General features: G+C 42.6%; 1 protein-coding gene and 1 pseudogene across 1 annotated transcript; both read left to right on the top strand.

Moving 5' to 3' along the window:
* Nucleotides 1–47603: 47603 nt before the first annotated feature.
* On the top strand, nt 47604–287060 carry LOC144596024 (uncharacterized). Its single transcript, XM_078404094.1, has 54 exons — nt 47604–47804; nt 151798–151992; nt 157770–157786; nt 159410–159442; nt 159712–159744; nt 162545–162598; nt 167146–167247; nt 168864–168941; nt 173807–173851; nt 175159–175212; nt 175374–175427; nt 176626–176679; nt 178268–178321; nt 178549–178602; nt 179830–179874; nt 180854–180907; nt 184264–184308; nt 185623–185676; nt 204991–205089; nt 205185–205229; nt 210411–210509; nt 213328–213381; nt 215527–215634; nt 216181–216234; nt 216416–216514; nt 221082–221135; nt 229817–229915; nt 231260–231313; nt 231426–231479; nt 232165–232218; nt 235367–235420; nt 240000–240044; nt 240133–240231; nt 241172–241279; nt 241378–241431; nt 242948–243001; nt 243180–243233; nt 253799–253852; nt 255050–255157; nt 255250–255303; nt 257315–257368; nt 259688–259849; nt 263652–263759; nt 268692–268799; nt 269730–269783; nt 269917–270024; nt 270554–270607; nt 272391–272498; nt 273171–273224; nt 274774–274881; nt 278024–278306; nt 280878–281068; nt 284150–284392; nt 285950–287060. Exons 1-54 carry the CDS (start codon nt 47708–47710, stop codon nt 286094–286096), a joined length of 4461 nt encoding a protein of 1486 aa, XP_078260220.1. The 5' UTR covers nt 47604–47707; the 3' UTR covers nt 286097–287060.
* Nucleotides 249450–249704, top strand: LOC144596120 (U6 snRNA-associated Sm-like protein LSm6 pseudogene; annotated as a pseudogene).
* Nucleotides 287061–288358: the final 1298 nt, after the last annotated feature.

Here is a 288358-nt window from a genome sequence, read left to right as displayed (position 1 = left end):
TTATCTCAATGGTGTTAGGTTAGGCAAGGGGGAGGTGCAGCGAGACCTGGGTGTCCTTGTACACCAGTCACTGAAAGTTGGCATGCAGGTACAGCAGGCAGTGAATAAAGCTAATGGAATGTTGGCCTTCATAACAAGAGGATTTCAGTATAGGAGTAAAGAGGTTTTTCTGCAGTTGTATAGGGCCCTGGTAAGACCACATCTGGAGTATTGTGTGCAGTTTTGGTCTCCTAATTTGAGGAAGGACATCCTTGTAATTGAGGCAGTGCAGCGTAAGTTCACGAGATTGATCCCTGGGATGGCGGGACTGACATATGAGGAAAGATTGAAAAGATTAGGCTTGTATTCACTGGAGTTTAGAAGGATGAGAGGGGATCTTATAGAAACATATAAAATTATAAAAGGACTGGACAAGCTAGATGCAGGAAAAATGTTCCCAATGTTGGGCGAGTCCAGAACCAGGGGCCACAGTCTTAGAATAAAGGGGAGGCCATTTAAAACTGAGGTGAGAAAAAACCTTTTCACCCAGAGAGTTGTGAATTTGTGGAATTCTCTGCCACAGAGGGCAATGGAAGCCAAATCACTGGATGGATTTAAGAGAGAGTTAGATAGAGCTCTAGGGGCTAGTGGAATCAAGGGATATGGGGAGAAGGCAGGCACGGGTTATTGATTGGGGACGATCAGCCATGATCACAATGAATGGCGGTGCTGGCTCGAAGGGCCGAATGGCCTCCTCCTGCACCTATTTTCTATGTTTCTATGTTTGGAAGGTTTAAGTGCCATTTGGTGCTGTTGCCTTCAGCATTTTATCCCTGACCCTTTAAATTCACTACCCCAAACTCCTACTTCCTTCGTACTCCAACATCAATATCAGCTTTGAGACAAGGTTAAGGAAGGTATAATTAATATTTCTGAACATTGTTCGTGACACGTTTGATGCAGCAAACATAACCAGGTTTGCATGTATTAAACAAGAGCATCTGTAAATTCTACCTCCACAGCCTAGCAAATGGATCTTTACCTGGCGTCAGTCTTTTTTCTTTTTTTGATCACGGAACTTAATGGCATTGGGTGTTACAAAAACTCATCTTGTTTTGTCATGAAAATAACTTCTGACAAGGTTTTGAATAAATTTTCTCCAGTGCACTACAATCTGAAGATCATTAAAATTTGATCAACATGAAACTATTTTAGCCACAGGGGGATGAATCCATTGCTTTGCTTGAATAAGGAACATAATCTGTCCTGCCAACGACAGAAGGCAGTGGAGGCCAATTCACTGGATGTATTCAAGAGAGAGTTAGATGTAGCTCTTAGGGCTAACGGAATCAAGGGATATGTGGAGACAGCAGGAACAGGGTACTGATTTTGGATGATCAGCCGTGGTGCTGGCTCGAAAGGCCCACTCCTGCACCTATTTTCTATGTTTCTATAATGGAAAGAGGCCCAACTGTTTAGAGTACATGGTCAACAATATGTCAACGTTCTCTGCTGGGTTTTTAATGCGTTGTTCTTTAGCCACTGCAGTACATTTTATATTGGGGTTTGTTGGGTGTCGAATCTGTAGTCATTTAAGAAGGTTATGGTTGATGTACCAGATTCCTATTCAGGCCCCTTGCCTCTTCATGTATTTAGTGTAAGTGCACATCTCAGTCTCAGCTTACAAATACTTCACAGTCCACTGGGAGAGAAATCCAAAGACCTTCAACCCACTGAGTGAAGAAATGTCTCCTCCTTGTCCTAAATGGATGGCTTTTTATCCTGTTATGCTGCCCTTTCTTCAACCTGAAGAAAAAGCCTTTCAGCGCCTGCCCTGTCACCTTCCCTCAAAAGCCTGTATGTTTCAATGAGATCAAATTCTTCTTCTTTGCAGTCAACACACAATGTCCCTCAGAAGACTAAGGAAGTTTGGCATGTCTCCAATAATTCTTAACAACTTCTACAAATTCATTGTGGAAAGCATACTATTGGGATGCATGACAACTTGGTTTGGGAACACTTCTGCCCAAGACCGCAAGAACTTGCAGGGAATTGTGGATGTAGCCCAGTCCATCACACAGGCCAACATCCTCACCGTCAACTCCATCTACACTTCACACTGCTCAGGGGGAAAGCAGCCAACATAATTAAGAATCTTCCTCACCCCAGTTATTCATCTTTCTCCCCTCTTCCATCAGGTAGAAGATATAACATCTTGAAAGCATGTTCCACCAGATTCAGGAGCAGCTTTTTACCCCAATATCATCCGACTACTAAATGCTACTCTCATAAGATAGGGTATAGTCCAGCCTTGCCAATCTTGGACCTTTTCTCTGTAACTCTAATGCTACAATTACAGTAATATGGTGTAGAGCAATATGTTGGAATATGTAATATGCCTCCTTTTGCTCTGGTATTTTATTTCATTCTTCACATGTGTAAATTATAATGTTTTATTCCTAATTGTTTTGCCGTATGTCATGTTGTTACTTGCGAGCAAAGCACCAAGGCAAATTCCTTGTTTGTCTACATACTTGGTTAATAAAATTTATTCAATTCAATTCTATTCTATTCAATATTGCTTTAACACCATATTCTACACACTGGTATCTTTCTCTTTGCACCACCTGTTGTACCTGTGACATGATTGTACTTGTGTATAGCATGATTTGATCTGACTGGATAGCATGCAAACAAAAGCTTTTCACAGTATTTAGGTGCAAGTAGGAATAATAAATCATAAACCAAAAAACCCCCCGATGTCAGCACAAGCCTCATTCCCACTCCTGCTGGACTTCCATGGCAAGGGAAAATAAATTATTATTAAAGACCTAAAGCTGCTATGTGACCCTAATATTAATGAATCTAAATGCAGTAAATGGAACTAAAAACTGTAGATGTTGCAGATCTGGAATATTAAAAAACAAAAATGGCAGGAACATAAAGATGGTGAGGCAGCGTCTGAGGAAAGGGTTTCATGAGCCCTTCATCAGAATGTTCCAAATCAAAAGCATGACCTGTGTTTCGCTTTCCACAGATCCCGTCTGACCTGGTCAGTGTTTCCAACGTTTTCTGTTTTTCATCCAAAAAACAGTTCTTTTCCTGTTGTGACATCAAGTTTCTTAACTGTAAATTTTCATGTCATGTTTTAGAGAAAGGAACTTTCCAATCATGGTGCCTCAGATCACTTGAAGAGCAGCCAAAAACCTTTGTTGAATGAGTTCAACAACTCTGTGTACATGCATAGTTGTATGCACACAAACTCAGCCGAGCTCATATGCTAACCCATGCACACAAGTACACGTTCGTACCTGTGCATGAAGCATCTAACCGCATATAGAATGGCTGATAGATGATTCGTATACCTGTAAAATAAAATATCCATCTAATTAAATACCTGGGTCTTCACGATATCAGTGGGGAGATGCTGCTTGACTTGAGTATTTCCGCCATTTTTTGCCATAATTTCAGATTTTGAGCATCTGCTGATTTTGCTTTGAGTTTTATGACATTTGCTGAGTCAAATGTATTGAGCACCTAAAAACTAAATGGCAAGCGGAAACAGCTGTATTACATGCTCTTTCTGAAAGACAGGTGATTTACTTTGCAGCCGTTTCCCAAGCCGTTCCTTAATTCAGTAGATGGAAAAGTATTTATGGTCTTGAAATGGTGCCACTAAAAGTAAACGTTGGAGCTCCCAGCCAACACAAACATGTCTGTAGTTAACATCATGACTGGCTCTTTAACGTCAGCTGGTGGGATGGGAATAATAGTCCTCTCCTTCTCTGGATACACTTAACCTGGCAAGGATTCTGTCTTAAGAGACTGCGACCATCTGTGCACTCAGCAGAGCCAATAGAGATAATAAAACAATGAATCATGTTTGACTCAGACTTCCCACTGAACATTTTTTTTTAATACTTTAGAGCCAATGTTCTTGTGTTTAAGAATTTAGTTATACATGTAAAGACACTCACTCAGAAAAGACCTGAGGCGGTGCGCAGTAATGAGAAGCAGTCCTAACCATGACGGCTGAACCATTACACTTCATATCATCTCAATAGTGTCCTCATTCTTGGGAAACATTGGTGAAGAAGTAATGGGACTGAATATGCTCTGAGAAACCCTATTCACAGGCTAGTACAGTCTCAGGCAATTTCAATCGGCTTTTTGTAAAGTTTCCGTAAACGAATTACTAAAAAAATGAAGGATTAAAAACATCCATGTCCTCCTGAGATGCTGCCCGACCCACTGAGTTACACCAGCACTCCGTGTCTTCACCTCCTAAAACGTGAAGCCCCTTCCATAGGGATTAGGTTCATGTGTGAACAGGACAAGCAATTCAATCTCTCTTTAAACAGGTGGACCAAAGGATCGCAGATGTGTCGACAGCAAGAAGTGTGAGAGAGCACGGCATTTGGGTAGATCAAGAGAAATAAAGGGCGATGGAGGCAGAATTAAAGGAAATGAATAAAAAACAAAATATGAGTAAAAGAAACGCATTAATCAGCATAAATTGAAAGCTGATGGAAGGATGCTCATCAGTTTATATATGATACCTAAGATAATTTGGTCCACATTCATAAGTTTATGTTCATAAGTTCTAGGAGCAGAATTAGGCCATTCGGCCCATCAAGTCCACTCCGCCATTCAATCATGGCTGATCTCTCTTTCCCTCTCAACCCCATTCTCCTGCCTTCTCCCCATAACCCTTGACACCCGTACTAATCAAGAGAGCTCTGCTTACAAAACCAATTTTTCAGTGTCAGAGTTGGATGGGAATAATTAAGAAATTAAAAGAATCTGAAACCAATGTAGGCTATTTCTAACTTTTGAGTTAAATCCATTCTTAAATACAACAACTTAACACCACTTAATGTTCTGGCGTCATAGAGAGAGGATAGAAACAGGGCCGTTGGGCCACCTAGTCTTTGCCAACCATGAAGCATTCATTCTTATGGCAATCCGACCTCAAATTATTTTATTTTCCCTGCATTCACGTCATCTTTGCTTGCTGCAACACTCTCCATCCTCAACCTATCATCCACAAGCCAGATTCTGCAACCGGTAATCTAGAGGCCAATTAACCTGTCAACCTACACAATTTGGGATGTGGGTGGGGGGGGAACAGGAACACCTGGAGGAAACTCAGAAAATAAGAATAAAGTTGAAATTCCACAATTAAACAGAGGTCAGGATTGAACTTGAGTCACTGTAGTGATGAGGGAGTAGCTCTCCTAGCTAGATTCGAATGAAGACATGCATTTCTGTGCAGAAAAAGACAGAAAATGCTGGAGTAACTTGACAGGTTAGGCTGTATCCCTAGAGAACATGGATAGATGAAGTTTCGGGTCGGGACACTCCTTCAGAGTCATTGGTGCAACATATAGAGGAGCGGGCATGTTAAATAGCAAGCTGTAATTAATATAGTCATACAATGCGGATTCACGTCCTTAGGCCCAACTCATCAATAAATCCATCTAAATTAGTCCCATTTGCCCGCTTTTGGCCTGTATCACTGTAAACCTTAGGTTGACACAATATGCTGGAGTAACTCAGCGGGACAGGCAGTACCTCTGGAGAAAAGGAATGGGTGATGTTTTGGGTCATGACCCTTCTTCAGATATATATATATATATGTACATATCAGTCTGAGGAAGGGTCTCGACCCGAAATGTCACCCATTCCCTCTCTCCTAGATGCTGCCTGACCTGCTGAGTTACTCCAGCATTTTGTGATACCTTCGATTTGTACCAGCATCTGCAGTTATTTTCCTACACTATATATGTACATATGTACACACACAAAACAAACAATAATAGTGCAATAATAATAATAATCTATGTAGTTCAGAGCTTATTTGAGGTTGTAATGTTTAATAACCGAATGGGTGTGTGGAAGAAGCTGCTCCTGAACCTGGACATTACAGCTTTCAGGCTCCTTTACATTTTTCCTGATGGCAGGGGTGAAATGAGTGCTTATCTGAGATAGGTGATGCCTGATCCTATCTCCCACTCCCCACTTAAAGCCATAGCTATCCCAAATTGGGCACAATGTGTGAAGCAGCTGCATCAGCTGCACTGGAATTTAGAAGGATGAGAGGGGATCTTATAGAAACATATAAGATTATTAAGGGATTGGACACGTGAGAGGCAGGAAACATGTTCCCAATGTTGGGGGAGTCCAGAACCAGGGGCCACAGTTTAAGAATAAGGGGTAGGCCATTTAGAACGGAAATGAGGAAAAACTTTTTCACTTAGAGAGTTGTGAAGCTGTGGAATTCTCTGCATCAGAAGGCAGTGGGGGCCAATTCTCTGGATGCTTTCAAGGGAGAGTTAGATAGAGCTCTTATTGTTAGCAGAGTCAGGCGGTATGGGGAGAGGGCAGGAACGGGGTACTGATTGTGAATGATCAGCCATGATCACATTGAATGGCGGTGCTGGCTCGAACGGCCGAATGGCCTACTCCTGCTCCTATTGTCTATCAACTGATCATGTCTAATAATGTTTAATAGTCCTTGAAAGGTTGGGGGAATCGCGCTTTATAGTTCAGACTTCGCATGCACCTTCGTCAGGAGAGTCTGGTTTAAGTATCTCGGAAACAAATCCTGTGTAATTCCTGATGCACTGGGGCACAATGTGTCTGTTGTTTGTTCAATGAAATTCCTTCCTCGGTCCTGTACAACCCAGAGGAGCCGTTGACACAGTGCCAACTTTGCCTATTCTTTAGTGGAAGAGATTCTTGGCCAATTTGTGTGGCAATATTGGGTGGGAGTTCTTATCCATTTAAAAACACATGGCAAAACCATCACTGCCTGGGTGGGTTGTAGTGCTCAATCACATACAAAGGTGCAATACTTGTATCCAGGACACATATTAGTCCTATTCAGAACCGATCCTTGAGGCACACCACTAGTTACAGGACTCCAGTCTGAAAAACACCCAATTTACACCCAAAAACACCCAATTTACAATTTTTTATCGAAGCCGATTAACTTATGAACCTGCAGGTCTTTGGAAATTGGGAGAAAATCGGAGCACGTTCATGCGGGAATGATTTCATACACAAAAATTCACGCAGTCATGGGGAGAAGGTACAAACTCCGTACAGACAGCACCCGTAGTCAGGATGGAAGCCGGGTCTCTGGCGCTGTAAGGCAGCAACTCTACCGCTACACTGCCGTGCCGCCAGTGTTATCCCACTTTCTCATCATACACACCAGAGAGCAATTGTCAGATATCAATCAACCTACAAACCCGCACGTCTTTGGGATGTGGGAGGAAACTGGAGCACCCGGAGGAAACCCATATGGCCACATGGAGAACATACTAACTCCACACAGACAGCACCCGAGGTCAGGATCGAACTTGGATCTCCGGCGCTGTGAGGCAGCAGCTCTATCGCTGCGCTACCATGCCGCACAGATCAGCCATGGTGGCAAAATAACTGAATAATGGTTCTCAATGGCAATTGCACTTCAAATAGCTTGGTCAATTAAGTCAGCTTTGCTGGTGGTGGACAGCAGGCAGCATGAGACTACCACAGACATTAGGGCATCGTGACATGGAGGGTGTTTAAAAAAAGAAAGCTCATGTGGAATTGCTCTATGTTCTCTATGGAATGAATTCTCTATGGAATTGTTCCATGTTCTAACATTCTCCAGACTGCTAAATACTTTCACAGGAAAAGAATGTTAGGTTTCCTGTGTCTACACAAGATTGTATGACTCAGTTCGAGGCTGTCTAGTTATAGCTGCATTTCACACAACTTGGTCTTTAACAACAGGAGTGGGACAGGAATGGGTTGATTAATTGTGAAGGTGCGATTTTCATCCATTTATAGATTTTTGGTTGAGAGATATAGTATGGAAACAGGTCCTATGGCCCATTGAGTCCATGCCACCCATCGATCACCCGTTCATAGATACAAAACGCTGGAGTAACTCAGCAGGTCAGGCAGCATAATGGCCCATTATGGACTCTAACCTACCCGAGGTCATTTGTTGCCAGTCCGGTTTTGTTCTGGCCTTCTCTCTGGTTCCCACTCCCCTGACTCTCAGCCTGAAAAAGGGTTACAACCCAAAACGTCACCTATTCCTTTTCTCCAGAGATGCTGGCTGACCTGCTGAATTACAGGTCTGTTGCTGAATTACACCAACATTTTGTGTCTACCTTCGGTATAAACCTGCATCTGCAGTTCCTTCCTATATGATCACCTGTTCACACCAGTTCTATGTTATCCCACTTTTGCATCCACACCCTACAGAGTAGGGGCAATTATTAGAGGGCAAATAACCTACAAACCCGCCCATCTTTGGGACATGAGAAGAAACCGAAGCACCTGGAGGACACCCACAGGGTCACAGGGAGAACATGCAAACTCCACATGGACAGCACCCAAAATCGGAATTGAGCCCAGATTTCTGATACTGTGATGCAGCAGCCCTACCAGTTGGGCCACCATGTTATATGCTTTATTTGTAGGGCCACCATGTCATATGCACGGTGGCACAGCGGTAGAGTTGCTGCCTTACAGCTAATGCAACGCCGGAGACTCGGGTTCGATCCTGACTACGGGCGCCGTCTGTACGGAGTTTGTACGTTCTCCCCGTAACCTGTGTGGGTTTTCTCCGAGATCTTCGGTTTCGTCCCACACTCCAAAGACGTACAGGTATGTAAGTTAATTGGCTGGGCACATGTTAAAAAAAAATTGTCCCTAGGGGGTATAGGATAGGTTAATGGTGGGCCGAAGGGCCTGTTTCTGCGCTGTATCTCTAAATCTTTTAAAAAATTGCTTTATTTGTAGGGCCACCATGTTATATGCTTTATTTGTTTTGCATAGTGCTTGTGCATCTGGAGGTTTACTATCTCAGTGCATCGGCCTGTAAAATTATGGCAGATTCCCATTAATTTCAGATCCTGGAAAGGATCTTTTGGTGCTTCGGTTTCCTCCCACATCCCAAAGATGTGCGGGTTTGTAGATTGATTGGCCTTTATAAATTGCCCCCTACACTGGAGGGTGTGGATGCGAAAGAGGCATAACATGGAACTAGTGTGAACAGATGATCATGTAGGAAGGAACTGCAGATGCAGGTTTACACCAAAGATAGACACAAAAATGTTGGTGTGATTCAGCGGGCTAGACAGCATCACTGGAGAAAAGGAATAGGTGACGTTTTGGGCTGATGCCCTTCTTCAGGCTGAGAGTCAGGGGAGAGGGAACACAAGGGAACGGGAAAGATATTTTATCTTAAGTAGAGAGATATGGAGGTATGTATAAGTAAAGAGATTTGCCAATGTTTTTTTAAGAACCAGATGTAGGCTTAATTACCTTTATGCTGGTTTTGTTGTGTCCTTTGTATAAGTTGGGAGAGAGGCAGAGAGTCTAGAATAGAACTTCTCCAACTTTAGATAGTTCCTCTGTCCCTCTCTTCCCCTCCCCTTCCCAGATCTCCCTCTATCTTCCTGTCTCCACCTATATCCTTCCTTTATCCCGCCCCCCTGACATCAGTCTGAAGAAGGGTCTCGACCCGAAACTTTGCCCATTCCTTCTCTCCTGAGATGCTGCCTGACCTGCTGAGTTACTCCAGCATTTTGTGAATAAATACCTTCGATTTGCACCAGCATCTGCAGTTATTTTCTTATAGAATAGAACAATGGTCGCTGGTCCCAAAAGGCTCATCCACAACACTTCATCCACTTGGCCTCCCCAATTTCCCATGACAAGCATTTGCCTCTCCCATGTGGGGCTCTCTGCATATTGTTGGAGGAAACTTTCCTGGCCACAATTGACAAATTCCACCCTGTCTAAACCTTTCGCATTTTGACGTTTCCAGTTTAATGTTGGGAAAGTTAAAATCCCCTTCTCCGACAGCCTTATTAGACCTGCAGCTGCCTGCAATCACCTGGTACATAAGCTCTTCAAATTCCCGTTGACTATTTGGGGGTCTGTCGTACACCCCCAACAGGGTGATCATCCCTTTCTTGTTCCTGGGCTCCACCCATACGGCCTCACTGGATGGACCATCCGCAATGTCACCACTGACCACTGCCGTGACATCCTCCTTCACCAATAAAGCAACACCCCCTCCTCTTTTACCCTCACCATTCAGTTTGAGAAGAGCGGGAGAGTTTAAACAGAGTAATTGGACAATTCAGCAGAAGGCAGTGAGGGTGCGGGACAGCAATCAAGAAGGTAAGCACTTAAAAGGTCAGCGATGCCAGTCCTTGGGAATGGGAGTGTTTAAACAGAGCAATTGGACAAGTCAGCTGAAGGCAATGAAGGTGAGAGGTATGACAGTTTAAAGGTAATTTAAGGTAATGAAGGCAATTTAAAGGTAACCATTGGATTGGTTGCAGCATCAAACTGGTAAATTGAGCAGCAAATTGAGCAGCAAATAAGGATCAGACAAGGTGATGCAGGGAGTGACAGTGTTGAGGGTAAGTGCTGTGGAGAGGTAAACATCAGATAGGTGCTGGCGGTTTTCAAGAGTCAAGCACTCTGCAGACCAGTGCAATGTCATGTTCCCTCATGTTGTTGAAATTCCAACCTGAACTCAATGCCTGAAAGCTGTGGAGTCTGCTGGCCTCTGAGGTGAGCGATTTCCCCAGGATATTTAGATATACTGTCTCTCATGAGTGGCTGCCTCACCTGAGATGTTCCAGGCAAGGTAAATGGCTTGTGGGGGTGGGAGGGAATAACTGGGTTTCTTCATGCTTGCTGCATATTGTCCAAGAACCAGATGTTGGATGAATAATTAGGAAACTTTTTGTGGTATTGGTTGAGGAAAGAATGTTGGTTGGAACACAAAGGCAACGCCCTTCAAATGTCTTGGGAACTTTACTGTTCCCTTGAGTTATTTCCGACTTGGTTAAATATCACATTGAAATGAAGCATGCACAGGATTACTGGATTATTTTATTACTACACAGAAGTGTAACCGAGATTCAAGTTTATTTTTTGGGATGGGATTTTTACTTCGTGTCTACTGACTATCATAATGGAATCAAGTGTGATCGTGTTGAATGTTGGTACTCCTGCTCTTGTTTGTTTTTGTGTGTACTACCTAAGGAATGCTGATACTTCATAATTTGTATTAGGTGATTGCATGTAAGGTCGTGATGTCAAAGTGCGAGTCTCATGGAGTCGCTCAAGCCATCTGGAGGACATGGCAGGTTCCAGCATACACTACCAACACATCCAACACAGACATTCTTACCTTTAAAAAACTGCCAAAAGGCCAATGTTTGTGCTGTAAAAAATGAGGAAGAAGCTGGAGGATCCGGCGGAGGAAGAGGAACCAGGAGAAGGGCTAGAAGCAGCTGGGAAGATGTCAGGCCAGCCGGCGGGAGAAGGGGAAATGCGGCCGGGAAGGGAGGCAGGAGAGCAAGGCTGAGAAGCAGAGGGGGGCCGGTGGGGGGTGAAGAGGAGGAGGAGAAGGAGGAAAGGAGGGGGTTGGGTGAGCTGGGAGAGGAGCAGCGGGAAGAACCTGAGTCGAGGGGCCTAGAGGTCTGTAGGGGCAGAAGCAGCGAACGCTGGGCGTCGGCGACCCGCCGGGGCTTGAGGGCGAAGGGCCCAGGGAGCTGTGCTGGATGGCCTTGGAGGAGGCGACGAGGAGGAGCGGAGTGTCGAGCCCGCAGAGGAGCCGGGGAGAGGCCGATCGGCGGCGGTGGCCGAGCAGCAGCGAGAGCTGGGCCGGACGCTGGGAGCCGAAGCGGAGGACCAGGCCACGACTCTGCTCGGCGGCCCCAGCCTCGAGTATTGAGCGCCGGCCAAGTGGAAGCGGAGCCAGGCTGACGGAGATGGCAAGCGGGGATAAGGGTTGGAGGGCCAGCAAGAGCGGTGAGGGGCTGAAGAGCCGCAGGAAGTGAGGCGTGGAGCAGGGACAAGGTGTCTGGACGCTCGGAGCCCGGGAGGGAATCGGAGACGCGCTGATGGGAGAAGACCAGCCGGGCCCGCTGTACTGAAAGCCCTAGTGTTATTTGAACTTAGAATGATAATGTTAAAAACAGTATTTTAAAATTTCCCCTTTGTCGGTTGCTTTATTATGGTGGAAGTGTAAATGCAAATTACTGAACAAAACGGGGTGGGGGGTAAATTTACTTTTGAATAGTTGCCAGGGGTAAACGGGACGCAGGTTGTGAACCCCTGCCCTAGTGAGTGCTTGTCTGCAGTGCACGGCGTGCCCTCCAGATGGCGTTGCCTGGTCAGAGGGCGTGAACTCACCTGCCATGCAACCACTCAATTGAAGGCTGGGGATGGACATGCACCACCCATACAGTGACCTCCATAATGTTTGGGACCAAGACCCATTGTTTATTTATTTGGCACTCTACTCCACAATTTGAGATTTGTAATAGAAAAAAGTGCACATTGTCAGATTTTAATAAAGGCCATTTTTACACATTTTGGTTTCACCATGTAGAAATTACAGCAGTGTTTATACATAGTCCCTCCCCATTTCAGGGCACCATAATGTTTGGGACACAACAATGTCATGTAAATGAGAGTAGTCATGTTTAGTATTTTGTTGCATATCGTTTGCATGCAATGACTGCTTGAAGTCTGTAATTCATGGACATCACCGGTTGCAGGGTGTTTTCTCTGGTGATGCTCTGCCACGCCTGTATTGCAGCCACCATTAGCTTACGCTTGTTTTGGGGGCTGGTCCCCTTCAGTTTTCTCTTCAGCATATAAGAGGCATGCTCAATTGGGTTTAGATCGAGTGATTGACTTGGCCACTCAAGAATTGACTATTTTGTAGCTTTGAAAAACTCATTTGTTGCTTTAGCAGTATGTTTGGGATCATTGTCTTGCTTTAGAGTGAACTGCTGGCAAATACATTTTGAGGCATTTGTTTGAACTTGAGCAGATAGGATGTGTCTATACACTTCAGAATTCATAATACTGCTACCATCAGCAGTTGTATCATCAATGATGATAAGTGAGGCAGTACCTTCAGCAGCCAGACATGCCCAGGCCATAACACCCCTACCACTGTTTCACAGATGAGGTGGTATGCTTTGGATCATGAGCAGTTCCTTCTCTCCTCCATACTTTGCTCTTGCCATCACTCTGAAACAGTGCCCTCCTTAATTTTGGGACAAAGACTCGTATTTATTTGCCCCTGTATGCCACAATTTGAGATTTGTAATAGAAAAAATGACATGTGGCTAAAGTGCACAGATTTTAATAAAGGGTATTTTTATACATTAGGGTTCCACCATGTAGAAATCATAACAGTGTTTATACATAGTCCCCCATTTCAGGGCACCATAATGTTTGGGGCACAGCAATGCCATGCAAATGAAAGTAGCTATGTTTTGTATTTTGTTGCATATCCTTTGCATGCAATGACTGCTTGAAGTCTGTGATTCATGGACATCACCAGTTGCTGGGTGTCTTCTCTGGTGATGCTCTGCCAGGCCTGTATTGCAGCCATCTTTAGCTTATGCTTGTTTTGGGGGCTAGTGTGAATGTGTGGGGATCGCTGGTCAGTGCGGACTCTGTGAGCCGAAGGGTCTCTAAACTAAACTAGTTACACTCGCACTGTCAATTTACTGGGACCTTGGCCTCGTGCTTAAAGCTGAATTATCATATCATATCATCATATCATATATATACAGCCGGAAACAGGCCTTTTCGGCCCTCCAAGTCCGTGCCGCCCAGTGATCCCCGTACATTAACACTATCCTACACCCACTAGGGACAATTTTTTTACATTTACCCAGCCAATTAACCTACATACCTGTACGTCTTTGGAGTGTGGGAGGAAACCGAAGATCTCGGAGAAAACCCACGCAGGTCAAGGGGAGAACGTACAAACTCCTTACAGTGCAGCACCCGTAGTCAGGATCGAACCTGAGTCTCCGGCGCTGCATTCGCTGCAAAGCAGCAACTCTACTGCTGCCCGTACCGTGCCGCTCATGGGTGAATGTTTCATGTAAGTTGCCAGAGTGATGTTTTAATATACAGGCACCTTGCGTTTTGCGATGAGGTTATGTGCTTGGAAAACATCACGTAATTTGGGAACAGATAAATTAAAAATTGGGCCGACTACGATGTCAGCAGTAAATTTGAGTGTGGTATTCTGAAAATACCAGTGTGTAAATCAAGCTCTTGTACTAAAGGAACGAGGGCATTATTTAAAAAAACCTCAAATCAACCATGCATAAAATGTGCGGCCCCCGTAAAGGATTGAACTGATGAGATAGTTGTGGTGAGTGGTGGGAGGATTGGTGTCATGGGGGATGGGCCAGCAAGATGTGGGCAGCACGCACAATGTTGTCGGGCAGCTGCATCAGAAGACCCACTGCAAATCAAGCATCGCCTTGATTAAGAGCAACTTATTTCTCAGTATCTATGTACATAATTTATAGCTTCAAGCACAAAGGATGGAAGCTCTTCTTGTTGGGAGCATTTTTAGGCCAATTATATACGTAATTGTATATAAATCGTGAACTATGGGAGTACATTAATTTCTTGGTAAAATACTTCCTTTCTTAAAAACATATCAAACAAGTTTAGTCTATCTTTATTTCCAGAAGATGTTTTTGGCACAAACTGGAAACTTTCACTTGGAGTTTATACTCTAGTTCTTTTCTGAGCCTGCAAACTTAACCTTAAGAGCCCTGTATTTATAACAGTTTCCTTTATCACTGCTCAATATATTTGACAGTAATTTTTTTGTACTTTACTTTCTTAAACTTTGTGCTTAATTGAATTACTATTTCTTCTCTCATTTTCTTCTTTCAATATTAATCTTTAACTGAATTTGACTTGTAACATAGATGATTTAGCTCTCAGATATTATCATTTAAAAAAAAAAAAAGAGGTATTATCTTGAATGAGTTCTCTTATTTGATATTTAAAAGAAATGTTTAAGGTGGTGCAGCAATAGAGTTGCTGCCTTGCACCACTTGCAGTGCCGAAGACCCGGGTTTAATCAAGACTACGGGTGCAGTCTGTACAGCGTTTGTACGTTCTCCCTGTGACTGCGTGGGTTTTCTCTGGGATCTTCGGTTCCCTCGCTCCAAAGATGAACAGGTTTGCAGGTTAATTGGCTTGGTGTATGTGGATATTATCCCTAGTATGTGTAGGGTAGTGTTAATGTGTGGGGATCACTGGTCGGCACGGACCAGGTGGGCCAAAGGGCCTGTTTCCGTGCTGTATCTCTAAAAATAAATAAAAATCAGATTGGGTGAATTGTTTTCATCAGACGGGAGGGATGTATAAGGCACCCCCAGGGTTTTGGACTTTAACCACTATCATTTTGAAATGTCTCAGTGACTTAGACGAGAGGAGGTGACGGGAGGGTGGTGATTTCCTGATGATGTAAAACTTGAAAGAGTAACAAACAGGGAGGACATGCAGATTTCATTTGTGAGGTAAACTAAAATTTGGTGTGAAAAGTTTGCTGCAGTACATTTTGTTTTTTTAAATGAGGAGATGTGATGTATTCCAAATACAGGTTGAACACTTTTTTCTCTCCTTCTGGCAACTGATGGTCTACCCACCCCAATAATCCTGACAAAATTACGAGAGCAAGCCTTTAGTCAGGAGGGTAGTTAATCTGTGCAACTCATTGCCACAGAGGGCTCTGGAGGCCAAGTCAGTGGATATTTTTAAGGCCGAGTTCTTGATTAGAATGGGTGTCGAGGGTTATGGGGAGAAGGTAGGAAAATGGGATTAGGTGGCATAGATCAGCCATGATTGAATGGCAGGTTGGACTCTATGGGCCGAATGGCCTAATTCTACTCCGATAACCTGTGAGAGCTCAGTTGAAATTCCCTGAGTGGCCACAGGTGGCATTGTGAGCGGGCTTTCCAGTCATGTCCCTCCATCGTGAAAGAATCAACATTGCTCTCAATGTTCCCTCCCAAATGTTTTGCTTAGACAATACAGTATACTATGGCGAGTCCGAAACTTGCTAGTTGTAGACGAAGTTTATTGCAGCCGCAATACACGAATACAGAATCAAAACAACAAGTTACAGGACAACCAATATAAACTTACTGTCTTCCTTGAAGACTTCGCCGAACTGGCTAAAACGGGCGCCAAACGCGCACCTGACATCGCTGGCCAATCAGCGATGTCGTTTGCTGGACCAATCCTCATGGTTGCGTTCCCACGTGACCTCGCTGGCCAATCCGAGGGTTCGACGACCTGGACCATTCTCTATGGTCGCTACATGACCCCCCCCAGAACCCGAGGTGCGGAACCTAGCAGGGAGCCGGATTTCGCGACCATAACGAGTACGGAGAGGGACAGCCTGAACCACAGGAGCCGGAGGTTCCGGACTTGGTGGAACAGCCGGAACGGGAGGTTCTGGAGGAACTACCGGAACGGGGGGTCCTGGAGGAACTGCCGAAACGGGGGGTCCTAGGGGAACTGCCGAAACTGGAGGTCCCGGAGGAACTGTCGGAATGGGGGTTTGTGGACTGGGCGGAACTAATGGAGGTCGGCCTCTTCTAGGGGTTTGACCGACCAGGACTGGTTGATCTGGGTCCAAATGGGCAGGTTTGAGCCGGGACACCGAGACGAGTTCACTCTTGCCGCCCATGTCTAAGGTGAAAGTAGCCGTTCCCTTACGTAAAACCCGAAACGGCCCTTGATAGACCCTCTGCAACGGGGCGCGATGGGCATCTTTACGCAAAAAAACAAACTCACAGTCCTTCAGGGAAGACGGTTCATGTACCATGGGACACCCATGACGTGAAGTCGGCACTGGAGCCAGGGAGCCCACCCGTTCCCGGAGAGCTGCTAACGCTGATGGGACTGTAGGGAGCAGGGCTGAAGTGTCCGGAAACAGATCTCCAGGTACTCGAAGGGTCGAGCCATATACCAGCTCTGCGGACGACGCACCGAGATCTGGCTTAGGAGCCGTCCGGATGCCCAACAGAACCCAAGGGAGTTGGTCTACCCAGTCTGGGCCTTCAAGCCTTGCACAGAGGGACGCCTTAAGTTGGCGGTGGAACCTTTCTACGAGTCCATTTGCCTGGGGGTGATATGCAGTTGTGGGTTGCAATTTGGACCTGTACAGTTCCGCCAGCGCGGCCCAGAGGGACGAAGTGAACTGTGGTCCTCTGTCAGTTGTAATAACTGCCGGGACCCCGAAAGGAGCTACCCAGTGAAGGGCCAAAGTCCTAGCACAAGACGCTGACGAGATATCACACAATGGGAAAGCCTCTGGCCACCGGGTGAACCGATCCACCACCGTGAGGAGGTGGGTGTAGCCCCGGGAGGAAGGCAAAGGCCCGACCAAATCCACGTGGATGTGGAAAAAACGAAAAGCCGGGACTTCGAAATCCTGTACGGGGGGCTGGACGTGGCGCTGGACCTTAGCGGTCTGACAGGGCACGCAGGAACGTGCCCATCCCGCTACTTGTTTCCGCAGGCCATGCCAGACAAACCTCGCTGCCACCAAGGCAGAGGTGGAGCGGATGGACGGGTGTGCCAGCCCATGAATAGCATCGAAAACCCGGCGCTGAAGGGAGGGCGGTACTACCGGCCTGGGGCGAGGAAGAGAAACATCGCACCAGACTTTCGTGCCCTCCGACCCACAAGCTACCTGGGCCAACTTCAATCCCGAAGTGGTGGACTGGTACGTCGAAACGGTATCCGCCAGGAGCTGTGCCTCCGCGAGCTCCTGGGGATCCACTTCGCAGTCCACCGCCGAAATAGGGGGAAAAGCAGGTCTAGACAGGGCGTCAGCAACGGCATTCAGCTTACCCGCGATATGACGGACATCTGTGGTAAATTCTGAGATAGCAGTCAGGTGCCGCTGCTGGCGGGCCGACCATGGGTCAGACAATTTCAAAAAAGCAAATGTTAATGGCTTGTGGTCCGTAAATGCCACAAATGGGCGGCCCTCGAGGAAATACCTGAAATGACGGACAGCTAAATGGAGAGCTAGAAGCTCTCGGTCAAATGCGCTATATTTCAGCTCGGCCGAATTTAGTTGCCGGCTGAAAAACGCTAAAGGCTGCCAACGGCCACCAACCTGCTGCTCCAGAACCCCGCCCACCGCCACGTCAGAGGCGTCAACCGTCAGGGCCGTGGGGGCGGAGGGGCTCGGATGGACCAGCATGGTGGCGTCTGCCAAGGCTGCCTTAGCTGCCGTAAAAGCCGACTCTGCGGTCGGGGACCACAACAACTCTACCGGATTACCTGCAAGGCATTGGAAAAGTGGGCGCAGGACTCGCGCCGCTGCCGGAACGAATCTATGGTAGAAATTAACCATGCCTACGAACTCCTGCAGCCCTTTTACTGTGGTAGGCCTGGGGAAAGCCCGGATAGTCTCCACCTTCTCTGGCAAAGGGACAGCGCCGGCAGGGGTAATTCTGTGTCCTTGAAAATCGAGAGCAGGCAGGCCGAATTGACATTTGGAGGGTTGAATAATGAGCCCGTGGTCTTGGAGCCGCTGGAACACGGTCCGCAAATGGGCCTGGTGTTCTTGCACTGAGGGGCTGGCTACCAGGATGTCGTCTAAATAAATAAACACAAAGGGTAAACCCCTGCCCATGCGGTCCATCAGTCGCTGGAAAGCCTGTGCCGCGTTCTTTAAACCGAAAGGCATACGCAACCATTCAAACAACCCGAACGGAGTAATAGTTGCAGTTTTTTGTATGTCCTCCGGTCGCACCGGAATCTGATGGTATCCTCGCACCAAATCGATTTTGGAAAACACCACCGCTCCTTCCAGTCCAGATGAAAAGTCCTGTAGGTGCGGTATGGGGTAGCGATCAGCCGTGGTGACAGCATTGAGACGCCGATAATCGCCACATGGCCTCCACCCCCCAGATGCCTTGGAGACCATGTGTAACGGCGAGGCCCACGGGCTGTCAGACTGACGAACAATTCCCATTTCCTCCATCTTCCTGAACTCCGCCCGTGCCACCACCAGTTTGTCTGGCGGTAGTCTCCTGGCCCGAGCGAAAACGGGAGGGCCTTCAGTGCGGATGTGATGGACCACACCGTGCTTAGCTGAAGGTGCGTCAAAACGTTGGACGAGCAGCTCTGGGAACTCTGCCAGAATCGCAGCATACGAGTCGGGGGCCGCGACGACGGCCTGGACAGTAGGGCTGGGCGAGGAGGCGATTGCCGGAGCGACGTGCTCGTCTTCAGCAGCGGGTCGGAGGTCGTTACCGCGGACATCAGGAACCAGTGAAAAAGCCCAGAGAAAATCTGCGCCCAGGATCGCTTGTTTGACGTCGGCTATGATGAATGGCCATTCGTACGTGCGGAGGCCTAAAGCAAGGGACATCTTCCGTGTGCCGAACGTGCGAATTGGGCTGCCGTTAACCACGATGAGGGTGGGACCTGTCTTACCCGATCTGGTTTCGAGGTCGGTCGGCGGCACTATGCTGACGATGGCTCCGGTGTCTACCAAAAATTCTGTGTCCGTGAATCGATCATGGACATAGAGGCGCCGGTTCTGGCCAATCGTAACTGCCCCTATGTACGATCGGCCGAGGCATTTCCCGCGAAGGTACAAGGCAAACGACAGTTGCGGGATTCGTTACCCCATCGTAGGTGATAATAGCACCAGCCGCGCTTGTGCGGATCTTTTTGGCGGGCTTTCGGGGAATTGGCGGGAGACGTGGCGCCATCTTTCCGTCGCTGTGGCGTGGTCACCGATGTCGAGACTTTGTTGATGGAATCACTGGCCTTGTTTTTTCCCGCTATGAGCGCGTCCGCTTTCGCTGCATATGCTTCGGGGTCCTTAAAAGAACAATCCGTAAGCAGCAGTCGGACATCCTCGGGAAGTTTCTCGCGGAATGCCTGTTCAAACATCGGGCAATCCGTATGCTCACCGGCTAGCACCATCATTTCAGCCATGCGGACGGAAGGCAGTTGGTCTCCAAGCTCCGGTAGGTGCAGAAGTTTTGCCGCACCACCATGCTTATTTAACCCGAAGGTTCGCAGTAATGCCTTCTTCATGGTTTCGTATTTGTCTTCCGCAGGTGAAGTTATGATAAACCGCATCATGCGCTTGGTTGTGTCCGGCGATAGAGCGCTGACGAGGTAGAAGTACTTCGTGGAATCGTCCGACACCTTCTTTATGTGGAATTGAGCCTCGGCGTGGATAAACCAAGCTTGCGGTGCGTACGTCCAAAATAACGGAAGATGAACGCCTGCCGCGCCTGACTCCGGTGTGCCCTGCTCGGTCATCGTCAACGAGGCGTCGGGTTCCTGCTCAGTTGGTGATCGTCCAGATCACGTTCGGGGTCACCAATATGGCGAGTCCGAAACTTGCTAGTTGTAGACGAAGTTTATTGCAGCCGCAATACACGAATACAGAATCAAAACAACAAGTTACAGGACAACCAATATAAACTTACTGTCTTCCTTGAAGACTTCGCCGAACTGGCTAAAACGGGTGCCAAACGCGCACCTGACATCGCTGGCCAATCAGCGATGTCGTTTGCTGGACCAATCCTCATGGTCGCGTTCCCATGTGACCTCGCTGGCCAATCCGAGGGTTCGACGACCTGGACCATTCTCTATGGTCGCTACAATACCCTCATTTTAACTACCCCTTATAACAGATGTTGGATACAGCAGACAGACCTGCTGAGCCATCCCCGGTTTGCACCATCTCCACGGCCATTTAGAACTACTGTTCCTGCCTCACGGCGCCAGTGACATGGTTCGATCCTCGACCCGAAACGTCACCCATTCCTTCTCTCCTGAGATGCTGCCTGACCTGCTGAGTTACTCCAGCATTTTGTGAATAAATACCTTCGTTTTGTACCAGCATCTGCAGTTATTTTCTTATACTACCTGTTGCTCCACTGCGATATCTCCTCAAGGTATGTCCACTTTGAAGAAGTTTTCCTCCTCTCTTCGACGAGAGTTTAGCAACATGCTCTCTCACTGCTCCCCCTCTGTGATTTATCTTCCTGTCTCCACCTATATCCTTCCTTTGTCCCGCCCCCCTGACATCAGTCTGAAGAAGGGTCTCCACCCGAAACGTCGCCCATTCCTTCTCTCCTGAGATGCCGCCTGACCTGCTGAGTTGCTCCAGCATTTTGTGAATAAATACCTGACTATGGTTGCTATCTGTACAGAGTATGCACATTCTCCCTGATGTGATTGTGTGGGTTTTCTCTGGGTGCTTGGCTTTCCTCTCGCACTCCAAAGACATACAGGTTTGTGGATTATTTGGCTTCTGTAAATTGTCCTGAGGGTTTTGGATAGAACTAGTGTACGGGTGATCATCAGTTGGTGTGGACCCGATGGGCCAAAGAACATGTTTCCACACAGTATCTCGAAACTAAACTTTTAATTTCTATTACATTGCTAATACTAGGCCTGATCTGGCAAACTGGGCTCCCAAAGTACAATCTCCAGCTACCTGTTAGAACAACAGACTGTAGGTACAATGCTAAAGGAAGACCATCAGAAGAAAGTACTTGGGTTAGACGGTAAGAGATTACTTGGGTTAGAGGGGAAGGTTAATAATGGCTGTAATAATGGTGATGAGGCCAATGACCTCATTGAAACTTGCAGAATAATGAAAGGCATAGATAAAGTGGATGTGGCAAGGTTGTTTCCATTGATGGGAGAGTCTAGAACCAGAGGTCATAGCCTCAGAATTAAAGGGCGGTCTTTTAGAAAGGAGGTGAGCAAGAACTACTTTAGTCAGAGGGTAGTTAATCTGTGGAATTTATTGCCACAGAGGGCTGTGGAGGCAAAGTCAGTGGATGTTTTTAAGGCAGAGATAGACAAATTCATGATTAGAACCGGGTGTCAAGGGTTATGGGGAGAAGGCATGAAAATGGGATTAGGAGGCAGGGATCAGCCATGATTAAATGGTGGTGTAGACTTGATGGGCGAATGGCCTAATTCTACTCCTTTAACTTGTGAACTTGCAACGTGGGATAGTGGTGGTAGAGATCAAATAATGTCTATTGAGAGAGAGAAATGGGTTGCAGTGTGTGAAAGAGGCACAGTGTATAGTCAGGGACTGACCTCAGAATAAGGGCATTAATGACCTCACTAATGAGTAGACAGTGTAGACCATATAAACGTAACTGAAAATTCCGGGAATTCACCATCAGACATAAAGAGCACCCCAGAACAGTGAATCATTCCTCAGATTGCATGCAACTCATATTTTCAATTAGTTTATTATAGGTACAACTGGGCAACAGACCCTTTGGCCTCCTGAGTCTGTGCTGGCCAACTAGTGTTGGTTCCATGTTATCCCAATTTTGCGTCCTCCATATAAGGGACAATTTACGGAAGGCAATTAATCTACACAAACCCACACGTCTTTGGAACATGGGAGGAAACCGGAGCACCTGGAGAAAGCCTATGTGGTCAGGGAGAACGTACAAACTTTGCACAGACAGCACCCGTAGTCAGGATCGAATCTGGCTCTCTTGTGCGGTGAGGCAGCAACTCTACCGCTGCACCACTGTGCCGCCCAAACTAAGTTTGATGTTTCAGTGAAAGTGGATCCTCCAAACTCTGTGTAGATGGGGAAATCCAATTTCTAGACATTAAAGGTTAAATAATCAGCTGTTTCAACCTCAAGCACATTAAAATGATTTAAAGACTTCAAAGAACCCAAATTCACTGCTCATTACAGATGTTTGAAGAGCAAACTATAAATAAGGTTAACTAGTGTTTTTGTACTAAAAATGTCACTGAAATGGTCTGTTGAGAAACCAAGAGGAAAGGCTCTCAGAGCTTTGTTAGTTGCTCTAAAAATACAGTTTTCAGCAAAGCGTTAGTCTAAATGTGCTTCTCTCGCTGCATTGGAGCAAGTTCCTGCTCCCACTTTGGTGGCATGAGGAGCTCAGCTGCATGGAAGGCAACCTGTGGTCCACATGGAACTGCTGGCAACAGCTCCCCTATTTCTGCCTTCACATATGCACTTACATATGCACTATGCATGGTAGTTTCTCTGTTATGCTGAATTGCATCAGCAAAGACGAGCTGGAAGGCAAATTCAATGTTCGCATTTATATCAAGAGGACTGGAATACAAAAACACTGATTGCAAGCCGAGGCTCTAAGGCGCTGGTGAGGCTGCATTTGGAATATTGTGAGCAAATTTGGGCCCCATATCTGACAAAGAATTTGCTGGCTCTGGAGAGGGTCCAGAGAAGTTATAAAAGAATGATTCCAGGAATGAGTGGGTTTGACAGCACTGTCTCTACTCGCTGGCGTTTAGATGGTTGAGGGGGGAACCTCTAAACTTGCAGAATAATGAAAGGCAAAGTTAGAGTGGATGTGGAAAGGTTGTTTCCACTGATGGGAGAGTCTAGCGCCAGAGGTCATAGCCTCAGAATTAAAAGGTGCTTTTTTTGGAAAGGAGATGAGGAGGAACTTCAGTCAGAGGGAAGTTGATCTGTGGAACTCATTGCCACGAGTCAGTGGATATTTTTAAGGCAGAGATAGACAAATTCTTGATTAGAACAGGTGTCAAGGGTTGTGGGGAAAAGGCAGGAAAATGGGGCTGGGAGGCAGAGATCAGCCTTGATTGAATGGTGGGATGGACTTGACGTGCCGAATGGAGTTCATCCTTAAACTTGTGAATTCCCAGAAAAATCTGTGCCTTCGTAACTACATCACAACCCCAGTATGTGGCGTTGCACTGATAGCTACTGCACACCTTGTTACAGGAAAATAGTGGCTCAACCAGCTACTTACTCTGTCTACCCAAGAACTTCAAACATACGCTGAACCTTGAATTAAACACAAAGTGCTGGAGCAACTCAACAGGTCAGGCAGTGTCTGTGGAGGGCAGGAATAAGCAACATTTCAGGTTGGGAATTCTTCTTCAGAATTCCTTGTTTCTCCATGCCCTGAGTCTTCATTGTTTTTATTCAGCGGGCATGTTTCCAACAATAACTTTTTGATGCCGTTCTTTCTGAAGTTAAGCACTTATTGTCTCTTGCTGCAGCTTTCCCAGGAGGTCTTGTGAATGTTTCCATGTGCCCTGTGCTCTATTATCCTATGGGCAACTAGGGCATGGTTTATATACAGCATGGAAACCGATCCTCCTTTGCTCTGAGCCCATGCTGACCATCCATCACCCATTCTCACAAGTTTTATGTTGTCCCACTTTCTCAACTGCTCCTTACACTCCAGGGGCAATTTACAGAGAGCCAATTAACCTGCAGACCACACGCTTTTGGGATGTAGGAGGAAATGGGAATCTCTGGAGGAACCCCATCTGGTCACGGGGGGAACATGCAAACTCCACACAGACACCACCCGAAGTCAGGATTGAACCAGGTTCTCTAATGCAATGAGGCAGCAGATCTACCAGCTGGTGCCCAGAAGATCTGCACAAAATGATGCCCTTCCCAACAAGCAGTGGTGGAGTTTGGGCACAAAACAACATGGCGGCACTGGACAGTTCAGCCATAATCGTATTCAATGGCGGGACAGGATTTGGGTGCCAAATGGCCTCTTTCCAACTTGTATTATTTGGTGACTGTTAAGATGGGAACAACCCAGGTAAAAGTCATAAAGATATTACTTTAAATTCGAAGGGTTCAGGAGAAAGGAAACACTCGGGGCTATTATTCACATCTTGGCGCTAACAGAAGAGAGAATCTAAAAGAGATTTGAAAGTGAAGCTTAGTACTGGGCACGCTTTGGATATTTTTCCATTTTGTACAAAAGGTTCTCCCTCTCCCACTCTGGATCTCTGCTTGCTCCAAGTGTTTGCATAACTTCTTGGCATTCACACTCTGCCACAATTTGTAACGGTTCTGGATCCCCTATGCTTTATTAAATTTTCTGTTTATCTATTCTGTCAGCCTCAGATTTGTGCACAGGCGCCCACATGCCTCATTTTCTTCACAAGCCCATTTTACTACAGTTAAACTGATTCCCCGGCATCCTCAGTTCCAGAGTCTTTCTGGTTTATGTTTTTCTGCACCAACAGAGGTCACGTGACAAAGAAATGGCAATACACCTCTCCCATGTCTCCAAAGCCCCATGGAGTGGCAGAAACCTAACTAAAACAAATATAAAATGTAAACTGAATGCAAATGGAATGACCTGCCGACCCATCCCTGGCTCCCGCCGTTTAGAGCCCCAGCTTCCGATCCCAGTCCCGACTCTCGAGTGAACCAGCAAGCCCATCTTGACCCATCGCACGTTCCAGTGACTTGGCTGTTTAGTTTAGAAATGCAGCCTGAAAACAGGCCCTTTGGCCCACTGAGTCCACGCTGACCAGCAATTCCTGTATACGATCCTACACACTAGGGACAATTTACATTTATACCGAGCCAATTAACCTACAAACCTGTACTTCTTTGGAGTGTGGGGGAAACCGAAGATCTCTGAGAAAACCTGCGCAGGTCATGGGGAGAACGTACAAACTCCGTACAGACAGCGCTCGTTGTCAGGATCGAACCCGGGTCTCTGGTGCTGTAAGGCAGTAGACCTACTGCTAAGCCCTTTGCGGCCTGTTCAGGCTCGCGTTGTAGCCCCTGGGGACAGCACTTTATTTTGGTCGCCACACCTCTCCCCCCCCCCCCCCCCCCACCCTCATCCCTTCCTCGCAACTCTACTGCTGTGCCCTCCAGGAAAAGTAAAGTTTCTTTTCCAAAGCACTAACTGTGTGGCTCTCTGGAGCTAACATTTCCATTTGCCTGAGAACTTGGAGCAGTGTCTGATTTTGGCTGCAGTTAACGGGCTGGTGACGAAACCAAGAGAACGAGGGGTTATAAAAAAGTGAAGCCACCAAGAATGCAGTTTTGCTAGCTGTAGCGGAAACTCTGGAGAAGGATCGTCTGACTGTTCTCTGTGTGCTAAAGTGCAATGTGACCAATATAAATTCAAAGGGCCCAAGTGGGCCTTTAAATGTTGAAGGAAATGTTTCAGCCCAAGTCAGGCAAAAACTGGCTTGGCTTTGAAAGGATTTCGTTTGAAGGATGGCCAGTGGATTATTAGTGAGAGTGAGCTCTCTCTCTTTCTCTCTCTCTATCTCTCTCTCTCTCTCTCTCAGCGATTCGGGTCCATAGAGAAAGTAATGGCAGCATTGTCTTCATTGTGGCTGAGTTTCATGGGCATTGCAATCAGTTGGTCATCTTACTGTTGCACCTACCTGCTGTGTTCATTAAAACAAGCCCAGTAGTACAGTTGCCTCTGATGGGCTCATTGCACTTTGGTGCAATTTCCTGAAAAAGGTTGTAGGCAATAGAGATGATAGTTTTACTTTACCTCAGAAGAAAGAATGCAGATCCATACAACAGACCTGTTGAGCCATGGACTTGAGGTGTTACCAGAAGGTGGCTGAGATGGGAATGTTTAATAGTATCCATCAGACCACTGAGGAGAGTGTTGAAGCTACATTTAGTGCCAGTTTATCTCGTAAAGTTTAGTTTAGTTTTTTGTCACTTGTACTGAGGTACAGTGCAAAGCTTTCACTGCACGCCAACCGTTCAATCAAAAGACAATATGTGATTACAATCAAGCCATTCAATGTACAGATGCATGATACAGGGGATAATGTGAATAACGTTCAGTGCAAGATTTATACAATGGACCTGTTGAGCCATTGGGCTGCAAGTGTGTGTGTTGATGGTCAGGGCATGTATTTAAAATATCTCCCTCACCTTTTTCTTGGGTGGAACAGGACAGCATTGGGCAGTCACTAGACGGGACTTTCAGTATCATGAATGAACTGTTGGGGTGTCGGTAGAGAGGAGGGTCCTGCGTTAGTTAAGACACAATGTGGAAACGAGCCCGTCCGCTCTCTAAATGCACAACAACCATGGACCACCCTTTCACACGAGCTGTATGTTATCCTACTTTCTCATTTACTTGCATATTAGGGGCAATTTTTACAAAGGCCGATTACCCCACAGACCCGCACGTCGTTGGGTTGAGGGAAGAAACGGAACTCCCGGAGGAAACCCATGCGGTCACGGGTAGACAGTGCAATCTCCACACAGGCAGCACCCGAGGTCAGGATCGAACTCTGGTCTCTGGTGCTGTGAACAAGCAGATCTACCAGCTGTGCCAATGTGCCGCTCTTTTTAGAAATGTAGAAACTATGCCCTGTGTACCCAGATCCACGTGGCTTCTCATGGCTATGGCCCATGACCATGTGCCAGTCAACATGGGAGTAGACCGTGTTAAGACTCTTGGATCGAAGGACATTTTTTTTACAAGATTCATAGAACCCAACAAAAAGAATCAGGAGCCACCCACCCGTTGGATTGCATTAGTCCTGTCCCTGCCAAGAAGTCCATAAATAACAGACTCTGGTGAATCAGAGGTGCACACTGCAGCTCGAACAGAAAACAGAAGTTAGCGAGCTACAATGCAACTACTGTAATAGCAGTTAATGCAGGGAAAGAGGATCACCACATCGGGGAAAAAACAGCCATGGGAGCTAACAATAGCAGACTGACACGCTGATACTCCGATACTCTGTAGTGCTTGGACACTGTACTTTAGTTGAGAGTCATTGCCTTCAATAAAGAATGTTCTGCTTTAGCTCTACAGTTGTCTGATTGCTCAGACTTGCAGCAACACAAACTCCACAGACACAACTGAAAGGTCTTTGACAGATACCAGCCACTAATTGCAATGCTTAACGAGATCCTTTTTTAAAAAAACAAAACTTGCTATTTTGTGAAAATGTATTTTCCATACGTTAATATCTAAAACCAACTTAATGGTGTCCTGCGGTTGGCTACTTGTGTACTTAAAAGGACGATTTATTAATGAAATGTCCAGAAACTCCTGAGTTGACTTTAATGCTACATGAAAATCCTAATTTGAGATTTCTGTGCTATTGTCAATTTTTTTAAAACCGTGTACTGTTGCTGTGCTGCAAACAGTTTTTTAAATAGTACAAAAAAGACACACATTGCTAGGGTAACTCAACGGGACAGGCAGCATCTCTGGAGAGAAGGAATGGGTGACATTTCAGGTCGAGATCCTTCAGACTGTGGGTGACAAAAAAAGGCAGTGCTGGAATAACTCAGCGGGTCAGGCAGAATCCCTGGAGAACATACAAGTTCAGAAGGGTCCCGGCCCAAAATGTCACCGATCCACTGTTCTCCAGAGATGTTTTCTGGAACCCTTTGAGTTACTCCGGCAATTTGTGCCTTTTTTGTAAACCATCATCTGAAGTTCCTTGTTTCTACACTTTGACTGTGGTTGGTGCTTGGTTTTGCGTTGTCCATATTTTCATAACTAAATAAACAAAAAAATTAAGATTATATATATATTCAATCCTGTAGTTTAAACAAACTTGAGCTGGACAAATTATTTTCTTTGTAAGCAACGGAGAAGGGTTTCTGTGAAACATACTCGCAGTAAAATGCATGCTCCCTGGAAGAAATTTCACAATGCCCTAAGGGAGATTTGTTTACTATCAGAAGTAAACTACATCAACAGTAAAGCTATAACCACCGTCGGACAATATTTGCTCCTTGTTCATCTTTACCTGTGCTGCAAAACAACCTATATCCATAGATAGACACAAAATGCTGCAGTAACTCAGCGGGACAGGCAGCACCTCTGGAGAGAAGGAATGGGTGATGTTTTGGGTCGACCCTTCAGACTAAACAGGGGAAAGGAAAATGGGAGATATCGACAGTGTTGTAAAGAGATAGAATGAAGGGTTTTGACCCAAAATGTTATCATTCCTTCTCTCCAGGGATGCCACCTGTCCCACTGAGTTAAACCAGCATCTGCAGTTCCTTCCTACACCTCACTTTTAACCATATTGTTCCGTCTTTTAAGTAGCCCATTGGATAAATGGCACCAAAACGTAATTGTCCCTTACTGCATGGAACCAAACTCCTACTGTTTGGGGAACGTTCCTTTAGTTTAGAGATACAGCGCTGAAACAGGCCCTTTGGGCCACTGTCGGGCCTGGCCAGCGATCCCCAGTCACTAACACTATCCTATACACTAGGGACAATTTGCAATTTTTATCAAAGCCGATTAACCTACAAAGCTGTGTCTTTGGAGGGAGGAAACCAGAGCACCCAGAGAAAACCCTTGCAGTCACAGGGAGAACGCACAAACGCCATACATACAACACCCGTGTTCACGATTGAACCTGGGTCTCTGGCTCTATAAGCAGCAACTGTGCCAGCCACAGTTACTACAGGGCTCTTTGTCATGTTCTTAAATTGTAGTGACAATGAATAAGTGATTAACCCAGAAAATGAGGAATGTATAGAACCTTTATATTTAATACGGTGGCTTAACCCTCTATTGTCATTTAAAAAAATATTTTGGTTTAATGCACTGGAATTTCTAGATTCCATGGATACAAACATATCACCACTGAAGCATGTGTAGTAGGATGGAACTGCAGATGCTGGTTTAAACCCAAAGATAGACATGAAAAGCTGGAGTCACTCAGTGGGTCAGACAGCATCTCTGGAGAAAAGGAATAGGTGACGTTTCGGGTTGAGACCCTCCTTCAGTCTTCACCACTGAAGCAGTTGGAATGAATAACGAAGTTTGGTTTATTGTTTCATGCATCATTGTGGTCAACATATATTTGCCTATTCCTCCACTACAATCCCCACTTTGTCAAACAGCATATCCCTGCCAATCTAGTCATTTTTTCTGTCTTGGTCTGGGAACTCTTAAACAGTGAACCAGTAGCTGAGAGTTTTGTTTATGACTATTCTTTGAGGAATGTACGCTGGGAATTTAACTGTTTCCATAAGCCAATCACCAACCTTCTTAATTGTGGGTGGATTTTAATGCCAATGGCAAGCCAAGGACTTGCTCACTTTAGGGCGGCAGACCCACTCAGTCGGCCCGGCTCGCCCACTGCGGACACTGAACTTGTCAACTGACCCCCTCAGTTACTCCGACACTTTCCGGTTTCAAAGTGGTTGGTCCAGGACTAATTGTTGGTAATATTGACATGGAATTTTTTGACCATCTCCCCTTTGGCACTATTGATGCTGATTAGGGTATGTTCACCATGTCATTTGCTGAAGTCAATAACTAACTCCCTCATCTTGCTGACATTATGGGAGAGGTTGTTGTCCAGTGGAGGAAGTCTGCAAGTGGAGTAAGATGGTGGGGCAGTGAGTGTATGTTCATAAATCTACAGCTGAATTAAACTCGGAAGGAAAATTAGGCATCTAGATGCACTATCTTCTATGTATGTGGAAAGATAATCATCATTCACTGTGGCTGCACCTTATTGTTCTCCCTTATATTTTACCATAATCGTCATAGCACCCATGTATAATGGTGACAATGTAATTCTGCTGTAACATTTGCCATATTGAAGCAAAATCCTGAGATCGATTCCTCGATTTGAGAATTCTTCAATTACAGGTCCACCATTGAATTTCCAGCACCTTTGGTTTCGGAGCTTTGCTGGGTTATTCATTTTGCCGGATCAACAGAGGTCACATATTCATGATATCGCACCACAAAGCATTAGCTTTTCACTCTAAGTCTCATGCTGGCAGTGTAACTAGGAGATTGGGATTTTAAAGTAGAGACATTGTTGGCAGCAAGGTTTGTAGTGACGAAAGGAACAGGTTTTTTTTTTCCCCAGAAAGGCTGCCTGACCCGCTGAGGTCAGCACTTTGTGTCTCTCTTTGGTATATACCAGCATCTGCAGTTCCTTTCCACGCATCTTCTAAGCACTTGTTCCCCTATTGAAAGTGTCTGCTGGACATGTGCAATGGCAAAAAGATTACAATGATTGCTTGATAACATCAGGAACATGTGTGCATTCATCTACCTCTGTCAAATGCCACAGTCCACAAAGGAAAACACTTGCAAGGCCCCACTTCCAATGATGATGTATCTCTGGTCTCAATAACGACGCGTCCTTAGTTTCCAGTTGGGAGTTATCAACAAGCACTTATCATCCATCAGTCTTCCAGCCAGACAATATTCTGCAGCATGTCAGTGTTGGCTGACAAAAATCAGTGCTGGTTTTAATCTTCTTGACCTCTGCTGAGGTCCCCCTCAAAATTGCAGAGCTGAGCTCCCCAAGAGTATGTGCTGATTTTCAATGCATTTAAGGCTCAAACTTTTCGGTACACGAAAGGAAGTCAGCACACAGATCTAACTCCTTTATCTGTGCGTGCAGGACAAAGCCAAGATGTTTTTGTAATGTTATAGCCAGTAACTGAATGAACGTGAAAGAAGTGAATGCGATGATTAAGGTGTCAAGTCAAGTCAAGTCAAGTCAAGTCAAATTTATTTGTCACATACACATACTCGATGTGCAGTGAAATGAAAGTGGCAATGCCTGCGGGTTGTGCACAAAAATAATTACAGTTACAATAAATAAAGTTAATAAGTTACTAAACATAGCACCAAAAAGTGTCGACAAAAATTTAGTCTCTGGGGTTATCAAAGTTGACAGTCCTGATGGCCTGTGGGAAGAAGCTCCGTCTCATCCTCTCCGTTTTCACAGCGTGACAGCGGAGGCGTTTGCCTGACCGTAGCATCTGGAACAGTCCGTTACTGGGGTGGCAGGGGTCCCTCATGATCTTGCTTGCTCTGGATCTGCACCTCCTGATGTATAGGTCCTGCAGGGGGACGAGTGTAGTTCCCATGGTGCGTTCTGCCGAACGCACTACTCTCTGCAGGGCCATCCTGTCCTGGGCAGAGCTGTTCCCAAACCAGACTGTAATGTTGCCGGACAGGATGCTCTCTACAGCCCCAGAGTAGAAGCAATGAAGGATCCTCTGCGACACTCTGAATTTCCTCAGTTGTCTAAGGTGGTAAAGGCGCTGCTTAGCCTTACCCACCAGTGCGGCAATGTGCGTTGCCCACGTCAGATCCTCTGCGATGCGGACTCCCAAGTATTTGAAACTGCTCACCCTATCCACAATAGACCCATTTATCTCCAGTGGCGTGTACGTCCTTGGATGTTTAGCCCTTCTGAAGTCCACAATCAGCTCCTTTGTTTTAGTGACATTCAAGAGGAGGCTATTGTCCTGACACCAGAGTGCCAGATCAGCCACCTCCTCCCGGTAGGCCTTCTCATCGTTGTTGGAGATCCGGCCCACCACCACAGTGTCATCAGCAAACTTGATGATGGAGTTTGAGCTGAACCTGGCCCTACAGTCATGTGTGTACAGGGAGTACAATAGGGGGCTAAGGACGCAGCCCTGGGGGGATCCTATGTTCAGGGTGAGGGAGCTAGATGTGTGTTCCCCCATCCTGACCACTTGGGGCCTGGCAGTGAGAAAGTCCAGGACCCAGGCACACAGAGGGGTGCTAAGCCCCAGTTCCAGCAGCTTCTCAACCAGTCTGCTGGGGACTATTGTGTTGAATGCTGAACTAAAGTCAATGAACAGCATCCTCACATAGCCCCCCTGGCTGTCCAGATGAGAGAGAGCGGTGTGTAGAACCTGGGAGACCGCATCATCCGTGGACCTGTTCGGACGGTATGCGAACTGCAGTGGGTCCATGTTGCGAGGAAGGTGGGCGCAGATGTGCTTCTTGACTAGCCTCTCCAAGCATTTCATGACAACCGAGGTGAGGGCCACCGGTCGGTAGTCATTTAAACACGCTGGAGAGGCATTCTTTGGCACCGGTACAATGATGGATCTTTTGAAGCATGCAGGGACCACGGACTTTGCCAAGGAGAGGTTGAATATTGTGGTGAGCACTGGAGCAAGCTGAGTAGCACAAGACTTTAGTACTCGCCCAGATATACCATCTGGGCCTCCAGCTTTCCTCGTGTTCACACGCGTCAGAGCCCACCTCACCTCATGCTCGGACACCGAGAATGTGTGCACATCCCCGGCGGTGGATCCCCCTCCAGCCTCGCTAGCCAGCGCCCCTTCGGTGCTGTTTTTAGACGGCGAGCTGGTGGTGTTACCCGTCTCAAACCGTGCGTAAAAAGAGTTCAGGTCATCAGCTAAGGAGGAGCCGGCACTTCCGGTTGAGGGGGTGCTGGACCTGTAGCTAGTTATAGTCCGTAGCCCCTGCCAAAGGCGCCTGGTGTCCTGCTGCTCCATCTGTGACTCCATCTTGTCCCGGTACCTCTTTTTTGCATCTTTCACTGCCCTTCTCAGTCGGTAGGACTCTCCCTTGTAGTCGTCCATGTTGCCGGATGCCAGGCCGGAGTTGTAAGCAGCGGTGCGAGCATTCCGAGAAGATAACTGCAGATGCTGGTACAAATCGAAGGTATTTATTCACAAAATGCTGGAGTAACTCAGCAGGTCAGGCAGCATCTCGGGAGAGAAGGAATGGGTGACGTTTCGGGTCGACCCGAAACGTCACCCATTCCTTCTCTCCCGAGATGCTGCCTGACCTGCTGAGTTACTCCAGCATTTTGCGAATAAATACCTTCGCAATGATTAAGGTCATAAGTAGAGCGATTTTGTCATGTGTCTTTCCATGCCTTTTTTGTTGATTTCAGCAAGATAATGCCCTTTTCACGATCGAGTGCCCAAATCAGCCTTTTTTTGCCGTGTTAACTTAACTTACAAGAAAATTTCCACCACCGGAGCGAAACCGGGGGTGCCACTGTCGGTCGTTCATTCGTGGGTAGCGGACGAGGCCCCAGTCTTTTGCCGTCAGGCTGTGAGTGGGTGTTAAGTGGTGATTGGAGAGGGATGGGTGGGGAAGGGTCCAGTCTTTTCAAACTGAAGTCAGGCTACGAGTAGGTGTGAAGTGTTGTTTGGAGAGGGGGTACCAGGATTAAGTTTCTGTTTATAGAACCTGCAGTAGAACTCGTTCAGGTCGTTGGTCAGCTGCCGATTGTCCAAGGAGCAGGGGTTTTCCTCTTGTAGCTGGTGATTTCTTGCAAGCCCGTCCAAACTGAAGAAGGTTCATTAGCTGAGAACGCTCCTCAACTTCTGAGTACCTTTCCTTGGCAGCTCGGATTCCTCTTCTTGGCTTGTACTTGGCCTGCCTGTAGAGGTCTACACCCCCGCTCCTATAGGATCTACCCCTGCAAGTGTCAAAATGCCTGAAGTCAAGTCAACACCTTGTTAAAAAAAACCGGAACGATTTGGTGAGTGTACGGGAGTGATATATTCTCTACAGACAACTGTGCGCTGTTTTGCAAAGCATGTGAGAAAGCAGTGAATCATGAGAAGAAATATTTCATCCAGTATGTACAGACAGCTAAACACAAGTCAGCGGCAGAGAAACTGAAGGCGGGAAATATGCAAGTTTGTCTCCTCACTACATTTACTGCTGGCTCCAGTCACAAATCTGAGTTTGAGTGATCTGTGCAAGACATTCATTGATGCTGGAGTTCACTGGAAATTGGAAAACAAATCTCTCGGGTGTTTTAGAGAAATACACAGAGGAACATATACCGAGCGAGTCATGATTACAAAAAATTATGTTGACAGCAACTTCAACATTGTTGTGCAGAAAATTAGAGATGAAGTTGCATGCAACAAAATATAGATCTCGATAGACGAGACAACTGATGCAATGGGGAGATATGTTGCCAATGTGGTCATTGGTACACTGGAGGCAGGTCAACCATCAAAGGAGTATTTGTTGACATCGAAAGTATTGGAGAAATCAAACAGCTCAACTATTGCTCAGTTGTTTACATCTTCACTTCTGTACTTTGGCCAGAAGGTATAAAACACAAGAATGTTCTTCTGTTTGTGACTGATGCAGCTCTGTACATGAAAAAAGCTGCTCGTGCTCTTAAAGTCTTATTCCCCAAAATGTTGCATTTGACATGCTTAGCTCGGGGACTCGATTGAATTGCCGAGCACATACGTAGCTTGTTTCCAAATGTCGATCACCTAGTTTGCAATGTCAAGAAAATCTTCCTCAAAACTGTCACGTGTGCAGTTGTTCAAGGAAATGGCACCCGAGATTCAACCTCCTCAGCCCGTTTTAACTAGGTGGGATACATGGCTCTCGGCTGCACTCTACTATGTTGCAAATTTTGAAAAGATAAAAGAAATCGTCAACCGTTTTGAAGAAGAGGAATCTGCTGCAGTCAGGATCGTCAGTGAAATCGTGCAGAAAAAGTCCCTCCACTGCGATCTTGTGTTTATTGCTTCCAATTTTGCAAACTTCCCACAAGCTAACACTTCCTTTGCGAAACGTGGCAAAACATTATGAATTTCGTCAGTTACTTTGTTAAAAACCTGCAAGTTATTCACTAAAGTCCCTGGCGATGTAGGTAAAGACATGCAAGGAAAATGTGAGGGTGATTTTAGGTAACAAAGATCTTGAAGAAGTACAAAACATAGCTAAAGTTCTCAAAGGTAGTTATTATGCATAAGATATCGACATGAATATAGTCTGTAGCTTGTTTTGGTATGCACCAGTGACCTCAATTGGGGTAGAAAGTTTCTCCACAACTGAAACATTTTCTGTCTGACAGATGGCATAGTTTAACACCAGATAATTTGAAAAGAATGCTAGTAATTATGTGCAACCACGCAACTTTGATCATTTAATGTAGTATACCTTTATATTATTTTTAACCATATTTCGGTTTGGAAATACATGCCTTTTTATGCCTCTTTGTCAATAAATGCCCTTTTCGTGCCTTCGTAATTTTATTATGCCCATTTGCTTGCGTATTTCAGAGATTTTTAGCACCTAAACATCCTGGGTCTAAGGAATAGGAGCAGAATTAGGCCATTCGACCCATCAAGTCTACTCCGCCATTTAATCATGGCAGATCTATCTCTCTGTTCTAGCCCCATTCTCCTGCCTTCTCTCCATAACCTCTGACTCGTGTACTAATCAAGAATCTATCTCTGCCTTAAAAATATCCACTGACAACCTCCACAGTCTTCTGTGGCAAAGTCGTCCACAGATTCACCACCCCATGACTAAAATTTCTCCTCTCCTTCCTCAGAGCGTCCTGGTGATTGAATGCAATTAAGAGAGAGATTAAGATCAATTCCTCTGTTTGAGAATTGTTCAATTACAGGTCCACCATTGTTTTTCCGTCACCCTTGGTTCCAGAGTCTTGCCGGATTATCTGTTTTGCCAGATCAACAAAGGTCACATAATAATGGTATAACAATACACCTCTGATCCTCTAATGATACCCCTCCCATGTCTCTAAACCACCATGCACTGTTAGAAACTTGCACCAAACAAATATTAAAGTTACAGTGAAACTTGCAATTCTTGCAAGGGCAGCTGGGCGCCAGTAAATGAGTTGCCCTCGGAAGTCCCATGTGGATCGGATTGGTGCCAACCCCTACCATCCAATGTGAGCCCCCAAGAGGAGTCGCATGGTCAGCCTAGGCCACCAAGTGGCCGAGATACCGGACAACAAAGTCAGCCTCGGAAGTTGGCTTTGGGGACAGATTTGATGGCTCTGGCCAGACTGGAGTTCCAGAGCCCCGGATACAGGAAGCAAATTTGACCCACCAATCGGCCATGGAAGTCCCGATGAGGTCAAGATGGGCTGCCTCACCTGGCCTAGGCGTTACATTTTCAGGGGGGCTTTCGGGGACGATTTTAAGTGCGTAATTTTGTCTGGATTAAAGGAGGTGCTACAATAGGTGCTAAAGGAATTTTGGTGGACCTGTACTTCAAAGCCCAATTATACCAATATTAATTGTCTGATTCATTGAAACATAACTACAGAACCTAAACTGTTCCTACTTATTGGTATGATTTTTTAAATGTAACTGCTGTTATGATGTGAGAATGATATAGGCAGCTTTGTTTTTAGATTAGAAATGATCTGCATTTGCTTCGTTCTGAGGTGAAAATTTGTGAACTTTGATTTAATTAGATTACTTTGACTTTACTTTATTTCAAAAATGCATCAGAAAATGAGCGAATGACTGAATCCAGTCGCTTGGTATTTCCTAACACATAATCAATTAAGTATGATTTAACAGTTGGCATTTGCGTTTTGAAGAGGAAAAAGTGACTTTTGCATCCTGTCACTCTGCCAGAAGGGTTTTCAAATTGAATTTATTGTCATAGGTATGAGTGCAGTGGGGTACGGGGAAAATGAAAATCTTGTTTGCGGCAGAGGCGCATAGACTCAGATAAAACACAAATGTAATTTGTGCCTAAATTCTTCAAGACAATGAAAAGGTAAAGACTATGCAAAAAAAACGCATTAATGCCAAATGCAATTGGAAAAGAAGTTTGTGGTATTGCAAGAGCTGTCCATAATAGTCTATTGCCAGGTCTGGTCACAAATTGTGTTGGTAGAACAGCAGATGTTTCCTGAACCCAGTGGTGTGGGACCTTGGGCTTCATGTGAAGAAGGCATGCCCTGGCTGGGGAGGAACTCCCCAGTTGATTACGATCCTGATGTAATGTTAGGTAATCCACTTCTTTGTCCACAAAACCACCAATTTGGTTATCATTACCAAATGCACAAAACCATGTTAACAACATTATCATACAAATTGTTAACATAGATGACAAAAAAACAATGAACCTAGCACCAATCTGTGCGGAACATGACTGGTCACAGGCCTCCAATATAATACAGCCACCCACCATCGACCTCTGACTCCTTCCGCCATGCCAGTTTTGATTTCAGTTGGCTACCTCACACGGGATCCCATGTGACATAACCTTCCAGGGTAGCTCACCATACAGGACCTTGCCCTGCCCTCATCTATCCACTGTCCATAAAATTCAATCAAATCTGCAAATACGTGTTTTTTCACACTGACTATCCCTACACAGTCCTTGCCTTTCCAAATGCTTGTAGTTGAAGAATTCAATTTTAAATTTTCATTATGCCCTGATGGTAAATGAGGCAATGTTAGCATAGAACATGGAACAGTACACCACACCATAGGAACGGGGCCCTGCGGACCACAATATCTGTGCCGCACATGTTGCCTAGATAAGGTAATCTGATCTATCTGCACATGATCCATCTCTCTCCATTCCCTGCATAACCATGTGCCTCTTAAATACCACAAGCACTGCCTCCACTACCCATGGCAGTACATTCCAGCCACACACCACCCTCTACATAAAAACAAAACTTGCCCCACCCATCTCCTTTAAGCTTTGTTCCTCATACCTTAAAGGAATGCATTCTAGTCTTTGATATTTCCATCCTGGGGAAAGGTTCTGGCTGATCTACCCGTCTATGCCTCTTATCATTTCATACACTATGATCAGATCGCCCCTCAACCTCAAGTGTCCCAGAGAAACCAATCCAAGTTTCTCCAAACTCTCCCTGGAGCTAATACCTCATCATCCAGGCGGCATTCTGGTGAACATCCTGAATCTTCTCGGCTCCACATCCTTCCTGGTAATGGAATGACCCGAACTGCATGCAATACTCCAAATGTGAACTCGCAAGTCATGTATCACTGCAGTATGATTTCCTAACTCTTATACTCAATGTTCCTCAAGGTTGTGGTGAGCCTTGCTGTAACAATGGAGGAGGCCACAGATTGATAGATCAGAGTTGGAGTCGGATGTGTTATGGTGACTGGCAAAGGAAAGCTCAGACGTTCCCGTGGACTGATCGTGAGTGCTCCATAAATGAGAAACCAAATGCATATTGGGAGATCAAGTGTTGTGAAGGCGTCATCATGAGTGCAAAGCACTGGGTTGAAAGAAGTGCAAGTGAGTTGCTGCTTCAACTGGAAGGTTTGTTTTGACACCTCCCCGCCTCGCCAAGGCGTGAAATGGTGGAGATGGGGACAGCGGTGAAGCCTCACAACGATGGGGCCTTGGCGGCGGAGAAGGCTCTCGGTGGCGGTGCCTCGCGGGTTGAAGGTTGATGAGAGCGTGGAGGACAATAGAGGAGGGGGCCCGACAAAGAACAATGGGGACCCTGAGTGGGGCACTGTTGGGGGGGGGGGGGGTGGTGGACAAAGGGGGAGCCAGCATGCTTTGTAACTTTGCCAGTGCCGTAGGTGGCTGCTATTTGTGTACATTGAGTGTGCAAGCAAAGAATCTCACTGTGTTGACTCGCATGTGACAATAAAGTATTCCTATTCAAGAAAATGATCCCAAAACCAGATGTTGAGGTCAAAGCTCTGCTGTTCTATCAATTTAATCAAGGTTGGCAGAAGAAAAACAAATATTGGGAGGGGGAAATGCCCCAAGTTTCTCCAGCCTCAAAAAATACAGAATCTGGGTAAAAACGAAAGCATTAGCCAGGAATCCTGAACAGATCCACGTTACCTATTCGTGTCCTCCAGAGATGCTGCCTGGCCCACAGAGATAGTGAATTGATGGTCAAGTCTGAAGAAGGGTCTCGACCCAAAACAGCACTCATTCCTTCTATCCAGAGATGCTGTCTGTCCCGCTGAGTTACTCCAGCATTTTGCGTCCATACTAAACAGATAGATATACAAGGAACCGCAGGTGCTTGTTTACAAAAAAGATAGTGCTGGAGTAATTCAGTGGGTCAGGCAGCATCTCTGGAGAACATGGATTGGTTTTTAAAGATATTGAATTCTTGATCCATTCGAGCTTTGTTTGGAAGTTCCAGCAGCCACAAAAGATAATCTCTATCAATTTACATTCACAGTTTATGTATAAATAAATGGCCACGTACCAGATTCGACAGAGGATATTGGTCCCAACAATATCCCAAGTGTATTCAAACACTGTGTTCCAAATTAGTTACACTGTAAGGCAACATAGCCACAGAACTATCACCTACCAGACAATGAGTAATTGCCCATCTCTGTCTTGTCCTCATCAATTAGAAAAAGATCCAATGTGGATTATTATCAGTCTATTTTCAAAGATGGCACAGTGGCCCAGCGATAGAGTCGCTGCTTTACAGCGCTGAAGACCAGAGCTTGATCCTGACTAAGGAGGCTGTCTATGTACTTTGTACATTCTCCCTGTGATGACATGCGTTCGCCCAGGTGCCCCGGTTTCCACCCGCACTCCAAAGATGTCCAGGCTTGTAGGTTAATTGGCTTTGAGTCAAATTGTAAATTGTCCCTAGTGTGTGTAGGACAGTGTTAGCGTGTGGGGAAATCGCTGGTCAGCACAGATTTAGTGGGCTGAAGGGCCTGTTTCCGCACTGTATCTGTAAACTAAACAAAAATCACAGCGATGAAAGATGCCTTTTACATTGTTTAAGAAAATAACTTCAGATGCTGGTATAAATCGAAGGTATTTATTTCACAAAATGCTGGAGTAACTCAGCAGGTCAGGCAGCATCTCGGGAGAGAAGGAATGGGTGATGTTTCGGGTCGAGACCCTTCAGCCTCAAAAAATACAGAATCTGGAATTCAGAAGAAGGGTCTCGACCCGAAACGTCACCCATTCCTTCTCTCCTGAGATGCTGCCTGACCTGCTGAGTTACTCCAGCATTTTGTGAAATAAATACCTTTGACATTGTTACTGATTACTGATCGGCAATAGGGTCAGTCATAAATGACCAGACAGATGTCTGCGAGTGGGCTCAACAGGGGAGATTTCGAAAGAGCTGCCAACAAACGAGTGAGGTGGAGGACATTTGTTAATGGCCTATGCTCCCTAGAGGAGCGAAGGGCTTAAGAGAAGAACTGAGGCTGTTGGAGGACCTATCGGATCCACACTTCATTACACCTGGATTTTTCAACAAGACATCCAACGAGACCACCAATGCCAAATACCCACATCCTGGACGGTGTATGGGAACTGTTGACCATTTATCAGACCCAAGTCACTAAAATACTGTGTAGGAAGGAATTGCAGATGCTGGTTGAAACCAAAGATAGACAGAAAATGCTGGAGTAACTTCTTGAAGGGTCTTGACCCAAAACATCAGCCATTCCTTCTCCAGATATGCTGCCTGTCCTGCTGAGTTGCTCCAGCATTTTGTCTATCTTCTCTAAAATACTGTATCTTTTAGCTCCATAGGTCTCGCTTCCATCTGGAAAGCACATCAGGGATATGCTAAAATACATTCCAATTACCCGATGAAAACATCGCCAACAAATGTCAAGTAACTCAACGTTATCCAAATCAAACGGCCAATTTGAATGTTAGCCACGTCCACCAACGTAATCAAACAACAGCTGAAGTCTCACTTCCCTCTGGAAAGCACCAGGTTCTCCCCATCTCGTAGGCCATTTAGGACTGAGATGGGGAGAACCTGATGTTTGATGGGAAGAAGCTATTCTTAAACTTGGAGGTAACGGATCCCAGGTTGCTGTAGCTGGTTTGTAATGGTAACAGCGAGAACCGACCATGGTCAGGGCAGTGTGGATCTTTGATGTTAGTGCCTTCTTTAGACGGCATTTTTTGTAGATCCCTTCAAGGGAGAGGGATAAGTACCAATGATGGCAATGACCATCCCTTTCTGCAGCCTCTTTCATATTTGGTGTTCAAATTACCGATACCAATATGAAACTAGTCGATTATTTCATAAAATGCTGGAGTAACTCAGTAGGTCAGGCAGCATCTCAGGAGAGAAGGAATTGGTGACGTTTCGGGTCGAGATCCTTCTTCAGACTGAAACTAGTCGATATGCCTTTTGAAGAAGACCTGAAGAAGTCTGGCAGGGCATCATGCCAAAATCACCTCAAACCTTTGAGAAAGCAGAGGCACTGGTGCGTTTTCTCAGTAATTGCATCAGTGTGATCATAGGAGATGTTTACACCCAGGAACTTGAAGCTGTTGGCTCTTTCCACTGGCGTCCCACCAATGATGGCAAGGTCTCTCGGGGATCTCTTCCTGAAGTCCACAATTAGCTTCTCGGGTAGGAAGGAACTACAGATGCTGGTTTACACTGAAGATAGACACAATGCTGGAGTAACTCAGCGGGCCAGGCTGAATCTCCGGAGAGGAGTAGGTGACTTTTCGGGTTGAGACCCTTCAGACTGAGTCGGAAGAGGGTAACCAGAGGTATGAAAAGGTGCAAATAAATAATGAAGGGTACGAAAAGAACAAATCTACACCTTGGCCTCGGCTTCGGCTTCTTGTCCATAATAACGCTGAGGGCATAAATGTCAAACAGATTATCGATCTCCCTCCTGTACTCTGACTCTTCCTTATCAGTTATTTGTCCAACAATGGTGCTATCAAAGGCAAATGTAAAGATGGCATAGGAGCTGTGTCTGGTTGCACAGTTATGGGTATGTAGAGAACAGAGCAGGGGGACTTGGTTGGCAAGGACAAGTTGGGCCGAAGGGCCGCCTTCCGTGCTGTATGACTCAATGGCTGAATACACAGCCTTGAGGTGCCCCTGCACCGATCGTCAGCTGGGAAGGTGTTGTTGTTACCAGTCTGCACTGAGGTTTGCCGATGATGTTGAGAATCAATTGCACTGGGAAGAGCAGAGGCATTGTCACTGAGTGTTGTGTTTGGAAGGTATGATGGTGTTGAAGGTCGGTGGCTGAGTCCTTGAACCCGAGTCCTTGACCTTGCCACAGTGTACTGTGTCCAACCAGTCATGAGGTTGCTCCTCTGCCTGCCTTGTCCAGCTCTGGGCAGCCCAGTGATGTCGCAGTAGAGTTGCTGCCTTACGGCACCAGAGCCCCGGGTTTGATGAGTACGGGTGCTGTCTGTACGATGTTTGTACATTCTCCCCATGACCGCATGGGTTTTCCCCAGGTGCTCCGGTTTCCTCCCACACTCCAAAGACGTACAAGTTAACTTGTTTAGGTAAAGATTATAAATTGTCCCTGGTGTGTAGCATAGTGCGAGTGTGGATCGCTGGTCGGTGCAAACTCAGTGGGCCAAAGGGCCTGTTTGTGCATTGTATCACTAAACTAAACTCTGTATCAGTATCTTTGCCAGATCTGCATTCTTCAGTCGTTGCTTTTACACAGGAAGAGAGAGCACAGCCAGTTGGTCTGATATTGCAAAGTGCAGCCAAGGTAAGGAGTGATGGGCATCTCTGATGGTGTAGTGGCAGTCAAGAGTGTTTGATTCTCTGGTGTTACAGGAGATGTGCTGATGGTAGTTGTGCTGAAAAAGTGTTGAAAATGAGACACGAGTCCAAATAACACAATTCAAAAACACATCCATGGTAATGTACGAGGTGATCTTTCGTGGTCATTTGCTGAGATAGGATTAGGGTTTTGCAGGTTGTTTCAAGGACCTGATGATAGGAGTGTGGCTGCACAATCTCAATGCATCTCAAACTAATTTCTTCCAGGCTATCAAGGAAACATCACGGGTGGCAGAGCGGAGTAGCCAGTGGCTCTGGCTGAAGAGGAAAGACCCCATCTGGTCTCCCAAATAAGCCGGCTAGGCAGATGCAGAGGGGGGTGGTTCTGGGACGCCAGAATGCACTGCTGAGCCTACTGGCGACGTCGTGGGTCCAATCAGCGAAACGTCGATGAAAGTAGGTGCCCACTTGATAACCCCAATGACGTGTCTGCCTAGCCTTTCTCAACATCGGAGGAGCATAGGTGAGTGCATAAGCCTCCCATCACCACCAAGTTGACATTTGGCACTGGATTTCTAACATCTTGTCCTGTGTATTTGGAAACATTCTGAATTTTCATTACTGTTAAAATGTACAAAATGGAGCTGGCCAATCTGCACACAACATGCTTCTGTGAATAACAAATGAGACAGATAATGATCTGAGTTTATGCACTGGCCTTGTTCAGCAATAAAGACCAGCAAATGCAGTTAATGCAATGATTTTTGCAATCGACACCCAAGAAAGCAGCAGGGTCTTTGGTTTAACATGTAGACTGAGGATGACATTTCCAGCTGTGTAATGTCCTAAGAATTATACCAAAGAATCAGCCTTAGTTTTTGAGCGAGAGTTTTTGGCATGTGAGTTGAACCACGGGCCTCTGATTCAGAGTTGAGGATTATCAACTGTGTTATAACTTCAGCCGTTGTTTGATTACGTTGGTGGACGTGGCTGACATTCAAATTGGCTGTTTGATTTGGATAACGTGGAGTTACTTGACATTTGTTGGCGATGTTTTCATCAGGTAATTGGAATGTATTTCAGCACATCCCAGATGTGCTTTCCAGATGGGAGTGAGACTTATGGAGCTAAAAGACACAGTACTTTAGTGAAGATGGACATAAAATGCTGGAACAACTCGGTGGGACAGGCAGCATATCTGGAGCAAAGGAATGGGTGACGTTTTGGGTCGAGACCATTCTTCAAGTTTTGGGTCAAGACCCTTCTTGGGTTTCAACCCAAAACGTCACCCATTCTTTCTCTCCAATGATGCTGCTAGTCCCGCTGAGTTACTCCAGCATTTTGTGTTTATCTTTGGTTTCAACCAGCATCTGCAGTTCTTTCCCTCACAATATTTTAGTGATTTGTTAATGGGTCTGATAAACGGTCAACAGTTCCCATACACCATCCAGGATGTGTTTTTTTTGGCAATGGTGGTCTTGTTGAAATATCCAGATGTAATGTAGTCTGGATCTGATAGGTCCTCCAGCAGCCTCAGTGACTGACCATATTGCCGATCAGTACTCGGTAACAATGTCAAAGGTATCTTTCATCGCTGTGATTTTGTTGTTTAGTTTGGCCTCCACTGCCCTCTGTGGCAGAGAATTCCACAAATTCACAACTCTCTGGGTGAAAAAGTTCCTTCTCACCTCAGTTTTAAATGGCCTCCCCTTTATTCTAAGACTGTGTCCCCTGGTTCTGGACTCTCCCAACATTGGGAACCTTTTTCCTGCATCTAGCTTGTCCAGTCCTTTTATAATTTTATACGACCTTGCAGGAAGGTACCAAATTGAGGTAAGGCAAAGCAACTTTATTTGGTAGGAGCTTGGGACGATACACTGGGAGCACATCTGGCTAAGCACATCTGACATGTAAGAGTAGTTTAAGGTCCAGTTGGTCGAAGTTCAGAGCCAGCATGTACCAGAAAGGGGAGGGGATAAAGATGGCAAAGTAAGGGAACCTTGGATGACTAGAGAAGTTGTCAATTTGTTCAAAAAGAAAAGAGTATACAAGAATTAAACGATGAAATCGGACTGGGCCTTCGAGGAATATAAAATGAGGAATAAATAACTCAAATGAGAGATTTGAAGGGTCAAAAGAGACCATGAAATGACTGAGTTGTATTAAAGAAAATCCCAAGGCTTTTTATACCTACTTTCAAAAGGGCGGATAACCAGGGAGAAACGAGGACTGCTTAAGGATAAAGGAGGGAATTTGTGCTAGGAGTCAGGGGAAGTAGAGAAGGTTCTAAACAAGTACTTTGCATCTGTTTTAACCAAAGAGAATGACATGGGGGACAGTGAGATCAATGTGGAGAATACTAATATGCAAAGGCAGTTTGAGATTAAGACATAGAAGGTGTTGATGTTTTTAAAGAGAATGAAGGTGGATAGGTTTTTGAGAGAGACGAGGAGATTGTACAAGACTGGATGAAGATCTTTGCATCTTTTCCATCCACAGGCAAGGTCCAAGAAGACTGGAGAGTAGGAATGTTGTTCCTTTGTTTAAGAAGAGAATGGGAGAGAATCCAGGGACTTGTAGGCCACTGATCCTCACTTCGGTGGTAGTGTTCATACTGTGTAAGAAGGAACTGCAGATGCTGGTTTAAACTGAAGATAGACACACAAAGCTGGAGTAACTCGGCGGGACAAGCAGCATTTCTGGAGAGAAGGAATGGGTGATGTTTCGGGTCAAGCCCCTTTCGATGTTGTAAGTTACCTCAGCGGAATAGGAGGTGCTGTGCCTCCAGTTAGCACGTGGCCTCACTGGCAGTGGAAGAGGCAAAGGACAAAGTCAATTTGGGAATGGGAAGGAGCATTAAAAAGGGTAGCAAACAGGCGATCCAGCAGGCCTTTGCAGAATGAGCACAAGTGTCGGTCGAAACGGTGGCCAAGTCTACACGTGGTCATGACGATATACAGGAGGTCTCATCGGGAACACCAGATATGGTAGATCTGGTTAAAGGAGGTGCACTTGGAAGGACTGTTGGCGTTCTCTGGATGGATGCGAGGGAAGTAGTATAGGGATCAGTGTCGCCTCTCCTGCGGTTGCATGTGAAAGTACCGGGAAGGAGGTGGTTTGGGTGGGAAGGGAGGAGTGAACCTGGGAGTTGGGATAGGAGTCATCTCTGCAGAAGGTGGAAAGCAGTGGGGATTAGAACATGTGACCGGTGGTGGGACCACATTAAAGGTGGCAGAAGTGATGTGTTGATTGCAGAGGTTGGTGGTGTTAAAGGTAAGAACCAGGGGAACTGTTTTTGTTCCATCTGGAGATAGCAGGAACAAGAGCAGAACTACAGGACACAGGAGACATGGATGAGGGATCCATCTCTGACGGCTGGAGGGGGGGGGGGGGGGGGGAGAACCACAATTATTACAGAAAGGGGACATCTCAGATGTCCAGGAATGGAAAGCCTCATCTCGGGAGCGGTGGCAGAAGTGGAGAAGTTGATAGTGGGTGATTGTGTCTTTACCCGATGCAGGGTTGGAGGTGGGGTAGTCCAGATAACTGGGAGTTGATGCTTTTGTGGTAGAAGTCAGTTGATAGTCTGTCCCCTGTGATGGAGGCAGAGAGACCAAGAAAGGTGAGAGCTGTCAGATCGTCCATGGCAATGTGAGGGGAGTGTGGAATTTAGTGGTAACATGCCTGAAAATGGCAACACAAGTAGATAGAGTGGGAGAGAAAGCATATGGTATGCCTTCCTTCATTGGTCTGGACAATACATACAAGTCAGGAAGTCATGATGTAGATTTATAAGAATTATTATCACATTGAATGGTGGTGCTGGCTCGAAGGGCCGAATGGCCTTCTCCTGCACCTATTTTCTATTGTCTATTGGTTCCACTGCATTTGGAGTATTGCATGCAGTTCTGGTCGCTCAAATCCAGAAGAAATGTGGAGGTTTTGGTGAGGGTGCAGAGGAGGTTTTAACTGAAGGATGTCTGGATTAGAGGGTATTAGCTCCAAGAAGAAATTGGATGGACTTGGATTGAGGGGAGTCCTGATAGAAGTATATAAAATTATAAGACGCATAGATAGGGTAAACAATGAGAACCTTATTTTCAGGATGGAAATATCAAATTACTCGGGGCATAGCTTTAAGGGGAGAGGAGCGAAGTTTAAAGGATTAAACTTTGTGTGTTAAGTTTTTATTTACACAGAGTGGTGGGTGCCCGGAACACCCTTCAGGGGGCAGATATGATAGTGGCATTTAAGAAGCTTTTGGGTCGGCACATGGATATGCATGGAATGGAGGGATATGGGATATGAGCAGACAGATAAGAGTTGGTCTTGGCATCATGCTCAGCACAGACATTGTAGGCCGAAGGGCCATTTCGTGTGCTATTGTTCTATGTTGGATGTTCCTTCTTTGGAGGATCTTGCAGATGACGATCTCCAGATTCTGGACAAATAATTGAAAGTACCCCATATTGATCCCCACCCCAATTCCCCAACCACCACTCCTTTCCAAGTATACAATTATGGCACTTATTTATTTCAGACCCCCAGTTCCTTATCCAGCAAACATATCATTTAATAATTTATATCGTGTTTTTAAAAATCCTAGTCACTATTTTGTGATCTATTTATTTTTTCATGAAGTCAAAGGATTTTAAATGCTGTAATGAACAGATTTCACTGGGAAGAATATGTATGAGATTCTCAGCAATGTAGTTTCAATGTAATTAGCGTCTGGTTCCCTTTTAACAATGTGGGTGTGTCGTTTAGTAAACTGGAATCAATCAAATCCCAGCCTGAACATTCGAGGACCAATCTGAGGCTCGGATTTCAGGGACGAGGCAGGAAAAGGAGAGCTGCCAAGAGTTATCCCTTTTAAATCTTTACCACTTGAAGGAACATTGCAGAGCTTCAGCTGGGCCTGGCAGTGAAAGGGAAGAGAAGCATACCAATTTGATGTTAGAGTGCTGAAACTCCACCACAGATCCGCACAGACTCCCATGTCTGGTGTTTAGACATGGGGTACCTGGTGCATATGGGGACTTTGCTGCTCTTTGCCATAACATTCACACAATTAAGACTGGTAAAAAATCAGGACGCTGAAATAGATATCGGTAAGTTTTATTCCTGCCTCGTGTTTTGTAGACTTATTGTTCACAACCTTTTTCCCTCTTTGTCACAGCATGTTTTTCTAATGATCTGTTTTTATGAGAAAGTTTAGCAGATGTATATTGTTTTGACAAAGCGCAAGGCAGTTTTAAATGACCAGAATCAGTGGGAAGAAACTGCTGTCAGCAGTGTATTGAGATCCCTGTTCAATATAAGAAAAGCCTTTTCCTGACAAAACAAAGTTGGACTCGCAACGAAACAAGAGTTGTGGAACAGCGATGTAGTCTCTTGGTTCAAATCCAAGAATTTGCTTGAAGAAAAGTTGATCAAATCTTCACCCTGGTGAGCATCAAGAGTTCACCCCCCTCGAGGCAGAGCCCTCTGTACTTCATTGCTCATTTTCTTTCTCCCTCGGAAATGCAAAGTCGCCCCCTGAGTTGCAAAAGCGATAGATTAAGAGGCAGATGGCTTGTTTGCCACGTTATATAAATGAACATATGCATTAGCTTTTGTTCCATGTTACATTGACAGCATCTGATCCAGCCCAGACTCTTGTGTTTAAATCTTGACATTCCAGCATTATGCCACCCATTACTGATTCGTAAAGAACTAAACTGCCTCTGCATAAATGCTGTACGTTTCCCTTTTACACGGGACAGTTAGGAGAATTATTTTAATCTGCAGGAATTTCAATTTGTGAACAAATTAGGATTCTTTTGTTTTCTTCGCTATTTTGACTTTTGGGAATTTACTTTTGACAAACTTAATGGAAGTAGTTTAGGGCATGAAATAGTTTTAATGCTTTGTTTGCTGTGTTGATTTCTAAGAGTTGCAATTGTGTTATGTGACCTATTAACAGCAAAAGATAAATGGAAAATGCTGCTTGAAACCACGCAGATGTTTCTCGTTTGGCAACAATATTCACTTGTAAATTCGCTGATCTATAAACGGTAACTGTTTGTAGTTATACTATGAATTGTGAGGAACTAAAGATGTTCTGAGTCTGAAAGTGAAGTTTGACGTTTGATTACGTTCTTTCAAGAGTTTGTTTCTGGAATATATTGTTAGCTGTCCCTTCCACTTAGATCACCACAATACAATTACAGACAGTGACTAAACACTACATAGATATTTTGACTATTCTTTAAAATAGGAGTGTTTCTTAAAAGTACAAGCAAGCCTTAAATTACTTGAAGTTCATTTGGTATGAACCTGAGGGAAAAGCTTATACAATGATCCCAAATCTGTTTTCTACTCTTTTCCACCAACCAAGGGTCCCTTAAATAAATTGCCTGATTAATTTATTCCATTATGATATATAGCCGCAGGGAAATAGATTACGGATCACGTCATTGCAAAGTATGCTTGCCAAGTAAAATCCACATCAAACATCAGGCAGTTCTGAAGTTTCTGCTTGGTTCTAGCGTAGAGATTAATGAGCAAAGATTTTAAACAAGTCAAAAGTCATAGAACTGGGTGGAAATAGATGTAAGAGCCTGACTGCAGTGGGAGGTGGGTGGGGGGGGAGGGAAGTGTGGATGGACACATGCCAGTCGTTTGGTTTAAAAACCGATGCTTTACAGAGATACATTATATTTATTAAACAGTCCTACGGAGAAACACTAACAGAAACTTGGTTCACATGAGATTTCGGAAAGAATATTCTTCACTTCATATTTTTTATTCATCAGGATGGATGAAAGTTATTTTTAGAGATACAGTGCGGAAACGGGCCCATCGGCACACCGTGTCCGCATCGAACAGCGATCCTTGCACATTAGCACTATCCTACACAACTAGGGACAATTTACACTTGTACTAATCCAATTAATCTACAAACCTGCACGTCTTTGGAGTGAATTTAACTTAACTCAATTTAACGTTGTGTAAATCTATTTCCTTCATATCTTCTCTCTGTTTCTCTCCTGGTTTTGTTTCTGTGACAGAGCGAGTTCTGTAGTCCTGAATTGTCAAGTTGAAGGTCTGGTAAATCTCAGGCAAGCTCAAGGCCTCGAACCCAAGTCGATTCATTCTTGTTTCCAAAGTCAATTTCTAAACCAGTGCCCCAAAATGTGATCTGTGCATAATGCAGAATGATTACAAGATGTGAGGGAGTAAAGGTTTCTGGTTAATTATTGTTTGAAAAGTATCATACTTTTCATAGTATGCAGTTGCTTTATATGGAAAAAAAATGTTAAGCTGAAATCATAAGAACTTAATAAATGCACCATTTATATATTCGCTAGATTACTGAGTAACAGATTTTTGGAGTTGAACACATTTTTAGCTGTTGGGTGTGCCATCAAATGCTCGTCTTGGGAGTTGGGAGAACAGTTTCATGGTTTCATAATCTTCTAGAGCTGCACAGGGCCCCCTGGTGGTTGGATGTAAAATAGAAATTGAGCAAAGCTCTTAATTTATTGAGAGAATATTACGAGCCACTTCACAAACAGGTGGTATAATTTTAACGCACGATTACCTTAATTGGTACACATGACAGTAAAATACCTTTGAACCTTTGAACACATTTAAACCTCGGGCAGACTTTTACAGTGAATGGTAGGGCCCTGAGGATTGTTCTAGAACAGAGGGACCTTAGGAGTATAAGAACATATCTGTACAATGTGTGAGTAACTCGGCGGGATAGACAGCGTCTCTGGAGAGATGGGTGACGTGGGTTGATGGGTGACGTTTTGGGTCGAGACCCTTCAGCCAGAAATGTCACCCATTCCTTCTCTCCAGAGATGCTGCCTGTCCCGCTGAGTTACTCCAGCATTTTTGTGTCTCTTTGGTGTACACCAGCATCTGCAGTTTCTTCCCACACCATTGCATTGTTCCCTGAAGGTGATGTTTTAGGTGAAGAAGACTTTTGGCATGATGGCCTTCTTCAGTAAGGGCAATGAGTCAAAGAATCGGGACTTTTGTTGCAGTTATACGAGATGTTAGTGAGGCCACACTTGAAGTATTAGACAATAGACAATAGGTGCAGGAGTAGGCCATTCAGCCCTTCGAGCCAGCACCGCCATTCAATGCGATCATGGCTGATCACTCTCAATCAGTACCCCGTTCCTGCCTTCTCCCCATACCCCCTCACTCCGCTATCCTTAAGAGCTCTATCCAGCTCTCTCTTGAAAGCATCCAACGAACTGGCCTCCACTGCCTTCTGAGGCAGAGAATTGTGTGCATTCTGAGCTTCTTGCTCCAGAAAGGATGTTATTCATGCTGGAAAAGGTGCGGAAAAGATTCACAAGGATGTTTCTGGGACTGGAGGGCTTGAGTTATCGGAAGAGGTTGGGCAGGCTAGGAGCGCAGGAGGTTGAGAACTTTATTGTGGTGTATAAAATCGTGAGGGGCATAGATCAGGTGAATGCACGCAGTCTTTTTCCTAGGAAGGGGAATCAAAACCTAGAGGGTTTACATTTAAGATGAGAGTGGAAAGATTATGAAGGGGCCTGAGGGGAAACCTTTTTTTCCAAAGGATGGTGAGTGCATAACGAGCAATCGGAGAAAATGATTAAGACAGGTGCAATAATATTAACAAGACCCTTCTACTGACACAAGGACACAAGGTTTGGAGAGATATTGGCCAGACACGCAGAAATGGGACGTGTTTAAGTAGGCATCTTGGTCAACATGAATGAGTTGAGGCAAAGGGCCTGTTTCCGTGCTTTACAACTCCATGGCTCTTTCACTCATAAAGTGATTATTGTTTTTTTCCCCCCTAAAACTGAAGTATGCTAATAACTTAAAGATTGCATTGTATCACTTGGTTCCATTCGTATTTAGGGTTTTCATGTTACTTGATTATGGAAAGTGAAGATTTATAATTATTCAGTAACAAGGCTACTCTTTTTACAAGATTACATTTTTTCCAAAGCAGAATATATAACCGAGTAATAATCAAAGTGGCACCAGTGAAGAAGGAACTGAAACTCATCATACGTGCCTTTTTCAGAAACAAATTTGTATTTAATGAAAACAGGGAATGTGTCTTCAACTTGAAAGAGATAGGCTGAATGGACGCAGTTTTTTACCCAGAGTAGGGGAATCAAGAACCAGAGGACATGGGTTTAAGGTGAGAGGGGAAAGATAGGAACTTTAGGGGCAACTTTTTCACACAGCAGGTGGTGGGTGTATGGAACGAGCTGCCAGAGGAGATAGCAGGGGCTGATCATACAACAACATTTAAAAGACATTTGGATAGGTGCATGGATTGGAAAGATTAGGAGGGATATGGGCCAAATGCAGGCAGGTGGGACTAGTGTAGATGGGGCATGGGCAAGTTGGGCCAAAGAGCCTATTTTTATGCTCTATGACTCTAAGACTCTATGAGAATGTTTTTGGCAATGCGGCACCACATGGCACTGAATATATATTAAAAACACTAAATCCTCCAAAGACTGAGTGGAAATGAGAATGGTTATGCCTGGAAGTATGCCGGGAGGGTTGCATTGTGAATTTAAAGTGGGAGTATGGTGAAGGGATTTAGAGAGACTTCCCTGGATTTTTTTTCGGAACAATTAATCTCGGATCAATGTAGAATTAATTTGGGAGTGAACATTGAACATTGAACATGAATCATGGTTCTGGTAGGTGATGAGTTTTCACCAGAATGGAAAGAAATTGGGAGTAGGGCAGTCATGATCAGATTAGGTATTGAGTTTAGGAAACATGCAGGTTCAGTAGGCAGTGAAGAAAGCCAATGGAATGTTGGCCTTCATAACAAGAGGAGTTGAGTATCGGAGCAAAGAGGTCCTTCTACAGTTGTACCGGGCCCTGGTGAGACCGCACCTGGAGTACAGTGTGCAGTTTTGGTCTCCAAATTTGAGGAAGGATATTCTTGCTATTGAGGGCGTGCAGCGTAGGTTCACTAGGTTAATTCCCGGAATGGCGGGACTGTCGTATGTTGAAAGGCTGGAGCAATTAGGCTTGTATACACTGGAATTTAGAAGGATGAGGGGGGATCTTATTGAAACATAAGATAATTAGGGGATTGGACACATTAGAGGCAGGAAACATGTTCCCAATGTTGGGGGAGTCCAGAACAAGGGGCCACAGTTTAAGAATAAGGGGTAGGTCATTTAGAACGGAGATGAGGAAGAACTTTTTCAGTCAGAGTGGTGAAGGTGTGGAATTCTCTGCCTCAGAAGGCAGTGGAGGCCAGTTCGTTGGATGCTTTCAAGAGAGAGCTGGATAGAGCTCTTAAGGATAGCGGAGTGAGGGGGTATGGGGAGAAGGCAGGAACGGGGTACTGATTGAGAGTGATCAGCCATGATCGCATTGAATGGCGGTGCTGGCTCAAAGGGCTGAATGGCCTCCTCCTGCACCTATTGTCTATTGTTTATTCAGATGCCCGCTGAGCTCAGAAGCCTCACTTCTGAGGAGAAGAAAGCAAAGTCATAAGTGCACAATTAATGTCAGAATAAAACATAACAGTTTGGGAAACTGACCATGGGTGCGTGGATTGTAATCGCAGCTGGTATTTCTACCATTGAGTCTTTTTTTTTTTGCTGGTGCCTGGCCATTTTCTTGTTTGATGGCAAGAACGATGACTAAGGCCCTGTCCTGCCTCTCCCTTTTCCAGCTTTCTTTACCCACCCCCCCACTACAATTAGTCTGAAGGACGGTCTCAACCTGAAACCTTGCCTATCCATGTTCTCGAGAGCTACTGCCTGATCTGCTGAGTTACTCCAACACTTTGAATCCTGTTGCTATTGAGCGGCCTTGTTACGTTTTAGTTGAGTTTTGAGATGCAGCGTGGAAACAGTCCCTTCGGCCCACAGAGTCTGTGCTGACCAGTGATCCCTGCGCATATCCTACACGCACTGGGGATAATTTGCAATTTTACCAAGCCAATTAGCCTGCAAACCTGTATGCTTTTGGAGTGTGGGAGGAAACCGGAGATCCCGGAGAAAACTCACGGAGAGCGTACAAACTCTGTACCGAAGTCTGGATCGAACCCGGGTCTCTAGTGCTGTAAGGCAGCAACTCTACCGTTGCACCACCATGCCGCCATTGTAAGGTTACCATAAAAGACCCTTTAATGTTGCATATAAAAATATAATTATTCAATCTAACATCCTGTGGAATGCCTGTCCTGCTAAGTTACTCCAGCATTTTGAGTCGATCTGCATGGAATAATCCTGGAATTTAATCCAACTCCTATATTTGATTTGATTGCACAACATTAACGTGCAGGTTGTCAAACATTAGTATTGTCGCTCAGTTATTTTAAGGTTGTCCCACAAAATGCTTCCACTCTGTTTTTTAAAAAAAGTTGTGGATGTTGGAAATCTGTAATTAAAGCAAAATGAAAACATTAGGAACAGGTCATGCAGTATCTCTGGAAAGAGAAACAATGTTAATGGTTTCAGGAAGAAGTCCTTTTTGTACATTGGATACTGAGTCTTCAACCTGAAAAGTTAACTTGGTTTCTCTTTCCACAGATGCAGCCTGACCTGAGTGTTTCCGGTGCTTTCTGTTTTAGTTTTGCTTGCTCTCCGGTTTCCTGAGTTTCAAAGTGGCCAATGAGGATAATGTGGTTCTTCCACAGATGGGGCAGGACCATGTTAAAGCTGAAGGGGGGGGGGGGGGGGGGGGGGGTGGTAGAGGTGGGTTGTTGGTAAAGTGGTGTACTCCTGCCATTTTAGCAGATATTCGCTGGGTCATACAGCATTGAAACAGCCCCTTTAGACCGCCCTACCTGCCCATACTGACTAAAATGCCCCATCTACACTAGTCCCAAATGCCTGAGTGGTGCAGAAGTAGTTTTGCTGCCTCACAGTGCCAGAAATCCAGGTTCGATTCGATTCTGATTACAGATGCTGTCTGTATGGAGTTTGTACTTTCTCCCCATGACAGTGTGAGTTTTCCTCTGGTGCTCTGGTTTCCCCCCACACTCCAAAGACATACAGGCTAATTGGGTTCGGTAAAAATTGTGAATTATCCTTGGTGTGTACTGTGTGCTGGTGAAACCGGGATTGCTGGTGGGCACAGGCTCGGTGGTTCAAAGGGCCTGTTTCCACGCTGTATGTCTAAACCAAAGACTGAGTATAGGAGCAAAGAGGTCCTTCTACAGTTGTACCGGGCCCTGGTGAGACCGCACCTGGAGTACTGTGTGCAGTTTTGGTCTCCAAATTTGAGGAAGGATATTCTTGCTATGGAGGGCGTGCAGCGTAGGTTCACTAGATTAATTCCCGGAATGGCGGGACTGTCGTATGTTGAAAGGCTGGAGCGATTGGGCTTGTATACACTGGAATTTAGAAGGATGAGGGGGGATCTTATTGAAACATATAAGATAATTAGGGGATTGGACACATTAGAGGCAGATAACATGTTCCCAATGTTGGGGGAGTCCAGAACAAGGGGCCACAGTTTGAGAATAAGGGGTAGGCCATTTAGAACGGAGATGAGGAAGAACTTTTTCAGTCAGAGGGTGGTGAAGGTGTGGAATTCTCTGCCTCAGAAGGCAGTGGAGGCCAGTTCGTTGGATGCTTTCAAGAGAGAGCTGGATAGAGCTCTTAAGGATAGCGGAGTGAGGGGTATGGGGAGAAGGCAGGAACGGGGTACTGATTGATAGTGATCAGCCATGATCGCATTGAATGGCGGTGCTGGCTCGAAGGGCTGAATGGCCTACTCCTGCACCTATTGTCTATTGTCTATTGTCTATTGCTTTTGGCCCACCTCTTTCTAAACCTTTCCTGTCCATGAACTTGTCCAAATGTCTTTTAATGTTGTGATAGTATCTGCCTCAACTATCTCCTCTGGCTGCTTGTCTATACCCTTTGTGTGAAAAAAGTTGCCCCTCAGGTTCCTGTCAAATCTTTCCCCTCTCACAAACTTATGTCCCCTGGTTCTTGATTCCCCCACTCTGGGTAAAAAAAATCTTTGCATTTACCTGATCTATTCCTCTCATGATCTTATACACCTCTATAAGATCACCCTTCATCCTCCTGCGCTCCAAGGAATAGAGTCCTAGTCCTTGGCCAATATTTCCCTGTAACTCAGGCCCTTGAGTCCGAGCAACATCTCAGTGCTTCCAATGCAAGGCCTCATGTTGATGGTGTTTGCAAATTCCCCAGAGGGACTTGCTGAGACGCCAGGTCAACTGATGTTTCAAGGCGAAAGCCAACATTCTTCAGTTTTCCCCATTGGAAAAGGCTGTACCAGCCACCTCGTTCTTTAAATTGGCCATCTCTTGCCCGGTATGCCCATGATTTGAGAACAGCATGGTATTGCGATAGTCAATACCGTTCCTTGATATTCCTCATTCCGAGTCTGTCCCATGTTCCCAACTCCAGTTGCATTCCCAACCCAACGGGAAGGTGAAAGGCACCAGAAGAAGCAGGAAAAATGCTTGGGATTGAAGTAAGCAATGTCTTGTGGGAATTACTATACTGACTATTGTTGCCAAAAGCAGATAAATACTTAACATGCTTGTGTGGCATTCCTTGGTAGGCGGCAACGAGGGTATGCCCGGATTTTAAATGGATTTGGGCTGCAAACAACAGACAAGGGGTGTTGTATGTGTGCCTTGTATGTTGCTGCTATTATTAGCAAGAGTAAATTGCAGTTCACTGTTGGGTAAAGGCTGTGGTTTCTCATTCCGGAAGGTGCCCAGCTGGATGTCTAATGCAGACAACAGCAAATCTTCCCATGCCCTGGGATTAGGGCTTGTGAATGAGGTGCATAATGTTTTCCCTCTCCCCCCCTACTCCCACTACCTTCCCGTCTCTGTCTTCTCTTGCTTCCTCTCTCTCTTCTGCTCCCACTCTCTTTTCTCCCACTCTCCCCCTTCTCCTGTTCTCCCTCCTCCTGCTTTCTCTCCTTCACTTTCTCTCGCTTCCCTCTTGCTCTCCATCCTACCCGCTCTCTATCCCTTTCATGTTTTCTCCTCTTGTGCTCTCTCTCTCTCTCTCTCTCTCTCTCTCTCTCTCTCTCTCTCTCTCTCTCTCTCTCTCTCTCTCTCTCTCTCTCTCTCTCTCTCTCTCTCTCTCTCTCTCTCTCGCACTATCTATTTGCACTTCCCACTTTTTCTGTCAGTCGCATTTCATGTTCAACTATCAAGTTTCAAATTTAAAAGCACTACCCCTTGAACACAAGTATCTGGCTAAAGCCATCAAAGCATTGTTCAGCTGTTTGGAGTTGCAAGGCTGAGGCAAAGTGATTGAGTCCTGATGGGGCATGTTCTGCCTATGTGGAAGTTGTCTTTCAACAGTGTGGGAATTTAAACAGCAGGGAGGTGCTTTATACTGAAGATAGACACAAAATGCTGGAGTAACTCAACGGGACAGGCAGCATCTCTGGAGAGAAAGAAAGGGTAACATTTCGGGTCGAGACCCTTCTTCAGACAGCAATTTGTACTTTTGCTCAGGGCAGATGGAATTTGCATGAGATGTATCATAAAGTCTTTAGACTTTGCAGAAGCAGACCATTCGGCCCACAGAGTCCGTGCTGACCAGAGATCACCCTGTACACTAGCACTGTCCTACACACAAAGGTCAATTTACAATTTTTGCTGAAGCCAATTAACCGACAAACCAGCATGTCTTTGGAGTGTGGGAGGAAGCCCACGTAGTCACAGGGAGAATGTACAAACTCCGTACAGACGGCAGCTGTCGTCGGGATCGAACTCGTATCTCTGGTGCTGTAATGCAGCAACTCTACTGCTGTGTCGCCAGCAGGTCCTGGGCACAGATTATGCTGCAAACCCCCTTTTTAAACTGTTCGCCTGGGATCTAATGCACATGTTGAACCGATGCACATTTTTCACTGAAAGAAATGAAGTCTGCATCTCTTTACTTTTGTCATCACAGGATCGTGAAACTGAAAAACTTGGCGAGCGGACCAATTTTTAATGATTTTCCTTGCATGCTTGGCAGCGTGAGATCTTGATTTGCTGTAAACTGAGTGCAGATGAACATTCCACGGAAAACTGAGCAAGTCGCAACAGAAAGGGGAAAGGCATTGCTGGTCTCACACCAGTTATCAGGCAGCTGACATGAGGCTGGGAATAGGGGAGCTGGGAGAAACCTGCAGAATCTTTTATCTAGAGATTAAGAGGGTTTGTATTAATCCAACAAATAAAGGAGGTTGTACACAAAGCTGGAGTAACTCACTGGGTAAACAGCATCTCTCTCCCCCTTTCTCTCTCCGTCTCTCTCTCTCTCTCTCTCTCTCTCTCTCTCTCTCTCTCTCTCTCTCTCTCTCTCTCTCCCCCCCCCCTCAGTGTCTCTCTCTCTCTCTCCCTCCCCTCTCAGTCTCTCTCTCTCTCTCTCTCTCTCTCGCTTGCCCTCTTACTCTCGCTCGCCCCTTACTCTCTCTCGCTCTCTCTCTCGCTCACCCCCTTTCGCACTCTTGCTCGCCCCCTGGAATCTTCCCACATACTCAGTTCCTTCGGCTGGGATAGAGGTGAATGTGTTTGATATTGTTCCAGGATGCATTCTGTAATATGTCGACACAAGGAACTGCAGATGCTGGTTGACAAAAAAAGACACAAATTGCCGGAGTAACTCAGCAGGTCAGGCTTCATCTCTGGATGGACAATATTTTGGGTCGGGATCCTTCAGACTGATTATAGTGGGGGGGGGGGGGGGGGGGGGGGGGAAGAAAGAAAACTAGAAGAGAGGCAGGAGTGGGAGAAAGACTGGCAAGTGAGCCAGAATACCGTGTGATATTGTCATGACTCTTGGGCACATTTAGGATAGTTGTAGGCATAGGTTTTGTGATAGAGTGGATAGCAAGCTGATACTTAATTATTAATTTTCATTGATTTTAACATCAAAATGAATTGCATTCCTGATAACCCATGGTATTGGCTGCTTCTCTGTGGCTTGTATAACTGGAGGTTAAACACAATGATGGAGTAACTCAGCGGGACAAGCAGCATCACTGGATAGGAGGAATGAGTGATCGAGACCTTTCAATCTGGAGGCTAATGTGAATTCAGCTCCCATTTATAATTTTGGTCATTGAGCAAGTGCAGTGTTTGATGTAATTGATTAATAATCATTCCTAATGACGAAGCTATGATATTTTGCCACTTGCTCTGCAGTGCAGATTTGGGGAGCACTATCCTCTTGTTGAATTAAGAATCATCTGATTATGATGTGGGCATCTGGACTTTGAAGGAGCTTTTGTGGAATTAGAGATGTTATAACAGAAATTTACTGTGCAATCTCTCTGCACCTCAATTGCGGAGGACATCACTGCAATTGTTTCTCAGGATGGAGTCTGGGGCCTAACCATCTTTAGTTGTTTCATGAATGACCTTCCTCCCACCAAATGATCAGCGGTGTGGTGGTTCACTGACGACTGCGCTATGTTCCCTCCCATTCAACTCGTCAGCAAATGAAATAGTCTATCCCCGCGTGCAGCAAGAGCTAAAGAACATTCAGGCAAGGGCTGAATGCCAGAAAAGTTCCTTGCAATGGCCCTCCAATGAAAGAGGGTCTATTCATTCAAAGACATTATCGTCTTCCATCATCAACATCCCGGAGCGCACACTGACCAGATATTCAACAGACCCAACTTCCTAAATACAATGGCAATGTCAGCAGGTCACCGAGGAGGTGACCCGAGGCATAAGGCAGGAGCATGATGGAATACACTCCATTTAGTTTAGATATACAGTGCGGAAACGGGCCCTTCGGCACACCGAGTCCCCGCCAATCAGCGATCCCCGCATACCAACACTATTCTACACGCACAAGGGATACACTCCACTTAGTTTAGATATACAGTGCGGAAACAGGCCCTTCGGCACATCGAGTCCGTGCCGATCAACGATCCCCGCACACCAACACTATTCTACACACACAAGTGACAATTTGCCTTGTACCACACCAATTAACCTATAAACCTGTACATCTTTGGAGTGTGGGAGGAAACTGGCGATCCAGTAGAAAACCTACGCAGATCACGGGGAGAACGTACAGACTCTGTACAGACAGCACCCATAGTCAGGATCGAACCCGGGTCTCTGGCACTGTAAGGCAGCAACTCTACTGCTGCGCCACCCTTGCTGGATAAGTGCAGCAACTATAGCTCTCCAGAACCTTGGCGCCATCAAGCACAGACCAGCTCAACTGATTGGCAACCATCCGCCACGTTAAATATTATTTCCCTCCACCATTGCTGTGGGTGCTGTGTGTAGTATCTACGAACTCCATGTCCGTTACACTCCCAGTCAACTCCAGGGCAACTTCCAAACCTGTGGACCTGAATGACAACTTCCAAACTTGTGGGCATAAATGACACACTCCGTCACCTGCAGGTTCCACTCCATGATGCACAGTATTGTAACTTGGAAATGTGTCACTCCCCCGACGTCATTGTTGGGCTAGATTCTGGAACTCCTTTCCACAAAACACCGTGGGAGTATCTTCCTGGAATGACTGTAGCAGTTCAGGGCAACAGCTCACCGCTACCACCTTCAGAGCAATTAGTGGTGGATATACACCGATCAGCTAAAACATTATGACCGGATGAGCCAAAACATTATGACCACCTGCCTAATATGCTGTTGGTCCTCTGTGTGCAGCCCCATACGCAGCAGGGTGCGATGCACTGTGTATTGTGACACATTCCTCCCGTGACCACCATTAAAATTTTCTGTGACTTGTGCCACAGAACTGTCATTTCAGACCAGATGGGATAGCCTTTGTTGCCCTCGCGCACCGATGAGCCTTGGGCACCCAACACCCTGTCACCTGTTTGTGGTTTGTCTCTCCTCGGACCACTGTCGGTAGGTACTCACCACTGTTGACCGGGAGCACCCCACAAGCCTTGCCGTTTCAGAGATGCTCTGACCCAGTCGTCTGGCCATAACAATTTAGCCCTTGTCAAAGTTGCTCAGGTCTTTACTCCTGCCCATTTCTCCTGCATCCAACACATCAACTTCAAGAACTGAGTGTTCACTTGCTGCCTAATATATCCCACCCCTTGACAGGTGCCATTGTAACAAGATAATCAATGTTATTCACTTTGCCTGTCAGTGGTCATAATGTTTTGGCTGATCGGTGTAAATGCTGGGGTTGTCTTGATCTCTTATCCCATATGGGCTTCTTTTTCTTTATTTTGATGTTCCGCTTGCGATTTACTATTAAATTTATTATTCCAGCTGAACTTTACCTCGCAGATGATAGACCATTGAAATTTGCTGTGTGAGAGGTCACAATGTCTGTAATCTGGTGCAAATGTCATGTATGGCTAGCAATGAACACATAGAACTGGAGTCATTCAGCCGATCGGGCAGCATCTCTGGAGGACATGGATAGGTGACATTTTGGGTTGGGACCCTCCTTCAAACTCGACACGGATAAGTGACATTTTGGGTCGGGACCCTTCAGTAACGCTGCCTTTCCATGTCCCCCAGAGATGAAGCCTGCCACATTGAGTTACTCCTACACTTTGTGTTTTACATAAGATTCTTGCATCTGTCATTCCTTGACTCGCTCTTTTGCCAGCTGTTCACTCGCCTCTATGATTGAAAACCTGGCTTTTCATTCGTAAAGCCAATTTAAATCTCTTCAGGGACTGAACTTCGGGGCTGCTGAAGGTAATGACATTATAATTTACAGTGAGTCAAAGAACAGAAGTTGGACCAAATTTATGTCAAAGATTGAAAAGTGTGACTCACTCGTGATTTCTTGTCCCCGGGGAGAGAGCTTTCCTGTGCTTTCTATTCATTTAAATGAGTACCAAGCTTTTTCTGTTCCATTGCATTCTCTCTGGAGCCTGTTCAGGAAAAATGGAGCAAGCTTCATCCTGGATTACGCTGACGGGTTTCATGTTCGCTGCGGTTGGAGCTGGCCTTTCAATTCTCATTGAATCACTTCCTACTCGACAGAAAAATGTGTATGTTGGATTTAAAGTTCAGGTGACATCATTTCCACCAGACTCCAGCCAAACCCAGGATATTCTACTCTCTAATAAGGGGAAGTTATGGTGACACCTTATCTCTAATAAGGTGCCAGAGGTTGTGCGGAGAAGGCGGGAGAATGGGGTTAGGAGGAGAGATGGATCAACCATGATTGAATGGCGGAGAGTATTTGATGGGCCGAATGGCCTAATTCTGCTATCACTTATGTTGATTACCAGTCTTGGGTTTATTCAAACAGTCTTCCATACCCAAGGGAATTGACTGATCACTGCGGGCTCATTAAATTGATAGTTGAGCTGCAAGTTTATTTGATTTTGCTCTGGTTTTCTCAAGCATTTCTTCGTTTTATCTCCATCTCATCTGCATTTCTCTTTCATGTGTTGCTGAGAGCCAGGCATCCAAAAAGTATATCGTAAACCAAACCTGCCAAGGCTGTGGGTGAAGTTTGTGATCCTAAAGGCGAGCGGTGAAATGATCAAAAGCGATTGATCTTGGGGAAAATTGAGCATTTCATTTTAGTTTTACGGTATTTTAAACACACGAGCCTCAAGGGTATTTATGGGGAAGAAAAAAAAAATCCAGTCAGCCATTGGAAGGGCCTATAACTTCCAGATGGTGAAACGCTCTCATCCTCCAGCCTCAAATTATATTAAGATGCATTTTGGCAGTGGGAAAGAGAAGTAAAATGTTCATGCATTATGGCCCAAGAAACGGAAAGGAACATGGGGAGTAAAGATATATGGAAGATAAATGCCCGCCAATAAATCGGAGTCAGAAATTGCTAACAGATTGTGATTTGATTTTCATATTGGAGCATGTTTTACAGTGTTGTGTTCTGTCAAACAGAAATAAGGCAGTTTGGAACGCTGCACTATGAATCTGTGGCTCCAATGTGCTGTGGTTAAATATTATGGTAGTACCTATATTTTTGGATGGTGCCTGAGTAACGTTACATGGCCACATGAGGACATGTGAACAAGGCACAAAATGTTGGAGTAACTCAGCAGGTCGGGCAGCATCTCTGGAGAAAATGGAGAGATGTTTCGGGAAGGGACCCTTCTTCAGACTGATTGTAGAGGGGGGGGGGAAGGGAGAGTATCTGGCAAGGGCGGCATGGCAGCATAGCAGTGGAGTTGCTGCCTTACAGCGCCAGACACCCGGGTTCGATCCTGGCCACGGGTGCTGTCTGTATGGAGTTTGTACGTTCTCCCCTTGACCTACGTGGGTTTTCTATGGGATCTCAAGTTTCCTCCCACATTTGTGTGGGTTGGGGGGGGGGGGGGGGGGTTGGGGTTAATAGGGACAAATCTGGAAGCAAGTAAAAACCAGGACAAATTGGTGCTGGCAAAAGATGACCTCAGGCAGGGAGGTTCCCTGATAATTTGGCATATGAATTGTGGGATATAATTAACAACAACAAATATAGGATGCCATTATTAAACTCTTAGAAAGACGCATTGTTGTCAAATAAACCTCAAAGCCTGAAGTTTTTGGTGGGAAGTTTAAGGAATGCATTGAAAGGGTGCATGAATCCATAAAAATAGTAAGAAGACTTTATAAAGACACTAAAACTCGGATAACACCAAGGTTCTATTCTAAAACTGAGAAGCAAAGTTTAAATAAAATTGAACTTTTACAAGACCATCCTTAGAGTGGTGGAATGCACAGTTCTTGGCACCCTGTTATCAATTGGGAGAAATTGTATAAAATGGTTTACTGGCATGAGATCAGATCCTACCTCAAAGGTAGGATTATAAGATTCAAGAGATTTACGACACAGATTGAGGCCGTTTAATTTATCTCCTCTCTGCTGGTGGGGAAAGAACTGTCCAGTCTATTTGCACTTCATTCAGCTTTGCAGGTTACAGCTCTGCTCATCTAAGCACTTTTAAATTAGTTCCACCAGGAATTCTGCACTAAATAATTATTCCCCAGCTCTTCACTTTTTTTACCCATTACATTCAATCTTCCCCCCCCCCCCCCTCCATTGTTGCCTCACAGTTAAGGGGATTAACTCAATACTATTCTTTCTTTCTAGACCTCTCATAAATCTATTTCCCTTCATCTTGCACTATCCAAAGAAAACAATCTCGGCCTATCCATTTTCTTCTCCAGTCTTGTAACATCCTCGCGTCTTCCATTCCATTAGGGTGGCATGGTGGCACAGCAGTAGAGTTGTTGCCTCGTAGAGCAGAGACTCGGGTTCAATCCTGACTACGGATCCTGTCTATATGGAGTTTGTACATTCTCCTTGTGTATGTTTTCTCCGGGTGCTCTGGTTTCCTCCCACACTCGAGGCATACAGGTTTATAGGTTAATTGGCTTCGGTAAAAATTGTAAATTGTCCCTAGTGTATACGATATGGTTAGTGTACAGGGTGATCACTGGTCAGTGTGGACCTGGTGGGCCGAAGGGACTGAAGTATTGGCTTCATAGCATGGTTATGTTCTTTGTATGTTAAGGTTATCAGAACTTTATGCTGCAATCTAACTGGGTCTGCAACTTGCTTTTCAATCAAATAGATTAAATTCTCTTAACTATCTTACTCATATGCCCTGTTTACTTTAAGACTGTGCATGAACTCCTTTGATTCTCTGCACTTTTTATTCCGAGGTTTCTCGATAATTTCTGCATATCGTGTATTTTCTGGCCTTGAACTTTTCTCTCCCCAAATATATTGCCTTGTTCCCCACTTTAGTTTCACTTTGACATGTCACCTTATCAGCCCAGTGATATATTTCTATTCTCTAAACCTTCCTTTCTTTTGTTTAAATATTTGACCAATTCGGCACCATTGGCAAAAGTCTTAATTATGTCCCTTGATTTTATCTAAAAGCTTATTATTGGCAAAATGCATCTATCACCACACATTACAGAACTAGTTGCAAGCAATCTTGTAATCATCGAAAACTTGTTCAATGTCACTCATTTATTTTATTCAATATTTCACATTATTTCTCCAAAAGGCAATGCCTGCACTTTTTTTGTGCAGCCAACAAAATATTCTAATACAACTATAGTCATTACTCCAACTCCGGCAGAAAAGTTTCCCCTTTTGTGTTAAACAGGGACTTTCTATGTGTTAGTTATGCCCCTAGACTTTATTCTTTCATTTAAAAACACTTTCCTTGTTTTCCTTTTGTCATTTATTTTTCTTGCCAGGTTTTGCCTCTTCCTTTTGTCCCATTTTATTCCTGTAATCTCTACTCTGAGTTTTCTGCTGCATTAAGTTCTAAGTATTTAACATGAGCTTCCACTTTATTTTCGATTGCCTTATCCTTTCCTCAAATCCAGGTGGCCTTAGATACAGAATCCCAAGTTTTGCAGTAATGTATTTGTTTCTATCTGCACCATCTCCACTTTCAAAGACATCTGCTACTTTTGACTCTTGATTTATTTTAAAAGCAAGTGGTTTTAATCCAAGTCTACTAAATCATAGCTTAATCACAATGACTGTTGTACAACTATGAGCATTTACTTCTGTGGCTAAAAATTGGGGCAATCATTTCACTCTGTCCTTGCTTTGAGTTGCACTATGCATGTTTCGTTGCCATCATGACTGTTTCTGGAGGAGTTTCCGGCTCTCTGGAAATTGGACCTCCAACTTCCAGATGCGATTCATCTGAGTGCAACTGATGATTTTCCTGTATCATTCATGCACTTGATAATGTCATTGAAGTCTGCGATGCTAATCACTCCATACTGACGGAAAATTGAGTAAAATGGGTTGCCTCCGATTTATATAATTCCCTGTAGAATAAGAATCAAACCCCATAGACAGCCATCTAGGAGATTATGAATTGAAGGGTCTGGACTTGGACAATAACAAGTAGCTGCTTGCCTGGGGTCTTGAGTACACACATACTCTACCACTAATGGGTTTTGCTGTGCGTGTTGGAGTCTTTCACCGATATGCTATCATCTCAGCCTGATTGAATAGCACTTTCTTCCACTGGGATGGGACCATTTTGGAGCATGGGATTCGATCAGTAATGACAATAGTTGACCATGAGGGAATGGTGGGGTCACAAAAAATGAAGGCACACATTCATTGTGCTTTCTGTGACACTTTGTCCGCTGTTGTATCGTGACTGCCATGGAAAGAAATATTTATGTTTTTTTAGTGATCTCTGGTGGCAGCGGCCATTGAAAATTGAGTTTTTCCACAGCAGACAGGTTGCAAACTATCCCAAGAATTCTTTCAGTGGTGATTTTGTTTGAATGTTATGATTTGTTGAGGCATCTTTCTCTTGGGTCACAAGGAATGGGAGTAGAATGAGGCCATTTGACCCCTCCAGTTTACTCCGCCATTCAATCATGGCTGATCTATTTCTCCCTCCTAACCCCATTCTCCTACCTTCTCCCCATAACCTCTAATACCTGTACTAATCTGTTCTGTACTCTTAGGCATTGTTACAAAATGTTTACCCTTTCAAATAATGAAAAGAAAAAATCCAAATTCTGGACATGGGTCTCTCTGAACTATGTAGAATCTCATGCTATTGAGAGTACTATCATAATGCTCTCCAACAAATCCCCTTCTACATTCGACCACCTAAATTAAAATCCAGACCTGCCTCCCCTTGTCTTACTCAGCTTGCTATTTTCTGTTAATAGGTCTTTCCTGAATGCATTTTAAGATTCCATATCCTCATGCTATTGCACCATGCCTCTACGTATTAGATCCTAACTACATTTACCATCTCTCCGGTTTGCTCCTGTTACTTTGAGCGCTTTGATGCTTGGGTTATTTATTATGAAAGTTTTATTTGGTTCTACTCGATTGTTGACCTTTGGTTTCAATTATTAGTCTTGTTTAGGTGATTAAGTAAAAGTAATTTGGAAGATATTTGCTTGGTACTTTAAGCGCTGACTAATAGAAGTCTGTGCTGCTAATGAGCCCTTAGTGGGTTACGGTCTTGCATTCTACAAGTTCTGGGAAATGTGTTGGTGCAGACACCAGCTTTCTGTTCCAGTTTTATGCACAGTGCCCCTCATCAGATTCCAGGGTCGTGCTGTAACCAAGCAAGTACGATTTTTCCATCTACATCATGTTGGGCAAATTGCATCAGCAATGAAGTGCCTGCTGCAAGTATTTTTGTGCTGGTCCGATCTAAATTTATATCCAGTTGTTTAAATTTGCTCAGGACAGGAGTGGAAAAGTAAAATATTACAGAGGGAATAATAATCTAGTGGGATGAACTCTCTGATGCTCATAGCTCTGTGGCAGACTATTTGAATTTGGAGCTCTGGCAGCAAGGGCTATTTGAAGTTAGAGAAGTCAATGTTGGGGTGTAAGCTACCCAAGCGAAATAAGAGGTGCTGTTCCTCCAATTTGTGCTGGGCCTCTCTGACAATGGAGGTGGCCAAGGACAAAGGTCAGATTGGGAATGGAGGGGGAGTTGAAGTGCTGAGCAACCGGGAGATCAGGTAGGTTAAGGCGGACCGAGTGGAGGTGTTCAGCGAAACAATCGTCGAGCCTGAGCTTGGTTTTTCAGTGGAACGATCGCCGAGCCTGCGCTCAGTCCACCTTAACCTACCTGATCTCCCGGATGCTCAGCAATTGAACTCCCCCTCCCATTCCCAATCTGACCTTTCTGCCCTTGGCCTCCTTCGTTGGGAGAGTGAGGCCCAGCGCAAATTGGAGGAACAGTACCTCATATCTTGCTTGGGTAGCTTACACCCCAGCGGTATGAACATTGATTTCTCTAATTTCAAATAGCCCTTGCTTGCCCCCTCTCTCCATCTCCTCCCCTTCCCAGTTCTCCCATTATCCTTACTGCCTCCAACTACATTCTATCTCTGTCCCACCCACTTCCTTGACATTAGTCTGAAGAAGGGTCTTGACCCGAAACGTCACCCATTCCTTCTATCCAGAGATGCTGCGTTTTGTGTCTACCTTGTGTCTACCTTTGATTTAAACCAGCATCTGCAGTTCTTTCCTACACATATATGACTGTGGGATGGGGGGGGAGGGGGGGGTGGATGAGATTAATTTTCTACTGCAGTGCTGATCATCCACATCTCTTAAGAGCTCCCCTGACTTACCGGTTGGAATAAATGTGGAAAAGAAAGTACGAAAACCATGTCCTTTAACAACCTGCTTTGAATTTACACAAGTGTGCTGGTTTTGTTCGCATGGAATGAGATTAGGTTTTGATTAGAGCTCCGACGATCTGTGTCTTTCGAATTGTGTTTTATTTCCACAGCTCCAAGGCAATTTGCTTTTCTAGCTGTTTGGATTTCAATATAATCTCAATGCTTTGTATTTTCTGTTTTCTCCTAAAAATAAATAGGTCGAAATACTTAGAATCCCCATTTCGTAATGGGAGCCATTGGATTATTGTGAAGTGTTGCTGATTGGATGCACGTGGCTGTGGCACTGAACATGGCACCTTGGCGGCTTCCCAACCGTTGCTCAAAGCAATGGCGTCTCTGTTCTTCATTAAATATCTGGCTTCCCAGGTAGAAATCGCTGCTCTCTGCATTATATTCTCTGACATGAACTGGACCATTTGCGGTGCATTGTGAAGGAGGGTGGACTCGCAGTTCTCTCTCGGTCATTTGCTGAATTCCAGGGTAGCAGCAGTTGCATAGTGTCTGAAGTTTCACTCCATTTGGCACCATCAAAGCCAAAATACTACTGCTAAGTCTATGAAGCATTGCGACTTTATTTCAAGTCTGATTCCTTGCTTTTAAAAATCATCTTGCCGTTCAAAATAATCTCCTTAAATATTTTAGGGTGCAGATTCCATCTTGGATAGAATTACCTGAGTGGGCATAAATTGAGTTCAAACTTGCAAGTTTACTGATTGGTTTTTAACCTCATGTTTCTAATCAAACTCCTGTTCACATGAGCAAGCACAGTTTGCCACATATCAGCTCAATCTGGTAATGGTTTATTAAATAATGAACCAACAGTTCTTCACCACTGGGAAAGGCAGAAGGAACGTGTGGTGCTTGGCAGACCAATCAGTACTTTGTGTGAGAGCCTGCTGATGCAGACTTCTAGTATGTACTAGGGTCAGGGCTCAAACAGTCAAAATGGGATAGGAGGTGGGGGTGGATAGAATTGTAGTTTGGGGAAAGGAAGGGATGGCAAGCAGGAAATGTAGAGAGAATCAAGGCTAGAGGAAAGTTTTTAACTCGGAGCACCTATATACGCTCAGTTCCCAACTGCATTCCTTCCATTAATTTCTGGGACATTCAAATACCGGTTGTACATACGTTTGGATGAGATGAACAGATCGGGTAGACACACACAGTCTCTTGCCCAGAGTAGGGGAATAGAGAACCTGAGGACATAGGTTTAAGGTGAGGGGGGAGAAAGATTTAATAGGAACCTGAGGGGTAACTTTTTCATGCAAATGGTGGAAGATGTAGGGAAAGGAGGAGGTAGTTGAGGCAGGTACTATTACAACGTTCATGAAAAATTTAGACAGGAACATGGATTGGACAGGTTTAGAGGGATATGGGTCAAATGCAGGCAAGTTGGACTGAAGGGCCTGTTTCCATGCTGTGAAACAATGACTCTATGACAAAATGAATTGGTTGCTGGCCTCGAGAGAAAACAGATAGCAGAAGTGAACCAAGTCATTTGTAGGAGAGGAAGGCGGGCAGTACAGTTCCACAAAATCAATGCACACATTGAGTCCACGTTTCACAGAGAATTCTTGGGGTTCAGGCAGATCAGTGTTTTTCTTTGGCGTATCGGTACATCGAAAAGGTTGAACGTCATTATTTAATTCCAATCCACGAGGTAGACCAAACACAAATAATTGCGTCACAGGTTATTGAGTCAGTTTAAAAAAGCGAGCCAAGTGGTCGAGTTTATTTCCAGAAAGCAGAGTTGAACAGTAGGGAAGTTACACTAAATCTGACAAGTAGTGTAAGAAAATAACTGCAGATGCTGGTACAAATCGAAGGTATTTATTTCACAAAATGCTGGAGTAACTCAGCAGGTCAGGCAGCATCTCGGGAGAGAAGGAATGGGTGACGTTTCGGGTCGAGACCCTTCAGACTGATGTCAGGGGGGCGGGACCTTTTAAATACATTTTAAGAGCAGGATGGAAATTGGAAGTGAAGTCAGTGAATTCTGCATGGGTACAAGAGGTAGCACCAATGCAGTCGTCGATGTAGCGGAGGTAGAGTTCGGGGATGGGGCCAGTACACGTCCGGAACAGGGATTGTTCTGGGAAAACTGACAAGTATACAATACTTTTAGTCTGGTTCTCAAACCTTAGTTAGACCATACCAAGAGTGTTGCATAAGTTTTGTATTATGAAGAGGAAGTAGAAGCATTAGAGTGTGAACATACTGTAACTAGGGCCATTGCAAAAAAAAAGATTGTTTGCAAGAAATCTAATGGTGAATTCAGAGGAACCATGATCCAAAGAGGTATGAATATGGTATTTGGTTCCACAAGGTGTGGTAGGGACAACCAGCATGGATATACTTGATGGTAAATCTGACCAGCATTTGAGAAAGCAGGGAATAAAGCCATGTAGATGGATATGGACAAGGATATGTGGGAGGAGGCTTAATTCTCCACCACGTGTAATCCTATAATTACCAATATTTTTAGTAAGCTGTGATTCAGTAATTTGAAGCCTGCAGAGAATAGCCACAGGAGAAAGAACATATGTTTATTTTTATTTGATGAAGCTGTGTATTGGACATGAGTTACATTGAACGGAACATATTTCCCAATCTGAGCAGTCTCAGCAAAACATAAATATTCTTTATTGGATCCAAGGTCTGCAACACATATTTTACCTCAACCATTTTCATTGATCCTGATACCCGTACAAATCATGAATCTATCTATCTCTGCCTTAAATATATCCATTGACGGTCTCCACAGCCATCTGTGGCAATGAATTCCACAGATTTACCACACACTCACTATAGAAATTCCTTCTCATCTCCTTCCTAAAGGAACGTCCTTTAATGCTATTGCCTCTGGTCCGAGACTCTCCCACCAGTAGAAACATCTTCTCCACATCTATTCTATCCAATTAAAAGGTGAGCAGGTTTTTTCAAAGGTCTTTCCATGCAGACTAAATAGGAGTGTTCCAAAGAGGAAGTCGAGGCTGTGAGAGACATATTAAAGCACAATGAGAGAGGTCGGGGAATTGGATTGAAAAGATGAGGAAAAAAAACTACCACTGCTTACCCAATATTGACAGGTTAAATTGTCTACCGTGCCAATATTCCACATAAACTGACTATGATTGACTTGGAGACATTGAGCTTTTTCTTATTGAAGCTAATGCACAATTCCTCCAAGTCCATTCTCACCAGTCAGGAAATAGGCATGTTAATACAGTTCTCTTATTGTTAACACCAGCAAGTAAATCTGCAATTGTGATGTCAAGCGGAGCAAACCTATTGGTATGTGTAGATAGGAACTGCAGATGTTGGTTTAAACCAAAGATAGAAACAAAATGCTGGAGTAACTAAATGGGTCATACAGCATCTCTGGAGAAATGGAATAGGAAACTTTTCGGGTCGAGACCATTCTTCAGTCTGAAGAAGGGTCTCAACCTGAAACGTCACCTAAACCTATTGGTATTCCAATTTTGGTGTTAATATTTGTACCTTCAAGTGCAAAATGGAACACAGATTCCTGCTCAGATTCATCGAGTCATACAGCACAGAAGTGGGCACTTTGGCCAACCTTTTCACTAATCCTATTTGCCCAATTAAAGACGATGTCCTTCTGTGGCCTGCCTATTTAATCTGAGTGTAAGAAGGAACTGCAGATGCTGGTTTAAACTGGAGATAGACACAAAAAGCTGGAGTAACTCAGTGGGACAGGCAGCATCTCTGGAGAGAAGGAATGGGTGACGTTTTGGGTTGAGTCCGAAGGGTCTCGACCCAAAATGTCACCCATTCCTTCTCTCCAGAGATGCTGCCTGTCCCGCTGAGTTACTCCAGTTTTTTGTGTCTATCTTCTATTTGATCTGAGTGGCAGGTTTTTCACAGGAGGTCTGAGTGGCAAGGTTTTCCACACAGAATACTGGATATGGAACAAGCTGTTAGAGGAGGAGGTAGGGGCAGGTATAATCACCAAATAAAATGGGTCAGGTACATGAGCAAGGCACATCAGAAAAGAGTAGACGATGGTGCAGCAGAAGAGTTGCTGCCTTACAGCGCTCGTGGCGCCGGAGGGTACGGAGTTTGTACATTCTCCCCGTGACTGCGTACGTTTTCTCCGAGATCTTCGGTTTCCTCCCACACTCCAAAGACATACAGGTTTATAGGTTCATTGGCTTGGTATAAGTGTAAATTGTCCCTCGTGTGTGTAGGGTCGAGTTGATGTGCGGGGACTGCTGGTCGCCATGGACTCGGTGGGCCGAGGGGCCTGTTTCCGTGCTGTATCCCTAAACTAAACTGAAATAAAGTAGAGAAATATATGCCAAATGCATGAAAATGGGATTATTGTGGATTGGCATCTTGGTTAGCATGATTGACCTTTGTTTATGCGATACAATCCTATGATTCCCAGTATCTGTCTTAATGCCTTGTTAATGTGGTCATTGTGTCTGATTCCACCAGCTCCTCGGGCAACACGTACCAATTATCAACTGCTGTCTATACAAATAAAACCTCCCACTCAGATCCTCTTAAAAATCTCACTTATTTTAAAAATCTCACTTATCTTAAAACTCTCACTTATCTTAAAACTATGCCCTCTTGTTTTTGATACACCTACCATGGGGGAAAAAGCTCTTGATCGCCTCTACCTTTGCCTCTCGTACACTTTTATTTCCCTATCTGTTCACCCCTCAGCCTCCTGTACTCCAGGGAAAACAAACCCAGTGTCTATCCAATCTCTCCCTACAACTGTCTTTCAATGCAGGCAACATTTTGGTAAAACCAGTCTGCCCCCTCTCCTGCAAATCGCGGCTTTTAAAAAAAAAAAGAAAATCATTATTTAGACAATAATATTGTTGCCCACCATTGTATGACTGTCAGTACGGAAAAGTTTCAAGGATATATTTACAGATAGACAAAAAATGCTGGAGTAGCAATGTGGGTCAGGCAACGTCTTTGGAGAAAATGGATGGGTGATGTTTCAGGTCGAGACCCTTTTTCAGACTGATGTAGTACGGAGTGGGGCCTTGCATCAGGAGCATGAAGAAACACAGTCTAAAGAGCCGAAGGAGCACCCCACTTCCCTGGCTACCTGCCCACCCCCTCCAGCACTGAGTCTGCAATCGCCATTTTGTTATCGCAAGTGACCTCTAAATGCAGAGAACTGGAGTGGAAGCAAATCGCCCTCCACTCTGATGGATTACTAACAAGAGTCTGCACAGAAGTTCTGAGCCAGAGCTGTGGATTGGCCAGACACCAAAGGCCTCAGTGTCTCAGGAAATGTTGACCTAATGCTAACTGGATGACCAAAGTCTCATCCTACGTGGGTGACGGAGAGAGGTCACCCTGCACTGCGGCTGTTTGTTTCTGCAAGTGTTGCCGTGGAAACGAGACTTTGAAGTCGTAATTATGTTATTTTAGCCTGCAGAGCCTTAAATACCATTTCAGCTGAAACATCCGCAAATAATTTGGGACTTTGGGAATAGGCAGGGGCACTGTATATTTGTATTTGCTACATTAAAAATGGACAAAGTTGCAATCCAGATGTTTCTGTCAAATTGTGGTGCTGATACTGATGTACATTTTCATATCTTTAGATGTATTTGATGCTATTGATTCAAAATGAAAGGAATCATTTTGGTTCATACTGGAGTCTGATTCTCCTCTGTGTAAGAAGGAACTGCAGATGTTGGTTTAAACTGAAAATAGACACAAAATGCTGGAGTAACTCAGCAGGTCAGACGGCATGTCTGGAGAAAAGGAATGGGTGACTTCGGGTGGAGACAGGTCTGAAGAAGGGTCTCGACCCGAAACGTCACCCATTCCTTCTCTCCCGAGATGCTGCCCGACCTGCTGAGTTACTCCAGCACTTTGTGAATAAATACCTTCGATTTGTACCAGCATCTGCAGTTATTTTTCTAAAACGTAAATTTTGGTTTGATTGTATTTTATGTTTAATATTTATCTGATTTGATTGGACAGCATGCAATACAAATATTTTTTTCCCATATCTCAGTTCATGTGATAATGATAAATCTTCTAAATCTAAACCTCTCGTTGAGTATTTTTGCTCAGTATTCCATTTTCAACAATGTTTTTTGTTTTTTTTGAAGCATTGTTACAAAACTTTTCTTTGCATTGCAAAATCAATGCAAAGATAAAAGAGAGCATGAAGAGTATAGTTTTTACTTCAAGATGTATTGAGTAGAAAGTTCACCCGCATTATCTCAACACACTGAAATAATTGATAAGCATACTCTACTTAAATGCAGTGTTGATCTTGCCAAAGTCTGCGAGGAAATGTAATAGGCCTTAAGTTTGCTTGGCCCTTGCATGCTGGGAGTACACTTGATATGCGCTTATGGAAGAAACAAGGATGCTTGACTAACGAAGGGGAGAACAAGGGAGTAAAAGTGAGGCTGGTTTACTGATGGAAGAAAACCCAAGCAGTCTCAAAGTCTTGAGTTCATAGAAACATAGAAAATAGGTGCAGGAGGAGGCCATTTGGCCCTTTGAGCCAGCACCACCATTCATTGTGATCATGACTGATCATCCACAATCAGTAACCTGTGTCTGCTTTCTCCCCATATCCCTTGATTCCGCTAACCCCTAGAGCTCTATCTAACTCTCATCTGCACCTACAGTGTTATTTAATCTACTGCTGCCAGTAGATTTAAAGCTGAATATGTTTTATCTCCAAAATGTATCTGCTCCGCATTTGATTCTTGGGAAAGCTTGGATGTTCAGTATTCCGAAGGTTCAAGCCCTACTTTTTTAAACAAAGGTCTTACCAAGAATATGTGAAGACATTGCTTCATTACAATCAAAGGATTGGGACCAGGCACTTCACGGTGTATGACTGGTCTGTCTGAATCAGTCATCCGTGTATGGAATTTTAACCCAGTCACGAGTTTGTTAACATCAAATATGAATGATTAGCATCTGTTTGTATTTGCAGGCACCAGTCCAGTAGAAACTCTGACAAATTAAGGTTTATTTATTCATTTGTAGGATATGGGTATTTTAATATTGCCTTTTTACCTATTTGTAATATTGTCTTTTTACCTTACTAATGTCATTTTTGTAATCTTATTTATCCTTGGAATATTACTGCTGAGGTGACCCGTTGTCTTGTCAAATACATTTCATTGTATCGTTGACCCTGTGCCAACCTACATGACAAAAAAAAACAAAAATTATAATTATAATTATGCTGGTCTCTGGCAAGGCTGGTATTCATGCCCCATTGTCAACTGCATTTAACTTGCGGCTTGCTGAGCCAGTTCAGGGGTCATTTAAAAGCCAGTGATGTCGATTTGCTTGTAGACCAGACCTAGAAAGGTCACCAGGTTTCTTGGCTGAAGCACTGTGGTCCTTTTAATAGAAATCATGATCACTTTACCCAAAAAAAGCTTTTTATTCTAGGATTATTTAATTGCCTGAATTCCTATATACCCAGCAAGCAATACTGTGATTTGAACTCTTGCATATGAAATAGTTTACCTAGATTCTAGGTAGACACAAAATGCTGAAATACCTCAGCGGGTCAGGCGGCATCTCTGGAGAAAAGGTGATGTTTTCGGTTGGCGACACAGATTAGGATTCTAATTAGTATGAATAATTAACTACCTAGATTTAGGATTCTAGATTCTTAGGTAAGTGCCATTTTTAAAAAACGGGCCAATTGCTGCATAAACAAACTTCTAAACAATCTCTAGCATTGGGGGCTGGTGGTCCATTTGTTGATGTTGTCATTGCATTGCACTATGTTGACAAGTTATCGCAGAGCATTTTTCTTTTGGTTTCTCAACTTTGTAGACTTTTTCTGGGGTTAAAATTGATCAGCTCATCAGGTGGGAAACCCATGGAATTGGGTGGAATATCTTACGATCCAGCCAATGTTACTGAAGCAAGCTGGGCGTAATGAGCAATGGCAGGCCCAATAGTGTTGGCTTCCCCACAGTTTTCTCAGGTTAAGTTTGGTTATATCTTATTGTGTGTCGGGGGTTATGGGGAGAAAGCAGGAGAATGGAGTTAGGTGGACGGAGATAGATCAGCCATGATCGGCACGGTGGCGCAGCGGTAGATTTGCTGCCTTACAGCGAATGCAGCGCCGGAGACTCGGGTTTGATCCTGACTACGGGCGCCGTCTGTATGGAGTTTGTACGTTCTCCCCGTGACCTGCGTGGGTTTTCTCCGAGATCTTCGGTTTCCTCCCACACTCAAGACGTAGGTTAATTAACTGGGTAAAGTGTAAAAATTGTCCCTAGTGTGTGTAGGATAGTGTTAATGTGTGGGGATCGCTGGGCGGAGTGGACTCAGTGGACTGAAGGGCCTGTTTCCGTGCTGCATCTCTAAAAATCTAGATTGAATGGCGGAGTAGACTTGATGGGCCGAACAGCCTAATTGTACTATCACGTATGACTTATGACCTACACCAGCATTTAGCCTTCATATTTGTTTATATTTAGAGATACTGTGCGCAAACAGGCTCTTTGACCCACTGTGTCCACGCTAACCAGCAATAGCCCCATATATTTGCACTATCCTACACACCTGGGACAATTTACAATCTTTACCAAAGCCAATCAATCCACAAACCTGTACATATTTGGAGTATGGAAGGAAACCGGAGCACCCGGGGAAAACCCATGCGGTCATGGGGAAAATGTACAAACTCCATACAGAAAACACCCATAGTGAGGATCGGAGGCGGGTCTCTGGTGCTGTAAGGCAGCAATTCCACTGCCGCGTCACCATACCGCCCCTGCATTCATTCTTAATAAGAACTATGGCATTTATATTTTGTTTGTCTGAAGTATTTCACTAACCCACATGAGTTGATATATCCTTTTTCAAAAAGGATGTAGCTCATCCATAGAAAAGCTATTCTGACAGAGATCCATATTAGAGTTTCAAAGTGCTTAAAGTACCCATGTATCAACCTTCATTTTTGTGAGTCCCTCTATTGAAAATGCTGTACATTTTATGTAAATAATTTCATCCCTCCAGCAATGTTTGCCTGTGTTACTTGGGAGGTATAGGTAGGATTAAGCCTGTACTACTGGGAAATTGTTAGTCCGTAAGACCATTAAAGGTAGGAGCAGAATTAGGCCATTCGGCCTGTCTAGTCTACTCCATTCAATCCTGGCTGATCTACCTTTCCTTCTCAACCCCATTCTGTTGCCTTCTCCCATAATGTATCCATCTCCACTTTAAAAATACCCAATGACTTGGCCTCCACTGCCATTTGTGGCAATGAATTCCATAGATTCACCACCCTCTGGTAAAATAATTCCTCCTCATCTCCTTTCCAACACAGGAAATTAATTGCGTTCTGGATAATTACAAATCAAGTTGGTCCTTGGTTTTCATTTCCCTGTGCTCCTCACTTTTCACATTGGACACTCCTCTTAACTGAGAGAGGCAAATTTGTTGTGTGATGGGTTGCAAAGACAGAACTTGTATCTGAACCCTTCAGCCAAAACACCTGGAAACAGAATATTTCTCCCCAAAATGGCTGCCTTTAACCTTCATTGTGATAAAGCATCACAAGGGACTACCCACTCCGAATTTCAACTTGAACCAAATGAGATAACCAGGATCTGTTGAGAATGTGAAATCCTCAGTTCTGGGCTACTTTTCACTGACAGGATTTGGATTGTCACTGATGAGACCCACATTCGTTGTTTATCCCTAATTGCCTTTCTGATGCCCCTTGTTGACTATCATGGACCTCTGGACAGGTTATTCCCACATTGTGTTGTTGCGTTGGTTGTTCCAGAAAAGGACTCAACGATATGAGAAAATGAGAATATATTTACAAATCGGCATAGTTATAAACTGGAGGGAAATTGGTGCTTGTCAGTCTCGGTGTTAAAAGCAGTCTTGGCAAATAGCCCCAGTGCATTGTATGGATAGTTTATACTGTATCAATGTTTTTATCTTTGCTGAATCTTCCAAGAGCTTGGGGTATCAACTGACCAAAAACTAAACAAGATGCACGGCATGAATACAAAAGCAATTCGATACAAGCAAGTATATACTGTAGCCATGCTGCACCAGTGAAAAGGGGGGTGTGAAGAAGGGTTCACCTATCCATGTTCTCGACACTGCTGTTGAGTTACTCTAGCATCGTGTGTCTTTTTCTGCACCAGTGAATGTTTTGTAGGTGAATGGGGACCATTCCGACATAATGCTAAGCTTGAGGAATGTTGCTCGAGCTACATTCATTCAGGTGAATGTTACAATTCTATCAGGCTTGTATATTGACTTGTATATTGGTGGAAAGGCTTTAGGGAGGTGGAGGTGAGCCACTTGTTGGAGGATACTCAGACTCTGACTTGCTCGTGTAGAAGTGCTTCTGTATTTGTGCCGTGCATCTCGTTTGGATTTTGGTCAGTTGGTACCCCAAACTCTTGGGGGTTTCAGCAAAGAATAAAACATTGAAAGACAAGAACAGGTTGCAAAACTCATTGGAGATGATCATCGCCTGTTAATTATGAGAGGAAATATTGCCAAGGGATAACTGGAATAATTAAACTACAGGTATTGTTGCTACAGAATATATGCCAGACCTTTGCAAAAGCAAGAATGGAATCAAAATGGCAATGGAACTGTTGGACATTGACCAGTTTGACTAGATATTCATGAATATCTTGGTTTGTACTTAATGGTAGCCAATTGCTGAAAATGGGCCTAAACCCAGACACAAATAATCCAGACCACCCACCTACATGCTGCATTGCCAAGTAGTGGTTTGGACCTCCTGAGTTTTACAGAGAAGCAGCCTTGGTGTTTGTTCCAATGATGTGGGAGAGGCGTATGCAGCCAACATTATCCATTGGTCATACAATGCAGGGGAGGATAGGCACAGTTTGCTGAATGCACTGTTTCCACATTTCTTAAGTGTACTGATATTTACACAGCGTTTGCACTGGAAATGCAGGATAAATTCCTGTTCCTTCCCACAAAGTGTAAAATTTGAAGTGGGTCTTAAAACAGATGTTGGTTTGCTCAACACAGACCTGCCGAACATCTGGCTGGACATGTCTGAGACTTGGTGGTATCTGAAGAAGGGTCTCGTTCCAAAAAATCACCTATTCCTTTTCTCCAGAGACGCTCTCTGCACCTGCTGAGTGACTCCAGCATTTTGTGTCTATCTTCTGAAACTTGGCATGTCGGTATTTGAAAGTGCGGGGCAAGTTGCTGGTTTTCCCAACTGCAAATAGGTTCAGCAAGATTTGACTTCCATCCCAACTCTTCTGTCGAACCATAACATGACAGGGGGCCTTTATCCCGAACACACTACATAAAGGGGCTTGTTTTTGGTTCATTCTTTCTTTGGCTTCAGAGGAGATGAAAGGCTGAATGTAGCTGAATATGAAAGGTCTGCTGATTCTAATCACAGATGTTACCAGCACCTCGTATCAAGTTCACACTTGCAATATTCTGTGAAATTACATTGTCCATGACAGAAGAAAAGAAAATAAGGTGGGATACTTTCTTTGAAGTGTTGACGATAAAATACAACTGCAGTGGGTACGTGTGAGTGTATCTTTTTTTAAAATTTGCTTGCAGGGATGGCAGTGAGAAAGTTGGCATAACCAACATCTCTAACATCTGGTTTTGTAGAGGCTGACCTTCAATCATGACCACAAGAGCATGTTTCATTGCATGGGGCTTTTGTGGGCAGGAAAATATTTCAATGTTAGTTTAGGTAGTACTGGATCCCAACTAACTGAGAGGAACTGGTCAAACACTAAACCAAAGTGTATATATTCTCTTAAGTATAGAGCAGCTGGTTATTTGGAATACAAACAGATCCATTCCTTGGACAAAAGATAAATCCGAAGAACATACTGTTTGCTTTGATGTTTCTTTCCCTTCTTAGCCAATGCTTTTCCTGTAACCAAAATGGCCATGCAGGATCTGAGAAAATAATAACACTAATGCTGTTTTGCCATTCCTTCATGCCTGTAGAATGCAATTAACTACCTGGGAGCCTTTCCCATAAGAACGCACTGGTTCAAGAAGGCAGCTCACTTGTTCCTTCTCATGGGTGCTTTGGGATGGGCTATAATTGTATGGCTTGCCAACGATGCTTCTATTTCATGCAGGAACATATCCAAAAAAATCAAGTGTTTGACTGATTCATCTCATGAGGGGCAATGAATAAACAAAATATGGATTACTATCACTATTATAATGGCCATCATGGTGGCGGTAGAGTGGTGCAGTGGTAGACTTACTGCCTTACAGCGCCAAGGACCCGGGTTCGATCCTGACTACGGGTGCTGTCTGTACGGAGTTAGTATGTTCTCCCCATGACCTGTGGGGATTTTCTCCAGGAGCTCCGGTTTCCTACCACACTCCAAAGACGTACATGTTTGTAGGCTAATTGTCTTGGTAAAAATTGTAAATTGTCCTTAGTGTGTGTAGGATAATGTTTGTGTGTGGGATCACTGGTTGGCATGGACTTGGTGGGCAAAAGGGCCTGTTTCCTCACTGTATCTCTAAACTACACTAAATGTTTGATGTATTTAAAGAATATGCCAGGAGAAATGAACATCTTCCAGGAAAAACAATTGCTTGCAGATGAAAGTTTTGACTTTTATAGCAGATTATTTTGGAATTTAACTTAAAAAAAAAAAAAAGATGGCTACCAGCTTAGCACTCAGATTGGCAGCAAGATATGTTCTTGGAGGTTTATTGGAACTGTTCACACTCTTTCTTCATTAAAGTATTCTGTACCCAAAGTGTGCCTTATACCCAGTAACACGATAATCGAACTCCAGATGTAACAATAGGAAAGCCACAAGATGGTTGCTGCCTCTTGCATGTGTTCTTTTTGACCTCTTTGAAGACTGATTAGGAATCTGACACTGAAATAAAGTTGAAAGTGAATCGTTTTCATCTCGGGCACAGGAAGTAAGCTAAGCATGCCAAATGTAGGAAATCCTGACCTGCTCCAATCATTTCCAATCCCTCCTCATAAATAAGGAATGTTAATGAATAATGAGGCTGGTTCGTGGGTGAAAGGCGTTGCACCAAGCACAGGGAATGCTAAGTGAAATGTTCTCTTAGAATTGGCTATGAATCTAACTTGCTCCAGTGCCTGGGTATTTGAGACCAACTCTTGCAAAGGGTTTTATTCACAAAATGCTGGAGTAATTCAGCAGGTCAGGCAGCATCTCGGGAGAGAAGGAATGGGTGATGTTTCGGGTCGAGACCCTTCTCACTCTTGCAAAGGTTTGCAAGGAACTTTTCAAAGATCTGAAGAATCTTGTGAATGGGAAGGGTGGGAAATAATCGGGCATTTTTTACAAAATGAATGGTAGCCATTTTTACACTCCATCCAGTGCATTTTTTATGTTTATAATTAGTGCTATCATGCTGGACCTATCTCATTCACACAACTCCCACGTTCTCTCTTACATGTCACGGGTAGCCACATCTGTCTCATTAACATGTTATCCTCACTCCCAGCCACTCCATTCAGGAGGAAAATATTAAGCCCTGAACTAAAAATTAACTCTTTTAAACTTGTCCCATTTATGCTCTCTCCTTGTAACACAACAAAAATCTCTGTGTAAAACTCTATGTCTGAAGAAGGGTCTCGACCCGATACGTCATCCATTCCTTCTATCCAGAGATGCCGCCCGTTCCGCTGAGTTACTCCAGACTTTTGTGTCCACCTTCTATGTGTAAACATGTGACTTCATTCTGGGGAACCACAAAACCTGCAGCATTAACACCATGGAATACTTTGCCAATTATCCAAAATACTTTTAGTGGCAAGAGTATTCCTTTAGTCCTTCACTTTGCAAATGTTTGTGGTGACTAATGTCAATTGAATTTGTGATACATAAACCAGATTCTTGATGGGTGCTGACAAATCTTAACCTTTCAAATTTTGTTATTACTGGATGTTGGACAGCAGAAATATCCCTGGGTGAGTGATGTATGAGTGATTATATACTGCCAAAGAGAAAGCAAAATGATCCTTATTTAATGTATTCAAACTGTGTTTTAAGGTCATGGAGTCATAGTCGTAGTAATAGTGTGGAAACGGGTCCTTCGGCCCAACGCCCACACCAGCCAACGTGTCCCAATTACACTAGTCCCACCTGCCAGCATTTGGTCCATATCCCTCAACCTGTCCTATCCATGCACCTGTTTAACTGCTTAAATGTTGGGATAGTCCTTGCCTCAACAAATTTCCCTCCGGGAATGAATAAAATTTCATCGTATCGTATTGTAACTACCTCCTCTGGCAGCTTGTTCCATACATTCACCACCCTTTGTGTGAAAAGGTTACCCCTCGGATTCCTATTAAATCTTTTCCCTTCACCTTAAACCTATGTCCTCTGGTCCTCGATTCACCAACTCTGGCAAGAGGCTGTGAATCTACCCGATCTCTTTCTCTCATGATCTTGTACACCTCTATAAGATCACCCCTCATCCTACTGTGCTCCATTGAACAGAGTTACAGCCTCCTCAACCTCTGCCTATCGCCCAGACCCTCTAGTCCTGCAAATATCCTCGTAAATCATCTCTGTACCCTTTTCAGCTTGACAACATCTTTCTGAAAACACAGTGCCCAGAACTGAACATAACACTCAAAATGTGGCCTCACCAGTGTCTTATACAATTGTAACATGACCTCCCAACTTCTGTACGTGATAGTCTGGTTGATGGAGGCTAATGTGTCAAATGCTTTTTTGACCACCCGATCTACCTGGGACACCACTTTCAGGGAGCAATGCACCTGCACTCCTATATCAATAGTCAATAGTCAATAGTCGTTTATTTGTTACATACACATAAATGTGTAGTAAAATGAAACATTACCCGCAGTTGAACAATAAGACCAATAAGATTAATCAATAAAATTGCAATAACACATACAATCACAACTAACACCAAACAAAAAGAAACATCCATCACAGTGAGTCTCCTCCAGTTCCTCCTCACTGTGATGGAAGGCCAAAATGTATTTTTCTCTTCCCTGCCGTCTTGTCCCGCGGTCAGGCTGTTGGAGTTGCCACGTCGGGGCGGTCGGGGCTCCCGATATTGAAGCCCGCTGGGCGGTGAAAGGTCCGCGGCCTATTCCAGCCCCCGCCGGATGGTGAAAGGTCCGCGGCGGGCCGACCCAAGCCCCGCGATTCGGGGCGGGCGAACACGTTGCCTCTGCCGCTGCCGGAGCTCCCGATGTCGGCCCCCATCCAGGGGCCTGCGGGCTTCCGACGTCCACGCGGCCCGCGCCGGAGCCTCCGGAGACGAGTCGCAGCCGTTCCCGCAGCATTCGCAGGCAGCCAGCGCCGCAGGTGGTGAGTCCGGGCCGCTGGCTCTGCGAACCAGAGACCCAGGTGGTCCCAGGTGCATGGCCGGTGGTAGGCCGCAACGGGAACGGAGACACGGCACAGAACAAAGGTCGGGTCTCCGTTCTGGAGAGAGAATGTTACAGTTACAGTTACAGTTCCCGTTCCCTCCCACCCCCCAAAAACATAACATACAACACTACATCATATTAACACTACAATTGAGACAAAAACAACAAAAAACACAAAAGACAGACGGACTGCAGGCAACCGGCAGCTGCGACGGCAGCGCTGGCTCCTCCCTCTGCTCTACAACACTACCCGTTCCCTACCATTTGCTGTGTAGGTCCTGCCCTTGTTAGACTTCCTAAAATGCGACACCTTACATTTTTATACATTAAATTCCACCAAACATTCCTCGGCCCACTTGGCCAATTGATCAAGATCCTGCTGCAATTTTTCACAACCATCTTCACTATCTGCAAAACCACCCACCTTTGTATCATATGCAAACCTGTTAATCTTGCTGTGAATGTTCTCATCCAAATCATTGACGTAGATGACAAACAGATACTTTGAAAAAAAAGCCTTTGTGGATCTATGAATATTGTCAGCTTGTGTGGCCATTGTGCCATGCAAGCCGACAGAGAGAAGATTTTCTTTACCTTCCTACCGTTAAAATGTTTATTCATTATGTAGGAGAGATTCACATTGCATTGCTTTTATTGTTTTGTCTCTTAAGTTGTGATTCTTCATTTTCGTGAATGAAGGCTATGACAATATTAGAAATATTCTCATGCTCTGAACTGTGAGAATACAAAGCTCTCTCTGAATTATAAAACCTTTTGGCAACATAACCCCAATCTCCCCAGCGACCTTACAGAAGACTGACATTTGAGGAGCACTGTGATCTGATGTCTCTTTTCAGCCTATTAAGATTGGAATTAATGGCATTTCAAATGTATGAGATTTTGGAGCATTTTAACCAAATGCCAAGTGAATAAATATTGGTCTTATTTTGCTTTTTGCCTAATATGGTTGCATTTGCTCCATGCGAATCAACACGTGTAAAGGTGATGGTATGTGCAGATTTCACTGTTATGTTCATAAGTTCTAGGAGCAGAATTAGGCCAATTGGCCCTTGACGTCTACTCCGCCATTCAATCATGACTGATCTATTTTTCTCTCTCAACCCCATTCTCCTGCCTTCTCCCCATAACCCTTGACACCCATACTAATCAAGAATCTGTAAATCTCTGCCTTAAAAATATCCATTGACTTGGCCTCCATAGCCTTCTGTGGCAATGAATTCCACAGAAATTCCTCCTCGCCTCCTTTCTAAAGGTGTGTCCTTTTATTCTGAGGCTATGGCGCCTGGTCCTAGACTCTTCCACTAGAGAGAAACATCCTCTCCACATCCACTCTATCCAGGCCTTTCACTATTCGACTTGTCGATTCTGGGCAATTCAGTTATACATTAATGAACATCTCTCAACAATGATCGGGTGTGGTTGGAAGAGTTTGAGAACGTTGACTGGAATATGTTCTGTATGAAACTGTACCGAGGTTATCCTGTTTCATCTGCAAACACATGGGGAAATCATGAAGTCTGGCAGAAATCGTATGGATCTTTTATGTTGTTACCAGAGGCTGATCTGTGCAGGTTTCATCTGGCCAAGTATAAACAGCCATCAGCCATGTTCAGTATCATAATCTCAGCTGGAAAGCATATTGAAAAAATATTGAGGAAGGTTTATAGCTCTTTACACTCATCTATGGAGCCAAGCACTTTAGCATTTTTGCACATTTTCTGCAAGTTTAGGGGCCTGAGCAAATCCTGCCTTCTGATTGTTTGCAAGGTGCATTTTAACAAATAGTTTCCTAATTTTAACGCTGCAGAGAGTGAGATTCTTTTCCTTAAATGTTCTCATGACCAAAGTGCAGAAAGCAGTGAAGGTCAGAGATTGCACGGCAGAGGGAACAGTCCATGTACCATTGGCAGAAAATGCATTACACACTTAATGCTTCACAGATGTCTTTCATTGACGTGGAGCTGATCTCATTAAAGTGAAAAGGAGCTGTTGCCAGTTATGTCATGGCGCATACTTCATCCAGTCAGATTTTTTTTCTTTGCTTTTTGAGGAAGTGCTAGTACCTGGCAAATAGATTTGTTTGCAGGCATAAACAATCTCTAATGCAGTTATAAACATACTGTGCATTACAACAAGTCAGTAATGACAACAAGTTGAAAGTGTATTTTAAAATAGTCAAGTTTAGTCAAAGATGTACTGATATCTTCAATGCATTTTTGCTTAACATGTTGCAGGTGTTAATAATTACATTAGTCCTGGCTATTTATTTATGGATATTTGGAAGGATATCGCTGCCAGATTGGATCTGTGGCAGAAGTGTGTGATCCAACATGAAGGGTTAACTTTCTGGATCTGTCTCGCTGGTCTACCTCTGGCACAACAGCATTGATAGACGTGTTATCACACAATCATTGCTTTCACATCAAAAGCACCCATGTAATGTGCAGTGTAGTACTCCAACTCTGCTGAATGAGATAGACTCGGAGGAATTACACTGCTGGAGGATCTCAAAGGGCCAGGCAGCATCTGTGGAGGCAAAGAGATAAAGGGCATTTCAGATTGAGACCCTGTGTCAGGATTATCACATTGGACAGGAAATAAAGAGATAAGGCAGAGGGGGTGTAAAACAGGGACAAGTATGTGATAAGTGGATCAGTTGAGGAGGGAGGTGATGGAGCAAAGAGAGGGAGGAATGGAGTGGGGTAACATTGGCTGCTGGGTGATAGACAACCTGGTTTGGGAACATATCCATCCAAGACCGCAAGAAATTGCAGAGAATTGTGGATGTAGCCCAAGACCATCACACAAACCTGCCTCCCTCCATTGAATCCATTTACACTTCACGCTTACCTCAGCAAGGCTGTCAGCATAATCAAAGACCAGTGCCATTTCGAAATGCCATTTTGATCTTGCTTTTATGCCTCATTTCGCCAGAAACCCGGGTTTGATCCTAACCTCAGGTGCTGTCTGTGTGGAGTTTGCACATTCTCCCTGTGACCGTGTGGGTTTTCTCTGGGTGCTCCAGTTTGCTCCCACATTCTAGACGTGTGGGTTTGTAGGTTAATTGGCCTCAGTAAACAAAAAAAATCCTCTAGTGTGTAAGGAATGCATGAATAAGTGGTATTACTTAGAACTAGTGTGAACAGATGGTCGACGTGGACTCGGTGGGTGACTGGGCCTGCTTCTATGCTGTACCTCTTGAGCAAAACTAAACAGATATTGGCTCCGTATCTTTTGATTGCACTCCTGCGGTAGATGCATTTTGGTGTTAGTCTAGTAAATTCAAGTTGTTTGAAGGAAATATTGGTGTGCTGACTTTTTGATCAAAGATGGATTGAATGTTTAAAACAAATGGCGAGTATGCGCAGAGGATTATTGTTATTTATTCTATCAAAGTTGCCTGCATTTCACATTAAGTCATGAAATTGGTCTTTTGCGTTAATTAAACTAAGAATTCCACCAAGGATCAATGTCATCTCTTTGGTCATATTTGTGAAAACATCTGGGGAAAATATATTGCAATACTGCCTTTCACAATCTTGAATTGTTCCTACGTGTGTTACAGCCAATGTAACAGCCTTGAAGTGTAGTCAGTGTAAAGTAGGAAGTGAAATTCCCAGCATATGTACTGCAAGTTTCGGCAACCAGGCATGAAATAAGTGGCTGAACCATCTGCTTTGGTGAAAATGATTTATGAGGAAATACAAAGTGCGGGAGGATCTCAGCGGGTCAGGCAATATCTCGGAGGGAATGGCCAGGTGACGTTTTGAGTTGGGCTCCATAGAAAGCTGTGGACGCCAAATCAATGGATATAAGGTGGAGATTGACAGATTCTTGATCAGTACAAGAGTCAGGGGATATGGGGAGAAGGCAGGAAAATGCAGTTGACAGGGAAAGATAGATCAGCCATGATTGAATGGCAGAGTAGACTTGATGGGCCGAATGGCCTAATTAAGCTCCTACAACTTATGAACATAACCCTTCTTCAGACCCTGGTTTAGGAAATGGATTGGAAGAATTCCGTGCTCATATTAGAAGAGATCTTTCACATCGACATGAGAGTAGATGGGCCATGGTTTAATGGGGGGCATCAATAATGTACAGAATTCTGTCATTAAAATCTCCAGTACCACTTGCACTATCACTGGATTCACTGAATTCAAATTCATAATTTACTCTGGTAAAATGATGAACCCTGTCTCTTCTGGATTATGCAAAAGATAAACAATATATTATGTTACCTTTTGTATTGCAGAAATAGATTGTATACTTCTGGTGCAACCAGGCAGGAACCAGTGTTAAATGTAATATGTAGTAAAATACAATAACAAATACACCGTTTATTTTCGGTTTGTAAATGGCTGTAAATGCAGCAGTCTTTAGTTTAGTTTAGTTTAGAGATACAATGCAAGAACAGGTCCTTTAACCCACCGAGTTGTCGCCGACCAGTGATCCCCCACACACCAACACTATCCTACACAACTAGGGACAATTTACAATTATACCAAGCCAAGTAGCCTGCAAACCTGTACGTCTTTGGAGTGTGGGAGGAAACCGGAGATCCCGGAGAAAACCCATGCAGGTCACGGGAGAACGAACAAACTATGTACATGCAAGCACCCACAGTCAGGATCGAACCTGGGCCTCTGATGCTAAGACAGCAACTCTACCGTTTTGCCGCTGTGCATTTCTTCTCTCCTGTTCATGGCGAGAACACTGATGGCAACTCCTTTCCCTGTACTATAGCTCACTCTTCATGGGGAGGAAGCAATCTGTTTTTTACTACAATTTCCTCTCAAGTGGCCTTCTCACTATTCCTTCGTTGGGGCCTCCAGGTGAAAGGAGATGGTAGGTCCATGGTATGATGAGTGAAAACTCAATACTTTGTGTGGTACTGGAAGAGATCTTCATTTCTCCCATTTTGATTCATTATATTGATACTTGAAGGGCTTAGCCTTGACTTTGCAAATATGGTAAAGAAAAATCTTCAAAGCTCTTCTGCATTTTAAATCTGGCTGTTTGCCCATAGCCCTTCATATTGATGACAGCAAGCCTTGTTCACTGTGCTTCGTGATGCCGACCTTCGATTTTGCAAAGTATTTATCACTGAAACGTTCTTTTTAATTATTAGAATACTAGTTTGTTCACTTTTCTTAAGCCCTCCTGTCTGGGAACAGTTGCCAATTGTTTTTGGTCTCTTTTAGCACACAACAAGAAAGCTTTTAACTGTTCTCCAATACATGTGACAATAAACTAAAGTAAACTCCCTGTTTTATTCAGTTCTTGCTTGATGTTCACCCCTTCATATTAAAAACGAATCCAATGTGAATTCCCCATCATTCCATCTGCCTTAACCTATCTCCAGGTATCACGAGATTAGTCTACATGTGGACCGTATCAACACTCCAAGAAAAGTTTGAGTTGCTTTAACTTAAATATTTACAATTTCTCCAATCATGAGTAAAATTTGGCAAAACAATTGCCTGCAATTCTTGCCTTGCATTTACCGGAACTTTCTCCAAGTACAGTACAGGGTGGTGCAGCGGTAGAGTTACTGCCTTGCAGCCCCATAATCCCGGGTACAATACTGACTACTGGTGCTGTCTGTATGGAGTTTATATGTTTTCCCTGTGGCCATGTAGGTTTTCTCCGGGTGCTCCAGTTTCCTCCCACATTTTAAAGACGTGCAGGTTTGTAGGTTAATTGGATTCCGTAAATTGTCCCTGGTGGTCGCCAGCCGGTGTGGGCCGAAGGGCCTGTTTTCCACATTGTATCTTTATAACTAAAACTCCAATCAACAGAATCAAACATGGACTTCAATTAATCTAGAAAATGGCACAATAGGAAATTTCCTAATAATTAATCATTTACACACACGGACATGTTGAATGATTGAGTATCCGGTTTCAAATGAATGCAAGAAACAAACAGAATATAATTTTGTAAAATACATCGATAGAACCATTTATACTAATTTCCAAAACCAGGTTCCCCATTAATCCAAAAAAGCAGGTCTTTGGGATATAGTTGTCTATGTCAGATAACCATAGGTTTTCCAGGCTTTTCTACCCATAATTGCCATTTAATGCATTGCATAGTAATAAATGGCTTTAAAGCAAAAGCAAATAGTCAGTAGGAAAGAAAACTGCAGATGCTGGTTTAAATTGAAGGTAGACACAAAATGCTGGAGCAACTCAGGGGGTCAGGCAGCATCTCTGGAGAGAAAGAATGGGTGACGATTCGGGTCGAGACCCTTCTTCAGACTACCGAGCAAATAGTCAGTGGTTTATTTGCCATGAGGCCATTACTTGTGGTTATTTCTTTCCCTTTATTCTCATACATCGACTGGAATATTAAGTCTAAAATTGCTATTATCTGTGAGACGTTGGTGATAGTCTTGCTCCATGTCCCTGTGGTAAAATGGGTTTCCAAACAGCGCAATGACTTTTAGAATGGTCATTCATTGAAGGACAAAGTGTGTCCTTAACCAGTTTGCGTGCACGTTGGAAGAAATGCCACTATAATCCTTCTCAGTGGTGAGGATTGCAGGGGAGCGAGGTATAATTGACGTATCCTTCATGAGTTGCTGCAGTCAATCTGCAGTCTGCATAGACTGCTGATAATTAAGACAGTGCTGATAATTGATTGGATGACATGAATGAATGTAAAGATCCCAGTCAAGTTTTCATCATCATCATCATCATATATATACAGCCGGAAACAGGCCTTTTAGGCCCTCCAAGTCCGTGCCGCCCAGTGATCCCCGTACATTAACACTATCCTACACCCACTAGGGACAATTTTTACATTTTACCCGCCAATTAACCTACATACCTGTACGTCTTTGGAGTGTGGGAGGAAACCGAAGATCTTGGAGAAAACCCACGCAGGTCACGGGGAGAACGTACAAACTCCTTACAGTGCAGCACCCGTAGTCAGGATCGAACCTGAGTCTCCGGCGCTGCATTCGCTGTAAAGCAGCAACTCTACCGCTGCGCTACCGTGCCGCCCCGAGATACAGTGTGGGGAAACAGGCCCTTCGGCCCACAGAGTCACCACCGATCCCCGCACACTAACACTAGCCTACACATCCTAGGGACAATTTACATTTTTATACCAAGCCAATTAACCTATAAACCTGTACGTCTTTTGGAGTGTGGGAGGAAACCGAACATCTCTGAGAAAACCCATGCAGGTCACTGGGAAAGCGCACAAACTCCATGCAGGCATGCACCCGTAGTCAGGATCGAACCAGACTCTCCGGTGCTGTAAGGCAGTAGCTCGACAGCTGCGCCATTGTGCCACCCTAGCAGTGAACTGTTACAGTTTGGATAAGGCCAATCCCTTTTTACTGTTATTGTGGCTCCATCCATCCACATGAATTGGGAGCATTTCAAGCACATTCTTGATTCACCATGAAGTTTTCACAATCACCATGTGATTGTAACTTCCCCAGAGATAGATAATGGAGAATGGATTGAGTGGTGGTGCCATTGGAGGGCAAGCGGCCATGGCAGTGCAGATGTGACTTCTTCCTGTTTGTCAACCCAGTTCAGGATGTTATAGAAAATTGGATCGGCTGATTGTTAGAACAGCTTGGAACTGAGCTGAACAGTCTACAGCAAATACTGAGCGGCTCTACTCTGACCGTTTGATGAAATGGTTGGATTGAGAATGCTTTTTCTGAGAAACTCTAGAGAGTAAATCAATCCTGGGTCGCTTGTGCTAAATGCACAGTACTCTGATGATTAGGATTAGCCTGCTTTACCCTGCCTGAAATCAATGCCCATGACCAAATTACCTTTGGATGATAATTTCAAACCTTCCAACTCACAATCTCTTTAAACTTGACCTCATCCCAAACTCGGCTGCCAATAGTTATTTCATACCAAGTCCTATTCCCCATTAACCCTTTGCCTAGTGGCCTGTGCAGGCTACAAGTCTAACTGCAGCTCTATGTTAAAAAAACCCTCAAACTTATTTCAAACTCTCTTGTGGCCTCATCCCTCCCATTCACAGTAATTTCACCCATCCCACATTCCACTAGGCTGCTCATTGCTTCTGAGAAATGAACTGGAAGATTACTGTGAATCAGACATAGATATAATTCTGCACGGCACCCATTTCTAATTCATTCCAGCCTATTAGTGTGGTTGCTAAAGGAAACTCGGGTGGATTTAATGAAATTATTTGGCATTCTTCACACTGCTCATACTTTTTTTTTGTCAATGATTGCACTTTAAGTGGAATTCTGAGTGCAGATGCTCCTGGGTTACATAAGGGTCTTGTTCCCGAGAACTGTCTTTAAACTGATTTCTCCAAGTTAGAAACGTCCGTTTGAGGGCTACCCATTTCTTATCACTCTATGTAAGTTTGCTGTAATTTCATTTTATTGAAAAATCATCTCAATGCTACTTGTTGAACAGCTGGAATATACATGATTTCCAGTCAAACCTATTGTTACTAGCTTGAAAAAATACTTTAAAAATGTATTGGGAGGTTTTGGAAAGTCGGGTCAATCATAAGCCAATGTGGCCCTGTGCTACTAACTGGGTAGGGTTTCTGTGTCTGTGACATCTCCAAGCAGACAGTTCCACACTCCACCACTCTCTGAAGAAATTGTTTTTCCTTTAAGTCTTTTCCACCAATAACTTTGCATCTATGCACTAAAACTAATACTCCCTCGGCCCCCTTTATTCTATTTCTCTGCCAACATTTGGCAGTTCTGGCAACATCCTCATAAGGGTGGCACAGTGGTAGTTGCTGCTTTACAGCACTAGAGACCCGGGTTAGATTGTGACTACTGGTGCTGTCTATGATGCTGTGACGGTGCAGTCACAGTCATTCTCTGTGACTGGGTGGGTTTTCTCCGGGTGCACTGGCTTTCTCCCACAGTCCAAATATGTACGGGTTTGTAATTAACTTTGGTAAATTTGTAAAGTTGTTCCTGGTGTGTGTCGGATAGTGTTAGTGTACAATCGATTGCTGGTTGGCATGTACTCGATGGGCCAAAGGACTTGCTGCTGAGCAGTAGCTCTAAAGTCTAAAGCCTTCTGTCTCACCAATTCTTTCTCAAGAGTATTCACATCCATTCTCAAATACGGTGACCAGATCTATACACAGTACCAGGTGTGGTTAAAGTAATGTAGTAGAATAATGTTGCTGCTTTTATATTACATATTTTTGCTGACAAATGAAAGTATCCCATATGCCACTTTATCCATCCTATCTGTATGCCCTGTTACCTTCAGTAGGTTGAACATGCACTCCAGAGTCGTCCTGTGCACCCCTCTCAATGATTGGTGGCCCCATTTAATGGTTTAAGGTCATAAGTGACAGGAGCAGAATGAGGCCAATCGGCCCACCAAGTCTACTCTGCCATTCAATCATGGCTGATCGATCTCCCCCTCATAATTCCATTCTCCAGCCTTCTCCCCAGAACCTCTGACACATCTGTGGGGATAGAAATCCATGTGTCACCTCATTACTCCAACTAATCCATGGACATTTTCCCACTATTTTGTGACATTCTTACTGCTATCTGCAAACATCAGCACCGTGATTCCTCCATTCAAGTCTAAATAATTGATTTTTAAGGGATAACCAATAACAGACAATTTGAGATACCAACATTGCTGTGGGGCGCTGGTGACTAGCTTGTTATGTATCTGGCAGCTTTCATAGGATTCAAATTCAAGTCTCCAGATCAATAGTTCAGGCTTCCAGTAATTTTACCATTACCCTACCATACCATTGGTAGATTTAATTGTATAAGATTACTGCCATCAAAATATTCTCAAACAATATTATTGGTTTCCTTTGCTTTATTTCTTTAAACGTTCCAGCACAAACGTTCCACTTATAGAGTCATACGGAAACATGCCCTTTGACCTAACTCTTCCACACCGACTAAGATGCTCCATCTATGTATTTCCATTTGCCAGTGTTTGCCACACATCCCTCGAACCCCTTCGTATCCATGTGCCTGCCCAATAAATACTGTTACTGCCTCAACTACCTCCTCTATCAGCTCGTACCATATACCAACCACCTGCTGGGTGAAAATGTTAACTCTCGGGTTCCTATTAAGTGTTTCTATGTTCACCTTACACCTATACCCTTTAGTTCTTGATTTCCTTACCATTGGGGAAAAAGACACTGTGCATTCATCGTTTCTATTCCCCTCATGATTTTATAAGCCTCTATAAGATCATCCCTCATCCTCCTCTGCTCCTCGGAATAAAGTCCAAGCCTACCTAATTTCACCCTAGAGCTCAGGCCCTCAAGTCCTGGCAACACCCTCGTAAATCTTCTCTTCACTCTTTCCAGCTTCTCTTGTTGGACTTACTAGGTATTGGTGCTCTTGAAATTTCAGTAATTTCTTCACCTTTTATAGATTCTATCCATTAACACTAGCATAATTCAAATCTCCTATAACTACTGAGGTGGTGTTTTTTGCACCTGAGAGTTTGCCTGCATATTTTTGCATCTATGTCCCTCAAGCTATTTGGCCTGGATTCCAGCAGTATGATTACTTGTTTTTTTGTTCTTCATCTCGACTCATATGGCTTCATTTAATGATCCTTACAGCATTTCACTCGTGTTAATTGTTCCCATATGCTCCATGGCAATCAGTATTCGACAGTTAGGAGGTGTGTATCCAGAGGGATTTCTACTGCATTAATTTAACTGGGCACAGAAAGAGTTACAAGCTTAGCTGAGACATGTATGATAGAGAATATGCGTCTCTTTGAATAGAAATTTGTAAGTGATAAATGATTTGGTTGTGGTGTTCTATATTCCTCAACCAAGCTATCTGAATGTCATATATTTTTCTCACAGATGTATCTGTTCCATTAACTACGTTTCCCTCTCTCTGCTCTGAGTGGTCTTAAACAAGAAACTTTAAACTGGGCATGCTGAGCCTGAAACTATGCCAAACACACTCTCTACTCATTTGCCTTGAGTATGTATTATCAATGAAGCAATGTAAAACTACATTGTTAGTTTTCTTACTAATGCTAAATTAGTGCCTTCTATTTTGCCAGTTTTGCCTCCCATTTGTTTTGGTTGCATTCTCAGGTCTCAAACCACCCACCCCTCCTTAGTCTGCCCAACAACCTGACTGAAATGTATCTCATCTAGCCTGGAATGGACTCGACTTCAGCCAGAATATTTGTTCCTATTCCATCCTTCTACCCAGTCTATTATCATGCTACTGCGCATGGTTTCATCTAATTTATGAGATATGTACGCAGTCAGCAAATTACTTCATGACCTAACCTACCATTTTTCAAAGTTGGTTTTTGTTCCTTTTTTTAAATTTCCTCTAAGGCTTATGTTACACTCCTGCCATTGGGAACTGGACTTTGAGTTTTACAAGAGAGTCAAGAATGTTTTATTGTCATATGTTCCAAAATGGAACAACACCATTCTCACCAAAGATAGAGCAAGATGAACCACTCCGTCAAAATCGCCTATACTGAAGTGTAGTACGCAAAGGAGCGTAACGTCCGCCATTTTGGTAAGCAAAACCCGCTGCTCACTATGCCTCTCGTAGTGCAATCAGTGTTTTGGGGGAACAGTATATGTGATGATACCATAAAAATGCAGAATATATCTCATCTATCAATTCACAGATTTTTGTTCTTTTTCTTTTTAAATGTTTCTGCAAGTTTCTGCCTACTAAAATGGCGCCATGACATACTATGGTTTTTAGGGTCGAGTGGTCTATCTTGCTCTGCTCTATTATCTTTGACTCTCACAGCAGCAGCAGCGCAGGTTGTTCTTTGCTTAATAACTAATATGTATTTCAAGGCAAATGAGTAGAGGACATTTGGAATTGATTCAGGATTTATTAATGAGGCATGGGTTAAAGAGGCCAGGACGCCAGTTCAATATTCCCAGCACGGAGAGAGAAATTTAGTACATTGGAACTTGTTTGATTAAATTGATTTAAAAATACAGCATGGAAACAAGCCCTTTGGCCTATTGAACCCACAATGACCATTGATCACCCATCACCAGCCCAATGTTATCGCACTTTCACATCCACTCCCTAGGTACTCGGGGAAATTTACAGAGTCCAATTAAACTACAAACCCATTTGTCTTTGGGATATGGGAGGAAACTGGACCACCCAGAGGAAACCCACATGTTTAAAGGGAGAACATACAAACTCCACACAGACAGCACCCAAGAACCCGTGTCTCTGGCGCTGTGAAGCAGCATCTCTACCAGCTGTGCCACTGTGCTGCTTTGCTTATGATTCTAATTGAGCAAAATAAGCAATAGCTTATTCAATTTCGTGCTTTTAATAAATAAATTCCATCAAATCAGCATGGTCAGTGGGATTTTATAGAAAATGCAAAAAAACTGCAGATGTTGGACATCAAAAATAAAAATCCCAAATTCTGGAAAAACTCAGCAGTTCGGCCACATCTGTGGGAAAGGAAACAGACTTAATATTTCCGCACAAAGACCCTTTACCCTTCTTGATTTTGTGCTTTTTTTCTCCATCTTACTTTTACCATTTAACTGGGTCATCAGAATGTGTATTTTGCGGAGTTAACAAGGGAAGGAAATCAATAGTATATGGAAGGACACTGAGAAGCAGAGATCGGAAGAATATACCCTTGGATTACAGTGGGATCTGGCTGTCATTGCACATAAACCACAAAGTTTATGTGTGTGAGTGCAGCAAGTCTCTAGGAAAGTATAGGATACTGGAGTTTATTGCGAAGAGGAAAGTGTCTAAAAGTGGAGAAGTCTTAATACAAATGTGCAGGGCATTTGAGAACTACAGATTGAGTACTGTATCCAGGGATATGTTTGCATTTTAGACATTTTAAGGAAAATTCATTAGTTTGATCCTTGGAGTGAAAAGATTGTTTTACGAGGGGGAAGCTGTTCAGCTTGGGCCTTTACTCATTGGTGTATAGAAGAATGAAAGGTGATCTTATTAAAATGCTTAAGGTTCTGAGCAGTTTGACAAGTTGGCAAGTGTGAAGATATGTTCCTTTTTTGTGGGAATCTGGAAGGAGGGATATCGATTCAGAATAAGAGGTCAACCATTTCAGAAGGAAATGGGTGAATTTACTTTTCCTAGAGAATTATACTCCTTTGGAATTCTCTATCCCAACTGTTAGAGGCTGAAATATTTATATATCCAGTGTTGGGGTGGACATATATTTTTTTATCTATAGGAGAGTTGAGAGGAACAGATAGGTAAGTAGTAATGATTGGGTTTCTTTTTTAATTGCTCCAGTTGCAATGCAAACTTTAAAAAACAGGATAATTAAAAGTAGGTTAAAGAATTCATCAAAATAACAATATTAGGTGCTAACACTGATGTGGTCATGATTTTCAATCTACCTACACTTCAATTTTTGTGATACAACGTGGACACAGGCCCATCAGCCCACTGAGTCCGCACCGACCAGCGTTCCCCACGCATTAACACTATCCTACACACACTAGGGACAATTTATTCATACACCGAGCCAATTAACCTACATATCTGTACGTCTTTGGAGTGTGGGAGGAAACCGAAGATGTTGGAGAAAACCCACGTGGTCACGGGGAGAACGTACAAACTCCGTACAGACAGCACCCGTATTCCGAATTGAACCCGTGCCTCTGGCGCTGCAAGTATTGTAACACAGCAATTCTACAGATGTGCAACCTAAAATTTGAAGTTGTTATTTATCGTGAGAAGCATCTACAAATGTCTTATGGTACTTAGTGCTGGTATTTATCTGCTGCTGGAGTTACTGGTTGTAAATAGTTTACATTCATGAAAGGCAGAAATAAATAAGCAAAACATAAATTAAGCGCAGTTGGTCCCTGCATTAAAGCCATTGGGGTTATGGAAATGCTTCCTCTGGATTTCACAACTCACCACCCAAATATATAGGGTACCGAATGAAATTGCTCTTATGGGATCTACATGGGAAAAGATGAGATAAACACAAAATGCAAAAGAATCAATGACTTTTTATGTTTTTATCAAGTTGTGTTTCCTCATGCATGCACAGATAACGTGGTGGGTTTTTGCCGCATGACAGGTTTATTTGGCCATCTAGCAGCTTTATTTTGAAGAGTTTGAGGGCGGCACGATGGCGTAGCGGTAGAGTTGCTACTTTATAGCACCAGAGACCTGAGTTCGAACCTGACTACGGGCGCTGTCATTATGGAGTTTGTACATTTTCCCTGTGGCTGCGCGGGTTTTCTCCAGGTTTCCTCCCACATTCCAAAGACGTACAGGTTTGTAGGTTAATTGGCATCTGTAAATTGCCCCTGGTGTGCAGAATAGAACTAGTGTATGGGTCATTGCTGGTCGGCATGGACTCGGTGGGTCGAAGCCTGTTTCCATGCTGTATCTCTAAACTAAACTAAACTAAAAAGTTATCCGTATTATTTACCTTCAAGATTTCTGAAGAGGGATGGTGAGGTTAAGTGCACATTTTAAACCTAAACCTTAATATTTTATCAAGGGCTGGTGTTATCTTTCTTATATTTAATGTCAACTGTTATTTGTCGTGAGTTATATTAATGAATTAATGAATTAATGAATTATCTTAGCTATCTGATATGTGTTTATGCCTTCAAACTGAAGGCAGAAAGGTCATAAAAGAAGGCACAAGAAGACCTACCCCCCTCTCCCTCACCCTACCAGGCTCCATCTACCAATTTTTCCTTTCTCCGTGTCTGTTTTTGCCCATCACCATTGCCTTCCTGCCTTCGGGTTGTTTTTTTGCTCCAGATTACAGCATCTGCAATCGCTCCTGTCTGCACCTGCAGCAGCTGCCTACCCAAGATTTGCTTTGGAAACCGACAAGGCAATCTTTTAAGTGCCTCCCAACGCTGCCGTGAACCAGCAGCTGTGGCACTCAGTAATACTATTGAGAGAAAACATCCTGCAGAATCCTAAAGAGACCTCACCTCTGCTAGCATTTCCTAATATAGTCCAAAATGTTTTTGGAAAGTCATGAGAAGCATGAGTATTTCTGCTATTAAATACTGCAGATGTTGAGAGTCAGTAGTCATCCATGTACATTCATCTTCTATACCTGCTGTGCATTAATATCTACAACTAACCCTTACTCCTAACAGTTAAATAACTCCTAGCAGATTGAAAAGACTAGGCTTGTATTCACTGGAGTTTAGAAGGATGAGAGGGGATCTTATAGAAACATATAAAATTATAAAAGGACCGGACAAGCTAGATGCAGGAAAAATGTTCCCAATGTTGGGCGAGTCCAGAACCAGGGGCCACAGTCTTAGAATAAAGGGGAGGCCATTTAAAACTGAGGTTAGAAGAAACTTTTTCACCCAGAGAGTTGTGAATTTGTGGAATTCTCTGCCACAGAGGGCAGCGGAAGCCAAATCACTGGATGGAGTTAAGAGAGAGTTAGATAGAGCTCTAGGGGCTAGTGGAATCAAGGGATATGGGGAGAAGGCAGCCACGGGCTATTGATTGGGGACGATCAGCCATGATCACAATGAATGGCGGTGCTGGCTCGAAGGGCCGAATGGCCTCCTCCTGCACCTATTTTGGTGCAGGATGTTTCGATATCACCTATGTTTCTAAGTCTGGTTCAGCATCAATTATTGCAACTGCTCAAAACTGGCTGCCGGGTTCAGCAAGACACTGGTAGTATGGGAAGAAGTGGCAGATGAAAGGCAGAGGGCCTTGTGTTGGGTAGAGCAGAGTTTGGTCTGCCAGCTAACTTTCTATCCCCTTCCAGCAGTTGAAAACTGAGCATAATACTTACAGCAAAGAAAGATGTACATGACCTTCTACACTGTTCAGTGAACCTTAGCTGGTCTCTTGGCTTTATAGCAGTTTAATGTTCATTTGTAGTTGTTTAGTTTAGAGATTAGAGATACAGCATGGAAACAGGCCCTTCAGCCCACCGAGACCATGCCGACCATCAATCACCCGTTCACACTAGTTCTATGTTGTCCCACTTTCTCACACACTCTCTACACATTAGGGCAATTTACAGTGGCCAATTAACCTACACACCAGCATGGCACACGGAGAAAATGCAGTCACAGGGAGAACGGGCAAACTCCACACAGACAGCTCTCGAAGCCAGGATCAAAATCAGTTTTCTGGTGCTGTGAGAATCTTGCAGATAAATCTTGAGCAAAGTTAAGCTGTTGCAGATCATATCATATCATATCATATCATATATCTACAGCCTGCAGAATCATGGACTGCAAAATAAAAATGTTTATGTTTCCTTATCTTTAATTTAGTGATTTAAAACGTCAGTACATTTCCTTCTTAAAGGTCATTAATGGTACAAGTAAATAGCTTGAAACATACATGTGGAATCTAAACAGATCTATCCTCTGTCTATCACAGCAAACCTTTCTATACAAGCATTTTCATTGTCATGGTTTGGTAAAGCTTTGTATTTGGGTAAGTACATGTTTCCAACTTTTCCCTCTTTCCCCACTCCCACTCCATTGCAAATTATCTGTTTCTAAGCATTTTTCCCCCCAGCCTAGTAAACCATCTATTGTTGAAACTGGCTTTAGCCAAAACCCAAAGCGTCGCTTATCAATGTTCTCCAGATGCTGCCTGACCTGCTGAGTTACTCCAGCTCTTTGTGTTGTTTGCTCAGCATTTGCAGTTCCATGTGTCTATTTTAACTAGTTTGTCTTCCCGTCTAGAAAGTGGATTTCATCCATTTTCATTGCAAAACACGTGCTGTGATTTGCAAGAATACCAAATGGAACCCTGACACAGAAATTGTGAAACTATCTGCAAATACATCAGAAGCAGCACTTTGGTGGCTTATCAAAAGCAAGAAAACCACACGTTCAGGAAATATGAAACAGACAATAGCCAATGTTGGAGGAACTCAGCAGGCTCATGCAGTTTCTGTGGAGAGAGATGCGAAGTTAATGTTTCAGTTCGATGAGCTGTGACATGCGGTTTACCCTCTGAGCCGTGCACAATAACTCGACCTGACAGCAGTCTGAGATGATCACTTTCCATGGCAGCTAATAACAGCAACATACCCGACGGGGGTCATGGAGAGACAGAGAAACAGACTGCAGGGGTAAGTGCGAGAAGCTACAGATTTAGCCAGGGAGATCCTGCATTCATCTCAGTGGCATTATTAAGAGGAAAGAAGCCTTGTGCGTGAAAGGAGTTGGAAAGTCCTAGCGGTGATTGTGGTGGCTTCCTATAGGTGTGACAGTCTACCAATATAGGGTGCGATACCCACTTCTGGAACCCATTGTAGTGAGCCACTTAAGTCAATCGAAGGTATTTATTCACAAAATGCTGGAGTAACTCAGCAGGTCAGGCAGCATCTCAGGAGAGAAGAAATGGGCGACGTTTCCCATTCCTTCTCTCCTGAGATGCTGCCTAACTTGCTGAGTTACTCCAGCATTTTGTGAATAAATACCTTCGATTTGTACCAGCATCTGCAGTTATTTTCTTATACCACTTAAGTCAATCGATCATTCACTGATGTTTTATGATCTGCACTGCCACACTTCCAAAGGAGGATGTAAGGGACCTTATCCCATATCTCTAGACTCCCTCTCCCCTGACTCAGTCCAAAGACCCAAAATGTCACCCATTACTCCTCTCCAGAGATGTTGCCTGTCCCCCTGAGTTACTCCAGCATTTTTGTGTCTATCTTAGGGATTATTGAACGTTGTCTGGAATCTTTCCTATTATTCATGAGTAATGTTGGTGTCAAAGATTTTGAGGGTGGAGAGAGTTGCCTTGCCTGGATTGGGGCTGGCATTTAGAAGGCACTCTGTGGAAAATAGCTCTTGTCCCTGACTACCCATCCTCTTGATAAGAGTCAAGAGTGTTTCATTGTCATATATCCCAGATCGGACAATGAAATTCTTACTTGCAGCAGCACAACAGAATATGTAAACATAGTACACTGTAAACAATATAATAAATGAGAAAAAAAGTTCAGTATGTGTATTTTCTGGTGCTGTAAGGCAGCAACTCTACTGCTGCGTGACCGTGCCGCCCTTGTTAGACTTTGTCTGTTGTGAACATAGAACATGGAACAGTACAGCTCAGGAACAGGCCCTTCACCCCACAATGTGTGTGCTGAACATGATGCCAAGACCAACTCTTATCGACCTGTACACATTCGATATCTCCTCCCTCCCCCCCTTCCCCCCCCCCCCCCCCCCCCCATATCTCTATGCCTCTCAAAAAGCCTCTTAAATGCCACTATCGTTTCGGCCTCAACCATCACCCTGAGCAACACATTCCAGGAACTCGCAAGCCTCTGTGTAGAAAAAAAACTTGCCCTGCACATCTCCTTTAAAATTTGCCCCTCTCACTTTAAAGCTACGCATTCCAGCATATGATTTTTTTCCATCCTGGGGAAAAAGGTTCCAACTGTCTACCCGATCGATACCTTTCATAATTTTATATCTGGTCTCCCCGAAATGTTCAGGGTTCCAGGTAAAACAATCCATATCTGTCCAACCTCTCCCTATAGCTAATACCCCCTAATTCAGGTATCATTCTGATAAGACACAAAATGCTGGAGTAACTCAGCGGGACAGGCAGCATTTCTGGAGAGAAGGAATGGATGATGTTTTGGGTCGAGGCCCTTCTTCAGACCCATTCTGGTAAACATCCCCTGCACCCTTTACAAAGCCTCCACATCTTTTCTGTAAAGTTGTGACCAGAACTGCATGCAATACTCCAAATCAGGCCGAATCAAAGTCCTATAAAGCTACTCTATGACTTCCTGACTCTTATACTTAATGGCACAACATAAGAAAGCAAGCATACCATATGCCTTCTATAGCACTCTATCTGATTGTGTTGTCACTTTCAGGGAGTTGATGTACTTGATCCCCTCGACCCCTCTGTACATTGAGGATAGGCATGAGTAGTCACTGCTTTACTTATGAAATACCACTTGTGAAATACCCATTGATTGACTTTCTAAGCAACTAAATGCTGAACTAAAGTGTGTTGTTAATTTCTCGGGTAATTTTAGTGTTCTGTGAACTTTGGGTTTTTGATCAGCCGGAAGACAGTTCTGAAAATGCCCTGATTGGTCTTCAGATGACATTGCAGTATTTCTTTAAATAGACATAAGCGCAGTGAGGTAGCGTGATTTAATCTTGGTTGCACTCAGTGTTCAATAAAGAGGTTGCAATCAAAATCTCCACTTTCCATTGAAAAAAGGTGGGTACATGTAACACGTGATGAGTGAAGTCACTAGGTGTTCAAATGACTGAAAAAAGATCAGACAAGCTCGTGTGCCTTGTGTACAGATGTGCCAATGCCATTTTCTCAACGGCTGCAATTTTCTCAGCAAAACGATTTCTAATACACTAACCCAGGATAAATTGTGATTTTACACAATTTGCAAAAAAAAAAATTGTCAATTTATTTTCTTAATTTTTAAACTTTTAAGTTTAGTTTAGTTTAGAGATACAGTGCGGAAACAGGCCCCTCGGCCCACCAAGTCCGCACCAACCAGCGATCCTATTCTACGCTATCCTACATTCTAGGGACAATTTACACTTATACCAAGCCAATTACCCCTCAAACCTGTATGCCTTTGGAGTATGGGAGGAAACCGAAGGTCTCTGCTATTGAGGGCGTGCAGCGTAGGTTTACTAGGTTAATTCCCGGAATGGCGGGACTGTCGTATGTTGAAAGACTGGAGCGACTAGGCTTGTATATACTGGAATTTAGATGGATGAGAGGAGATCTTATCGAAACATATAAGATGATTAAGGGGTTGGACACGTTCGAGGCAGGAAACATGTTCCCAATGTTGGGGGAGTCCAGAACCAGGGGCCACATTCCATAAAGAATAAGGGGTAGGCCATTTAGAACGGAGATGAGGAAAAACTTTTTCAATCAGAGTTGTAAATCTATGGAATTCTCTGCCTCGGAAGGCAGTGGAGGCCAATTCTCTGAATGCATTCAAGAGAGATCTAGATGGAGCTCTTAAGGAGGGGGGGTATGGGGAGAAGGCAGGAGCGGGGTACTGATTGAGAATGATCAGCCATGATCACATCGAATGGTGGTGCTGGCTCGAAGGGCCGAATGGCCTACTCCCGCACCTATTGTCTATAAAGCCTACACGGGGGTGGACCAAGTTGTTGGTCTAATATGTGAAAGGAACAGATCTGTTTTTGTATAATCTGCAGATTTATCACTCTAAATTAACTTTACTCGAAGCAGCTGTTCATTTTGTCATAAACAATTTGACCAAATATTTCCTTTTAAAGATTTGCATTGTTATTTTCCAGACCAATCCACATGCCAAAGCGAGACTGTTCAAAAAGGGGATCATTTCCCTGCTGATGTCAATAGGGATTTCAGACAGAATCACTCATTTCTTAGGGTTGCAATTGGTTTTGTTCCACCATTAATCTTGCCAACCAACTTTGAAAGTTAATGGAATAATAGGATAATGAAAACAATTTGAAACAAAACTGCATTTAGTGTATCCATTTTACATTGCATATTTATTTGAAGTAGAGTGAGAATATATAGGTGCCCATCAAGATTATACTGCAAGTAAAACAATCCCATGTTGCCTGCTCTGCCAACGTTCCAACCAACTTCTCCCAGATTCAACCACTCATCTACATTTTGGAGCTGATTAACATCACTAAACACATCTTTGAGATGTGGGAGGGAACTGGAGAACCAGCAGAAAACCCTAGTGATCACAGGGAGAACGTGCAAACTCCACACAAACACACACACCACTGGAGCCGTGAGGCAACAGCTACCAGTTTTGCCATCATGTATCAGAAAGCGTCTGCCAATTTCTAATAGAATATAGAACTGTACAGCACAGGAACAGGCCCTTCAGTCCACAATGTCTATGCCTAATAGGATGCCAAGTTAAACTGGTCTCATCTGCCTGTACATGATCCATAACCCTCTATTCCCTGCACTTCCATGGCCTATCTAAAAGCCTCTTAAATGCCACTATTATATTTGCCTCCACCACCACCCCTGGCAATGTGTTCCAGGCCCACACTACCCTTTGTGTAAAAAAACATGCTCTACACATCCCCCACCCCCCTCTCTCACATAGCTATGCCCTCTATCCACCCTGGGGAAAAAGGTTCTGACTGTCTACCCTATCTATGTCTGTAATAATTTTATATACTTCTACCAAGTTTCCCCTTACCTCCGACGTTCCTGAGAAAACCTCCTCTCCACCCTATTCAAAGTCTTCACGTCTTTCCAGTAATGAGGCGACCAGAACTGCACGCAATATTCCAAATGCGGCCCGACCAAAGTCCTTTAGAGCTGCTTCATGACTCATAATCAATGTCCCTGGCAATTAAGGCAGAGGGTGGATAATGTAAACAGATTGAACGCCTTTTAAAATCCAAGCAATTTTACCAGTGAACTTCACTTGAAGGCGAAAACCTTTGCTCAGGTTTGATATTTGGATCTTATAACAAAGACCTGCAATGTTTGACCATTAGAACTAAAACTTCTTGATGAAATGGTTAATTATAACCAGTAAATATACCTAAATTGCATCCTGTATAAAATCTCCAGTCTTAATTGTATACTTGGTTTGGGAGCTGAATGCAAACATCTGCCAGAAAGTGAGCTCTTGGATTGAAGCCCGGTATGATCCAGGATGGATCTTTGTACTAAATTATACTTTGTGTACTATATGTGAAGATTATTTAAAAAAATGAGAAAGTAGGCAGAGCACTTGGAAATAGTGACTCTGGTATCCAGGCTGTCTACATTGATAAATGTGTGGCACTAACTAAATTACAGTCATAGGAATAAAAAAAAAAGCAATTTTACCACTGGGTAGGCAGTCTTAAATGGTGGGGATGGGAAATGGGCATCACACACTTCATACGGTGGAGAATGTGAGGGTTAATTAAGGAGGGGTTATCACAGTGATGGGAACAGAATTCTACGTGGCACTAAAAATGGTAATCATCTTTAATCATTGGTCTCCCTGTCAAATGCATAGTTCAGCATCATTTAAAAATAAAATATGGTATAGAGTGGCACAGTGGGGCAGCTGGTAGAGCTGCTGCCACCTCACGGTGCCGGAGACATGGGTTCGATCCTGACCTTGGGAGATGTCTATTTGGAATTTGCACGTTCTCCCAGTAAACCGTATGGGTTTCCTTTGTGTGCTCTGGTTTCCTCCCACAGCCCAAAGTCGTGTGGGTTTGTAAGTTAACTGGCCTCTGTGAATTGACCCTAGTGTGTAGCGAGTGAATGAGAAAGTAGGACAACATGGAACTAGTGTGAACGGTTGATAGATAGTCACTGTGGTCTTGATAGGCCAAAGGTTCTGTTTCCATGCTGGATCTTCCAATCAATCAATCAATCAATCAATATATATTGTGTCGGAAGGAACGGCAGATGCTGGTTTAAACTGAAGGTTGACACAAAATGCTGGAGCAACTCAGCGGGATAGGCAGCATCTCTGGAGAGAAGGAATGGGTGACTTTTCGGATCGAGACTCTTGTTCAGACTGAACTTTTTGAATGAATATATATTCCATTTTTTGTATGGAAAATCTATTGCTTCATGCTTGTCCACGGTGAATATTCCTGGACACTTTTCCACAAAAGCATTGGTTGGACTGCACTTGGTGTACAGTTCTGGTTGCCATCTTACAGTAATGTAGTGGTAGTGAAAGAAAGAGTGCAGGAAAGGTTCACCAGGATGTTACTTTTTATAGAGGGTTGGAGGTACAAGAAGAGATTGGATAAACCGGGTTTATTCTCACTGGACGTTGGAAGCTGAGGGGTGACCTTAAAGTGACCTTATGAGGGGCGTAGATAGGACGCATAGTCAGAGACTTTCCTCGGGCAGAGGTGTCTAGAGCCAGAGGGCACCGGCTTAAGGTGAGAGGGGAGAACTTTATAGGCGCTCTGAAGGGTAGATTTTTCACACAGAGGGTCGTGGCTATCTGGATGCGCTGCCAGAGGTAATAGTAAAGGCAGTTGCAATTATAAAGTGTAAAAAGCAGTGGACAGGTACTTAAGCAAGGTCCAGTGGGATACAGATCAATGACAGCAGGCAGGATGAATGGTTCAATGGTCCTTTATTGTCACATGTGCCGAGGTACAGTGAAATTTGATTTACCATACGGTCGTACAAAAAAAAAGCAACAAGATACATAACTACATAAAAATTAAACATAGTCTTAAACAGCGACCACAGCGGGGTGTGAGAATCCCCAGGGCACACAGCATAAGCAGAGACCCACAGCCTTCAGTTCAATGTCCGAGCCACACACAAGCTCCTTCACCGCGATGTGACCAGAGTTGTACCGACCGTTGTCACTCTCTCCACAGTCCCCGAACAGTCAGAAAGCCGTCCACACTTGCACTAGACTCCTCATGGAGCCATGTCCCCGCAAAACACCGAGATCACTGCACTCACGGCACTCCCTCCGAGTCCTCACCAGTGCAGGCAGCACGTCCATCTTGTTTTTCGGCGACCTCGTTCCCCACAGTGATGCAAGGCAAATAACGTATACCTTTTTTTCTCCCGCGGTCGGGGCAATCGAAACATCCGCAGTCGGGGCGATTGAGGCTCCCGCGATTGGGGTGGTCGAAGCTCCTGCGTTTGGAGCTCCCAAAGTCGATCCCTAACAAAGGGGCTGCCGGCTCCACGATGTTAAGGCTGCAGTGCGGACGGAGATACGATGTGGAAAAAACTGCCTCTCCTTTGAGGGAAGAGATAAAAAAAAGTTTCCCCCAAACCAGCCCCACCCCCCGCATAATATAAAAACTAAAGATACACTAAAACATACCAATAAAACAGACTAAAAACAACAAAAGAAGAAAGGAACGAGACCGGCTGTTGGCGAGGCTGCCATGTACGGCACCACCCAGTGATGTAGACAGGCATTTCAGTTGGCATGGACAAAGTAGGCTGAACCACCCTATTTCTGTGCTGTATAATTCCATGATTACTTTCTCCGAATGCCAGTCAAGTTCTGGGGGATTGTACCTTTGTCCTGAGTTCATTGGAATGGAAGGCAAATGGGAATCGGTGAGAAAGGGTCAACGAATAAAGAGGAGTGTCAGGAATAAAATAGAGACATGAGGGATGTGGGATGGGGGGGGGGATCAGACTAGTTTAGTTTAGTTTAGAGATATAGCGCGGAAACAGGCCTTTTGCCCCACCAAATTTGCGCCAACAAGCGATCCCCGCACACTAACACTACCCGACATACTCCAAAATTTTCAAAGGTTTCAAAGGTCTTTTATTGTCACATGTACCAATTAAGGTACAGTGATATGCAAATTACCATACAGCCATACGGAAAAAAAAGCAACAAGAAATACGACTACATAAAAGTTAACATAAACATCCATCGCAGCAGATTCCCCACATTCCTCACTGTGATGGGAGGCAAAAAAGGCCAATCAACTTCCTCTTTATTCTCCCGCGGACGGGGCAGTCGAACCATCTGCAGTCGGGGCGATCGAAGCTTCTGCAGCCGGCCGTCGAAACGCCCGCGTCGGAGCGGTCGAAACTCCCGCGGCTTGGAGTTCCCGAAGTCGATCTCTGACGAGGGACTGCGGGCTCCGTGATTTTAATCTGCAAGCACCCACGGTTGGAGCTCTGAGGTCGATCCCTGGCAAAGGGATCACGAGCTCCGCGGTGGTAGGTCCGCAGTCGACTGCGGTGGAGCGCTCAAAATCGGTCTCCAGCAAAGGCCGCCAACTCCTCAAAGTTAGGCCGCAGTGCGGACGGAGATACGATACGGAAAAAAATCGCATCTCCGTCGAAGTAAGAGATTAGAAAATGTTTCCCTCATAAAACAAGCTAAAGAACACTTAAAAACACATTTAACACACACCATTAAAACACAAAGAAGGAAAGGACAGACATTGCTGGTGTCACCTGGTGGTCATTTTGGGTCTATATTCAAGATGTTGGGCTTGAGTGGTGTCCAGTTTGTCCTACCAATAGTAAGAACTTCACTAGATTTCTGTTAAGTTTGGCATTATCATTAATCACTCCCTCAGACACTAAAATTAAATGTATTGGGTCATAGTTTTAAGGTAACTCTTGTTATGAATGAAATGATGTATTGATATTTCAAATTTCTTTAAGTCAGCATTTTAAATACTGTGCTGCCCAATATTGTTAAATTTCCTTTTTGCTATCTGATCCAGTACCGGGTATTTAGTTAGAGCAATAAAATTACATTTACTATAAAAGACTGGACTGCTTGGACTGCTTCCCAAATCATTTTTATGCGCATTGAAATGGCTGGAACATTCATTTCTTGAACAGGAAAGGACTTTTACTGCCCAGCTCATCTAAACTCTGGATTTTGAGGTCACTTCAGCAAAGTAAATACAATGATAGTTTCATTTTAAATATTTGCCTGCAGAAAATCCTATTTTATTTTTGAAACATCCATGAATTGATGGATCCTTTGACGAAGTAATTAATCACAGCCATCATTAAGAGCCCCCAGCTCTTCTCCTCCACCCGCTACCCCCTACTTTCAGTCTGAAGAAGGCTCCTGACCCGACACGTCATCCATCCTTTATCTCCAGAGATGCAGCCTGACCCGTTGAGTTATTTTAGCACTTTGTGTCTATCTTTGGTATAAACCAGCATCTGGAGTTCTTCATCAAAGCAACTTTGGCTCTTTGGTCACAACATGGCCAAGCCAAGGTCTGCAGGTATTGGTGCATGCCCACCACCAGCTCCCTTAAAGGATTAACTCCCATTGTCTCCGTTCCCTATCAAGTGGTAGTTGTTCTTTCACAAACCTGTTGGCCAGATTAAGGCACACAAGATGGAATCCTATACTTTCTTGGTTTATTCGACTCAACATTATCTCTTCATGTTACATTTGTTGTTGGCAGGATGGTAAGCCATAGGTAAGGGAGAATGGCAAAATATATAAATTCACAGATTGGGGAGGACATTACCAGTTGTAAGAGAGTCTTGGACAAGTGGGCACAGCCTCAGCATAAAATAACATACCTTTAGTATGGAGATAAGGGGGAATTTCTTTAGTCAGAGGATGGTAATTATGTGGAATTCATTGCCACAGGCAGTGGTGAAGGTTAAGTCACTGGGTATTTTTAAAGCGGGGATTGATAGGTTCTTGATTAGTAAGGGCATTGAAGGTTACGGGGAGAAGGCAGGAGAATGGGGTTGAGAGGGAAAACAGATTAGCCATGCTCGAAAGGTGGAGCAGACTCGATGGATAGAATGGTCTCACTCTGCTCCTATTTTGGTCTTATTGTCTAGGATGAAAAGATGAGATTTATGCAAGATTAGCAGATAGTGTTATTTGTTCATTTTTGGGATCTGAGCATCACAGGCAAGGCCAATATATATTGCCCATCCAAAGTTGCTCTTAAGATGGTAGTGGTGACCCCATTTCCTCGAACGGCTGCAGTCCTTCTAATGACGGTACTTTACCATGCTGTTGGGAAGAGAGTTCCAGGATTTAGACTCAGCAATAATGAAAGAATGGTGATACATCTCCACGTCAGGATATTATGTGTGGATTTAGAGGGGAACCGGTACGTGGTGCTGATCCCATGTGCCTGCTGCCTCTGGTAAACCACAAGTTTTTGTGAGGTACTGTTTGAGTAGACTTGGTGATTAACTGCAATGCATTTTGTCGATGGTGTGCACTTCAGTCGCTGTGTGCCAATGAGGGCAGGAATGAATATGTAGGGTGATTGATGGTGCTGTCCTATCCTGGAGAGTGTCAAATTTATTGGGTATTGTTGGAACAGCACTCATACAAGCAATTGGATAGTATTTCAACATAACACTGACTTGAGTCTTGCAAATTTTAATATATGAGGTATTCAGGTTTCTGGATATAGTATGCTGCTATCAATTGTTCATTCAATGCTGTGGAATGAAAAACAATATATTGTTATTTTAACCTTCTCAAAATCTTTTACTCGGGTATTGCTCTAGTACATTCAGTGTGTGGACCGGACTTTGTACTTTTTGTAGGTGTTGCCAAAATATGGAGACGTGCAAAAAAGAATTACATGAGAGGAATAGATCGGGTAGATGCACAGAATCTCTTGCTCAGAGTAAGTGAATCGAGGACCAAAGGACATAGGTTTATGGTGAAGGGGAAAAAATTTAATAGGAATCTGAAGGGTAACTTTTTCACACAAAGGGTGGTGGGTATATGGAACGAGCTGCCAGAGGAGGTAGTTGAGGCAGGGATTATCCCAACATTTAAGAAACAGTTAGACAGGTATGTGGATAGGACAGGTTTGGAGGGATATGGGCCAAACGCAGGCAGGTGGAACTAGTATAGCTGGTACATTGTTGGCCGGTGTGGGCAAGTTGGGCTGAAGGGCCTGTTTCCACACCCTATGACTCTATGGTTTTACACTGTGCAGTGCACATGTGACTATAAGGCACCATTGAACCATTCTGTGGTACATAAGTTTAGTTTTAAAATAAAATTCTGTTGCATTGTACGAATTATCTTTTACATTTAAATCAAGATGTTAGATATGAGTTTTCTTAAGAAGCAATGCACTGCCAATGATCTGATGTTAAACGATTTGAAGAATCTTTCTTGGGCATTCCAACGGCCTCCTTGCAAAATTCCTGTTGATTTGGACTTTGTTCAAAGACGATGTATGTGGGATTTGCAGTAACACAGAGCTTTGCTCACTGCTGTTTTACACAGATCCATTTGCTCACTTTATACTTTCATACAAGGCTCGGAATGCCTCTGAAATAGTTGTGGGATTATTACCCAGCATACTTTTTATCTCTTTGTTTGTCAAAATGGCTTAAAGTCTGTAGATGAGTTTTCAAACTTTAAGCCAAGGCCTAAAAATAGCAAGAAGGGAGGGAGACAGAAAGCAGGAAACTACATGCCTGTTAGTTAAACATCTGCAATTGGGAAAATATAAGAAGCTATTATTAAAGCTGCTTTACCAGGGAATTTAGAGAAAAAAAATCAAGATAATAAAGAAAAGTTAACATGATTTTGTAAAAAGGAAATAATATTGGATCAGTTAATTGAAGTAATTAACTTAGGAAATAATATTGGACCAGTTAATTGAAGTAATTGAAGTAACATGTGCTGTGAATAATGGGGAGGTGATGGATGGACTATGTCTAGGTTACCAAAGGTGTTGTGGAGTATAGAAGCTCATGGCGTTGGAAGTAACATGTTGACATGGATGGAAGAGTGGCCGGGCAAATAAAATAGATTAGGTGTAAATAGGTCTTTTCTCGTCATCAAAATGTACTGAGCCACACAAATCAGTGCTTAGTCTGAAGAAGTGTCTCGACCCGAAACATGACCCATTACTTCCCTCCAGAGTTATTCCAGCATCTTGTGTCTCTTTTCAGTGCTTAGGCCTCAATTTTTTTACACTTTTATATAAATGACTTGGCAAAGGTTTTGAAGGCATGATCTGCTTAAATTCCCAACAACACAAACGTAGGTAGGAAAGTAAATTGTCAAGAGTGCATATGGGATGTAAAGGGATATGGACATATATCTAATGTGGGAGGCTATAACATTGTCCATTTTGGCAGGAAAAAAAGAAAGTAAATATATTCAATAAAAATATACAAATTAGGAGAGATACAGATCCATGAGTGCAGAGGGATCTGGGTCTCCCAGTGCATGATTTCCAGAAGGCTAGATTGCAAGTACAGATAATAATTAGGAAGGCTAACAGAATGTTATTTATTCATGCATGGGGAAATGAATGCTAAATTAGAGAAGATATGTTTCAGTTATGTGGAAAGTTGGCAAAGAAATAGGTGAGATTTAACTTAGACAAATGCAAAGTGTTGCATTTTGGTAAACAGTTAACAGGGTTAGACTGGCACAGTAAATGACAGTCAATGGAGAGTTTTGGCGAACAGAGAGACCCAGGGGAACAAGTCTGAAGAAGGGTCTCGACCTGAAACGTCACCCATTCCTTCTCTCCAGAGATGCTGCCTGTCCCACTGAGTTACTCCAGCATTTTGTGTCAACCCCGGAACAAGGACCTTGTTTCCTGAAAGTAACAACACTGATAGACAGGGTTGTGAAGAAGGCATTTGATGTGCTTGTCTTTTCCAGTCAAGGCCTTACATGCAATAATTGAAACATAATATTGCAACTGTACAAGACATGGATGAGACCACACTTGTTGTATTTTGTGCAGTTCTGGTCATCTCACTATAGGATGGATATCATTAAGCTGGAAAAGGTGCAGAAAGGATTCACAAGGTTATTACAGGGACTGGAGAGTTTACGTTATAACTGGAGACTAAAAAAGGCTGTGTTTTCATTCCCTGCAGCATAGGAGGCTGAGGGTATTATTAAATCAATGGGGGGGGGGGGGGGGGGCATAGATATGGTGCATGGTCACAGTTTTTTTTCCAGTGTAGGCAAGTCTAAAACTAGAGGGTTTCTTGGACGTGCAGGTGACTAATGACATCTATCCTCGTGTACTTATGGAACTGTCAACACGTTGATTATTCTCGACGATAGGAATTAATGTTTAACCTCCTGGGCTACGCTGAATGCAACTTGGACAAAGAATTACAGAGATTTTTTAACAAATCCATGTTTTAACATTTTATTTGACCCATTGTTTGTATTCATTGTGGGAGATGGACGGGAGGAGAAACTGCAACATTGCATATTTGTTGGGGGTTCATGTATTGAAAACCCGTGAAATACATTCAGAGAGACGGAGACACAAGCAACTGCTGAAGATAGACACATAATTGCTGGAGTAACTCAGCGTGACAGGCAGCATCTCTGGAGAGAAGGACTGCGTGGAGACCGTTTGGAGTCGAGACCCTTCTTCAGACTGCTGAGGCTGGTTTACAAAATAAGTCACAAAGTGCTGGCGTAACTCAGTGGTTATGGCAGCATCTCTGGAGAACATAGATTGATGATGTTTCGGGTTGGGACCCTTCTTCAGATATGCATTGAAATGCATTCAACTAGATTTGATGTTGCTGCATCAAATCTTGCAGTTTATTCATGATACATATATTCCACAATTCTAACTCATTCAAGGTGTATTCATGGGAAAACTTCATCTATCGTTGTTAGTGATAAATGCAAGTGAGCTACCAATGGCCAATTGCACTGCTCTCCCACAATTATGGCTTTAACATTAATGGAACTAAATGTGTGGATGTAACTACAACTGTTGACCAATAAGCTCTTCAGCATTAAGGCCAGGCAATCAAACAGGAATTTTAACCCTTTACGAGCCCTTTCCTAAATGTGTCAGCTGTGAGATTGGGTAAACCTTTTGTTTTAGCGATTGCGACTTGAGTGCATTTTGTGCCAGGAAAGTAACTTTGCTTCTTTTGGAATGCATTAAATTGTGACAAAGACTACACTAGGAAAACAAGTGCATTTGTGCCAAATGTTCACATCCAGCTCAATTCAATATATCTCAACAAATTAAATATTGACTCCTCAAGCAGGCTGGCCAACATCCCTCATTTCGAGTTATTTTCTTCGCTGAGTTCTGAAGGCATCAAATAAGGTTTCAGAAGGGAAAGGGCAGGTAATTGAGTAGATTGGGCGCACATCTTTAGAATTTAGAAGAATAAATGGTGAGCATATTGAAATGCATCAAGCTCTGAAAGGGTTAAAACACTTTTTACCTGGGGGTCAGTGAGTTTAGACGTGGAGGATCTCTTGTTAGCCACTCGGGACAGAAACAAGCCAACATTTCTTTGTGCACAGGTTGTGGTTCCTTTAAATTTTTTCCCTCAATTTATTGAATGAATAAATGTATGTGCACTGGGGGAATGCAGGGAAGTTAGAAGGGGCAAGAAAGTGAAGTTCATGTGTATGTTCCAATTTTATTGAATAACAAATTGGACTCAAGACACTAGACTCCTGGTCCTCTTTAGGCCTATGGTATGCTCGCCTCCATTTGTTGGGGCATTGAGTATAAGAGTCAGGAGGTAATGATGCAGCTCTATGAGATTTTGGCTAGGTTTTATCTAGAGAACTGCATGCATAACTTTTTGTCCTATCACTGGATGGATGTGGAGGCTTTGGAGCGGGTGCAGAAGAGGTTTTTCCAGAAAGCTGCCTGAGTTAGGTGGTATTAGCTACAAGGAGAGTTTGGATGCACTTGAATTGGGGGTTAGGTGAAGACCATGTAGACAGATAAAGAGAAGATGGTGTGAAAGGATTAAGGAGAGCAGGGTGCACAGCATGGTAGAAAGTTGATGTGGGGTGGGTGGAGGTAAAGAAAATCACTGAGGGAGGGAAGGAGTGGGGAATGGAGACCCTGACCTCAGGATCAGAAGAGAGGTAAGGAGTACAGGGACCGCAGGTTGCATGAAATTGAAAAACTTCAGTGCTCATACCACAGGATTGTAGGCCACCCAGGCGAATTTTGAGTTGTTCTTTTAGATTTCATTGGGTCTCACTCTGGCAGTGAGCAGAGAAGGCCGCAGGCAGGTTGCTATGGGAACGTGAAGGGGAGTTGAAATGGCTTGCAGCCGGGAGCTCAAAAATTGCCGTTAACTTGCTTTTTAATATTTTCTCAACAATTCTTGTTCTTTCTGAACACATAGGATTGCATTTGGGTCATTGCGCCTTTGTCAGCTCTCAGAACAAATGCGTCTCTCCCCTCTCACTTATTTCACTAGAACAAGGTCATCGAGAACAAAGGAGGGGGTCCCAGCATGGGGGGGGGGGGGGGTGCTGCCAAAAACCAAGGGGGACCAATGTGTGTATGGGGGGGGGGGGGGGGGTGGGGGGCAAGGGGAACTAAAGTAGGGAGGAGCGACCATTGGGGCAAAAAAAGGGCTACTTTGTAACTTTGTTTGTGCCCTTTACGTGGCGAATCATTGTATGCCTAGGAATGACAATGAAAGTATCTCATCTCATCTCATTTCAACATATCCTCTCCCCCGCTCCCTTATGTCCATCAACTCCACCCGCTAAGGGGCAATTTACAGATACCAATTAACTTACAAACCTGCACATCTGCAATCCTGGATTGTTTTTCCTGGAATGTCAGAGGCTGAGGGGAAACCTGATTGAAGTATATAAAATTATGTGGGGGCGTAGATAGGGTAGACAGTCAGAACCTTTATCCCAGGGTAGAAATGTCCAACACTATAAGCTATAAGGTGAGAGAGGGGGAAAGTTTAATGGAGATGTATGGGACAAGGTTTCTTATACAGGGGACCTCAAACACATTGCCCAGGGTAGTGGTGGAAGCAGATACAATAGTGGCATTTAAAAAGATTTTAGCGAGGCTCATGTAAGTGCAGGGAATAGAGGGATATGGACCATGTAGAGACAGATAAGATTAGTTTAACTTGACTTCAAGTTTGGCACATACATTGTGGGTCAAAGGGCCCGTTCGTGTGCTGTACTGTTCTATGTTCTATGGTTGGGTTGTGGAAGGAAACATGACTGCCTTGGGAATCCCACTGTTAGGGATAATGAGCAAACTCCATCCAGAAGCAGCAGTGGAGGTGTAGATTGAACCCAAAGCACCGGCGTGGTATTGACGGTAATAAAGGCGAATGCAATGCTAGCATTTATCTAGCATTTAATTAGCATATCTAGGATCAGAGGCCGGAGCCTCAGAATAAAACGATATACTTTGAGAACGGAGATGAGGAGGAATTCCTTTAGTCAGAGGATGCTGAATATGTGGAATCACAGATGGCTGTGGAGGCCAAGTCAATGGATAGTTTTAAGGCGGAGATCGGCAGATTCTTGATTAGTGCGTGTGTCAAGCATTATGGGGAGAAAGCAGGAGAATGGGATTTAGAGGGAAAGACAGATCAGCCATAATTTAATGGCTGAGTAGGCTTAATGGGCTGAATGGCCTAATTCAGGTGCTATGATTTATGAACTTATGGTTGCAGCGTTAACTGTTGCACCACCAAAACCTGCCCTGTGAACATCATAGCTTGGTAACAGCATTGAAAGGGTGTCTTTAGTCCTTTGAGGCTCAGCTGGCTTGTCGTCGGGGAAGAGCAGCTGTTCCCATCCCCCTGCCTTTTCCTTGTGGCCCTGCAATTTTCTTTTCCTTCATGTATTAATCCAATTCCCTTTTGAAAGCCACAATTGGATCCGCCTCCATCGGCCCGCAGGGCAATGCGTTCCAGATGTTGACTGCTGGCTGCATTTTTCCTCATGTCGTCTGACAGTCTTTTGCCAATTACTTCTGGCCTTCAACTCTTCTGTCCATGGCACCAGTTTCTCTCTGACTGGACCCCCGGCTGCTTTCAACACCTCTATCTCAACCTTCTCTCAACCTTCTCTGTTCTACGAACAATCACAGCTTCTCCAGCCTTTCCACACAACACAAACCTCTCAATCCTGGAATTATTCCAGTAAATCTTCACTGCATCCTTTCCAAGACCTTTTACATTGTTCTGTTTTTACATCGTGATCAAATTCAAAACAATTCTCAGTGGTGACAAAGTTAATTTTTCATGAATATAACATCTTACTTTTGTACTAATTGAATTGATAAAGGGATACAGCATGGAAGCAGACCCTTCAGCACACCATGTCCATGCCGACCATCAATCAACGAGTCACACTAATTCTGTGTCAACCTGCTTTCTTATCCACTCCCTAAACATAGAGGCAATTTACAGAGGACAATTAACCTACAAACCCTCATGTCTTGGGGATGTGGGAGGTAACCAAAAACACTCAGAAGAAACCCATGTGGTCACAGGGAGTAACATGCAAACTCCACTCAGACAGCCAGCCAAAGTCAGGTCTCTGGTGCTGTGAGACAGCAGATCTACCGCTTCGCCATTGTGCTGCCCGAACTCTGTACTTAAATTAAACTGGATCTAATAAATGTATGCCATTTTCTTACTTGCTTTGTTGACTAATCCTGGTATCCTGAAAAGATCTACACACAAAATTGCCCATTTCTCCATTCCTGCACCTTTTAAGACTGTATCTCTGGCTTCATGTAACCTTTTATTCTTTCTGACATGGCCATGTTTTGTGAAATTGCACCTAACTTACACCCACCCATTCTGTCAGAACATCTGTATCCTTTTGAAGTAGAAAACATCTAGACATTTAGACTTAAGACTTTAGAGATACAGCACAGAAACAGGCCCTTCAGCCCACTGAGTACACTACCATATACACATTAGGGACAATTTTACAACTTACCAAAGCCAATTAACCTACAAGCCTGTACGTGTTTGGATGTGAGACAATATCAGAGGACCTGGAGAAAATCTACAAGGTCACAGGGAGAATGTACAAATTCCATGCAGACAGTACCCATTGTCGGGATTGAATCTCTGGCGCTATAAGGCAGCAACTCTACCAATGCGCTGCTGTGCTGCCCTCTTTGCTGACTATAATTTCAATTCCATATCATCTGTAAATGTATTCCCTGTGCACCCAGGTACGTCATTAATGTGCAATGGGAAAGACCGTGACCTAGCGCTCATCTTAAGTAGCTACACTAACTCCCTTCCTCTGGTATAAAGAAATCCTTTTGCCATGATTTCCTGCTCTTACTGATATTCTGTCATTGCTCCCATTATGGCCCAGCCTATCTTCTCGAAAGATCTATTACCACTTCACATGATTTTTTTTAATGACCCTATTAGCAAACAACATGATTTCCCCGCCTAGAAAGCATATTGTTCTTAAAAGGCTCGTTCAGTTCACTATATGCGAGAGAGCCACTGAACATTATGTCCATGGGTGCTCTCCAGCACTGTTCTACCATGTATGAATCCAAATGGGCTTGTACTATCGAAACCTCCCTTGCACAGAAGACTTAGTGTATTGGCCATTCTCACCCAGGTCCAGTCATGAATAACAGAGGAGTTAGGTGTTTGTGATTGAGAGGTGTACAAGGGAGGGGAGGGAAATGAGGATGACTTGCTATGAAGAGGGATGAAACATTACTCAGAGGGAATCTGATGCTAAAGAATGCTAAGCCTATTGACAACGGCAAGTGTGGAAGAAATGAGTTAAATAATAATCCTAATGAAGACCTAGCAACAAAAGATACAATCTGGATCCTATGGTACAAGCCAAGCCATGAATAATTGCTGGACATCCATTTCTGCAGCACCAACGTGGCTGTGTGTTCTAATTTACTGCTGGCCAGATGCTTAATACTAAATTCATGCCTGCTGGTATATTCTTAAAACTCCTTCAGATTGTGCCGAAATAGGCTTCACCCCAAAAATTATAGTGCAGTGATAAATATTTCTTGTGCCCTTTGTGCTATTTTATTAATAGAATCTGTAATCTGTCCTTCCAAATGCATGCATGCACCCTGAGGTGGTCCTGTTCCCACATCCCTTCAAAATTATTCTACCTAGTTCATTGTAACCATTCCTTGTTCTTCCATCAAAATGTATCTTTTCTCATTTCCATACATACTTTTCTCAAGATGTATATATCTTATGGATCTCAGGAACTGCAGATGATGGTTTATATACAATAAAACACAAATGCTGGAGTAACTCAGCAGGTCAGGCAACATCGCTGGAAAACATGGATAGGTGACGTTTCAGGTTGCGACCCTTCTTCAGACTGTGTGTGTGTGTGGTGTGTGTATGTGTGGGGGGTAGAAAGCTGGAAGAGAGGAAGGGCTGGACAAAGCATGGCAGGTAAAGATTGATGCAGGTGAAGGGGTGTTGGTTGATAGGCAGATGGTGGACAAAGGGCAGAGATAAAGAGATGAAAAGATGGAAGAGTTACGAATTGTGAAGCTAGATGAAGGAATGTTGGTGGAAGCGGAGGGGAGAAATATCGTGATGTCTGTCAGCATCTTCCTCATTGCTTATTACATTTCTAAGATTTATGTCAACTAAATAGTTTGAAATTATACCCTATTTTCCCAAGTCTGGGTAATACAATATTTATAAGAAAGTGTAGTGGTTGCAATGTTGACTCCAGACAGAAAACACCACATACTTTCCTCCAGTAAGAAAAAACATCTGTTCACCACTTTTCTCCATTTTCTACCAAACTTATGTCTATGTCGTGACTGTCACATGAATACTATGAGTTTCAATTTTGCTAACTTGCTATTAAGTTATACACTGACAAATGCCTTTTGAAATTTCATAAACATATCAACCTCAAGATCCCTATGATAAAACAAACTTTCATTTATTTGATCATTTTAAAATAATTGTCAGGTGATTTTGTCCCATATTATTAGCTTAAAATGTCTCCACTTCTGACTTTAATGAGCTTGTCTTGCAATTGCCACAACATCCTCACTCTATTCATGATTATTTTTTAACCCCACCCCCCTCCCCAATTCACCACCCATTGATCCCTTACCACACATATAAATTACATTCTTATTTTATAAGTTGTGTCTGTAAAGCAAACAGACAACATGCTCTACAATGTCGCTTTGATCTGTATTTAAAGTACAAATTAGCAACAAGGCCGGGTCATCCTCTTCGATCAGCTCTTTTCCCCCTCTGGGAGAATATCAGAACTCTTCTCGGTATTTTAAGCATACCTACACAAATTCAAGCAGATGCTATGGGCAATGGGCAATGACAAGAGAGATATTGTGTGTTAAAGTGGGAGTTGATCCAGTGTAATGTGCTCCAAACCTATTATGTGCCACCACCCTCCTTTACACTGCTAGAAAACTGGCATAAAGTGAAAGGAAAATATCTCCTTGAAGATCCCTTGGCACCTCTTGAAGAAAAGCAGATGTTCAGACAATTAAGCCAATGTTCATTCTTGAGAACCAATATCTAACAATGTTCTCCAGAGATGCAGCCTGATCCGCTGAGTTACTCCAGCCACTTTGTGTCTTCTTTGGTAAACCAGCATCTGCAGTTCCTTGTGTCTCCATCTAACAATAGATTGTCTGGCCAAATATCTTGTGACGTTGCACTTGCTAACATCGTGGAAGTCACGACATTTAAAAAAATTAATTGAACCAGAGTTTTGATCTATTTTTCTTCTCATGTATCAGTTCCGTCATTTAACAAAATCATGGGTGCTCCCCCCACGTCAGTGCCGTCTTCCCACACTATCTCAACAATTCTTGAAACACCAAATATTCAGACATCTGTCGACCTGCTTGGATGAACTCAACAATTGTACCTGCACAACCGTCCAGGTCAGAGAATGCCAAATATTCACCACTCTGTGAAGAAATTTCTCCTCATCTCAGTCTTTTTTTCCTCAGAATATGACCTCCGGTATTCTCACCCAGGGCAAACATGCCACCCCATCCACCACATCAAGACCTATACAATTTTCTTTTATTTTTCAATGAAACTGCAGTTCACACTTCTAAACTCTTGAGAGTTAATCATGAACTTGCTGACAGCACATAAATCAGTAAATGTAACATGAGCTTGAGAACTTCTTCAAAACAGAGTCTGAGCATTTCCAACATCTTTTGGAAAAACATCTTCATTATATACTGTAGGAACATAGGAAAGGATGGACTGCTTTTCCTGAGTCTAATGAACAATACCGATCCATAACGCCATCTATCTATGTCCTCCACAGATGCTGCCTGACCTGCAGAACTTGTGTTTTACTCAAAATTTCAACATCTGCATGCTTATTTGTGTCTCTGCCTTTCCTACTTTCCTAAAGTATGTAATGAAGATATTTTTCCAAAACAGGTGGATAAATTTCTGAATGTTGGGTCTATCAGGAATTGTTGGAATAGTGTAGGAAGAGGGAACTGGTGTGGGGGATCAGCTATGGTCTTGTTAAATGGCGGAGCATGGTCTGGAGGCCAAGTGACCTATTTCTGCTCCTAATTCGTATGTACTTAAACTAAAGCACTTCAGCTGATTTAAAATGGAATGCAAAATACAAGTGTAGAACAACCAAGTAGTCTACATCAACAAAAAATATTTGGCATGAAATTATCTGCACTGGTCTCGTGAAGTATAATGAAACATAAACATTTCATGGTCTGGGAATTATGATGCAAATGGAAATTCAACTCTTGATGACACTGAAGTCTCTACCATGTCTCTCCCTGTTTACGTGTTACATGTCCAGCTCCAGGGTAAACAGGGAGAGACATTGTAGGGACTTCAGTGTTATTTAGAGGCAGCTTTAGTGACTGGAGGAATACATTCAGTTTGATTTTTATTCCATCTTGGGCGAAGTATAGAAATGTTTATAAAAATTACTTGAGAAACACATAAGCACCCCAACGCTTTAATGGGAGGACATTCAACTGATATTGCAAATTTTTTACATTTCCTAAAGCGTGTTAACATGAGAGTTCAATATTTTAGCAATAGACAATAGGTGCAGGAGTAGGCCATTCGGCCCTTCGAGCCAACACCACCATTCAATGTGATCATGGCTGATCATTCTCAATCAGTACCCCGTTCCTGCCTTCTCCCCATACCCCCTGACTCCGCTATCCTTAAGAGCTCTATTTAGTCCTCTCTTGAAAGCATTCAGAGAACTGGCCTCCACTGCCTTCTGAGGCAGATAATTCCACAGATTTACAACTCTCTGACTGAAAAAGTTTTTCCTCATCTCTGTTCTAAATGGCCTACCCCTTATTCTTAAACTGTGGCCCCTGGTTCTGGACTCCCCCAACATTGGGAACATGTTTCCTGCTTCTAACGTGTCCAACCCCTTAATAATCTTTTATGTTTCAATAAGATCTTGATTTGCTTTAATCAGCTTGAATTTATTGGCAATTAAAAAATTGAAATCAAATGGCTTTCCCCACTGAGCAATATAATTAGCATACTTATTCCCAATCCAAATATCTATCGTGTGCACAAAGACGAACTTCAGAAAATAGGAGCAGGTATGCCACTTTAAACCTGCCCCATCATTCAATGTGATCAGGGTTGATGTGTCCCAGGCCTCAACTCTGCTGCTATGCCAGTTCTCCACAACCCCCAATTCTCTGATCTTGCAAAAAAAAAATCTACCACCTGTTTAAATATCTCTAATAATCTAACCTCCAGGGTTCACCATCCTCTGAGCCAAGTTCCTGCACATCTCAGCTTTAAATGACATCTCCTTACTTTTGTTAATATGTTCCCTCATTCAAGACATTCCAGTCACGTTCTTATTTGTCTTAATCAGATCACCCTCTCACCGCTAAAGAATAGAAATCAAATTTCTTTACCCGCTCATAATCTCTTGTCCCAAGCAGCAGGCGAGTGAGTCCTTTATGAACTGCTTGCTCTGTCAGTAGATTCCATCTTCAAATAAATGCAACAAAATATGGGTGGCACGGTGGCACAGTGGTAGAGTTACTGCCTTTCGGCGCCAGACACCCAGGTTCGATCCTGACTATGGATGTTGTCTCTGCGGAGTTTGTACATTCTCCCTATAACCGCAAGGGTTTTCACCGGTTGCTCCGGTTTCCTCCCGCACCTCAAACATGTCCACGTTTGTAGCTTAATTTGTTTTTTGTAAATTGCAAATTGTTCTGAGTGTGTAGGATAGTGTTAGTGTACGGGGATCGTTGTTTGGGGCAGTCTCGGTGGGCCAAAGGGCCAGTTTCCGTGCTGTATTTCTAAACTAAAACTGTGTGTAGGACTCCAGGTGTGGCCTCAATATCCTGTCCAATTGTAACAATATTTCCCTGTTTCTAAAATCCATCCCCCTTGCAAAAAGGACCAATGTGCCACTTGCTTCCCTCACATGCAGCATCTTGCCTGCTAACTTTTTTGCAGTTCATTCACATTAACACCTGGCTTCCTCCACATGCATCTGAAATCTTTCTCTGTAGAGCATGGTCTTGGATAACTTGCATGCTGCCTCCTACTCCGTCATCATTAAAAGTAATAATTAATCGAGGGCCAAGAAATGACACAAGGGCCAGATTCTGCTGGTTAAATCCTTCCTGCTTGAAAAGACCCTTTAATTTATCTATCTATCTTCAATGCGATAACGTCTTCAACCTTCGCCTCACACCTTAAAGTAATGTCATAAGGAATAGGAGTAGAATTAGGCCATTCTGCCCATCAAGTCCACTCCGCCATTCAATCATGGCCGATCTATCTCTCCCTCCTAACCCATTCTCCTGCCTTCTATCCATTACCTCTGACACCTGTACTAATCAAGAAACCTTGAGCTTTTATCTAGTACACCAGCTTTTTATGTGACACTTTGTCGGTTGTCTTATGAAAATCCGAATACTCTGTACCTACAGTACCCATCTCTCAAATCTGATACATTTTCAAAGAATTTTAGCACATTTGCCAAACAATGAGCGCACGGTGGCGCAGTGGTGGAGTTACTGCCTTACAGCCAGGCTTCAGTGGACCCAGTCTTTCACCTGCTTTTAAATCCACAATATTTAATTCCATGTAACTCATTTACCTCTCGGTGCAGAAATGAATCAAATTCCCTCAAAGTTAATTTGATAAGGTTAACCATAGTGACTGCACATGCACAAATATTGGAATTGTGTTGTCATAGCACAGTAAAGACTTTAGCACAAAGACTATACACTTAACTTTTGAGTATTCTTAAAAGAGGATTGTAGAGTCTGTGGACAGATGTTAATAACACCTGTAGGGTGGAACTTGTTTTGCTCTGATTCTGCAATATAGACAATAGACAATAGGTGCAGGAGGAGGCCATTTGGCCCTTCGAGCCAGCGCCGTCATTCAATGTGATCATGGCTGATCATTCTCAATCAGTACCCCGTTCCTGCCTTCTCCCCATACCCCCTGACTCCGCTATCCTTAAGAGCTCTATCTAGCTCTCTCTTGAATGCATTCAGAGAATTGTTTTCCACTGCCTTCTGAGGCAGAGAATGGCACAGATTCCCACTCTCTGACTGAAAAAGTTTTTCCTCATCTCAGTTCTAAATGGCCTACCCCTTATTCTTAAACTGTGGCCCCTTGTTCTGGACTCCCCCAACATTGGGAACATGTTTCCTGCCTCTAACGTGTCTAACGTAATATAGACTGTAACTTTTATCATGCTTCTTCAGAAGATATTCTCCATCTTCCAGATTTGATCATCAAATATGCACCATCTTTGCACATTCGCCTTAGGATTCTTGGGTCATTATCTGCAACCCTAGCATGTTACTACAGGGTTCTTTAGAAGCCAATGCCTGTCTATGAAAGAAATGCTTCCCAAAACTTAACCTGTTATCATACCATATCATATCATATATATTCAGCCGGAAACAGGCCTTTTCGGCCCACCAAATCCGGGCCGCCCAGCGATCCCCGTACATTAACACTATCCTACACCCACTAGGGACAATTTTTACCTTTACCCAGCCAATTAACCTACATACCTGTACGTCTGTTCTCGTTCAATATTTGTTAGTTGTCTTGAGATGATTAGATCAATCCACAATTTTGCTGCTAGTAACATAATATCATATTGGTCTATTAAATAACAGATGAGGATAGATCTAGAATACAGTCATATAATCCAAAGTGTGAAAATGACAATTAGACATAGACATGTAATTTATTGAAAGCATTGAGTGACAATCATTGTGCATTTTGAATAACACACATTTTGGAATTTGTCATAAATCTGGGTGACCCGCTTAAGTTTGTTTATGTTGTCTGAACACTTAAATATCTTTGAAATATCATTCACCTGAACTAACTATTATAATATTCTATATGGAGTGGATTTCTTCTTTACTGTGAACTTATTTGCCCTCTATGGATGAAGATGCCAATGAACCACAGGCAAATGATTCAGATAATTTTAATTAAACAATTTTTTGCTCATTTAAAAACAGTAATGAATGAACGAATGAATAAGTGTATTAGCCAAGTATGTGCCACTCTGACTCTAAGACTCCAAGCGAAAGTCTCGTTTTGCCAGTGGAAAGTAAAATGCTAAAGTTATGAGATCTTGATATCTATTCCAAGCAATGGTATTTAGCAACGGTTTTTAAAACCTTCAGCAGATGTTGTTTAGTAAATTAACTCACCAAGGAATTATGAGACTAGATGTCGATCTAGACTCTGGTGCAGTATAGTAATGCTGCTATTTTCAATAAAAAGTCCGAAAATGAATGTCAGTATTTGTCAGGAAGGTTTTCTGCAAAATTCAGGCATTGAGACAGAAAATCAATTCCTTTAGTTGTCGGGATTTACTGGACAGTGTGGGATGTTTTTACCCAGGAAAATATGACTTTATAGATGTCACAGTGGTTCAGTTTAGTTCAGTTTATTGCCACGTGTACCGAGGTACAGTGAAAAGCTTTTTGTTGCGGGCTAACCAGTCAGCAGAAAGATAATACATGATTGCAATTGATCCATTTACAGTGTATACATACATGATAAGGGAATAATGTTCAGTGCAGGGCAAAGCCAGAAAGTCTGATCAAGGATAGTACAAAGGTCATCAAAGAGGCATTTCTGTAAGATAATGTGCTTTAGGCTAGGGAGTAAGTAAACCAAAATCCAATGGAAAAGACAGGTGCCTAGTTTATTCATTAGTTAGAGATGTACATATTGTGTAGCGAATTTTCCAAATTCAGTTATGTTCTGCAGATTTGCATATAGAAACAGATGGTCTAACATCTGCAATCATTGCACAAGGATGCCATTATGGCACACTTGTCTGTGGGAGTGACATATACTTCTACTTGTTTTGAATGCGAGTCTTGATAAAAATTTAACTTTAGGACTTGTGAAATTTTGTGAACATTTTGTGAATTTTTTTCCCTGAGATCCAAAATAGTGAGTTTCCATCCACATATGGTTTAATGCAGAAATCCTGAAGCTGCTGTCAATGGTTCACTGTGTCCACGAGACTTCATGAACAAGGGAAATTGCTAGAACTGACATGAATTAGCCACAGTCCTAGGATAAACTCATCTACAATTCTTGGGCTATAACTTGCTGGGAAATACCAGCAGTTTTTGCATGGAATTGCTTGCATTTATTTGTGTATGTTCTACCATGTGTGCTACCATGAAGGGAATGAGTAACAGTTTTGTAGTGCCTTATTCTTTTCGTGATTTTCGAACCACTTCTACCTTGCATTAAACTGTTGGAAGCGTATTTTATATAATTTTGTGTTCCCACACAATAATTGTGTCTCCCCTTGAAAACAATGATAATTGGGATTTAGCTAAATTCTAATGGCATACCATTTTACTGCCCCTTGAGTGCTGAAATAATTGTGCCATTATAGTGCATAGTTCCATTACTGATAAATAGTTACTTACAGAATACAGCGGTGCAAAAAGTTATAGAAACATAGAAAGTAGGTGCAGGAGTAGGCCATTCAGCCCTTCGAGCCAGCTCCGCCATTCAATATGATCATGGCTGATCAACCAGAATCAGTACCTTGTTCCTGCTATTTCCCCATATCTCCTGATTCCGTTAGCCCTAAGAGCGATATCTAACTCTCTCTTGAATATATCCAGTGAATTGGCGTCCACTGCCTTTCTCTGCCACAGAGTTATGTGGGGTTGGAGAAGAGGATCACACACTTTGGCATCGGATCCCGTAGTTCAATGCACACATTTCTCTGCGCAGAAACAGGGTGAACTGATTGCACGAAAAGAGAGCTGGCCCAGGCAGGAGTCAATATTTTCCTGGAACTCCTTACCGCTGAGACACCATGTAAGCAACCTCACAACTCGCAGTGCAGTGGTGCATGGAGCATGCTCACCACCACCCTTTCATGATCGTTTAGGGATGGGTGATAAATGCTGACGTTGCTGGAGTCATCCACAACCAAAGCATTTATCCGATTAAAAAAAATCTCGGCTTTCTGCCTTGCAACATTATGCAACGTGGAAAAGAAAAGACACAAAGTGCTGGAGTAAATCAACGGGTCAGACGGCATCCCTGGAGAACATGGTGATGTTTCAGAGAGGGACCCTCCTTGGGAGAAGGGTCCCAGCCCAAAATGTCACCTATCCATGTTCTCCGGAGATGCCGCCTGACCCGCTGAGTTACTCCAGCACTTGTATAAGTTTTTTAGTGAACCCACGCTGCACGCCCTCAATAGCAAGAATGTCCTTCCTCAAATTTGGAGACCAAAACTGCACACAGTATTCCAGGTGTGGTCTCACTAGGGCCCTGTACAACTGCAGAAGGACCTCTTTGCTCTTATACTCAACTCCTCGTCATGAAGGCCAACATAACCATGTCATGAAGGCCAACATAACCATGTAATGTGTGTTCTAGCCAAAATGATAATTGGGCATGGATATGTGCATATGATGTGAAAAAAAAACCTGTTAATGTAATGCTAACTAATAGAACAATTGGACTAAGATTACAACAAAATATATTGGAATATCTTCGAAGAGCACATTCATCATTTCCTAATGAAACAATCTAATGTTTTAAACATAATGAAAGCTGGACATTTTATTGGTTTGCTGCTGATAGCATCTAATTCTGTTATTCTGCAATAATCGGATCAGAACACGTCATCTCTAAGTTCCCTATGGATACGAATAAATAGTTTAGTTGGCGAAAAGCAATCCTCTGGTAACTTGCCCGTGCAGCTGCTACATTCATGTGACTATTTGAAGGTGTTCCCACTGTCAGGATATTGTAGCAAAATGCAATCCTGTTATCCTTGCCTTAATTATCTCCAGGCCTGGCCATTCTGATACTTTCCCACCTTTCAACCTCTCTCCACTCTGTAAAATTGAGACCATCCAATGCTGCAGCTTGCATCAAGGTGATGTTTCGGCTGAGTTACTCCATCACTTTGTGTTCTCTTTTGTAAACCAGCATCTTCCTTTCCTTGTTTCCACCTATCACTTGATAGCTCTTGACCAACCCCTTCCCCTGACTTCTTTCTACCAGGTTCTTCCTCTTCTTCTTCTTAAGCCCTTGGCTCCTCTAGGGAGCATATGCCATTGACAAATGTCCTCCACCTCACTCGGTGGTTGGCAGTTCTTTCGAGATCTCCCCAGTTGAGCCCACTCCCAGACATTTCTGCCTGGACACCTCTTCTCCAGCTGTTCCTGGGGCGACCTCTTTTCCTTTTTCCCTGGGGGTTCCATTTCAGGGCTTGCCCGGTGATGTTTGTGGCAGGTTTTCTGAGGGTGTGTCCAATCCAACCCCATTTTCTCTTTCGAATTTGTAAATCAATGGGATCCTGGCTTGTTCTTTTCCACAGGTCCACATTGCTTTCTTTGTCTCTCCTCCAGATGTTTAGTAGTCTCCTGAGACAGGTGTTAATGAATGTTTGCAGCCTGTTTGTTGTGTGTTTTGTTGTTTTCCATGTCTCTGATCTATACAGCATTACCTGCTTCACATTTGAATTAAAGATGCGTATTTTGGTGTTGATTGAGATGTATTTTGAGCTCCAGATCTTCCTGAGCATGTTAAACACCACCCTAGCCTTATTGATTCTGTTTTTTTACGTCTGTATCTGCCCCTCCGGTGGTGTCCACAACACTGCCTAGGTATGTGAATGTTTCTACCTCCTCCAGGGCAGTGCTGTGCATGAGGATAGGGTTGCTGGTTTTGGATTGGATCTTCATCACCTGTGTCTTTGCTATAAGACCAAGTTTTGTTGCAGCTTGTAAGAGTCTGTCCGTCTTCTCCTGCATTTGTACCTGTGTGTGTGAAAGGAGAGCTATGTCGTCTGCAAAGTCAAGGTCATCTAGCTGTTCCCACATTGTCCACTGAATTCCATTTCTTTTCCCTTCGGTTGTTTCCATCATGATCCAGTCAATTGCCAGGAGGAACAGGAATGGTGACAGTAGACATCCCTGCTTGACGCTTGTCTTGACACTAAAGCTCTGGGAGAGCTGGCCTGCATGCATAACTTGGCATGAGGTTCCATCATACGAGTTCTTGATTAAGTTTATGATCTTGGTGGGAATTCCATAGTGGTCCATTAGGCGCCATAGTGTTGTCCTGTCTAAGCTGTCAAACGCTTTCTCAAAGTCGATGAAGTTGATGTACAGGGACGTGTTCCATTCAATAGACTGTTCAATGATGATGCGTAGTGTTGCTATGTGGCCTGTGCATGAGTGATCCTTCCTGAATCCTGCTTGCTGGTCCCGTAGCCTCTTGTCTACAGCTTCCTGAAGACGGTTGAGGATGACCTGGTTGAGAATTTGACTGGGTACAGAAAGTAGGGTGATCCCTCGGTAGTTGTTACATTTTCTTAGGTCACTTTTTTTGGCAGTTTCACAATGTATCCCTCTGCCCATTCTGTGGGTGTCTTTTCGCTCTCTCATCTTCCTTTCCGGAGTAGATAATGGACTGCCCACTGGCCAATTTGATCTTCCCTGACTGTGTCCATCTTGTTTCTGCCAAGCCCAGGACTGAGAGTTTGTAGCGCACCATTTCATTGGCAACAGTGGCAGCCTTGCCAGCCTGGAACATGGTTCGGATGTTCCATGTCCCCACAAGGATGGATTTCTTTGGCGTCAGAAGGTGTGTCAGCTTCCTAGCGCCCTTGCGGGTTTGTCTGGGAAGCGTCATGTTCCCGGTCGCTGGGGCACCTTCTTCAACCAAGTGTGTCATTTGGTTTTCATTTGTCAATGTTTCTGTAACTCACACTTTTTTCCTGGGTGGGGTAGTTAACCCCACGCCCAACCCCCAACTTGGAGGACCAGGGACTGCTTCGTCTGCCTCCTCACCCATGACCTGTCCGGTTCGGTTGAACCTGCCAGGGATATAAAACCCTATCCGGCATAGCTCACAGGATCACTGGAGTACGCCAGCCTCTCCTCCACGTCAAGGTTGCAGTCCAGGAGAGGTTTCTACCAGGTTATCTCTCCTCTATTTCATCAGTCTGAGGAAGAGTGCTGACCAGCAACATCGTATGTCCACTTCCCTCCACAGGTTCTGCCTGACCCACTGAGTTCCTCCAGCAGTTTGTTTTCTTTGTTTCAGAATAAGGGGTTGACTATACAGGACGGGTATGAGAAGAAATCTCCATCCCATGGAGAAAGGATTCTTGAATTTCTTTTCTTTTGAACTATGGAAGGTCAATTGCCGAATATATTCACGATTAATAAACCTTTCGTTATTAAATAATTGAAGGGACATGGTACTGGAATAGAAAATCTAAAGTAAAAAGATCAACCATAATCTTATTGACCTATGGTGCAAGTGTGAGGGGCTTATGGTTTACGCTTGCTACTTCTTATGTTCTTTTTGTTCCGGGCTTACAGTGACGTCCACTTGTTTTTTTGAACTGATACAAAAAATGTGCTCCAATAAAATTGGCCATGTACAACCCTCCAAGCCAATTGTTTGTGAAGCTGTGTGTTGATGTTGTGCATGAAACTATTGAATATATGCACTGCAATGTATTGTTCATTGTATCGACGTGGAAGTAAAATCAATGGTACATAAGCTTGTGAATCCAATCCGACAACTGAATGCTTCAGCATCGCCCTGTTTGACACCATTCAGTTTAACTATTGCAATGCCTCCCTCATTCTTGTGGAATTCAAATCATTTAATACTGCTGTTTGTGTTTTGTCAGACTGATGGAGCTGTCTAAAATTGGAGAATTTGAGAAATTGGCATTTGAAAGGTTTTTGGTTCGGCACATGGATATAGGAGAATGGAGGTATTTATTCACAAAATGCTGGAGTCAGCAGGTCAGTCATTCTCCATAAGAGAATGGAGGGATATGGATCATGTGCAGGCCGAAGAGATTACTTTTACGAGGCATCATGTTCAGCACAGATGTCTATAGCCCGAAGACATCAGTGAGGCCACAGTTGGAGTATGATGTTGAGTCTTGGTCACCCTGTTATCGGACAGATGTGGTTAAGCTGGAAAGGGTGCAGAGAAGATTTCCGAGGATGTTGCCAGGACTCGAGGGCCTGAGCTGCAGGAAGAGGTTGAGCAGGCTAGGTCTTTATTCCTTGGAGTGCAGGAGGGAGTGATCTTACAGAGGTGTATAAGATTGTGAGAGAAATAGATTGGGTGAATGCACCGAAGCTTTTACCCAAAGAATCAAAAATGAGAAAGCATATGTTTAAGGTGAAGGGGGAAAGATTAATAGGAACCCGAGGGGCAACTTTTTTTACACAAAGGATGGTGGGTATATGGAACGGGCTGCTAGAGGAGGTAGTTGAGGCAGGTACTATCAAAATGAGGATAGATTTAGAGGAATATGGACCAAATGCAAGCAGGTGGTATGAGTGCAGATGTAGCATGTTGGTCAGAGTGGGCAGGTTGGGCCAAAGGGCCTGCTTCCATGCTGTATTGTCTATGACTGTTAGAGCCCTTGGAATCAAAGGACTGGTGTTGCAGCTCCTGTGGCTTGTTGCAAAGAGTCTGACTGTTATCCCTTTGGAGGTGGTGACCAATTTCTAGGCTTTATTTTTTATCCTGGTGCAGTTTTCCTAACATGTAATACTGGAGCGTGTTAGACATCTCTTTGGGTCACGCAAGAGAAATGTTGCAATGGTGAATTTGTAGGGCTCTGGGTGTTTACTGTGCACAAGAATGATTTGTGAAGATCCACTATAGAGTATTAAATAAGGCACGAAGGGGTTAATTATAATTGACCTGCAAAGGGTTTGACAAAAAGAGTGACCCAATCTTTTTCCATTATTTTTTTCTGTTCTTAAAATATGGATTATAGTGTGTTTTTTTTTCCAAAAATGCCCCACATCTGTTCTGAATTTGTGGTCATAATGTTTAAATTTCTGCATTAATGAGATGTTATTATTCAGCTGTTGCAATTCCTTTCCTGTGAGGTTCACTGGTCTCCTGGCCAATGTCTCTTGCCCACCGTAAAACACTCCCCCTCCGCCCCCTCCCTCCAGCACTTACCGCCCCTTCCAGCCTGGAATAATATATCGAGCTCCCTTGGCTCCAACTAAAACTTGCTTCAACAGTGAGTCATGGATAAAATATGCATCTTTTAACTCTTTAGCCTTATTTGAGCACATGCATTCAGTCACAAAGAAAATTCCTTTATCCGAACAGTTCTCCTGTCTGCGATTTGAGGTTTTCCATCCCCCTTATTAGTTTTGAAAGTGGAGTCAGCAGATTCCATGTCGTCTGCAAAAGAGCTGCATGGCGGCCACAAGCTCAGTGTGATTCCGCTCATATGCGGCTACTTTTTCTGACTTGCTGCTATTTCATTGCCATTGTCTCCACTCGTGGAAGAATTTTGAAACAAGGGGCAGTAGCTACAAGAGTTTGTGTGGTCATTTCAAACTGAGGTCCAAAGAAACGTCTCGCAGAAGGTGGTGAATCTTTGGATGCTTTTCCCTGGTGATTAGTTCATTGAGGGTGTTTAAATGGAAATTAGAACTGAAGGTCATAGAGGACTCACACAGAAGAGACGATGAAGCCTGGTTTAGACCATCTTAAAAGCTGGGACAGGCTTGACGGGCCGAATGGCCTATTTCTGCTCCTATTTTCTTAAGTCGGTTGACAGAAACAGAAAACCTCATAATTTTAGCACAAAGAAGATAACTGAGTTTGGTCATTGGGTATTTAGTGAATTCCATCTCAGTCCCCAAAAATGTATTTTTGACTGCTATGGAAAGTTTGGGCAGAAAGACCCTGTCAATATTGCATGGCAAAGATGGGAGGGCATTGATTAACCTTCCAACTGTTGATTCCATCTGTCTGCTATTGTATTCCAGCAAAAGAAAAATGGAAACATTAATTCTAATTGTGGTAAAATAAAAATAGGTGCAATTAAATCATCATCCGTGTTCCTCACAAAATGCTGGAGTAACTCAACAGGTCAGGCAGCATCTCGGGAGAGAAGGAATGGGTGACGTTTCGGGTCGAGACCCTTCTTCAGACTGATGTCAGGGGGGCGGGGCAAAGGAAGGACAAAGGTGGAGACAGGAAGATAGAGGGAGAACTGGGAAAGGGGAGGGGAAGGGAGGGACAGAGGAACTATCTAAAGTTGGAGAAGTCAATGTTCATACCGCTGGGCTGCAAGCTGCCCGTTGGAGAAGTCAATGTTCTCCTCACTTCGCACTCCAAATGTAACCAAAACATTGCTTTTCACAGTCTCTTATCGTCTCCTTTTCCAAACAGTCTTTGGAAATTCCTAGATTGTAAATCTACCCCCTCCGCTCCCTCCCCCCAACTCTCACTAGGTTACATTTCTCATCTGCTTGGATTGAAAGCTCTGATTCCCACATTCAAGCAGTGCCACAGGCTTATACATCTCCCTGTTGGATGCTGTGCAATTTGCATTGCACACCCAGGGTCCATAAAAATAATTTTCCTGGAAATTAAATGTTATCGTTGTTTGAGAAAATAAATTAAGCTGCATTAAATAATTATTCAAGGGTCCTGCCCAACAGTTCCATCCAAGACAGCAACAAATCGCAGAGAATCATGGACGCAGCCGAGACCATCACAACAAGCCAACCTCCCTTCCATTGACTCCATTCACACCTCACGTTGCCTCGGCAAGGCCACCAGAATAATCAAGGATGAGTCTCACCCCTGGTCACTTCCTCTTCTCCCTTCTCCCATCAGGCAGAAGGGTCAGAAGTATGAAAACACACACCTCCGGATTCAGGGGCAGTTTCTTCCCAGCTGTTATCAGGCAACTGAATGATCCTATCAACAACTAGAGAGTTGTCAGCTACAATCTACCTCATTGGAGACTCTCGAACTATCTTTAATTGGACTTTGCTGGACTTTATCTTGCACCAAACAGTATTCCCTTTATCATGTTTCTGTACACTGTGGATGGGTCCATTGTAATCTTGTAGAATCTTTCAGCTGACTGGTTCGAACGCAACAAAAAGCTTTTCACTGTACCTCGGTACACATGACAATAAACAAAACTAAATTGAAACTCTGGCAATCATTCGCACAAATTGAATTCCCTACTTTGAGTTGTCCCAAGTCACTGCAATCATGCTGACAGAGCAGCATAGCAATGCCTTGACTGTGAACGACTGCAATAAGCAAAGATGAAGCCAATGTGAGCGGTTTTAGAAACACAGCCAGGCTGATGCGGTAAGCTGAAGATCATTATCCCTTTGTGGACCCGTTAAGTGCATGTTCCTCCAGTGACTTCCTGCAGGCTTTGCTCCCTTCAGACCGGGTATTAAAAATAAAGTTGTAGTTCTCAACCTATGTTGGCAAGACTGAAATAGGCATTGTGAATATGGTGTGGTCATTGTGTCAAATGATCTTGGAAAAAATGTCAACCATTCAAGGGTAAATTGTACCCAAAAGTGCCTGGTCTAAGCATGTATTCAAGAGAGTTAGATATAGCTCTTAGGGCTAACGGAATCAAGGGACATGGGGGGAAAGCAGGAACAGGGGACTGGTTTTGGATAATCAGCTGTGATCATATTGAATGGCGGTGCTGGTTCGAAGGACCGAATGGCCTACTCCTGCACCTACTTTCTATGTTTCTTTGTCCAATTTCCCGATGGGTGCGATTTGCAAAAGAAGATGTCTGTTACCTTAAAGCCTCTTTAAAGTTAAAGCCATGTTACTTTGCAATTTGTGGATCTCAGGAATCCAGATTGTGCAATCTCATGAATATACAGAGAATTGAGGGATATGGATCATGTGCAAGCAGAGGAGATTAGTTTGCTTTGGCATCGTATTTGGCACAGACATTTTTGTGGGTTGTAGGAACTGTTCCTTTGCTATTCTGTTCTATGCTCCATGTTGTGCAGTTATTTTCTATGTCCAGGCTATAAGTAATGGGCGTATTACTGCTGCTGCTTCTGAGCTCAGTGGTCTGTTCCCTCTTGTTCCCTCAATCGATTCCAGGAATAAGGGCTTCAATTTGAATGTTGGGTCACAGAGGTTGCAGTTTTTTCAACTTGATACAAAGAAGATTGTGAAGAGATGAAGAAGTTCATGAATGGTTTACATTGAGAAGAGAGGGACAAGTTGATCCATTCAGCAATGGTTCCAAAATCAGGGACACAGATTTATGACTTTGGGCTAAAAGGGATGTGAAGGCAAAGAGTGGTTATAATGTAGAATTCAAGGGAAATTAGACTCTTCCCAATCAATCATTTGGGCGGCAGGGTGGAGCAGAGGTAGAGTCGCTGCCTTACAGCACTTGGAGCGCTGGAGACCCAGGTTCAATCCTGACTATTATCTGTATGGAGCTTGTATGTTCTCTTTGCGACCTGCGCGGGTTTTCTCCGAGATCTTTGTTTTCCTCCACACTCCAAAGCCGAACAGGTTTGTAGGTTAATTGGCTTGGTATAAGTGTAAATCACCCCTTGTGTGTGTAGGATAATGTTAATGTGCGGGGATCGCTGCTCGTTGTGGACTCGGTGGGCTGAAGGGCCTGTTTCCGCGCTGTATCCCTAAACTAAACTAAACTAAATCTGTTGCTGAAAAAAATAATCTACTGTATCAATTCTTTCAAAATGGAACCGCAAAGTGCTGGAGTAACTCTGGGTCAGGCAGCTTCTCTGGAGGACATGGATAGGTAATGTTTCGGGACAGGACCTTTTTCAAGCTGATTGTAGTGGGGGGAGGAAGCTGGAAAAGAAATGGGGGCAAGACAAAGCCTGGCAAGTGATAGGTGGATACAGCTGTGGTGAGGGGTGAAGGGGAGTTCATTGGCAGATGGGTGGACAAAGGCTAGAGATGAAAAGGAGACAAACGGGTGTCAGATGAGAAGAGAAGAGTAATGTAAAGCCAGAGGCATAGATATAGGTGAAATAGGATGAGGGAAAGGGGGTCAAGACTATGTGTGGCACCCAGGTGGGGCACAGGGAGGAGATGGAGGGGGAAGGTGGGGGGAGGGGGTTGAAAAGTGAATTGGATCAGCATGTGGGAGAGAGTAAGTTGCAATAATGTGAGGAAAGATTAGTACGGGTGTCAGGGGTTATGGGAAGAAGGCAGGAGAGTGGTGTTGAAAGGGAATGATAGATCCGCGATGATTGAATGGCAGAGTGGACATGATGGGCTAAATGGCTTAATTCTGGTCCTTGAACTTATGAACTTATGAAAGAGCAGGGGATTGGAACCAATGTGAGTACTCTACAGGGCAGCAGAACCAACTGGGTGAACTGAGCGGAATTGTCCAGAACTGTAGCAATTTTATTATTTTATAATATCTGTGTGTTTGATTTACACTCACAGTCTCCAAATGGGTTATCTCTTCTTGCTGCCAACCATAAGACTTTATTGCCTTCCATCACAGTGGGGAATGAGGAGGAGCCGGATGTTTATGCCAGATTTTTATGTAGTTGTGTGTCTTGTTCCTTTTTGGGTATGGCAAACCAAATTCCTCGTATGTTGCAAAACATACTTGGCGAATAAATTATGATTATGATTATGATCATTTGGTAATTTTTCTAAAGTAAAGTTTATGCTTCTCCTTGCATTGCAGGCAGCTGAGAAAATGACTGTTTATACTTTTGTTGCTCTTACAAGAAATCAATCATTCTGTATTTAAGGGTGGACTGGAGAAATTAAACATGAGCATTTGAACAATTCATCTGTTTTAATAGAGGTTATTTTCGAAAGCATTTTTAAAGTCAATCACAAATCTACAGATATAACTTTAGAGCTCACCGACAAATTAAGTTCTAATCATAACATTTTACATTCCGACTCTTAATTGTTCTTTAGAAAATGTTGATGGATGCTACATATTGCTTCAGAAAAGAAATTCAAAAGCCAATGTTCAACCAGAATGGTTCCCATTAAAACTAATATTTAAAAAAAAATGTTTTCATGTAAGTTGAAACATGTTTCATAAACGAATGATGTCAAGGTTAACTCTGAAATGCGGTTAGAAATTCCACTGTGGATGATGATCAAAGTTCGTTCAGAACTTACTCGTGTTCATGCTGATGTATGGAAATGTAACCTCTGCATGACGCATTGTCTCAGAACTTATAGATTTGTTATTTTTTTAAAATTGTGACCAATTGGGATTTTGTTACTGCAGTTTAGAGACAATTGGAACTTATACACCAGCACAGACTCACAGAGGAAGGTAATTCAATACTTTGTGTGAGTGGCAGAAAATGATGCCATTTTTAGACGTCACGTTGAGCTCCTGCAGGAAGAAGTAAAATGTTTGCCATAAGGTGATAGATCTACAATTTGATCACACTTGTTATGCAAGAACAGAAAATCTGACAGGTTAATTGCCTCAATCAGGGTATGTGACATATTAACTGTGGGAAATGATGAGGAAGTGGGCCTCACTAAGAGGTGCGGCTGAAAAGAGTGGAGCAGAAGATGGATATAAAGGCATGGTGGGGTTCCGCTGACTGCATGTAAAATACCAGGCAGTAAGGCAATGGGGAAGTGGTCTATTTGTTGTATTTATCACTAGTGAACAGCAGGCCCAGTCATTACCCTAGCGGCACTTTATTAGTCATGGGATGGAGGGTAGGGAAACTGATGTTCAGGACTGGATGCAGGCTGGAGGAGGGATGAGGTCTAAAGAGGGGTGGTTGTGTTCATTATCTTTGTTTAAGAGTGCATCTTGATAAAGCCAATGATGATTCGGGTCGACACCCTTCTTCTTTCAAACTAACCCACTGCACTATCATCATAGATTTAGGGAAATGCATGATAATTTTATTTGTATTATGTGGCAAATGTGGCATATTATGTTGATTTGTGAGGAATTCCCAAGATTAATTTGGGCATGGTGGGGGGGGGGGGGGCTGTTATGGGAGAGATTTCAGGAGTGCTTTCATTAACAAGAGTGTATTAATTTCCCTGTTCTTTACATCCATTTGTTTCCTTGTGGGGTACCAGCTCATGGGTGCCATCAACTCTTTCAAATCTCATGCACACTGCTATTAAAATGGTGAGATCCCTTTTGGGTTATTGGACTGTGAAACATCTCACAAGTAGACTTTCTGCCGGCATTCAATAATCAGATCCTTAACTTTTTCCTCTATGAAAACATGGTGACTTTCCTTCCTTGTACTGAGGGCAGTAGTGATCTCCCTGAATGACTATTCACACTTATTTGTTTATCTGGCACAGAGTAAAGAGTCCTAGCATGGAAGGAGGTCTTTCGGCTCAGTGAGTCAATGCTGGTTCCTGGAAGAGCAATCATTTGTTATTTTCTGCAAATTAATTTTTCTGAGATGCCCATTCAAATTCCTTTCGAGTGCACAATTTCTAACATCCCTCTGGATAATAACTAACCTCTGTGTTTCAATAAAATGTTTTTCCTCATACCACTCCTGTGTATTTCCCCCCCAACTCCTTGACCCTTGGGTACAGGTTCCCCGATTTGTTCTCTCCAAACAAGTCATGCCTATCATGATTGTTTAAGTGTTTACGAAGGAACTGCAGATACTGTTTTAAACCCAAGATAGAGACACAAAAGCTGGAGTAACTCAGTGGGCCAGACAGAATCTCTGGAGAAAAGGAATGGGTGACATTTCGGGTCGAGACCCTTCTTCACACTGAGAGTCAGGAGAAAGGGAAACGAGAGATATAGACGATGATGTATAGAGATATAGAACAAATGAATGAAAGATATGCAAAAAGGTGACAATGATAATGGAAACGCTGTGTTATTCCAACGTTTTGTGTCTATGATTGTTTAAGTACCAAGGCTTTTGCTGACCGCCCCCCATACCCAAATTTTAGATCTTTTTTTTAGATTTAGAGATACAGCGCAGAAACAGGCCCTTCGGCCCACTGGGTCCGCGCCGCCCAGCAATCCCCGCACACCAACACTATCCTACACCCACTAGGGACAATTTTTACATTTGCCCAGCCAATTAACCTACATACCTGTACATCTTTGGAGTGTGGGAGGAAACCGAAGATCTCAGAGAAAACCCACGCAGGTCACGGGGAGAACGTACAACCTCCGTACAGACGGCGCCCGTAGTCAGGATCAAACCTGAGGCTCCGGCGCTGCATTCGCTGTAAGGCAGCAACTCTACCGCTGCGCCACCGTGCCGCCCTTATTGGGATCTTGGGAATTCCGCACAAATCAACGCAAATGTGCACATAATACAAATAAAATTATCATGCATTTCCCTAAATCTATGGTGATAGTGCAGTGGGTTAGTTAGAATGAAGAAGGGTGTCGACCTGAAACGTCACCCATTCCTTCTCTCCCGAGATGCTGCCTGACCCTCTGAGTCACTCCAGCATTTTGTGTCTACTATAGAGAAAAATCTGTTCATTATAGAAACCATGTGAGACGTTTATCGTTATTCTTATGCCCTTCTCCAAATGTGGTGCTTAATGGTTTTCCATGTGTAATTTAGTGATCCCATCAGCAAATTTAGTTCTACAAAGTGGTACTTATTCCATCACACCGAATATAAAACCTTAGATTACATTTGCCTTTCTACAATACTACTTTTATTGGCATTTCAATTAATACATCATAACTACATCACCACATTGAAAATTTAATTATTTACAATATATATTTTCTCTCTTTAAATTTACTTCCAAAATGTATTCACTTCACATTGATTTGCCTTCGATCTTTCAACCAGATAAACATGTAGTTTGTGGAGTATTCAACTAACAGGTTGATCGATGGCAGTATCCCATTGTTTGAGAAGCAGCTGGACAGGTGCATGGGACAGGGTTGGAGGGTTATGGACCAAGCGCAGGCAAATGGGACATTATTGGCCGGTGTGGGCGAGTTGTGCCGAAGGGCCTGCTGGTCATCACTTGAGACATATCTATTCATGAGAGGAATAGATCGGGTAGATGCACAGTCTCTTGCCTAGAGTAGGTGAATCGAGGACCAGAGGGCATAGGTTTAAGGTGAAAGGGAAAAAAAATAATAGTAATCTGAGGGGTAACATTTTCACACAAAGGGTAGTGGGTGTATAGTACAAGCTGCCAGAGGAGGTAATTGAGGCAAGGACAATCCCAATGTTTAAGAAGCAGTTAGACATGTACATGGATAGGACAGGTTTGGAGGGATATGGGCCAAATGCAGGCAGGTGGGACGAGTGTAGCTGGGACATGTTGGCCAGTGTGGGCGTTGGGCCGAAGGACCTGTTTCCACACTGTATGACTCTTTGACTCTAGTCGAGTACATGGCGCTCAACGGTGGTGACCATGTGCTTCTTAAGACCAATGGCGGTGCAACTCTCAAGGTAGAGGACTTCAAGTACCTGGGAGCGAGGATGCAGAGCTTGGAGAATGACATCAAGTTCCGGAAAGCACTGGCGTGGAAAGACCTTAATATCATGGGGAAAATCTGGACGTCTCGGATGTCTAAGGGTCTCGAACTGAGATTCTTCCATGCAACTGTAGAGACAATATTATTGTACGGGTGTGAGGCATGGACTCTCACTCGAGCTCTGTCCAAGTCTCTCGATGGTATCTTAAACCGGAATGCTCAGAAAAGTTCAAAATGTCAGTTGGAGGGACCGCACCACCAACACCCAGCTCTATGGGGAGATTCCACCTCTGACCGAGAAGATCGGGTCGAGAAGGATGAGGCTCGCTGGTCATTGCCACCGCCATCCAGAAATACCAGCAAACAAAGTTGTGCTGTGGGAACCCACCCATGGAAGACGGAACCCGGGACGATCAAACAAGACGATGCTGAAGACGTTGATGGAAGATGCATATGTAGAGACAAAAGAGGAGCTTGCCTGCTGTATGGAGGACAGAGATGTGTGGGGCATCCGTCACCGTGCCCTTCGGAAACCAGCACCACTGCGTCGCTAATGTTTTCAACGATTTTAATTAAATTATTAATTGACTCTATGACACTGAGATGTATAAAAGGCCAACATCGCCTGAGAACTGAAAATTTAAGAAAATCATCTGCATTTCATGGAAATCTGACATGAAAACAGGAAAACCTGTAAAAACACACAGGGCAGGTAGCAATCTATTTACATATTTCATTTACAATTTTTTTTTAGTTTAGTTTAGAGATACAGTGTGGAAACAGTCCCTTCGGCCCACCGAGTCCCCACTGACCAGTGATCCTCCTGTACACTATCACTATCCCATACACTAGGGCCAATTATTCTACACACTAGGATAGTTTAGTTAGTTTAGTTTACAAACCCACATGGTCACAGGGAGAACTTATAAACTCTGCACAGCCAACACCGTAGTTAGGATAGAACCTTTGGTCTTTGGCGCTGTAAGGCGGCAACTCCACCACCTCTGTGCCTCCATGCCACCCTGGTCTTGGACATGAAGCATGAATTGTTTCTCTTTCCATGGATGCTGCCTGCCCTGCTGCTTGTTTGCCACTTCTTCCATCTTTATATCTTCCAAGCATTCAGTGAGAGGGCTTGGGGAACTGTGCACCTGAATTTCTAATATCTGGTGAAATTTGCGGTTGTAAATTTACCCTCTAAAAGCCCCCCAAAATCATAGTGAGGTTTCATAGCACGCTGGTTGCATTGCACTTTGAATATTGCACTCAGCTCTCCTTGGTACATCAGTCCATGTAAGTGGATGCCAGGACTCACGCATTACTTTGATCCCTTTGCCATCTTGGTACTGTGCCTGCAGACTGCTGTTTGTGATTGAGTGATAAAACTGGGAATCAATTTAGCTTGGATCATGTACCCAAGGCTATTGTGACCAGGGGATAATTTTCCATTGTATCTAAATTAATTTAATTAAATCTAATATAAATCTTAAATCTTATGTAACAGAATATCTTTATTTACTCATTTCTCCCACTACCCTACCCTTGTTTCCACTTCCACATGTCCCTTTTCACCTTTATCCATCCCTCTGGCTTTACATTTAATTCCTCCTCTCTCCTTATCTGACAGCCTTTTGTTTCTTGTTCATCTCAAGCCTTTGTCCACCAGTCCCCACCTCTATCCGCCTATCCCTTGCCAGGCTTTGTCACATCTCACCTCTTTTCCAGCTTTCTCCCCCCTTCTACAGTCAGTCTGAAGAAGAGTCCCGACGCGAATCATCATCTGTCAATGTTCTCTTGCCTGACCTGCTGAGTTGCTCTGGCACCTTGTGTGTTTTTGTTTGTAAACCAGCACCTGTAGTTCCTTGTGTTTCTAAAGCTCCTTCTGATCTGTTTAAGGGTTCTCTACTGATATCAAGGTTAAACTGCGTGTTCAAAATCGTGAACCTAAACTCTGGATGATTTGCTTTACTCCCTTGATAGTCAGGATGAAGTTTGAGGGTATCAGTGCCTTATTTATATATGAAAAAAATATTTAATGCAGCTGAAGGTCAACAAAGTTAACCTTAAGTCAGCAATGGAATATGAAAATAATGCTTTAAGTGAAATCTACTTTTCAAAGTACAGCATTTGTGAGGCAGTTTACAAAATTGCACGCAGGCAGATTGAACAAGGAGGTCTAATTGGAATATAATGATATCTCAAAGCTGAGAAGCAAAATTATGGACTCATTTGAAATGAGTACTCTTTCATCTGCATAAATTCCATCCACATCTGTGTCCACTCTTTCCCCTCATCCATTATGCATTGCAGAAGGTACCAGACTCTGATTAAATAGATTATTCAATCCTTATGAAATATTCAGATACTCTTTTTAAATCTATCAAACCAAACTGGGCATGCGGAAACCGTGAAAGCGGAAATTCTACTTAGATGAGCATTATGCCAATGATTAATTGATTTCTTATGCATCCTCAAACGCTGTTACATCAAACATTTCAATCAATTAGGCGATTATATTCATATTTCTTTGTGGTTCTGCAGTTAAAGACTGAACATTTGTGAGTAATTACAGGGTCCAGTTTGTTATATCCTTCGTGGCATTATTCTCTAAGCAGAAAAGAGAACAATCTCATTGATTTATGTTTGATGTGCATTTGATATTCATGGTAATATTGCTTTTCATAATCATAATCATAATCATACTTTATTAACCAAGTATGTTATGCAACATACGAGGAATTTGATTTGCCATATAGTCATACCAATAAAAAGCAACAAAGCACACAAAATACATTTTAACATAAACATCCACCACAGTGAATCCTCCACATACCTCACTGTGATGGAAGGCGAAAAAAAAAAGTTCAATCTCTTCCCTTCTTTGTCCTCCCACGGTCGGAGGCCTGGAGCCTTCCGTTGTTGGGGCGATCTTGGCTCCCGTGGCTGACGGTCGGGCCCTCCGCATCGGGGCGATCAAGCTCCCACATCGGAGGGATCGCAGCTCCCCGTGCCGGGTGATCGGACCCCGGGCCGGGGCTGGTTGAACCTTCTGCGGCTTGGAGCTTCCCAACATCAGTCTCTTCCCGAGGTTGCGAGCTCCTCGATGGTGAAATCCGCAGGACACGGTTGGAGCATCAATCCCAGGCAAGGGATCGCAGGCTCCGATGATAAGTCCACAGCCCTGCGATGGGGCTCAAAGTCAGTCTCGAGCAAGGCCGCCAGCTCCATGATGTTAGGCCGCAGAGTGACTGGAGATATGATCTGGAAAACAATCGCATCTCCGGCAAGGTAAAATATTCAAATAAGTTTTGCCCTGACCCCCCCAGCCCCCATCCACTACTCCCCACATAAAACAAACAGAGAACATTAATGCAAACTTTTTAAAATATACTAAACATAACAAAAAAGACGAAGAGATAGACAGACTGTTGGCGAGGCTGCTATTGCTGACTGTGCCACCTCATTTATTATGCAGTTAATAAGGCTTACTTCTTTAAGTCACAATCGACTTATGTTGATTCAAGTCTAACACAGCAGTTTTTGTTAAGCTCTATTTGTATGGGACCAGAATTTATTTTCTATTAAAATCAAAGGATACAAAACAGATGGATGATTACCTCTGGTTTTCAAGCCAAGTCCAAAGTGAAGGTTAAACACATATGTGTTCGGTCGTCATTCAGAATCTGGGTTTGCCCCGTTATTCTGATGCTAATATGCTGCATAGGCTGTTTCGGATAGCCAATGCAGCTTATTAGCATCAGAATAATCCGAAACAGTTTACTTCAGAAGCTGACAAAGCAACCACTGGGGATCAACGAATGTCTTCTGACTCTGCGAATCCAGCTTGTCAAGAACCAATACACCACCATCATCAGCACCTATGCTCCAACTCTGGACACTGAAGACGAAGTAAAGGAGAACTTCTACGCCCAACTTGATGACGTCCTTTCCTCTGTTCCCAACGAAGACAAGATCATTCTCTTGGGCGACTTCAATGCCAGAGTCGGGAAAGATCATAGGCTCTGGACTGGAACATTCGGCAAGGAAGGAGTTGGTAAGGTCATCACCAATGGAACACTCCTCCTCACCAAATGTGCCGAACACAATCTGGTGATTACAAACACCTTATATCGCCAGAAAAACTGGCACAAAGTCTCCTGGCAGCATCCATGTTCTAAACACTGGCACCTCATCGACTACATCATCGTACGATCCCATGACCAACAAGATGTATAACAGAACTTTATTGTCATTCGGTATAAATACCGAACGAAATTTCAGCAGTCACAAGACACAGCAAAAAAGAAAAGAACACAGGACACACGACCCCAACACAAACATCCATCACAGTGACTCCAAACACCTCCTCACTGTGATGGAAGGCAACAAAACTTCCACTCTCTTCCCCCCCGCGCCCACGGACAGGCAGCTCGACCCCTACCGAGGCAAACGACACGCACAGCCCCCGCAAGGGGATGGAAGGCCCCGTGGCCGAGCCACACCGGGCACTGAAACGTCCCGCGGCCGAACCGCGCCGGCGATGTTAAGTCCAGCGGCCAAGCCGCGCCGGGCGATGGAAGGCACCGCGGCCGCTGCTAAGTCCCACGGCCGAGCCGCACCGGACACTGAAACGTCCCGCAGCCGAGCCGCGCCGGCGATGTTAAGTCCAGCGGCTGAGCCGCACCGGGCACTGAAACGTCCCGCAGCCGAGCCGCGCCGGCGATGTTAAGTCCCGCGGCTGAGCTGCACCGGGCACTGAAACGTCCCGCAGCCGAGCCGCGTCGGCGATGTTAAGTCCAGCGGCCGAGCTGCACCGGGCACTGAAACGTCCCGCAGCCGAGCCGCGCCGGCGATGTTAAGTCCCGCAGCCGAGCCGCACCGTCCGATGGAAGGCCCCGCGGCCGAGCCGCACCGAGCACTGAACCGTCCCGCGGCCATACCGGGCGATGGAAGGCCCCGCGGCCGAGCCGCGCCGGGCACTGTTAGGTCCCGCGGCCGAGCCGCGCCGGCGATGTTAAGTCCAGCGGCCGAGCTGGAAGGCCCCGCGAGCGATGGAAGGCCCCGCGGCCGAGCTGCGCCCCGGGGAAGAGACCCAATAAAAGAAAGGTTTCCCCCACCCCACCCCCCCACACCCCCCACACATGCACAGCCAAAAACAGAAACAAAAACCATCCCAACACCGACACACACAAAAAAAAGACAAACAGACTGCCAGAGAGCCGCAGCCATTAGGCGCAGCCACACGTGACCGGAGCCACAGTGAGGTACTGAAAACAAGAGCCGTTGCTGGTGCCGACAAGTGCTGGACAGACCATTGTCTCATCTTGTCCACCATGAGAATGAAGATTCGGCCGAAAAGTAAACGTCAAAACCAGAACACTATCAAGAAATTCAATTTTGGCATCCTTCAAGACATCAACCATGTACAGAAGTTTTAACAAAAACTTCAAGAGCAACTGCCCCAACAAATCCCACCGTCTGTCGAAGAACACTGGAATCTATTAAAGAACACTATCATCGCCTCCTGCAAGGAAACAATTGGGTTCAAGTCATAAAAACATCACGATTGGTTCGACGATAATGACAAACAACTCCAACAACTTATCGATGAAAAGAGAAAAGCTTTCATCACCTCACAAAATGACCAACAGTCGGCTACCAAAAAGAAGTGCTATCAGGAATGCAAGGCTGCAGTCTGGAAAAGCATCCAAAACCTGAAAAACGAATGGTGGAGGGAGAAAGCTCAGGAAGTCCAACAACTAGCAGATGCCAATGACACTCGAGGCTTTTTCAATGCAACTAAAGCCATTCACGGTCAAGCCCCTCTCAAAATCAAAGATGGGTCACAATCCTGAAGAGCAATGCTGACATCAATTCTAGACGGAGGGAGCACTTTGAAGATCTTCTAAATCAAACCGCCTCATTTGACAGGAATGTGATCAACAACATTCCAAAGCAGCCTGCTGGCGACTCCCTAAGCAGAATACCATCACTTGAAGAAGTCAAGGAAGCCATCAAAACCTTGAAAAACAACCAGGCAGCTGGACTCGATGGAATACCAGCCAAGGTCTACAAAATTGGAGGTAACCTGCTCCATTACCAACTGCATCAACTTCTCATCAAGATGTGGATAAGTTAAGATCTACCAGGAGACTTTAGAGACTCAGCAATCGTTACCAACTACAAAAAGAAAGCCGATCGATCTGACTGCCGTAACTATCGTGGAATTTCCCTGTTAGCAACAGCAGGCAAGGTTCTCGCCCGTATCATGAACAACCAACTCAAGCCTTTAGTCAAGAAGATCCTTCTGGAGACACAAGCCGGTTTTAGACCATCATGTGGAAAAGCCGACGTGATCTTCACAATACATCAACTACAAGAAAAATGTCGTGAACATGGCATTCATCGACCTCACTAAGGCCTTTGACTCGGTATCAAGGGAACTCTTATGGGACCTCCTATCCACCTATAGGTGTCCTGAAAAGTACATTCAAATCCAGAGACTCCTCCACGATGACATGCTTGCCAAAGTCATGGGCAGCAACAGCAAGTGTGAGCCATTTCTAGTCAGATCAGGAGTGAAACAGGGATGCGTGATTGCCCCAACATTGCTCACCATCTTCATTGCGACAACCATCCAACATCATCATGGACGACCTACCCCCAGGGATCAAAATCATCTACAGGACAGATGGCAGACTTTTCAATCTTGCCCTTCTCAAGTCCAAGACTAAGACATCTACGAGCTCCCTCATCGAGTTCCAATATGCAGATGATAACTGTGTTGCAGCTCTCTCAGAAAATCATCTGCAACAGATCCTGACTGCCTTCAACAGTGCATACACTAACTTGGCCTTACCATCAACTACAAGAAGACTCTGGTTATCTACCAATCGTCACCAACTGAGACGAATCGTAAAGAACCGTCAATTCAACTTGATGAATCAACCCTGGAAAATGTGGATCACTTTCCGTACCTTGGAAGTCACCTCTCCTCCAATGTCGACCTTGATGACGAGATCCAACATCGTCTAAAGTGTGGTGGAACAGCTTTTGGACGTCTTCGAATGAGAGTCTTTCAAAATCGTGACATCCGAACAGACACCAAAATGTTAGTGTACAAAGCAGTGATGATTCTAACGCTCCTGTATGCATCAGAAACCTGGACAACATATCGACGGCATCTGAAAACACTTGAAAAATTCTATCAATGATGTCTTCGAAGCAGCTTAAATATCAGCTGGGAAGACAGAAGAACCAACGTCAGTGTGCTGAATGAAGCAAAAACATCAAGCATTGAAGCCTTCGTCATCAAGAACCAACTAAGATGGAGCGGTCATGTTGTTCGGATGGAAGACGAGTGTCTACCAAAGCAAGCCTACTACTCCCAGCGTAAAGAAGGCAAACGTAAAAGAGGCGGACAAAAGAAGAGATTCAAAGATGCCTTAAAAGCCAGCATGAAGAAATGTGAAATCGACATCGACAATTGGGAAACCAATGTCAAGGACAGGAAACTCTGGGGAACCATCATCCAAAAAGGAACAGCGACCTTCGAAGCCAACAGATGCACAGAATTAGAAGAAAAGAGAAGTAAACGGAAAGAGAGGCAGCAACAACCAAAGCCCGATCTGACATCTGGAATTACCTGCCCTGAATGCTGAAGAACTTTCAAAGCCAGGATTGGACTCATAACCCACCTGAGAGTTCATAAAAACAACGGAACGTAGACCATCATCTTCGACCTCGAGGGATAGCCACGATGACGACAAATATGCTGCATAAGAGATTTCAATAAAACTAGTTGCATTATCACTAAAGTGACAATGGTGAGTAAGGTGGGCCTTAATCTGTCGCGCTATCGTGTACCATTTTGGCTGAAGTTCAGTCACAAACAAGATAACAAACGAGAGTTTTTGTATATAGATGAGACGTGCATAAAATACCACACCTGGTGATTTGGCATGCACATCTTTCACACGGGAACCTCAATGCAAATACATGGTCCATACTTTGCTCCCTTCTCCAGTAAATGTTATGTTTATGCTCATGCAGCAAAAAGCTGAAAAAAAATTGGCTCTTGATTTTGATTCTTGAATGTAAATCAAGGTTGAATGAATAAAACCATGAAAATTGAAAGAACAAAATGTAACTCCTCTACTCACTAACAAATATGGCCCCTTGAAATATATTTAAGGGTAAGGTATTTTTGAAATTGTGGGCAGTTAATGCACAAAGATAGACACAAAAAGCTGGAGTTACTCAGCGGGTCAGGCAGCATCTCTGGAGAAAAGGAATAGGTGATATTTCGGATCGAGACCCTTCTTCAGACTGAAGAAGGGTCTCAACCCGAAATGTCACCTATTCCTTCTCTCCAGAGATGCTGCCTGCCCTGCTGAGTTACCCCAGCTTTTTGTGTCTGTCTTCGGTTTTAACCAATATCTGCAGTTCCTTCCTACACAGTTAATGCTCAATACTTATACTTTTGATCACTTTCTTAAAATAGGTAATGTTCCATGAATCCAACAGTCCCAAGTACAGTATGACCATTGGCCTCTCCTGTGAATAATGGTCACTTTTTGATTAGGTCAATAAAGTGTTGGCTATTTTGATTGCATGGTAACAAACAAATATTTAATGGGTCACATTGCACTTATAAGACAAACATTTACGCAGGTATTTTTTTATTGGTATGCTGACAAGGAACTTTCGAAAGAAAGACACAAAATGCTGGAGTCACTCAACGAGCTAGGCAGCATCTCTGGATAGGTGATATTTCCACTCAGGACCCTCCTACAGTCTGAAGAAGGATCCAGACACAAAATATCACCTATCCATGTTCTCCAAGGACGCGGCCTGACTTGTTGAGTTATCCAACATTTTTTGCCTTGTTTTTTATTGCTTTTTGGAGTCTGGACATTGCTGTCAGGGCCTGCATTTATTGTCCATCCCCTTTCATATTTATGCTTAAAAAGGTAAGTCACCTTCTGAACTTTTTCAGTCCGCTGAGGAAAGGTACTTCCATGTTATTGTTTAGTAGTGAGTTTCAGGCTTCAGATATAATGATGATGAAGGTAAATCAGGATGGAGTGTAACTTGGATGGGGACTCAGCAGATAGGGGAGTTCCCATATACCTGCTGTCCTTTGTCCATGTCCTTGTTAGTGATAGAGGTCAAAGGTTTGGGGAATGGGTCCGAGTAGCTGGGACAAGGAACATCAGTGTATTTTGTGAAGGGCACACACTGCAACCACTCAACCGATGGCGAAGAAAATGAATGCTTAGGGCAGACTGTTCTGTCAATGGGAACTCAACATATACAATTCTTAAGTGATTGAACAGGCTAGATGCAGGAACAATGTTCCCGATGTTGGGGGAGTCCAGAACCAGAGGTCACAGTTTAAAAATAAGGGGTAGGCCATTTCGGACTGAGATGAGGAAAATATTTTTCACCCAGAGAGTTGTGAATCTGTGGAATTCTCTGCCACAGAAGGCAGTGGAGGCCAATTCACTGGATGTATTCAAGAGAGAGTTAGATAGAGCTCTTAGGGCTAACGGAATCAAGGGATATGGGGAGAAAACAGGAAACCGGGTACTGATTTTGGATGATGAGCCATGATCATATTGAATGGCGGTGCTGGCTCGAAGGGCCGAATGGCCTACTCCTGCACCTATTTTCTATGTTTCTATGTTTCTACGTTCTACGATTATTGTCGGATATCTTTGTGCATGAAGGTTACTTAATACTCCACGTTGTTGATACCTTGGTGTAGGCAGGCATGAACTGTTTAATTTGCCATGGAGTTTAGAGAGATACAATGTGGAAACAGGCCCTCTGGACCACCAAGTCCATATGGATCATCATTCACTTGTTCACACGAGTTCTATGTTATCTCGCTCTTGCATCCACTCCCTTCAAAATGGGGGACAATTTATAGAGGTTAATTAACCTACAAACCCGCACGCCTTTCGGATGTGGGAGAAACAGGAATACCCAGAGGAATCCCACGTAGTCACAGGGAGAATGTGCAAAGTCCACATAACTGTACCCGAGGTCAGGATCGAACCTGGGCTTCTGGCGCTGTGAGGCAGGAGCTCTACCAGCTGCGCCACCGTGCCGCCCTGAGTTGTGAATGGAATGGAACATTGTGCAATCTACTTCTTGTTCTTGTTGATACCGCACCAACCGCCATTGTTGGGCTACAAACGTGCGGTATCATCGGCAAGTATCCCCTCTTTGAAGATCATAATAGAAGAAGGTCCTTCATGAAGAAGCTGACATTTATGGAGCTGAGGATATTGCCCTGCACTGACGTCCTGAACTGGGATAATTGACCTCTGACCTCCACATTCTTGTGTGAAGTTTGATTCCAATGACTTGACTTTTGTCCCTTTGATACCCATTGATTTTGGTTTTACCATGGCTCCTTGATAAAACACATTCAGTCAAATGCTGCCTCTGTGGCAAAGCAATTACTTTCATCTCACGTCACCACTCCACACGATGAAGCTACAAACCAAACTGCATCGATAAGTGGGTTAATGGAGATTAAGTGGTACTTGATAGCTCCGATGACAACTTCTATCATGCAGCTGGAAGCTGAGCGGGATAAAGAGCAAAGCACCTGCCCTTGTAGCCCTGGTATCCATGTGGCTGATTCATTAACTTCCTGGTTACTGAAAATACCATGACGTTATTAACGAAGTGGGTGGTTTGATGGTGTAATTTCCTTGACTGCTTGTGAGAGCATATATGGAATTTGCATGCTGCTTGGAGGTGCTATGATGGGTTGCCTGAACATATATCCTCTCTGTAAGAGAGAGGGTCCAGGGCATGAATATAGATCATTGCAACAAAGCTGTACAATTTAGCTTAGAATGTTCGCCCATCCTGGGCAGTCCCAGATTACTTCCTAATTTACCAAGTTTCTTAAAACCAATAATTTAAGTACATTTCACTGTTTATAAATAAAGTTAATGAGTGATTGTATCCCTCTTACTCCTTATCATATTAGACAATTCAATGCCACTTCATCACTATTTTCCATTAACCACAGATGCGTCAATTGCAAATTTCTTTCCATTTCGTGGAACTAAGTGTCGGGCCTAATTGAAAATTACTCAGATTTTTCTCTCATTTCCAGTAGTGCACATGTCCCTGTTCCTGTTTATTCCAATCTTTGTTTAAGCAGCACAGTGATGCAGCTAGTAGAAATGTGCCCCACAGCGCCAGAGACCCGGGTTCAATCCTGACCTCGGATGCTGTCTGTGTGGAGTTTGCACGTTCTCCCTGTGATCCTGTACATTTCCCCCGGGTTTTCTCCCATATCCGAAAGACATATGGGTTAGTAGGTTGATTGGCCTCTGCAAATTGCCTTTAGTGTGTAGGGAGGTGATGAGGATGATTACATAGAACACATGTGAACAGGAGATTAATGTCGGCATGGACTAATTGGGCCAGAGGGCCTGTGTTTTCATGCTGTGTCTCTAAACTGGAACAATCATGAAAGTATTGGAACTATGATACAAATGAATGAAATTGAACAGTATTTTGATGTATGTTTTGCATTGAACTGACATGAATCCCAAATAATCATTCACACTCTTTTTCCCTCCCTCTGTTTACTCTAGATCCTTTAAGCTGCACTCAATTTGGCCAGTCCTACCAGAATAAAGATGTTTGGAAACCAGAGGCCTGTCAAATTTGTGTGTGTGACGAAGGAATAGTACTGTGCGATGAGATCACCTGTGAGGATCTACATAACTGCGAAAGACCGCACATCCCATTTGGAACTTGCTGTCCTGTGTGTCTAACTGATGAAACAAGTGAGTACGCATGCAGTGGGCAACCCACAGTGTACTTAGTAGAAAACCTATGGACATAAGCTTCCTCTCCTTCTACAATTGCATTGTTCAATTGATTTGCATCTTATTTTCATTTCAAGAAATGTCTGAATAATTTGACCTGATGGTCTTCAACTTGAGACGTAAAAATCATGTTTTTTTTCCCTCAATAAATATTTATATCCTATCATAGGCTAAGATAGGCTTTGTGACAAACTTAATTCAATTTCTCTGTTAAGCTGGAGGTTGAGGGGAGACCTAATGGAAGTACTCAAAATTCTGAGGCACAGATAGGGTAGACAATCAGAACCTTGTACACCCGGATGGAAAAGTCAAATATTCCAGGGGACAGCTTTAAGGTGAGAGGGGTAAAATTTAAAGGAGAGATGTGAGGCGACTATTTTTGCACAGACGGTGGTGAGTGCCATGAACATGCTACAGGTTTGGTTGTTGGGGCACATATGATGGTGGCATTTAAGAGACTTTTGGATAGGCATATGGACATGCAGGGAATGGAAGGATGTGGTTATGTGCAGATAGATAGGCAATGGTCTTTCCATCAAATTTGGCACAGACATTGTGGGCCGAAGGGCAGGTGCTTGTGCTGTACTGTTCTATGTTGTTCTATGATCTAATGCTTAGGAGCAGATCATTCAATTCCTAACTAGCTGTTCATCTTTGGTCCACAATGGATAACTGTACTCATTGCTTCGTGCTTAAAAAAAACCCCTGCATTATCTGGTAACCTTTGGTACCCCAGGGAATTCATGTTTACCTTATATTTTTACGACCCAATATCTAATGAATCTGTTGAATCTCTAAGGCACAATTCTCAGAAGTACATACTATATTCTGGATAAGATCTAATGTGGAGTTTATATTGTAATTGGTCAATACGCCCCCTGACTAAATATTTTCCCTGAATATTTATAGTAATGGAGTCATTCAGCATGGAAACAGGCTCTTCGGCCCAACTTGCCCACACCGCCTAACAGGCCCCATCTGCACTAGTCCCATCTGCCCGCATTTGGCCCACATCCCTTTAAAGATATCCTATCTTTGTAATCCATCACATTTCTTTGAACATTTGACTTACTAATTCCACTGGATCAAGACATGTTTGAGAAATTATCTACATCGAAGAATGCTGTTTTTACATTCTCCGCCTGCCGTTTTAAGAAGAACAGTGAAGAGTAAACTGAGTTTATCGGAAAACATTTTGTTTAAACAGGCCAGGCACATTCCAATCAGTAACTCTTGTGGTTTTTATGTACATGCCTACAGCTTTACACAAAAACTACATAACATTAAGGGATGCTAAAATAGCTAATGGGTCAATGTTACATGAGCACAATTAACATTCCACCACAACTATAAACATTTTAGGACTGTTCTAATTTAGACAGAGCAAAAATGAGAAGCAATCACCTTAATGGAAGCACATGGAACTGAAAAATTAGATGGAAGTTTGAATAGATTTAATGAATGTAAAAGCTACTCCCTAAAGGTACAAGGCAGTGCAGATTATTTCTTAAATGGTTAATTATTCTAACTTCCATGAAGCATTTACACGTATTTCTGAATTTGTGCAGCTTTTTACCGCATCCCAACAGATTTTTTTTTGTAAATCTAAACCTATTTTAAAACATCATGCAATTACAGTAAGAACTTTTTTACTTTCTGATCTTCAAAGGAGTGGAACAGCTGGGAAAAAAAAAGCTTCCATAGACCTGCAATGGTTGCAAAGACGAATTAGGTTATAGCTGTCGGATCTCAATGTTACTGCTAAATGAGAGAAACATCCAGCTTCTGAGTTTTCAATAATTATCCTGAGTGTAAGGACATAGAGACTCTCTAAAACTAAAATGTTTGTCAATCTGACTGAAGTAAAAAGTTGTTTTAAAGCTTTGGTCCACCTCAGGAGTTCTCTTTGGAATCATTGATAAAAACTAAAGTCACTGTGTAAATAGACTATAAAGGAAATGCACACAACATTTCCTGAATATAAGGAGACATGAGGAACTACGAATGCTGGATTCTTGAGTAAAACACAAAGTATTGGAATAACTCAGTGGGTCAGTCAGCATCTCTGGAGGAAATGGATAGGTGACGTTTCAGGTTGGAACATTTTTTCAGTCTGAAGAAGGGTCCTATCCACTTCCTCTAGAGATATTGCCTGACCCACTGAGTTATTCAGGCACTTTGTGTTTTCCTGAATACATACTCATTTTAGGTGAATAATTCATTCCGAGCATAGTATATTGGTTACCACTGATTCTGATTCCACTAGCAATAATGAAAATAAAGCATTTCCATTTCAAAAATTCTTCCTATATCAAACGACAACATTGAGAGTAATTAAAGAAAGTCACAAAATGCTGGAGTAACTCAATGGGTCAGGCAGCATCACTGGAGAACATTAATAGGTGACTTTTCGGGTTGGGACCCTACTTCAGGCCATTATTAATTTATATTAAATTATTAATTAAATGATTAAAATATTAAGTTAATTTATATCAAATTGTTAAATTATATTAATTTATATTAAATTAATTATAATTAATATTAAAAATGAGTTATTAATTAGTTTACATCAACAGGGCTATAGTCTCTAGAAGCAGAAGAAATGAGAGATAAAACCAAATTCTAATGGGGGTTTGGACTGTAGATGTCAGGACAATGTTTCTCTCGGCTGTAGATAAAACTGTCCCATAAAAAAGGATTTGGTGTTTCTGGACAGGGATGGAAAGACATTTCTTTACCCAGAGGAAAATGAATCTTTAGAATCGTCTTCCCGAGAGGAATGGGGAAGCTCGGTCACTGAGAATCTTTAAGACAGAGATCAGTGTGTCTTTGTGATTTTACCTGAATCAAGAGATTTGTAGTTAGCGGACAGATGTGGTGCTACTTCTTCTTCTTCTTTCGTGTCCATCATCCATGTTTCAAATGTTACATCACTGTCATTGTCCGCCCTGAAAAGGGTGCAAGCTTCCGGTGACAGTCAATGGGAGCCATCACTTGTGCAATAGACGATGGTGGTAGCAGAATTAACTCAGGACACTTCCAGTTTCCAGCCCCGTGACATGGACGCTTCTGCTATGGGGCCAGATGTGATGCTGAGGTAAACTATCAGCCTGAGCGGGGCACCATCGACTGAATGGCCCATAGATGTTCCTTCTTATATTCTCTACAACCAAAAGCAAATCATAGTATCAGGAGAGACCTATGGATAATTTGTTTTATTGTTTAATTCTGGAATAAGACTTTACTTCTTGGAATGCAAGAGGCAGAGAGGTGATCTTATGGATGTGTATAAAACCATGAGGGGAATAGATAGAGTGAATGCACAGGGGCTTTTACACAGGGTGGGGGAATTAAGAACCAGACGGCATGTTTCAGGTGAGAGGAGAAGGATTTATTAGAAGCCTGAGGGGGCAACTTTTTCACTTGGAGGATGTAGAGTTTAATGGCATGATCTGCTAGGCGAGGTAACTATGGCAGGTGTTTTAATAGTCTTTAAAAGACACTTGGGCAGGTACATGGACAGGAAAGATTTAGAGGTATATGGACCAAATGCAGGCAAAGGGATGTATTTAGATAGGTCATGTAGATAGGGCCCATAGATTTGGGCCAAAGAGTCTGTTTCCATGCTGTAATACCGAGAAATTGTCTCACTCTGAAAGTCCAGCACCAGGTAACTAATGTGCCTGCAACATATGCTTGAAAGTGATAGCCTGAGGCTCATTGGACTAATTTACCAAAGTGAGGAAGCCTGATGCAGATTGTTCACCAAGGTAGACACAAAATGCTGGAGTAACTCAGCGGGTCAGGCAGCATCTCTGGAGAGAAGGAATGGGTAACGTTTTGGGTTGAGACCCTTCTTCAAACGAATGTCAGGGGAGGGGGCAGGACAAAGATAGAATGTAGACAGTAAGGCTAGTGGGAGAACTGAGAAGGGGAAGGGGATGGAGAGGGAAAGCAATGTTTATCTGAAGTTATAGAAGTCAATGTTTATACCGCTGGGGTGTAAACTACCCAAGCAAAATATGAGCTGCTGTTCCTACAATTTGTGCTGGGCCTCACTCTGACAATGGAGGAGACCCAGGACAGAAAGGTCAGATTGGGAATGGGAGAGGAAGTCAAAGTGCTGAGCCACCGGGTGATCAGGAAGGTTAAGACGGACTGAGCGGAGGTGTTCAGCTAAACGATCGCCGAGCCTGCGCTTGGTCTCGCCGATGTAGAAAGATTTGACACCTGAAACAGAGGATACAGTAGATAAGGTTGGAGGAGGTGCAAGTGAACCTCTGCCTCACCTGGAAAGACTGTTTGGGTCCTTGGATGGAGTCGAAAGGGGAGGTAATGGGACAGGTGTTGCATCTCCTGCAGTTGCAGGGGAAAGTACCTGGGGAGAGGATGGTTTGGGTAGGAAGGGACGAGTGGACCTGGGAGTTTTGGAGGGAACGGTCCCTGCAGAAAGCAGAAAGGGTTGGAGATGGGAAGATGTGGCCAGTAATGGGATCCTGTTGGAGGTGGCAAAAATATTGAAGGATTATAAGCTGGAAAATTTGTTCACCAAGGCCTTGGAAAGTTCGATCTGCTCTGAAATAGAACTGTCACTTGGGTAAGTGGATAAATGTGCGGTTATCCACTTTGGTGGCAAGAACAGGAAAGCAGACTATTATCTGAATGGTGGCCGATTAGGAGAAGGGGAGATGCAACAAGACCTGTGTGTCGTGGTACACCAGTCATTGAAAGTAGACATGCAGGTGCAGCAGGCAGTGAAGAAAGCAAATGGTATGTTGGCATTCATAGCGAGGGGATTTGAGTATAGGAGCAGGGAGGTTCTGCTGCAGTTGTACAGGGCATTCGTGAGACCACACCTGGAGTATTGCATACAGTTTTGGTCTCCTAATCTGAGGAAAGACATTCTTGCCATAGAGGGAGTACAGAGAAGGTTCACCAGATTGATTCCTGGGATGGCAGGACTTTCATATGAAGAAAGACTGGATACACTCGGCTTGTACTCGCTGAAATTTAGAAGATTGAGGGGGGATCTTATAGAAACTTACAAAATTCTTAAGGGGTTGGACAGGCTAGATGCAGGAAGATTGTTCCAGATGTTGGGGAAGTCCAGAACAAGGGGTCACAATTTAAGGATAAGGGGGAAGTCTTTTAGGACCGAGATGAGAACGTTTTTTTTCACACAGAGAGCGGTGAATCTGTAGAATTCTCTGCCACAGAAGGTAGTTGAGGCCAGTTCATTGGCTATATTTAAGAGGAGTTAGATGTGGCCCTTGTGTCTAAAGGGATCAGGGGGTATGGAGAGAAGGCAGGTACGGGATACTGAGTTGGATGATCAGCCATGATCATATTGAATGGCGGTGCAGGCTCGAAGGGCCGAATGGCCTACTCCTGCACCTATTTTCTATGTTTCTATGTTTCTAAGTCCAGTTGGCTGGTGCCAGCCAGCAGCGGCACACGGACTTGGGAGGGACACAAGTGCAGACAAATTGACAAGCTATTGAATGAACTTCCAATCTTTCAGTGCTAATGCAGGAACAATGGTAAATTCAGACTTCGGCTTTATAATCACAATAGTTCTCTGAATAATAAAGAAAACAATTGCAAGAAAGTAAAATAACACGTAAGTATTCGATACATTCATAGATGTTCTCATAATTGTCGGTAATAAATATATAAAATAAGTTGATAATTAAATGAGGAGTAGTCTAATTTAATTTCTGGTTTTCTTTTTGCAGTAGGTAGAGGAGAGAAGGTAAGAACTTTTCTTTCACATATTTAAATCAGTGAAATGCAATGTTATTTCTAGAAGTGGATGAGGATTGTTTTGTGACTTTGACTTAAAGCTATTTGGAATAAAATTTGTCCTGGGAAGCAATAAAAAAATAGGGGTTGGTGCATTGGCAGTCCGTTTAACATTCTGCCAATGGTCAATGAAAATCAGTTATAGTGTGCGACCAGATGCTGAAACAAAGAAGCTTTTCACTGTACCTCGGTACACATGGCAATAATAAACTAAACTAAACTGACCGTCTGATGCCAGCACTCAAAACAACTTTCACCCCTTTGTATTCTGCTTCTTCATTTCTTACATTAATGAAAGGAACATCATTTTTTTGACCGTTTTCACATGAGAAAAAAACCTGAAAACACTTTTTTTTTTTAATGAGGTGTAGCTTATTTTTTAATATAAAATTATGGTCTAACAACTTCTCTGGTTTTAGACACAAAATATTCAGTGTTCTTTTTTAATTCCCTTTGGATATAAATTTCACATCTGTGTAAAATTATTTTTAAATATTTAATTTATTAATTTTTTTCTGGCTTATCCTTGTGTGTATTCTCACGTTTATTTTCACTCCTTGCAATATATTTAAGAACTGTCTTTTATTTTCTGGATTGATGACTGTAAGAACTCTTAAGTGTGAACTCAGGAGGACTTCAACAGATAATGATTGACAGCAAGTTATGTAGAGAAAGGTAAAATTAGTGTCACTGAGAATTGTAGATTGGCAGAGATCACATTTAATTCACCATGGCTTGTGAATACCTGATTAATGTAGTCGATAGTTGATAGTTGGATATTCACAGTGCTTGTTATAGGAGCCATTAGCAGCACCTGGAAGTATCTCTGCTACTGACTACACGATTTTGTGAAACAAAATTGCATTTTCCATGCACATTGCTCTGGTCAAAAAAACACAAATATTAAAGTAATGCGTTATTTTCAACCTTTATTTAATTGCACCACTTAGAGACACCGGTGTCGAAATCGATGAAAGCATTTACAAAGAGATTTATACTTACCTTATTATCGTTTCACGTTATTTAAAAATATTATGTGGAAATATAGAAAATCAAAATAAGAATGATTAGAAAGGATAGAAGATTTGTAGCCTTAGTTGTAAACCTGTTTAGATAGGGTCACATTCAATGTCTTTCATACATCAGGTCCATTGTAGGATAATACACAGAAAGCTTAGTGGGTTTCCACCTCTGTAGAAAGGGTAATGTTTTGAAGTTTAAATGTTTATTGATTTACCTGATCCTTCCATCTATATACTAAAACTCTCGTTTGTTATCTTGTTCGTGACTGAACTTCAGCCAAAACGGTACATGATAGCGCAACAATTTTAGGCCCACCTTGCTCACCATTGTCACTTTAGTGATAATGCAAGTAGTTTTATTGAAATCGGTGTTATATTTTTTAAGTTATTCACATTTTTAAGTTTAAAAGGAGGGGAGTGGGGGAGAAGGGAGAGGGGAGGGGGGGTTGAGGGGAGGGGGAGAGGACAGGGTGCTGCACCAATGCAGGAGAGGTTTGGGCCCAACGGGTCCACGGTCTAATTTTGAACTAATATTTTCCCCTCTCTTACAGGGACAGAAAGGTGAACCTGGGGATGTCCGCAGAGTGAGTAATTTTAATATAGTCTCATTTCACTCTCACTGGATTTTATCTCTTTCTTAGAATAGCTATTTGTGATGCTGTTGGCAGCAACATTTTTTCAAAGCTGGACATTTAAATGTTTAGGCTTGCATTTTAAGTAATCAACAATTGAAAATTTGAATTAAATGAATGAAACACAGTGAGAAAGTGCCCAGTGCATAACTAAAATGATGATACTGTTCACTGTCAATTTCATTGTTCACTGAAGGTTCACTTTTTTTCACTTTTAACAGGTGGTTGGAATAAGAGGACCTCCAGGCCCAGCAGTGAGTCATATCTTTCTAACTTAGTGTTATAAAAATTGATTTCCTTTCGGGAGTCAAATGAGATCACTTAAGGGCTGTGAGAATGTCTCATTTGTGTTAACAAATATAAACCTGATATAGAACCATAGAAACATAGAAAATAAATGCAGGAGTAGGCCATTCGGCCCTTCGAGCCACCACCATCATTCTATATGATCATGGCTGATCATCCAGAATCAGTACCCCGTTCCTGCTTTCTCCCCATATCCCTTGATTCTGTTAGCCCGAAGAGCTATGTCTAACTCACTCTTGAAAACATCCACTGAATTGGTGTCCACTGCCTTCTGATTCCACAGATTCACAACTCTCTGAGTGCAAAAGCTTTTCCTCATCTCCGTTGTCAATGACCTACCCCTTATTCTTAAAGTGTGACCCCTGGAATATCAATATTCTGATGTGATGCATCTTTGGAGAGTTGCTGGAGAAAATTGGCTGTCATTGTTTCTAAGGGCAGTCACGCATGAAGCAACTTTTATTAATACACCCTGTTCTGCATCTATGCAATTCAAATGCATCCTTGATGAACTTGATGGAAATATATTCATGATTGAGGTTGATTGTCATTATTTGAGGAAGCTCTACAATTTTAGTTGCTTTAGGCAAACAAATCACCTATCCACACATCCTGAAAGTTATAAAATAAACAACTTGAGAACTTTGAAGAAATAGTAATAGTTTTCTTAGTCACTTTCAGTGATTTGAAATTAGGTTACAGACAAGTTGTGAATGATTTGCACTAAAATTGCTCATAACATTTGGAAAACCTATTTTCAGCTATATTATTAAAACACAAGTCAATATTCTTGAATTTGTCAACGATTATTTACTTGAAGGAAAATAGTGGTCCACAATTATGTTAATTTGCCCTGGCCTCTGGTAGTGATTGATGGCAATATTTTTTGTTTGTGACTAATGTAAATGTCTTGAGCATTTCATCTTTGAACAGCAGCACAAACTCTAGTGCAATTTGTGCACCGTTTGGTAATTATAGGTATGTCTGTGCCAGATTGTACGTGCAATGCAAGAATTCCACCCACTTTTTCTATAATTCTGGCAGGGTTTCCAAAACAAATTAGCCAATGCTCAACATTCGAAATACTTAAGCTATCTCTTCAGATAGAAATGAGGTATTCTTGAAGTTCTAGACGTTGGCCACAGTTTCTGCTCTCTGTTGCCCCTGTTTCATAAAAACACACAATATCTGCATCTAAAGATGTTGGTCCACAAAATCATTATAAATTATATTGGTAGTTCAATGGTTATACCACTTCATGGGTGATTGAGGAATCTAGATAGATGATCTGGAGGCACATGTTTTTATGGGGGACTTAAGTACAGCTAATTAACTAATTTTGTCTAATAGCTGACACGGATTGTTAATTTAAAAGAGCTATCCTATTCAAAGGTTTCAAAGGTCTGTTTATTGTCACGTGTACCAATTAAGGTACAGTGAAACTCGATTTACCATCCAGCCATACTAAAAAAAAGCAACAAGCACGCAACTGCATAAAAGTTAACATAAACATCCACCACTGTGGATTCCACATTCCTTACAGTGATGGAAGGCACTAAAGTCCAATCTTCTTCCTTCTTTATTCTCCCGCGGTTGGGGCAGTTGAACCATCCGCAGTCGGGGTGATCGAAGCTCCCGCAGGCAGCGATCAAAGCTCCCGCTTCGGGGAGATCGAAGCCACCACGCCGGGCAATCGAAGCTCCCGTGATCGGGGCGGCCAAAGCTCCTGAAGTTCTGAACAAAATCTATAATTCCTATCCATTCTACAAGTAATTCTAGTCGACTGCAATGTCTGTGAAATTGATCTCTGAAAATGTCTAGCAAGTGAATTTGGCCTCTGAAAAGACATTCAGTTCAAGTGCAATGAAGGATGGATGATAAATTAGGACTAGCCGTGCAGTCCAGGATACATTCAAAAGAAAGACAAATGACAGCACAATGTGTCACCCGTAATGAGAACATGACACGTGCTCTCTCGAGTTCCTACTGTGGAGCTTTTTGACTTTGATGTTGGCCACTGGCCTTCCATGCTTTATTAATTCATCTCTGACTCACTTAGAAATGGTTACTCTTTGGAAAGATTCAAATATTTCTATGGCCATTGCACCATCTCCATCAATTGTGTGCATTTTTGAATATTTATTTTAAAAATGCACAAAATTGATGAAGAGACGGTGAAATTATGAAAGGCAACTAAGACCCTAGTTAATGAAGAAAGGTGGTTAACCGCTGTGGGAAGAAAAGTATATTCCCTTTAATTGGAAGTAATCTTAATAACTTTAGTTTTGATGGACATGGTCACAATGGTTGAATAGTTGTAAATGTCATTAATTACTAATCCTTGTTCTGAAGAATAAAAAGCAAAATGATGTTACTGTGGAGATGAGGAATGCAGAGCCAGATCTATCTTATTTGTTTGCTTGGGCCATTGGACTTTGCATGGGCTTTGCTAGGTCTGGCTCTGTGTTCCTCATCTCCACATTACTTGTATGGTGTTTAAAAGAATGACTTTGGACTATAGTTAGCGTCAATGCCACTTTTCTAGTATAACTATGGTTTAGACTAATTGATAAATACAGTTGTGTTGATTAGTTAACAATTCCATTTATCATTTTAACAGATAACTGCCAAGACGAAAGTAGATGCGTTTAAGGGACCTTAATCTCAATGCTTATTTATTCAACAATTCAAATGCATTAATCTAAGCTCTGAACTTGCTTTTCACCACTAATACATTTATTTTTGTAGGGTCCACCAGGTTCAAATGGACCAAGAGGAAGGGAAGGCACAAAGGGACCAACAGTGAGTAATGTTTTAAACACTTTGAGCCCAGGTTTCATGTTATGATCATGACCATTAAAATAGTCACATTCAGTGCCATTGGCACAGTTAATGTCATGCCAGTATTACAAAATTATGTTATGCAAGTGCTCTAAAGTTGTGGCCAGATGATGAGAGGAAGAATCAAAAAGAGAATTAAATAAAATAAATTAGAAAAGGAGATTATTGATCAAGTCAAAAATTGAATTTAGTCATTTGAATTACATGCAACCATATTCATGTTACGGGAAAAAATAGCAGAGGCAAAGGAGTAAATCTACCAAGACCTCCATGGATTTACTGATGGATATTGATGGCTTGATAGATACAGCAGGCCCTTTGGCCCACTGAGTTCATGCTGGCCATCGATCACCCGTTCACAGTAGTTCTATGTTATTTCCACATTCTCATCCACTCCCTACATAATAGGGGCAATTTACAGAGGCCAATTAATGTATAAACCCGCATGTTTTTGGCACATGGGAGGAAACGGTAGCACGTCGGGCGGCACGGTAGCGCAGCGGTAGAGTTGCTGCTTTACAGCGAATGCAGCGCCGGAGACTCAGGTTCGATCCTGACTACGGGTGCTGCACTGTAAGGAGTTTGTACGTTCTCCCCGTGACCTGCGTGGGTTTTCTCCGAGATCTTCGGTTTCCTCCCACACTCCAAAGACGCACAGGTATGTAGGTTAATTGGCTGGGTAAATGTAAAAATTGTCCCTAGTGGGTGTAGGATAGTGTTAATGTACGGGGATCGCTGGGCGGCACGGACTTGGAGGGCCAAAAAGGCCTGTTTCCGGCTGTATATATATGATGATGATATGATATGAAAGTGGGAATCCTCGGAGTAATTCCACACGTCACTGAGAAAAGGCCAAGCTCCACGCAGGCAGCACCCGAGGTCAGGATCGAACCTGGGCCTCTGGTGCTGCGTGGCAGCAAATCCACCAGTTGGATAATTCCTAGGGTGAGGGTGGGGTGGAAAGTACTTTGCACAGGACATGGGGACGAGCTGTGGAATGGTTGCTTCTGTTGCTGATCTCTTCATAGGTTTTACAGGACAGCATAAATCTGCACACAACTTTTGCCTCTCAGACTCAGAACTCCATCCGCTGAGAGCCCGTACCAGGATAACCATAGCATCAGCACAACAAGCACATCCAAGTGTACGGTGGAGGGGGTTAAGGGGATACCAGCCATTGCCAGTAAATTGAAGAATAGGTTTCATTTGAATTAATTATGTTACTTTAAATGTTTTTAATTTCTTTCATATGCGCATGGGTAACTTTAGTTTAAATGTCTCCGAATGGTCTTAACTCTTGTAAACATCTTATAGACAATAGACAATAGGTGCAGGAGTAGGCCATTCAGCGGTTCATGCCAGCACCACCATTCACTGTGATCATGGCTGATCATCCACAATCAGTACCCCGTTCCTGCCTTCTTCCCATATACCTTGACTCCGCTATCTTTAAGAGCTCTATCAAACTCTCTCTTGAAAGCATCCAGAGAATTGGCCTCCACTGCCTTCTGAGGCAGAGAATTCCAGATTCACAACTCTCTGGGTGAAAAAGTTTTTCCTCATCTCCGTTCTAAATGGCCTACCCCTTATTCATAAACTGTGCCCCCTGGTTCTGGACTCCTCTTGTTTCCTACCTCTTGCGTGTTCAATCCCTTAATAATCTTATATGTTTCAATAAGATCCCCTCTCATTCTTCTAAATTCCAGTTAATACAAGCCTAATCGCTCCATTCTTTCAACATATGACAGTCCAGCCATCCAGGGAATTAACCTCGTGAACCTAAGCTGCACTCCCTCAATAGCAAGAATGTCCTTCCTCAAATTTGGAGACCAAAACTGCACACAGTACTCCCGGTGTGGTCTCACTAGGGTCCTGTACAACTGCAGAAGGATCTCTTTGCTCCTATACTCAACTCCTCTTGTTACGAAGACCAACATGGCATTTGCTTTCTTCACTGCCTGCTGTACCTGCATGCTTGCTTTCAGTGACTGATGCACCAGGACACTCAGATCTCGTCATACGTCCCCTTTTCCTAACTTGACACCATTCAGATAATAATCTGCCTTCCTATTCTTGCCACCAAAGTGGATATCCTCACCATTATCCACATTAAACTGCATCTGCCAGGCATCTGCCCACTCACCCAATCTGTCCAAGTCGCCCTTGATCCTCACAGCATCCTCCAAACAGTTCGCTTAACGGGTCCAAGGTAATTTTGGACGTTTTGAATGTCTATGGTATTGACATATGTTCAGTTTAAAGGGCAGGTTTGACAGCCTGTGAGGCCAGGAGTGGGGCTGCACTGGCTGTCAAAGCCGTTCTGGCAGCACAGTCGGTCTTTGCACTGTCAGTGTAGTGGGCCTCCTCCCAGAGGAAAATGGAGCCTGGGCCTTACTGGAGTCCACCGTATGGTACTGCTTACTGATGGCTTCTGACCTCTGGCAGTGAATGATCTGTCCCATTAAAATGCACACATGAGAGCTGATTCGAAAGTGGAAAATTGCCATCTTAATTAGTTCTTGCAAAAAACAGTTTCTTGTAAACCAAATAGTGTAATGTCACTGACAGGAAAGATAAAAGAAGATGCAATAGAATAGATTTAGATTTATTTTTTTTGATTTAGAGATACAGCGCGGAAACAGGCCCTTCGGCCCACCAGGTCCGCACCGCCCAGCGATCCCCGCACATTAACACTATCCTACACACACTAGGGACAATTGTTTTAAACATTTGCCCAGCCAATTAACCTACATACCTGTAGGTCTTTGGAGTGAGGGAGGAAACCGAAGAACCTGAGTCACGATCGAACCTGAGTCTCCGGCGCTGCATTCGCTGTAAGGCAGCAATTCTACCGCTGCGCCACTGTGCCACCTGTAGGGCAGAAGAGTGCAGTAAAGTTGCTGCTTTACAGCACCAGAGACTTAGGTTCGATCCTGACTACTGGTGCTGACTGTATAATGTTTGTGCGTTCTTCCTGTGACCATATGGTTTTCTCCGGGTGCTCTGGTTTCCTCCCACATTCCAAAGACATGCAGGTTTGTAGGTTAATTGGCTTCTGTAAATTTGCCCCAAGTGTCTAGGCTGCGAAACTGGGATAACATAGAACTGGAGTACGGGTGATCGTTGGTTAGCATCGTCTCGGTGGGTCGAGGGGCCTGTTTACATGCTGTATCTCAAAATTAAACTAAACTATACTAAATAATAGCATGCAATAGAATAATATTTTGAAACTGAAAAGATAATGTAGAGCCATTAGTATGGATTTACAAACTGAAGTTGTGCTTAATCACTATTATCTTTTTCTCCATAATTAACAAAGATAGACACGAGTAATACATCAGATTTAATGTATCTGAATTTTCAAAAGGATTTCAATAATATACCATACAGTAGACTCATGACCAAGTTCAGAATACGAGGAGTCGCGGAAGCTATCAGAATGAAAGCTGGCAATATAGCTGAATAAAATATATAGAATGATTAATCTCTGCTCTGATCCCACCCAAGTTGATTGTCACTCAAGTGTAGATGTGAACTGAGATATGGCCATTATATTCTCTAAATCCATATTTCAGCACCATTGTTCCACTTCTGCAGTTGCTATGAGAGCTATTTCGCATTAAGCCATTCTTTGGATGACCCAATCGAGGACGTAGGAATGTCAGACTTGTCGTAAGCTTCAATACTTTCATGCTGAAGTTATAGAAATGGCCTTATTGTCTTTCATTCCAAAGTTTATGAATCGTTTTTAGTCCCTCCACTTTGAGCAAAGCACTAACTCCTAAAAGTACACAAGATATTTTTATGGATATGGAAATCTGAAATAAAAACAGAAAATGATGAAAAACACTCGGCTGATCAGGCAACACCTGTGGAAAGAGATGCAGAGCTAATGTTTCAGGTCAATGACCCAATGTTTAGTTGGACAAAGGGTCTTTGACATGAAATGTTATCTCTGTTTATCTTTCCACAGATGTTACCTGACATGCTGTACATTTCCAGCGTAATATACGGATAAGCTGGTTCACTTTGCGTAGCATATAAAAGCTTCCTTCCTAATGAGGACTGTAACACTTGTTTTTCTATTTGTGAGAAAGAACTTTGCTTAGAATCATAGTGGAAACAAGCCCTTCGGCCCAACTTACCCACACCGACCAACATGTCCCATCTACACTAGTCCCATCTGCCTGTGTTTGGCCCATACCCCTCTAAACCTGTCCTATCCATGTACCTATCCAAATGTTTCTTAAATGTTGTGATAGTTGTGACTTCCATAGGGATTAATAACTACTTTGGCAATGCAACCAAAATTTGGAAAGATATGTGTTTTTATTTTAATTCAATCAGTGTCTAATTTCAGGCAGAAAGATTTCTATTAGCTGGCGATTTGTCATTAGGTTGCTTATCCGTCGTAAAGCTAGTTCATGCAAGGTGATACCATGTAAGCCTACAAATTAAATCAAAGCATTGCATGTTTGCTGAAACTTGAATGTAACCCTTGGTTTCAGGGTGTGTCTGGCCCATCTGGAGGTGATGGGGTACCTGGAATTCCTGGACAACCTGGTCCCTCAGGGCCACCTGGACATCCCACTCATCCTGGCTTTCAAGGTGTAAGTACTTCAAAGCCTAATGTTTTCAGTAGATCCTCACAGAACGTACAACAGCTCATATAATTATCACGACTTTGCACTTTAATTACCGGGCAGCGGAAATGATCGTTGTTGCCTTTCATCATCTTTGACAATTCCAAAGTTGTTTGATTTACTTGCAGACTGCAAGATCATGCAAGATCAAGCAACAGCTTTTGCCCCATTTCACTTCACCCTCTGCATAATTGTAACACATTACGGCAAGGAAATGCATTGAGAAAATACGCAAAACGTAACAAAGAAGAACTGCAGATACAGAATGCTGGAGTAACTCAGCACGTCAGGCAGCATCTCTGGAGAAAATGGATAGGTGACGATTCGGGTCGGGACCCTTCTTCAGACCTATCTATTTTCTCCAAAGATGCTGCCCGGCCCACTGAGTTACTGCAGCATTTTGTGTCTATCATTAGAAAATACACAAATTGTCTGCCTCTATATTTTAAAGTGTAGGCATTTAGCCAAACTATTTAGACATGTTTGTGTTTGGGAAACCTTAAATAAGAATCTTAATGACACTGAATCTGGATCTAATGACACTGAATCGGTCTTATAAAAAACAGCTGAATTTCTCATTTTTGTGAACTCCTGATCATGAACATAAAACAGTTCTGCCTGATTTGTTTGATCTAACAATTGTTCATCATATATCATTCCACTTGAAGCAACATCAGCCTATGATGTTAACCTTTGTGTACCAAATTTAAAGCATTTGAAAAAGGCCCAATATTTATATATTTTTTAGTAAGTATTTACCTGAAGCAAATTTTCTGCATTTACATTTTCTTTTCAGGTTGCAATAGACCATCAAAGACAAGTTTTGATTTTTAAAAGAGAGTCAATAACAAATTGTTGTCTTCTATTTTAATTATTCGACTATCCCTTAGTAACACCTTGAAGCAAGGCTGCAGCATTGTAAACCTGATTCTCTGGTCTCTCGATGCTATATGAGTCTTTGTGGAGTGCCCATAATGGTGAACACAGGCTAGATAGAGCCAATATAGAACTTCGCTTCTCACTCTGCCCTATGCATGGTGACTCTTTGCATACTTGTGTTTTGTTTGCGAGTACGTGCGACAATAAAAAAATCAATCAACCAATCAATCAATTAATTACTGTTGATGAATTTTAAAGTTACCTGCAGAATCATGGAAGACACTATTATTATTACTGAACTGACCATTGATGAGGTAGGTAGGAGTTAAAGTCTCCTTCAGCTTTTTGGCCTATTATGAACAAATATTTTAAGAGCTTTAACTGTAATTTTGCATCTGATATAGCATAATCCCATCACAAAATAGATAATATTGGCAAGCAATATTTATTTCATGTTGGAAATTAATTTCTCAAACATGACTCTGAAGAAGGGTCTCGACCTGAAACATCACCTATTGCTTTTCTCCAGAGATGCTGTCTGACCCATTTAGTTACTCCTGCTTTTTGTGTCCATCTATGATTCCATCAGAGTTGGCTTATTCAGCTATTGTCCAGAATACATTTTACGATTCTCTGTTGCCCAGTTGTGCATTCTTTTGTTCACTTGGAGGATTAGTGTGACTGCTCTGTTTCTTCTCACACAGCAACTTGCATCTCAAATGGCTGGTGGTGATGAAAAGTCAAGTTTCCGTGGCCAAATAGGAATGGTGCCGGGAGTTTCGGTAAGTCCGTTGTTAAAATGTTTGTGAAGTGTTTTCAATGTGGTTTGGTTATGATGAAGAGTGCACAAGATAATTGTTTTCAGAGAATAGATGACCTTAAGCAAACCAGAAGCTAATCATAATCATACTTTATTAGCCAAGTATGTTTTGCAACATGTGAGGAATTTCATTTGGCATACAGTCATACCAATAAAAAGCAACAAAACACACAAAATACATTTTAACATAAACATCCACCACAGTGACTCCTCCACATTTCTCACTGTGATGGAAAGCGAAACAAAGTTCAATCTCTTCCCTTCTTTGTTCTCCCGCGGTCGGGGGCCTCGAACCTTCCATTGACGGGACGATTTTGACTCCCGTAGCCGGCGGTCGGGCCCTCCTCGTCGGGGCGATCAATCTCCTGCATCGGGGGGGAATCTCAGCTCCCTGGCGCTGGGAGCCGGTCGGGGTCGGTCGAAACCTTCTGCATCGTTTGGAGCTCCTGACATCGGTCTCTACCCGAGACTGTGAGCTCCTCGATGATGAAATCCGCAGGCCGTGTTTGGAGCGTTGATCCCAGGCAAGGGATTGGCCCCAATGATAAGTCCATGGCCCCGTGGTGAGGCTCAAAGTCAGTCCCGAGCAAGACCTCCAGCTCCACGATGTTAAGCCACAGATCGACCGGAGACACGATCTGGAAAACAATAGCATCTAAGGCAAGGTAAGAAATTGAAAAAAAGTTTTCCCTGACCCCCCCGCCAACACCCCACATAAAACAAACCAGAGAACATTAACACATACTTTTTAAACACACTAAAATTAACTAAAAAAAGACGAAAAAGACAGACAGACTGTGGGCGAGGCTGCCATCGTGGCACTACCCTTCCTCTTATAATGCAAAACATACTTGGCTAATAAAGGTTGATTATGATTATAATTATAATTTGCAGCAATATTAGGAATATCATACCTTGTATGCATATAAGGATGTAATAAAATAGAAACTGGGAACTGCAGATGCTGGGTTTAAAAACCAAAACAAAGTGGTGGAATAACTCAGGGGTTCAGGCAGCAACAATGGAGGAGAACATGGTTAGGTAACATTTCAGGCCAGGACCCTGCTTTTGAAGTTTTTGAAGAAGGGTCCCAACCCAAAACGTCGGCCAACCATGTTCTCCAGAGATGCTGCCTGACCTCTTGATTACTGTATCTCAGCAGTTTGTGGATTAATTTTGGATGTAACAATATGTACCTAATGTGGGGAAAATATGTCTAAGCATAAATGTCTCAGGAACATTGTTTTAAATCTTTCATGAAAATCACGATGCCTGGAAACTGGTAAACTGTAAACGTAAACTGATAGGTCTATAATCATCATTTTTATGAATCCATGATCAGGTAAGATCAAGTATTGTGTGGGAAATTATTTAATGTGGGTAAATGAATTTAGATGGGAGAATTCAGAAATTCAACAATATGGAGAAAAAACTGTAACATTAATTTTCCATTTGCAATCATCAATATGAAACACTTAAAAGGTTAACAGATTTTGTGAATACATTTATAGGAAAGGTGATTCGATGTACCTATTTGTTTAAATGCTACACAGGCTATTCAGTTCAAATCTCATGGGATTTACATTTAACTAATAATATGGCATTCAGAAAAATCTAGTCATTAATAATAATGGCCACAGATTATCAAATAAGACTATGCAGTTTGCAAATGTCCTACAAGGAAGAAAATTCCCTACTTGGGGTGCTTTGGACGTGATTCCAGACAAACCAAAATGTGAGCTCTTAATTGCCCCTTGAAATGGCACATAGTTACAGTGAAATAGCAGAAGAATATCATTGGTGGACCACCTGGTATTAACATTGGCATCCAATTCGAACAAGGCAAAAATGTATACGATCGCAGCCAACTTTGCAAAGCTCCCCTCATAAACATTTGCAGAATAATTTATAAATTGCAGCCTGATATATTCATCCTCACAGAATCATTCTTTATATATGATGTTTGAGATGCTTTCATCATAGCTCTTGGGTATCTCCTGTCCCACTAGCACAGTGGTCTGGTGTACATCGGAGCAGAATTAAGTCATTCGGCCCATTGAGTCTACTCTGCCATTCAATCGTGGCTGATCTATTTTTCCCTCTCATCCCCATTCTCCTGGCTTCTCCCCATAATCTCTGAAATCCTTAAATTAAGAACCTATCAATCTCCGCTTTAATGGGCTCCATAGCTGTCTACAGAATCAACACAATCTGGTTTTGATTCTTAAGTTACATCCTTTTATTCTGAGGCTGTGCTTTCTGATTCTAGACTCAACCATTACTGGAAACATCCTCATCCTTCTAAACTCCAGTTAGAAGGGAGTATCACTAGGATCCTCAACACTGATTACAAACCCCACAAAGTCCGATGACATGAAGGTTTTTAATCCTTACCATCCTCTCTGCTGATGTATGTTGAACAACACGTGGAACAAGCACTGAAAAAAGCAGTATGTTGTCTATGGGGGTGGGGCAGGGAGGTATTTCAATATCCATCACCAAGTTGCTCTTGGGGCTTGGTAGCACCACCACACAAGGAACTAGCTGAGTCCCAAGGACACAGCTGCCAGAATGGGTCAACAGTGGGTATAGAGGGATCCAACAGGAATGATAAATTCCGGCGGCATTGTGGCGCAGCGGTAGAGTTGCTGCCTTACAGCGCTCGCAGCGCCGGAGACCCGGGTTCGATCCCGATGATGGGTGCAGTCTGTACGGAGTTTGTAGGTTCTTCCCCCTGACCACGTGGGATTTCTCCGACATGTTTGGTTTCCTCCCCCACTCCAAAGACGTACAGGCTTGTTGGTTAATTGGCTTGGCGTATGCGAAATTGTCCCGAGTATGTGCAGGATAGTGTTAGTGTGCCGGGGGTCACTGATCAGTGCGGACTCGATGGGCCGAAGGGCCTGTTTCCGTGTTGTATCTCTAAACTAAACTAAAAATAAACATACCTGACCTCGCCCTTGCCAATCTACCCATGGAGGTTGCATCTGATCATAATATCGGCAGTCTGAAGAAGGGTCTCGACCCGAAACATCACCCATTCCTTCTCTCCTGAGATGCTGCCTGACCTGCTGAGTTACTCCAGCATTTTGTGAATAAATACCTTCGATTTGTACCAGCATCTGCAGTTATTTTCTTACATAATATTGGCAGAAGTCGCTTCCATGCTGCTTCAGGAGACAAAGGCTAATCTTCATAACATAATCCTCCATCAGATTGGATCTAGGTTGTGCTTGATGGGATCAACTCACAATGGACGTGATGGCTTAAAAGTCGGCATCTAGGAGGTGTTTTGTTTACTGTGTACACTACCACAATCCATAAACTCGTGATCCAGCATATCCAGCACACGATTGTAACTCATATGCCACGGAATCAACTGTGGTTCAAAGTGGAATGCAGAAGGTCACATTGGGAGTAGCATCAGGGATACCCAGAAATGAGGTGATGCCCTGTGAAGCTTCAACTATAAGTATGCAAACAGATTAAATAGCAAATGCAATATGAAACACAATCCACAAGGGACTCTTCTGTGACCGAATGCAACAATCTATACTGAACAATGTGATTGAAAATCTTGCAAATTATGAATTTTGAGTTTGATTGATTGATTTAGTATCATTTGGGTAAATTGGATGCCAGAAAAGCATGTGAACAAACAAAAATATCTTGCCCAAAAATGAGCAGGCAATCTTAATAAAGGTCCTCAGGGATGCATGCATAATTGTGCCGCTTGGATCAAAGTGTAGGTGAATTTCCTAATGCTCAACAATGTACAAGAGATGGGTAGATTCTTCTGATGGGAAGTGGACATAATGCACCTTTTCTCTGGACCTTTGTTCCTCATGATTGCTAGTCGCAAGCAGCACGAGAAGATATTGATCAATCGATGCCCTATATTCCAAGTTTCCATTCATGCTTCACTACACATGATGTTAAATGGCATGGAGGACTCCTGCCCCCTGAAACAAACACCTGCCAATTTTGCCCAAATGGATTGCAAACTACTGATTTTTTTGTCATTAGATTATTTTCTCTATCAATTTATGGAGTAGTAGGTATTTTTGGTTCCTTTTTTTAATACATTTGAAGATACTATGGGGAGCTATCTGGCCAGAACTGAAACACTCCTTTATCTATTCAAGAGAAGCAAGGTGCTTCCAGGAATGAGAAACATAATTTTATGTATGAAAAGAGAATGGTTAGATTGGGGTTATGTTCTGGGGAGCAATGGAAGTTGAGACATTTATTCAAGCTGATTATAATTATCGGGAATCAAGATACGAAGGACCGGAAGGATCAATTTCCTTCAGAAGAAGGGCAATGTATATTTTAGGTTATTGGCAGAAAGGTTAGAGGACAATTGATGTAAATTGTTCGTATTGTGGCGGATCAGGCCACTCCTCGGGTCAGCCCCCTCGTTACGTGACGGACAGGTGAAAGGAGTTAAAAGCCAGACCAAGGGAAGGCGTGGATCATCCCTTGGAGAACTACGCTGTGGGCACCAGCTCACAGCCTAATAAAGAATCTAACAAAACACTGCCTGGCGTCTTGCCTTTTCTCTGGCCTCCGCCAGGCCACTACAGTATTCATGAAGTTGAGGGTTTGCACTATAATTTCTGGGAAGCTGATGAAGGCAGAAACGTTGAACAGATTTACAAAACTGTATGTTGAAGAACCTTAACCATGAAGCTATCTGCCAATTTGAGATGTACCCCAAATGAGGAATGGCACAAAGGGCAGATTGTGCTTGATTAATGTCAAAGCACAATCAATCCTCATTTTATTGGTTAGAACATTGTTGACAGTTTGTGTTTTATTCTCCAGGGTGAAGCTGGATCTAGAGGATCTCCGGGAGCCATGGGGTCACCAGTGAGTATTTTTGATTCGTTATTCCAATTAGAAATGGAGCAAATCCCTTTTATTATTCCGGATTTACCGACATAAATGGGAGTTTAAACACGTTAAAATAATGCAATTGCCTGCACAAGAAAATATATTTTATTGTGTGCTTAAAATGACCGTTCCATTGAATTCAGCAGCATGTCGATAGGATTTGGAAAGACCAATCTTTCCTGGAATTTTTCGGTTTCTCCACCATTTTGCTTTCTCTTCTCAAAGTAATATATTTGAAACATCCAATGAATCACAAATTGATTTTTGCATTTTTTAAATTTGGTCTCCTATGCATCCCTGAAGGAATTGACTGTTATGTAAAACAATAACCAATTTCAAAGGAGTGATAACTCAAGTCATGTTCAGCTTTTGCCCTTCATTTCTTTCCTGTTATTTTCTGTCATTATGAGTCCCAAAATGTTCTGATTTCTTTCTTCTATGCGGACAGTTCAAGATTATTTCAGGAGTTTTCACCACTACTATATGTGTCAACCCTTGAACATTATTATTTTGTATCCCTTTGCATTTCCTCCCACTGTACTGGCATATTTTGAGAAGAAGGGTGGTGGATTTCTACAGGTCTTGTCTGAGGATATTTGGCCTGTTAAGTCTGTTATGAGTGGGTTCCATGACAACCATGGTTTAACAGGGTGACAGAACAGACATGAACATATGACTGGCCTGAACTGGGTCCATGTTCCTGCGACTCTTGCAGTAATTGCTTTGTTATGAGCAGATAAAGGATTTCCTCACTAAAAGAGAGCATGCAAGCAAATATTGAAAGAGCAGCAACTCCAAATAATAGTCAGTGCTATTGCAGGCTTGATCCTCTGCTGTTTATATTGAGAGATCATGCTAGAGAACGCTAACATAAGCCCAAATAAAGATCTGCAATCGGAAGAGTTTTGAGTGTTGAAAGGCAGCTTTTACTGGTTGCTGAATTGATTGCACCGCGGCAGAAGCATCGAGGGGGGAGAATGTAAAGAGTTGTTCTTTCCACCGAGCCGTGAATAATCAAATGTAGGCAGACGGTTTGCCTAAAAGAAGGGTTTAGAAACCTGGCTGGAAAATAGGGTTTGAAGTCGAAAACTTCAGCTGAAATGCCATCACTAGCAGAGGTGCAATGATTTCCTCCAGAATTGCAAATGATCGTGGAATAATCTCAGATCTTCATTCTTTTAGGTTACACATCTGATAGGTTAAGATAACTGTTTTCAGTAATCATACCAAGGTCTCAATTCCCTTTTTAATCCTTTTATTTTCTCCCTCTCCTGTCCAATTAGGGGCCTAAAGGTCAAGGTGGTTCTCCAGGAGAACTTGGTGACTTGGGACAAATGGTAAGACTATCAACATTATCATTAACATCTGCATTGTACATCGTAAGACCATTGACACTGCTGACTTGATGACATGTAACTAAAATTATATACTTCTGATTCTTTATTATCAACTATCTTCCTATGCAAAGGATACCAGTTTACTTTTCAATTAACTACAGGGTGGAACTGGAAACCGTGGCCCTGAAGGACTACTTGGAAAGCCTGGTGAAGATGTAAGGATATACACATTATTTATTTAAATGCATCCTTGTAATTCTCTGTGATAAACTATTGAGCAATGGTTAGTGTCAATTGCTTACTTGGGAAGATGCTAGGCAGCATTTGCCCAAATTATACACCGTTCCCGAGGCTTAATGGGCGATTCCCAAGATTTAGTGGGTAATTCATGGTTAATGCTATGAGTAAATGTGAAAATGCTAGAACCATACAATAAACTGTTTAGAAAAAGCCAACTAGTAAGATTGAAGTTTTTAGGAGGTGTTTTGCCATCTTAAATCACCTCACATACTGGACATGTCCTGGTCCTTGTATGACTTATTCACCATGGATTTTATTTCTGAGGTAGCTTGAATCAAGTTTATAGGTAATAAAAAAGAGAGTGCAGGGGAAGGGTTAATGTAGCTAGATTTACTTGGATAGTTTGCAAATCAAAGTTCTTTACTGTTTCTCTGTACTTGCGACAGATTATAATCTAATACCAATTTCCGTAGTGATTGTTTGAATTGCCCATTTTATTTTTGGAAGGGCCACAAATGTGGTGAGAAAATGGAGTGAACTTAGTCTCCCACAGTTTACTGCAACTGATGTTCTCAAACCGTAGGGGATAATTGTAAGGTTCCAAATAACACCAAGCCCTATCTCATCTGAAAAAAAATTACTAGCATTCTGCAGGAGGAACCAGGAGGAGTTTAGATAGGAGTGACAGATAGCTTGTAGCACAGATTATATGATTAAGCAAATAAATTTAGTCAAGGGAATCCTATCCCCATCTCCCAATGTTGCTAAGATCAAAGCTTCACTACAAGGATAAGATTAAAAGAGTAAGAGCAGATTTTAACATTGGCACTGACAATGTTGGAAAGCTGCTGCTGAAGACTTGGGGAGGTGAAGAAAGAAACTCCAGGCGGGCATGAAGCACCACAACACCATGTGCTTCACCTGGAGGCCAGGTACCAACATCGCAAAATGATCAAAGGCAACAGCAACGCACTCCCCAAGCCAGCGGCCAGAGACAACGTAAGCTGTGGGAGGGTCTGCCAGTCAATGATAGGCCTAGCAGCCACAGCAGGAAGTGCAACCACGGATGAAACATTCCCCTCACCAAACAGGGCAACACCAAAGCTGCACCATCATCTGTCGCAGATGGACTAACTATTTTCATCTTTGGATTGAATTTCTTTTCTTCCTCAGGGTGATGGTGGAAAAGCAGGACGGGGTGGTGAGCAGGGATTCACGGGGCAACAGGTAATATGGCACATTACAAAACTTGATCTACAAATTGACACAACTTACTGAGATCTGATGACTGACATAATCTGGTTAAAATGATTATTTATTTATTTATGTATTACTGTTCAGTGGCAAAATTGGCATTGAATTTAAAGGATAGAATGCCGTTTTAGTAAAAGTAAGATCTCGTAAAAAGTGAGAAGATGGATCTTTTAAAAATACATACCTGACAGCGGTCACCGAAATGACAAATAATCTTAAATATTGATGACGGTCATAACATTTGTTGTGTGATAATGTATTTTAGGACTGCTGAAGTAGCATAATGAAACTTTTTTTTCCCCAAACTGGATCCAAGTTATAACATAGGTAACAAGATTAAGAGACTCACGGAAACAGGCCCTTCAGCCCACCGAATCTGCGCCGACCAACATACACTAGCACTATCCTACACACTAGTGACAATTTACAATTTTTACCAAAGCCAAATTAACCTACAAACCTGTACGTCTTTGGACTATGGGAGGAAACTGGAGCACCCTGGGCAAACCCACGTGGTAACGTACAAATTCTGTACAGACACCACCCGTGGCCAGGATCGAACCCAGATCTCTGGCGCTGTAAGGTCGCAACTCTAATAATAATAATAATAATAATGCATTACATTTATAGAGCGCTTTTCAAACACTCAAAGACGCTTTACAGGGATTACTAGAACATAGAACATAGAGAAGAAAATATATAGATAAATAAGTAAACGAACAGAAAAAGGAGACAGAAGGTGAGGTGACGGTCAGTGGTTGAAGGCAGTGCTGAACAGGTGAGACTTCAGTGATGTTTTGAATGTGGTGAGTGAGGAGGAGTCTCTGACGGTTTGGGGTAGTGAGTTCCAGAGGGTTCCATACTGCTGCCCTACCTGTTGTAAGTTAGGAAAGATAGGTTATTAAAACAAACAGACAAGATAATAAACTGTTTAAAATCTTTTTCTGTGAGATCAAAAGAAGGACTGTTTTAAGTTGACCGTTACATCCTTACCCTGACCTTGCCTCCTGTTCAAAACTAAAAATATGCAATGGGCCAGGCAGCATCTGTAGATAGAGAAACTGAATGAACCTTTCAGGCATATATTAAAAAATTCCACACTACTGTATTATTGTACCATTTATTTATTTAGTTATTTGTTTGTCTGTATTTTTTCTGTCTTTTAAAAAAAATCTATCTGTCTGTCTGTCTGTCTGTCTGTCTGTCTGTCTGTCTGTCTGTCTGTCTGTCTGTCTGTCTGTCTGTCTGTCTGTCTGTCTTTATTCCTCAATCAAACATTATTTCTTCATTTGTCTAATTACTGCTTATGAAGCCTTGCTCAGAGTAAATTAGCTGCAATTTTCCCATTTTACAAACGTCAAACATCATAAATGACCCTGAAGTATCTTGTTGATAAAAAATTCAAAATAAACACAAGGTCTTTTCTTGTCAAGCTACAGATAAACTAAGTTATATTATCTTCACTGTTGCTTCTCAACTATCCAAGATACATAAACTGTGTGATTAAACTAAATGAACACTACTTGCACCTCGGGATGTTAAATTATTGCTTTGCTTTCAGGGTTCTCGAGGTTTCCCAGGTGCCCCTGGCTTTCCTGGTATCAAGGGTATGAGGGTAAGTAAGCATAAAACACACACAATTATTAGTCATTTCATGTTAATTTATTAAGCAACTATAAGGCAGTGTTTATCTGTGTTGCAATCGGTTAGCTTGTGCATCCATTATGTGAGCCACAGCTTTTGCTTCAGTAACATTTATCTAAACTACTGTGTTAGTGATACATAAAAATAGTTTTTCAATGTAAAGTATTTCACTAATGTCTTTTAAACTATTAATCACAGGGAAAACTTGGTCTTGACGGACGAAAAGGTGAAATTGGAGCTGTTGGCCAGAAGGTGACAATATAATGGTGAAATGATGTGCAACTTGACTGAACTGTACAATGTTACGTTATGCAGTTAATGTCTGTGAATATATGGCCATTAGATTTGCCTAGAATTTTTTGCCCAACATGTTTAGAAGTTATTAATGTATTTACTAAATTATTTTTGGAGGAGTTTCAGGCACACCCATTAAGCATTTATGGATGGGTAACTTGAGGGAAGTATCCTTAAAGCTGTACTTACTGAATGTTGAGTAAAGTTCTGGAGTACAACTTTGCAACTACTAAGCACAAACGGAGAATAACAAAGCTTTGACTGTGGGTCGTAATTTAGTAGTTCTGCTCCAATTATGCCAAATTGTGTCAAACAATAGCTCACCATTTGTTCAATAGTTCTAGGAGCAGAATTATACCATCAAGTCTACTCCACCATTCAATTATTGCTGATCGAGCTTTCCCTTTTAACCCCATTCTCCTGCCTTCCCCCCATAGCCCCCGACACCCTCATACCAATCAAGAATCTATCAATCTCTGCCTTAAAAATATCAATTTACTTGGCCTTCACAGCCATCGGTGGCAATGAATCCCACACATTCTCCACCCTCTGACTAAGGAAATTCCTCCTCATCTCCTTTCAAGATGTGCGTCCTTATATTCTGAGGCTCTGGCCTAGGGTCCTGGACTCTCCCACTAGTGGAAACATCTCTCCACATTCACGCTATCCAGGCCTTTCACTATTCGTTAAGTTTCAATAAGATTACTTTGGGTATTGATTAGTGCAGCGAACACTGACGTCGATCTCAAGGGTCACTATATTTATTTTGTAATCAAAAAAATAATGAATGGAGCTATGCCGAGGGAAGGAACAAAGGAGGAGCTGGCCTGGGGGAGCCTCCGTGAGGGTGGGGGGGGGGAGGGGGGAGGAGGGGAGGAGGGGGGAAGAACAAAATGGGACCTGGCATGGGAGGGGGGGGAATTTGTAACTTTGTAAGCGACCTTTATGGGCGACTATTTGCATACCTTGGGTATGCAAGCAAAGAATTCCACTGTGACTTGTATTCAATTCAAATTCAAAGTATTCAATTCAATTCAATTTATATTTTTGTTTCTAGTTTTACTTATGAATGTTGCATTTTCCCCACAATTCCCAGAAAACCAGATCTCGGTTATGTGTAAATCAACAGCTGTTTAACGAATGATGGCATTGTTATCTGATCCTGTTTTTATTCACCCGCTGTAGGGTGATCTCGGCTCTGTTGGTGCAATGGGGGCTCCGGGTTCTCTGGTAAGTGTCCTGCTGGGAATTGGGTTCTTTGCTTATCTCCTGGACAGCCGAGAATTTATTTCTATTTTTGATCCCTTATTTTGAGTCGTGAAACAGGTCAGGTGGATAACTTCATTACAAAAGACAGGATTAAAACCTTAAGAAAGCGTTACAAACAAAAGAAAAACACCCTCGGACTAATCCAGAGCAGATATTATAAAAGTAGAGACTGAGCTAAATGCGTTGAAAAGAAATACTGTCACAAACAATCACAGATCAAACAGTGCTACATTTATAAGATGCGACATTTATAATGATGCAGAAGGAATCGATGCAATTAAAAGTGAAGTGTTTAAATGGATCACATGACACCAAGTGTGAATATATTGTGGACATTTTTTTTAAAGAAAAGGATATGAAAAAATAAGACATAAAATGGAAATCACAACATGGATTAAAAGGGTTAACAAAATCAAGAAGATGATGGGAGGAGGGAAATCGCCAAAGATGCATTTTAATATCAAATATATTCCATCCATTTATGGTGAAGATCAATCAATCAATCAATTTTTATTTGTATAGCACATTTAAAAACAACCCACGTTGACCAAAGTGCTGTACATCTGATTAGGTACTAAGGAAAAAATAAAACATACAGTATGGTGTAGCAAGATGGTGAGCTGGTGAAACACAGAGGTTGGTGGGGATAGCAATTTCTAATACTTCACATCATTTTTTATGAAAGAGGGAAGTAAATCAAGAACAGATTAAAATGAGTGATGCCCTAATAAATATAAAGTAACAGAAAAGCTAGCTCACTGAGGGAAGATAAAATCCTGACACTTGATGGGAAATCAAGGATTTTAGGGAGAATATTTTTTAATGTTCTTTCATAGGTTTTCAGATTGGAGTTTTGCTGAAGGAACATATTTGGATTCATATTGGCGATCTTTATCATCTTCCTCACAGGCAATCTTTGTAACACTTATTTTTTTTACAGGGTCCACGAGGTCTTTCGGGAGAAAGGGGTCGATCAGGACCTCAAGGATCTACAGTGAGTACAATATTGAAGTTGCTTCCTTTGACCACTCAAACTTTCTATTGTTCTACCGATTGTTGATTTATTTTAATAGAAGGAGAAGTATGTCAAAATCCCTCATGTCCCTGGGCAATTTATGCCCCGGACATATTTCACTGTGAAACAGGTCAATAATTGTGAAGAATTGGCCCGATAATAATTTCGAACCAGCAAGAAAGCGGAGAGGAGGACACAGGGCCAGGGAGGTTTCAAAGTGATGGTTTCATACAGGTCCTGCTGAATTGAAAGGCAGAAACTGCTCATGGTTATCTCAACAGGTTTCCTGCTTTAAAACCTGGCAAATTGCCAGAGGACGATGGATTGGGGCAGTTGGTTATTGCAGGGAGGCCACTGAATGGGATGCAGGACTTTGTCTGGGCAATGGAGGCAGGGGTGGATGGAATTGCACTCAAAGGGAAATTCAGCTAGTGCGGGTTTGGTGTGAGATCAGATCAGCAGGGGAACAGCCATGCCGAGTGACATCTGAAAATGGGGGTACTTGGAAATGATCCCAACCATATCATCTAATGCCTGAAGAGAATCTTTCCAAACAAATATTCTGCCACATTACCAGTGAGAACTCGTCAGTGCACAGCTTCATACCCAAGATATCACAGCCATTCTGAAGTACGGATACACACCCTTAACTACCACGGCATTCGCGGCCCAGGGGAGTCTTGAATCTTTCCCGTGGCTAAAGGGATAAATAACAAAGAGACTTCTTGCAATTGTTTAGTATAGCTTGGGCTTCATCTTCCATGAAAGATCCACAAGCACTATTAATCAGCAACCACCCGCCCCCCCCCCCACCTTTTTTTCCCACCCCTCTGTTCTCAGTGCCTCACTTGGATGCGCACCCATTTTTTCCACAATCCCGCCCCCTTTCTCTTCCCCCCCCATTCCCCGCATTCCCTTCCACCTATATCCCTTTCTCTGGCTTCACATTTCCTGCCTCTTCTCTCCTTATCTCCTTATCCCACAGCGTTTTGTCATTTCATCCCTGGGCTTTGTCCAACCATCTGCCCAATCAAACCCCCTCGTACCTGTATCTACCGATCACTGCCAAGATTTATCCAGCCCCTGCCTCCCTTTCAGCTTTCTCCCCTCTGCAACAATCAGTCTGAAGATGGGTCCCAACCCGAAACGTTGCCTGTATATATTCTCCAGAGATGTTGCCTGACCTGTTGAGCTACTCCAGCACTTTGTATCTAATTTTCCTCCCTCAAAATTACATGGGCAATTGGAGAATCCTGAATAAATTATCGCCATATATATCTATTTCATTTACTGAAAAGAGAGACATGGGTTTGGTGAAACAACGCATGTTTGTGACTTCAGATTCAAAATATAAATGATCTCCATAACTTATTTATATATTTCTGTTCCCCCTATCTTGGATATTTCATATAATTTAGGAATGGCTGTGCATTCATAATATTGCAAACAAATCATTTATTGACCAAATTTAATGAACAAATATAAACAATAAAGTGTGAAATTCAGTCAAGAGTCTTGACTCAATGAGGAATATTTTTGGTTAGTTGTGCACTATGTCTGAAATTCACATTGCTTGATCTGTTCAGATGGTTCCATTATTATTATTATTACTATTACTATTACTATTATTATTTTATTATTCGACAGGAATTAATTTTTAATTGTTATCATTGTGCGTTCATCCTTTCCTAAGTTATTTCACGACCAAGCATTTAGCTGGTTGTGCTTCCCCATTTCTCTCGATCACAAGGTTGGTCAATTAGTGGACCTGATCCGCCAGTTAGGGAGGAAATCGCACATAGACCATGGAGATCGAGCCAGAAACGTTCATTCGGACAACTTTCCTTCCTGCCACCATCTATCTTCGCAGAACAGCACCTGTTCTGAAGTTATTCCCTTTGCCAACCTCTCCACAGAATACCTTGAATTATTCCCTTATTCATAAGCGTCAGAGTGTTCACATGGCAAAGATGAATGCTTTTGCAAGTAGCTGCACGTGTAAGACATTCCAAAATCACTCTTTGATCCTCAGTTGAAAGGATACAAATAAGCTTGTCAGTTTTGGCCCTCGGATCAATTAATCTCATACTGCCAAAACATATGTCTTGCTCTCACTCCCCATTTTATTCAGAAACCTACTTTAAAGATTTATCTAAAAGTTGAAAGGAATTATCAGAAGCTTAGAGCTTTAGCATTTGTCAGGGTTTACCCCATTCTACGATCAGATTTGCTGTAAATCCTTCTCCTGTAAACAAATTTGAAGCCCGAGTGCATAAACATTTAAATCTGTAATCATTTCCCAACATGTTTCTATAGAATCAGACATTTTGTCTGTGTCTGAGGCTAAACTATACAGAGTGTGTTCACCTCTCATGAAATCCAAAGCCAAGTTATTACTAATCTCTTTTCTTTGCAAACTTGCCGGCCTTGCCGTTGCATGTAGATCAAATGTTAGCGGGGAATTGTTTACAATGGGACCCAGACATAGCTAAAGAAGGAGTGTTATTGAATGCAGCTGTTCATGGTGGCTGACTAGAGACTAAATTCTGCTTCTAAGATCTGCTTCCAAGATGGAGCCCAACACAGGCGACTATTCGCGTGCTGGCCATTGAGGCAAATCTACAAACTCACATTACAATCGCTCCACACTCTTAAATCTGTACTCCTACAGCAACATTTCCTACTTTAACTCTGCTGGTTTTACCTTGCACTAAATGTTATTCCCTTATTATGTATCTATACACTGTAAATGGATTGATTGTAATCATGTATTGTCTTTCAGCTGACTGGCTAGCACGCAACAAAAAGCTTTTCACTGTACCTCGGTACATGTGACAATAAACTAAACTGAAACTAAATTCAGTTCACGACTCCATTGCTCTGTGAGAAGAATGCAAAAACTCTGGGAAAGACTGTGGGTTCAAAGAGACACTTCAATGAGAGTATTGAAAGAAGCAGAAGATAATTCATTTCGATTGTAAATCATGTTATTGTGCAAAACATTTTTCAAAAGTTGTATTACAGTCTATACCTTCGATTGCACATTCTAGATTTATTTGGGTTTGGGGCAGCAATTGAGAAGCAAATCAGAAGCCAAGTTGGTGCAGCACTCCAGAGGGTAGAGTTAGCATGAGTGTTCACTTTGTTACTGGGAATATAAATTTTCATTTGTAAAATAACTCGTACAACTCTGCATGGTCAACTGCAATTGAAAATTAACTTGCGCAGAGACTTATGTACACAGAGGCATTGTGTTGTTATGAATGGATACAGAGAAAACATTGAAAACATCAGCAACAAAATATTTCTGAAATGTTTTCTTCTTTTGCCTGCAGGGTCCTCGCGGGGCTATTGGTGCCCCTGGTCTGCCAGGTTCAACGGTGAGTGACATTTTGTATTCGCCCTGTGGTTAGATGTAATATCATGCCTGCTATCATGTCCCCACTTAGTTTAGTTTTGTGGAGTATGGAAACGTGCTCTTCAGCCCACCCAGTCCATGCCAATGATTGATCACTCATTCACACAAGTTCTATGTTATCTCACTTTCTCAATCATTTCTTACACACTAGGGGCAATTAACAGAGGTCAATCAACCTACAAACCCACACGTCCTTTTTGGACGTGGGGGCAAATTGGTGAACCTGGAGGAATCCCATGGAGTCGCAGAGAAAACGTGCAAACTCCACCCCGGCAGCTGAAGTCAGGATGGAACCTGGGTCTCTGGCGCCGTGAGGCAGTAGCTCTGCCAGCTGCGCCCCTCTGCCGACCTTGCTTTGGTTTCTCAGCATTACTTTGAAGCGAGTGGTTTAATCAGTGAAGGCCCTTCAATGCAAAACCAAATGTAATTTGGTTTTTTGGCTCCCTCCTATTTTGCACAGCCACAGCTCATCTTGACAGAATCTGCTTGCAAATGGTATTAATTGTGAAATGAAAGAAAGGATCATACGTTATTTGCTGATAATAAAACTGTCATAGATAACGGGTCATAAACCAACCAGGCTAGAAACCATCCATGTTCCTGAGCTGATGTCATGGCAAACTTTACAATGTATTCACTAATGCTCATTAGGTTTGTGACAGAGTTGCCAAACTCTTTGGATCTGTTTCCATTTTTTATACTTGGCTTCACTTCTCAAAGTAGTTGCTAGCAAACAAAGCAGCAACAGCAATAGTTTTACATTTCTTTTTAAAATTAACAGTCCACAAAAAAATCAGAAATATATCTATCTATTATGACTTTTGTTTCCTGGTATGGTGTTTATACTTGGCTTCACTTCTCAAAGTAGTTGCTAGCAAACAAAGCAGCGTCTCCATGGGATTCCTCCTGGTTCTCCAATTTGCCCCCACGTCCAAAAAGGACGTGTGGGTTTGTAGGTTAATTGACCGCTGTAAACATTAATTGCTAAACAGATTGATTCATTGTTATCTTTACACTATGCTTTTCCCATCACAGTGCGTAATAGAAATATTTGATTTTACATTTTGTGATTTTGATTATGAGCTACTTTTACAAACCTCATTAATGTAACTTTGATTCTTGATTGCTGCCCAAAGTAAACATACAGTACTGAGAGCATCACTTCTCCAGTTAATGTAGGGAGGCTCAGGTACTTGGAGTCTTCAATAAATCTTATAGAGGACATTATTTGTCTTTCATAATTGCAGTTATATGTAATGATATTTATTTTATTTAGGGTCCACTTGGTTTAATGGGCGCTTCAGGTTTCCCAGGCCAGCCTGGTGCTAAGGTAATTATAAAACTCTGTTTGTAACTCTTCATTGGAGCTGAAACAGATAATGCAGTATTCTAAGCTCCTGACTCTCACACTTTGTTTTTCCTTCCCGCTGCTCACCTTGGCGCATGACCTACTTCAAGGAAGATCATCCTAAAGCAGAAACTTTTCCAAACGTCTCTAATTTGCAATGTCCGTAGATTTGAAGAATCACCTTAACACACATTTGTCCACATTTGCATGTTTTCTGGAACATTTCTGAGGAATATTTTTGACTGCTATTCTTAATTTCTAATCGCGATTGTTATCGGTTTCTGTTAAAAGCATATCTGATCTGTGAAATCTGGTGCCAAATTGTGAATACATCGGGGGAGTCTTCTGCAAAATATTATTTTTGAAAGAGAGATGAATGGAATGATGATCTAATACAGGGATTACATGGTAGAATTTGTTACAAGGGAAATAAAACTCTTGACTTGTTTGTTTTGTGTCCCGTGCCAGATAGTTGCTGTGAATTTTTTTTTTTTTGCTGAAACTTAGCTTGAGAAACGTCAGTGATTCCTAGTTATGTCAGCTTGGCTCCATTAGTCGTGTTTTTGCCTCCGTTGAGTCGGTTTGCTGTGGATTCAAATGTCCTTCCACTAGTTGCACGTGTACCCAGAGCTGTTGCACCACAGCATTATTGAACGTGCTGCTTTTCCAATGAAATCCTGCTAAAAAAAGCACTGATTTAAAAATCCAGCCATGTAATGTGTTTGTTTTGCTGTAATGGGCACCGATTTGCATCTCAGATCCCGAGGGTCCAGGGTAATGTTCTTCCAGCCCAATTCTGTTGGTTGTGAGATGACTGACAATATGATCGTGGACCTGATGATTCTACCACAGATACCACAAGGTGCTTGGCAGCCCAGGGGAGTGGGAGGGCTGTTAGAGAGGTGCTGCTCACCTTCCACCATTTAGGCTTGGTTTCCACCTGCTCTTCACAAAGTCCATTGTGTTTGATCCATGGTTGAGGTATTGATGACTACAGTGTAAGAATAATAGGAAAATAACTGCAGATGCTGGTACAAATCGATGGTATTTATTCACAAAATGCTGGAGTAACTCAGCATAATGCTGCCTGACCTGCTGAGTTACTCCAGCATTTTGTGAATAAATACCTTCGATGACTACAGTGTGTTATGGTTCCACGTTGGGTTGTCCGTGAAGGTCATTTGACACTGGCTTTCTCGCAGGGTTAGGTTGCTGTATTGCAAGACTAGCTCATTGTTGATGGCTAAGCCCACACCATGAAGCAAAGATTTTCTTCCAGTTTGCTCTTCCAGATGAAGGTGTAGCATAACCTTGTTCTTAGAATTGGCCATCTTTTCTCAATTCTGACTCAAGCAGGGTGTTGATGTTGGTGTCAATACATCTGAGTTCGCGGGCCATCTTAGAGAGTGATCTTCTATTGCTACTATAAGAAAATAATTGCAGATGCTGGTACAAATCGAAGGTATTTATTCACAAAATGCTGGAGTAACTCAGCAGGTCAGGCAGCATCTCAGGAGAGAAGGAATGGGCGACGTTTCGGGTCGAGACCCTTCTTCAGACTGATCAGGTGAGGTGTGGAAGATCCTCGTGTGTGATTTCTTGTAACGCAGGGTAAAGGGTGGTAGGAGTTTGGAACTCACTGTTAGAATGAATAATAGAGGCAGAACCTTTATCACATTCACATAGTACCTTGATGTGTACTTGAAACTGTGATTTTTGAGGGTTAAGGAGCTATTGTTGAAAAGTGAGATAATGCTGTGTGCCTCTTTTTGGCACAGGCACAGTGAGTTGAATGGCCTCTTATGTTGTCGGCTTCTGTTAATCCTAAGATTTCTACAGTACAATTTGTGTGTGCTTCCTGCATTGTGGGAAAGAACATAAGTTGTTCACAAAACCTGACTCACGGTTTCCAGCACTGTCCCACATAGACATAACAGACAACACTCAGTGACCTCTGACAACCATTAATTTGGGGATTAAACCAGTATCCTGCTGTATACATTTGTCATAATAGCAGACAAAATGTGTAGTAAGGAACTGCGGATGCTGGTTTAAACTGAAGATGCTGCAGTAACTGCGGGACAGGCAGCATCTCTGGAGAGAAGGAATGGGTGACATTTCGGGTCAAGACCCTTCTTCAGACTCATAATAGCAGTTATTTTCAGAAGCGTTATTAACTTACCATGAGGTTCTGGTTGGCTGGATTGACCTTTGTTTCCTAACCACAATAAATTGTTGATCAATGTTCATACGTTTTAGGAGCAGAATTAGGCCATTCGGCCCATCAAGTCTACTCCACCATTCAATCATGGCTGGTCTACCCCATCCTCCTGCCTTCTCCCCATAACCCCTGACACCGGTACTAATCACAAATCTATCAATCTCTGCCTTAAAAATATGCATTGTTTTGGCCTCTACAGCCTTCTGTGGCAATGAATTCCACAGATTTACCACCCTCTGATTAATCAAATTCCTCCTCATCTCCTTTCTAAAGGTTCTAATGGCAGAGATGATAATCAATATTAGCCGTTTTTGGTGAGGGAACATGACTAGTATATTCAAGTTTGCTGATATTACAAAGCTGTGTGGCTTTGTAGATTGTGAGGAGGAGGAGGATGGGGAGTGTCTTCAGGAGGATATAAGCAGGTGAAGTGAAAGGACATGGACATGCCATGAATGATAGAACATAAAACAGTCCAGGAATGGGGCCCTTTGGCTCTGACCATGGTGCCAATATAAACTAATCCATCTGTCTGCTCTACTCCGTGCCTTTTCACGTCTCTGCCTAAATTCTTCTAAAATGTTGCTATTGTATCTGCTTCTGCCATCTCCCCTGGTAGTGCATTTCAGACACCTACCGCCCTCTGTGTAAAGAAAACCTGCCTCATTGTTCTCCTTTGAACATTCTGTCTTTCATCTTGATCCAAAATACTCTAGTATTTGTCATTTCCATTCTGGGGAATAGAACCTGAATATCTCCCCTATCTATGCCTATCCGAATTTTATATGCTTCTATTAGACTTCCCCTTAGCCTCTGGAACGCTGGAGAAAATAATCCAAGTTTGGCCGGCCTCTCCCAATCACTAACACACTTCAATCTGGGCATTATCTCAGTGAACCACTTCTGCACCCTCTCCAAAAGCACCACGTCCTGCAATGTTTAGAAATGGACACAATACTCCAAATGTGGCCGAACCAAAGTTTCAACAGCTCTAACTTGACTTCCCAACTTCAATACTCAGTGCCCTGACCGATGAAAGCAAGAATGCTTTATCTACTTGTGTTTATTCACAAAATGCTGGAGTAACTCAGCAGGTCAGGCAGCATCTCAGGAGAGAAGGAATGGGTGACGTTTCGGGTTGAGACCCTTCCATCAGTCTGAAGAAGGGTCTCGACCCGAAACGTCACCCATCCCTTCTCTCCTGAGATGCTGCCTGACATGCTGAGTTACTCCAGCATTTTGTGAATAAATACCTTCGATTTGTACCAGCATCTGCAGTTATTTTCCTACCTTATCTACTTGTGTTGTTACTTTTAGGATGAAAAAAAATAAGTTTTTACACTTTGGAAGAATAAACAGACAAGTAGAGCTTTTCTTTTAAATGGTGAGAAACTGAAAGGTGTTGTGTTGTGTGAGACCAGGATGTGCACAAGTCATTAAGTCTTTTCTTTTCTAAAGTAGCATCAGCAGTTCCTTGTATCGACGTGTTTGCTTTCACCTTTCCTGGCCTCTCTGCTGCCTAAATTCAGAATCCTTAGACTGCCTCATGATAGACTTTTCATAGTGCTCAAATGTAGTGGTTCTGTCCAACTCTTGCACTCTCACACCTGGAACATATTTTAAAGTTTTTTTTTAGTTTTAGAGATGCAGCGCGGAAACAGGCCCTTCGGCCCACCGAGTCCACACCAATCACCAATCCCAGCACACTAACACTATCCGACACATACTAGGGACAATTTACATTTACACCAAGCCAATTAACCTACAAACCTGTACGTCTTTGGAGTATATTTAATTTATTGAAAACAATTATTACCAAAGGTTTTGAGTACAAGAGTAAAGAAACCCCACTACAATGATACAGGGCTCTAGTGGAATTTTAGCTGGATTACTGTGTTCTGCTCTGGAGTCATAGAGTGACACGGTGTGGAAACAGGCCCTTTGCCCCAACCTGCCCACACTGGCCAACATGTCCCAGCTACACTAGCCCCAACTGCCAGCATTTGATCCATATCCCTCCAATCCTGTCCTATCCATGTACCTGTCTAACTGCTTCTTAAATGTTGGGATAGTCCCTACCTCAACTACCTCCTCTGGCAGCTTGTTCCATACATCCGGCACGCTTTGTGTGAAAAAGTTACCCCTCAGGTTCATATTAAATCTTTTCCCTTTCACCTTAAACCTATGTCCTCTGGTCTTCTTATGGATGAAGAGACTGAAGTGAGATGGAGGGACTGGAGTGAGATTCACAAGATCGATGACCTTAAAGGAGGATTTGTCCCAAAAAGGATTTGGGACCGTATTCTCTGCAGTTTAGAAGAATGAAAGGTAGTTTGATTGAAACATACAAACTTTCCCATATTCGGTGCCAAGAGCCAGGCATTGCAGAATCAATATAATTATAAATTATAAATAAAATTTATAATATAATTATGCTCAGCATAAGAAGAGAAAATATGAAAGTCATGATTCTGTGAGGTTAAGTCTAAAGATCCTGAGTTTAGGCAGCTGAGAGGCCGGGAAGGCAAGACAAATGTTTAAATTCACTTTTTTGTCTCTGGATTTTTTTGTGTTACAGGAGGAGTTGAAGTACTTTCTTGACATGAAAATAAATTGTTCACCCAGTTGGCAGTGAATCTTTGGAAGCTTAGTTGCTAAATGTTTTCAAGACGCAGATTGATGGTTATTTAGAAATTAAGGGATTCAGGGGAGGAAAATGGTATCGAGGTAGAAGATTAACTATGATCTTATTGAATATTGGAGCCAACACCCGCGGGCAAATGGCCAACTTCTGCTACTATTTTTGATTACATTATTGTAATCAGTGCAAACTCCACATTTCCCAAATATTCTAGGTGAATTTGCGATGGTTGCATTTGAAGCACAATCTGATTTTATTCTGCACATTGGGAAAGTCGTGTACTTGGTGTTTCAATGTTAGTCAAGCTGTGCCCTGATTCAAGTATGAAAGTCATGATTCTGTGAGATCAAGGGAGTCAAAAGAATTTAATTGTCTTAGGTACCGAAACAGAACAATGATATTCTTACTTGCAGCAGCATAACAGGCCAAGAGATAATGTAATAAACAAACAAAAACAAGTTTACCAGATAATTTGATGACCTTATCAAGATTGTTTTGGACTATTTGTATGTATCTATGTTGCCAAACCTGAATGCCCGCGATCTGGCCCTCAAAAGATTACGGACCTCCTGGTTCATTCAAGGCCGCTTCAAGGGTCGTGGAATAGTTGGATGGCTTTGGAGGGAATACACTCTTCCAAACATTTCAGTAACAACCATGGCATTTTCGTTCAGGTCCATTGCCGAGTCCTCGAACATCCCCCAAGTCTCGCGAGCAATCCTGGAGTTGTTCTGCTGCCTTCCCTGACCAGCTCCGTGTAGTCCAAACCACTGGACCTGATGGATATTTTTAAGGCAGAGATAGACAAATTCTTGATTAGAATGTGTGTCAAGAGTTATGGGGAGAAGGCAGGAGAATGGGATCAGGAGGCAGAGATCAATCCATGATTGAACGGCGGAGTAGACTCGATGGGCCGAATGGCCTAATTCTACTCCTATAACTTGTGAACTTGTAATGCAAATGTTTGAATTGGTATTTTTCCTGTGGATTCTTTGTGGTTCAAGAGGAGCTGAAGTACATTCCTGAATCCCACAATAGTCATTGGCTTTTCCCTCTCTGCCCACACTGGAGTTTCCTGCCTGAACACCACATCGGGGCGATCTTCATGCTTGAAATTGTTCCCTTATTCCTCAGCATCTCCTGGCGTCCTCCTATTTTGTCTGTTAAACTTAACCTCTATCCCACAGGGGATGGAGCTGCACAATTTAAGAAAGGCCAGGAGTTAAGCTAGCCCCCCCGCCCTCCCCCTTAAGTTGAACTCTGCACAGCATCACTTTTTTATTTTGTACCTCGCCCACTAGCATAAGTTCATAAGTGATAGGAGCAGAATTAGGCCATTTGGCCCATCAAGTCTGCCATTCAATCATGGCTGATCTGTCTCTCCCTCTTAGCCCTATTCTCCTGCCTTCCCTCCTAACCACTGACACTCTTACTAATCAAGAATCTGTTCATCTGCACCTTAAGAATACCCAATGTTTTGACATTCCCAGGTTAAAATTGTACGTAAAGATGCTTTAAGCCTTTTGTACTGCTACCAGCTTTGAATCAAATGTAAAGATTTTCATATGATAATAATTATACATAGCTCCTGAACAGTTGAATTCTGATGCTGAATTATGATGCACAGGATTACGTTAAACGTTGACCAAATGAAATCAGCATGACCTTAGATATTCTAGGAATTTCACTTTACAATGGGGATTGACCTTGCGCCAGGTTGCACATTGAAAACTAATAAACTCAAGCTTATTCTTGATTGAAGTTAACAGAATATCTCTCACCAAAGCAGTATCAATTACAGTCAAATTATAAATGTTATTGCCGACTAGTGTGGGTTTAATTTAGTTGAAATTCTACACCTTCTTAAATCTTATGCATCTTTTAAATGATGATCTTTTGAATTCTTTGAGATGTAGCATAGATATGTTCTTGCCTATCTCTTGAGGTTTTTCAAAGTAAACAGCACAATATACATTCCATGAAACACCGTTCAGGAGTAATTTGTAACAATCCATTGATATGTTTATTACTACTCTAGCTTCTGCTTCAGTGACTATTTTAAGTATGTTTTTGCTTTGCTTTATTCATGTACTCTCATACAGAATTGTTGCTCAATTATTGTGGAACAAGGTATTTGGTAGTGGTCTATTCAATGAAGTCATAAATACAAATCACCTGCACCTCCTCCAACCTCATCTATTGCATCCGCTGCTCTAGATGTCAACTTCTTTACATCGGCGAAACCAAACGCAGGCTCGGCGATCGTTTTGCTCAACACCTTCGCTCAGTCCGCCATAACCAACCTGATCTCCCGATGGCTGAGCACTTCAACTCCCCCTCCCACTCCCAGTCTGACCTTTCTGTCATGGGCTTCCTCCAGTGCCATAGTGAGGCCCACCGGAAATTGGAGGAACAGCACCTCATATTTCGCTTGGGCAGTCTGCAGCCCAGCAGTATGAACATTGACTTCTCCAACTTCAGATAGTTCCTCTGTCCCTCTCTTCCCCTCCCCCTTCCCAGTTCTCCCTCTATCTTCCTGTCTCCACCTATATCCTTCCTTTGTCAGGGGGTGACATCAGTCTGAAGAAGGGTCTCGACCCGAAACGTCACCCATTCCTTCTCTCCTGAGATGCTGCCTGACCTGCTGAGTTACTCCAGCATTTTGTGAATAAATACCTTCGATTTGTACCAGCATCTGCAGTTATTTTCTTACAATACAAATCTCTCAGTAAGTTTGGTGCTAGCGGCTGAAATTAGAACATGGAACATAGAAATGTACCGCACAGTAACAGGCCCCTTCAGCCCACTATGCCGAGCATTATGCCAAGATAAACTCATCGCCTCTGACTGCACCTGATACATATCCCTCCTCTTCCCTGCATATCAAAGTGCTTATCTAAAAGCCTCTTAAATACCGGTGATGTATCTGCCTCCGCCACACCTCTGGCGAGCATTCCAGGCTCCCCGGACATCTTCTTTAAGCTTTGCCCCACTCATCTTAGATCTATGCTCTCTCGCCTTTGACATTTCCATCCAGGGACATAGATACTGACCCTCTACCCTATCTGTGACTCTCATAATTTTATATACTTTTATCAGATATCACCTCAACTTCTGGTGTTCTAGAGAAAACTATCCAAATTTGTCCAAACTTTCCTTTTAGCTAATTGTCCCTAAACCAGGCGGCATTCTGGGAAACCGCTTCTTCGCCTTCTCCAAAGCCTCCACGTCCTTCATGTAATAAGATAGCAAGAACTGCACACAATACTCCAAATGCAACCTAACCATAGTCTTATAGAGAAGCAGGTAGACACAAAATGCTGGAGTAACTCAGCGGAACAGGCAGTATCTCTGGAGAGAAGGAATGGGTGGCGTTTTGGGTCGAGACTCTTCTTCAGCTGTCGGAGGGAAGGAGGAATCACAGAGCGGGAGCAGTGAGAGAGGATGTTTTGCTGAACTCTCGTCGGAGAGAGGAGGAGATTTCGCAGTGGAGCGGACAAAATGTCTAGGAAAGAAATGCAGATGCTGGTTTAAATCAAAGGTAGACACAAAATGCTGGAGTAACTCAGCGGGACAGGCAGCATCTCTGGACAAGGGTCTCTCCAAAGATGCTGCTTGTCCCGCGGAGTTACTCCAGCAGTTTGCGTCTACCTTTGATTTAAACCATCATCTGCAGTTCTTTCCTACACTGATAGAGAAGCATTTTGACTTCCTGATTCTTATACTCAATGCTCTAAACCAATGAAGGTGAGCTTACCGTCTGCCTTCTTTACCACTCTATCCACTTGTGTTGATTCTTTCATGGAGCTCTGGACTTAGACACCAAGATACCTCGACATTGGCAACAACATTTATTAAGGGCCTTACCATAAACTGTACACCTTGTCCTTACATTCAACCTCCCAAAATCAAACTCCTAACACTTGCTTGGATTAAACTCCATCTGCCATTTACCCGCCCACTTCTGTGGTTGATCAATATCCCGAGGTACACTTTGGCAGTCTTCCTCACTGTCTGCAACCCCAGCGGTGTTGATGTCAACCAAACCAAGTTGCAACAAGTTCACTGCTGCCCTCTAGAAAAGAAAACCTGCTTCCAGCCTCACAACCCTGTCTCGGGGAGTGTGATTATCTGCTAATGCTCCCTGGCTAATAGATGCTTTCTTTGCAACTTTGCCGTTATTCTAGAAATTCTACTCTTGGTTATTATCACAAGCAAACAAGATTTTACTTTATAGAAACAAGGAACTGCAGGTGCTGGTTGACACAGAAGGACATAAAGTGCTGGAGTAATTCAGCGGGTCAGGCAGCATCTCTGGAGAACATGGATAGATGACTTTTCAGGTTGAGACCCTTCTTCAGATTTTATTTTGCTGAGCAGGCTTTGATTTAAAACCAGGATGGACACCATACTTTCCCAACGCTGCTAGTAATCTTGAGGGCTAAACCAATATTTGACTATTAACAGAACCATTGAAGAGAGAAAAAAATCAGTGTGTTGTTTAACTCCTCAAGATGAATTGATTCCCTTTTTTTCTGTTACAGTATCTCAATACTTAGAGCATTGTTTTAATGGTGAGCCTTTCCATGAAGCAGAATAATTAGAGCCATTTAATTTTTCTACATTTTTGTCAAATTTTAATAGCTATTTGTATCATATGAAGAGTCAGACAAAAATAAAATAATCATAGTTCATGAAGTGAAGGAAAACATTAGCTGTTTTGGCACAGTCCGAGAGTACAATTCCCTTGAGATCTGACGAATGAAAACTACAGAGTATTATACTTCATGGCCTGGCACTAACTTTTCCTTTGGGTGAACAGCTGTCATTGCAATTCTGACTTTAGCCTCCTCCACAAGGCAGATATACATGCTTGTTCTGTGAAATCATTAACACTAAGACCTAGTGGAAAATACAGACAAATCTGGCTCATTTAGTGGGAAAGTTGAGCAGCATGCTCCACTGCTCAAGAGACGGCTTCCAGCCGGCAACTAAAAAAATAAGTTCATGAAGAAATTTGTAGCAAATTCAGTTGCTATAGCTTCCACTTCTCTCAAAGCAACACTGCAGTCGAGCATGGAAGAAGCACTTTAATTTTCATTCCTTTTTAAATTGCCTTGTTTTCTAATGCATGCAGCAGTGTGTGTTGTGGGTTGTTTCTGGCACTGTATCTTTATGTGGGTAGATCACTGCCCTGGATCTCAGTGGAAGAGTAAAATGGGGCAGTACTCATGAAGGGTCTCGACCCGAAATGTCACCAGTCCATTTGTCTCCATGGATGCTGGGTGACCTGCTGGGCTTCTCCAGCAGCTCTCCTTTATTTGACCCTGCATCTCAACTCCCTACTAGGAATATGCCTTGATCTATTGTCAATGGAGATGAGGGTTACATGTTTACCATCATTCCCATCAGACACACGTTTCTTGTTGGAAGCAAACCCAGGAAGTAATAATAGGATTGGGAAGAGTTGCAAGTACATTGGTGTCTGAAGGTGAAATCATTTTGATAAATCTATTTAATTTATTGAGGGGTTGAAAATTACCGAATAGATAATGGTCAATTTGCTGATTTTGTTCTGTGCCTCGGTACACGTGACAATAAACTAAACTAAACCAAAATAACCCAACTGGCCTCTTGGAAGGCCTATGATATGGTGCTAGATGAGATTTGTTAAACAAAATTAGAGCTCATGATATTTGAGATGACATACAGGTATGGATTGAAGATTAGTTAATGGATAAAAACAGACCAGGAATAAATATATTATTTTAGGATTGAGAGGCTGAGACCAGTGGGATGATTTGAATGAGGGGATCCTGTGTAATAGATGCAAGTTTGCTGATAATAAACGTTGATTGACAGTGTGGCCTGTGAAGCGGTGGCAAGAATGTTTCAAAAGGCATTGGACAGACTCAGTGAAAGAGGAAAAGCACGATATTTTGAATGTAGTATAGAAAAATGTGATAGTGCCCACTTTGGTGGCAAAAGTAGAAAGATGGAATATTTTCCAGATGGACAAACAATGAAAGGTGTTACTGTTTAAAGGAACCTCAATGACCTGATGGACAGATCCCTGAAAGTTAGCATGAAGATCCAGCAAGCATTAGTAAGGCAAATCATCTGCTGACCTCTTATTACAAGAGGATTTGAACTTCAGTGTTGGATTGTCTTGTTCCAATTGTAGAGTCCAAGATGAGAATGCATCTGGATTATTGTATACAATTCAGTGTAAGCATATTTTGGAAGCAGAGTGTGTGGTCAGGTGTCTACAAGGTTAACATATATGACCGAATGTAAATGTTGGTATTGGTTTATTATCGTCACGTGTGCTGGCATGCAGTGAAAAAGGTTGTGTGCTATCTATCAATTCATCCCATACTTGAATACATCAGGTAGTAGAAAGGAGAAAAGAAACAGAATTTAGAATCAAAGTCACTGACAAAGTGCAGATAATAAAAAGTGCAACGGCCACAATGGGATAGATTGGATAAATAGGTTGGGAATTCATATTTGGATCAGAAATACAATGAGCATGTGAGGTCCATTCAAGAGAGTGATAACAACAGCGGAGAAGCTGTTCTTGAATTTGTTGATACATGCTTTCAAGCTTCTGTACCTTCAGCCTGATGGAAGAGAGGAGAAGTGGGAATGACTGGAGTGTGAATGGTCCTTGATTATGTTACCTGCTTTCCCAAGGCAGCATGGAGAGTAGATGGGGGGGGGGGGGGATAGACTGGTTTGTGTGATAAACAATAGACAATAGACAATAGGTGCAGGAGGAGGCCATTTGGCCCTTCGAGCCAGCACCGCCATTCAATGTGATCATGGCTGTTCATTCTCAGATAGACTGGCAGCATTCACAACTCTCTGTGATTTCTTGCAGTCTTGGGTAGAGCAGATGCCATGCCAAGCTGTGATGCATCCGGACAGATTGATTTCAAAGGAGCATCTGTAGAAATTGTTAATTGTTAACAGTCATTGGAGACATGTTGAGTGTCCTTACTATTCAGAGGAAGTAGTGACATTGGTGTACTGGGACAGGTCTGCTTTCTGTCCCCAGAGTTAGAACTAGACATGGAGAAGCAGTGTTTGGTTTTTATGCACCACATATATGGAACAAACTCCCAGAAAACTGCAGGACCGCTGCAACTCTCAGTTCTTTTAAATCGAGGCTGAAGACTTTTCTGTTTGATGCTGCCTTTTATTAAATCAAATAGTTATTCATTTCTTACCCTGCACTGTAACGTTTATTCTTGTATTTTATACCCGTCTTATTCTCTTTTAGCTTGTTTTTATTTTCTATTCTCTTTAATGACTTTTTAATTGCTTTTAATTGCTCTTTAATGTTTTATGTAAAGCACTTTGAATTGCCTTGTTGCTGAAATGTGCTATTTAAATAAATTTGCCTTGCCTTGCTTTGCCTTACTTTCATGGCTGTGGCATCAATGTATTTGGAGCAGGACAAATTGTTGGCGATATTTACAGCTAGGAACTTGAAGTTTTAGGACCATCTCCTCTTCAACACCACTGGTGCAGACTGGGGCATGTATTCCACTTCACATCCTGAAGTTAATGACTAGCTTCTTTCTTTTGCTGACATCATAGGAGAGGTTGGCATCTGGACACTGTGCCACCAAGCTCTCGATTTCCTCACTGTACTCTGTCTCATTATAATTTGAAATCCAACCCACTACACTGGTGTTACCTGCAAACTTGTAAATGAAGTTAGAGCAGACTTTGGCCGCACAGTCGTGATGTAATGTGAGCAGAGGCTGAGAATGTGGGGCATTATTATTGAGAATTATGATGGAGGGTGTTTTGTCCACTCTCCTCACTCGTTGTGGTCTGTGGGTCAGGAAGTCAAGGATTCAATTGCAGTGGGAGAAACTGAGATCTAGGTACAGGAGTTTGGAGTTGAGTTTGGTTGGAATTATGGTGTCGAAGGCAGGGCTAGAGTCAATAAATAGGAATCATAAATGAGTGTCTTTGTTAACTGGAGGTTCCAGAGATGATTGTAGGGTCGGGGAGATGGGTCTGCCGTGGGTCTGTTGTGGCAGTAGGCGAATTGCAGTGGATCAAGGCTGGCCGAGAGCCTGCAGTTAATGTGCACCATGATCGCCTCTCGAAGTACTTCATGATGGTAGATGTCATTTGGGGGTTTGCTGGACAGGAGCCATATTTGGTAGTATTTTGGTAGCACACACTTGAGGTTGGCCTGGTTGAAGCTATGATGAACAAGACCTTCATTGATAACGCTGTATAGTACATCCTATGCAAGCTTCACATCCACATGGGCGGGATGTAGACAGCAGTGAGGATAGCCAATACCCGCAGCAGGTAGTAGGGACGACTACCCTACCGTTTGGCATCAGTGAGTAATGCAGGCCATGAATGTTCCAGGTCTAGCCCTTGCCTTTGCTGAGCTTGCTGAACTACGCTGAGAAGCACTGGGATTATCCACATTAAATGAGAAAATCAAGCAGTCTGTTACTGATTACGTTTAACCCTCCTGGATGTGTATAGTAATGGAAAGTCGCTGCTTGTGGAATCATATCCAATCATGAGTCAGTACCCTCAGGACATTAGGCATGCGGAGAAAGCATCAGTGAGATGTTTGTGTTAGAAGGATGAAATCTTTGACATACAGACCAAAGCAGCTAATGCCAAATAGTGTGGAACAAAATTGAATTCTGTGATGGACAAAAAAAAGTATGTAAATTCCTCAGCATTTTTTTTGGTATCTTTCAATGAAATGGTACATCTTGAATATGCAGTATATAATTGAGGATCATCTCAATAAAGGTTTAATTCTCAATAACGTACCACTCTATTCATCCTTCTGTGGTTACTGGTTTGAACAGTGGCTATTAAGTGTGAGCTGACCTGGTTGAATTTATTTGCAGTTATGAAAACAAAGTTATATATTGAAACAGTTTTACTCATGATTTTAATTTTTGAGTTTTGTAAGAATCAAACAAAAATTGTACTATTATATTCCATGGAATAGTGCCGATGGTATGCTAATGATACCTAACACTAACACCTCATCGCTCAAATTATTGTGGTAAATTAAGCAAGACCCTGCATTCTTCAAAAAGACATAAATAATTTTACGATCGAATTCAAGCTGCCACTTACAAATCTTTGTAGGGTTCGTTTACACAGTCAGACATGGGAGAAAATTAACCAGAAATATTCTGACTATGATTGCATCTAGAGGTGGCAAGTGGCAGCTCAAATTCAACAGTAAAATTGTTTATGTCATTCTTGAGGAATGCAAGGTTTTTCACAGTTTACCTCAAGAATTTGAGTGATTAAGTGTTGTCTTCAAATAAACTACATTTAGTATTAAAGCCAATATCTAAATAAACAAAACTAATTAGATTAAGGCCAATTACATGCATTTAAAGAGATGTAAAGTACATGTCATGAGATGGATATTACCTTCTGAAATGTTTGGCTGTGTTTCAATAGACATCTGTGTCCCAGATTTGCTTCATAAGGCAAGAGTTGGAGTTCATTGGCTGCTGCATTGTTGTAGAGATACAGCATCAAAACAGGCCCTTCGGCCCATTGAGTCCATACTGACTTTTGGTCACCTATTCACACCAGTTCAAAGTTAGCCCATTTTTACATCCACTCTCTACACATTGGGGGCAATTCAAAGAGGCTAATAAACCTACAAACCCACAAGACTTTGGGATGTGGGAGGAAACTGGAGCAGATGAAGGAAACCCACGCAGTGACAGGGAGAACGTGCAAACTCCACATAGACAGCACCCAAGATTAGGATTGAACCCGAGTCTCTGGCACTATGAAGCAGCAGCTCTACCAGCTGCACCACTGTGCTGGTCTCCTGATCATTCTCCCATACCAGGACTTTTGACACATGCTTGATGGTAACCAGTGCCTTTCAGCCAACAAAGCCATCGGGAGTTCGCAGGTCCCTGGCTGGCGACCGGCTTTTGGGAGCTCCAGCCGTAGCAGCTTCGACCGCTCCGAAGTGCGAGGTACGATCAACCCGCCCGCAGGCCCCTCATCGCCCTGCGTGGCTCGGCCGCAGCACTTTCCATCGCCCGGTGGGGGCTCAGGACTTTCATCGGCCTGCTCGGCTCGGCCCTGGGACTTTCCATCGCCCGGTGGGGGCTCAGGACCTTCATCGGCCTGCTCGGCTCGGCCCTGGGACTTTCCATCGCCCGGTGGGGGCTTCAAAAAGTTGGGAGCCTCGATCACCTCGTGGCACCACGGGAGAAGAATGAGGAGGAGATAAGACTTTGCCTTCCATCACAGTGAGGGTATGCCTAGAGCAATCACTGTGATGGCTGTTTTGTGTAAAAAATTATATCTGTGTGTCTTGTGCTTTTTGATGTCTACTGCCGGACCCTGACGTGAGAGGACGCTGGCGTTGAGTATTCGCCGCTTTTCCGTCAGGATAGTTTGTCTGTTTGTTTCTATGTTAATTGTTTTTGTAAAGCGCTTTGAGCATGTGATAAGGCGCTATATAAAATAAATGGATTATTATTATTATTATTATTAAAGGTGGTGTTGATAGTTTGAATGATCAACACCTAATGCAGATACAGGAAAGAGACTGCCAGCCCTTCTTCATCGCTGACCCTAAATCCTGGAACTCCCTGCCCTACATTATTGTGGAAGTACCTTCACCAGAAGGCTAAACACTAACTTCTTGTATCTTAAGCTTTGGGAGTAAATGTTGGGCTTGCTAGCAATGACAAGATCATTAAAAAAAAAGCATAACTGGAAATTAGTTCATGACTCTGTCTTAAGTTCAATCAAAAAATTGACACAAAAACTGAAAAGTATGGCAAATTGTAGTGATAATGTTATATTGGGAACACCCAAGATACGCACGTAACCACCAACTTGAATAGAGGCCACTTTATATGAATGCTTGAAATGTGCAATTTGAACCCAGAAAGTCCTGTTGTTTACATGCACTCTTTCTTAATATCTACCTTCTACAAAGTGCAATTGATATGGATTAATTTCTTATTTTAACATGATGTTGCTAGATTCTTGTTTCTCAATGAGACAAGTCAAATGTATAGAGTTGTAGAAACATGCGATAAAGTGACTGCAGGTTTGCCATGACCCCATCGATTGCAGCAACAGGTCAAGGTCTGAATGATCTCGTCAAATATCTGCGCTCCTATGTTTCACACTATAGAAATGGGAGTCCCGTTAATATGAGGTTTGCATTGTACTTTGCCTGTCAGAACAGACAGCTGCATGCATGTGCACAGATCTGTTTCGCATCCTGAAAGGTTCAAAGTTTTCAGAAATTATAAAAACTTTGGCAGCTCATCAAGTTCAACCATCGCCTTTGGCACATTTAAAACCTGTTTTCACTATATTGTACTCAAGTCCAAAGAACATGGAATGATCCATCCAAGAAGCCACTAAATTACTTGGCTTTAACGCAGCTCAGCCCTGGACTTTGCCCTGCCAAACCTATGCTGTCACTTGCTTGTCAGTGCACAGTTGAAATTAATATGTATCAAATTGCAATACAATTTATTATTAAAAATCCACTAAAAGAAAAGAGAGTTCAAGTCAGTTTGACTCGCATTGAAGAAAACATGTTTTAGGTGAAAATTTTCTTTGCAATAATATTGTCAAGGGAATAAGAGAAGTTCAGACCTAATTTTGACTGACTGAGCAGCAGGAATGGAACTGCTGTGTGATTGTACTTATAGACAGAATATCCCTGTTGTTTTTCCATGTTCTGCATTTTGATTCCTAAGTTTCCAAAAGCATTGACATTGCTTGTCAAAGGTACAATAAATAAGGGCTCCGTTTAAACTAGTGGGTGAGAAGTTAGAGAGTATCATTCACACTCTTTTAACTGCCAAGCATGGTTGAGCTGCAAAGTGCTAGAATCCTGGCAGGAGACAGGAGAGGTTGAAGGTCCCATTGTTGGCTGGGATGGCAATTAAACATTTGGTCCAAATTTTGCCTTTGCACCTGCATATCCCTGTGCTATTTACTTACACTGGGCCTTGTTCTCTCGGTGACTTCCTGTTCCACTCCATCCTGTTCCAGTCCTCCAGTCACCTCTCCTTCCTGTTTAATTAAACATGAAGCCTTGATGGATTATGTAACAAAGCCTGGAGCTTATGCTGGATCTGTAATGGATTTGACCCTCTGAATGCTACAGATTTCAAATAGAGGATAAAGTTTTATCCCAAAGACAAGAAAGATTAATTTGACACATTCTTTGCTGTATACTATCTGGGGAGAACTGTTTAAATTCAGGGGAAAACAGGGGAGAACAGTTTAAATTCAAGCAGGGGTTTAACGGGGTGCCAATGTAATGTTGTTGGAAACTTAGGAATTAAACTGTCTTCATCTGCCTCAGCTCACCTGCTACTGAATTTCTCATTTTTGTCTTTTATCTCTGGATTCAATATTTTAATACCGTAAAAAATAAAGAACTGCATATGCTGGTAAATACATAAAAGGACACAGAGTGCTGGAGTAAGTCAGTTGGTCAGGAAGTACCTTTGGAGATCATGGTCAGGAGAAAGGTTGAGATCCAGACTTAAGAATGATCTAAATATCACATTTACATAAGTATTCAGAACCTTTGCTATGACACTCAAAATTGAGCTTCGGTTCATCCTGTTTCCATTGATTATCCTTGAGATGTTTCTACAACTTGATTGGAGTCCACCAGTGGTAAACTAAATTGATTGGACATGATTTGGAAAGGCACACACCTGTCTATATAAGGTCCCACAGTTGATAGTGCATTCAGAGCAAAAACCAAGCCATGAAGACAAAGGAATTGTCCTTAGACCTCCGAGACAGGATTGTGTCAAGACACAGATCTGGGGAAGGGTATAAAACAATTTCTGCAGCATTACAGGTCCCGAAGAGCACATTGGCCTTCGTTATTCTTAAATGGAAGAACCACCAGAACTCTTTATAGAGCTGGCCACCAGGCCAAACTGAGCAGTCGGGGGAGAAGGGCCTTGGTCAGGGAGGTGACCAAGAACCCAATGGTCACTCTGACAGAGCTCCAGAGTTCCTCTGTGAAGATGGGAGAACCTTCCAGAAGGACAACTATATCTGCAACTCTCCACCAATCAGGCGTTTATGGTAGAGTGGCCAGATGGAAGCCAATACTTAGTAAAAGACAGCCCGCTTGGACTTTGCCAAAAGGCACCAAAAGGACTCTCAGACCATGAGAAACAAGATTCTCTGGTCTGATGAAACCAAGATTGAACTCTTTGGCCTGAATGCCAAGCGTCAAGTCTGGAGGAAACCAGGCACCGCTCATCACCTGGCCAATACCATACCTACGATGAAGCATGGTGATGGCAGCATCATGCTGTGGGGATGTTTTTCAGCAGCAGGAACTGGGAGACCAGTCAGGATCGAGGGAAAGATGAACGAAGCAAAGTACAGAGAGATCCTTGATGAAAACATGCTCCAGAGCGTTCTGGAGCACATACTGGGGCGGAGGTTCACCTTCCAACAGGACAACGACCCTAAGCACACAGCCAAGACAATGCAGGAGTGGCTTCGTGACAAGTCTGTGAATGTCCTTGAGTGGCCCAGCCAGAGCCCAGACTTGAACCCGATCGAACATCTCTGAAAATATCTATGCATCGACGCTCCCCATCCAACCTGACAGCTTGAGAGGATCTGCAGCGAAGAATGGGAGAAATTACCCAAATACAGGTGTGCCAAGCTTGTAGCATCATACCCAAGAAGACTTGAGGCTGTAATCGTTCCCAAAGGTGCCTCAACAAAGTACTGAGTAAAGGGTCTGAATAGTTATGTAAATGTGATATTTCAGTTATTTCTTTTTAATGACTTTGCAAAAATTTCTAAACACCTGTTTTCACTTTTTTATTACGGGGTATTGTGTGTAGATTGATGATAATAAAAATCAATTTAATCCATTTAAAATAAGGCTGTAATGTAATAAAACGTGGAAAAAGTGAGGGGGTCTGAATACTTTCTGAATGCACTGCAGAGGTATGGAGGTCAGGTGTGAACACTGGGTCAGTTTGAGGCAAAATTGGCCCAATGTCCCCTCAAAGCTTGGCATCAAAATCTAATTGATGTTGTTCTTGTGAACAGTTGAACTCATTAATGGCACTATAGAATGGCAATTGTCATTGTTGAAGCATCCTTAAATGAAAGAAATTGTGTTTCATTTACTCATCATGGGTTATAAACATTGGTCAATCAACTATTATTGTAAGTTATCTCTACCTGTTCAAGGCTTGATCCATCCCACTTCTTGCTGGCATTTGATGTATTTGGAAACTTGAGTGAATATTAATTCATCATTGCATGCCAGTGAATGTTTCAGTGGAGGAATAATTTTTAAAAGTAAATAATTAAATATACTTGGCAAGGCTGAGAACTTAAATTGATTTTCTATTGTATTTGTTCCTAGGGTACACCTGGCCCAACAGGTGTCCGTGGGCCTAAAGGACCCCAGGGACAACGAGGTACATCTGGCCGTCAGGGTATATCTGGACCGATAGGCACCATCGTAAGTTGTGGAAATCATTTTAATCTCAGGGCTTTGATTCAATGAAAACATTCCGTTAAAATGAATTTTTAATCTGCCTTTCTCTCTGTTTCCAGGGGCAACATGGACTTGATGGAACTTTTGGTGCAAAAGGTCCATTGGTGAGTTTGCTTTAGAAATAAACATTCTTTACCGACATTAGGCCATGATTAAGAACCCAACTTCTTTCATAAAGAATTGAAGACGTTGATTAAAGTTATAGGTTTTTGAGGCAGACCAATTTTTTACACAATTTATTTCCTCATTGTTAATTTCATTCCTGTCATTATACTGTAATCATGACATTTTAGATAAACATTTCCATTCAAGTCCACAATCATTTATTTTTCCTTTCCGTTCTTTCCTTAGTGTTTCGTCTTGTAAATAATATTTGAAATGATTCACATCTTCTTTTCCCTTGAAAAAAGTTAACACGCTGCTCAAAAATTGCCCACTTTAGAAACAATGCCCACAACAGATCGAATTACAAACTGCCGAATTATCCCGTATAAAAAAAACTATTTATTACCATCTTTAAACAAGTTTCAAACAGTAAGGAATGTGTTTATTGGAATATCGTCCAGGAATTCATACGATTAGCTATTTTTGGAGTAGTAAAAGCAAGCAAGGCTGTTCTTCTGGCCCAGCATTCTCCTTTGTTAATAAGTTCAGCATAAAAACAAGCTCTTTACAAATGTATATGTGATCAGTGGAACACTCACAGCACCAATAGGTTACTCTGAAAAATGTAGACGTGCTCCATGTTATGACTACTTGGGTTACGAAAGTTCCCCCTCATGGAAATCACAAATCACAGCCCGGAAATTTGAGATGTGAAGTAAAGTTCACTCTTGCCGTATTTGCGTTGATTCAATAAATCACCACAAAATTGATCTTGTAAATTCACATTTCTTGATCCATGCACAAATGATTTGTCTTAAGAAGATCACTATATAGACCAGTTTCTAGGAATGCAACTAATCCAACCCTACCCCCCCCCCCCCCTCCATCCCCCCTCATCAAGACGCAATGGTTACCTGTATCTTACTGATGTTGAAGTGAACAATTATATGTGATCTATTGTCTGAGTGGACAATATCAAATTCTGATTCACAAATCTGGTCCATAGACAATAGGTGCAGGAGTAGGCCATTCGGCCCTTCGAGCCAGCACCACCATGTGATCATGGCTGATCATTCTCAATCAGTGTGATCATGGCTGATCATTCTCAATCAGTACCCCGTTCCTGCCTTCTCCCCATACCCCATGACTCTGCTATCATTAAGAGGTCTATCTAGCTCTCTCTTGAAAGCATTCAGAGAACTGGCCTCTGAGGCAGAGAATTCCACAGATTTACAACTCTCTGACTGAAAACGTTTTTCCTCATCTTTGTTTTACATAGCCTTATTCTTAAACTGTGGCCCCTGGTTCTGGACTCCCCCAACATTGGGAACATGTTTCCTGCCTCTAACGTGTCCAACCCCTTAATAATCTTATATGTTTCAATAAGATCCCCTCTCATCCTTCTAAATTCCAGTGTATACAATCCTATTCGCTCCAGTCTTTCAACATACGACAGTCCCGCCATTCCGGGAATTAACCTAGTAAACCTACGCTGCACGCCCTCAATAGCAAGAATATCCTTCCTCAAATTTGGAGACCAAAACTGCACACAGTACTCCAGGTGCGGTCCCACTAGGGCCCTGTACAACTGTAGATGGACCTCTTTGCTCCTATACTCAACTCTTGTTATGAAGACCAACATTCCATTGGCTTTCTTCACTGCCTGCTGTACCTGCATGCTTCCTTTCAGTGACTGATGCACTAGGACACCCAGATTTGCTAATGTTACTTTTAATCCCTTCATCCAAGTCATTAATGTATATTGTAAATAGCTGCGGTCCCAGCACCGAGCCTTGCCGTACCCCACTAGTCACTGCCTGCCATTCCGAAAGGGACCCATTTATCCCCCATCTTTGCTTTCTGTCTGCGAACCAATTTTCTATCCATGTCAGTACCCTACCCCCAATACCATGTGCTCTAATTTTGCACACTAATCTCCTATGTGGGACCTTGTTGAAGGCTTTCTGAAAGTCATGGTACACTACATCCACTGGCTCTCCCCTGTCCATTTTCCTAGTTACATCCTCAAAAAACTCCAGAAGATTAGTCAAGCATGATTTCCCCTTCGTAAATCCATGCTGACTCGGAACGATCCTGTTACTGCTATCCAAATGCTCTGCAATTTCATCTTTTATATTTGACTCCAGCATCTTCCCCACCACTGATGTCAGACTAACTGGTCCATGCGCAATAAAGTTATTTTTTGAGACCATAATACATCTCCTGGAGAAAGCCAAGAGCTGGACAGGATTTCATGATGCCTAAGGGAGCAGCAAACAAAATTTACTAGATTTATCAGGAGCTCGAGTTTCCAACATGAAGAATTTTGTTTCTCTCAGTCTCCTCCCCCACCCTTTTTATTCTTAGAAAAAGATCAGATTGGTATAGTTTGGAGCAACTATGCTGTTCAAAGGAGTGGAGAGCATTTTTATTTTAATTTTATTCTCTGAATTAGACTCTAAATTCCCCATGGAGCAAATCCCATCCAAATAAGCTAAATGTTCGTGTAATTTATGACCTAGTTGTCTACACACAGAGCTGGAATGAATTTACTTCAGACCTGATATGGATGATGGCCAGAGAGTTCTGTTGAAATAAACTTTTAAAATGCTCAAGAATGGAGCCAAATGAAATCTGGATGGCTAATCCCAAAATGTCTTTACGATTACTTGGCGGCACGGTAGCGCAGCGGTAGAGTTGTTGCTTTACAGCGAATGCAGCGCCGGAGACACAGGTTCGATCCTGACTACGGGTGCTGCACTGTAAGGAGTTTGTACGTTCTCCCCGTGACCTGCGTGGGTTTACTCCGAGATCTTCGGTTTCCTCCCACACTCTAAAGACGTACAGGTATGTAGGTTAATTGGCTGGGTAAATGTAAAAAAAAAATTGTCCCTAGTGGGTGTAGGATAGTGTTAATGTACGGGGATCACTGGGCGGCACGGACTTGGAGGGCCGAAAAGGCCTGTTCCCGGCTGTATGTATATGATATGATATGATATGTATGGATGATGACATTTTCCAATGCCATCTGGTAATAGTTCTGAACTAAGAATATATTTATGTTGAAAAATGATGCTAGAAATCTGATATGTGAGCATAAATGATTGGAACAATCAACAGGTCAGGCAGCACCCGTTGAAAGAGAAACAGTGTTTGAAGTTGAAGACCTTCCTGTCAGAAATCTCAGAGCTGTCCTTCAAACCAGGCATCATCCTGGTGAATCTCCTGTCCACTCTCTCCAACACAATTACCTCCTTTCTGTAGTGTGGTGACCAGAGTGGCAAAGAACACTCTGACTGCAGCCAACCCAGTGTGTTGTAAAGTTGCAACACGACCTCCCAACTCTTGTATTCAATGTCCTAATATATGAAGACAGACATGCCAGGTACCACCTTCACTGCCATATCCCTTGGCATTACTGTTTTTTGAGGGAACTATAGACTTGGATCCCTAGGTTTCTCTGTTCATCAACATTCCTTTGTGCCAATGCTATTTACTGCATCGGTCGGACCTACTATTTGACTTTGCAAAAGTTATTATCTTGCACTCATCAGATTAAATTCCGCCTGCTATTGGTCAGCCCAACTTTCCAACTGATCGATATTCTGTTTTAGTCGTGAGCGACCTTCCTCACTATCACTGTCCACAACAACACTACCTTTTGAGTCATTTTCATGTTTTCCAGAAGGAAATTACAGCAATTAAGGTTATATTAACTCTGGGTGTGTCTAGTGTGAGGAGTTCTAGAATCCATCCTTAGTGTTTTGTTTGTGAATTCATGCCTAATCCATACTTTATTCTTTCCTTACAACATAGAAAGAGACTATTTGGATTATCAAGTCCATGCTGGCTCACAGAGCCATCCCATTCCTCACTGATTTTCCACATAACCTTTTCTCTCCACACATACTCAAAAAACAAACAATAACAAACAAACAAACAAAGAATGATAGTGCAATAATAATAATAATAATAATAATAATAATAATAGTCTATTGTAGTTCAGAGCTTATTTAAGGTTGTAGTCTTTAATAGCCTGATGGTTGGAGGGAAGAAGCTGTTTCTGAACCTGGATGTTACAGTTTTTAGGCTCCCGTTCAAGGTCTGCAATGACTGTGGCGTGTTCATTCAGATATGTTGCCGAGTCCTTGAACATTGCCCAGTTTACTGACTCCAAGCAGTCCTGTAGTTGTTCCTCTGCCTCCCCAGACCAGCTCTGTGCAGTCCTCACCTCTGGGGGTGCGCTCTTCAGTTACTGCCTGTATGCAGGAAGGAGCAGCATCTAAATGGTTGGATTTCCCGAAGTGAGGGCGGGGGATGGAGCGATAGGCATCCTTGATGGTCATATAGCAGTGGCCAAGGAGGTATTTAATCCTCTGGTGCTGCAGGCAACATTGATGGTAGTTTGGGAGTGATGTTTTCAGGTTGGCTTTGTTGAAGTCCCCGGCTATGGTGGTGAAGGCTTCGGGGTACACTGGCTGGTGCTTGTTGACCACGGTGTGCAGCTCTTCCAGCGCTAGACGGACGTCTGCCTGGGGTGGGATGTAGACCGCGGTCAGGACGATGGAGGTGAATTCCCTCGGGAGGTAGAAGGGGCGGCACTTCACCGCCAGATGTTCCAGATGCGGAGAGCAGGTGTTAGACAGAACTGCCACGTCTGAGCACCACGAAGAGTTGACAATGAGGCAGATGCCCCCGCCTCTCCCTTTCCCAGATGCCTGCGTACGGTCCATACGATGGATGGAGAAACCTACAAGCTGGACGGTTGAGTCTGGGGAGCTGGGGGTGAGCCATGTCTCTGTGAAACTGAGCACAGGGCATTCCCTCAGCTCCCTTTGGTAAAGCAGTCTTGAACTGGGTCTCTGTGCATTTAAGTGGTCCAGTGATCCAGCCTTGAATTGGGTCCTTCTCCATGCTGTATCTCTAAGCAAAGCTAAACTAAAAATACAGGGCAGAATCCCTCTCCTATTTTTTACCCCATTCTCAGGCAATATAAAAAAACTTGCTTGGTGCCTGCAGCACACTGAATTCATATGAGTCGCTTTCTCTGAATTATAGCATCTCTTCACAGTCACTATGTCTGGCTGGCCTTCTCCCTTGCTCGGTGATGAAAGTTGTGACTTTTTAAATCATGTTGATTCATTTCACCGACACCTAATGGCCCTCTATCCATTGTACAGGGTTCACCAGGCCTGGGGGGCCCCGCTGGATTTCCAGGCCCTCTTGGATCTCATGGTCCACAAGGTAGCACTGGACCTCCTGGAATCAAAGGTCAAGCGGTACGAGATTTATTTACTAATTATATTAACAATATGATTTTAACATTCACTCTACTTTTACTTAACATAAAATGAAAATTATTTATGTGTAAACCACTTTGATTTTTTTTTTCTGCATTCATTCTCGTTGTTTAAGTAGTCATTGCATTCTGTGACCAGCCGTTAACTGGATTTGACCCATGCTAGCGATAATCACTTTTGCAAATTGCCATTGGCAATAGTGCAGAGTTGGCCAATAAACCTCAGGATAAAATAATATAGTTTAATTCACAACGATTCATCATTGGGTTATCGTGAGGCCTCCAATCTAGAAGGTCGCCGTGCGGAAGATCTGGTCAAGCCAGCCGCAGAAAGGTTAAAAGTATTAGCCAGCCACTATTTAAAATGGATGAATTGTGAATACACTAGGTTCACTCCCGAAATAGGGTTTCCAATCAAATATTTAAATTCATAGTTAAGATCTTTGTAAGTACCATCAAACAATAATGAGAAAGATAGGAAAGAATCAGTAAATACATATTTCCTTTTTTACAAGTTGTCTGCATCCATCACTCAGTGTGAAGAAGGGTCTCGACCCAAAACATCACCATTCCTCTGCCTATCCCGCTAAGTTACTCCAGTATTTTGTGTCTATCCCAGTGTGAACATTGAATCCCCAGCAGCTTAGGTTTAGGTCTCAAGTAGAAATCCAGACAGCAATTAGGCATATTGTATAGAGAGGGAAACAGAATTAATGTTTCAAGTTGAGATATCTATATTATTGATAATATGCGGCAACTGAAGAAGCATTTATTCACAAAATGCTGGAGTAACTCAGCAGGTCAGGCAGCATCTCAGGAGAGAAGGAATGGGTGACGTTTCGGATCGAGACCTTTCTTCATACTGATGTCAGGGGGGCGGGGCAAAGGAAGGATATAGGTGGAGACAGGAAGACAGTGGGAGATCTGGGAAGGAGGAGGGGAAGAGAGGGACAGAGGAACTATCTAAAGTTGGAGAAGTCAATGTTCATACCGCTGGGCTGCAAGCTGCCCAGGCGAAATATGAGGTGCTGTTCCTCCAATTTCCGGTGGGCCTCACTATGGCACTATGGAACTGAAGAAGCACAATCTGCCACAGGCAATGATGGTCCAATTCTATACTGCTATCATTGAGTCCGTCCTCACCTTCTCCATCATGGGCTGGTTTGGCTCAGCCACCAAGCACGACATCCGGAGGCTGCAATGGATCGTTTGCACAGCTGAGAAGGTTGTTGGCTGCAACCTTCCCCCCATTGACGAACTGTACACTGCAAGGGCCTGGAAGCGAGCGGGCAAGATAATCTCTGACCCCTCTCACCCTGGTCACAAACTCTTCGAAGCACTTCCCTCTGGAAGGCAACTCTGGACTGTCAAAGCAGCCACAGCCAGACATAAAAACAGCTTTTTTCCCCACGAGTGATAGTTCTACTCAATAACCAAAGTCTGTAGTCTCTTTTTTGCTCTGGTTTATTTTCACCCACATGTTTCGACCGTAATGTTGTATCCTTATTGTTTTGATGTGGTTATGCTTTATTCTTAATTGTTAACTGTATGTTTGTGTTGTCATTTGTGAGCGGAGCATCAAGGCACGTTCCTTTATATGCAAACTTGGCCAATAAACTTATTCATTTATTCATTTATTCATTTATTCATTTATTCATTTATTCATTCATTCATTCATTCATTCATTCATATGTAACACGTGTATGTTGGATAATGGATCATGCTGGGTCTTTCTTGCCACAGAGAATCATCATCAATGTAGCCCTCATACGTGCCTGGAGATGGATATCGAGGGCTGATCTCTTTAAGCGTGGCAACCAGGTCTGGATGGCAACTAGGCCTCAGTTTAATAAACAGGCCCCGCTACCTGGATGAACCTGACAAACTTTGAAGTCAGAGCTTTGTCACCTTTCAAATCCGTCAATATTTTCAAGAACTTTTAATGGTGTCTGTTATTCAGAGAAGGTTAAATGCAATTAAAATTGAAATGCATCATCTGAAATATATATAGTAACATAACAAAGTGATAACAAAACCAAGTAAAAACATAAAAGTGCTTGAAATAATTTCAAACATTAAAGTGAAGCAAAAAATTTACATATATATTAAAAACTAACTGCCTTTTAGTCTCTTAATCTGGAAATCTGGAAAATTAATGTTGTCTCGGATCCTCTCCGGTCTGATCGATACATCGTCTGAGAAATGAATCCTCAGTGAATCCCAAACAAGACTGGATACTACTGTTGGACTCTACGGTGAATCCATTGGTGGAGTGAAGGGTTAGATCTGGCCAGTTTTCTGCCAGTGAGACCTGGATGCACAGTGCGTACACATATATCCAGGACTTACCTCAGTTTGAATGGCTGCAAGCCAGGGTTGCTCATAAGAGCCACTGACCACAACCAGGAAGATTCACTCCTTTAGGGAAATTACTATAAAACAATCAAATGTTTCAGTGACTTTTTTGCAAGTGATTTAAAATTGGTTAAACACAGAGGCCGGTTGACAGTTTTGACCAAAGGTGAATGAAAGAGGTAGTAACAAGAGAGTAACCCCTTGTGCCTGCCCAGCCACTCATTGTTTGTGCCTGATATTTTACCTCAGTGCCAATCTCCTGCAGTCTCCCAAATCCCTTGATTCCTCAAGTAGTGAAAATGAATTACTCTCTGACCTGACTGTAATCAGTAACTGAGTCTTCTTGGCAAGAGAGATTCAAAGATTCACCTTGCTCTGAATGAAAATACGTTGTTATTTTTGATAACTCGGCATTTGGTTGTAACATTATTTCTCTAATTCAGGGATATTTGGGACAAATCGGCTACAAAGGAGAACCTGGAGCCAAAGGAGAGCAGGTAAGTTTCACCACCTTTGAACACTAAACGATCATGAAAGATAATGACCACAGTCTAGTTTATTATAGATGCCATGAATATTTTTTTAAATGTTAAATAAAAACAAGAGGAAGCAAAGAATTTTATTTTATTCACATCCTTTATCCTCTTGGTACCAGTGTAGATGGACATCTTGGTCGGCATGGCCGAGGTGGAAGGTTCACGTTGTATGATGTATGACTCTTGTCCAACAATCAATTGTCAACTACAGTTATTGGTTTGTGTTTCAATAATATGGAGGAGAATATATATATGGATGCAAAAAGTGGAGAAACAGAAGGTTAATAATGGCATGTGAAACAATTGCTGTTGTCCATTTGCCCAATTCCTCCTCATCTTTTTCCTAAAGGAACATTCTTTTATTCTAACGCTGCCCTAGACTCTCCTGCTAGTGGAAACATCCTCCCCACATCCACTCTTTCCAGGCCTCTATTCCCTCTGTCATCCCTGGTGTAAATTTTGAAACTTCCTACTCAAGAGAACGGTGGGTGAATGTCTTCAGAATAACTGCAGAGCTATAAAATTAAAGTATTCTGCCATCTTCTCCAGGGCAATAGTGCTGAGGAGTAAATCATTAGCTATATTCTGTATCAATTAAAAAAATATATATCCATGAAGAAATATAAGCTCAAAGTTTGCCTTTCAATGCAGCGAATTGCTTGTCTTTGTGTTTGCTTCATTGATCTAAATAAATGAAAAGTGTTCTCTTTTAAATGCAGTGCAATGCCTGTGTCAGTGTTTATTTCATTGGTCAAAATAAATGAAACTAGAATATTTGAAAGAGATGCCATGAGAAAGTACTTAGAAATGCAATAACTTCAGACTCCAAATTTTTTTTAAATGTCCAAAATCTACGTTATCCAAACAAACTATATTCCTATGAAAGGTGGATAACTACATGCAAAAATCTTTTTTAAAAACTTCAAACAATTACAAAATATACCTAAAAGGTGGTCTAGCCGGACCTTGCTGTCGGTATGGTCAGGTGTGCGCCTCCCTTTGACAGCATCGTGGTCTCCGCCCCCATTCCACAGCTGGCTGTTGCAGCTGACCTTCTGTGGACGGCTCCTGACAGTTCCTGTCGCAACTTGTCTGCTCCTGATCCCGGTACCTGTCGCCGGTTGACGTTGGTAGTCGCCAATGAAATCCATCCGTCCTCAGTACCGGTGACAACCTACCACACCTGGCGACAACCTGCGACAGCGCCCACGACAAGCTACGATCATTGGTGTCAAGCCTGCTGTCGCCGAAAAATTTCGAACAGAATAAAGTTTCAGCGACAACCCAGGATCTGCTATGACTCATTGGAGATACTCACGATCACCGCGACACCCCGGCGAATGTGCGACGACAGCCTAGTCGCCGGCAGTCGCCTTAAAAATCGCCTAACTGGGACAGGCCCTTTAGACTTGCCACTATATAGCTCCTCATGCCTGCTCCACCATTATAAGATCATGACTAATCATCGACTTGACATCCACTGCCTTGCCTGATCCCATATCCCTCAATTCATTTGTAAAAATCTGCCATTCTCTGTCTTGAACATATTCAACAACCGGACATCCACAACCCTCTGGATAGAGATTACATAAACAGTTATAGTTTCTCTCTCATGCATCAAGTCTCCTGAAATGAAGACTGGCACATCATCATCCTTCCACAATTCTTCATCTGCATGTTAACTAGATGTGGTCAATGAAGCAATCCTATAGACCTTTATTACAAATTTATCATCCTGTGCTTCCAAGTTCAAAGAGCTGTGTATACGAATCCCATATTCTATGTTCGCAGACCTCTTTTAGCGTTGTACCATTGAAACAATCTCTTCACTTTTCCTTCCAAGTGTATCACATCACACGATTCTGTAATAAATTTCATCTGGCATTTACAAATTTGAGATTGTTTTTTTTTACACTTTAATAACTCATTTTAAATATTAGACCGATTATTATTTTCCCTTCCTGACTGAATACACTTCATATCGAGTACAATGTCTGTGAAAGAAATGTGGTTACAATACTTTGAAAGATTCAAGATGAATGATCTGTGCAAATGTTCAAATGCAGATAATCATGCTACATATTTCTTCTATTTTGATCCATCTAGGGTTCACCTGGTCCGCAGGGAACTCTTGGTCCAATGGGTGAAGAAGGCAAGAGAGGACTCCGTGGTGACCCTGGTCAAATTGGTCCTTTTGGGGGAGTTGGAGAAAGAGTAAGATAATTACGGAGATTATATGTACAATCAGATGTGACTTCAATGATCATTTTGCCTTGGAAAGCATTAAAAAAAAGACCTAATTTAATGGTAACTTTTTCAATGTGCATGTAAAATAAATGAGCATTGCATGGTATTTAAATAAATATGACATAGATTCTCATAATCATTTGGTAGATAGATTAAAGAAAGCTCACTATATGCTTCACCTATTTACCTCAGAGGGTCACAGGAGCTTTTTAGGCTTTGCATTACACAAGATCAAAGAAGCATTTATTCCTATAGTTATCATCAGTGCCCCAACCTGGTACTGCATAGATCGGTATTGGTGATGGTATAATCAAGACGAATGGTAATGCAGTCCAAAATTCAACTGTTTACAGTGTCCACATTGCCAGTGAGGAATGTTACCCAAGCATAGTCAATGACCACGGAGCTGAGCACATAGGGGAATTAAAAAGGCTAAAACTGAATTCAAAATCACAGAACGATTGTCATTCTTTGGCCATTTAAATGCCGACATCTCATCTTCTTTCCAATTAGGGTTCCCCAGGTAATCGTGGCTTTCCAGGTCAAGATGGGTTACCTGGTCCAAAGGTATGTAGCCATTTTTAAAAATCCAAATGTGGAAGCTAACTTTGGGGAAACCATTTTGTGGCCACTTTGGAGGACATTTTGTGCTGGGAAATTAAAAAGCATAATATATGGCATGTATTCTATATTTCAAAGTCTTCTGTGGGGGACCTCTGTTCAACAAATGTGCTTTCTACACCTCCAGGGTGCGCAAGGGCAGCGTGGTATCACTGGTCCTTCAGGCCCTAAGGGATCGGTTGGTGATCCTGGCCGCCTTGGTGATCGTGGTCTCCCAGGAGCAAGGGTAAGAACATAACTTAGGATTTGAACAGTGTGGCAGAGTCCCACTGACATTCGCAATACAGTAAACCCTTGCAGTTATGGACCACAGAGGAGGTGGGGTGGCCATTCTCTGTCATTGCCGATTGTCCGCCATAACCGAATGTGGGGGGAGGGGGCAAAGTTTTACCCGGGGCCTGGAGGGAAGAAATGCAGTGTTGGGGGGGGGGGGGGGGGGGGAGTTAAACAATAGACAATAGACAATAGACAATAGGTGCAGGAGTAGGCCATTCAGCCCTTCGAGCCAGCACCGCCATTCAATGCGATCATGGCTGATCACTCTCAATCAGTACCCCGTTCCTGCCTTCTCCCCATACCCCCTAACTCCGCTATCCTTAAGAGCTCTATCCAGCTCTCTCTTGAAAGCATCCAACGAACTGGCCTCCACTGCCTTCTGAGGCAGAGAATTCCACACCTTCACCACCCTCTGACTGAAAAAGTTCTTCCTCATCTCCGTTCTAAATGGCCTACCCCTTATTCTTAAACTGTGGCCCCTTGTTCTGGACTCCCCCAACATTGGGAACATGTTATCTGCCTCTAATGTGTCCAATCCCCTAATTATCTTATATGTTTCAATAAGATCCCCCCTCATCCTTCTAAATTCCAGTGTATACAAGCCCAATCGCTCCAGCCTTTCAACATACGACAGTCCCGCCATTCCGGGAATTAACCTAGTGAACCTACGCTGCACGCCCTCCATAGCAAGAATATCCTTCCTCAAATTTGGAGACCAAAACTGCACACAGTACTCCAGGTGCGGTCTCACCAGGGCCCGGTACAACTGTAGAAGGACCTCTTTGCTCCTATACTCAACTCCTCTTGTTACGAAGGCCAACATTCCATTGGCTTTCTTCACTGCCTGCTGTACCTGCATGCTTCCTTTCATTGACTGATGCACTAGGACACCCAGATCTCGTTGAACTCCCCCTCCTCCTAACTTGACACCATTCAGATAATAATCTGCCTTTCTATTCTTACTTCCAAAGTGAATAACCTCACACTTATCTACATTAAACTGCATCTGCCATGTATCCGCCCACTCACACAACCTGTCCAAGTCACCCTGCAGCCTTATTGCATCTTCCTCACAATTCACACTACCCCCCAACTTAGTATCATCTGCAAATTTGCTAATGGTACTTTTAATCCCTTCGTCTAAGTCATTAATGTATATCGTAAATAGCTGGGGTCCCAGCACCGAACCTTGCGGTACCCCACTGGTCACTGCCTGCCATTCCGAAAGGGACCCATTTATCCCCACTCTTTGCTTTCTGTCTGTCAACCAATTTTCTATCCATGTCAGTACCCTACCCCCAATACCATGTGCCCTAATTTTGCCCACTAATCTCCTATGTGGGACCTTGTCGAAGGCTTTCTGAAAGTCGAGGTACACCACATCCACTGACTCTCCCTTGTCAATTTTCCTAGTTACATCCTCAGAAAATTCCAGTAGATTTGTCAAGCATGATTTCCCCTTCGTAAATCCATGCTGACTCGGAATGATCCCGTTACTGCTATCCAAATGCTCAGCAATTTCGTCTTTTATAATTGACTCTAGCATCTTCCCCACCACTGATGTCAGACTAACTGGTCTATAATTACCTGTTTTCTCTCTCCCTCCTTTCTTAAAAAGTGGGATAACATTTGCTATCCTCCAATCCACAGGAACTGATCCTGAATCTATAGAACATTGAAAAATGATCTCCAACGCTTCCACTATTTCTAGAGCCACCTCCTTAAGTACTCTGGGATGCAGACCATCAGGCCCTGGGGATTTATCAGCCTTCAGTCCCATCAGTCTACCCAAAACCATTTCCTGCCTAATGTGGATTTTCTTCAGTTCCTCCATCACCCTAGGTTCTCCGGCCCCTAGAACATTTGGGAGATTGTGTGTATCTTCCTCAGTGAAGACAGATTCAAAGTAACGGTTTAACTCGTCTGCCATTTCTTTGTTCCCCATAATAAATTCCCCTGCTTCTGTCTTCAAGGGACCCACATTTGCCTTGACTATTTTTTTCCTCTTCACGTACCTAAAAAAACTCTTGCTATCCTCCTTTATATTATTGGCTAGTTTACCCTCGTACCTCATCTTTTCTCCCCGTATTGCCTTTTTAGTTAACTTTTGTTGCTCTTTAAAAGAGTCCCAATCCTCTGTCTTCCCACTCTTCTTTGCTATGTTATATTTCCTCTCCTTAATTTTTATGCTGTCCCTGACTTCCCTCGTCAGCCACAGGTGTCTCTTACTCCCCTTAGAGTCTTTCCACCTCTTTGGAATAAATTGATCCTGCAACCTCTGCATTATTCCCAGGAATACCTGCCATTGCTGTTCTACCGTCTTCCCTGCTAGGGCCTCCTTCCAATCAATTTTGGCCTGCTCCCGCCTCATGCCTCTGTAATCCCCTTTGCTATACTGTAATACCAACACTTCCGATTTTCCCTTCTGCCTTTCCATTTGCAGAGTAAAACTTATCATGTTGTGATCACTGCCTCCTAATGGCTCTTTTACCTCTAGTCCCCTTATCAGATCAGGATCATTACACAACACTAAATCCAGAATTGCCTTCTCCCTGGTAGGCTCCAGTACAAGCTGTTCTAAGAATCCATCTCGAAGGCACTCTACAAACTCTCTTTCCTGGGGTCCATTTCCAACCTGATTTTCCCAGTCTACCTGCATGTTGAAATCTCCCATAACCACCGTAGCATTACATTTTTGACACGCCAATTTTATCTCCTGATTCAACTTGCACCCTATGTCGAGGCTACTGTTTGGGGGCCTATAGATAACTCCCATTAGGGTCTTTTTACCCTTACAATTTCTCATTTCTATCCATACTGATTCAACATCTCCTGATTCTATGTCACCCCTTGCAAGGGAATGAATATCATTCCTTACCATCAGAGCAACCCCACCCCGTCTGCCCACCTGTCTGTCTTTTCTATACATTGTGTACCCCTGAATATTCAGTTCCCAGCCCTGGTCCTCTTGTAGCCATGTCTCAGTGATCCCTACAACATCATACTTGCCCATGACTAACTGAGCCTCAAGCTCATCCACTTTATTTTTTATACTACGCGCATTTAAGTACAACACTTTAACTTCTGTATTTACCTCCCCTCTCACATCGTTCACAATTGGCCCTGCCCTTAATTTCTTTTCCCCTCTAGAACTTCTGTTCCCATTCTTCCGAGAGTCTTTTGCAATATCTCCTGTATTCCCTTTTACCTCATCTTCATATTCACAATTTGTTAACCCCTCCCCCCCACTACTTAGTTTAAAGCCACAGGTGTCACAAGTGGGAATTCGCAGGACAGGGAGCCGCAGGGCCCACAAGCGGTGCTCCAGGGATGGGCCTGGTACTCACTCCGCCTTCATGCTGCTGGCTTTGTCCGTTCGTGCAACCAGAAGCACGCCACGTGGCACCAGCTCATAAGATAACCTGGCGGAAGTGAGGAGGGGGATGGTGCCATGGAAGCATTGCTCCTTTATAACCAAAATCCACTTTATGGAGGTTCGTTGTTGTGAGGGTTCACTGTAATTAGAGGGAAACGTACCATATTTAGTTCCATGACTGCATGTTTGGCTTGTTTTCCCAGTTTACTAAAGATTAATGCAATGGATATTTATTTCATATTAGAAACCATCAATATTACAAATAGTTTTGTAAACACTGTGAAAATAACATTTAAAGAAAAATATATAAAATCTAAATTTTGAATTTGTTTAATTTGATTTTTACTTATATTAACACAAAAGTTACATTTTTTTTTGAAATTATAATTCAACTTCTTGACTCTTTTTACTCCTTTTGTTTTTTTGTGTTTTTTTTTTGTGTATTTGAATTCTCTATCCTGGATTTAAAAAAATTGAAATGGAAGAAAAATTAAGAGAATCCACTTTTATTTTATAACTCTTTTCATAATACACTTCCTTTGTGACTGACTTTGCATAATTCAGATCAAAGTCTCTAAAAAAAACAGTTTCTTCCCTGTGATGTTACTGGAGCAATTTAATATTAGCAGATCTAGCATAAATGATCTAGAAAGAGAATCATATGTGCAAAATATGTGCAAAGAACAACTGCTGGGGGCAAGGTCCCGTTTGTTCCCTCAGTCTCGTCCATGGTTTTCTATTTAACTAGTTTAGTGGCAAGAATTGATTTTTGATGTAAGAAGAAAGGAACTGAGAAGATGGTCACGGGAACGAGAATAAGAAAAAAAAATTTTTTTTAGTAACTTGCCAAGATATTGCAATTATAAACCTATGGGAATTTTGTAACTCAATTGTTTGCCTAGGCAAGTAACAAGTTTAATTGAAATATTGCAAAAACTAAAACTGAAGAGTGCGATGGTAAATTTGCAATAAATGAATTTCCCCCCAATTTTTTTTTTTGGATGAAGTATTGATATGAATTGGCAGGCTAGTCACATATTCACAGGATTCATCTGCATCTTGTTATATGGTAATTAATGAATATTTTAATGGTAAAATTCAACCAATACATTGATGTCATAGATTTCCATTAAAATTCCAGGGTCTAACAGGAAATTCAGGAGTCACAGGTGCAGAAGGCAAGCCTGGACCGACGGTATGTATTTAAATCAGAATATCACATGGGATGGAATGATGTTCACTGGGATGTTGTTGTTCTTTGTTTTAGAGTTGCTTTTTTTGTGCCCTTGGTTATTATAATGCATTAATTTATGGTTGTTTCACAGTACTGTGGCCACTATTTATTCTAACGATACCAATAAAAAAAGGTAGTTTGTGGGATCTTGCTTTGTACATCACTGCTATGATAATGTGTTCAAAGAAAAAATAGTTGGGTGTGATGCAAATCCAAATAAATAACCATCATGCTGACTAGCTCTGATAAGGCGGCTTATAATTTGTTTTTTGTACATTAAAAATTTTGTTTCTCCTGATTCGGCAATTGCTAGAATGTCCTTATTCAAATTTGGAGACCAAAACTGCACACAATACACCAGGTGTGGTCTCACTAGGGCCCTGTACAACTGCAGAAGAACCTCTTTGGTCCTATACTCAACTCCTCTTGTTATGAAGGCCAACATGCCATTGGCTTTCTTCATTGGCTGGTGTACATGCATGCTTACTTTCAGTGACTGATGAACAAGGACACCCAGATCTCGTTGTACTTCCCTTTTTCCAAACTTGACACCATTCAGATAATAATCTGATTTCCTGTTCTTGCCAGCAAAGTGGATAACCTCACGTTTATCCACATTAAACTGCATCTGCCATGCATCTGCCCACTCACACAACCTGTCCAAATCACCCTGCATCCTCATAACATCCTCCTCACAGTTCACACTGCCACCCAGTTTGTGTCATCTGCAAATTTGCTAATGATACTTTTAATCTCTTCATCTAACTCATTTATGTATATTGTAAATAGCTGTGGTCCCAGCACCAAGCCTGGCGGTACCCCATTAGCCACTGTCTGCCATTCTGAAAGGGACCCGTTAAACCCTACTCTTAGTTTCCTGTCTGCCAACCAATTTTCTATCCATGTCAGTACCCTACCCTCAATACCATGTGCTCTAATTTTGCCCACTAATCTCCTATGTGGGGACCTTATCAAAGGCTTTCTGAAAGTCCAGGTACACTACATCCACTGGCTCTCCCTTGTTCATTTTCCTAGTTACATCCTCAAAATTCCAGAAGATTAGTCAAGCATGATTTCGCCTTTGTAAATCCATGCTGACTCGGAATGATCCTGTTACTGCTATCCAAATGCTCCGCAATTTCATCTTTTATAATTGACTCCAGCATCTTCCCCACCACCGATGTCAGTCTAACTGGTCTATAATTCCCTATTTTCTCTCTCCCTCCTTTTTTGAAAAGTGGGATAACATTAGCTACCCTGCAATCCACAGGAACTGATCCTGAATCTATAGAACATTCATATCATCATATATCATATATATACAGCCGGAAACAGGCCTTTTCGGCCCTCCAAGTCCGTGCCGCCCAGCGATCCCCGTACATTAACACTATCCTACACCCACTAGGGACAATTTTTACATTTACCCAGCCAATTAACCTACATACCTGTACGTCTTTGGAGTGTGGGAGGAAACCGAAGATCTCGGAGAAAACCCACGCAGGTCACGGGGAGAACGTACAAACTCCTTACAGTGCAGCACCCGTAGTCAGGATCGAACCTGAGTCTCCGGCGCTGCATTCGCTGTAAAGCAGCAACTCTACCGCTGCGCTACCGTGCCGCCAACATTGGAAAATGATCACCAATGCGTCCATGATTTCTAGAGCCACTTCCTTAAGTACCCTGGGATGCAGACCATCAGGCCCTGGGGATTTATCATCCTTCAGTCCCATCAGTCTACCCAACACCATTTCCTGCCTAATGTGAATTTCCTTCAGTTCCTCCGTCACCCTAGAACCTCTGGCCACTAGTACATCTGTGAGATTGTTTGTATCTTCCTTAGTGAAGACAGATCCAGCATTTTGTGAATAAATACCTTCGATCCAAAGTATCTGGTCAACTCGTCTGCCATTTCCTTGTTCCCCATAATAAATTCACCTGCTTTTTATGTCTTCAAGGGACCCACTTTTGTCTTAACTATTTTTTTCCTCTTCACATACCTAAAGAAGCTTTCACTATCCTTTATATTCTTGGCTAGCTTACCTTCGTACTTCATCTTTTCTCCCCGTATTACCTTTTTAGTTTTCTTCTGTTGCTCTTTGATAGTTTTCTCAATCCTCTGGCTTCCCGCTCATCTTTGCTATGTTATACTTCTCTTTTATTTTTATACTGTCCTTGACTTCCCTTGTCAGCCACAGTCGCCTCTTATTCCCCTTAGAATCTTTCTTCCTCTTTGGAATGAACTGATCCTGCACCTTCTGTATTATTCCCAGAAATACCTGCCATTGTTGTTCCATCGTCTTCCCTGCTTGGGTCTCCAAGTTAACTCTGGCCAGCTCCTCTTTCATGCCTCCATAATCCCCTTTGCTCAACTGCAATACTGACACTTATGATTTTCCCTTCTCCCTCTCAAATTGTAGATTAAAACTTATCATATTATGATCACTACATCCTAATGGCTCTTTAACCGTGAGTTCCCTTCTCAAATCCGGTTCATTACATAATATTAAATCCAGAATTCCCTTCTCCCTGGTAGGCTCCAGTACAAGCTACTCTAAGAATCCATCTTGGAGGCACAACACAAACTCCCTTTCTTGGGGTCCATTACCAAGCTGATTTTCCCAGTCTACCTGCATGTTGAAATCTCCCATAACCACCGTAGCATTACCTTTACGACATGCTAATTTAAACTTTACGGCATGCCAATCTTGTAGCATTAACTTTACGACATGCCAATCTTGATTCAACTTGCACCCTATATCCAGGATACTGTTTGGGGGCCTATAGATAACTCCCATTCGGGTCTGTTTACCCTTACAATTTCTCAGTTCTATCTCCTGATTCTATGTCACCCCTTGCAAGGGACTGAATATCATTCCGAACCAACAGAGCTATCCCACCCCCTCTGCCCACCTGTCTGTCTTTTCGATAGGACATAACAGTGCATTCAGAAAGTATTCAGATGCCTTCACCTTTTCCACATTTTGTTACGTTACAGCCTTATTTTAAAATGGTTTAAATTCTTTTTTTTTAAATCATCAATCTACACACAATACCCCAGAATGAAGAAGCAAAAACGGGTGTTTAGAAATTTTTGCAAAGTAATTAAAAATAAATAACTGATATATCACATTTACATAAGTATTCAGACACTTTGCTATGACACTCAAAATTGAGCTTCGGTTCATCCTGTTTCCATTGATTATCCTTGAGATGTTTCTACAACTTGATTGGAGTCCACCAGTGGTAAACTAAATTGATTGGACATGATTTGGAAAGGCTGTCTATAGAAGATCCCACAGTTGACAGTGCATGTCAGAGCAAAAACCAAGCCATGAAGATGAAGGAATTGTCCGTAGACCTCCGAGACAGGATTGTGTCGAGACACAGATCTGGGTAAGGGGGTAAAACAATTTCTGCAGCATTGCAGGTCCCATAATTCTTAAATGGAAAAACTTTGGACCCACCAGGACTCTGCATAGAGCTGGCCGCCCGGCCAAACTGAGCAATCGGGGGAGAAGGGGCTTGGTCAGGGAGGTGATCAAGAACCCGATGGTCACTCTGACAGTACCCCAGAGTTCCTCTATGAAGTTGGGAGAACCTTCCAGAAGGACAACTATATCTGCAGCACTCCACCAATCAGGGCTTTATGGTAGAGTGGCTAGATGGAAGCCATTCCTCAGTAAAAGGCACATGACAGCTCGTTTTGAGTTTGCCATAAGGCACCTAAAGGTCTCTCAGACCATTAGAAACAAGATTCTCTGTTCTGTTGAAACCAAGGTTGCACTCTTTGACCTGAATGCCAAGCGTCATGTCTGGAGGAAACCAGGCACCGCTCATCACTGGCCAATACCATACCTACGATGAAGCATGGTGATGGCAGCATCATGCTGAGGGGATGTTTTTCAGCGGCAGGAACTGGGAGACTAGTCAGGATCGAGGGAAAGATGAACGGAGCAAAAGATAGAGAGATCCTTGATGAAAACTTTCTCCAGAGCGTTCTGGACAGACTGGGGTGGAGGTTCACCTTCCAACAGGACAACGACCCTGAGCACACATCCAAGACAACACAGGAGTGGCTTTGTGACAAGTCTGTGAATATCCTTGTGGCCCAGCCAGAGCCCGGACTTGAACCCGATCGAACATCTCTGGAGGGACCTGAAAATAGCTGTGCATCGGCGTTCCCCATCCAACCTGACAGCTTGAGAGGATCTGCAGCGAAGAATGGGAGAAATTACCCAAATACAGGTGTGCCAAGCTTGTAATGTCATACCCAAGAAGACTTGAGGCTGTAATCACTGCCAAAGGCGCCTCAACAAAGTACTGAGCAAAGGGTCTGAATACGTATGTAAATGTGATATTTCAGTTATTTCTTTTTAATTACTTTGCAAAAATTTCTAAACACCTATTTTCACTTTGTTATTATGGGGTATTGTGTGTAGATTGATGATAAAAAAATGAATTTAATCCATTTTAAAATAAGCCTGTAATGTAACAAAAGGTGGAAAAAGTGAAGGGGTCTGAATACTTTGAGTGCACTGTATACCCCTGAATATTCAGTTCCCAGCCCTGGTCCTTTTGCAGCCATGTCTCTGTAATTCCCACAACATCATACTTGCCAATTTCTAACTGAGTCTCAAGCACATCCACTTTATTTCTTATACTTTGCGCATTCATATACAGCACTTTAACTTCGGTATTCAACTCCTCTCTCACACCAGTGGCCCTGACTTTGTTCTCTTATCCCTTCTCAAACTTTGCTTCCCATTTATTCGGGAGTCTTTTGTAGCTTTTCCTGTACTCACTTCCTCTTTAACTCCATCTTTTTCTCCCAATTTGTCAACCCCTCCCCTCCCGTTATTTAGTTTAAACCCACATGTGTAGCACCTGCCTGCCAGAATGTTGGCACCCCTCCAGTTAAAGTGTAACCCGTCCGTTTTGTACAAGTCACCCCTACCCCAGAAGAGATCCCAGTGGTCTATAAATCAAAATCCCTGCTCCCTGCACCAGCCCCCCAGCCACACATTCAGATCCCCTATCTCCCTGTTCCTGCCCTCGCCAGCACGAGGTACAGGAAGCAATCCAGAGATAACCACCCCAGAAGTCCTGCTTTTCAATCTTCTTCCTAACTCTCTAAACCCGCATTGCAGAACCTTCTTCCTCTTCTTCCCGATGTCGTTTGTGCCCACATGCACAACTACTTCTGGCTGTTCACTTTCCCTCTCGAGGATGTTCTGAAGTCGGTCCATGGCATCTTAAACCCTGGCACCAGGGAGGCAACAGACTATCCTCGAGTCTCGCCTGCCACCACAGAATTTCCTGCCCGCACCTCCGACAATGGAGTCTCCCGCCACCATGTCTCTGCCCGACGTCGGTCTCGCCTGTTGAGTCTCATCACTAGCATTGGAGCCACCGACCTACCCGCCATTTGGACTGGAGGTGTCTTCTGCCCCGACAGCTCCCAAGAGGGTGTACCTGTTTTCATTAGACAGAGCCACCGAGATCTCCTGCACTCCACGTTTACTCCCCTTTCTCACAGTCAAGTCAAGTCAAGTCTACTTTATTTGTCACATACACATACAAGATGTGCAGTGAAATGAAAGTGGCAATGCCTGTGGATTGTGCTAAAACTACAAACAGAATAGAAACTTTTAATAAAAAGACAGAACAAAAAAAAAAATTTAATACAGTAAATTAGTTCCTGGTGATATGAGTTAACAGTCCTGATGGCCTGTGGGAAGAAACTCCGTCTCATCCTCTCTGTTTTCACAGCGTGACAGCGGAGGCGTTTGCCTGACCGTAGCAGTTGCAACAGTCCGTTGCTGGGGTGGTAGGGGTCCCTCATAATGTGGCTGGCTCTGGATTTGCACCTCCTGTCACCCACCTTCGCTCTTCCTGCATCCTTGGTGTGACAACCTCACTGTTGGTCCTGTCCAGGAAACTCTTGTCTTCCCGGATGGCCCTGAGGTCATCCAGCTGCTTCTCCAGTTCTCCAACACGTTCATTCAGGAGAAGCACCTGGACACAATTCCCGCAGGTGTAGTTTCCAGAAGCTCCAGCGGTGTCCCTGACTTCCCACATCCTGCAGGAAACACACTGCACCAACTTGCCTACCATTTCTTCAGTGACAAACACCACAAATTTCAATCAAGTGTAGCCTCAGCCTCCTCGTCGAAGACTCTCGAGCCAAAGACTCACACTTTATTCACCAAGGTGCTTCACCTCAATAAGGCCGCTCCCAGACAGCTGCACTTCTTTATCTGTTACCTAATCAACTACTTTAGGGATGATTAGTAAATTACCTGAGCCTGGGTCTTGGTTCTCTTTTTAAACTGTCTTGCCCTGTGACTGACCTTTGTCACGGACTAACAAGCCAATGGTGTCTTCTCTCCGTTTCTGCTTGCTGCTTCTCCGAGCTCCACGTAAGGACTAGGACCAGGTCTACAATTATAAAAACTACAATTATAAAAACAGAAGCCAAACTTAAACCTAAACTTTATCCTTCAATCCTCAGTTCTCTTACCATCCCTTCCCCGACTCATGAATAACTTTTTCTCTGCTGTTATCAGACAACTGAATGGCCCTCCCATAAGTTAAGCTATAGTCCAGATCTTCTAACCTTCCCTATTTTGGACCTTCGGCATTTTATCTGTAACTGTAAGACTATATTCCACACTCTATCATATCATATCATATCATATACATACAGCCGGAAACAGGCCTTTTCGGCCCTCCAAGTCCGTGCCGCCCAGTGATCCCCGTACATTAACACTATCCTACACCCACTAGGGACAATTTTTACATTTACCCAGCCAATTAACCTACATACCTGTACGTCTTTGGAGTGTGGGAGGAAACCGAAGATCTCGGAGTAAACCCACGCAGGTCACGGGGAGAACGTACAAACTCCTTACAGTGCAGCACCTGTAGTCAGGATCGAACCTGAGTCTCCGGCGCTGCATTCGCTGTAAAGCAGCAACTCTACCGCTGCGCTACCGTGCCGCTCTGGTACCTTTCTCTTTGCACCCTCTGTTGTACTTGTATTTGGCTTGATTCTACTCAAGTATGGTACGATTTAACTAGATAGCATTCAAACAAAAGCTTTTCACTGTATCTTGGTGCATGCGACGATAGCAAACCAAAACCAAAAGCATATCAATAGGTGCAGATCAAATGCAATGGTGAAATTGTGCTGGTATCACCTTAAGTGGAGAAAATGGAAATGCTGAGGATTATTTCATTGGTGACAGAATGTGAAGTGCTGAAGTTTAAAAGGAATTGGGTGTCCTTGTAAATACATTATTAAAAGTTAACACAATGATGCAGCAAGCAGTTTGGATGGATATTGGGTATTTTGGCCTTACTGTTGGTGAATCTGACTACAGGAATAAAGATGTCCTACTAAAATTATATAAGGTTTCTGAGAGATCACTCCTGGAGTATCCTTTGCAATCTTGGGCTCCTTACTGAAGACCTTACTGAATGGCAGGTCTGCCATTTGAAGAGGGACAGGTTAGACTGGGCCACAATTCTTTAACATTTGGAAGAATGAACATTATTTAAACATGCAACGTTCTTCAAGGGATCAAAAGGATGGAATCATGGGGAATGGTTTTCCTGACTGAGGAGTCTAGATCTAGGGATCATCATCTCAAAATAAGGAGCAGGATATTGAGGACTGAAATGTAAAGAAAGCTCATCACCTAAAGGATGGTGAATCTTTAGAATTTTCTACCACAGATGGCAACTGAGACTTAGTCATTGATTCCATTCAAAATCACAATTCTGGTCGATTTTTAGATATGTAGGATGTGGGGAGAGGGTAGGAAAATGATGTTGTTAGAAAATCAGCATTGTTCTTGTTGAATGACAGAGCAGAATTGAGGGGACGATTGACATACTCTGTTCCTATTTCTTGGAGAACCACTTTGCAGCATCAAAAGAGAACATTGAGCCCATTGCCTCTGTGACAATAGATAAAGTTGGGACAGCCTTTTCTCAAATCTTTTCATTCTTTTGCCCCAGCAATGGACAGAGTTAGCACTGATAATATGCAGCTGTGTAATATTTTGCATGGTATTACTGACCATTAATAAATTAACTTCCTTTACCTTCCCCCTCAATTTGAAATTTTCAATAATTTCAGGATTATGGTATCACCTCCTTTGTACAGGTTGCTTTAAATTTTAATCGCTTGGCTTTTAAATTTTATTGTGTCAACGTGTTATGAATATTAATAAGAAGGAACATGGATTACTACATTGCCCATGAAATTGTGGCTTCATCGTCTATTCTTTTAATGTTTTGTCAGTGTCCTGCAAGTCTGGTGAGCGATGGTTCAGTTTGTGCAGGAAAGTACTGCAAATACTGGTTTTGATGATTCAGAATGGCTCACTCAGAGGCACAAGGAGCTAAATTATCTCATACTGTGCAGAGAGCTTCCTTAAGAGAAAAATGTTCATTTGACAGTGTGACCCATCGTTCCCTCTCATTTCGGAAGAGATACTGGAGAACAATTTGAATCATTTTTAAGGTTGCCATCTTTGTGTTTCTTGATTACATTTTTTTAGTGAGGGCACCTGGATTGTGAACTAACATTCCAAGTCATGGTTGACTTACTTGTACCAATGTTGATGTGTTGCCAGGGACCTTCGGGAGAGGATGGACGCCCAGGCCCACCAGGGCCAATTGGACTTAGAGGTTTAGCTGGTTCAATGGGTATCGTAGGACCTAGGGGTCATTTTGTAAGTAACAAATTTGTTATTCAACTTACATTATACTGACATAAAATGTCACAAATATCCATTTCAGTTGTTAATTTAATTAAAATCTAAAATAAGGGTTGATTTTCTGCATGTGCTCTTGAAATAGGGAACAAGCATATTTAACTATGACACTTGCAGACCATTTAGTCCATTGGCTCAATCTGGCTCTCAGCAGGATGATTGAATTAAATCAATTCCTACCCTTTTCCTCTGCAACCCTGTAACTTATACTGAACCACTCTTATGCTGACTACACCATCAAAATTTCCATTCAAGTGCTTTGATTAGTTCACAAAATAAAATCTCAACCAATATCATTGCTGATAATTAGCAACACATTGATAATTGTAGAACAGGCTTGAATTTTTCAGTTTTTACTTTTATTTCAGTTTGGGGCTGTTTTTTCAGTTTTTCTTGAAACCTTCATAATTATGTATTGTCAGACGTTGAGGAATCTTCAGTCAGAAGAATGTATCAACACTCCGCCTTATAAAAGTGGAACTATGATGGAACTGGTGAAAATCACAACATTCACATATTTCAGAGGAGATATAAGGAACTGCAGATGTTGGAATCTTGAGCAGGACACAAAGTGCTAGAGGAACTCAACAGGCTAGGTAGCAACTGTGGAGGAAATGGGCAGACAATGTTTTGGGTACGGGTCTGAAGAAGGTCCTGGCCTGAAACATCATCTGTCCATTTCCGTTACAGATGTTGCTGGGTTCCTCCAGCTCTTTGTGTTTTGTTCTTGTGCACAGTCAAACTCACCTGCTATTCGCCAAGCCACCACCATCACACCACTAACCAGCATACTGCACAAACAAAAGCAAATGATCACCAGGCTTTACCCACATTTTCAGAAACATGTGCAGCATTCCTAAAGCAAAACTGACTGCAAATGTAATTTACATGTGGTTGGCATTTAGAGTTATAACTACAGGGAAATAATATTTTTTTAATGTATTTTTAAAATATGGCTTTTGGAAATGTATATTATATTTCTTTTGTAGTACGTGACCAAAAATAGAATCTGCATCATCCCTGCACTCTGCTGCGGTGTATGCAGAAGGCAGTGGAGGCCAATTCACTGGATGTTTTCAAGAGAGAGTTAGATTTAGTTCTTCTGGCTAACGGAATCAAGGGGTATAGGGAGAAAGCAGGAACTGGGTACTGATTTTAGATGATCAGCCATGATCATATTGAATAGCGGTGCTGGCTCGAAGGGCCGAATGGCCTACTCCTGCACCTATTTTACTATGTTTCTATAGAGCTGCCAAATATTGTCTATATTAACTATTCTTGCTAATAAACTTCTACTTGCAGGGTGATCCAGGTAAGACTGGTGAGAAAGGGCCTGCTGGGGCTCCAGGTCAACGGGTAAGTAACGTATTTTAATGCCTTACAAATATGTTTACAAAATGCTCTCGTAAAATTATTATTTTGAAAACCAATTAATCTGAATTCTTTCTATTTTTCCCTTTTATTATAGGGCACACATGGCAAGGACGGGGAATCTGGACCTCAAGGCCATGTTGGTCCAAAGGTAAATCCAAGCATCTAAGCTGAATTATATCTATGTGTACTTATAATCCTGTTACTAGATACATATGCTTCTGCGTTAATAACTTCAGTTCATTATCATCATTAAGATCAAAACTATGTAGTAGAACAATAAAGAGTTTCTGTTTATTTCTTCCTGCTTTAATGTATTAACTAATATCGAAACATGCCCAATTAAGAGGGGTGATTCTATTTTTGTCAGCCTGATGTTGAACCAGAACAATGGAAAGATAATGTCTTCTCGTAACATTGCAATAACTGCAAGCATGTTACATCTCATTTCTCTGAATATAAGTTTATTTTGAACAAATCCAATCATAATGTTGACCAAAATGCAAAACTCCAATTTTGCTAAATTAATGTATTCTTATTTCAAAGATTATTTTCACTGATTCTATTTAGTTTTAGTGTGTAGAAGCAAATTTTACGCACATAGAACAATTGTATCATTGTGCCACTCATAATGAAATTAAAGTCTGAAAAAGGATCTCGACCCAAAATATCACCTGCTCCTTTTCTCCAGACATGCTGCCTGACCCACCGAGTTACTCTTGCACTTTGTGTCTATCTTTAATGAAATTAATATTGTATCTTTAAAGAAAGTAATTGTAACTTGTCAATAAATAGGAAACCAAGTAAATCTGATGCATTTAAATTTTTTTGGACAGGGTAAAACCGGTGACAGAGGAGAACAAGGCCCCCCTGGTCCTCCAGGGTTCCAGGTACGTTAAGAAATACTTTTTGGTTGTAACTTTTCTGGTGAATGATTTTTGTAACATTTTTGTCATCTAACATGCAAGGCTAGTTACGATAAAATCTTAACTAAATCTTCATTTAGATCCTTCACTCGTCCTATTGCCTGCAACTAATTTTCACCTAGTCTACAGCTAACAATGGCCTGTTTCCTTTATCATTGTTACTTTTTTTGCATATCTTTCACTCATTTGTTCTATATCTCTCCATGTTACCATCTATATCTCTCGTTTTCCTTTCCCCTGACTCTCAGTCTGAATGTCTCGACCCGAAACGTCACCTATTCCTTTTCTCCAAAGATGCTGTCTGACCTGTTGAATTACTCCAGCTTTTTGTATCTTTCTAAGATAACATTTAGTTATCTTAACTTTAACCGTTGAATCTTGGTGGAGTCATTTACCTCCTCTATTGACATCTAACGTGATTCCATGACATTAGATAGAGCACATTAATGATGTACAGTATATCCTTATAGTTTTTTGTTACTTTAATGATTTATTGTGCCAATTAACTGAAGATTAATTTTTTTTATTGACATGGTTTCAATCAGTTCAGCAGCATTTTGGAACATAGAAATCACAATTCCCTTAAAAGGCCAACAGGGTCCATGAGAGACAGCACAAATTGGAATCAATTAGTTCTATAATCTGAACACTTTCTAGATCTGTGTAAGATATCATGGCAGTGGCATGCAGATAGAAACAAAGCACAGGTTTTCAAACAAGCCATTGCCAGTGTAGGTCTTCTTTATTTTACAAAAGTACGCTGCACGTACTCACACACATATTCATGAGACTGATAAGATAATGTATATATCAGATGACACAAATCACACCATTCTGGTACTCAGTTCTTAAAGGTACAATTGCCATTATACTGTAGACACTACAATCTACTATTTTAGAAGAGATGCCCAAAATGCATTTGATTAATGTCAGTTTTGTTATTGATGTGAGACTTTAGTCCAATATTTTTATACTGCTGTCCCCTGATGTTATTACAGACCTTGAACAATTTGTTTAAAAATCAGTGGCCAACATCAGTGTAGATTTACACACGGTTACCACCATGTCCTTTATAATTTGTGTGCCTTGCTCAGAAAATATCAACTAATATATTATCATCAAAGTAGAAAGCAATTTTCTTTATATAATTTGTAAAATATCAAATCACATTTGCAGCTGTAATACCTTTTTTACTCTGGCTCTTCATTTAGTATTCAGGGTGTGTTCCTGGGAAAGAGAGTGCTAATTGAGAGAGAGAGACTTCTTCGGTCTGAAGAAGGGTCTCGACCCGAAATGTCGCCCATTCCTTCTCTCCAGAGATGCTGCCTGTCCCGCTGAGTTACTCCAGCATTTTGTGTCTACCTTCGATTTAAACCAGCATCTGCAGTTCTTTCCTACACACAATGTTATTTTCTACCTCTGAGTGTCAAATGAGGAAGCCACTGAGGGTAAACATAGAATATTGGTCTATTATTGATTGAACAATGGACACACAGTGAAATTATGTACAATATTTATGAACCCACTGTATATCAGAGAAAAATAGGAGTAATAAAGAAGGTAGAAAAGGTGAGCCAGGTGAGCTGGAACTGGAAGGTGAGCCAGGCTCATCCTATTGGGAAAATGGTCTAGGTTGTTCCTATTCCATTTGAGAAAAGAGATGCAGCATTAATTGTCTTCCTTGTCTCTTTCCCTCACAAAGCAATTCTCTGTAGCAGGAGATATCATCTTGAGCAATTCTCTTTGCTGAGCTGCATCTCCTATCTGAGTCAATCTCAGAAAATAGATCTGTTATCTCCACAGCCCTTATGATGATTTCACCAAAATTGCTGCATTCAGAATTCTTTCAACTGGAGTGTCTATTGTTTTAGCTGTTAGTCTCCACATGACACTGTGTTGTTACAACTCCTTCATTGTCACACCCAAAGCGATGTTCTTTCTCAACATTATAGACACCCTAATTGAACTACTACTTGCTGAGCTAGTTCAGTTCAGTTTATTGTCACGCCTACCGAGGTACAGTGAAAAGCTTTTTGTTTATTGACACTAGCAATGTTATTTACTAAGGGAGACAGTCAGCAGGAAGACAATACACGATTACAATCAATCCATTTACAGTGTATAGATACATGATAAGGGAATAACACATAGTGCAAGGTGAAGCCAGCAAAGTCCGGTCAAGGATAGTCCGAGGGACATCAAAGAGTTAGATAGAAGTTCAGCATTGCTCTCTGTTGCCTGATAACAGCTGAGAAGAAACTGTCCCTGAATATGGAGGTGTGGACTTTCACACTTCTATACCTTTTGCCTGATGGGAGAGGGGAGAAGAGGGAACGGCCAGGATGTGACTCATCCTTGAATATGCTGCTGGACTTGCCGAGGCAACATGGGGTATAAGTGGAATCAATAGAAGGGTGGTTGGTTTGTGCGATGGTCTGGGCTGCATCCACAATTTGCCGCGATCTCTTCCAGACATTATGGGCTCCAATATTTTAATCTGAGCCCTTTCACAATACCACAGTTATTGTAGCACGTGAATTGCTGATCAACACAACAGAACATGCCACTGCACTCTTGTTGGATGATCAAAAAAATGTTTTTTTGCTCCTCGTTGGTCAAGTGACAAATTATTTACCTTACTCTCATTAGCTTCTTTAATTAAAAAATATTTTTCACCTAGCCCACGAGTATTATCATGGATATTGCAGGATGGGGTACTAGTTTACATAAATGTATGCATCTTTGAACATAGAACATGGGAAATTAAATCAGAACAATCAAATTACTTTAGGATTTAGGAGCAGCCCTTGTCACCAATGCTAAACAGATGATTGATGTTGATGGAATCTTGACTTCACATACATAGACTCAGTTCTTTTGATTTCAATGCAACCAGGTGCATAGAGGTACTGCTACTGATAACCATGTATGAGTTTAATAGTAGTGACGGGCGATAGACTTCTCTTCTTGAATGCAAAATTCTGCTTTATACGCACACTGTTTAGACGGAGGGTGAATACATCTGCACTAAACAATACTCAGTATAATCCATAGATAGTGTTAAGTGAATCGCTGTGAATGTTAACTTATTTTCAATCTCTGAATGCTCTAGGGTCTGCCTGGACCCCCTGGTCCTCCAGGAGAATCTGGCAAACCTGGAAGTGAGGTAAGATGACGTTTGCTCTCCTCTTCTCCATTTGTTGGATATATATCATTCATATATTGTATAGTAATGGAAAGAACATGCCTGTACACATGAACATAAAACATGTCACATTCAAGTAATTCTGTCATTATATTTTAAACTAGATGAAACCAATGAAAGCATGTGCTGTGTTCAATGATAAAAGTAACGTTTTGCTCTTAGGCCTAGTAATCCATTGCATTCCATTGAAACTGAGAGTAATACCAAGAAAAGACCAATGAATGTTTTCACTTGGAGTCCAGCGAGTAATTTTAAAGTGAAAATGGGATCTAATTATTTAACACGTATGGGGCTTCAGGAATTATACATGAATGAATAATGGTGAAGTTGCGACCAGTTTTACTTCTTGTATAAATTTTATTTTTCATTGGTGATCTCTACCAGTCAATCAGTAGTCTATTTTCCAGAGATCTACACTAAGAATCCAGATGCCACAAGTTTGGAAATGTAAAGTCAGTTAATAAACTGGTGTTTGCAAACCAAGTGTTAGTCATTAGGAATGACGACCACAAAAACCATTGGTTCAGTTCAAACAAACATTTGGTTCAGTTATGTCCTTCACGGGAAGATATCTGCCATCCTTTCCCCCTCATCTGGTTTACCTGCATCTCCAGACTTACTCTTTAAAGAAAAATGCCCTCAAAGATGTTCTCCAATACAGTCGAGCAAGCCAGTCCCTTGTGAGGTGGCTCACCACTACCATACTACCATCAAAGTTAGGGATAGGCAATAAAAGTTGGCTTTGCCAGCATCCCTCCCTTAGATTCTGTAAAATGGATACATTAAAAAAAAACAAATACAATTTTAACTGTGCGGCTGATGGTGCAAGCAACTCTTCTGGCTTACTACTCTGTAGGAAGATGTTAGTGATTCGGTAGGGGTTTCTGAAACCAGAGAACATAGATTTAAGGTGAGAAGGAAAATACTTAAAAGGGACATGAGAGGCAAAGTTTTCATTCAAAGGGTGGTGGGCCATGCCGCCAGAGGTAGCTGTAGAGATGGGTAAAGTTACCATGTTTATTTTTGCACAGGTGCTTGGACAGATAATGTTTGGAAGGATATGAGCCCAATGCAGGCAAATGGGATTAGTTTAGGTAGACATTTTGTTCGGCATGGCTATTGGTAAGGTCAATTAATTGATGCTTTTAAGGGGATAATATCTTTCATTCATTGTTCTTTATCTCTCTACATCATCGTCTATATCTCTTGTTCCCTTATCCCTAACCAGTCTGAAGAAGGGTCTCGACCCGAAACGTCACCCATTCCTCTCTCCAGAGATGCTGCCTGTCCCGCTGAGTTACTCCAGCTTTTTGTGTCTATCTTCATATTAATACATTAGTTTTGTTGCCACAATTGAGCTTCCACTGGTTGTAGTCAACAGAACCAGTTATTGTTACTTGTTAATGCCAGAGTTTAGATGTGATAGGTAAATGTGCAAGTAGCAATTTGTCTGATCTCGCAATTATGCAAATATATTGCATTTACAAACAAACGTTTCTACAAATTTAAGTATGTAGCCAAAAGCAACTACTCAAATAGTGTAATTTAAAAAAGGGAACAAGCACCTATTTAATTTTGGAAGCAAAAATAAATAGTTTAGAGATACATTGTGGAAACAGGCTCTTCGGCCCACCGTTCCGTGCCGACCACGATCACCCATACACTAATTCTATCCAACATGTTAGGGACAATTTACAGAAGCCAATTAACCTACAAACTCACACGTCTTTGGAATGTGGGACAAAATCAGTGCACTCCGAGAAAACCCATGTGGTCACAGGGAGAATGTATAAACTCTGCACAGACAGCACCCGTAGTCAGGATCAAACCTGGGTCTTTGGTGCTGTAAAGGCAGCAACTCTACCGCTCTGCCACTGCCGCTACAAAAATTGTTTTGATAATGGAGATATATTAAAATAGCCATGTAATAAATGCTGACCAATAGGACGGTTCTAAAGCAATGAATAAGTTATCCTAACTTGCTAACTAAGGCTGCAAACGATAGTATAAATTCGATTTTGTGATTAAGTAGACTGATATGTTCTCTCCTGTTCAGAATAGGGATCTCACTAAATTCTAAAGGGGTTTTACAGTGTAAGAAGTTGCTACTCTCGTGTGTATTATCTTTGTATTTCTTTATTATCAACTCCATTTTCTGGCAGCTTATGACTTACCATTGTATGAGTGCAGTTTTTTATAATGCATTTTCTATTTCTGTCTTTATAAATGTTATTTTGGAATGGTTGAATTGTGTGATATCATCCAATCTACTTGATCTGTTTCATTAGGTGTCCTGTTCTTTCATTTATTCATTTCTTCTTGACATTTCCCTGTCCTACTCTTACACAACATATTTTGTTAACTTCTTTTCATTGATCCTTGCTCTTTTTCAATGATATCTGTTCAAGTTCCTCTGCTCTGTGGAAAAATAGATTCCATCTAATAGGAATCATTTTACCTTTTTTTCTTATTTGATACCAGGATTTAAGTCACAAAAGGAATGCAGCATGTATCACCTTCCCTGTTTTTCCAAGAGAATGTAGAGGGATTTTCTCTTAAATCTTTGATTGGGATTCTATAATCATATCAGAGATGGTGTTCCATGTTTTCAGAAATTTGATGCAGGAGTTGGTGAAGAAATGAACAAAATGATCAAAGTGGAAGTGTGTATCCTGCATGGGATGATGGAGTCAATAATATTCTTGTGTTTCTGCTTGTCCCAAGAGTTGGGAATCAGGACAACAATATATTTGATGTGTTGACATTCATAGCTTCAATGTTGTCTTGTTGAGTCTCATTGTCTGTAACTTGTTTTCACCTAGCCCACAGCTAACAATGGCCTGTTTCCTTTATCATTGTTACTTTTTTGCTTATCTTTCATTCATTTGTTCTCTATCTTTCTGTATAGAAACATAGAAACATAGAAAATAGGTGCAGGAGTAGGCCATTCGGCCCTTCGAGCCTGCACCGCCATTCAATATGATCATGGCTGATCATCCAGCTCAGTAGCCTGTACCTGCCTTCTCTCCATACCCCCTGATCCCTTTAGCAAAAAGGGCCACATCTAACTCCCTCTTAAATATAGCCAATGAACTGGCCTCAATTACCTTCTGTGGCAGAGAATTCCACAGACTCACCACTCTCTGTGTGAAGAAATGTTTTCTCATCTCGGTCCTAAAAGACTTCCCCCTTATCCTTAAGCTGTGATCTCAGGTCTCCCTTTCCCCTGACTCTCAGTCTGAAGTAAGGTCACCTATTCCTTTCTCCAGAGATGCTGTCTGACCCATTGAGTTACTCCAGCTTTTTGTGTCTATCTTTGGATTTAACCAGCATCTGCAGTTCCTTCCTTCACATGGAGAACAACCTTTAGAAACTGTAGTAGGATTTTTCAAGTCTTACTTTGTTTAGACTAGCTTTTTTAATCTAAGATTTTAAAAAAAATATTCAGCATTACATTGTCAATTAATATATTCTTTTACTTTAATGTTTCCTGACTTTAGAGGTTGTTCCCTCCAATACTATTATTTGATATGCTTTGGGTTGACTGTCAGACAAAATGCTTTACATTTGAAGTTGGAACAGGCTTGAAAGATGACATGGTCTACTCCTGCTCTTATGTTTTATACTTTTAATCTGAGTTGAAATTGTTCAGCAATATTCACTTGTTTTCATATTCATATCTGACTTTCATGGTTGCTGATTCATTTTTAATAGCACCAACTTTCCTACGTATTTTGAGAAGTCAGACATAGTTTGGAATACTGAACAATAAAAACTAACCAAGTGATCCTGGGCTGGGTTCTTCAGTAACCAGATGTTGCCTTTGACGCATATCATCTGGGGAATTGATTATTCTCAAAACACACGCTCTGGAATGACAATCTTTTAATTTCCTTTTATTTCATCTCGGAATGCACCCACATAAACTTAAGATAAGCAGCTGCTCTGGTGGATCGCTAGCCAGCTGAGAGGCATGAAGCAAATATCATCTATTTTTTCCTCACTGGGTCCCAACTGGTGACAAACCATAACAACTTTCAAAACTGAATGTTTAAGAATGTTGGATTATAATTTGAATGTTGCATGATCAAAGGTCCCTTCCCATAATTACAAATTTAGCACATGTTTCTGTGGCACTTTTGTAATTTGACAATCCATTGTAGGTTTGTTTAAGTTAGATCTCTATATCATTCTTAACAGGGGAAGCACATTTTTGAACACCAATGTGAACAGGCAGTTAGTCCTGCTTATCTAATCTTTAAATTGTCAATTTAAAGATTGAAATTTCCAAGCATAGAAATTGAAGTCATAGAAGTTCTGAATGATGGCATCATCAAAGATTTAAGATTTAGAAATGTCACAACTTTTCTCATTGTTTTTCATACGATATTCACGATACATTTAGGCATAAAAGAAATGTGCAGTTCTGAAACTATGAATACTCCAGTATTTTGAAGTGAAGAGAAGTGTAATGTTGGAAAATTGATTGTTGTCATTTCTCAGGTTCTTGTCCTCACTGTTGGAATTTATCTCTTGACAGGGTATCCCGGGTGACCTTGGTCCAATGGGCCATCTAGGTCCAAGAGTAAGTACAATTGCAACTTGTAGTAAAATATATGCTATCTGTCTGAGATAAGAGAACATTGCTGATCTTAAATGATGAATTATTGCAGGGTGAACGTGGCATTCCAGGTGAACGTGGCTTGCCTGGTCCTCCGGGTCTTCAGGGTCCAAGAGGAATCCCAGGAGGTGCTGGCAAAGATGGGCCGAAGGTATTGTTAAGCACTGATTAGATCTATCATATACATTTTGCTCACTCATTGTCTAGGCACCAACAGTAATTTCCTTCAAGTAGTACGTAATTGGCCTGCAAGCAATTTGTGCTGTTTGGGTGCATAATGGAGTAAGATTTGCAGGCATCTCGTGTTTTACGCAGGGGTTACATGCATGAAAAGCAGCGCATAAATCAATAAGCGTGTAAATCAAACATATGTCAGGCACCACTCACACTACACTGCCATATGGTGCCAGGCATAAATTTGAGTGCATTATTCCGAAAATGGGAGCGCGTAAATTAAACTTCGGCAGTAATTAGACCAGAGTGTTATTCAAAAAACACGCATATCAAGCATGCGTAATACATGCAACTCTTCCACCAAACTTTCTCTGGTGCTCTCTTGAAGATCGTAACTCACACCAGGTTTCCCATAGTTGTTATAAACCCTCTTGTGCCTCATTTAACTAGCCATTTTTCATGTGTGATCCCAAGATGAGACTGCACTGTTGAGAACAATCATTCCTCATTGGGCGTCCTTATGCCTAATCTCGACTCTAACAGAAACAAACGGTCTTCTCAGAAATAGGGAATTCTTGCTGATTATTTTCCTTTTCCTGGGCTTTGGGTATGAGGGCCAATTGTGAATCAAATGATTAAGAGCAGAGCAAGGATCTGGTAAACCGGTCGCAGTTCCACAACCTGTGACATATTTTATTATATGATCCAATATATTTATTCTTAAAGATCCAATTTTAATTTGAAGAGTGCTATCATATTGATCTCAACAAAGGACCCTAGGAAGCTTGTCTAGTTATTCCATAAAGTTGTAAGGGTCTACAGTTTAGCTGACCTGTAAGAAAAGTTTCCTCAAGTTCCTCTGCATTTTAATATCCTGTTCATGGCTAATTTTGGTGATTGCACTTCTTGTATTTCAGGGTCTTCCTGGACCTGCTGGGAATGTTGGAGATCTAGGTCCACCAGGTCTTCAGGGAATGCCAGGGGAGCGAGGAGCTTCTGGTCCTTCAGGTCCCAAGGGAGACAGAGTGAGTAAAACACATGTGCCCACGTTTTTCAGGTGAATGCATAGTTCATTTAAGCTGTTTAACGCTCCTACATGATGACATCTCTTTTCAAATGACAGGGTACTGCAGGTGAAAAAGGATCTGAAGGTAATCCAGGCAATGATGGTGCCAGAGTAAGTAAACACTTCAATTTTTATCTGTTCTTATATCTAAAACCAGTTGGATGACACACACACTTACCTTCTGCTTATCTCCTGAAGTAGATTGGATCCATAAGAAACTGCAGACGCTGCAATCTTGAGCAAAACACAAGGTGTTGGGATATTGGAGATCCAAGAGTCCCAACCCGAACTATTATCTGCACATTTCCTCCATTGCTACTGCCTGACTCATTGAGATTGCTTCAACATATTGTGCTTTCTACAAGGTTCCAACATCTGCAGTTCCTTGTATCTTCATTTTACTGCTCCTCTGTGAAATCTCCTCAAAATATGCCTACTTTGAAGAAGTTCTCCTCCTCTCAATGGGAATTTTATGAGTCCCTATCTCACTGCTCCCCGTAAAGCAAAGTGCCCCGACCCAAAACGTTGTCTGTCCATTTCCTCCACAGTGGCTGCCTGACTCGTTGAGTATCTCCAGCAGTTTGTGCTTTCCTCAAGTAGATTGTAAGATGCTGTACCAAGTGGATTGGTATTAAGGTTGTTATGCTGTTAGATTCGGATGGGAAATAAGATAATGGGATATTAATGTGATACATACGTGCCACCTTCTGCCATTTAAGCAATGCAAAAAGGATTTAACTCTTCACCCCTCCTTTTCACAGCATCCTCCAACTGGCATTTTTGCCAACTCTTTCCAAACTTACCAAGTGCATGCAGTGAATTCTGAATCTGTGCAATTTAAGAGGCTCATGTGGGCCATTAAATCCAGTGCTGACCCACCCAGACAAGTGACCTGTTTCATTCCTATAAAATGCCATGGTGTAATTCCTCAAAGCGGAGTTAATAGCCCCAATGTGACTCAGAAAAAGGGGGAAATTCCACAGTTGACCCCCATCTGTCCTTGTTGCCCAACAGACCGAAGGGAAACACAGTGAATGGTGAAAAACAAAAGGTTCACCAACAAAGAAAGATAAATGTATAAGAAACGTATAAGATTATTAAGGGGTTGGACACGTTAGAGGCAGGAAACATGTTCCCAATGTGGGGGGAGTCCAGAACAATAGGCCACAGTTTAAGAATAAGGGGTAGGTCATTTAGAACTGAGATGAGGAAAAACTTTTTCAGTCAGAGAGTTGTGAATCTGTGGAATTTGCCTCAGAAGGCAGTGGAGGCCAATTCTCTGAATGCATTCAAGAGAGAGCTGGATAGAGCTCTTAAGGATAGCGGAGTCAGGGGGTATGGGGAGAAGGCAGGAACGGGGTACTGATTGAGAATGATCAGCCATGATCACATTGAATGGCGGTGCTGGCTCGAAGGGCCGAATGGCCTCCTCCTGCACCTATTGTCTATTGTCTATTGTCTAAATCCTTGCCTCACAATTTTCTGCCTGAAAATCCTTGCCCCTCTTTCCACTCTCTTCCCAGCGTCAGACAATAATCCTCTCTATCCCCACTGTTGTCAAAACCAGTCTAAAATATCAGATGTTGTGTGAATGACATTTTCTCTGCTGCTGTGTTGTTTATAACAGGGTCTGCCTGGCTCTCCTGGTCCAACTGGCAGTGCCGGTACTGCAGGAGATAAGGTAATTCAGACAAGTTTTCTCATCAAATTACAAAAGATGCACCTTCCAGATAATTTCTGATGCCGGAAAATCTTTTATTGCATGGTGATTTGGTCATTCTTTGAATTTAAAATTTGAATTTACTGTGTTTTTGTCTCCTTGACCATATCTACCTTTTAATTTAAATCAAAAAATATAGGGTGAGCCTGGATCCATCGGACGTCCTGGGCCTTTGGGTTCTCGTGGATCTCCTGTAAGTAAAAGCTAGAAGCGTATCAAAATGGAAAATGCAGTACTGTTAACTTTTTTACAGTAGAGTCTGGTCTTAAAGTATGTTAACAGAGATGAATTAAGTTCATAAGTCATCGGAACAAAATTAGTCCATTTGGCCCATCAAGTCTACTCCGCCATTCAATCATGGCTGATCCATCTTTCCCTCTCAACCCCATTCTCCTGCTTTCTTACCGTAACCTTTGACACCCGTACTAATCAAGAATCCATCTATCTCTGCCTTAAAAATACCCAATGACTGGCCTCCACAGCCTCTGTGGCAGTGAATTCCACAGATTCACTGTCCTCTGACTAAAGAAGTTCCTCATCATCTCCTTTCTAAAGGTACTTCTTTTTGATTTTGAGGCTATGCCGTCCAGTTCTAGACTCTGCCACTCTGCCACTCTGCCACCAGTGGAAACATCCTCTCCACATTCACTCTATCCAGGCCTTTCACTATTCGGTAAGTTTCATTGAGGTCCCCCCTCATCCTTCTAAACTCCAGCAAGTACAGGCCCAGAGTCGTCAAATGTTCATCATACATTAACTCAATCATCCCTGCGATCATTCTTGTAAACCTCTCTGGACCTGCTCCAATGCCAGCACATCCCTCCTCAGATTTGGGGCTCAAAACTACTCATAATACTCCAAATGCGGTCTGACCAGGGCCTTCTAAAGCCTCAGCAATACATCCCTGTTTTTGTATTTTAGTCCTCTCGAAATGAATGCTAATATTGCATTTGCCTTCCTAACTACCGATTCAACCTGCAAATTAACCTTCGGGGAATCCTGCACCAGCACTCTCAAGTCCTTTGCACCTCTGATTTCTGAATCCTCTCCCCATTTAGAAAATGGTCTACGCCTTTATTCCTGCTGCCAAAGAACATGACTGCACACTTTGCTACGCTGTGTTCCATGTGCCACCACGTTGTCCCCTATCCAAGTCCTTCTGCAGAGTCCCTGCTTCAACCTGACCTGCCCCTCCACCAATCTTTGTATCATCTGTAATCCACAAAGCCTTCAATTCTATCATCTGAATCATCAGTATACAGCATGAAAAGTAGTTGACCTAACACCGACCTCCACGGAACACCATTAGTCACCACCAGCCAACCAGAAAAAGCCCCCTTTATTCTCACTCTTTGCCTCTGCCATTCAGCCAATCTTCTATCCTTGCTGGTATTATCCCTCTAATACAATGGAATCATCTTGTTTCACAGCCACATGAGCGGTACCTTAGTTATCAAAGGCCTTCTGAAAATGCAACGAAACAACATCCGCTGATTCTCTTTTGTCTATCCTGCGATTTCCTCAAATAATTCAGACAGATTTGTCAGGCAAGATCTACCCTCCAAAAAACCATGTTGATGTCGGCCTATTTTATCATGTGCTTCAGAAATTTTATCCTTAATAATGTACTCTAAAATCTTACCAACCACTGAAGTTAGGCTAACCTGCCTACAGTTTCCCCTCTTTTGCCTTGCTCCCTTCTTGAACAGTAGAATGACATTTGCAATGTTCCAATCATCTGGAACCACTCCTGACTCTAGTGATTTTTGAAAGATTACCACTAATGCCTCCACAAACTCTAAAGCTAGCTCTTTCAGAACCCTGGGGTGTAGTCCATCTGGTCCAGGTGACTTATCCACTTTCAGACCCTTTCAGCTTAAAGGTCTTATTTCTCTGGTCTTTTATTTCTAGTCTTTCTTGAATCCAGTCCTTAATGGAATATGAATGTACATCACTAAAATAGCCTAAATATGGCTTATTTTGTAATCCTGAGCCATGAAATGTAGTGCAGAAAACCAAAACTGATGGAAAAAATAAATTTGATTATGTGCAACAACAATGTGACCACTTTGGGTGGAAGATTTAGATTTATATGATTTTTTTTTGTTGATGCAATGATTTGTAGATTAGTTTCCATATGATACGATATGATACGATATGATACGATAGAACTTTATTTATTCCAGCAGGGAAATTGGTCTGCCAACAGTCATAAAACACAACAAGATTCATGAAATATGAAATTAAAATGACGAGTGGAAAGTCCAGGATTGGGGATGTGCAAAGACTGGGGAAGGGGAGTCAGTCAGTCGGTCTACCCCATGACAGAAGGGGGAGGAGTGGTACAGTTTGATAGCCACAGGGAAAAGGGATCTTCTGTGGCGTTCTGTCCTGCATCTTGGTAGAACCAGTCTGTTGCTGAAGGTGCTCCTCAGGTTGACCAGTGTGTCATGGAGGGGGTGAGCTGTATTGTCCAAGATGCTCTGCAGTTTGAGGAGCATCCTCCCCTCCTTTTAGAGTGGCACTGTGTTTGTATGTGCAGGCTGAAGGCATGGGTTACACCCTACACCATGATACCCAGAGGTCGTGTGAGGAGCGGCCTGATCATAATGATGTCATCAGTGTGCAATGCCAATCTTTTTCCAGCTCTGTTATTTTGGAACTAACGTTGATGCTCTGCATTTCAGCAACACTATTTCTTAATCATTTACATGTGTTCAATATCAGAACCTTCATCCACCCTTTTTTTTTTGCTGAAATCTGCTTGGCAACAAAACAAGAGGAAAGAATACCACAAAATGAAAATTATGAGTCAGATTTATGAGCAAAATTCGACTTATCGGACGTGTGTTCCCTTAGCGCCTGCCTTCTGATTGCCTCTGTCTGACCTGGTGCTCCCGTGCAAGGTCACACTTGTGACTGTAATATAGATGGTTTAATGAAGAAAGGAGCAGGCTGCCTTGGAGAGAAACCTCAAGGGGGTTCCACACTGGGACAGGACCATCTCAGCATAAGCAACAGGAGTCCAAAGCAATTGTTTGGAAGAGTGTCAGCAAGAACATGACAGAGGGGCAGCAGTGGGGTCATTAATGGTGCTATCCAAAAAGAGGATTGCTAAAATATGCTCTCAGAGCCAATACCGCTCATCGAGGTCGTTGCCCAGTCATTATGATTGTCCACTGGAGATTACATCGCTGGGTTATTGAGACTCCTTGTACTTTAGAGTATGAGACTCAATGTTCTATTGAATCTCCTCAGTACTTCAAAGTGCTGACACCATTACAACCGCAGCCTGATCTTATGCATGTCTAAAGGTTGCACACAATTGCAGGATAGAAACCCGAGGCTCCATTGAGGCGCAATGGTAGAGTTGCTGCCTTGCAGCGAATGCAGCGCCGGAGACCTGGGTTCGATCCCGACTACGAGTTTGTATGTTCAGAGTGTGTACGTTCTCCCCATGACTTGTATGGGTTTTTTCCGAGATCTTCGGTTTCCTCCCACACCCCAAAGATGTACAGGTTTGTAGGTTAATTGGCTTGGTAAATGTAAAATGAAAAAATGTCCCTAGTGGGTGTAGGATAGTGTTAATATGTGGGGGATCGCTGGTCGGTGCGGACCCGGTGGGCCGAAGGGCCTGTTTCCGTGCTGTATCACTGAACTAAACTAAACTAAACATTTGGGTCACTTGCAGGCTGCATGCACTTTATTGACCTTGCATTGGGGAGGGAATTGTGTCAGTGAATTTCACTTGAAAAGATAGATATTGAGGAGATGGAGAAGCTATTCAGGAGACAGAAAAGCCGAAAATCTCCAGGACCGGACAATGTTTCCCCCTCTACCCTCAAGCTCTGTGTCGAACAACTGGCACCAGTCTACACAATCCCTGCAAACCTGCACTGTCCCTGTCTGCTTCAAAGTCTCCACTATTGTTCCTGTACCCAAACAGCCAAGGATTACTGGTCTTAATGACTACAGGCCTGTCGCACTGACCTCTGTAATCATGAAGACCCTTGAAAGACTTGTGCTGGCCCACCTGAAAAATATCACAAACCTCCTGCAGTTTGCATACCGGGCCAATAGATCAGTGGATGACACAGTCAACCAAGGCCTGCACTTCATTCTCCAGCACCTAGACCATCAGGATTTTGCAAGGATTTTGTTTGTGGATTTTAGCTCTGCATTCAACACCATTGTGCCAGAGCTACTACACTCCAAACTCTCCCAGTTGACTGTGCCTGAACCCCTCTGTCAGTGAATCACCAACTTCCTGACAGACAGGAAGCAGCATGTGAGGCTGGGAAAGCACATCTCGGACCCGCAGACCCTCAGCATAGGAGCACCGCAAGGTTGTGTACTCTCCTTTACTCTCTCTACACCAACGACTGCACCTCCACAGACTCCTCTGTCAAGCTCCTCAAGCTTGAGAGTTGTGTCCTCTCTACACCAACGACACAACTCTGGTTGGACTGATCCAGGATGGGGAGGAATCTGCCCACAGACAGGAAGTGACACAGCTGGCATCCTGGTGCCATCGCAACAACCTGGAGTTCAATGCAATTTAGACAGTGGAATTGATTGTATACTTTAGGAGAGCTCCCCCTCCCCTCCTCCCACACACCATCAACAACACCTCAGTTACATCTATGGAGTAATTTAAGTTCCTTGGAACCATCATCTCCAGGGACCTTAAATTGGAGCCCACCATCGTCTCCAAAGTCAAAAAGGCCCAACAGAGGATGTACTTCCTGTGGCAGCTGAGAAAACACAATCTGCCACAGGCAATGATGGTCCAGTTTTATACTGCCATCATAGAGTGTGTCCTCACCTTCTCCATTATGGTCTGGTTTGGCTCAGCCACCAAGCACGACATCCGGAGGCTGCAGCGCATCGTTCGATCAGCCAAGAAGGTGGTTGGCTGCAACCTTTCCCCCATCGATGAACTGTACACTGCAAGGGCCAGGAAGTGAGCGGGTAAGATCATCTCTGTCCCCTCTCACCCTGGCCACAAACTCTTTGAAGCACTTCCCTCTGGGAGGCGACTCCGGACTGTCAAAGCCACCACAGCCAGACATAAAAACAGTTTTTTTCCATGAGCAATAGCTCTACTCAAGAGTCTGTAGCCTCCTTTTGCTCTGGTATTTTATTTCATTCTTCACATGCTTAAATTATAATGTTTTATTCTTAATTGTTTACTGTATATCGTGTTGTTACTTTTGTGCAAAGAACCAAGGCAAATTCCTTGTATGTATACATACTTGGCTAATAAAATGTATTCAATACAATTCAATTCAATTCACTGCACAAAGTCTTTTGGACAGAATTGTGCACTCAGCCCACATAAACCAACCTCCCTATCACTGACTCCATTTACACTTCACGCTGCCACTGCCCCAGCAAAATCAAGGGTGTGTCTCACCCCGGTCACTCCCTCTTCTCCCCTCTTTCATCAGGCAAGAGGTACAGAAGTGTGAAAATGCACACTTCCAGATTCAGGGGCAGTTTCTTCCCAGCTGTTATAAGGCAATTGAACCATCCTATCAACAATCCGAGAGTGGTCCTGAGCTACTATCTACCTCATTGGAGACCCTCAGACTATTTTCAATTGTACTTTACTGGACTTTATCTTACACTAAACGTTATTCCCTTTAACATATCTCTGTACACTGGATGGCTCGATTGTAATCATGTATAGTCTTTCCGCTGACTGGTTAGCACGCAACAAAAACTTTTCACTGTACCTCGGTACACGTGGCAATCAACTAAACTATATAGAGTTCATGCAAGAGAGTGATGCTGAAGTAAAAGTTTAGTCTCAATCTTATTAAATGGAATCTATGATGCTAAATGAGGGAGCAGGTGCAACCAGCTGAATAGACTATTCTTTAAATTTTTTATGTCATTATAACCTTCGCCTTGTGCAATGTTATTGGTCTCTCCCATGCTCTTTTGCATTGCATGCTGGCTTTCTCAGAATGTACTGAGGCACACCCACAAGCCATACCCCAGTAGCTTGGAGTATTCGTCTGGATCCTCTGCAAATCTGCATGAGATTTTGGCCCCAGATTTTGGCAGCTACATGGTCTTTTACATTTGTTCTGACTCAAAGCATCTCACGCCTGCCGGCTAACAATATGCAACACTCGCCCTTAAAAAAGAGTCCTTCTATTATGCAGAGCTTTGGAGTCTGAGCGTGAGAATGCATATGTTAGATTGAGTGGTACATAGGGTTGCCAACTTCCTCACTCCCAAATACGGGACAAGGTGATGTCACCGCCCCGCGCCCCACGTGACCTCACCCAGCCAGCGGCCAGGTTCTCCCGCTCCACCAATGGCGGCCGCCCGGGCTGAGAGGCGGGTTGCTATTCGAATCAAGCCATCAGTGGACCGTGCATAGGCTGAAGGACGCAAAATGAGCCTGCGAAAGCAAACGCCCAGCGATTTTATAAAACAAATCATAAGGAGGCCATTGGTGGTTAAACTGAACTCGGGTGTGGACTACCGAGGTGTTTTAGCTTGTTTGGATGGATATATGAACATAGTACTGAAACAGGCGGAAGAATATGTGAACGGTCAGCTTAAGAACAAATGTGGAGATGTATTTATTCGAGGCAACAATGTGTTGTACATCAGCACACGAAAGAGAAGACTTTACATGATGTTGTAGACTGAAGATTGATTTTTGATTTGAAAGGCGTAATTTTTTTAATGTAACAAAATTTTTCTTTAACTCTTTTGAAAATGCAGTTTTCTACAATATATAACTGGTGGTTTCTCGGTAAAGAATGATTTAATCCATATCTTAGTTTGGTTTACCAGATAATGGCTGTGATGTATGTGTGAAACGTGATGTCTTATTCTGACTGGTACTGGCCTATTTTGGAAATATTGTATACAATTAAAGGAACATGCATGTTTGGATAGAAGCTGAAATACTGCTGAAAACATTGTGATTAAAGGACGATGTACATGTAAAAAAAACCACTGTTAGGCTGCCTAGTGGAGGTTGCTTAGCAACCAGCCTCCCGGCCCGGGGGGCCGCCATTGGTGGAGCGGGAGCCCCTGGCTGCTGGCTGGGTGAGGTCACGTGGGGCGCGGGGCGGTGACGTCTCCTTGTCCCGTATTTGGGGGTGAGGAAGTTATCCTGGGGGTGGGGTGGGGTAGGCGTTTGAGAGGCGCCAAAGAGATTTAATAATTAAAACGTGGAAATTAGAAACACTCCCAAGGGAGAGGAGAGAGAGAGGGAGTGGGGAAACTAACCCGGAGAATGAAAACCCTCAAGCGCCTGGCGGTCCAACCCTGAACACTGCTGGTAGCACTCAAATACGGGACAAGGGCTGTCCCGTACGGGACAACCCAATTTAGCCCAAAATATGGGATATCCCGGCTAACACGAGACAGTTGGCAACCCTAGTGTTACAGTGCTTTCCTTGTCATTCTCATCTCGTGTTCCTGCCACAGCCGGGTCAGGTTGAGGTGTTTGCCTATCTAAAAGAAGAATACTGCAAGTAAAGTTCCAAAGGCAACAGGATTACAGGAGGAATAAGATATACACACCTACATCCACTGTGTTTATGAATCAGAGAGACACTGTATTAGAGGGAATAGGAATATGGAAAGGAGGATTAGATATGAGCATACTATATCAGTCTGAAGAAGGGTCTCGACCCGAAACGTCACCCATTCCTTCTCTCCAGAGATGATGCCTGTCCCACTGACTTACTTCAGCATTTTGTGTCTACCCTTGAGAATACCATAATGTCTTATGAGTAGGAAGGAACTGCAGATGCTGGTTCAAAACCGAAGATAGACACAAAAAGCTGGAGTAACTCAGCGGGACAGGCAGCATTTCTGGAGAGAAGGATGGTCTCGACCCGAAACATCACCCATTCCTTCTCTCCAGAGATGCTGCCTGTCCCACTGAGTTACTCCAGCTTTTTGTGTCTATAATCTCTTATGATCTCCATCTCCACAGTGAACCAGATGCTCTGTGTTATTAGAACATGTAACATACAGAACAGCACAGGAGCAGGCTTTTCGGCCCACGATATTTGTGCTAAAACATGATGACCTGTTAAACTGATCTCATCCGCCTGCACACTATCCATGTCTCTATATTCCCTGCACCTCCATGCGCTTATCTAAAAGCTTCTTTAACGCCACTATCGTATCTGCCTCCACCACCACCCCAGGCAATATGTTCCAGGCCCCAACTACTCTCTGTGTATAGAATAAAACTTGCCCCGCACTTCTCCATTATACGTTACCCCTCTCACCTATAGCCATGCCCTGTAGTGTTGGACATCTCCACCCTGGGAAAAAGGTTCTGACTGTCTACCCTGTCTATGCCTCTCATATCTACGTTCAATTTTCTAACAATGCAAAGCCTTTGGTTTGGTGTGGAGATGGAGATCATAAAAGATTATGGTATGTTGCCTCACTCTCGGCAAGCAACGGTGTCATTGATAACACCTTTCTGGTGTTAAAGTGATGTAGTAATACCTGTTCCACCTCTGGTTGTGCATCACGTTTCCTTGCTTGGCAAAGGGAACAGCGTCAGTGAATGGCACAGAATGGTTTTAAGGTATCACAAAATGCTGGAGTAACTCAGCGGGTCAGGCAGCATCTCTGGAGAGAGGGAATGGGTGACGTTTCGGGTCGAGACCCTTCTTCTGACTGATGTCAGGGGGGGCGGGACAAAGAAAGGATATAGGTGGAGACAGGAAGACAGTGGGAGAACTGGGAAGTGGGAGGGGAAGGGAGGGACAGAGGAGCTATCTAAAGTTAGAGAAGTCAACTTTCATACCGCTGGGCTGTAAGCTGCCCAAGCGAAATATGAGGTGCTGTTCCTCCAATTTGTGGTGGGCCTCACTATGACACTGAAGGAGGCACATGACAGAAAGGTCAGACTGGGAGTGGGAGGGGAAATGCTCAGCCACCGGGAGATGAGGTTGGTTAAGGTGGACTAAACGAAGGTGTTGAGCGAAACGATCCCTGAGCCTGCGTTTGGTTTCGCCGATATAGAGAAGTTGACATGTGGAAGAGCGGATACAATAGATGAGGTTGGAGAAGGTGCAGGTGAACCTCTGCCTCACCTGGAACGATTGTTTGGGTCCTTTTTAAGTGAGGTCCCTTTTATTAATGAACACCTTTCTGGTGTTAAAGTGATGTAGTAATACCTGTTCCACCTCTGGTTGTGCATCACATGTCCTTGCTAAGGCATGTCCTGGCCTTTCCAGGTGAGGCAGAGGTTCACCTGCACCTTCTCCAACCTCATCTATTGTATCCGCTTTAATAGATAATCCTATTAGTGGTTAGTTGAAGGACCGGTGACACTGATTGTAACTTTTGGGCCAAACTTGTAAAGAGTTTATGAAAGAACGTTTGTTATTTCAGAAATAAATTATAATCTGTACTTCACTATCTGTAAGGGTGGTGGAAACAGAATCAATTAAGGAATTGGATCAGTTGAGAAAGAACAATGTTCAGAGCGACATGGAGAAGGCAAAGGAATGGTGGTGGTGGGTTTGCTGTAATAGGAAATGACTTGAACTAGATCAGCCACATGGCCTCTTGCTATGAGGTGACATAACCTCTCTCTGTCTGTAAGATATGAATGTGAGAAGGCTGTGAGATGTGCGTATGGAGGCCAGCAGAATGCTGGGTGTCTACCACAAACCTTGACCTACCTGACCGAGTTTTGGCAGTAAGTGAGAAGTTACAGAAGGGTAAACGAAGCCATGTGATGCTGATGCAGTAGTACATAGGGTGGGGATTTGAAAATGCAATTCATTGATCTTAGGCACGTTGTTCAACATCTGGCTTTGTTAGATCCAGGTCTTTGGGGCTTCGCTCCTAGCACTGACTGTCAGAATGATTTATTTTTGCTACCTTCTGTCTGTGTGTCTGGATTGTCTCATACAGACCATGTTGACTTTATATAGACGCACCACTCATGTATGGGCCCCCTGTTGAGGAGGCAAGCCAATGAACAGCACATCTAGAGCTGCTTACGTTATGTAATGAATGTAATGAGAAGTCAGCTTGAAATTGCTGTTCTGTCTGCAGTGTACCTCACAGGCATGAATTAATCACAAACCCCAGCCCTTTTTTGGTATTACTTTATTTTAGCTCGCTTTACTTTGACAATAAGATTTCAGAAGTCTTATCCCAAAACTTATTACTTATTTTTCTATAATAATTTATGGATCCATGCTTCTACCAGAGACAGGCAGCACAAGGATTAATGGCTGTCGCTGTGTTTAAAAGGAAATCTCTACCTCATTACTTTCTGATAGTAAGACACAGCTATGTTTGAAAGCAATAAAGGAATCTGAAAAGAATAAAGGAAGGAGATTGTGAGATTGTGTGGTCGGGCAAATGGTTTATGTATCTGTCAATGCAATGCAAAATATGAAACAACTTCTTAACTCAAATTAAGTGAAAAACTATTTCAAGCAATGAAGTTGTGGAAAGCTTTAATAGTAAGATCCGTTGAGGTAGATAATAGTTATGAGTTCAGGGGAGATATATTTGCACATTGCTGAAGAGAAAGAAGAAATGAAGAGATTATGCTAAAAGGAAGACGAGTCTGGGAGGTATTGATTGGAGTCAGACATGTCCCTTTATCTGATTCTTAAAGTTCATTGACTTGTTTAATAGACCAGCAAATACTTTTTAGATGAGCAACAGTATCTGTAATCTGGCACAACCTCACAAGTATTTGTGTTGATGGTGACTTCCATTGATTTTCTTTTCCAGGGTTCTCGTGGTGAGACTGGTCCCACTGGTGCCGTTGGATTTGCTGGACCTCCAGTAGGTTATCTATGTCCAAAAAATCTGCTTTAAATCTTCTCATTAATTTATTCTACTGACAGTCGGTTTATGAAATGCAAGTCAGTCAAATGTTTTGCAGCGGTGCGGCTGGACAGAGGCTGTGTTACTTGACGAGAAGTACAGAGAACTGGATTAACTATCCATAACACGCAAATTCACATTGCATTATGGCAGCCAAGGAAATTAAACCACAGAAGGCAGTGGAGGCCAATTCACTGGATGTTTCAAAGAAAGAGTTAGATTTAGCTGTTGGGGCTAACGGAATCAAGGGATATGGGGAAAAGCAGGAACAAGGTGCTGATTTTGGATGATCAGCCATGATCATATAGGTGCAGGAGTAGACCATTCGGCCCTTTGAGCCAGCACCTGTGCTGGCTCGAAGGACCATATGGTCTACTCCTGCACCTACTTTCTATGTTTCTATGTTTCTAAATTCAGTTGAGCAAATAAATTATTGGATCAAAATCTAGGATCACACAAGGTGACCATGAGCTACCAGACTGTCATTAAAAAAAATATCTGGATCATTAATATCATTTAAGAAACAGGTCTGATCTCCTTACCTGGTCTGGTCTAAAGTGATGAGACCTACAGTGATGAGAAGACCATAATTTATTGATTGAAATATTCTAGTTAGACTCAAGGGCAATTAGGAATAGACAATAACTATTGACCTGGCCTGTGATGATCACATCCCAAGATCAAATTAAAAGCAATATCTTTAAGATGTCTCTGTTGCTATTGTGAACTGCAGTGGAAGGATGTGCTCATTAATTTATACCTTATAGGGAGGATCTTTGGATATATTGATTGTGCTTTTATCCAAAAAGTGGTGCTGATTTTTTAAACTAATGACTGAGATGTCTCACGCATCAATGGGCTGAACTTGATTATTTTACTGTTTCTTGCTCAGCTTACACCACCAGACATTGTTAAAAGGAATAATCTTTGTAATCCGATGGGGAGAAAATCTCACAAGGAATTATTAATCACACTGAAGAAGCTCCTGTAATCTAAGTTCAAGAAGCATAAATCCTAATCTTACTGCTTTGAGCATGATAATTGTGGCCTAGTGAGATTCTCTCTAGAAGAATATCGGTGATATATGTCAGGTGATTTTCTTCGCTAATTCATAAGTTAGCTCCCCACTTAAATATCCAATTTCATTCTGAACAGGGCAACGATGGACAGCCCGGAGTTAAAGGTGAGACTGGTGAGCCCGGTCAGAAGGGCGATGCTGGCTCCCCGGGACCTCAGGGACTAGCAGGATCTCCCGGCCCGGCAGTAAGTACATCACTATTAGAGATCATGGAGATTTAAAAAAGTTAATGGTTATTTCCGATTATTCATCGTAATGCTCCTAATTCCTTTTCTAGGGCCCTCTTGGAGTTCCGGGACTTAAAGGTGGACGTGGTACTCAGGGTGCACCTGTAAGTATCTTTTTTAAACTTTGTAGATTTTTTTTTCAAGTTTCTATTTCACTTTCCTACTACTTTCTGGAACAATGTATTAAACGTGCTCAATTAAGAGACGGTAATTTTTGTTAATGTTATGAATTCTCGCAACACCCCAAAGTGTTTCTCATGTGATGGATCACTTCATTTCACAATAATGTAGTTGCATAGATTACAATGAATCTAGAACGTCCACTGTGGCTGGCTTTTGGAATTTTAGTGCAGCTAATTATCAGCCAGCTCCTTGTTGTCCTGCCTTCCTGCTGTGTTTGGGCACAATGGCACAATGGTTGAGATCCTGCCTTGCAGCGTGAGAGACCCGGGTTCGATCCTGACAATGGGTGCTGTCTGTAAGGAGCTTGTACGTTCTCTCTGTGACCTGCATGTGTTTTCTCCAGATACTTCTGTTTCCTCCTACACTCCAAAGATGTACAGGTTTGTAGGCTAATTGATAAAGTTGTAAATTGTCCCTAGTGTGTGTAGGATAGTGTTAGTGTGAGGGGATTGCTGGTTGGTGTGGATTCGGTGGGCCGAAGGGCCTGTTTTTGTGCTGTATCTCTAAACTAACCTAAACTAAAAAAGCTAGTTACTCTGTGCCAGCACCTTCCCATTACTATCAATTATTAATCATCAGCTCCATAATGATTGTTCATTGAGCTGTCGTGCTGTTAATTCTGCATTCTTATTCTGCAATCCACTGATTGTCACACAGGGACAGTTTCTTCCCAGCTGTTATCAGGCAATTGAATCATCCTACCACAACAGAGAGCAGTGCTGAATTACTATCTACCTCTTTGGTGACACTTGGTCTATCCTTGATCGGAATTTGCTGGCTTTATCTTGCACTAAATGTTATTCCTTTGTCATGTACACTGTACGCTGTAAATGGCTCAATTGTAATCATGTATTGTCATTCTGCGACTGGATAGCACGTAACCAAAGTTTTTCACCGTACCTCAGTACACGCGACAATAAACTAAACAGTAAACCCTCAGAGTAAACTTACCTTAAACACAGATAAGGCCATATTGAACTAAAATTGCTGCATTATTATTCAATGGTTTTATTGTACTTTATTTGCCACATGTACCGAGGTACAGTGAAATTAATTTTTGTATACAGCCCAGTACAAGTATCACTATACATAAGTACTTAGATACATCTGAGATAAGCATCTCAGACACTGCACAAGTGTATAGTGTAGTACACTGAGACAGGATATTTAATCTGCAGATTGGCGCCATTGTCAAGTACCAGTTGTTGTATGTGCAGGGTTCTTGGGCTACGTTATTATCAATTATGCCTAATGTGTTGTAACTCCCAAACACTTTGATACACAAATTACAGATTAAAAATCCAAAAGTAAGCAATTGCCCTAAAGCAAGTCAAAAATGTGTTCCACGTGTGAATTTTATTAATTCACAAACAAGTTAAAAACATTTTTACTTATTATCGATGTATCTATTTAACTTGAATTGTCCACATATAATTAAGAAAACATGTTGTTTAAATTTAGAAAACAGCCAACCAAGTATGATTATTTTACACTTAAACATTTGAGTACTATTTAATGAATGTAACCACGCAATGTGTCACTTCTCCAAACTGAGACCAGGTTCTGGGTGTCACTTGACCAGCTTTCTTGGACACATGCTTAACTGATTCAGGGTCACAGTTCTGCATTCCTTGTTGTCCTGCCTTTCTGCTGTGTATGGGCACAATAAGTATTCTGTGCCAACAATGTGCCGCCTCCTGCAACCCCACCCTCAGCTTGTTTAAAGCCATTCAGAATCACTCGTTTTCTCTTCCAAAACTCACGCCAAGTCCATGTTAATCTGCCACTAGCGTTCCACTCATTTATAGAACTTTATGATTGTTGTGTTTAATTTTGACCACATTAAGTGTTGCAGATAAACCAACATAGCTGTTCAAAAGATAATCTAGATTAAGTGAGTCCTGTGATTTAACCTTGTTTTCTCTATAATAGGGTCCCACTGGATTTCCTGGCCCTGCAGGTAGAGTCGGACCACCAGGACCAACTGTGAGTAGTGGTTTACAAGGACATAAGGGTTGAGATTATATTCTGGAATGTACGCTCACATTAAACATTCTGCCCAGTATCCTTGAAAAGATCTTACGTTTTCTTTGAAGATGCACCTTGTATTAATCTGATACAGAGCACAATAGGTCCTTCTACAGTTGTACCGGGCCCTGGTGAGACCGCACCTGGAGTACTGTGTGCAGTTTTGGTCTCCATATTTGAGGAAGGATATTCTTGTTATTGAGGGCGTGTAGCGTAGGTTCACTAGGTTAATTCCCGGAATGGCGGGACTGTCGTATGTTGAAAGGCTGGAGCAATTAGGCTTGTATACACTGGAATTTAGAAGGATGAGGGGGGATCATTGAAACATATAAGATAATTAGGGGATTGGACACATTAGAGGCAGGAAACATGTTCCCAATGTTGGGGGAGTCCAGAACAAGGGGCCACAGTTTAAGAATAAGGGGTAGGCCATTTAGAACAGAGATGAGGAAGAACTTTTTCAGTCAGAGAGTGGTGAAGGTGTGGAATTCTCTGCCTCAGAAGGCAGTGGAGGCCAGTTCGTTGGATGCTTTCAAGAGAGAGCTGGATAGAGCTCTTAAGGATAGCGGAGTGAGGGGGTATGGGGAGAAGGCAGGAACGGGGTACTGATTGAGAGTGATCAGCCATGATCGCATTGAATGGCGGTGCTGGCTCGAAGGGCTGAATGGCCTACTCCTGCACCTATTGTCTATTGTCTATTGTCTATAATCTGCTTCCACACATCAAAACACCAATGTAAATGTTTTCAAGAGTTAATTGAAACCATTTGTTCTGCCTGTCTTGAGATAGTGCAATCTTTTCTCTCCTCAGGAAACTATTTTCCCCAGAATAATTTGGTGGTGGTAATCCACAATAATGTCCAATAACCATTTAAACTAATATTAAGAGTATTGCTTGGTAAATATGATACCTGTTGGCTAAATTAATTCAATGAAGCTATTGGCATAATGCTAATGGACAATATTGATTCAGTAACAACAATGAGATTACATGGGATCCAGGGAGAGCTAGCTGCCTGGTTCCCGAATTGGCTTCATGGAAGGAAGAAGAGGTACTGGTGAAAGTTGCTTTTCGGGCTGGAGGCCTTTGACTAGTGGTGTGCCTCAGTGAACGGTGTTGGGCCCATTGCTGTTTGTGGTTTATATCAATGGTTTGGATGAGAACATGCAAGGCACGATTAGTAAGTTTGCAGATGACACCATAGTAGGTGGTATGGTGGACGGTGAAGATGGTTATCAAAATTACAATAGAGTCTTGATCAGCTGGGCAAGTTGGCTGAAGAATGGCTGGTGGAGTTTAATGCAGATAACTGTGAAGTGGTGCATTTTGGGAAGACATACCAGTGCAGGTCCTTCACAATGCAAGGTAAGGCTCTGGAGAGTGCTGTAGAACAGAGGGACCTAGGAGTACAGATGCACAGTTCCCTGAAAGTGGCATCACAGGTCAATGGGGTGGTAAAGCAGACTTTTGGTACATTGGGCCTCACCTCTCAGGGTACTGAGTATAGAAGTTGGGACATTATGTTACAGTTGTACAAGATGTTGGTGAGGTCGCATTTGGAGCATTTGTGTTCAGTATTGGTAACCCTGCTATAGGAAGGATGTTACTAAGTTGGAAAGAGTGCAAAGAAGATTTGCGAGGATGTTGCCAAGACCCTAGAGCCTGAGCTACAGCTAGGACTTTATTCTTTGGAACATGGGAGGCTTAAGGGTGTTCTTATAGAGGTGTATAAAATCGTGAGTGGAATTGATAAGGTGAATGCACAGTCTTATTTTACTGGATTGCATGCAAACAAAGGTTTTTACTGTACCTCAGTACAGGTGAAGCCATAGACTAAACTAAACTAAACTAAGAACAAGACGACATAAGTTTAAGGTGAGAGGGGAAAGAAAAGTGATCCAGGTGCAATAAAAACCTTTGAAAGACACTTAGACAGGTAAGTACATGGATGGGAACGGTTTATAGGGATATAGGCCAAATGCCTTCAAATGGAGCATCTTGGTCAGCATGGATGAGTTAGGTTGAAGGGCCTGTTTCTGTGCTCAATGACTGTGACTAGGAAAAGACGCAGCACAAATCAAACTGATGCATGTGAAAAATTAGTATGTCTAAATGCGATCTCCCAAATACCAGTTCTGTACTTCTATCAAAATCGCCTCTTTACATCAAATGAAAGAAAACTTTGAGACAAGGTGAAAACATTAGCAACAGTGAGACTCGATTTATGTTAAAAAAATAAGAAGATGAATTCATCTCTCCTCTCTCTCTCTCTCGTAGGGTGAACCAGGTCCTGCTGGTCCCTTGGGGACTCCTGGGAAGGAAGGTCCTCTTGGCCTACGGGGTGACGTTGGGTCACCTGGGAAGACGGGTGATCCTGGCCCTCCAGGGACAACTGGTAGCTCAGGTGATAAAGGAGAACCCGGAGACGATGGTCCAACTGTAAGTTGCAATTAGAGTTTTAGATCAACATGAAGCCTGAAACAAATGTCCGAATGAAATAGAATGTAGTTGCAATATTATTATCACCACAGGTAAACATTAAATTCCTATGCTAAGCCAATCATGCAACCACATAGCTGCATAAAATGCATCTCCTATAATGCACGCTCTACAAAATTAAGTAGCTTATCAGTTTTGTCAATATGCTGCTGAACAGTTTAATAAATATGCTTTTAATATTGAATTGACTACATTAAAAAAAATCTATAGGACGATAGACACAAAATGCTGGAATAACTCAGTGGGACAGGCAACATCTCTGGAGAGAAAGAATCTGCTGATGATTACCAATATCTTGACTACCAATTTTAGCAAAGGGAACAAAAATAGCATGATGTGTAAATATGAGATGAGATGAAAACCTTCCATCATTGATCAAGATTCATGAGATGAGAAATTGCTTGGAGGTCATGATGATGGGTGGAAGAAAGCCAATGTCTGCAGATGTGAATGAGATCTTGTGGGATTCATTTAGAAGATTGCCAGGTCATGTCTTTGGTTTCCACCCAGTGAGTGCTGGAGGTGGAGGCAGAAATACTCCTCACATCCAAGAAATTTATTTGAAGGGTCAAAATCCATAAGTTGGAGGCCAACAGGCCAGAAACAGGAGCAATGTAAATATATTCATGTTTGGCAGGCTTGAACATATTGGGTTAAATGTTGTGCCATTATCACAAAGAAATGGCAGATGAGTTGAACTGGTACTTTGGATCTGTCTTCACTAAGGAAGATACAAACAATCTCCCAGATGTTCTAGTGACCAGAGGTCCTAGGGTGGCGGAGGAACTGAAGGAAATTCACATTAGGCAGGAAATGGCGTTGGGTAGACTGATGGGACTGAAGGCTGATAAATCCCCAGGGCCTGATGGTCTGCATCCCAAGGTACTTAAGGAGGTGGCTCTAGAAATCGTGGACACATTGGTGATCATTTTCCAATGTTCTATAGATTCAGGATCAGTTCCTGTGGATTGGAGAGTAGCTAATGTTATCCCACTTTTTAAGAAAGGAGGGAGAGAGAAAACAGGAAATTATGGACCAGTCAGTCTGACATCAGTGGTGGGGAAGATGCTGGAGTCAATTATAAAAGACGAAATTGCGGAGCATTTGGATAGCAGTAACAGGATCGTTCCGAGTCAGCATGTATTTACGAAGGAGAAATCATGCTTGACTAATCTTTTGAGGATATAACTAGGAAAATTGACAGGGGAGAGCCGGTGGATGTAGTGTACCTTGACTTTCAGAAAGCCTTCGACAAGGTCCCACATAGGAGATTAGTGGGCAAAATTAGAGCACATGGTATTGGGGGTAGGATACTGACAAGGATAGAAAATTGGTTGGCTGACAGAAAGCAAAGAGTGGGGATAAATGGGTCCCTTTCAGAATGGCAGGCAGTGACTAGTGGGGTACCGCAAGGCTCGGTGCTGGGACCGCAGCTATTTACAATATACATTAATGACTTGGATGAAGGGATTAAAAGTAACATTAGCAAATTTGCAGATGATACAAAGCTGGGTGGCAGTGTGAACTGTGAGGAAGATGCTATGAGGTTGCAGGGTGACTTGGACAGGTTGTGTGAGTGGGCGGATGCATGGCAGATGCAGTTTAATGTGAATAAGTGTGAGGTTATCCACTTTGGTGGTAAGAATAGGAAGGCAAATTATTATCTGAATGGTGTCAAGTTAGGAAAAGGGGACGTACAATGAGATCTGGGTTGTCCTAGTGCATCAGTCACTGAAAGAAAGCGTGCAGGTACAGCAGGCAGTGAAGAAAGCCAATGGAATGTTGGCCATCATAACAAGAGGAGTTGAGTATAGGAGCAAAGAGGTCCTTCTGCAGTTGTACAGGGCCCTAGTGAGACCGCACCTGGAGTACTGTGTGCAGTTTTGGTCTCCAAGTTTGAGGAAGGATATTCTTGCTATTGAGGGCGTGCAGCGTAGGTTTACTAGGTTAATTCCCGGAATGGCGGGACTGTCATATGTTGAAAGACTGGAGCGACTAGGCTTGTATACACTGGAATTTAGAAGGATGCGAGGGGATCTTATCGAAACATGTAAGATTATTAAGGGGTTGGACACGTTAGAGGCAGGAAACATGTTCCCAATGTTGGGGGAGTCGAGAACCAGGGGCCACAGTTTAAGAATAAGGGGTAGCCCATTTAGAATGGAGATGAGGCAAAAAAAAAATCAGTCAGAGAGTTGTAAATCTGTGCAATTCTCTGCCTCAGAAGGCAGTGGAGGCCAATTCTCTGAATGCATTCAAGAGAGAGCTAGATAGAGCTCTTAAGGATAGCGGAATCAGTGGGTATGGGGAGAAGGCAGGAACGGGGTACTGATTGAGAATGATCAGCCATGATCACATTGAATGGTGGTGATGGCTCGAAGGGCCAAATGGCCTACTCCTGCACCTATTGTCTATTGTCTAAAATTCAAGCTATGAGAGGTTGACGTAGAATATATCTCCCTTGACAACATGGGAATGAAAATACAACAATCTAGGTCTCAACAAGCAGTGAGATAAGAATGGAGGGTGAAAATAAAGAGCAAAACAAGGTGTCAAGTCAAAATTGCAGGGAATTGTTATTTTCTAAGTTGAAATATCTATTTGGTGGCTTTATTAAATGGGATATATTAGCTTTTCGTCATGCATTTCTTCACAACTGGAAATGACATTTAATCCAGCAATACCACACTTTATGGTTGCTGATTACTATAATAAAAAGACAAGTTAAATTATTGAGTGGAAACAGTTGTGTGTATGTAGGATTTATCAACATGTGAGCGGGGCACAGGTACCTAGAGAATAAATATTATCGTGATATTGCATTGATAAAAATAAATTGAGTTAAGATACACGAATATATGAAATAACATTGGTAGTGATGTAGGAACCAGTTGTGTTATTAACCAAATTTTATTTTAGTCTTAATAATTATTTAAATTCAAAACCTGAAATCTATTTCCATGTTAGAAAGAAAAATATATATTTGTTGCAGTGGACAGCGAGACTGATGACCAAAATATCATTGAAACCAAAATTACATCCAGATTCTACCAATGGAAGCCAATTTCTTGTCTATTTTCCTGTTGACGAACAAGCACCAAATGGATCGGGTTGCATTGGTGATGACAGGCCATAGTATGTGGCCTTTGCCACAACCAATTGTCTTTTGTGGCTGTGTTTCTTCCGAACAAGGATGTGCCCATCAGAGGTCCATTCCTACAGCTTGGTCTGTCTGAACACATTGCAGTGACCAGGAGCCTTATAAAATTGTGAGGCAGTGGGATTCACTGCAATTTGGTTCAGTATAATGGGAGTTTCAGCAGGGGATAAGATGCCCAAGAATTGCTGCCATGCCGTTAATATCTCAGCAATGCCTAAAATCTGTGCATAAATCTATACCAGTGCTGGTGTAATTAACATACTGATCCTTTGCATACGACATGAGGCTGTTTACAAAAAAAGAGCAGAGTGTTTTAGAATGAGAGATTGGCATGGAATGATCGTTAACATATGATTTTAATCAGTTTGCATAAATTTCCTCAAAAAAAATAGTTGAACCTCTCTTCCCATCGAGACACTGACAGTCCTCTGCTGCTTGTTAAGCACAGATGTTTTAGGTAGTTTTCCACATGTGGTAGATGCAGATGGAAGAAGCTTGACAAACTTATTTTTAACTATGTCTATTCTCACAACAGTATCTTAATTGCAATCTGAAGCAACGTGTCTCTGTTGTGACTTACAGGGCCCAGACGGTCCTGCCGGTCCACAAGGTACAACAGGACAAAGAGGTCTTGCAGGAATGCCAGGCCATCGTGGGGAAAGAGGAATGCCTGGTCTGCCAGGCCCAGCTGTAAGTATTGCTCTCTGAGTTGCTTCATCCTAGTGACAAGGGCTACGTAGTTTAGCTAAACTTCAGGCATAACCAAAGCTGTGAACGTTTTAATCAATCCGAACACTGTACCGTGATAACTGTAATCTTCCACCAAATTTCAGGCCTTGTCAATTCAATTACAATTCATTATGAGGCTTCTTTCGCAATCAATGCTCGTAAAAGGCTTTATATTTTTGGCAGTCGATAGGTTACTTAGCAGAGGCAATGACAAACACATTTCTGATACATGAAACATTGGCAAAAAAGTGATTGTGGGAATTTGTTGATTTGCTATTAACCTTATTCTTATAATGAGATTCATATCAAAGTCTTTTCAATCACTCTTTCATACAAATGGAACATTCTGTGTTCTGAATATTGATGCATATGATAACAAATGAAAAAATATCATGGCACATTAAAAACAAAGGCACGATCCATCTGGTTTGACTTCTTCTAGCTTAGAAGTTTAGTTTAGTTTAGAGATAGAGCATGGAAACAGCCCCAGGGCCCACCAGTCTGTGCCAACCAACGATGTCCCATACATTAGTTCTAACCAACACCAGAGGGACAATTTACAGCAGCTAAATAATCTGCAAACCTGCACGTCTTTGGAATGTGGGAGGAAACGGGAACACCCGGCGAAAACACATTCAATCACAGGGAGAACGTATAACTTCGTACAGACAGTATCAATCGTCAGGATTGGACCCTAGTCTTTGGTGTAGTCGGGCAGCAAGTCTACTGCTGCACCACTCTGCCACCGTTACATGATGCGATGATTGTGGAGATGTTAAATTACAGAACAAATCTCCGTCAATGGGCCCAGTGAAGGGAGCCTCCAAAACATTTTACAAATCCATTTTTTAATCTTTCACATTGTAATTGCACAAAGCGTAAAAAGACCCTCCTTGCACGCAGAATGATTTCAGAATAGGATTAACTGGTTGTAAAGGTAGTGGAAACGGAATCAGCTTCTTCAAATATTACCAATTCCCAAGCTGGAACTGTCCAACACTAGAAGGCATAGCTGTAAGGTGAGAGGGAGAAAGTTTAATGTTGGTGCGCAGGGCAGGTTTTTATTCACGGAGGGTGGTAGGGACTTGGAACACATTGCCAGGAGTAGTGAGGCAGATACGATGGTGGTGTTTAAGCTTTTAGTTAGGCACATGGAAGTGGAAGGAGCAGAGGGATACGGGATCATGCACAGGCAGATGAGATCAGCTTAACTTGGCATTATGTTCAGCACAAACATTGTGGTCCCAAGGGCCCGTTCTGTGCAGTACGGTTCCATGTTCCATGAATTAGACAGGCACACAGGACAACAAGAGACATGGGGATGAGGTGGATGGGCTAGCAACAGACACAGGTTTGGTGAGATGCATTGCTTCCCTCAATGGTGTTACAATTCTAAAATCCTGTAATTTACATCATGCCTGAAATTATTAGCACAATTTTTTCTCTAACAAATGTGGAAGTAATTGTACAGATTTTCTTCTAATTTCAACCACATAGTTATGACTATTATTTCAGGCTGTTTTGTTCAATATTTTCCACAAATGATGTGCTAAACACAATCAGAGATGCTTGTGTATTGTGTTGCTTTATTTTATTTTGGATAATATAAAGTAAAATATTATCCTGATTGCCAAAGAATATATGAGATGCCTCATGGTAAAGTATGTTTCAAATTACATTAAGATAACTCGCTTTCAAACAACCGAATAACACATTTAAAATAATAAGAATGTAGTGAAATATTTTCAACTTGGTACATATGATGATTGTATACCCCATTTTAAAGGGAATGATTTAGCTCATATGGGTTTACATTGTTCCAAACTAATAATTATGCAACATTTTAATGGGGAATGATCAAAATGTTAAATGGGGAATGATCAAAAAGTTAAAAACACCCAAAGCCGGGTCAAGATTTCAGAAATCTTGACTGAGCCTTTGGGTTTTTAACTTTTAGGATGTTTTTAGAGGTCCCATTTTGTTTTATAGATTAATATTGATTAGACTGCAATAAGTTCATCAGTTCATTTGATGCATTCACTGATGAGCATGATGTACTTGTCGATACTGAAGTTTTGACTGAAGCCCATTAGGTACATCAGCAGCTGTTTATTTTTTAGAGTTTTCTCATTCTCTGATTAATTTACTCAAACAATTGTGGCTTGAGATGGGATTTGCATATAAATATACTGTGGATCTAATAGGACAATGTTTCAATCCCTGTGGTAAGTCGGCACTCTTGATGTTGGCAGTGGGATTGGAGTGGTGAAAGGTACATCATTGGGGTCATCAGTGGGGTCAAGGAGGTAGCACTCTCCTTCTTTGACGTTTCATTGATAAGCCCACAACGTCTCCAGAAGGCTTAACGGTGATACCTAGCGTCCCAGGTACACCCCCTTCAGTTCCATACCCTCCCTTCTTCATCTTGCAGCCCAGTTGTTGTCCTTCCTCTTAATACAAAGCCAACTGCTGCTTTTTTTCTGTTGCATTTGACAAGGACTTGATTGCTTGTTGGAGGGAGCGACCCCTCACTCCCATTTTCTTCAATGGACTGGTGGTAGATGCAGCAACGAATCCCCTGCATCCCACTTCTACAGGGAAAATCTTGGTCTTCCAGCCATTCTGGGCAGCTTCAGTTGCCAGTTCAGAGTACTTGTTCAGAGTTCCTCTCATCGGCTTCTTCAACACCAACTTCCCATGGTACTGTCAATTCCACAATGTATGCCAGCTTGGCTGTTGTGGACTACAGGACCATGTCTGGCCGAAGTGTTGTAGTCACAATGTCTGGGGGGAAACGCAAGCTTTCTTTCCAAGTCCACGTCCATTTTCCGATCCCGAGCGGGCTGCAGAATGCCTGCATCCTTTGATGTTATCTGGTGCTCTGGAAGTTGGCCTGCTGGTACAAATGGTGTGAAGTGGACAATTCTTGCCGATGTTTGTGGGGAAGCATTTTGTGGTGGTTTGCCTCTGTTCCAGGATTGATGCCAGCTATCTGAGAACTTGGTTATGCTGCCAAGTACTTTTGTGTACATTATTGAGTGCATGCCGTCTCTAAATGGCTGCTGGGCCTGATATTTTATATATAATATGTAGGGTGGGACACTCATCACACTTAACTGTGCATAGCCTAACAAAAACCAGAACTTCATAAAGCTGTGTTTTAAAACTGTCTGTGCAGATAATTATAGAACTTTGGTCACCCTGCTATAGGAGGGATGGTGTTAAGCTGGAACAAGGACAGAGAAGATTTACAAGGTTGTTGCCAGGACTTGAGGGCCTGAGCTAAAGGGAGAGGTTGGGCAGGCAACCTTATTCCTTGGAGCAGAGATGGATGAGAGGTGATCTTGCAGAGGTTTTTAAGATTATGAAGGGAATAGATAAAGTGTAAATGCAGAGTCTTTTACACAGAGTAGGGAATTTTAAAAAACAGGTGATATAGGTTAATGGTGAGAGGGGAAAGCTTTAATAGGAACCTGAGGAACAACTTTTTCACAGAGTGTGGTGGATATATGGAAGGAGCTGCCAGAGGAGGTAGTTGAGGCAGGTGCTAGAACAATATTTGAAAGGCATTTCGACAGGTGCATGGATAGGGAAGGTTTTTTCTGCCAATGTACATGGAAAATGCAGACAGTTGGGACTAGTGTAGATGGGGCATCTTGGTCAGCATGGGCAAGTTGTGCCAAAGGGCCTGATTCCACGCTGTATGACTCTATGACTATGACTCTATTCATATGGTGGGCTGATAGGCCTATTTTTGTACAGCACAGCTTTGATGAAGACTAATGTTACTTTATACGTGATAACAATCACAACTTGCATTGCTTTAAATGGTTTGTGATTTCCATTTATCCACAAACTGATACTAAGGCTGAAATATCGTCAGGATTACTCAGTGCTAAATTCATCTGTTTTGCTTATTTTTCTTCAAAAGCTTGTCCATAATTCATTAATTCTTTGATGGATCGATGTAAAATAACATGCTTCATGCAGAGGGTAATTGAAACGCATTTGGTTAGGTCATGTAATCAATGAAATCTTTTTTTTTTGCCATGTTTGTAAGGTAACTTTGACTCCAGCTCTTGAGAGTGACTGGTGGCCCTTGCATAGCTTTTTAATGCAACCGAGGAAGTGCAATCATACCTGACCAACCATTGTGCAAGACTCTTTCTTGCAGTGCAGGGAATGCACTCCCTTGTCATTCACGGTCGAAGTTGCAGTCAAGCCCCTCGTGGGAGGTAATGAGAACATGAGTGTCACAGAGGTTACTTAGTAAGAACTTTAGCTCCTAAATCGCCAAACTCCTCAACCTGCACTGGCTGGATATTTCAGCCAGCCAACGCTTAGTTCATATACAAGCTGCCTTTAGACAGTGGGTCAATAAAAGACCCACATGGCTGGGAAAAGCAGGAATTGAACGATGCGGGTAAATTGGATTTTAATCGATATTAACTACAATGGTTTGCATGGATATTAAAGGTGTGAGGGACAAAGTTTAAAGGAGATGGATGGGACAATTTTTTTTACGCAGAGGGTGGTGAATGCCTGGAACATGCTGCTGGGGGTGGTGGTGGAGGGAGACACAATAGTGGTATTTAACAGGTTTGTGGATGGGCATATACAGGGAATGAGGGATATGGATTATGTGCAGGCAGATGAGAGCTGGCCTTGGCATCATATTTTCACAGACATTGTGCCTGCCCTGCCCAGTTCTATGTTCAAAGAATTGGTAGAAATTAACATCATATTTTTCTTTTGGAAACATTCTGAAGTACTGAAAGTTCAAGAGTCTTTTCCATTTACTTATGGATTTTTTTTCTTCTAACTATCATGGTCCAATCTGTATCGTGCTATGTACCGAGCAGTGTGACAGCTCCCGTACTCTTGCCTTCCCAGGGTCAACCTGGCAAACAAGGACTGACAGGCTCTGCCGGTGAACGAGGTCCTTCAGGCCCAACGGGTGCACATGGTTTACGTGGACCTCCTGGTGAAGCCGGTCAGGATGTAAGTGGAAATCCTCCTTGTTTGACTCTCAATAGCTGGAATAGTAAATGTGGCATCTTCACTCATTTGAAAGAAATGACCAAATATATCTATAAGTCCCAAAGTGCCAAAATGCCTTGCAGTCATGAGTACTGACTGGATTATTAAAGATAGGCACAAAGTGTTGGAGTTACTCAACAGGTCTCCGGAGAAAAAGAATGGGTGATGTTTTGGGTTGGAACCCTTCTTCAGACCTGACAATTCAGATCAGGACCCTTCTTTAGACCTGAAATCTGAAGAAGGGTACCAACCCGAAATGTCACCCATCTTTTTTCTCCAGAGACACTGCCTGGCCGGCTCAGTTACTCCAACACTTTGTGCCTATCTTTGGCATAAACCAGCATGTGCAGTTGGTTATTTCTAACATACTTACTGCGGTATTGTCGTGTATGACACAGCAAGATCTCACGGCCAAAAATTGTGCCTGAGATCCTTTATGTAGAGTTGAATGGAACAGCAATTTCAACAGGGCAGCACACCCCCAATATCACAATGAGAGCACCAACATACATGATGATTCAGGGAGGGAACTTGAATGCACAGCCTTCTGACTCGGGCGTAAGAATTATTCCACTGTGACAAGTTTATCTTGAGATGAGGAAGAATTTATTTAGTCAGCGGGTGGTGAATTCATGGTCACAGATAGCTGTGGGGGCCAAGTCAATGGATATTTTTAAGGCGGCGATTAAAAGACTTAATTGTTTAATACGGGTGTCAGGGGTTACGGGGAGAACGCAGGAGAATGGGGTTGAGAGGAAGAGATAGATCGGCCATGGTTGAATGGCAGAGAAGACTTAATGGGTTGAATGGCCTAATTCTGCCCCTAGAACATATGAACCACTTGCATGTTAGATGTGCATTTTTGGTAATTAGTTAATCTTTCTTCCCTAGGGCCTTCCTGGAGTTGATGGCACCCCTGGACGCGATGGTCATGGAGGAGAGATGGTAAAACAAAGCAAATGAATCGCTGAGCAATGAATTGATCTGACCTTCTGTTATTTTGTCGGTCCCACGGTCATCTTTTCCAGCGGTCCATGGTCGTGTTCCTCTGGTAACCAACCTTGTCTTATCTGCGCAGGGAGATCGTGGTGATCCAGGACCTGCAGGTGTTCCTGGCGTGCAGGGTGGACCTGGAGCCCCCGGTCCCGTTGGTCCAACTGGAGAGGCAGGGCCTAGAGGGGAGACAGTAAGTTAAACATATATATATATATATATATATATATTGCAACACAGTCTTCCAATTAGCACCCACTGGTTGTAGGACAATCAATTCATGTTTTTGCAAAATCAACAAAAGGGAGACGTAAAAATGTGGGTCCATCCGGGCACCAAAGGACAATGTGGACCAGAAGTTAAACAGAAGTTAAAACTACCCCATTTTATCAAAAGAGGGTGGCGAATTTGTGGAATTCATTGCCACAAACGGCTGTTGAGGCCAAGTCAATGGATCTTTTTAAGACGGAGATTTGCAGATTCTTGATTAGTACGGGTGTCAGGGGTGATGGGGCGAAGGCAGGGGAACGGGGTTGAGAGGGAGAGATAAATCAGCCATGATTGAATGGCGGAGTAGACTTGATGGGCTGAATGACCTATTCTGCTCATAGAACTTATGAACTTAAGAAAATATCCTTCATGTTTTGTATGTTCTTCCATGAAGCAATATCACTATTCTTGTACATCAAAGCCAACTGACTTTCTCTCTTTTTTACCCTCAGGGATCCCGTGGTCCGCTGGGTACCTCTGGTCGAACTGGGGGTCGCGGATTACCAGTAAGCTTTTTAAGAGATTATTGATTTTCTTTAAGACAGGATTCATCAAATGTGGTTTAGTAGCCATTACATTTTCAGTCTCTGCATTTATTTACTTTAATTTCAACACACAGTCACCATCTTTGTCCATTCATTTTGATTTGATACCATTTAAAGACAGTTATATCTAAGGAGAATGTTAAAAATTGTGGGTTTTACACATAATAAAAACGATATATTCATAAAATCAATTTTGCAAGGTTATGTCCTGGTCACTATTATTTGTTTCTGCTTTCATAATCACAGCATGGTGACTCCAAGAGATGTTCAAGAATTTATATTTGGAATAAACTATATTAATTCTGATGCAAATCCAGCCCTAAACTGCATGACTTAATGGTTTCAGCATTGACTGCTGGTGTATCAGCATTGACAGCTGGTCTGTAATTGAGTTGTAATAAGAGTGCACGTGGACATTTGTGATCATTTGCTTTCTTCCCCGGCCATGTTCAGAGGCAAGGACTATGGGTTTCAGCCATAAAGACAATCGTCAGTCTTCCAAACAAAATTATGTTGGATATGAGAAGTTTTTGTTTTGAATACTTAAAGTTTTTCACATTCATATGCATAAAAATCTTTATTTTTTTATCATTTTGGAATTAAATATATATACAGGCATTTATTCAGAACCCTCTTTCGATCAGTGGCATCTAACTAATGCATGACATTTCATACAGGATCATTGGGAAGCTTAATCTTTTACTTGCAGTGTGATACCTGTAATATACGAATTAACATCTGAAATTTGCCTCCCTGCTGGTTTAGTAGAGATATTAACTCCAAACAAGTTAAAAAAAAATACCAATGTCCTAATGGAGTGATTTGAAATGTTGAGTTATAAAAATATATTTTTAGTTTCTATTTTTGGGACCATATCATAGGCAAGAATGCATTTAGAATTAGGCAATATGAACAGTTAGTGGTGCAGTCACGATGCTGAATTAACGAAAGTGATATAATCAGAATGTATCATTCAGAAACACGAGAAACTGCAGATGCTGAAAACTTGAGCGAAACTGGAGGGAATGGATCAGCGACATTTTGGGTCGGGTCTGAAGAAAGTTCTTCTGTTTAATATCATTCTAATTTAGCCAGATTTTGCTTTGAAATTATTCATTAATTGATTGAATCTGATTAGCGAGCTGGAAATGGATTTATCAAAATAAAACTGCAGAAATTCATCTGTGGTTAATGTGCTAATAAACATGTTGCACATTTGTTTTGAATTTAATGGAATGGATTTTGGAGCACTACAGACTATCTTCAGGATGTATTTACAATTAATTTAAATCAGTCCTACTTCACCATCTGTGTGCCATCTGCTTCTAAATGGCTGAAAAAACATTTTAGTAAATAATTCTGCTTAGTTTATCAATTATATATATGTAATTAACTTTTAAAAATATCAAATAAATGTTCTTTTACAAAGTATTGTACCCAGGGTAAAGGGACTTGTTTTGTTTTTAAATTCCTTGGATGTCAGCAAATGGACACAAATGGAAATGCACTTTGATACTTAACATGATTTGGGGGCATTCCCAGTTTTGTGGACTTCTATTCAACCTAACACAAATGATGGTGAAACCCTGATAAATGCTTGAGGAATGCATGTAGCTTTGGCATATTTAACATTTTAAAGTCCAACTTATCTGTTCGGTGACCCCCTACTGAAGCTGTTTTGAACGTTATCAAATTATTTTCTCTAACATTAAAATAAAGCTTAAACTTGAATTGACTTTTGTAGGGCCCGCAAGGTCCCCGTGGTGACAAGGGAGATAATGGAATTCAAGGCGAACGTGGTCAGAAAGGTCATCGTGGATTTACTGGTTTACAAGGTCTTCCTGGTCCTCCTGTAAGTAGCTGCCTTTTGATTGCTACCCTCAGCTCATTTCAGGCAGGTTTCCCTATCTTTACGCTAAACGATATTTCACTTGGTAATACAGATCCACCACCGATTTTCTGGCACCCTTGGTTCCAGAGCCTATCTGGATTATCCATTTTGCTGGACCAACAGAGGTCATGGCCTTTGAGACGGGTCCAATGGTACTGGAACAGTCCGCTTAGGCCGCCGAGGGGCTGAGATACCAGCCTGCAAAGTCGGCCTCGGATGTCGGCTATGGGAACTGATCGGCCAGTTCGAGCTGGGCAGGAGTTCCAGAGCCCCTGCTACAGAGGGAAAATTCAACCCACCGATCGTCACGGAAGTTCCGATGAGGTCGAGATCTGCCGCCTCACCCCGCTTAGGTGCCACATTTTCGGGGGAACATCCAGGAGCGATTTCAAGAGTGCTCTTGCGATTTTCTCCTGATTAAAGGAGGCACTGGATCATCAGTTGCTGGAAAATCGGTGGTGGACCTGTGCCAGAAAAAATATTACGTACTTGATAAATGTAACAGGCCATGGTGTCTCACTGTACTTGCCAAGCACATTCCTCTTATTGAAATGAACACAGTTGTGTGAACATCCTAGCCACTGTATCTTCTACTATTCAAAGGATTAAACTAATCCTTTCTTCTCTCTTCAGGGTCCTTCTGGTCAACAGGGTGGCCCAGGAATGCCCGGGCCAGTTGGTCCCAGAGTAAGTGTATTTCAACATGATTTGATTAGTACGGATGTCAGGGGTTATGGGGAGAAGGCAGGAGAATGGAGTCGAGAGGGGGAGATAGATCAGCCACGATTGAACAGCAGAGTAGACTTGATGGGCTGGATGGCCTATTTCTGCTCTTATCGCTTATGAACAATGAATATGTGCAATTTCACAAACAGAATAAGTAGAATGGGAAAAATAAACGTCACATAAGTTCCTTTCTAATCACAATTAAGTGATGGATCCAGAGAGTTTGAATCGTACCAAGGCAAAAGTGGAATACACGTCCAAGAAGCTAAGCTAAATCTAGAATAAAAAAGTAACCCCAACCAACGAGATGATAAAACGTGTGGGTCGTTGTCAAACCCTACCAACTTCACTGCTGCCCTCACCCGCCATGCTCTCTGAAATGGCCAACCTCCATCTTTCAGAGAGTGCCAGGAGTGGACAATAAATGTGTTTGATATCCTGTGAGCAAAGAAATAAATAGAGAATTATATAATTTTACATCTGTGGAAATCTTTATATATATGAATTGCATTGCAACATTGCCCTTGCAGGGTTGATTTCATGCATCTACACCTCATCTTAGTGTTACATCCACTGAAAAGCTGCTGATCTTTCGAACATAGTATTGCCCCCTATACATGCACTGCCAGTTTCTGGTTCCATTGGAGTCAACGCAAGAGATATTCAGAAGCCATCACTCTATATGCATTAACCATATGCAACCAAAGAAACATTTCTATGTTGTTCAATTGTTTGCTATATTGTCGTCGTCAATCAACTGGACAACTTGCATTCGTTTTCCAGGCACACTTTATTTACTTGTGCCCAAGCTGACAAGCACAGTCCCAGTCACCGTACTACTCTAAAATTCTGTTCGGAAATGTCAACTGTTACACTGATTTTGATCAATTGAAATCATGCGCATTTTCTAATTCCTTATCGCCTATCACAATATGTTCTTAAAAGCACTAATATATAATAAAAACAACATGCTATTCGATCCTCTATTTCCATTTAATCTTTGTAAAGATAACTCTCAAGGACCTTGTGCTGTACAGTTATAGCTAGCTAGCTCGCTATCGTCACTTTTGACATACTGCAGATTTTGCAAGCTGCACGTCAAGGGATGTCTATCAAGAACCTTGTGCTCCATGTGAAAGGATACTCGAGGTCATTGTACTGTATAGCTATCTTCACTTTTGACATACTGCAGATTTCGCAACCTGTCATCAGATTTCTATGTTTTTTCAGAAGTAATGCATCCTGGGATACAAGTTCTTTCACTGCTAACCAGTAATGTTACTTTCCATAAAAGTAGTGCCATTTTGTTTTGGGTGGCTGATCATTTCTTGGGCTCTGAGGGTTAACATCAGTGAGACACTCAAGTGTGTGAGGAACAATTTATAGTGCTCAGATGGGAAGACTCAAGTTGTAATAAATAATAGTTCTCTTGCTTCAGTCTGTACATTTTGAAAGATCTAATGCACAAGTTTCAAATTCCAACACCACAGCATGTCGTATTGTTTTTCAGGGACCTCCTGGTCCAGTTGGACCTCCTGGAAAAGAAGGCCACCTTGGATTCCCTGGACCTATTGGACCACCTGGATCGCGTGGAACTGTTGGAGAGACTGGCCCTGAGGTAAGGGTGCACAATGCTATCCAGCAGGAGTGTTGAGTGCCTTCTCTGCAGTTTAACCACGCCACCAAAATTGTGAAATACCTACGATCAAAGCGTTCTGGTAATTGTGATTTGGGAGTCTGGCAGAATGGGAAGAGAATTTATTGAAATGTTTGAAGTCACTAGAAATAGAAAATAGTCATTTCATCAGTCATAGTATTTAGTAACGAAGTTGGGAGGTCATGTTGCAGCTATAAAAGATGTTGATGAGGCTACATTTAGAGTATTGTGTTCAGCTCTGTGCACCACGTCAAAGGGAAAATGTTGTCAAGCTGGAAAGGGTGCAGAGAAAATTTACAAGGACATTGCCAGGACCTGGGTGGGTGGTGGGGGGGTTGCTGAGCTAGAAGGAGAGCTTGGGCAGGCTAGGATTCTATTCCTTGGAGAGCAGGAGGATGAGGGGTGACCTTACAGAGGTGTACAAAATAACGAGAGGAATAGATCGGGTAATTGCAGTTTCTTGCGCAGAGTAGGGGAATCAAGAACCAAAGGACTTAGGTTTAAGGTGAGCAGGGAAAGATTTAATAGGAGCCTGGGGGGTGACCATTGCACACAAAGGGTGATGGGTGTATAGAACAAGCTGCCAGGGGAGGTAGTTAAGGCAGGAACTATCACAATGTTCAAGTAACATTTAGAGAGGTACACGGATAGGATAGGTTTAGAGGGATATGGGCCAAACACAGGCAGGTGGGACTATTGTAGATTGGACATGATGGTCGTTGTGGGCAAATTGGGATGAAGTGCCTGTTTCCACTCTCTATGACTCTAAAACTGGGGTGTGTAGAAATTTCTTCTCTCAATGGATGGTGACTCTTTGGAATTCTCTGTCACCGAGCGTGGTGTAGGCCACATCATTAGATATGTTTATGGTGGAGATTGATAAATGTTTGAAGTAGATGACTTGAGGCCAGCATTGATCTGCCATGATCATATTGAAAAGTGGGGCAGGCTTGAGGGGCCTAATGGTCTCCTCCTGCTCCTACTTGCTTGTGTTCTAACTAGCATTAAGCTATGTAGCAAATACCGTAAACACTGTAATACTGTAAACATAAATATTGTAAGCAGTAGCAATGTGTCCAGATTTTAGAGCTGGATCTATGAAATTGGAAGGACACATAAAGATATCTGATCTATCCCGCTCTATCAAGCTAATAATTTTGTCCTTGAATTAAAACAGAAAACGCTGGAAATATTCTGCAACTCTGCCAGCATTTATAGAATGAGAAACAGAGCTAAAATATCAGGTCAATGAGATTTCATCAGAACTGTCGGACCTTGGCCTGCTAAGTGTTTCAGCATTTAGCTCTACCCATATCGATTCCACCTCCTCCAAGCTAATGTCCTTCCTTTCCACTGCTTTAATCTCCTCTCTAACCAGTAACGCTACCCCACCTCCTTTTCCTTTCTGTCTATCCCGCCTGAATATAGAATATCCCTGGATGTTGAGCTCCAGCCTTGGTCACCCTGGAGCCATGTCTCCATAATCCCAACTATATCATAATCATTAATAACTATCTCCACATTTAATTCATCCACCTTATTACATATACTCCTTGCATTGAGACACAAAGCCTTCAGGCTTGTTTTTATAACTCTCTTACCCCTTATACAATTATGTTGAAAAGTGGCCCTTTTTGATTTTTGCCCTGGATTTGTTTGCCTGCCACTTTTACTTTTCACCTTGCTACCTGTTGCTTCTACCCTCATTTTACACCCCTCTGTCTCTCTGCTCCTGCTCCCCGTTTGAAGAAACGGTTTAGGTTTGGGTTTTTATTACCGAATACTTGGCACAGCGAAAAGCTTTTGTGTGCGTGCTATCCAATAATAATATACATGAATATAATCAATCAAGAACAACAGGTAGAGCAATGAGAAAAATACCAGAGTGAAGAATGAAGGTTCTCAGCATCGTCGCATAAAATTCCAATGTCCGCAGTGAAAGTGAACAGCTGCTTATGAAAATGATTGAGGTTTGTTTGAAATGCAAGCACAGAACATGATAATTACCAATCATTAACTGGCCCTCAGCATTTTTCCTTTTGCATATCATAAGGTCATAAGGTCATTGGTGATAGGTGTAGAATTAGGCCATTCGGCCCATTGTCTACACCATTCAATCATGGCTGATCTTTCTCTCTCTCCTAACCCCATTCTCCTGCCTTCTCCCCATAACCTCTGACACCTGTACTAATCAAAAATCCATCTATCTTGGCCTTAAAAATATCTACTGACTTGGCCTCCACAGCCTTCTGTGGCAAAGAATTCCACGGATTCACCACCCTCTGACTAAAGACATTTCTTCTCATCTCCTTCCTAAAAGACCATCCTTTAATTCTGAGGTTATGACCTCTAGTCCTAAACTCTGCCACTAGTGGAAACATCCTCTCCACATCCACTCTATTCAAGCCTTTCACTATTCTGTATGTTTCAATGAAGCCCCCTCTCATTCTTCTAATCTCTAGCATGTACAGGTCCAGTGCTGACAAATGCTCATCATAGGTTCACCTCCTGCTGGGATCATTTTTATAAAACTCCTCTGCACCCTCTCCAGAACCAGCACATCCTTCCTCAGATATGGTGCCAAAATTGCTCTCAATACTCCAAATGTGGCCTTACAAGCAGCGTTTAGAGCCTCAACATTACATCCCTGTTTTTGTATACAATCCTTCTTGAAATAAATGCTAGCATTGAGTTTGCTTTCTTTACTACCGATTTTACTTGCATATCTTTCCTTCATTCTCTGCCTCAGAAGGCAGTGGAGGCCAATTCTCTGAATGCATTCAAGAGAGAGCTAGATAGAGCTCTTAAAGATAGCGGAGTCAGGGGGTATGGGGAGAAGGCAGGAACGGGGGACTGATTGAGAATGATCAGCCATGATCACATTGAATGGCGGTGCTGGCTCGAAGGGCTGAATGGCCTACTCTTGCACCTATTGTCTATTGTCTATTTGGTCTATGTACCTCTTCATATCTCTCGTTCCCCTCTCACCTGACTCTCAGTCCGAAGAAGGGTGTTGACCCGAAACGCCACCTACTCCTTTTCTCCAGAGATGCTGCCTGACCCGCTGAGTTACTCCAGATTTTTGTGCCATTCTTTCTGGTAGGGTCCTAGGGGTGAAGAAGGTGTTCCTGGTATTCCCGGGCCTCCTGGACCACCGACGGCTGCCTATGAAGATATGCTGGCCACCTATGGCATGGCACATGACTCCCTGGATATGCTGAATGCCGATGAGACGTCTGCCAGCATCCCGGTGGATTCGGGGGTGGATGCCACCCTGAAGTCCCTGAGCAGCCAGTTGGAAACCATGCGCAGCCCGGACGGTTCGAGGAAGAACCCAGCTCGAACATGCCAGGATCTTCTATTCTGTCATCCAGAAAAGAAAAGCGGTATGTATCTGCACAGGTACTTTGCTTTCCTGCATGTTTCTAGCTAGTTACTGCTGCAAAGCATGTTCCCATAACGCAAATTGGATATAACGCTAGTGATGAATTGGGGAACACTATTTGCAATATGCAGGCTAAATTGGTTACAGCGTAATTTCACACAAGAACTAGAAAACCACTTAAACCCTTGGAAATAGACAAACAGAAATAAAGCAGTCTTAGACTAAAGCAGCATAGGGGGGGGGGGGGGGGGGGGAGGGGAAATAATCTGTTTCCATTCAACCTCCTTATAGTAATCAGACACCATTGTCTCTTAAGAACACAGCTGCTACTTCAAAGGTGGGAGGCCATCAAAATATACAAGCAATCCCTTCTATTGATACGTGCATTGGTACAGTGTTGAACAAACAGCTTTTAGTATTTTTAGCTTCCAGTAACAAAAGCTTGTCGCTTCTTGTCGCTATTTTGAAAATCCTGTGGGAATAATATTGTTAATGTGACTGAAACTCTAACCCCCAAGTCCCTTTCCCCCATTGACAATTGTTTTTTTAACATGATTTCTGCTGCTACGAGATTCCTCAGGAATGCAACTATTACATTATGGCAGAACTATCTATATTTATACCTGTGTGTGTTAAGCAAACAATAATAGTGCAAACATATATATATATGTGCATATATGTATATATAATATGTGTATGTGTGTATGTATGTATATATATATATATATATATATATATATATAGAAGAAGGGTCTCGACCCGAAACTTCACCCATTCCTTCTCTCCCGAGATGCTGCCTGACCTGCTGAGTTACTCCAGCATTTTGTGAATATATATATATATAACAATGAAATTCTTACTTGCACCAGCTCAACAGAATATGTAAACATAGTACTCTGTAAATAATATAATAAACAAGAGATGTTTTTGTATACTGAACTTTTTTCTCTCGTTTATTATATTGTTTACAGTGTACTGTGTTTACATATTCTGTTGAGCTGGTGCAAGTAAGAATTTCATTGTTCTATCTGGGACTTTTGACAATAAAATACTCCTGACTCTTGACTATTTTAAACATGAGCAAACTCCTCAATCACGCAGAATCATAATGAGTGGGTAAACATCTCTCCAGATCCGGTTAATATTTTGCCAAATAGTTTTTTTTTTGAGGAACCTTCATTTAAGAATAGAGTTATGGGTTAGAATCGGTGGAACTGTCTGTTAATTTCTCGACACTTTTATCTGCATGAGCCATAATTCTACATCGTAGACAATCGTTCAGGAATGTGCAAATCCTTGCTCAAATTAATGAAGATGTTGGGGGCCTGTAATTCCTCTCCCCCCCACCCCACAAAAATAAACTAATTTAGGTTATAAAAATGTGTTAGGGAAATAATATTGCTACTTAAATCACCTCAGACTGACTTTCTGACACTAAGAGGCAGACTTGGTGATAAATATGGAGGGATATGGATAATGGAGGGATATGGATTACATGCATCAGAGGAAATTAATTTCACTCTGTATCATGTTCAGCATTATCATTATCAGCCCAAAGTCCTGCTCATGTGTTGTACTGTTCCATACATGTTTTCAACCATTTGTGACCATGGCAATGTCAGGTGAAAAGGAAATTACAGATTAATTACAGGTCTCCCCGTGACCTGCGTGGGTTTTCTCCGAAGTATTCGGTTTCCTCCCACACTCCAAAGACGTACAGGTATGTAGGTTAATTGGCTGGGTAAATGTTTAAAAAAAAATTGTCCCTAGTGGGTGTAGGATAGTGTTAATGTACGGGGATCGCTGGGCGGCACGGACTTGGTGGGCCGAAAAGGCCTGTTTCCGGCTGTATATATATGATATGATGATGATATTAACTGCGAGGAGATTCCTCCGGGTGCTCCAGTTCCCTCCCACATCCCAAAGATGTGCAGGTTTGTAGGTTAATTGGTATCTATAGATTGTCCCTAGTGTGTCGGATCGAACTAGTGTATGAGTGATTGCTGTTCAGCGTGGACTCGGTGGGCCGAAGGGCCTGTAACTCTAAAATTACCTTTGCAATCCTCTTGGACAGAAGGATTTATCCTTCTTCTTTCAGGGTATTCAATAGGGGGCCTGCAGTTGGACGTTTTGACCACCTGAACTTTGAGGAAGTTTTGATGAATTTAGACTTTTGACTTTAAAGATACAATGCAGAAACAGGCCCTACGGCCCACCGAGCCTGTGCCGATCAGCGATCACCCTGTACACTAGCACTATCCTACACACAAGGGACAATTTACAATTTTCCCGAAGCTAATTCACCAACAAACCTGTACGTCTCTTGGAAGTGTGGAAGGAAACCAGAGCACCTGGAGAAAACCCACGTGGTCACAGGGAGAACGTACAAACTCCGTACTGTCAGCACCCGTAGTCAGGATCAAACCCGGGTGTCTGGCCCTGAAAGGCAGCAACTCTACTGCTATGCCACTGTGCATTTCCATTCTCACACCAGGGCACAGGGAAGGTTGACTTCTTGTGGTTAACTCACACGTGGTTACCTTGAACTTTAATAAATGAGTTTATTTTACAGGCAAGTACTGGATTGATCCAAACCAGGGATGTGTTGAGGATGCTATTGAAATATACTGCAACATGGACACTGGGGACACCTGTATACATGCTGACCCATCTGAAATTCCACACAAGTCCTGGTGGACCAAAAGGAATAATGATGATGATCGACATTTATGGTTTGGCGATTCCATGAATGGTGGAATACAAGTAAGTTTGAACTTTAGAAATTGTATTTTTCATTGTGTAAAACAACATTTCAAGCTTCCTTCATTTGTCATCAAGATAAGGAACAGTTTCCAATGATTTTTTTAAAAAATTGAAATAATCTCAAACTCTTGTGGAAAGATTCTGGTTCATTGAAACCAGATGGTACTTGCATACTTTCAAACACCAACTAAACCTTGTCCGATGCTCTGTCAATCCGAGGCACATTTATCTCCCGCCTTTCTGTTAAAACACACTTAAATTAAATAGGAACTGCAGATGCTGGTTTATACCAAAGATAGACACAAAATGCTGGAATGTCCCTCTTGGAAATCACACCGTCCCTCGCCAACAATTGGCCTATCAGGGAACCATCTTTCCTGTGGTAATCTGTTGCCGATCCTGATTTTTCGTGGTCTTTCCTTCCTTCCAGTCCCCCCTCATCCTACAATCAGTCGGAGGAAAGGTCCCGACCCAAAACGTCACCTATCCATTTTCTCCAGAGATGCTGCCTGACCTGCTGAGTTACTCTAGCATTTTGTGCCTACACTTTAATTGAGTTCTATTCTCTGCTCAGCAATCAGTGTATGTCTGATACAGCAGCTGCCTTCTGTGAATTCACAGCCCATGTTCTGCTGCCTATGAACGATAATGATTTCTTAAATCCAGCTTTGCAATTCCTGTGACCCCTAATTTAGTGTTGGCATTATGAACAAAGCTGAACTAGAAAGGGCAAAATCCAATTTTTAGGCCAGAGAATAATTTGCTGAATGTCTAATTTAATTATAATTGTTTTCATATTTTATACAAGTTACTTCCATCTAACTTGTGCTGACAATAGAAAATTATTTTGGACAGTCTGCAGAAGATATGCTCAACATTTCTTAACAAGTTTGCACAGGAACCTTTAATCCAATAATTATAAAGGGAGTGCAATTTTTGTTATTGTTTAGCTTTTCTCTCTAAAAAACCCCACTCGAAGCGCATGTAATTGGACACTTTAGCAAAATGTCTGGCAGCAGGTTAAAAAGCCACAATGTGAGCATTGATCCATTTATCATAAAGGTTGAAACACCATTTTGTAGGTTAATCGGCCTGTAAAAAAAGTTGGCCTCAATTTGAAGGGAGTGGATGAGAATGTGGGATAACGTAGAACTAGTGTAAACAGGTGATCAATGTTCAGCATGGAGACAGTGGCAAAGAGTTGTATCTCTAAAACTTAAACTTTAAAAACTTAATCCGATAACTGATGTAATTTAAAAAAAAGGAAAATGTTTGCTAAAGTTAAGCTTGGATTAGCAAAATAGTACACAATCATCACTCCTGAAGAATCGAAGCAATGCATTCCTTCCTTGTTTAACAAGAGGCCAGAGTCTTGCAGTGTCAGCTGTCAGACAGCAGATGGTGTGGTTGTCTCATGTATGATTTCTGCCACTGTGTTAAGCAGAGCAACACCATCATCTACTGGTAGAACAGCAAAACAGCAGTGTGTGTGGAAACTACCTAGGCTGACCCTCATCAATATAGAACATCATAAGGCATTCCTTTTGGATGTGGACTTAGCTAATTAAAGCAATAATGAATCACTGGCATGACTGGCTAAGTACAGAGAAATGAATCAATGCTTTCTGAGATTACAGGATTGGTCAGAACATGCAGACAAATGAAGGAAAATCAATAGAGACACCGAAGACTTGTAGTCTTGCAGATATTGTAATCTTGAGCAAATAAATACAGACTGCTGGAAGAACTCAGAGCCAAGGGCATCTGTGGGATTCCACCCTGAAATGTCACATATCCATGTTCTCCAGAGATGCTGCCTGACCTGCTGAGTTACTCCATCATTTTGTTTCTATCTGTGGACAGTCACCGTTTTGTTTGAGGACCCGGTCTGAAGAAGGTTTCCGACCTGAAACATTGCCTGTCCATTTCCGTCTACGGATGCCGCCTGGCCCATTTAGTTCCTCCAGCCTTCTAGTTTTTTTGCTGAGAAAAATCAACAGCCTGGGTTTTGTAGGTAAATGTTCCTGTCCAGGTTTTCAGCAAGCTCTCTGCAAAAGGCAGAAGTTCCACACTTACTCATCATGAATTGGCAATGCATTTTTAGCTGTCTCCCCATGGAGTCTCTCATCTCAGCACCATCCTCTGGAGATACTCCAACGGATCTGCCAGAGAGTCAGCTCTCAGATCTTCCATCAGGCCAGACCTGGTGCAGGTTCTGTGGCCCCATTGATTTCGATGGGGATTGCAAGACCCTGGGCAAGAATAGATCGGGTAGATGCACAGAATCTCTTGCCCAGAGTAGGGGAATCGAGGACCAGAAGACATAGGTTCAAAGTGAAGGGGAAAAATTTAAAAGGAATCTGAGGGGTAACTTTTTCACACAAAGAGTGGTGGGTGTATGGAATGAGCTGCCAGAGGAGGTAGTTGAGGCTGGGACTATCCCAACATTTAAGAATCAGTTAGACAGGTACATGGATAGGACAAGTTTGGAGAGATATGGACCAAGCGCAGGCACATGGGACTTGTGTAGCTGGGACATGTTGGCTGGTGTGGGCAAGTTGGGCCGAAGATCCACACTGTATCACTCTATGACTCTATGACTCTATGACTCTAAGAAAGGCAACAAAAGGAATTATTTGTCTAAAAAGAAATATTAAAACATTTAAACAAACCAAGAATAAACAACTGTCTACCCTTTTTTCTTAAAACAGAGTGTTAAAAATAAACATTACAGATGTTGAAAGCCTTGACAGCCAGCAGAGCTGGGAGGAATGCTTTCCATCTCTCTGCCTACACACATGAGCCTAGATACTTTGGATTAGCAGGATACATCCAATATGTTTGGAAAAGGGATGAACATGGGTGGAGATTGCAGACAGCAAGCTTGTGCTGCCAAAATCTGAGCTGCTGTTACCATTGTGGGTCTGACCAATCTTCCACAAAGTGTTGTACATGGGTCAATGTAAGACAAACCATTGTCCTCCTGATCTACTAACACATGACAAGTGGGTTCGTTCCTGATGGCCATGGAGATTAGACTTCACTGACTCACTGTTTTATTTCTTTTTCCTTGCTCCACAGTTCAGTTACGGTGACAAGAAACATTCTCCAAATACTGTCATGATCCAAACAACATTCCTTCGTCTTCTGTCAAAAGAAGCTTCCCAAAATATCACCTACCATTGTAAAAACAGCATTGCTTATATGGATGACCAGACTGGCACACTGAGGAAAGCACTGATTCTGAAGAGTGCCAATGATATTGAAATCAAAGCTGAAGGAAACAACAGATTTAAATATTCTGTCCTTGAAGATGGCTGCACTGTAAGTATTAACCTGTAGCTTGTTTACCACAGAATGCAGTGCTCTCTGCCACAAAAGTCAGGAATACCCAGCAGGTCGGCAAGCATGTGTGGAGGGAGATCATCAACCAAAATGTTAACTGTGTCAAAACGAGCATCTCTCCAAAGATGCAGCCTGGCCATTTGTAACTTGCTCCACATTTTCACCATCCACAGTATTTTGCCTTTGAGTTTAAGTGACTGAAGGCAAAGCGAAAAAATAGGAGTCTGAAAATAAACAGCTATTAAAGAAAGGTGTTTAGGTGATATAAATAGGAATTATGTAAAACGGGCCTGAAATTGCTGAACCTGTTGTGGAGTTCATAAGGACGTAATATTCCTCGTCAAACGTTCATAAGTTCGCAAGTTATAGGAGTAGAATTAGGCCATTCGGCCCGTCGAGTCTACTCCGGCATTCAGTCATGGCTGATCTCTGCCTCCTACTATTTTCCTGCCTTCTCCCCTAACCCTTGACACCCGTTCTAATCAAGAATTTGTCTATCTCCACTGACGTGTTCTCCATAGCCCTCTGTGGCAATGAGTTCCACAGATTAACTACCATCTGACTAAAGAGGTTCCTCCTCACCTCCATTCTAAAAGAGCGCCCTTTCGGATTGCCGCTTGAGTCAGCCTGGAACAGGAGTTAAATTGGGGCATAGAATTGAAGCGATATGTTCCGTGGGTTTGTTAATACACATCCAAACCGAAGGGAAGTCCAGAGAAACAGTTAATCTCCCTGACGATATATAACAAAGGGTTTGTTAGCAATGGTACCTAGAGTGAGCATTCAATACAATACTGGATTTGATGCATTTCTGTAGGGGCACGAGAATAGTTTATTATTCTGGTCTTCGTTATACAAGTAATAAAGAGGCAGTGGAGCAAATACAGGGGGATGGTATCCGAAGCGCGATGATATGCATATCAAGGTGAACACACTGGGTCTCTTTTCTCTTGATAGAAGAAAGTTAAGGGGAGATGGAACAAAGACCTTTGAAATTTGGGATAGAATGGATCGGGAACATTTCCACTTGTGGAGAAAGAATGAATCTAAAGATCATCTGTGCAGAACATTTACCATGAAGTCCAATAGGGAATCCAGAAGAAACCTCTTTATGGAAAAAGTTGTGAGAAAGTGCAACTGGTTGCCATGGAGTAGTTCAGAGGCACTTGGGGTTAGAGAGTGGTGAGGATGGAGGAATGCAGTGCTGGAGTTAGCTGAGGAATGGCAGGAGGGGACTTGAGGAGAGCATCGCTGTCAGATTGCAAATGCTCGTCCCAGGGCCATATAACTCACGCATTAGCACTTTGTGTTTTGTTATGATGATGCAAAGTATGGGGTCATGTGAATTAGAAACAACATTGCCCAGCAGCAGAAATCTTAACCAAATAATAACAGATCTGAACACGCCCAAAAAATCTCTTGCAATCTATAATTTGAGGGTGGTGAACGTGTGTTTATGCAATTCATGACTGAGGTGAACATTAATGTGAAGAACAACAGATTCATTCTGCAATCCTGTTTATTTTTGCCTTGCAGAAGCACAGTGGTAGTTGGGGCAAGACGGTCTTTGAATATCGAACGCAGAACACAGCACGGCTGCCCATTATGGATATTGCACCCTTGGATATTGGGGGTCCTGATCAGGAATTTGGCTTTGATATTGGCCCTGTTTGTTTCTTGTAAAATAAAAGGACATGGAGATTTTGAAGATATTCCTGGACTCTTGAATTAACGGCTGATCAAATCAGCACTGTATATATAAATACTTAGAATTTTCCAGCCCTTCATAACAATTATTTATTGTTCATATGAACCCCGTTGATAAAATTAAAATGTGATTTAAAAACTGTAGAAACTATAGGGCAGTTTTTAAGTACAGTAAATACTATTGGTTCTTTTGTAACAGGAGTGGGAGCAGTTATGATTTTCACTTTTAAAACTTTAAAGTATTAAATGCAGATTCTGACATGTTCACATCTGGGAATGTTCCATACAATGCTTGTTGGAACGATTTAGCGCACTGACAGTAACCCTAGGTGAGGGAACCACAGCTTCATCTCGCAGGGTTTCTGAGCCATACTTCCCATCAGCTCTACTCCCTGATGAGTGTGTAAAATCTGTCCTATCTATTCATTATAGAGATTACTTTAATATCAAGCTTTCCTACCACACGTACATTAACAGATGCCGTTAAAAAAAGTACCCAAAGTTTAAGCTACCTCATCTCTTTCAGAAGCTAGGATGCGTTGATGCATGTCTGATTCATTTTTTTTCTCCAAGGTGCTAAAATCTCCAGGGTTTCCTTCTGCGTTTGTTTACAGAACCAGGAGACAGAGTAAAGAAATGATGGTGCTAGTTACAAAGATCTTATTTCCTTTAAGCTTTTGATGAAGTAGCAGTAGACCCCTTAACACAATGCCTTGTCAATCGGCATTTTATTATTACTGTTGTGTCCACATTTTTTTTTGAGTATGAATGGTGTTCCTTAACTCATCTCTCAGTTCAATTAGTGATAGAATGATCTGCATGTCTTGAAAGTTAAAACATGTAGGCAAATCCATTTTGCAATGTTTCTTTATCTCTTTAACAATGTTCATTAATTCGCCAATAAAAACGACCATTTTACAAGGAAAACAGAAACACCTATGGTTGAATTAATTGATGTCCCCCCCCCCCCCCCACCTAGTAAATGATTGTAAACTTGTAATTAACCAAACATGGCATTAACAAGATGTCTAATACCTTGTTAAAGGTACTGTTTCACCTTTTTAGCAGTAGTATTAGTCCTAATGATAATAAACCCTGTTGGCCAATGTATCTTGGTTAAAAGAGATACAGGTCTCAAATACAGTGAAAACATTCAATATTTAGTGGTAAGAAATTAAAATAAATTAGAAAATTTGTATATGCATCAAAAAATATATCAAGACAAATCATATTCATCCAGAAAATTCATTTTAACGTCACTGCTTTGTGTAATGAACTAGTAATTATATATGCATGATTATTAATGCTACTAGAAAAGTCATCTGCATTTAATTGCACAATCAATTGGCAATTTCAGTTTCTAGAACACAAAATTGGCCTTCTTTTAATCAGTTACTTTGCAAGGCTGCATTTCCTCATTGTCATTTTTATTTCTCCACACTTTTCTTTTGCATACTTTTTTTTTGTCTTAGTAATTTTACCTTCCCTCGGTTATACTTTAAGTAGTTCATTTAAGGCCAAATACAATTTACCACAAATGCTTTTTGCAACATGTTATTTGAAAAGGTTTTTGTCCCAAATTAATGAGATTTATTAATGGGGGTTTAAATCTCCAGATGACTCATTTATTATAACTATTTGTTTCTCTTTATTTTGGCGCAAAAATCACTCCAGTTGGAGATGCTACACACCACGCTGCCTGCCATACTTATGGAAGCGAGCCTCTGTTTTTAAACTTGCTGTAAGACCTATTTACTTATCTGAGCTTTACCGAACCTTCTGTTATGTAACAGTAACAATGAATAGGAAAATTAAATGTTGAAGCAATTTTATATTGTTTAAGGTTTTCTTGTGTTTACTAATACAGATATTAGTAAACACTCATCAGAACAATGAATTAACTGCAATTTGGTTTAACAGGGGGAAATTTGATTTTCGTGGGTTACTTGTTCACGTATTAATTTGGGATTAACTGGACCAACGTTCTCACACTTGAATACCCCAGAAGGAATGTTACTTGGGAGAGGAGAAATTTCAGTAATCACGACTCATGTTTTCACACGCATTGATGTAATACAACAGTGACTATTGTTTGCGTTCCGCATTATATGGTATACACAGGTTTCGTGTGAAGATAAGCCAGTTTGCCTATTTTTATAATCTTTTTAAAGTAAGCTAAGACCAAGATTTTCAGCTGGTGGGTTGGCAATAAAACATTGGAGCGTAATTGACCACTAT

This window comes from Rhinoraja longicauda, chromosome 8 (genome assembly GCF_053455715.1).
Source record: "Rhinoraja longicauda isolate Sanriku21f chromosome 8, sRhiLon1.1, whole genome shotgun sequence".
NCBI lineage: Eukaryota > Metazoa > Chordata > Chondrichthyes > Rajiformes > Arhynchobatidae > Rhinoraja > Rhinoraja longicauda.
Note: the sequence above shows the minus strand (reverse complement) of the source record. Positions and strands in the feature narration are given on the sequence as shown.

Coding starts and splice junctions, on each gene's coding strand:
- LOC144596024 (XM_078404094.1), top strand. CDS start 47,708: ATGGGGTACCTGGTGCATATGGGGACTTTGCTGCTCTTTGCCATAACA. Junction 175,213..175,373: donor TTGGTGACTTGGGACAAATG/GTAAGACTATCA, acceptor AATTAACTACAG/GGTGGAACTGGAAACCGTGG. Junction 235,421..239,999: donor CTGGCAAACCTGGAAGTGAG/GTAAGATGACGT, acceptor ATCTCTTGACAG/GGTATCCCGGGTGACCTTGG.